The 288,358-nt window shown below is 45.2% G+C and overlaps 5 protein-coding genes and 1 non-coding gene across 37 annotated transcripts; 3 read left to right on the forward strand and 3 right to left on the reverse strand.

The window, feature by feature from the left end:
* The first annotated feature begins 3,889 nt into the window (after positions 1-3,889).
* DDHD2 (DDHD domain containing 2) lies at positions 3,890-30,804 on the forward strand. 2 transcript variants are annotated; one of them, XM_004021779.6, is made up of 18 exons: positions 3,890-4,159; positions 5,404-5,631; positions 6,303-6,490; positions 7,283-7,372; positions 8,339-8,459; positions 10,749-10,838; positions 11,743-11,878; positions 12,227-12,435; positions 12,707-12,774; positions 13,433-13,555; positions 14,648-14,743; positions 15,756-15,866; positions 15,975-16,130; positions 16,384-16,486; positions 16,629-16,799; positions 17,507-17,669; positions 28,020-28,127; positions 28,890-30,804. In XM_004021779.6, the coding sequence occupies exons 2-17, from the start codon at positions 5,412-5,414 to the stop codon at positions 28,099-28,101; spliced, it is 2,127 nt and encodes a 708-aa protein (XP_004021828.1). In that variant the 5' UTR covers positions 3,890-4,159; positions 5,404-5,411; the 3' UTR covers positions 28,102-28,127; positions 28,890-30,804. The 2 variants fall into 2 exon arrangements, with proteins under 2 accessions (XP_004021828.1, XP_042097355.1); XM_042241421.2 differs by lacking the exon at positions 15,756-15,866.
* Positions 30,170-40,109, reverse strand: PLPP5 (phospholipid phosphatase 5). Of its 7 annotated transcripts, XM_042241426.2 has the most exons (8): positions 39,897-40,109; positions 36,177-36,268; positions 35,695-35,803; positions 35,275-35,365; positions 34,831-34,894; positions 34,224-34,348; positions 33,417-33,587; positions 30,170-32,511 (listed from the first exon to the last, which is right to left on the reverse strand). In XM_042241426.2, the coding sequence occupies exons 3-8, from the start codon at positions 35,752-35,754 to the stop codon at positions 32,348-32,350; spliced, it is 675 nt and encodes a 224-aa protein (XP_042097360.1). In that variant the 5' UTR covers positions 35,755-35,803; positions 36,177-36,268; positions 39,897-40,109; the 3' UTR covers positions 30,170-32,347. The 7 variants fall into 7 exon arrangements, with proteins under 7 accessions (XP_042097360.1, XP_042097361.1, XP_014960093.2 ...); XM_042241427.2 differs by lacking the exons at positions 36,177-36,268; positions 39,897-40,109 and adding an exon at positions 35,978-36,055; XM_015104607.4 differs by lacking the exons at positions 36,177-36,268; positions 39,897-40,109 and adding an exon at positions 35,943-36,055.
* Positions 36,397-140,204, reverse strand: NSD3 (nuclear receptor binding SET domain protein 3). 11 transcript variants are annotated; one of them, XR_003587200.3, is made up of 25 exons: positions 139,743-140,204; positions 105,271-105,992; positions 97,140-97,211; positions 96,518-96,680; positions 90,298-90,452; positions 88,051-88,566; positions 86,033-86,159; positions 81,462-81,562; positions 79,104-79,149; positions 75,978-76,108; positions 74,799-74,927; positions 73,662-73,788; positions 67,383-67,580; positions 66,512-66,685; positions 62,239-62,385; positions 58,851-59,007; positions 53,940-54,142; positions 52,807-52,919; positions 51,976-52,245; positions 46,614-46,730; positions 44,958-45,099; positions 43,857-43,963; positions 43,027-43,231; positions 42,289-42,699; positions 36,397-40,073 (listed from the first exon to the last, which is right to left on the reverse strand). XR_003587200.3 is itself a non-coding variant. In XM_042241417.2 (25 exons), exons 3-25 carry the CDS (start codon positions 105,946-105,948, stop codon positions 42,458-42,460), a joined length of 4,320 nt encoding a protein of 1,439 aa, XP_042097351.1. In that variant the 5' UTR covers positions 105,949-105,992; positions 111,793-111,966; positions 139,743-140,204; the 3' UTR covers positions 36,397-42,457. The 11 variants fall into 11 exon arrangements, 10 of the variants coding, with proteins under 10 accessions (XP_042097351.1, XP_042097352.1, XP_011961320.1 ...); XM_042241417.2 differs by adding an exon at positions 111,793-111,966 and having other exon boundaries at positions 36,397-42,699; XM_042241418.2 differs by adding an exon at positions 123,716-123,792 and having other exon boundaries at positions 36,397-42,699.
* TRNAG-UCC (transfer RNA glycine (anticodon UCC)) lies at positions 133,000-133,071 on the forward strand. The gene has a single exon. It is a non-coding gene; the product is annotated as a tRNA-Gly (tRNA).
* A 3,683-nt stretch (positions 140,205-143,887) lies between the features above and the next one.
* Positions 143,888-160,617, forward strand: LETM2 (leucine zipper and EF-hand containing transmembrane protein 2). Of its 8 annotated transcripts, XM_027962637.3 has the most exons (10): positions 143,888-143,941; positions 145,594-145,674; positions 146,870-147,323; positions 147,897-148,040; positions 150,642-150,779; positions 151,182-151,382; positions 152,571-152,690; positions 155,965-156,078; positions 158,066-158,158; positions 159,155-160,617. In XM_027962637.3, the coding sequence occupies exons 2-10, from the start codon at positions 145,628-145,630 to the stop codon at positions 159,206-159,208; spliced, it is 1,365 nt and encodes a 454-aa protein (XP_027818438.1). In that variant the 5' UTR covers positions 143,888-143,941; positions 145,594-145,627; the 3' UTR covers positions 159,209-160,617. The 8 variants fall into 8 exon arrangements, with proteins under 8 accessions (XP_027818438.1, XP_060263140.1, XP_060263137.1 ...); XM_042241385.2 differs by lacking the exon at positions 143,888-143,941 and having other exon boundaries at positions 144,599-145,674; positions 158,412-160,617; XM_060407158.1 differs by lacking the exon at positions 143,888-143,941 and adding an exon at positions 144,599-144,757 and having other exon boundaries at positions 158,066-160,617.
* Positions 157,317-213,407, reverse strand: FGFR1 (fibroblast growth factor receptor 1). 8 transcript variants are annotated; one of them, XM_042241378.2, is made up of 18 exons: positions 213,211-213,407; positions 204,490-204,668; positions 178,142-178,408; positions 176,710-176,793; positions 176,283-176,455; positions 174,451-174,574; positions 173,288-173,478; positions 170,793-170,937; positions 168,694-168,890; positions 167,729-167,874; positions 167,411-167,532; positions 166,780-166,890; positions 166,100-166,290; positions 165,400-165,522; positions 165,176-165,246; positions 164,835-164,972; positions 164,567-164,672; positions 157,317-164,434 (listed from the first exon to the last, which is right to left on the reverse strand). In XM_042241378.2, exons 2-18 carry the CDS (start codon positions 204,578-204,580, stop codon positions 164,258-164,260), a joined length of 2,457 nt encoding a protein of 818 aa, XP_042097312.1. In that variant the 5' UTR covers positions 204,581-204,668; positions 213,211-213,407; the 3' UTR covers positions 157,317-164,257. The 8 variants fall into 8 exon arrangements, with proteins under 8 accessions (XP_042097312.1, XP_060263134.1, XP_042097311.1 ...); XM_060407151.1 differs by having other exon boundaries at positions 167,729-167,873; positions 168,687-168,890; XM_042241377.2 differs by having other exon boundaries at positions 176,704-176,793.
* Positions 213,408-288,358: the final 74,951 nt, after the last annotated feature.

The raw sequence follows: 288,358 nt of genomic DNA on the forward strand, positions 1-288,358 counted from the left end.
ACAAATTGTGCCATTGGTCATTGTATTGTCCACTGTCATGCATCTGTTAAAAAAAAAAGCCAGTTTCACTTAAAAATATACTTCATGCTGCTGCTGCTGCTAAGTCGCTTCAGTCGTGTCCGACTCTGTGCGACCCCAAAGACGGCAGCCCACCAGCAGCCTGGTGGCTCCCCCGTCCCTGGGATTCTCCAGGGAAGAACACTGGAGTGGGTTGCCATTTCCTTCTCCAGTGCATGAAAGTGAAAAGTGAAAGTGAAGTTGCTCAGTCGTGTCTGACTCTTTGCGACCCCATGGGCTGCAGCCTACCAGGCTCCTCCATCCATGGGATTTTCCAGGCAAGAGTACTGGAGTGGGGTGCGATCGCCTTCTCCATACTTCATGAAGAGTAAGTTATTAATTTTATTAACTCTTAACCCTTGAATTCACACCTTTTTGACATTCTATATGACAAAATGGTTAGGATGCAAGAAACAGTTCTGCAGGCTGAACTATGCTGGTGAGAAAGGATTTCCAGACCCAATTTCAACTGTGTATGTTGAGACCTTCCCACACCAACAAGCAATTCTTGAACCCCTAGCAGGGTGTCCAAGAATTCAAGTCACTTCTGAAGCTGTCTACCGGGTACAGAATCAGATTCCACATGTGAAGGGTTCAGCCCCACAGGACCATCCTCCACTCCAGGTGCCAGTCACACATCTAGGTCATTACCTGTGCTTCTGACCAACTGGCTGGAAATCAGAGGTTCCCATGACTTGTTCCTCAGCGTCAATGAATTTGCCAGGACAGCTCACAAATCCCAGGAAAATCCAGTTTATACATAGGGTATGAGAGATAGGGCATGGCCTGGTGGAAGGGGGCAGGGGCTTCCATGCCCTCTCAGGTGCATGGGTCCCCCTAATCTCCACAGGTGTTCTCCAACCTGGAAACTCTTTGAACCCTGGCCTCTGGATTTTTAGTGAGGCTTCATTGCAAAGGCATGACTAAGTCATTGGCAACTAATTCAACTTTCAACCCCTCTGCCCTCCACCAGAGGTTGGGCGTTGGGACTGAAAGTTCCCACCCTCCAATCACATGGTTGATTCTCCAGAGAAGCAGCTCCCCCTCTTTCTGTCTCAGAGTCACTTTCCCTGAGGTATTTTTAGGACCTGAGGACGAGAGTTCAAATATTATCCCACTGCTTTTATAGCTCAGGAAAGTCCAAAGGTTTGGAGAGCTGTGAGCTAGGAATTGTGAATTGAATATATACATTCATCTGAATGGGGCTTCCCTGATAGGTCAGTTGGTAAAGAATCCGCCTGTGATGCAGGAGACCCCAGTTGGGAAGATCCCCTGGAGAAGGGATAGGCTACCCACTCCAGTATTGGGCTTCCCTTTTGGCTCAGCTGGTCAAGAATCCACCTGCAATGGGAGACCTGGGTTTGATCCCTGGGTTGGGAAGATCCCCTGGAGAAGGGAAAGACTGCTCACTCCAGTATTCTGGCCTGGAGAATTCCATGGACTATCACAAAGAGTCAGACACAACTGCGCGACTTTTCACTTTCACACATCTGAATGACCAATATATGTTTTTCCTGTAAGTCACAATACTGCAGCTGGTCTTGTGAGGAAAAAGCACATGAAACTAACATATTGGACTTGATAACTAGCTGCTTTTTATCATGGAACATCATTTTTATTTGAAAGTACAAATAACACACAAACTGTGGCTATGCAGATTTAGGTATTTGGCAGAACTTTACACAACTGACAGTATTTGTTGCTACTGATGAAATCAGACCTTTAAAGAAAAAGGAATTTTGGAAAACATCTTCTTTGAGCTTGACGCTTCCTAATACTTAAAATGCTTTTCTAATTAGATTGGTGGTAGTTAAAAATTGTTAACATTTGAAAGACTGCATAGCTCAGTGAACTGTTTTCCAAATCAATGCATGATGTCATCAATCATGCAAGAGTAAAAGATCCATTTAAAGTACAGAATAAACCAATGGGTTTTAATGTATCAGAGAACAAAAATTCACTAATAGTTTTCAGATCCCACACTGCAACAAACTTTTTTTTAATATTTATTTTTACTCTACTTTACTTTACAATACCGTATTGGTTTTGCCATACATTGACATGAATCCGCCACGGGTGTACATGAGTTCCCAATCCTGAACCCCCCTCCCACCTCCCACCCCATATCATCTCTCTGGATTATCCCCGTGGCAACTAACTTTTAAGGAGCTACCATTTGTTGAATTTTAGTGTAGTATTAGAATATCCCACAATTTATCTCAAAAGGCTATTAGACTTCTCCATCTACACAGTTCAGTGAGCCTGCATTTTCTTCATATATTGTAGTTCAGCCAAAACTAAAGTTGTATTAATAACAGGTTGAATGCAGAGGCAAATACAAGAATCCAATGGGTTTCTATTAAGCCAGACATTAAAGAAATTTACAAAAATGAAAGCAATATTCTTTTCTCTGATAAAAAATCTGGAAAATATTTTCCCACAAAAATATTTACATAAAATGGATTCTTATTTTCAAATAAATTAAGTGTTTAAATTTCTGTCGTAACATGTAGTACACTGAATCATGATAGACCCTGTCTAGGGTTCTCAACAGTTACAGTATAGAGGGTACTGAGAGCCTCCCCCCACAGCTGAGAACACCTGGTAGGCTGCATCAGGGATTTGGAGAAAGAGGATCTTGGAACTCAAGTTCCAATTCTATCACTTACCTGTGATTTTAGGTTAAGTTACTTAGGTGCAGGCTCAGATGACACAGCATGTGTTTTTAGTACTGGCTCCATCACTTGCTGGTAGCATGTTAACCACCTCTGCAAATAGGGATAACCTACAACACCCTGTTGCTGTGAGAATTAAATGGGATTATACTTGTAAAATGCTTACAACTGTACCTAGAACATGGTTAAGAGCTCAGTAAAAGCTAGCTACTGTTATTAGTTACATTAGTCATCTAACAGCATCCTAGTAACTGGCTTTCTTCATCCTCTGCAGAGAACTGAAGCTATTCAGGTGTTATAAATTTGAGAAGGTATAAGTAAACTTGTGGATAATTGTGTGTGGCTTAAACCGTAAGAGAATATGTTACAAAAATTTGTTTTAGTTTCCCTTTTCTCCCTTTTGAAGAAATAAGACTGACAAACATCCCCCAAACCCTTGCCCTATAATTTAGTTAGGAAACAGAAAAGTATTGTAGCCCAAAGGAACTGAGGTCTTGCAGAAAACTAAATCCTCAGGAGATCTGGGCAGCTCTACTACTTAGGAAATTCATTTAAACTCTTGACCTCAGTCATGTCATCTTGTTTAGACAAAAATATCACCTCCAACCTCCCTTGCGGCTTCTGAATCCTGCCAAGCTCACCTCAACATCTTTTAAACATACCTTTTTGGCAGCCTCGAAATCCTAATAAACGCCAGGGAGAAGGGCAAAGCCCCAGAGATCTTCCCCTTGCAAATGCCAATGGTATGTGTTCTCAGCACCCAGAAGCGAAGGTCTGGGTAGCCGCAGCTGCTGCCAGCTCCCTGCCCAACTTTTCAGCAGTGGGTGGCATGCCAGCGTCCTCGCACCATCCTGGCCATTAGCAGGTCAGCCGGGGTACCACGGGGGCCAGGACGTCTGTCCTCCTCTCTATAAAGTGAAGAGGCTGGGCTTGTTTATCCTTGCTCGAAGAACCTTGCTTTCACCGAGACTTGGCTTTCCACCCGTAACGCCTCAGGCCGCGTTCCTTCCTTCCAAAGACTTCCCTTGCCTAATGCGGAGAACCCGCAGGCGGCTTCGGAGCGGAGGTCACGCCGCACGCAACACCCACTGGTCCCGCGCGCCGACTTCCAGCGGGTTCCGAGGATAACATCTCGCGCGAGTCCATCCACCTCTCGCGACACTTTCCGCCAGCGCCCCTGCGGGTCTCCGAGCCCCGGCCGTAGCTCCAAGGCGCGCTCCCCGTCACCTCAGCTGTCTGCTGTCGGCAGCCCGGCCGGCTGGCAACTCTTCCGCTGGGAGCGCGGTGGAGAACGGTGTTGGCGCGAATCCCGCGGGCCCGCAAGCTCCGCCCCGCCCCGCCCCTGCTCGCGGGGCAGGCTTCCGCGGGGACATGTCGTGCCCCTCTGAGCGAGGGCAGCAGAGCGCTAGAGGCTGTGAGGCAGCCAGGTGAGTCCGCGGCGGCCGGGCCCCGGGCCCCCGACCCGAGGAGCGGCTGGGAGGCCCTGCGGGATGGAGATGCCAGGGGCGGAGGAGGGCGCGATGCCTGGAGGCAGGGAAGGGGGGCCCCGGGAGGACCAGACCCTGTGGGGCGAGGGGTGGCCTCGGTCCCTGGGATGCGGCCTGGCCCGCTTGGTATCGACGGCTCCCGGAGGCGCCGGGAAGTCACCCGGTTCCACCCGCGCCCCGCTGCTCTCTGCGGGGCCGGAGGCGGGACGGGGAGAGGCGTCCGCGAGCCCTGAGGTCTCAAACCTGGGTCGCAGGAGGCTCGGGGTCCTGGGGAGAGGGGACACGCGAGGTGGTGGAGGTAAATTCGTGCTGGGGGGAAAAAAAGATAAAAAGTGGCGGAAGCCGGGGAGCGGCGGCTCAGAGGGAGGCCGGGTGTTCCCGGTCCAGCTGCACTGAGTGCCGAGATGGTCTCGCCCGCTCCCCTCGCTGGAGCCTGGGTTTCCCTTTTGTGGTCTGTGCAGCGTTGGTTAGTCTTTGCCGAGCGGTGAAGGGGAAACACACAGGTCAGTCTTCCTTAGGGGAAGGAGGTCACTTGCTACCTTTTTCCTCTTTAGACCTGGACCGTGCGAGTGGGTGCGCGCGTGCGCGCAGTGGCCCCAAGCGAGGGTTCGCGTTTTCAGAAATTTGTACCATCGCCCGTGCTTCAGCACCTTGCAAGGATTGATAAGAAGTGACTGTTATCTTAAGTGAATAGTTTTATTTTCAGTATTGTAATTCCCGTAGCCTGAAGCCAAAAAGCAGGTGTTACTAAAAACAGTTGGAGTAAATGTTTTTGGCTTTGACACTAGATTTATATTGGAAATTGGGGTAAAGTGGTTTGGGTTTTTTTTGCAATCAAGGTTTTGACCATGCGTTTCTCATGATTCCAGGTTTGCTTAATTAAAATCATAGTTTTCTGGGAGGATTGGGAGATCAGTGCAAAGCCCATTGGTCTAACTATGAGAAGCATTTTGTTTAAAGCCTCCTTCCCTCCCTTAAAAAAACCAGAAACCAACCAAACAAAGCTATTAATTTATTTTATTTATATTTTAAATTGTATGGCCGCCTTAGTTGTTTTTTTTCTTCAGAAATTCCTCTTAAAAATAACCCTGTTTTTTTTTTGTGTGTGTGTGTCTGTGTGTATGAACAATTACACTGTTAATAGAAGGAAATTTTTTTTCTGAAAGTTTTCTTTTGTCTTTTAGAGAACGAAATGTCATCAGTGGAGTCACAGCAGGAACAGTCGTCCCAGTCAGACCCATCTCCATCACCAAATTCATGTAGTTCCTTTGAGCTCGTAGACATGGATGCTGGCAGTTTGTATGAACCAGTTTCTCCTCATTGGTTTTATTGTAAGATAATAGATTCTAAGGAGACATGGATTCCTTTCAACTCACAGGATTCACAGCAGCTGGAAGAGGCATATAGCTCTGGTAGGGTAAAAATGATGACTTGTAACAAGCGAGGACTTACTGTCATTCCTTTAAAACTGTAATATGATATTATAGTGAGTGCTGTTTCTAGTTATCTCCCATAGCATTTTAATACTGAAGTTCTGCATTATTGTCCAATGAGTTTATAATATTCAAGAATTTGGTCTGTATTTTGAAAACAGTGCCTATTGTAATTTCTGCATAGTTATCCAATAATGTTTCTTATGTTTCAGTTTTTGTTTATAAAGAGTGGTGGGTGGTAGTGTCATATTGCAGAAGAATGAATTCTTTACTTTTTCACTTGTTTTTTCTTATGTTATGAAGTAAGAATGATTCTGGTTAGTACTTTATCATCATGAGGTCATTAATTTACCTTTTGACCCCTTAAGCAAAAAATTCAGGAAAGCTTTCTTATTTACAGTTTTTTTTTTTCTTTTTTTTAAGGGATACTATAATCTCTCCTCAGAAAAAGAGCAAAATAGAATTTGGGTATTATTTTTTTTATGTTTCATTAAAGCCAAGAATGATTTTGATGGTTTAGCCAAGAAGAGAGGGATCATGTGTTTTATAACATTATTTAACATATAACTCAGAGTTGTATTTTGGGAGTGGCAGTTGTATTTTATTTTGCTATACTATGTGCTGCTTTTCCCCTTTCCAATCCTCAATAGGAAAAGATTGTAATACAATTGTTCCCACTGATGGGGGTAGATATGATGTTCATTTGGGGGAGAGGATGCGGTATGCTGTTTACTGGGATGAGCTGGCTTCAGAAGTGAGACGATGTACCTGGTTTTACAAGGGAGACAAAGATAATAAGTATGTTCCATACTCGGAGAGCTTCAGCCAAGTTCTAGAGGTATTCCTTTGACCTCTTTTACTCATTTTCTTCTTGTCTTATTTAATAATCTTTTCTTCCTCTTTGTGACTTATTTTGTGAATTTATAAAGAGAGCTCGGTTCTATCTGCAACACAGTTTATGGCATTTCTTTTTCAAGTCAGTTTCAGGATAAAGTAGTTTTCAGATTTTAAAATATTACAGAAACTGTTTATGTCTTTAAAAATTTTTTCTCTAATGGTGATCATTGTTAGTGTTTAAACTATGACCATAGAATTGTTCATTTTTGCTTTTATTTTTCTAGCTCTGAAACTATTCTGAAATTTGCTTTATATTGGAGTAGGACATTAATATTGTTAAAAGAAATAGATCAAAATGTGAACAATGATTATTTCTAGTCTAGATGATGGAATTAGGACTGATTTTTTTCTTTGTTCTATACTGTTACTTATTGTAGTTTTAAAAGAATTTTAAAATAAATTTGATAAATCAAGAGAAGGAACTTTATGTGTAATATCCTAATTTTGTGGATAATATACATGCATTAATATCATTGAAAGAAATATATCAAAATGTGTATAGCGGTTTTTTCCAGTCTAGATGATAGAAGCAGAATGACTATTTTTTGTTGATTGTTTTTTGTTTTATTCTATACTAGTGTCTGTTGTCATTTAAAGAGAATTAAAATAAATTTGATAAATTGGAGTAAGATATTCTTACTGTAATTGTTTATCTAGCAATATTCTTGAAGAGAGGTTCAATTTTAATAGAAAAGCCATTAGAGAAATCTAATGAAATGTGTCTTGTTTTAAGGAAACTTACATGCTTGCTGTAACTCTGGATGAATGGAAAAAGAAATTGGAGTCTCCCAACAGAGAAATTATTATATTACACAATCCAAAGGTAAAGCAAATTAAGGCCCTTTAATGATAGGATCGGGTTTCCCTGGTGGCTCAGAGGTTAAAGCGTCTGCCTGCAATGCAGGAGGCCTGGGTTCAATCCCTGGGTTGGGAAGATCCCCTGGAGAAGGAAATGGCAACCCACTCCAGTATTCTTGCCTAGAGAATCCCATGGTCGGAGGAGCCTGGTGGGCTACAGGTCGCAAAGAGTTGAGCAACTTCACTTTCACTTTAATGATAGGATTAAGATTAATTGAGTTACTGAAGAGAATGCAATTAATTCTTGGTGGCTTCTTTTTTCTAGCGGTTCTATATAGGATAACCTTTGGAAATTTTTATATTGCATTCACAATTATGAAACTTAAAACCATAACCACTACCATTGTTTGCTCATTCACCTCTTATAAGGAGAGTTTTCATAGGGAAAATTATGTCATTGTAGATTAAGAAGATTACTGACATATTAGGTGGGCATATCTTTCACGTGTAGGATATTGTTGAAAGATATGTATCAACATTTTCTTTTTCCTTTTGTTTTTTAGCTTTATTGAGGTATAGTTGACAAATAAAATAGTGAGATATTTAAAGTATACAACATTAGCCTAATGTATTTTCAGGATTCTCATTTCAAGCTATTGGAGTTACATGGCAAAACTCCAGTTGAGATTTGAGTGTGTATGGCTCAGACAGTAAAGAATCTGCCTGCAATGCAGGAGCCCCAGGTTTGATCCTTGGGTTGGGGAAATTACCCTGGAGAAGGAAATGACAACCCATTCTATTATTCTTGTCTGGTGAATTCTATGGACGGAGGAGGCTTGTGGGCTACAGCTCATGGGATCACAGAGTTGGACACAACTGACTGACTTTCTCTTTCACACTTTATGTTTTGAAAGACCTGTCCCCACTCCTGAGAACTTATTAAGATGTCTTTAATGTAGAATAAATATTGCTCTGATCTTTTTTATTTAAGCTTATGGTGCATTACCAGCCAGTTGCAGGGTCCGATGAATGGGGTTCAGCACCTGCTGAGCAAGGTCGACCTCGAACAGTGAAGAGGGGGGTTGAGAACATCTCTGTTGACATTCACTGTGGTAATGTTAATCATTCATTTTTTTCTTATCTTCTGATATACTTGTTTATGACTTAAACTGTGGCCTTTTTCTATGACATTGATTACCTTGAGGCTTAAAAAGTGGTCTTTAATCCAATGGGCTTATTCTAAGTTACGATTAGTATTACTTGATCTAGTGAGACTCTTAATAGGTATAAAAAAATCTTTTGAAGTTGCTAAGTATATATGGTGGGATGGATAAAATTTGGGCACTACTAATCAGGAAGTCACTAAGTACAAATGAACTGATTTAGTCCTAATTCTAAGAAATGTGATTCTTCCTGCTTGCTTATTTATTCCTGGTAACTTGTGTCCTTGAAGTTTTTCAACCAGGGAAACTATTTTTCAGTAGGACCCTGATGGTTATCCATTGGTCTCTAACTAGGGGCATTTATGGTTGGTTTTGTAATATATTTAACTGGATTATAAAATTCCTTTTAAGTATTCTGTCAATGTAAAATTATCTGAATTTGGTAACTGCCCTGTGGTTATACAAAAGAATATTCTTAGGAAACACAAAATATTAACGGTTTAAAGAGATATGATATGTGAAGTCTGATGATATATGCAGCCTACTCCCAAATGGTTCTAAAAATAAATGTGTGTGAACACACACACATATAATGTTAAAGTATGGAATCTGTGTGAAAAAGAGATTTTTTGTACTATTCTTTCAAGTTTTCTGTAAAAATTGCAGTTATTTCAAAATAAAAAGTTTTAAAATCCTGAAAAATTCTTTTACCGACTTACTGGGTTAGTGCAAACCTAATTGTAGTTTTGGACCATGAATTTTAAATCATTATAGCTAGGCTCAAACATATTTTTATTAATCAAAATAGGAACCATTACAATCAACACATTTTTGCCAACAATAAATGTTTTATTCCTGTAGCATAAAAATCCGTGCTTCCAGATTTGACAAACTTTGGAAAGCATTTTTTTTGCCTCATTCTGGTTGTGAAAGTTTTCCCTGCAAAATGTTGTCAAGATGCTTGAAGAAGTAGTAGTCAGTTGGCAAGAGGTCCGGTGAATATGGCAGATGAAACAAAACTGTGTAGCCCAATTCGTTCAACTTTTGAAGTGTTGTTTGTGCAACGTGGGGTTGGGTGTTGTCGTGCAGAAGAATTGGGCCCTTTCTGTTGACCAATGCTGGCTTTAGGCATTGCTGTTCTCAGTGCATCTCATTGATTTGCTGAGCATACTTCTCAGATGTAATGGTTTCGCAGGGATTCAGAAAGCTGTAGTGGATCAGATTGGCAGCAAACCGCCAAACAGTGACCTTGACTTTTTTTTGGTGTACCTTTAGCTTTGGGAAACGCTTTGGAGCTTCTTGGTTCAGCCACTGAGCTGGCTGTCACCAGTTGTTGTATAAAATCTACTTTTTGTCCCATGTCACAATCTGATCAAGAAATGATTCATTGTTGTTGCACAGAATAAGAGAAGATGACACTTCAATGACAAGTTTTTAAATTTTCGGTCAGCTCATGAGGCACCCACTAAGCGAGCTTTTCCACCTTTCTAATTTGCATCAAATGCTGAACAACTGTAGAAGGTCGATGTTGAGTTCTTCTGCAACTTCTTGTTAGTTTTAAGAGGGTCAGCTTTGATGATGGCTCTCAGTTGGTCATTATCAACTTCCAATGGCTGGCCACTATGCTCCTCATCTTCAAGGCTCTCATCTCCTTTGCAAAACTTCTTCAACCACTGCTGTGCTGTACGTTCATTAGTAGTTCCTAGGCCAAATGTACTGTTGTTGTTTCAAGTTATCTCTGCTGTTTTACAACCCATTTTGACCTTATTTAAGAAAATCCCTCAAATTTGCTTTTTGTCTAACATCATTTTCATAGTCTAAAATAAATACAAAATAAACAGCAAGTAATAACACTTAGCAAAGAAACAAGGTGAGAAATGTGTATTAAAACACATTTAGATGTTAGATCTATATGTTAGATCTATAACATAATCACATTCATTAACAATGTTTTCCAATATCAAACGGCAAAGTTCAACAATGCAAAAACCGCAATTACTTTTGCACCAACCAAATATTTTTAAGATAAATTAGAAACACTTTTGAGATAAATTAGAAACAAAGTAAAATTGCAATATTTTTACTGAGTAGTGAAATATAGGAAAATTTGTGTCTTTAAAAAAAAATCTGCTCATATTTTAACTTGCCCATTTCTATTACCTGCTTATTGTGAATGTTTGATTTTAGAATACATGACTAGTTATACTGAATAACTTTTCTTTATAATTTCACTTGTAGGGGAACCTTTACAAATAGATCACTTGGTTTTTGTAGTCCATGGGATCGGACCTGCTTGTGATCTCCGCTTTCGAAGCATTGTACAGTGTGGTAGGTTTGCAAAGCGTGTCAGGTTAGATCATGTAAAGGGACTGTTAGTGCTCCTCTGAGCTGAGATAGTGTTGTCTTAGGCTGTCCTCTTAGCTGCGTAATAAGATTTGGAGAGCTGAAGACAGGTGGCAAGGTAGTAAAGCCTCCCAGCTTAGACCTGAAGTGCTAGTAACTTCCTTAGGCTAATAGGTTTATACTCTTAACTAATAGTTCTTGAGTGAATAAGCCTTCAAGTCTGATAAAATTGTTTTATGATGTGATTGTCCTGTTTGTAACTATTCCAAATTTAAAGGGAACCATAAATATATGACCATAAAGATAATCTAGTTTAAATGAACAACTGAAACTTACATTTTTTAAACTTACATTGTGATAAACCTCATGATACTCTAATTAGAATATTTAGGTCATTAACTTGATTTTGAAAGGTAGTATTCATAGTCTAATTATCCCAATTTGGGAGTCTTATCCTAATGACTAATGCTTCTAAGCATAAACTTTCTAGAAGGTTAAAGATCAGTGTAATATGAATTCTAAACATCAGTGGTTTTTCTGAAATATTGGATAATGAATGATTGTTTGAGTGCAAGGCCAACTGACATAGTCAGGTGATTCTTTTAAAAAATTGAAACAGTTTGTCTGACACAGAAGTTTTGAAGTTTGTGTGTGTGTGTGTGTTTTTTAATGAAAATGTTTTATATAGTAAAAGCAGTCCTATATGAAAGGAAAGTGTTTTCCCATATGCACTATTAATTTTTCTTTAATATCACTCTAGTTTTGACTCCAGTCAGTAGGTGCTCTAAGCAAATGTAGATGAGTGTGGTATAATCATATGATCTGTTGCATCCTAATTCTGTGAGTTGATTGCTTCACTGTTAATGCATTAGTTAATTTTCTTTTCTAGTTAATGATTTTCGCAGTGTTTCTTTGAACCTGCTACAGACGCATTTTAAGAAAGCCCAAGAAAATCAGCAGATTGGGAGGGTAGAATTTCTCCCAGTCAACTGGCACAGTCCCTTGCATTCCACTGGTGTAGATGTGTGAGTAATACTTTACACCTTTGAGTTGTTACCTGTGATTGTAATGTTTTCTGATCATTAATATGCTTAGGAACATCTCTGCTGTTAGCTGAGAGTGTATATAAAATTCTGTTCAACAAAAAACTTTTTGTACTTCTGTGTCATTTTCTTAGAGTTACATTATTAAGTGCTGAACAATCCCTTTGTTTAACCAGCTTGGGTCAGGAGTAGGGAATGGTGTGTATCTTCTTCCAGTATGTTTTAGTGGCTCATTAGTGTTTACTATCGCAGCTTTACTATTTCTTTAGCATAAAGGAGGTTATGGAATTTATTTAAGTTTTCTGCTTAAAACATCTTTCCTTTTTTCAGAGATCTGCAGCGAATAACCCTGCCTAGCATTAACCGCCTCAGGCACTTTACCAACGACACGATTCTGGATGTCTTCTTCTACAACAGCCCCACCTACTGTCAGACTATCGTGGACACAGTCGCTTCTGAAATGAACCGAATTTATATACTTTTTCTGCAGAGGAACCCTGATTTCAAAGGGAGTGTATCCATTGCTGGTCATAGTTTAGGTAATGAATTCTCTATGACTGGAGAGGACTATCACATTTTATGGATACCTTTTAAGTATTTTTTGAAGTACAGTGTCTTTTATCAGTGTCAGATTCAGAGGTGTAGAACTGGTCTGTGATGAAATATTAGGAAGGGATTGGAAGGGTAATGGTGGATTGGAAAGAAAGACTCCCTACTTAGTAGATTTTGCTTATTCCTTTTTTGTGTAAAAGGTAGCTGTTCAGTGCTAATGCTTCAAAATTGTCCCCTCTTCTTCTGTTTTACTTACAGGTTCGCTTATATTGTTTGATATCCTAACAAATCAGAAAGATTCTTTGGGAGATACTGACAGTAAAAAGGTAATTTAGATGTTCAGATAGGTTTTCTTGTACTATTTCTTAGTAGGGATTTTTAGATTTTAGACTTTTTTTCCCCACTTAGTCTCATACCATAATATTAAATTTACATATATTTTAATTTTAACAGATTTGTAATTATCTCTGTTATTCTTGGATAATAGAAGCAAGATAGTAATATGCTTCTGTAAACATTTGCCACATTCTAAAATAATTATGGTTATCTTATTTTCATTATAAATATACACTGCACTACTGATCTGTTATTAGAGTTATAGAATCATTGAATTGAAATGGAATTTGCATCTGAGGAAATGAAGAATTAATTGAATGCAAATTGATATAGTTTATAGAAATTCTGCTTGAAAGCTGTCCTTAAACACTACTAAGAGCTCAGGGAAAGTTTTGTTAATGATGATGAAGACTACTTTAATAGTCATTGATTCACTGATTCATTTATTTAAAAACATAACGTTTCAATCGACTGCAAAAACTTAAAGATCAATCACATTTTAGTTTATATTTTGTATACGTTTCGATTCAGTCAAAGTTAAGATACTGTGTGGCTATCTTACATAGCGCTTTTATTTATTGCAGAGTAGTAGTAATAAAAAAATCTAAATGAATTTAGACAATATAAGTTTTACAATTTAATTTTTAGGATTTGCCAAGTATTTTCATGGATCAAGGAGATACACCAACACTGGAGGAAGAGTTGAAGAAACTCCAACTGTCTGAATTCTTTAGCATCTTTGAGAAGGAGAAAATAGATAAGGAAGCTCTGGTAAAAATAATCTTTTAAAACTGTACACTGTTCCATTTTCGGTATTTTTATTGCTTATTTTCATCATACTGCTGGCTAAGTGCCTGCCCTTTAGAAGCATTTTAGTCATACATAGTTTATCATTAGTAATGCTCTTTAACATTATTTGTTTTTTTTTTTTTTCATCATATAAAGTGATCTTTTTTTTTGTGGGAGTTCAAAGTTCAGAGGAGCCACGTTGATAATAGGAATAGAGCAAAGACTAAAACCCAGCACAGCTCTGAAAACATGAGAGCAGGTGTAAAGGCCACTGACTTTTCCAGCTTTTATTTTCTGTTATACTTTCCAGAGCTCTACTTGTGGGTATTTGCTTATTTTTTTGCCGCCTCAGGTGTGCCTTTTCTTTTTTTTTTAAGGTTTGTGATACATTTGTTCATTTAACAGGTATTTACTAAATACCTACTATGATCAGGCAGCTGTACCAAGTATGAGGTAGAGTGCTGATAAGGCAGATATTGTTCAAACTTCATGGTGCTTATAGCTTAGTGGAAAAGACAGATAGCCAAACACGTAATTAATTACAACTGTGCTAAGTTCTGAGTAGGGAAAGTACACAGTGGTTTAGGAGTGTGCCACAGGATGAGCTGATGTAGTCTGGGGGCCTAAGGAAGACTTCCCTCATCAGGGAGCAGCCCTTTAGCTGACATCTGGATTGTTGGTGTGTTTTCTGCTCTGTGTTTGCTTTATGTTCTCACTACTCACATGCATGAATAGGAACATAACCTTTCTCAGGAATGGAACATCTGAGGAGCGTGGAAACCGTGGAGGGTTTTTCTGTCATGAAGTTAGATACTCACTTCTGTAGGCTTTTTTTTAACAATAGTATCTATATTACTACAGCATTGATAACTCCAATATTGATATTTTATATTCCTTTTTTAAGCTCCTTTATTAAGAGAGAAAGTTATTAGTGATGCTTTACCACTGGGGACTCCTAGTCATGTAAAGCCAAGAACAACAGAGTGCTTAGGCCTATTCCTCTCAGAGAACGGGACATTTAATTGATTTTATTTTGCCTAGAAATAAAAACAGTGTTTGATTTTTTATGCTTAGGCTTTATGTACAGACAAAGACCTTCAGGAAATGGGAATTCCTTTAGGACCAAGAAAGAAGATACTAAACTACTTTAGGACCAGAAAAAATTCAATGGTATGTGCTTAATATAGCTTATGGGATTAAACAGTGTTCTGACTTCCTTGTACCCTTGTGCTTTTTGAGATGTATAGGGAGCTAAGCAGTTGTAAAAATTTACCTTTGGCTCTCTTTGTTAGAAACTAAATACATTTTGTTTATTAATATCTTTAAAAATATTATCAGTGTCAGAAGTCTAATCTCCCCTGGACTTCTACCATTCAGTTGTTTCCCTTTTTTGGTTTGCTTTATAACTATTGAAATATATTGCACATCACATACCATAAAATTCACCCTTTTAAAATACACAATTCAGTGGGTCTTGGCATATTCAGAGTTGAATAACATCACCACTATCGAATTCCAGAACATTTCCATCACTGTAAAAAGAAACATCATATTCAATAGCAGTCACTCCCCATTCCTCCCTTCTGTGAACTACTGATCTATTTTCTGTCTCTGGATTTTCTTATTCTGAATATTGCTTACAAATGGAGTTATATGATATGTGGCCTTTTGTGACTGGCTTCTTTCACTTAGCATAATGTATTCAAGGTATAACCATGTTGTAACAGTACTTGTGCACTGAGTATTTTTGCCACTGAATTCCCTTCCACAGCCTAGATGATTATTGTTCAGCCGTTTAGCAGGTTGTTTGGTTCTGGTTTAAGGCTGATAGAGACATGCTGTCTACTTTGATTAGAAAGGCATAGGACTACACTGAACTCCTCAGCAGCCCCCAGCGCCCCACAGTGCTCTGCTGCCGTTTTCTCTCACAATGGTTGCCCAAAGTTTCAGTTACTACCCAGATGGCTTTGTACAGCTTTCATCATTTTAGAGCATGTAGGGATATCAATTCATAATTTAAGGCAGCTTTGGTTTTCATTAGCTTTATTTTGTTTTCTGAGAGATTCTTCTTAAAATTGTTGACTGTCGTTTCAAAACCTTGCCAAGCTGGTAGAAAACTGTATAATCCTTTGGATATTTTTTACTACTTAGCAGCTCCACAGAACTATCGTTTATTCTTTAGGGTGTTAATAGACCGACCCCGCAATCACCTGCAGGGGCAAATATGTCTAATATCCCCAAAGAGTCGGAGTTCTACAGTAGCACTAATGGTCTGGATGTCGGCATTGGGCAGGTAAACAGTACTCATTCTCTTTGGTCGTTTTATTGTTTGCCATTGGTATTGTAGAAACAAATGTAACTTTTATTATCAATAAGAGATGCTTTTATTTCCTTCATCCAGGTGCCTGTAAAATACCCCCGGCTTATCTATAAACCAGAAATATTCTTTGCTTTTGGATCTCCCATTGGAATGTTCCTTACTGTCCGGGGGCTAAAAAGAATTGACCCCAACTACAGATTTCCAACATGCAAAGGTTTCTTCAATATTTATCACCCTGTAAGCATTGGACAGCTCTTGTGATTTTACCTGAATGTTAGGGCTTATTGGTAAAGAGCATATGATAGTCTATTGTGTTGATTTACTTTTTTCTATACTATTTTGTACTAATGAGAAAATTTATAATATGAATCTGGAAGTGAAGGGGGCAGAACAAGTACTTTAAAAATAAATGAGCTTATAATTATTTTTATTCCTGAGACCATCATTATGATCAGCAGAGGTATGTGTAACTATTGTTTTCTGCATGTAGTTTGATCCTGTGGCCTACAGGATTGAACCAATGGTGGTCCCTGGAGTGGAATTTGAGCCAATGCTGATCCCACATCATAAAGGCAGGAAGCGGATGCACTTAGGTATGTCTTGAGTCCAGAACCTGATGATTGTAGACCTTCTGGTCAGTGCAGGCTGACTGGACCTCATTCACTTTGCTTAGCTATGTTGAGCCCTTTTACAGCTCTGTAAACCATGTAGTTTTCTTTTTCACATGTGTTTCAGAACTGAGAGAGGGCTTGACCAGGATGAGCATGGACCTTAAGAATAACTTGCTAGGTTCACTGCGGATGGCCTGGAAGTCTTTCACCAGAGCTCCATACCCTGCCTTACAAGCTTCAGAAACTGCGGAAGAAACAGAAGCAGAACCTGAGTCAAATTCGGAGAAGCCTAGTGGTCAGTGACACTGTACACAGTGATTACCTGCACCAGGCCAGATAACAGGGACTCCCTGAAGTCTGGTTCTTAGTCTACCAGGGTCTTCTTAACTTTCCCCTTGTTGAGAACCAACACTAGGCTATGAGTCCTACTGGGCCTTCAGCTCTGCTGGTTTCTTTCTGTCATCAAATAGCCACAAATTGTGGAAACAATTATTTGTGAGGGAAAGTGTTAAAGAGAAGCTGAGCATCTAGTAACTAGGCTTTAAACCATTCCCCACTGGGCACTGTGGCGGTGATGCTAAGCCGCCTACACTGTGAAGAACCTTGCTTTTACCAGGGAATGTTTGTGTGTTCATGAGTCAGTTTTATTTTCCTGGCTGGGGACTAGCTGGGACACTTCTTTTGATTGCACAGTTAATACTGCATTCTTTTGCTTTTTAACTGCAAAAGGAGTTTCTTTTCAACTGCCAAAGGCGATCTAACCCTGCTTGCATTTAGTTTGTAAACCAAAGGTAAATGGAATTAGCTGTCAAAGGTATAGGAAAGAAAGGGGATTGGATAAAATCAATGTGGCTTGAAAACAAGCTTTAAGGGCATTGAGAGGAAAGAGCTTTCTGAACAGAGTAGCTCCTCCTCTGCTGAGGCTGGAGTGTGAGGAGAGATAAGGACAGCCTTGGAGGGCTGGAAGCTTTTATATTCTGACCAAGGTTCCTTCACTTCCAGATGTTAACACAGAAGAGAACCCTGTGCCAGTGAAAGAGGAAGCCCCTCCCATCCATGTGGGAATGCTGAATGGAGGCCAGCGCATTGACTATGTGCTACAGGAGAAGCCCATTGAAAGTTTTAATGAATATTTATTTGCTTTACAAAGCCATCTGTGCTACTGGTTAGTGTTTGTTTTTGTTTTGTTTTGTTTTGTTTTTTGTCTTCAGTTCAGTCACTCAGTCGTGTCAGACTCTTTGTGACCCCATGGACTGCAGCACGCCAGGCCTTCCTGTCCATTACCAACTGTCGTAGCCTACTCAAACTCATGTCCATCATGTCAGTGATGGCATCCAACCATCTCATCCTCTGTCATCTCCTTCTCCTCCCACTTTCAATCTTTCCCAGCATCAGGGTTTTTTCCAATGAGTCAGTTCTTCCCATCAGGTGGCCAAAGTATTGGAGCTTCAGCTTCAACATCAGTCCTTCCAATGAATATTCAAGATTGATTTCCTTTAGGATGGACTGATTGAATCTCCTTGCACTCCAAGGGACTCTCAAGAGTCTTTTCCAACACCACAGTTTAAAAGCATCAATTCTTTGGTGTTCAGCCTTCTTTGTTTATTAAACCTTCAGTGCTCAGCCTTAATTATTTATTAGGACCAAATATTTATTATTTGTATTTATTTTAAACAACATTTATCATTATTACTTTTTTAATGACAGCCATTCTGAAGGGGGTAAGGGGATATTTCACTGTGGTTTTGAATTTCCATGAGGATTAGCAATGTTGAGCACCCTTTCACGTGCCCGTTATCCATTTGTCTTCCTTGGTTGGAACATCAAATGACATGATTGTGCTATTTTGTGTTAATAATTATAAACAAGCCATCATTCTAATCCCAAATGAGCACTGCCTTGTCCTGCTTTTTCTACATCTATCAAATACCTGTGATACAATGAGGGCTTACTTCACTGAGCATAATATTCTTTAGGTCCATCCATGATGCTGCAAATGGCAGAATTCTGTTTTTTTTATGGCTGTGTGTTACTCCATTGTAAATATGTACCACATCTTCTTTATTTGTCTGTTGATGGATGCTTAGGTTGCTTCCATATCCTGGTTATTGTGACTAGTGTGGCTGTGAACACTGGGGTGCATATATCTTTTCAGGTTAGTGTTTCCATTTTTTCTGGGTATATGCCAAGGAGTGGAGCTGCTGAGTCGTGTGGTAGCTCTGTTTTCATCTTTTTGAGGAGCATCTATACTGTGTTCTACAGTGACTGCCCCAGTTTACCCTCCCACCAGCAGCAGATAAGAGTTCCATTTCCACATCCTTGCCAACATTTATTATTTATGTTCTTTTTGATGACAGCCATTCTGACAGGTGTGAGGTAATGTTTCATTTTGGTTTTGAATTGAATTTCCCTGAGGAATAGTGTTCCTTGGAAGGAATGATGCTAAAGCTGAAACTCCAGTACTTTGGCCACCTCATGCAAAGAATTGACTCATTGGAAAAGACTCTGATGCTGGGAGGGATTGAGGGCAGGAGGAGAAGGGGATGACAGAGGATGAGATGGCTGGATGGCATCACCGACTCGAGGGACATGAGTTTGAGTGAACTCTGGGAGTTGGTGATGGACAGGGAGGCGTGGCGACAGCGACTGAACTGAACTGAACTGAGGAATAGTGATATTGACCACCTTTTCATGTGCCCAAGTATCCATTTGTATGTCTTCCTTGGAAAAATGCCTCTTCAGTCTTGTGCATATTTTTTGATTGGGTTAATTGGAGACTTTTTTGATATTGAGCTTTATGAGATATTTATATATTTTGAATATTAACCCCTTATTGCTCATATCATTTACAGATATTTTCTCCCCTTCAGTAGCTTTTGGTTTCATCTTGTCTATGGTTTCCTTTGCTGGCAAAGAGCTTTTACGGATTAATTAGGTTCCATTTGCTTATTTTTGTTTTAAAAGATAGACCCAAAATATTTTGCTATGATTTATATCAAAGAGTGTTCTGCCCATGTTCTCTTTTAGGAGGTTTGTGGTTTCCACTCTTATATTTAGATGTTTAATCCATTATGAGTTTATTTTTGTATATGGTGTGCAGAGATTTTATGTCATTCTTTTACATGTTGCTGTCCAGTTTTCCCAGCATCACTTATCAAAGAAATTGTCTTTTCTCCATTGTATATTCTTGCCTCCTTTGTTGTAGATTAGTTGACTGTGGATGTGTGGATTTATTTCTGGGCTCTATTCTGTTCCATTGTTCTGTGTGTCTGTTGTTGTGCCAGTACTAATATATTTCGATAACTGTAGCTTTGTAGTGTAGTGCGAAGTCTGGGAGGATAGCTTTGACAATATAGGGCCTTTTGTGATTCTGTATAAATTTTAGATTCATTTGTGCTAGTTCTGTGCAAAATGTCACGGGTATTTCAGTAGGGATAACATTAAGTCTGTAGGTTGCTTTGGGTAGTATGGCCATTTTAATAATATTAATTCTTCTGATCCAAGAGCACAAAATATCTTTTCACTTATTTATATCATCTTTAGTTTCCTTTCTCAGCTTTTTATAGTTCTCAGAGTATAGGCTTTCGTTTCCTTGGTTAAGTTTATTCCTAGGGCATTTTATTCTTTTTGATGTAATTTTAAATGAGATTTTTTTTTTTTTACTTTTTGGTAGTTCATTAATATTGTATAGAAAAGGATTAGATTTCTGTATATTAATCTTGTATCCTGCAAGTTTACTGAATTCATTTGTTCTAATAGCTTTTTGGTGGAGGCTTTAGGGTTTGTATATTAAAGTATAACGTATCTGTAAATAGTGACAGTTTTACTTCCTCCCTTCCAACATGGGTGCTTTTTCTTCCTTCCTCTCTTCCCTTCCTCTGATTGTTGTGGCTTGGACTTCCAGTACTATTTATGTTATATCAAAGAAGCAAAAGTGGACATCTTTGTCTTGTTTCTGAATTTGGAGGAAAGGCTTTCAGCTTTCCATTGTTGTGTATGATGATAGCTGTGGGTTTGTCATAAGCAGTCTTTATTATGTTAAGGTATGTTCTCTTTATACCAACTTGGAGAATTTTTGTCAATGTATATTTAATTTTATTAAATGCTATTTCTGTATCTATTAAGATGATCATGTGATTTTTGTCCTTCCTTTTGTTGGTATGTCACACTGATTGAACTGTGAATATTGAAGCATCTTTGTGTCCTTGGGATAAACCCCACTTGATCATTGTGTATGATCTTTTATTTATTTTTTTTGGATTGTTATAATATTTTGTTGAGGAATTTTGCATCTATATTCATCAAAGACATTGGCCTGTAGTTTTCCTATTTTGTAGTGTATTGGTGTGATTTGGGTAACAGGATAATGATGGCCTCACAGAATGCATTTGGGAGAGTTTCTTCCTCTTCAGTTTTTTGGAATAATTTATAAAGGATGAGTGTTAAATCTTCTTTGTAGTTTGCTAGAATCCCCTGGGAAGCTGGTCCTGGGCTTTTGTTTCCTGGGAGTTTTGTGTTTTTTAATATGTAATTTTCACTTACTATTTTTGGCTGTGCTGGGTCTCTTGCTGCGCAGGCTTTTCTCTGGTTGCAGTGTGTGGGCTTCTCATTGTGGTGGCTTCTCTTGTTGCGAAGCATGGGCTCTAGGCCGCGCGGGTTTCAGCAGTTGAGGACCCTGGGCTCTAGGGCACAAGCTCAGTAGTTGTGAGGCAGAGGCTCAGTTGCTCCACGGCATGTGGGATCCTCCTGAACCAGCGGTCAAACCTGTGTCTCCTGCATTGGCAGGCAGATTCTTCACCCCTGAGCCACCAGGGAAGCCTCCTGTGAGTTTTTTATATGACAAATACAATTTCTCTACTAGTGTTTGGTTTGTTCAGATGGTCTGTTTCTTATTGATTTCAGTCTGCCAATTTTTTTTTTTTCAGTCTGCCAATTTTTATGTTTTTTTGGAAATTTGTCCGTTTTTTCTAGGTTGTCCAATTTGCTGGATATGACTTTTGATAGTATCCTCTTATGTTTTTCTATCTCTGTGGTATCAGTTGTAATTTCTCCTTTTTCATTTCTTATTTTGATTATTTTGGGTTCTCTCTCTCTTCTGGGCGAGCCTGGCTAAAGGTTATCAGTTTTTTAATTATCTTTTCAAGAAACTAACTCTTGTTTTCATTGATATTTTCTATTGTTTTTTTAAAATTTTGTGTTTATTTACTTATGGCTGTGCTGGGTCTTCATCACTGCACCGGCTTTTCTCCAGTTGTGGCGCGGGGGCTCCTCTTTGTTGCAGGGCATGGGCTGCTCATTGCGGAGCATGGGCTCAAGGGCGCGCGGGCTGCAGTAGTTGCAGCACCTGGACGCAGTAGTTGCAGTTCCAGGGCTCTTAGAGCACAGGCGTAGTAGACCCGGGATTGAATCTGTGTCTCCTGCATTGGCGGGTAATTCTTCACCGCTGAGCCACCGGGAAGCCCTGTTGTATTTTTTCTTTAAGATCTGTTTTATTTCTTCTCTCTCTTTATTATTCCCTTGCTTCTGCTGACTTTGGATTGTTTTCCTTTTCTCATTCCTTCAGGTGGTAGGTTTGTTTGAGGTTTTTCTCAAGGGAGTGAAGGCCTCTCTCAGGAATGCCGGTATCACTCTAAGCTTCTCTCTTAGATCCATTTTTTCTGCATCCCACAGATTTTTGGAGAGTCGTGTTTCCATTTTTATTTGTCTCAAGGTATTTCCTGGTTTCCTTTTTGATTGCTCTATTGACCCGTTGTTTTTTTAGTAGCATATCATATCATATCATTTAATCTCCATGTGTGAGTTCTTTTCCTGTTTTTCTTTCTGTAATTGATTTCTAGTTTCATACTATTGTGGTTGGAAAAAATGCTTGGTATAATTTCTATCCTCTTAACATGTGATCTGTTCGGGAGAACATTTCATGTGCACTTGGAAAAAAAAGTCTGTATTCTGCTATTTTCTGACATAATGTCCTTGTGGATATCTAATATATTCAGATCATCTATAATGTGTCATTTAAGGCCATTGGTGCCTTATAGACTTCCTGTCTGGATGATCTGTCCATTGATAAAAGTGGGATGTTAAAGTCCCCTACTATTACTGTGTTATTGTCAGTTTCTCCCTTTAGGTGTGTTAGTACTTGCTTTACATGCTGAGGTGCTCCTGTCTTGGATGCATATATGTTAAACATTATGGCTTGTTCTTGTGTTGATCCCTTTATCATTATAGAATGCCCTTCTTTGTCTTCTGTTATAGCCATTGTTGTAAAGTCTGTTTTGTCTGATAGGAATATTTAGCCCAGTGACATTTAGTTATTGATATAGATATGTACTTATTGCCATTTTATTACTTGTTTTCCAGTTGTTTTGTGGTTCTTCTCTATTCTTCTTGTTTCTTCCTTTGTGGTTTAGGGAGCTTCTCTGGTAACTCAGATGGTAAAGAATCTGCCTGCAGTACAAGAGACCTGGGTTCAATTCCTGGATTCAGAAGATCCCCTGGAGAAGGGAATGGCAACCCACTCCAGGATTCTTGCCTGGAGAATCCCATGGACAGAGGAGCCTGGAGGGCTACAGTCCATGGGGTAGCAGAGTTGGATATGACTGAGCGACTAACACTTTGTGGTTTAATGATTTTATTTAGCAGTATGCTTGCATTTCTTTTCAGTTTTTGTGTATTTGTTGTGTTTGTTTTTATTTGTGATTACCATGGGGTTCATATATGTTTACCTGTATCTCGTTTTAAACTGCTACTCATACGAGTTCAAACACATTCTGAACATTCTACATTTCTATTCCGTTCCTCCATATTTTGATGTCGTATTTTATATCTTCCTGTTTCATGTTTATCCCTTAACTGTTTATTGTAGTTACAGTTGCTTTCACAGTTTTTTGTCTTTTAATCTCCATACTGCTCAGTTAAGTTGTTGGTCCTCAGTCCTTACTCTGTATTTCTTCTCTATAGGTTCGTTCTTCTTTTCCACTTAGAGAAAACCCACAAATATTTCTTTTAGAGTAGGTTTAGTATTGATGAAATCTTTCAGTCTTTGCCTGTCTGAGAAGTTCTTTGTCTCTCTTTCAGTTCTAAATGGTAATCTTGCTGGGCAGAGTACTCTAGGTTGCAGATCATGCCACTCCCTTCTGGCCTGCACGGTTTCTGCAGAGAAATCAGCTGATAGTCTTATTGGTGGGGATTCTGTGTTCTTTTTTTCTGGCTGCCTTGGTATGGGTTTCCTCCAGTTCAACTTGTTTGGGGTCGTCTGTGCTTCCTGTTACTGGATAGCTTATTTCCTTCAGGTCTGGAGGGTTTTCAGCCATAATCACCTCAGCTTCATTTTCGATGCCCTGATGTCTTCTGTCTTCTGTTATGTGAATGTTGGTTGTTTAATGTTATTTCAGAGATTTCTTATACTGATTTCATTTTTAAAAATCCTATTTTCTTTCTGCTGTTCTGATTGGATGATTTCCATTTTTCTGTCTTTCAGATCATATATGTGTTCTTCTGTATCACTTAGTCTGCTATTCATTCTTTTTAGTGTGGGTTTTTTTTTTTTGGCAGCTATTGAATTCTTCTTCAGATTGGGTCTTTTTAAATATTTTCTGGTTCCTTTTTGAAATTCTATGTTCATCTATTCTTTTCCCTAAATTCAATTAACATCTTTATTAACAATGTTCTGAATTCTTTACCTGGTAAATTGTTTATTTCTGTTTCATTATTTGTTTTTTCAGGGTTTTTTTCTCTTGTTCCAATTGAGAGCAGTTCCTCTGCATTTTTATTTTGTTTAACTTTCTATGTCACTGTTGAATTTAGATGAAACAGTTACCTCTTGTGGTCTTAAAGGGATGTTCTGATGTGGGAGCATCCTTATACACTCTGCATGTGCCCAGGGTCTCCACTGGGAGAGCTGGATTCCCTGATATCCCCTCAGCAGGGGGTGGGGCTGGAGCTGGGTATGAGGCAGACCTTTGCCCCTGCCCAATGGCTGGCACCTTGCTGGGACAGGATGGAGGCAAGGGTCGGGCCCAGGCTGGCTCTGTTCCCTGTGCGTGTGTGTTTCCCCCTCTCCCTGCGTTGGAAGCCTTGCCTCAGAGCCGGGAAGTACTGACCAAAGTGGCACCCACGTGGACCCTCTGCAGGCAGAAGGCTGAGCTGTCTGCCTGCTGGGGCTGCACTTGTTCCCCTGCTCTGCTCACACGCAGCCTCATGTGCATGTCCGCCTTGCCCCTCACAGCCCATCACCATGCCCAGCCTCCACCACTCGTCTTGTCATGGGGCCACCCTGCAGGGTCCCTGGGGCCTGTGTGGAGCCTCCGTGTATATCCTGCAGGAGCTGTGGGGTAGAGGCTGCCGTCAGAGTGCTAGGCTCCTTCTGATGCGCCACTTGAGTAAGTGCCAACCGTGACTGCTGCCCCCAAGCAGGCTCTGCCCCAGGCCCGGGTTGCCTCTGGACGCTGTGCAGTGCCGTGTCGTCCTGGTGGAGGACACGGAGTGGAGGTGTGTGCCCAGGCGGGGAACCTGGCAGCCACTAGAGCATTCATCCAACCGCCCCCTCTGCCCTGCTCTCCCTGTGGGGGTGCATAAGCCAGCACACACAGACACACTCACTCACACACACTCACACACGCCCTCTCCACCCCCTCCTTCCCACAGCCCTCCTGCTAGTCCTGCCTGCCTTCCACCCAGCCAGGGGTGGTTCATCTCCACCAGCTAGGACCCCGGGCCTGCAGCATCCCACCTGAGACTCACTGTTCACTCCCCGGGATGGGTCTCTGCCCCAGTGTTCTCCCTCTTCCTCCAAGTCCCCTCTCAGGGGCACACGTGCTGACCTGATCGCTTTTCTTCCTGTCCAACCCAATTACATATGGATCTCTCTCACAGCCTTGGGTGTACAGGAGTTTTTGTGCCAGTTTCCAACGAGAATTATTCCATATATAGATGTATTTTTGATCTGTTTGTTGGCAAGGAGTGAGCTCCATGTCTTCTTACTCTGCCACCTTGATTGATCCCCCTTGCCATCCATGCATCATCTTTGGTGAATTGTCTGTTAAAATCTTTTGCCCGTTTAAAAAATTGGATTATTTTATTATTAAGTTTCAAGATTTTCCTATACTTTATTTACAAGTCCTTTTCAGATACTTTTTTTCTCTCAGGATGTGGTTTTTTCATTTGTCCAACAAGTATGTTTTGAAAACCAAAAATGTCTTTTGATGAAGTCCAGTTTCTTGATGTTTGTGCTTTTGTGACATAAGTAAGAAATCTTTGCCAAGTTAAAGTAAAAGTTGCTCAGTCGTGTCCGACTCTTTGCGATCCCATGGACTGTAGCCCATGGAATTCGCCAGGCGAGAATACTGGAGTGGGTAGCCTTTCACTTCTCCAGGGGATTGTCCCAACCCAGGGATCGAACCCAGATCTCCAACATTGCAGGTGGATTCTTTACCTTCTGAGCCACCAGGGAAGCCCAAGAATACTGGAATGGGTAGCCTATCCTTTCTTCAGGGGGATCTTCCTAACCCAGGAATCAAACCGGGGTCTCCTGCATTGCAGGTGGATTCTGTACCAACTGAGCTATCAGGGAAGCCCACATCCAGCATCAAATCTTATTTCTTTTTAGTTTTAGAAGTTGTGTCATTTTAGCTTTTACATTTAGGTCTGTGATCCATTTTGGTTAATTTTTAAATATGGTGTGAGGAAAGGATTGAGGTTCATTGTTTTACCTGTGGCTTTCCTGTTATTCTAGCAACATTTGTTGAAAAGTTTCTTCAGATGGAGAAACTGTTGAATTGCCTTGGCTCTGTTTTGTTCTATTGATCTGTTTGTCAGTCTTTACATCAATAAAACCCTGTCCTGATAACTGTAGCTTTATATTAAGTCTTGAAATTAGGTATTTGTAAGCTCTTCATCTTTGTTGTGCCTATTAGTAGTTACTTTAGGTATTGTAGGTCCTTTGTATTTCCATATGTCATTTAGAATGAACTTGTTAATTTCAACCAAACAGCTTTTTAGGGATTTTGATTGTGATTGCATTTTATCTGTGGATCAATTTGGGGGGGAGAACTGATACCTTAATAAATGCTGAGTTTTCTGACCCACAAACATGGTATCTCTCAGTGTATTGTGGTTTTAGTTTCTCTCAGAAATGTTTTGTGACTTTCAGTGTATGTATCATGCACGCTGTAATTATTGCCCTCTCTGTTACAAGGTTGATCATCTTGACATACACTCAAGGACCATTTTAATTTTCTTTTTGGGAAGTTATCTATACTCTATTCCCTTTCATATTGAATTGTTTTTTTAATTGATAAAATCTGTGATATGAGTTGTAAATAACTTTTCCCCAGTTTGTCTTTAATATTGTGTACATTGGTTTTTTGCCAGGTATAAACTTTGATTTTTATATAGTCAAATTTATTTTTTCTTTTTTGGCTTCTGGAATTTGTGTCATGCTTAGATTTTTCTCCAGAGAATTCCTTAGCACAGTTTATTCTGATATTTTAGGGTTTCATTTTTACATGTAAATCCTTGATTCTCTTCAAATTTATCCTTGTAAGAAGATGTGAATTGATTCAAATCATTTTCCAGATGGCTCTCCATCTGGAAAACACTGTTAATAGGTTTGATATTATTCTGTGGGTTTTTAAGGCTTCTGAATTTTCTGTTCTTTTCTATTGACTCATTTGCTTATGCACCAGGATCATACCATTTTAATACCTGGTTTAGCTAATCTCCACTCATTGGGATAGGAGGAATTTCTTAACCTGCAGTCCCTTGTAGGGGACAGAAAGTCTACCAGTCTAGTGAAATTCTACTTACAATTTTGGGTATATAGTATATGTGTATGATGTCTTTTCTGGGGAGAAATCCATAGGTTCATTAGATTCCCAAATAGGTCCATGACTCAAACAATGTCAAACCCCAGATCTAGAAAAGTGTTTGAGCCATATACCTGTAAGGCAATCCATGAATGTTATTTTTATAGTCATATTTCTTTATGAACCAGATGTAAGTAATTGCTTGTACACACACTGAATAATATCTGGAAGATACATAAGAAATTGATAACATCAGTTGTCAGAAGTTGGGAACTAGTGGTTTAGAAACAGTGGGAAGGAGATTTCATTATTACATCCTTTTGTATCTTTGATCTTTGTCCACATGATTGTATTGGCTTTTCTTTTAAAATGGTGACTCAACATTTAAAAAATTAAGGTGATGAATTGGATGACTCTCCCATGTTGTCCCAAGAATGAGTTCTGTGAAGGGAGGGCTTAGTCATTTACTACTGGCTTTTTTATATTACAGAACGCAATGCTAGACTTCTTTGTTAGAAGGTAACCTAACAACTTCTTTGTTAGGTTACCTTTTAAGCCACTGTCAGATACACCATTTCTGAGCCAGATTTTTTTTAAAACAGTAAAAAAAAAACGAACTTGTAAGGTGGTTGTGTAGATTGTTAGATAGTATATGTAAAACACCTGGTACAAATGTTAGTTTCTTTTTACAACATAATCTTTTCTTTCTCCAGGGAGTCTGAAGATACAGTATTGCTGGTCCTCAAAGAAATCTACCAAACCCAGGGTATCTTCCTTGATCAGCCCTTACAGTAAAAATGAACCACCTAAGGCTGCTTAATGTAAGTTTTTAAATGTCCTGTATGTAGCATTATTCCTACATATTAACATGTGGCACCTGAAAAGCTGCTTGGAAATGTACTTTTTGTTTCTTGTCACCGAGCTCTAGGTTATTACTCATTTTTAGAGGGACTCTGGTTAAAATTCATGGGAAAAAAGCACTGGAGGCCATTTAGAGAAAGGTTAGTGTGTGTTTTGCTAGCAACTTGGTCCAATAACACTTGTCATTTTTAGGATCTAAACTCAGAATCTTCATGGTTCTGACCATCTAAAAGTTACCATGACAACATTTACAGCTTTAAGTACATACAGTCCATTCTGGGATTTACATTGTTGTTCAGTCGCTAAGTTGCATCCAACTCTTTGCGACTCGATGTTCTGCAGCACACCAGCCTCCTCTGTCCTCTGCTGTCTCCTGGCGTTTGCTCAAATTCATGTCCATTGAGTCGGTGGTGCCATCTAACCAGCTCATCCTCTGCTGCCTTCTTCTCCTTTTGCTTTCAGTCTTTGCCAGCATCAAAGTATTGGAGCTTCAGCATCAGCCTTTCCAGTGAATATTCAGGGCTGGTGTTCTTTAGGATGGACTGGTTTTAGCTCCTTGCAGTTACAACAGTTTCAGCTTTAAATATAGACAGCCCAGCCTGGGATTTACATTACTCAGCGTTGTATATATGTATTAATAGGTAGAAAGCTTGTGTGTCAGACTGTGGCATTCTCTCTGGTTGCCTTCAGCATGATGACCTCTCTTCCACTTTCTCCCCTAGATGGACAGTGAGGGATCCTTCCCCAGAAAACCCGCCTCTTTGTTCCCGCGTTTTCTTCTCAGCTGTGTCGTTCCCTGCATGTTGCCTGCCACTTACTCACCACTGGGGTCTCTGGAAGATAATCTTCCTTTCTGGAAGCAAGTGGAAAAGCAAAGGGAAGACCCTGTTACTTTTCACCACTGGCTTCACAGCAACATTCGCATTCTTTCTCCATGGCCGCGGAAGTCTCTGGTGGTGTTTATATTACCACACTCTATGCTTATCACCTGAGATGGCATAAAGCCTGCCTTGAGTTTGTTTTGGGTTGGGTGTAAATTTTTTTAGGAGGTTATTGTTTATCTTTAGAGAATATTCTAATCTGGTAGTGCGCTCCTGAGACTCAGAAGCCATTCTGGGTCTGCTTTCGGTCATGGGTGTTCTCTGTGTTGGAAGGCTAGATCTAAGTGGAGGAGGGAGACTGGTGGGCAGTCAGATTCTTTCCAGCCAACTTTTGTTTTCTACATGTACTGTATGAAGAAAGACTAAAATTACAAATACTGTTTACTTTCTATAGTTGACTGAGAAGATTTATTGCTAGGACTCAGAGAGGCTGTTCATTGTTTTTGCAGCTATTTGAGCTGCTCTGAGAGTCTAAAGTGGACAGCTTAGTTTCCATCAGGTACATCTTTATACACATATTACATATCCTAGACCTGCCCTTTTATATGTATCATACTTCAAACTGGGAGACTCTAGATGAAGTCCAACCTAGTTATTTTTTAGTTCTTAAGTTTAGGGTAAAGTTATAAACGCTGACAAACCTGCAGTTACACAGCTTTGACTGCTTATGAAGTGAATAAAACCTTTTAGTGGTGTGTTCATGGTGGAACAACACGTGAAAGCCATCTGCCACATCTGCTGGTGTGAAGGGAGTGTTGAAGACTGTTCTCTTTAAAAAGACACTGTTGCCTGAGTCCCCACAGTGCAGGGAGCAACTGGACAGGCCCCGGCACAGGCAGTGCTAGGGGAGGGGTGGTTCCACCCAGGGGGAGATGTTCCTCATTCCCCAAGAGAAACCTGGCTCTGTGGGGCTAGGAACAGCTGCTGCAGAGTCAGTGTCAGAGTGTGCAGGTGAGATGGGTGAATGTAGACCCCCGGCGTTTAACATTCACACACGCCGTCTCTGTGACAGCAGAGGGAATGTTACCATCACGCTAGAGGTAACGCTGGGGTACTGGTGAGAGCCTGGCCTCTCCATGTCCATCTGCTTGCAGACTAATGCTGACCAAGCCACTAAGACGTTTCAGCTCTATGAAATGCTTTATTTACTACATAAACTCTGAGATGGAAGTAAGGGTTACTGAGAATTAAGTAGCATTCAATGTAAAGTGGAAGCTTTCATCAAGTTGTTGTCTTCAAATTTACATTTACTCTTCCTATTAACAGAGTAAGTAAATTGTAAGAGTAAGCCAAAGGACAAGCAAGAGTAAGTCCCTGTAACCAAAGATGAACAGCATCACCCCGGATTGTTAGATAAACCACTGTTTGTACTAAGAAGTGTTTCCTTCCTGGTGGTGAAGGGCAGGTGACTGGAAAAGAGCTTTATATCCTGTGTACCCCCCTGTGTTGGTATCATGGATGCACTTGCACAGGGTACTAAGCTTGACTTAAATTCCCTATTCAGTTGTATATTTTTTGCACTACTTCAGTTGTATCATGTGCAATCTCTTGACCAAGCCTATTTTTAAACTCTGGTAGAGTATCATTTTATACATACTCCAGCCGCAGAATTGGTATTGCTTATCTCAGCAAGAGAGATTGTTTGCATGGAAAGATTAATAGCACTGATTAGCTTTCTAATATTTTGCACTTTTTGAAATGTTTGTTTTTTATGTGATTATATTTAAAACTTTAGTAAATAATGAAATAAAACCAATTTGACCAGTTGCGTACTTCTACCTGGCTCACCAATCAAAGACCAAAGAGAATCAGTACAATAACCATTTTCTCCTCCCTTCGGTGTTACTGCTGCTAAGTCACTTCAGTCGTGTCTGACTCTGTGCGACCCCATAGACGGCAGCCCACTAGGCTCCCCCATCCCTGGGATTCTCCGGGCAAGAACACTGGAGTGGGTTGCCATTTCCTTCTCCAATGCGTGAAAGTGAAGTAGCTCAGTTGTGTCCGACCCTCAGCGACCCCATGGACTGCAGCCTTCCAGGCTCCTCTGTCCATGGGATTTTCCAGGCAAGAGTACTGGAATGGGGTGCCATTGCCTTCTCCGTTCTGTGTTACTAAAACAAGTTTAAAAAAAGTACTGGGCAAAGAACTGACATTCGGGTTCTTTTCCCCTTGACTGTTACGGTGATTATAAGGTAAATATTGACAGCTCTTTGGTATTATTAACATCAGCCACTGCTGGAGACAGTTGAGTCACTTATGTTAGATGGGGAATCCAGAGTTTTTAACTTTGAAATGTTTCAGTTCTCAAATGGAACTTTAAGTGCAAAGCCCACATTCACCAGTTTATTTGCATATTGCATTTACATAAGGAAAAAGGTGCACTGGAAAAAATACACAAAACAAGGTCATATTAAAGTATGGTCAGCATAAAAAGAAGGGTAGTTTCAGGTCCCATGCATCAGTTCCGACCACGTCCCGTAACTGTTCCTCAAGGCCCACTGGGGACAGGACAGGAGATGCTGATCTGTCCTCCAGGTAAGTCTCTGAGCGCCCTCCTGCCTCAGCCACGTGGACAGGGTGGGTGTGTTTGCACAGGTCTGCAGCCGTGACTGGAGGTAGAGCAGCTCCTGAGCTCGGTTCAGCACAGGTGCAGCAGGAACCGGGATCCGTTGTCGGTACTGAATCGACGCTCCTGACCATTTTCTTGTTTACTGTGTTTACTCAGTAATTCAACAAATTATCAGATCACTTATGTTCACAGAATTCAGAAGGGACAGCGCTATTCAGCTGGACTTGGATAAGCACAACAGTGGTCAATTAGCCAGAATCAGACATTTCCCATTTCACGTGTGGAATTGTCCCGCCAGAGAAAGTAAACAGAAGTAAAATAATTTAATTGTTCATGCCCTGGATTTTAAGATTCTGAGCTATGGAAAGTGGAAATTAAGTTTTGGTAATCAATGCTAGTGTCCAGGATAAAGCGAGGCTACGGTAAATGCTTCTTCGAGACATAATCCTTCTAAGAGCCGTACTGAAGTTACATGTGGAAACACTGGATCTTGGGACACCAGTCTGGTGGACCAGACTCTAAGCTGCTGGGGGACTGTGCATGGCGCACAGCAGTGAGAAAGGACCTCAACCCCTCTAGAGACATTCCTGTGCGCCGGGGCAAAACTACATCAGCCTGTGGGCATCTGTCCTCACCTGTCCTCAGGAGGTAAAGGTCAGATATTCTTGTCTTGGGCGTGGGGAGAGAGGAGGTCCCATGGGCCTGTTCTCCAGGGAGGCGGCTCCAGTGTCTAAACACAGAAAGGCTGCGGGTTGTGGGGCTGCTTCTGCGCGGCAGGAAGAGCAGGGCTGAGGGGCAGCGGCCTGTGGCACTCGGCGTCCGTCAGTGGAGGGTAGTACTGCCTGTAGCAGCTGTACGCGAACGTCAGGCCGATGGCGGATCCAGCCAGGACGTCTGAACAAAGACAGAGGAGACGGCCTTCCCTCACTCACAAGTCATGCTTGCCGGTGGAGGGAGCTTGACCCTCCAAGGCTACTCGTTTAGCCTGCAGAACCCCTACATTCCAGGGTTACGGTTTGGGGGGATTTTCTTAGTTTTATCATATAGCTCCAGTATTGTCATTATCAAGCTGTTCCCTTAAACACCAAATCAAAACACATATTTAGTTAGGTAAGTATAACAAGGCATTTTCTGAGTTCACTGCTTTGAGTTTTTTTAGTTTGGAGGAATAACAGGTTCATTGAATACTATGACAAACTCCTCATCACCATTCAAAGGGTTCTAGAAGAAGGCATAAACTCTCCAGGAGTTGCCTCTCTTTGCAAAAATTTAGTTTATTCTTCAGAACAGCTCTTAAGGGCCTCTAGCTAATACTGTCAGCTTTTTTTTTTTTTTTTTGAATTTTGGGCTTTCTCTGCAGATACTCTGTAATTTGGATGTTTTACTATATCATTCAACTTAAATTTCTTTGGTTTAATTACAATTTTATGTTTTCTTAAATTTTACTTCCATTACTGAACAAAAACCTTGACAGTGAAATTGATTTTTAAGGTAGTAAGTAAACTGGACTTTGAGGTTGGTTGTAAAAAATTTCTTGAGTTTTTTCTGAACTTAGGATGCTTCAAAGTAATGAGAAAATTAGGATGTCCCTCTCTGATAATCTGTTTAAAAGATAACAGTGTGCTTTCTCATTTTCCATGTAGCAATAAACCACACTCTCAGTTTAGATCCAAACCATCCTCTGCACACTTGTCTGTTCACTCAGCAGACACCCGGGGGGTGTGTCCCATGCCACGTGCGGGGGACAAATGACGGGAGAACCGTGGAGGGTCCACGGCCTAGACGCCTGTGGTGCTTACCCTGCCAGTGATGCTTGTAGTCACAGGTGCGGGACAGTGCAATTACAGCTGCAAAGAGTAGGGGTGACAGAAAGGAACAGAATCTCCAAGATTTCCCTCGGCCTCGTGGTGTGAAGCAGTGTAACTTCCCAGCCAGGTAGAAGGATGCGAAGGCCAGGCCGGCAAATGCAACTAGAAGAGGGAAAAACCTCTCGGTATATGTCTTTTACAGGAAAAGAAGACACGGTTATGAACATGTTCTTAGCCCTTTTTGTAGCTTCTGGTGTAGATCACTGATCGAGACTGTCAGTTATGAGGGAGGAGAAAACAAGGGAAAATGAAGGATTATGTCCCAAAGTGAGTGACATTTACCTAGAAGAGAGTTTTTGGAATCCTAGCGATGGGACTTCACTTCCCAGTGCCTCCGTTTCCTTGTATATAAATGGGAATCATAAAAATAACAGAATCCCATCTCATTGGGCTAATATACTGTCAAATGAGACATGAATCTACAATGCTTTTGGAAGCACCAGACTAGTAACTCTTCCATAAAGGTTGGTTAATATTTTTAGGACTAGCATGAGATTGCAGGATTTAGGCAGGATAATACAGTAATAAAAGAATGTTCAAACTTCATGAAGGGAAAGTACTTCCTCTGTCCTTAAACGTTTAATACTTGAGGTTCAAGCTTGTTATTAAAGAAGGGGGGCTTCTCTGACTTCTAGATACGAGAACAAGAGTGCATGAGAGGTTCCCATCCCCAGAGGTTCCCCTGGGTTAAATTCAAAAAAACAAAACAGGGATGTAGAGTTCACATGGTATTCATACAGGAAGAATGGCCACTGGGGAAGCTCTTGCGGCCCTCATTCACCACGGCCTTGTCTCCTGTGCACATCAAGTCTCCACGGGCTTGCCCATCCGGGAAGCAGCGGTAGAAGAAGTCTGGGCGTGGCCTGGAAGAAATATGGCTAGGTCTGAACGTGGATCATTTACAACTCCAGAAATTGTTCTTGGGTTGTGTTGGATATCGATTAACCTATCAACTGTCACTCAAATAGCATCCCAGGCAAAATAGTGAAATTTGACTGGATAGTCACCACTAAGAGCAAAGTTTTATTTCTCCAAGGTTAGTATTTAAATCAGAAAAAAAAAAAAAAAAAAAAAGGCTGCTGCAGCGAGTAATTACTTGTTGGGGGAAAGATCCAGTCATGCTGCAGCTTCCTCAGGGTGCTCTGGAGGACACTGACTCTGGCACTGGGAAATGTGCTGTTCTGGGCAGAAAAGACCCTGAGTCACCCGGGCACCAAGGCAGAGGGAAGAGAGGAAGCGTTAAGAGAGAAGAGGCTGGGGAAGACAGGGCTAGGGCTGGGGCTGCGTGACCCCGCTCTCCTGACCAGGGAGGGCTGAGACGGCAGGTGGAAGCTCGGGCACTCACCTCCCCACTATCAGTTTGATTGTGTTGGTGAAGATGCCATTCAGGGCCAGGGCCAGGCTGGCCGCTGCAAAGCAAAGAAACTCACTGTCAGTGGGTCTGCGGAGGTCCCTGTCTCATTCAGCACAGCCACAGGGGACAGCGTCTCCTGGGACAGCAGAGTGGTCGGCCTCCAGTCAGACTGGAGCATAAAAGGAACGCGGGCCTTGGTGGCCACTGCGGTGCCACAGGGAGGACTTCTGGCCTAGACTGAGGATGCGCCGCAGGTGCGCACACTCCTGTGCGTACAGGTGTACCTGGGAGGTGACCCACAGCTCACAGGTAAAAAGTGGGGTAGAGGGGAGACAAGAGTCACCTTAGGGACTCGGAACACGTGGCCTCCACACACTGAGGCCACCAGCTCCATGGGGAGTGGACCCGACGGCTGAGGGAGGGGGGCAATCTTACCCAGGCAGGCTTGCCGGGTGTCGGCTGCATCTGCCGCCTTGAGACACCTGGCCAGGAGGACTGGAGCCAGCGGGGCGAGGAAGGCGATGACCTGCACGGGACAGAGCTGAGCTGAGCACACGAAAGAGAACAGAATCCTCTGACAGCAAGAGGGGCGGAGTGACAGCAGAAGTCACACCCCAGACCTGAACTGCCCCCTGCAGGTGCGGCGTCCAGGGTCCGCGGCCCGAGCTCCCCTGGCAGCCCTGAGCACCGTCCCCCAGCACGTGTCTCCCGAGCCAAAACGGAGGGACACCGAGAAGCACGGCGAGGCGAAGCCCCGTCTAGCAGCGAACTCCCCATAAATGTCGCCGCGAAGTCGGGATGACCGCCCAACGCCCTGACAAGCACGGTCTGAAGGCAGGCTGGTCCTCCACGCACAAACATCGGCTTGGTGGGGAGATATTCTGCCTCCACGTACGGATTCCGGTAAAGCCACATCTCTTCAGGCTGGATGAGCCTCTGGAAGGGCGGCAGCAGCTCCGTCACCCTGAAGGGGACACAAAGGAGCGGAGCGTCGGCGGCTTCCGGCAAGCGTGCGCGGAACCCGGCCGGGCCTCGGAAAGGAGGGTGGGGGGCTGAGGGCCCAGGACCGGGGTCGGGGAGGGGGCCAGAGCTCAAGTCCTTACAGGAAGGCCGCGAACAGTGCGAGTCGCACGCCCACCTCGGCCGCGAGGGCCGTCGCCGCCGCCTTCCCCTTGCCCATCGCCCGGTCCGCGCTCAAGGCTGACGTGGTGGCGCCGGGGCGGGGCGTCGAGAGGGGCGGGGTATCACGTGGGGGAGGGCAGATGGTGGGGCGGGGCCGGACGGAGGGAGGGGTCGGTCTCCGCCCTCCCACGCCTGCCCCAACGCTTTGTACTCACTTGGCCTTCGCTCCCGGGAAGCGCGCAAACTGCGCGTTTTGTGTTGCTGCGTTGTTAGGTCCGAGTTTTCCGCGGCTCCGCTAGACCTCGGGCTGCGGGGCCCACCGGCGGGTTAGATGCACGAGGTCTTCCAACCCCGCTCTGGCCCCCTCCCGCCCCGGGTGGCCTGTTGGCCACTGAGTTGTAGCAAGAAGTTACGGGCAATGAACAAGTCCATATATTTAATTTTGGAACATACAGGACAATTTATTGAAGTCGATCTCAAGCAAAATCGGAAATCAGTGGAATGTCATTAAAAATCTTTCCAAATTAATCCTCACGGAAGCAAAAAAAAAAAAAATTGAATCCCAAAGTATTTGTAAAATAAAAAAGGTAACATCTCAGTAAATAGAATGTACAAAAATTATATGTTCCTACCAGCACACACAGTAGTAAGAAGCTTAAATATTACAGGCAATCCTAATACACTGTAACTAGTCAACAATAACCTATCTATATACAGGTTAACCAAGCTTTAAACGTTTCACACTATGCAATAAAACATGGGCCAATCAACAAAATCCCCAAAATATCATATATCTTGAAGTCTATGTGGCAACATCAAGTCATTATTCAGTAATGCCCTAGTGGAACACCCCCCAGGGAAAATGAACACTAATCCTTAGTATCAGGAGCTTCTAGCCAAGTCACAGAAACTCTAATAAAAGAGATTGACTTTTAGTGAATATTGATGCTTTGTTATTAAAGACTCAAGTCTCAAGTGATTTAGGCAAAATAACATTTCACAGGATCTACAAAGTTTATTACAGATAAACAAAGTACAGAAATAACCAATCTACAAAGGTCATTATCATAGATAAAGATCACGAGGAAATGAAAACAGAATCTGTAGGTATCTGTGGTTGTTGTGCAATATCACAAGTGGATACAAATGGATTTCTCATGTCTATTCCAATTATGCACACACCCTTAGATATAAAAAGAACCTTATTATTAGCCAGTTGCAGTCATCATTTAGCATCTTAGTTATCAGTGGCGATAGGATTTTCTTGTTTAACATGGAGGGCATGTGACAGCACGAATGAGATAAAGAGCAATGTTAGTGACAATGAAGGAAAAGGACATTTCATCCAGTCCACTTCTAAACTGACAAGAGTTACACCATATACACCCCTCATCTAGGTCATCTGATGGATACTGACAGCAGTGTGCACACATCAGAAGTCTGGCGGCTGGGGAAGGGGAACCCGAGGGTGCTTTCTTGCCAATTAGCAGATGCAGTGATGTCACACGAGAAGACGAAGGACTGAATAAAGGACTTTGGCAACTATTTTCCCTTTCTCTTACAAGCTAATGACTTTGAGATGCTCCTGAAGGACAGGTATTTCTCTTCCTACCCTCCCTTCGTACAAACGTGCCACACACACCTGAACTTGTCACTTAAGCCATGGACTGACTGGAGAAAGAACAGAAATGGGTTCGAAACACACAGGTCACACCCGGCATTTCAGGAGTGTAACGTAAGTGCAAAGTTTTTTTTTTTTTCCCTACACAGGCATCTATTAAAAGAAAAGAAGAGGTGTGTGGGGATAGGGTTGACAAAATAACAAAGTAAAGAACATACGCAGGAAATACTCATGTAAATGCTGCTGGTATTTCATGCAGGAGTCTCTTTCCCCAACTATGTGCACTGAATCTGAGAGACCTACTGTGGACGCTCCCATGTGCAGAACTTCGCCTCTAATCCAAGTTCAAGAGGGTAAGAGACAAAACAGTGTACAAAACAATGCTTTCTACTTCATAAATTTAAAAATAACTGTAAAACAAGGAGAATCTGAGGAGTTTCAAGTACTTAAAAAACCTGAATTCAATGAGGCAGAGGTCTCAATGTTAAAGTGACTACTTCGTACCTGTGGTAAACATTATAATTCCCCTCCCTCACCCTACTGTAACCCCGTTTCTCCCAGTCCCCCACCCCAGATAAACATTGGTAGATTTCAGTATATACAAATTTCCAACTCTTTCGTATATGTCAGTACATGGCAAAGCTGTCTAAGTCAATTCCCGAGCCTATCTGGAAATGGAAGTGAGTTCCACTCTCTGTTTACAAATAACCAGAGACCAAGTCTAGGTGAAAGAATGCAAAAGTCACTCAGTCCTGTCCAACTCTTTGTGACCCGATGGACTGTACAGTCCATGGAAATCTCCAGGCCAGAATACTGGAGTGGATAGCCATTCCCTTCTCCAGGGGATCTTCCCAACCCAGGGATCGAACCCAGGTCCCCAGCATTGCAGGAGGATTGTTAACCAGCTGAGCCACCAGGGAAGCCCAAAAATACTGGAGTGGGTAGCCTATCCTTCTTCAGGGGACCTTCCTGACCCAGGAATTGGACAAGGGTCTCCTGCATCGCAGGTGGATTCTTCACCAGCTGAGCCACCAGGGAAGCCCAAGTCTAGATGGCCTGAGGCTAAAGGAAGTTGTTCCGAGTGATCACTTCCTGTCTGCTGCTGCTGCAGCTCCGACTTGAGGGATCTAGACACACCAGCTTTTTAAGTAATTCAAGTCTAATTTGCACTGCTCATCAACTGAGCAACTTCCCCTGTCCCTTTGTGCTGTCCCTCCTGCAGAAAAACAACTGGTGTGAGCTTCCCAAGCTGTCAGCACGCCATGGTGACGAATTTTCTCATCCTAATGGGACATGGTGTGCGAGAGCATCTTAACTTTAAGGTGAATGCTAAAGAAGAGCTTTCTGTTTTAAAATGAAATGAAAGACAAGTAACAAATCCCCGGGAGTCCAGAGCCTGCGCTCCACACGGCTGTCCTGTCTGCTTCCAAACTGCAGATCTGGGCTGGACCCTGTCTGGAACACACCACACAACAAGCTACTATGAAGTAAGGAAACTCTGATTCACAATCAGGAAAGAAAGGTATCCAATTGCCGCCCTGTCTGAGAGTCCTTTATGTAATTATCTCGAGGTTGTGGGCGTCACAGCATTCTTCCCAGGCCTGCTTCCAAATACTTTGTGGAAATGGCAGCAGGGAGCAGCCTTCCTCCTTCCCTGTTTTATGTTTTTAGTCTTTAGATGTGTTTCTGACTTGAACACACAGAAATCTCCAAGTTTCAATGATTCTAAAAGTCAGCCTATTTTATAGCTTAGGCAAGAGCTTTTTTGAGAATTAGGATAAGGTGGGAACATGTTAAAAAGAGAAATGAAAATAAAACCCACCTCACTCCTAACTGTAGCCCTGATTAGACAGTCAAGAAGTGACTCACTTCCTCCAGCTGCTTCCACCTTCCAGGAATGCAGCCCACCCCGCCCAACCCCCTAAAAGCGAGAGGCAGCTCCTCAAGCCCACCAGGGCCTGGAAGGTCTGGAATCTCACCTCTAATTGTTACAGACCCAGTTTCTGAAGTGTTCTGCTGATTATCAAAAACCTTAACATTCACTTTTTCTCTGAACCAACATAAGGTTCAAAACAAATACGACCGTTATCCCATGCTGCTTGATGTTATTTCATTTTTGGATAAGAAGTAAAAACCAGCCATTTATGGTCTGACTACAGCTCGATTTCAGTTAGCAAATCAAATAACAACTTCCGGCTGTGAGTAAGCAATGCGTCTGTCGCAGTGTTTCATGGTGAACCCCAGGCAAGCACACTGCTCGGATACTATGCACGCTGCATGGATGGATACTTCGCAAACAGAAAGCGTGACTTACTCTTTCGCCTGCTTCCACAGCCTGCACCTTTAAAATACGTAAACTTGTGACACCACAAGGTGTGAGTAGAGCTCCTTGGCACTGGCAGGACTGAAACCACTTCTGAGACTGCCAGAGGACACTCCTGGACAGGGACTCCAGAGCTGCGGTCAGCGATTTTGCTTTCCACCCTGATTTCTGAAATGGCAGAACAATCCTGTTAGTCACCCCCTCCCGCCCCACCTACCCACCCCGTTGTCCCCCACCTCAAATCAGAAAACTCTCAGCAGAGCTCTGTTACAGATACACAAACAAAATGTGACACAATGCAGAAGCTGCATAAAAACACTTAACCCTAAGGTGTTTGTAGCATACAGGATATACCCTGGCTTACCATATAAAAGTCAGATAGTAAATAGCACTAAGTCCAAAACAAAGCAAGAAGATTTCATGTTGGATACTGATTCAAGGCGAGTTACAGTTCAAATATTAAAGGAACTCCTTCATGTTAGTAAGTTTAGAAAAGCAAACGTTTACCATATACATATATAAAATAAAGTTTTAGTATGATAAAACATAGATTTTCTTAAGTTATTTTTTTAAAAGGACATCAAACTCTACAGTTGCTCAAGAGCCAAGGTTAGTGTTTTGGTGAGCTGTAACTCATGTGACTGGCGGCAGTCGCATTTGGTAACACGTGTAGCGTCTTCTATCTTGCTCTTTCTTTTGAGACCGTATCTAATCAATAGAATTACTGGAGGCTCAATAAGTTACCTCAAAATTATTTGCTGGAATCACGCAAATGGCAGTTTAGGAGCTTAAGTAAAGGAATTGTAGTGTTTGTTTTTTTGTTGTTTTGTTTTTGTTTTTTTAAACAAAAAAATCCAGTATAATTGCACATATACATACAAAAAAAAAATAGGCACAAAACAGATTTTTTTTTTCTTTTTTCCAGAGAAGAGCTCTAGATTGAAAAGAAAAAAGGGGACACACAGCACAAGTGAAGGAATGTTGTGGAGCATCTGTCTTCCCAGCATCTGGGTAAGGTCACTGGGTGCTTCGGAAGGGAAAATAAATGCTGCCAGGTACAGGCAATTGTAAGCAGTCAAAATTCACAGAGAAAGTGAACGTTCATTCAAGCTAACCCTAGACTTCTACTTAGTACAGTGTTACAACAAGGGCTGATAGGACTAATGGATCCATACAGGGAATCCTGGAGTAGACATATTCCTAAGCACTGCAAGCAAGGGAGCTGTGTGGGCAGACAGTCCCCTTCACGAGTGTCTATTCTTGCCAATACTGCTTTCTCGGGAGTTCTCCCTAAGTGCTTCCTGCGGTGAAGTGTGTGTGTGGGGCCCTTACCTCCCTCCCCTGTACAAGTGCTTCCCTTCCCCGGTGGGGGCAAGTCTAAGGACTGGATAATTGACAGGTAACTTGGGGAATGCCCTGACCCCTTTCACCCTCAAATGTGGAGTTAAACAGAAAGAGCTACTCAAATCACACAAATTCAAATTCATCTGTGTAGTTTCCATGAGGAAACTGAGTGGCCAGCTGATAAAGGGGATGTCTGACTGGGAGACGGAAAATGAAACACCCAACATTCTCTCCAAGCCAGACCAAGGTCAGCACACTGGACAGACAAGGGGGCTCCTCTGAGCCGACTTTGGGTCCGTGCCCCTTGTCTGCCTTTAGCTGCCTTTACCAGTACCCCAGGACAATAGGGATGTCCATTCAAACACTGCATTCACTTCCCACATAAATGCACTTCACCAAAATACCCATTATCATCGGAGAACATTTCAGACTCGGTGAGGCCATCCGCTTCTAGTCTCCTCCAGAAGGAAGAACCCCCAACCACATTACATACCTATCTAGGTAAAGTCATATCAGAAAGCCCGCCGAGTGTAAGACCACAGAGGTAATATCCACTGAGGGCTTTTGTTTTCAAGAGGCCAGGTTCAGTCCTCCCACAGAGCCGTCTCAAAGACCATGAGGGACACCTGGAAGGGAAAGCGAAGCCGGCCGCCCTTCTGCCCGGGAGAGGGGCCTGTGACACCGCCAGACCCTTTTCTAGAGGGCTTTCTGCAATTCCTACTTAAAACACACATGTACACACATATACTGATCAGACTATCTGAACTACGCGTCTCAGAATCTTAAAAAATGAAAATAAATAAAGGAATGATGACTCCTTTTGTTTTGTACACCCACAGAACACATCCTAGACTTAAAATTTATCTCATTAACAAAAAACTTTCTTTTCTCTCTGTTCTTATTTTAAAAAGCAAAGACAGCTCTTTTTTCCCAGCTGCAAAGGCTCTGAAGCACAGTAAAAGGCAAGAAAAGACCAAGTGAATCTAACCCTCCACAAAGGAATTCCCAAACCGACAGAACTGAAAACACCAGAGCCCACCACCGGCTTCGGCCTGCGGACTGGCTCCCCACTCCTGCTTTCGCGAGGCGGTGCCGCTGGCCAAGGCTGCCCGCGTCGCAGCGGTCTCTTCTTGCACTGACGCGTCCTCTACTTTTTTCTTTTCCTTTTTTTTCCTTTAAATAAAAAGAAGGACATTTTCCCCGCCCGTTTACTCTCTGACTTCCTCTCCGTGATCCTGTGATTCCAGTTTACACTTGATCTTGCTCCAGTACTCGGGGGACACGGGGGACGCGGGGTCGTGCTCTGAGCAGCAGAGCCGGCTTTCCAGGGTGGAGGGCACCAGCGCTCCCTTCTCGTGCTCTTTACAGAAGGACCGGGGGCAGAACTCGCAGAAGGCGATGGCCGCAGCGCTGCACTCGTCGCACTGGTGCCAGGGGCACTCCCACTTTCCTGGGGAGGCAGGAAGAAGGACGGAACCCAGTGAGTGCCCGGGTCCACTGCCCACAAGACACCCAGCCTCCCACCTGCCTCTCCAGCTGGAGGCTGCGTCTGGCTGACCACAGCTCCAGGCCTCAGCCCACGAGAGGTCTGCGTGGTCCTGGCAGCGTGGCTGTGAGCTCTGCCCCCAACTCCACACCACAGGGGCCAGCTGCCCACCTCGGGGAACATAAGACCCCAGCCCTGCTGCCCACGGGCGTCCCCCTGCACACCGAGAGCTGCTTGCTCCGGCCACTTGTCCTCTCTGCTGCCCACTGCACGGCCCGCGGGGGCGCTCACCGTAGGGCGGCTGTGGCAGGTTAAGGCAGAGCAGGTGGTAGGCTTTGGGGCAGTCCTTCCTGTCGCACATGACCAGCTCCCCGCCGTCCCCACACTGGAAACAGAAATCCTCATGCAGCTGCTTGGGCTCGGTTTTGATTTTTCGTCGCTTCGGCTTTAGCTTAGCATTTTTGGCCTTTTCTTCAGCTGTGGAGGCACATGCCGACTGGCGGGAAAGAGGGATCATGGTTTTAATGATCACAGTGCATAAAGCGTTACGGAAAAGGAAAATCCTACAACCTCAGGTTCACTTAAATCCATCTGTTGTCCAGTTAGATAAAACTCCAGAAGGGCTTGTCCCGTAACAGAAATGAAAGAAAAACAAGGCTTCACTGGGACTTCCCTGGTGGTCCAGTGGATAAGGCTCTGTGCGCCTACTGCAGGGGGCCTGGGTTTGATCCCTGGTCAGGGACTAGAGTCAACATGTTTCAACTAGAAGAGCCCACGTGCTGCAACAAACAGCTGGTGCAGCCAAATTAGAAAAAGAAGGACACTGCTCTATTTCAAAACTATGCTTCATTTTCACTGACTTTTGAAAAGGTGCTTTTTTTTCTTCAAAATTGCAAAGACACTGAGATATCATTCACAAACCATAAAATCCACCAATTTAAAGTGTGTAATTGGGTGGCTTTTAGGGTAAGGTGAATTTTTTTTTTTTTAATGTTTTTGAAAAGGAGTCTGCTAACTTCCAATTCAATCAGAAATACAAACATGTTCAGAACCTGACAGTTAAACCATCTGGCCCATTCTTCCTGAGACGGCTCTCCAACAGCGCCCTCCCCACCACTGACCTTCGGTCGCACGCCCAGGAAGCCGCTGCAGTTGTCTGCCCCACAGTGGCACTCCGTCCTGCCGTTGCCCAGACAGTCCAGGTTGTAATTAAATGTTAGCTCCATCCCTAGGCCACAAGAGAGAGAACTGTTCATACTCAAGTCCCAGGGAAGAGAGAAGCTGTCAAAGACACAGCCTCACACTGAAAAAAGAGACAGGATACTGACAGGTCCCACATGAACGCAGTGATGGGGAAAGGGAAAACAAACAAACAAACAAAACCTAGAGGAAGACATCCCCATCCACCAGTGATTAAAGCAAAAAGAAATATTCTGCAAAGGCCATCACAGCCTTTTCACCGAAGTGGTCAAACACTATGAAAGGGAGACTGAGAATCTGAAATCTGTGCTCAAGGAAAACGGGCTCTAGTTCAGGCCTCCTTTTCTAAAACTAATTCACACTTAGTGTCCGAGTGAACAATATGACTGTGGAGTTGTCACAACCATACCATGTTCAGTAGCTAATGTCTTACATTATGATCAGAAAAAGATTTCAAAATGCAGGTTTACTATACAAACCCGAAGACCCAGGGATTCACACTAGGAGGTCCAAGCTTCCTTTGGCTGGGCCTCAGCAATCCGCAGTGAGTGCCAGAAACACAGTTTAAATCCCTTTCAGTTACGGCACTTCCCTTCCCACCCATTTTTCTAACAAAGGAGAAATTAAGTTCTGCTGCTATGATGGTGGATGGGCAAGGAAAAATAAAAGCAGCGACTGCTTCCAAAAGCTTTTTATGTCTGATTTGGAACAGAATGCTCTTTCAAACTAAAAACCAAAACAAGAAAGCTCCCACAAACAACCCAAGAAACCAGCTGATGTTAACACAGGCTCATTACTTTAAAAAAGAAAAACAAAAGTTTAAACATCTGCTTGCATTACACAGACAGCAATCATTTGGAGAATGAATTTGCTTCTACTAATCTCCCTTTTGCAGGATATAGAGTTTTACTTCTTAATGACGGATAATTCTAAACACAGCTCTTTATCTTATTTGAATAAATATGTGAGGGTCGAAACTTGAAGAGTGTCCTGGGAGAGGGAGCAACTTAAGTTCCTTTTACCTGCAGGAATGTCACAAAGAGCAAAAAGCCCAACGCGAACATCTCCATTCACGGTCCACTTCTGGGTTTCACAGTTTGGATTACAACTGTGGTTCATAAAGCGAGAATAATTTCCCTTTGGGCCAGCATCAATGATACGGTCCTTCAGAAAGAAAAGAAAGGAAGAGAGAGCTCCTTTGACATAAAACTGAGCATCAGCGTGTAGGAGAAACCCCCAGCTCAGGCAAGAGCCCCAGGGCAGCTCCGAGCACCACCAGCTGAGGCCTGACCACCTACAGCTTCACAGATGTGCTCCTAGACGACTGACTGAGTCCTCTTCTCTACACGGAGACCAAGTCAGAGCAAGTAAGACAATGTGAAGTCTGGGTTCTTTTAAAGTTTGCTTCTAGGAACAGACTGCAGATAACACCACTTAGAATGTCAGCTGGCCGTGGGGCTGAAGGAAAGGTATTTTCTCAGCAGAGAGTGCTCAATTCGGATGTTAATTGAGACGGGGATAATGGTGGTCTGCTGCCATCTCTGCTCTGAGCGAGAAGCAGAGCTGGGGGCCAGGGGCACAGGTGGATGAGAACTTAGGCTACAAAGAGAGAGGGAAGGGGAGAGACACTTCTCTGCACAAAGACTTGGGAGATCTGGCTGATGGAAACGCTAGAGTCTGGGATATAATCTTTGTCATTTACATTTACTTATAGGAAAGTTCAAGGTATCATAAGAAGCCCAACATTTTGGCTCCCTGAATTTACACTCTGATAATCCGAAAAGGCCCTGGAGGACACAGCCCCCACAGTGTTGTCCGGATGGCTGCAGGGGTCACTGGCAGTGGGGCTGGGTGTTAAGGGGACAGTCGGCAGCCATGAATAAATGGCATTTTACGTTTATACATTATCTGTTCGTGAAAGTGGTAAAACTTTGAGTGACATAACAGTTAAACTAATACTCTTCAATGATTTCTAGTTCTTTTAATGCTATTCTGATTCAGTTTTAGAGAGAGCCTGGAACATAGGAAACACAGGTACTAGTCCTGGTTCTTCGTTAAGCTGTAACAAGATATTCAACACATCATTTCTCATGGCTGGCCTGAGTTTCTCGTCACCTATAAATCAGAGGACTGTTGGAGAAATTCAGTAAAGTAGGTTTCACGGTGAATGTGCTTCAAGTAACACCCACAGTTGCATGTATTGAATCAGAAGTTTTACTTTCTCTTTTCTTTTGACAGCATTCATTTTTCCTGACTCATTAAAAAAAAAGTCTAAACATACAGAATGATTTACAGTTAGGATTTTTTTTTGCTAAAGCAGAACTCTCCTGGTGGTTTGTAACTTAGAATCACAGAGATGACTCTCTCCCTTGGTGATAAACAAACTGAGGAACAGCTCTTCCAGTGACTAAGAGCTGAGGCTCAAACCCGGGTATGTTAACCTTGTTGCTGGTAACCTTCTCACGCACGGCGCTGTGTCACGTGACCTGCAACAATCCCTCACGATTGTATTCTGGTAAAATGAGCATACTACAGTGGGACGCATACTGGCTACTGCAGACCATTATGCTTTGCTTGAAATGAAACTGAATTAGAGGAAGGAAACTGAATTCAACCTAAGACTATGAGACTAAACCAAAAAAATCCTTTGTTCTTACCAAAAAAAAAAGCAATTTTACCTTGGTAACAGTTAACATATAAAAATTAGTTACACTGTTCTCGTGGGCTCGCTTGATTCGCAATCTGCATTCTTCCTCATCAATTAATTCGCCGACATATTCATTTACAAATTCACCCTGCAGAGGAGCATGCAACATGCAGAGGACCAATTAGTGTATTGTGTTAGAAAGCATTCCCAAACACCACGTGTGTAACCCAAGAGAATTAACCCAAAACCTTCCTGGAAAGAGAACGACAATACAAAGACAGACCAGAAAACTGACACTGGTCCAAGATTCCTACAATTTCACAAGCACTGGTCTGCGTGCCTGTGTGTTGTTTGTGTACATGCGTGCATTTCTGGGAGTTCTACCAGGTGGGCAGTCAGGCAGCCGCCACCACAGTCAATATACAGATCTGTCCTGTCAACACAGAGGCCCCGAACCGCTCCTTCATAACCATGCCCATCCTCCGTCCCTCATTTGTTCTCCAACTCTACAGTTTTTTTCTTAATTGTATTTTATGGAAGTATAGTTGACTTACAACGTTGTGTTAATTTCTGACGTGCTGCAGACTGATTCAGTTATACATACACAGACTCTTTTTTTTATATCCTTCTCCATTATGGTTTATCACAGGATATTGAATATAGTTCCCAGGGCTAAACACTAGGACCTTACCCAACCCTATAGTTTTGTCATTTTGAGAGTGCGCTATAAAAGGAATCACAATATGTAGCCTTTAGAGATTGGCTTTTTAAAGAAAAACTAAGCCTAATTCCCTTGAGATCTAGCCAAGCTGTTGTGGGTATCAATAGTTTATTGTTTCATTACTGCTGAGTAACAAATAAAGCTTTTATTACCAAATAAAGCTGCTGTGAATATTCTGATAAAGTTTTTATGTAGACAAAGGTTTTCCTTTCTCTGGGATAAATGCTGGGTCATATGGTGAGCATATGTTTAATTTTTTAGAAAATTGCCAAACTATTTCCCAGAGTGGCTGGATCATTCTGAGTTCCCACCACACACTCCCCACGTATGAGACAGCCGGCTTCCCCACGTCCTCGTCAGCATGTGGTATGTGTGTGCTCAGTCGTGTCTGACTCTTTGTGACCCCGTGGACTGCAGCCCACCAGGCTCCTCTGTCCATGGGATTCTCCAGGAAAGAATACTGGAGTGGGTTGCTATTCCCTTCTCCAGGGGATCTTCCCCACCCAGGGATCGAACCAGGGTCTGCTGCATTGCAGGTAGATTCATTACCAGGTGAGCTACCAGGGAAGCCCATGGGATAGTCACTGTTTTTCATTCTACTACTACAGGTGTATAGTAATAAGCTCCTTTTAAAAATAAGTGTAAATACCATACATTCAACCTCTCATGTTTATAAATGCATAATCATGAATCACCCTTTCACCTCGAAGACTTGGCTGATTCAAACTAGGGCAACAACATTAACTATAGGATTTCTTGGTGTTAAAAATACATTTCCGAGGCAGAGAAATGTCTTCAGAGGGTAAATTAATATGTATTTGCTATTGTTTTTACCAGACCCGTGTTCCTCCCCCAGCCCCCAACCCAAGTTCTCACCAGCCGCGCTCACCGCTCAGTGCTCAGTATCACAGAATCGAGAGCCTCAGTCATCTAAAGAGAAGTGCTGTAGTGTCTTTTCTGATTCTGATGAGTCATTAAGGGCATAAGCCAATGTCCTTACGTATGGATACTTAGCTTTTTCCCACCAATAAAGAGACAAGACTGTGACTTCAGTATGAGAGAAGGGAGATGGTGGGTCAGTCTGGGCGGCCGGCCGGCCAGCTGGCCACAGGGGACGTGGGCGAGGGCCTGTCTGCTTCAAGCAGCTACAGCTCTTCTTGGCTGGACCTGGTCAGCACACAAACGCGCTTCTGGGGGCTTCTCTCCCCCACTGTAACCGACAGGACAGGCTCCGACAGGGAGCTGTGTTTCCCCTCTGCCTGCGACGCCGAGACAGGACAGCTCTGCATGGACACGTACTGCGCGCGCGGTCAGCCCTGAATGGCTTTCCCTCCACATGGTCCGTACTTGGACCTTAGCTTCTGAAAACAGCTTGCCCCTGTCCCCGGTCTCACCGCCCTCCCAGCTAGACCTCATCACCATCTTGGCTGCACTGCCACCTAGTGTCACTTTATTTTATGGCGAGTTTTCTGTACTGAAGACCGAATAAAGGGGAACTCAGACCAAATCAGCTCCACCTTACTTGTCTGACACACTTGAGATTCAAGTCAAGGTTTCGTTTGAAGAATCGGTTCTGTGGCTTTTAAAGGTCTGAAACCATGTGTTATGGTTTCTATTTACTATTCTATGAAAACTGGTGAATCCTGAAAAGTCAAAGTGCTGATATCAAACGAGGCATGTTAAGTCTTGTCAACTCAATATGGTTGTGAATAAATATAGTGAATAAATCTTTCTAGTTATTTTGTATAAGAAATGTTTTAGGCATCTAAAAAGCGACAGATCTTTAGCCTTGAAGAGTTGCTTACTGGACTTAAAACCATTAACTGTGAATTCAATTGTGGTTAAAAATAACAAAATAAAGCACTTTAAAAAAGCCAGAAATCTGGAACTCCTCTGGCGGTCCAGTGGTTAGGACTCCACGCTACCAATGAAGGAGGCGCAGGTTTGATCCCTGGTCAGGAAACTAAGATCTCCCATGCCCTGAGGCATGGCCAAAAATAAATAAGTAAGTAAATTTTAAAATGCTAGAAATCTATCCTTAAAGGCAACAGCAAAAAGACAGTTTAATTTAGTATTTAATATAATTTTTTTTAGGGCTTCCCCAGTGGCTCAGTGGTAAAGAATCTGCCTGCAGTGCAGGAGCCGTGGGAGATGTGGGTTAGATCCCTGGGTTGGGAAGATCCCCTGGGGGAGAAGGGCATGACAACCCACTCCAGTATTGGTACCTGGAGAAGCCCATGGACAAAGGAGCCTAGCGGGCTACGGTCCATAGGGTCACAAAGAGTCGGCTACGACTGAAGTGACTTAGCACGCACACGTTTTTAATTTCTAAGAAAGAAACCACTTCATAACAGGAAGTCCCTTGTTTAACTCTGGCACACGTTTTTAGGAATCTGTTATGTGTGAAAAGAAGGGGATTGATGGTGTACATTCAGTCTCCCATTGAGCTCCTGTCTCTGAGTGTACCCAAGCCTTCTCCACATTGCTACAGTCTTTTTGACTATGCTGTTCAGGGACTGTGTATGTTCAGCTCTTTTGTAAATGACCAACCAACCGTCTTCCACTAGCAATTCCTCAGGTGCTAAGGGCAGAATAATCCTGACTATTTTCTTCTCTCTTGATTATATAATTTAGTAACTCAGAACATGGTTTAGAATAAATATAACTACTGTTAAAAGGTGTCAACATATTAAACTGGGTAGATTTCAGGATGGCTCCACAAACTCCCCTGAAACCATAAGTAAAAACCCGCAAGTGATGTGCAGGGCATTAAAGTGGTATCAAAATGTGTGCATTATGTGGTGACATTTAAAAAAATATTTATTTGACCGTGTCGGGTCTTAGTCGTGGCATGGCAATCTTCGTTGCGTCACGGGGGAGCTTTTGTTGCGGTACACGGACTCTAGCTGGGGCAGTGGGCTCAGCAGTGGTGGCAGGGGCTTAGTTGTTCCGTAGCGTGAGGAATCCTAGTTCCCAGACCAGGGATCGAACCTGTGTCCCCTGTACTGCAAGGCGGATTCTTAACCACTGGACCACCAGGGAAGTCCCTGTATGATGACACTTTAAATGCAGGTGGCCTTTGACCAAGCAACCCAATCCACACACCCACTGCACTGGCGAATGCTGCAGGTGCTACCTTCAAAATGTCAGAAGTCCAACCACTTCTTTCCTGCTCAACAACAACCCCGGTTCGGCCACACAGCCTGGACTATCATGGTCTCCTTTTATTGCCCTCTCTCCGTTTGTGTGTATTAACTGCACAGAAAAAGTTCTAACAGGCAACACACCAACTTAAGAACAATGGTCTTCTCTGGTGAGGAAGGCAGGAATTGGGGAATTTCATTCTTTATTATCTTTCTTGTATTGTTTGAGTTTCTATGTTATACAGCATTTCATTATAAAGGTGATTTTTTTTATTTTTTAGGCAGAAAAATGCCAAGAGTAATTTTAAATTCCTACTAGGCCCATCTTCTCTCAGAGAACATGGCTCCAAGTTCTACACATCACCAGGTGATGGTGGGGGGGAGTAGGTGGAGAAGACGAACTTTTTAAAAAACAGATTATTTAGCCCTGTCACCAATATTTCAGTTGACACTCATTTTAACAAGGACCCTGGAAGATTCTCAGGGTCTCTAAAGGTTGAGAGCCACTGTGTGAATAGTAGGATTTATTGATGATTTTCAATTGAATTATTTGGAATAAAATATTTTCCACAATGGGCACACATTTCCCGTGTTAAACAGAGAGACTGCTTTGAAGAATTACCTCAAAGTATAGGAATGAAGATAATTTATAAGTATTAAAGATCTCAAGTTTTTCTAGCTGCTCTGTATATATGATCTAATTTGAGACTAGCCACAACTCTTACACATGCAGGGCAGGGTTTATTATATCCATTTTAGAGATGGAGGAACTGAGGCTCAGAGAGGTTAAGTCAGCAGTCCTCATCCTTTTTGGCACCAGGGACTGGTTTCCTGGAAGACAATTTTTCCATGGATGAGGGAGAGGGGGCATGATTTCGGGATGATTTAAGTACATTACATTTCATTGTGCACTTTATTTCTATTATTATCACATCAGTTTCACCTCAGATCATTGGGCAATAGATCCTAGAGGTTGGAGACCCCTGGGTTAAGTGACTTGACTGGGGCTTCATGGCTAATTACGATGTTAGAGCAAAGTCCTGGGGTTGCTAGTTTCTGTTCAGTATGTTCTTAACTTCACTGTTTTTCCTTTTACCTATGTTAAATCTAGTTTGCTTAACAAGTAAAAAATATTTCAGATAGAATGACCAATGTCCTTTCTCCTTCTTATGACTGATCACAGGATAAGTGAAAGTCACTCAATCATGTCTGATTCCTTGGGACCCCATGGACTGCAGCTCGCCAGGCTCCTCTGTCCATGGGATTCTCCAGGCAAGAATACTGGAGTGGGTAGCCATTCCGGTCTCCAGGGGATCTTCCCAACCCAGGGATCAAACCCGGGTCGCACTGCAGGCAGATTCTTTATCATCTACTCTTCTAACCATTTCTTACTTGCTCCAGAAGTACCAAACTCTCAACCTGAGAAGTTTCAGAATTGTGGAATGAATCCCTGTGTACTAAATCCTTACTGACACGCTCTGAGAAGCACGGGTCCCGGTCTGCCCCACTGCTGCCCCGCCCCGTGCTACCTTCTTGATGCTCCTCTTGGTCCTGAGGCCCCAGCCCCTCCGCTCGGTCCTGATGACCTCCGCGTCCGGGTAGAGCCTCTTTGTGAAGCACTGGTTCTGACAGCGCTCCCCTGCCGGGCACACCTGGGGGTGACACTCATACTGCAGCATTCGGTTCAGGCACTCGGACTCCAAGCCACACGGGTTCTCGTCGGCTGGCTTGCAGTTGCAGCGGGGAATCTCCGACAGGTCCGCCACCTGGATCTGTACCTTTCCTATCACTTTGTTGGCCTGGCAACAAAATCACAAGTGGGAGAGAGGAATCTGAACAGGAGGTCGGAGACACTCAGGCCGGCCTGGCCCCGCTACTGCCTGTGGAGTGACCCTGATAAAGGATTTCCCCAGTTGAGTAAGCTGAGATTAACAGCTGTCTCTCTTAAGTTGACAAAAATACCAAAACCTGATGCGAGTCCTCATTTATCCTGTGTCTTTCCCCTCCTACCAGTTGATGACAATTTCATAAAGTTGAAACAGCTCTGGGCTCTCTGGAAGAAAGGGGCTAAATCCCTATATTCTTGCTGGTTACAGGGCAGGCTGAGGAGCAAGCACAGAAATCCCCATCAAACATGTTGCTCCTCAGTATGAGGGGCTCACTCGTCAAAGCCTCCGCCCTCCCAGCGCAGCAGCCTCAGCTCCCAGTGGATGATCCGGCAGAAGCTGTCCGGTTGTTCTGCACAGACTGAGCCATAATCAGCATAAAGTTTTTACAAGTCAGTCGGGGCCTTCTAACTACTAAGAGAGCAGTTTCACCTTATCTGTCAAATCACAGCGTTTTCGTGGGTGAAGACTCACTTTGATGTGTTTGTATGGAGGGGGTTTTCTTGAGTTTTTTTCAATCTCCAGTGCTTCTTTACTTTCTCTTTGTGCTTTCAATTCTTGGAAACGTTTTGCAGCTTCTTCCAACGCTGCCAATAAGACCAGACAAAGCATATAAACACCCTACACCAAATAAACAAAAACCACTAGAAGAGTTGTTATTACCCTGCCTTCCCCATGCACCGAATGGGACCTGAGGTTTTCTTTTAAAAATTATGTCCTAGAAGTAACCATTTATCACCAGGATAAAGTAACACTGAAATGGGATATAATTCATCTGCAGCTGAGCACTACTCTGTGCAAGCTGCCACCTTGGAAAAGAGGCCCCCCTTCAATGGTCAGGGGTTTCCACAGGAAGCTGACAGCAGCTTTTACCTTGTACCAGATTTAAATTCACTTCACTCTTCCCCAGAAAGCTAAACTCCCCGTCAACTTGTTGCAAAAACAGCTGTTAAGACTTACAGAACGAATTTATGGCTGCCAGGGGGTGGGGAGACAGTTCTGGAGTGTGGAATAGAGAAGAACGCACAGCTATATTTAAAATGGATAACCAACCAGGACCTACTGCATAGCTAAGGGAACTCTGCTCAAGGTTATGTGGCAGCCTGGATGGGAGGGGAATTTGGGAGAGAATGGACACATGGATATGCATGGCCGAGTCTCTTTGCTATTCACCTGAAACCATCACAACATTGTTTGCAGATCAGATTTACCTCAATACACAGCAAAAAAAAAAGTTTAACAAAATTAGACAGCAAAAAATTTTACAGAAAACAGCTGTAAGGCTCGTCATGGGAAGTGTTGACTACTCTTCTGTGGCAAAGGTCCTTCACTTAATTAAGGAGACTCTGCGTTCCCAGAAAAATCTCTATGTCTGTAGTAAGATCACTGAGGAAACTTCTTTCACACACACAGCACAGTCTACTCCACTGAACGAGTTTTTCCTAAACGACTGGATTGTGAGGTGGTTCTAACATGACTGGAAACTATGGACGCCAGGTCATAACACCTAGTGAAACTCCCTAACACCACATATCCTCTGAGTGAGGAGTGCGGAGAGATCAATAGGAGCGTCAGTTCTGAGCTACAGTGAAAGTCGTCAGATGTACCTTTTTTGAAGGTCTTGTTAATACTGGTCTGTCCATCGGCAAAGCTTTTGTCTCCTTCGACGTAAGGGAACACTCTGCCCTGGTGGACCCAGTAGTAGTCGTGAGAGCCGAAGAAGAACACGGGGAAGTCGCCCAGGTCGTGCTTGAGGCCCTGGATGTTCAGTGGCACGGACCGGGGGTTGCAGATCTCGGCCGGCCACCATCTGCAAGCGGGAGGATGGAGAGTTGCACTATGCTTTACATGGCTGCGGGAGCCGAAAGACACAGGTTTTGTACTTTGTAATTCTCATTGCAAATCTAAGGACACAGAACACCTCGCTTATCTTTAATCCTGCCCAAACCACATGTCATCTAACAACATACTGATGAACAAATTAATGCATGAAATGGTGAGCACAGACTAAACAACTAGGCCCTAAACACCCCATCTGATTTCTTCCTTAAATATTAATATTTTATATTTATAAAAGTATATATATATCATAAGAATAAAGCCTACTAGTAAGGTTAACAGTGAACCTACAATATAACTTAAGAATTAGAATTGGCCAATAAAATATTCCAAACCAGATTTCAGTCCTGGAAAAGTCACGTTTTTCTCCAAATGTGACATTCTTAATTCCAAGATTGTCTTTCAAGCTACAAAATTTTATTCCTGGCAATCAAGGGAATCATTTGAGAATAAACTGATGCTAATCAGAATAAACTGATGGGAGAATGGCTGCTCCCATTCAAACTGGCATTTTCTGACTCTCTAATCAACCAAGATAAAGTATTTTCTGGTCAAATGTACTAGGCTTGTATCAGTGTGTATTTTAGAATCTAATTCATCTTAGATCATAATAGACTTGGGATTTGGGACAGGCCTGAAAAAATCATGCTTCACGTGATGACTGGTTCACAGCGATCCCTGGGGGATCCACCTGCGAGGTGCACCGGAAGACTTCCTGCAACCGGGCAAGTCAGGAACTGAAGGGGGAAGTCCCTGCAGTACCTGAGATCGTTGATACCAACGGCAGATGCACACAAACTTAATTTTTTTCACTCTCATTTTATACATGCCTCATAAAACCATTTATTTAATGAAAAATGAATGGCATTATTGGGAAGATAAATGATGAACATGCTTCACCTAAAAGCACCCCATGTTCACCTATGGGTTAATTAAAACGTGGGTAGAAGCCTGTGTTCAAATTGTTAAAAACAACACTATTCTGTGTGATCAGTATTTGGTTCCTCTCAAAGCAGGCTGGGCAGTCAGTGGTTGTATTTCTGATTCGTGTTAAGGCCACATGTGGGGTGCAAGTGGTAACCACACACACTGGCTCAGACAGACAGGGGTGTGATTTCTGTCAGCCTTGTTCCAGGCCCACGTCTCCCCCAGGAAGTCTCACATCAGAATAACTAGTCATTGAAAAGAAACAGTCTCATGGGGCCCAGAGAGGTCTGACTGGAAAAAATACATTATGAATTAGTCCATGGATATAAAGTCAGGCAGATAAAATGTCACTGGCCTGTGAATGGAAGCTCTGCCTTGGGCCTAACTTTAACTATATATGGTGACGGATGTTAACTAGATTTATTGTGGTGACTGTTTTGCAATGTATACACATGTCAAGTCATCATATTTTATACCTGAAACTAACATAACGTCAATTACATTTTTTTTAAAGGCAAAAGAAAGTTTTAAAAAGGAAACATTCTGAAATTTATCTGAAGACCTTGGGGCTTCCCTGGTGGCTCAGTGGTAAAGAATCTGCCTGTCAGTGCAGGAGACAAGGGGTTGATGCAGGAGACGAGGGGTTGATACAGGAGATAATCCTGGAGAGGAAAATGGCAACTGACTCCAGTATTCTTGCCTGGGAAATCCCACGGCCAGAGAAGCCTGTCAGGCTACAGTGCATAGTGTTGCAAAAGAGTCAGAGACAACTTAGTGACTAAACAACAACAAAGCCTTCTTACTATTTCTGATATTTCTTATCCGGGAATATCTTATCTATTATTCATCAAACCTGTACCTATCCCCTCCTGGAAAATATATATATTTTTAATTATAAAAGCACTGTGTGCCAGTCAGAATCACCATCATTAAAAAGTCTGCAAATAAATGCTGGTGGGGTGTGAGGCAAAGGGAACCCTCCTACACTGTTGCTGGGAATGTAAATTGGTATGGTCACTATGGAGAATAGTATGGAGGGTGCTCAGAAAACTAAAAACAGAACTACAACATGAGCCAGCAATCCTACTGCTGGACACATACTTGGACAAAACCATGATTCAAGAAGACACGTGCATCCCTATGTTCATAGCAGTAGTACTTACAACAGCCAAGACAGGGAAACCACCTAACTGCCCGCTGCAGATGAGCGAGTGAAGAGGATGTGGTGTACCTACACAATGAGTGCGACTCAGCCATGAACAAGAACGAAGAACGCCACTCGCGGCAACATGGGAGCGTCTGGAGACTATCGTACTAAGTGAAGGGAGCCAGAAAGAGGAAAACCAGTACACGCGCTATCACTCCTATGTGGAATCTAAAACAGGGCACACATGAACTTATCTACAAAACAGAAACAGACTCACAGAGAAATCCAGACTTGTGGTTGCCAAGGGGATGGAGGGAGAGGGAAGAACTGGGAGTCTGGGGTTAACAGATGCAAACTATTACGTAGAGAGTGGATAAACAACAAGGTCCTCCTGTAGAGCACAGGAAACTATATCCAATCCCCTGCGATAAGCCATAATAGAATATAAAGAAGAAGGTATGTTTGTATGTAACTGAGTCAGTCTGATGTAACAGCAGAAATTAGCACAACACTATAACTACACTTCAATTAAAAAAGGACATACCTTTAAAATTATTAAATGTAGTTTTATACACACAAAAAAACAATGTAGTTTCTTTTAAAAATTAAAACAATGCAGAAATGTGTAGCAGAAAAGCTGAACACGCTTCCTCCTTATAATCTCATGCCTCAGACTATTAACGTTAGATGCTTTATCCTGGTAATAATACAAACATATTATATCGAGATCTCCAGTTTTTACAAGTTGTATACATATACGGAGAGATAATCTGTGTGCTATTTAACATGCTTCCTGAAGGTAACTGGACACTGTGGCCGTTTCCCATGTTACCATGAGCTGCTGCTGCTGCTGCTAAGTCGCTTCAGTCGTGTCCGACTCTGTGCGACCCCACAGACAGCAGCCCACCAGGCTCCTCTGTCCCTGGGATTCTCCAGGCAAGAATACTGGAGTGGGCTGCCATTTCCTCCTCCAATGCATGAAAGTGAAAAGTGAAAGTGAAGTCGCTCAGTCATGTCAGACTCTTCGCGACCTCACGGACTGCAGCCTACCAGGCTCCTCCATCCATGGGATTTTCCAGGCAAGAGTACTGGAGTGGGGTGCCGTTGCCTTCTCCAGTTACCATGAGCATTACCCTTCTTTTGCCTTCTAGGCACCCTGCAATATGGACTTGACAAATCTCCTACTGACTGGCCATCTGGATCCCTTTTGCACTCAGAAACAATACTGCAGTGAACACCCCTATAAGGGCATTTTTGCCCGTCTGTCCAGTGTCTTTCCTTAGATGCATTCCTTGAGGGGAAGTGCTGGGTCCAGGGGCGTACAGTTCAATCCTGTCACACGACGCCTTTCTTGTACAGGAGCCCTTGTCTCTCCAGGCCCACCTGAGCTGCAGAATTAGTATTCTTAAATCTCTGCCAGCCTGTTAATTGAAAATAAACTTTGTTTTTTTCATGTGCATTTTTAGTGAGGCAGGGCACTTTTCACATGTTTATTTTCCATTTGCTCTTCTTCTGCAAACTGGCTCTTTCTCTGTTCCTTTTTCCTTCAGGAAGGTATTTTTCTTTTCTTACTGAGAGTAGAAGAGTTCACCTGGTTTGATATTTGCCTTTTAAAACTTTATATCTTTTGCTGTAATGTGGAAAATTATTTATATAGTCAAACTGTCCATTTTTTTAAAAAAAGAACATGGAAGTTTCCTGTCATTTGTTAAAAAAATTGGTTGGAGGGGAGCTTCTTAATGCCCCTTATCTCAGCTAAAAATGAAGTTTTTAAGGTTAAATAGGTAAGCAAGCAGTGTATTTAAAACAGAAAATGACAGAACCCTTGTTTTAAAAAACTACAGCATGTTTGAAATTCTACAGAAACATATTTAGGATTCTAATTGAAAAGCAGAACTTTACTGTGTTCTTTTGAATAGTATCCATTTTCTTAGTAAAATAATAAACAAACACCTCAAAATGTAGAATGTAAAATTTAAAAAACATATCACTATCCTTTTGTGTGAAGATTTGTTAAAAATAGGCTTCTTCAGAGGAGAAAGATTTAATAAAATAATGGCAACCATGCATACTTCTTGCCTCATTCCCTTAAGAACTAAAGGCTCCTAATGAAATAATCTCTCTCTCTAAATTCTAAAAAGCTCCCTCTTTGCACATAGTTTAGAGCTTCTAGCTAGAACTATAATAAAACAGATATAGGGTCAGAAAGAGTTATTTTGGCCAGAATATAAACTGTTAACTTCATTAGAAACCAGAAATGAACATAAATCTAATTAGAATGCAAAAAAAAAAAGGTCTTCCCCACTATCCATATGAAACCTTTTATTCTAAATCCTATTAGTACCATAGTTCATTAGGATAAAATAACTTTCAGAACTTAAAAACAGAAGTCAATCAACCAAAAAAAAAAAAAGGCGGTGGAGGGGGAATCTAACAACCACTAGCCTTCCCAGTCTTCTGAAAGCCCAGACTAAAAATGTTTTCTTTCTTTTTCTGAGGAAGTGGCTGTGCTGTGTGTTGTACCTGTTTCCTGGCCACGCTTGTACAGACTGTGAACTACTCAACAGTGATTGAATACTTCCTCTTTGTCCTTGGAAAAACTTGCCTGTAATTTCCCAATTTGGCCCAAACAATCTGCTTGTAATGCAGCTTCTTGCCAGCTTTGCAATCATTGCAGTTCCAGAAGCCTTCGGGCGTCTCTATGCTCAGGCACTCCGGGTGGAAGGAGGCTGGACACGACTCGCAGCACAGCAGTCGTCCACCTTGAAACAAAAAAACAGTCTTAATAACTAAGAAGAGAGGAAAGAGAGAGATAAGAAAGTTATCTTTTCAGTGCATTAAATGTGATTCAGATTGAGAGAAATTAACAAAGGGATTGAGTTATATTGTAGTGATGGATTAAAATACAAGATAATAAACAGACTTAGCTACTTCAGTCCTTCCTAGGGAGGGCTTCAGTGGCCAGAAACTCAAGAGCGTGTGAGGAACTGTGAGTAGGAAAAATATGACTCTTCACCCCTCTGAAATGAGGACTAAATGAGGCACTGGTTTAGCCGTGGGTTAAGACTCTTAACATATGACAAATAGATGCATAAAATCTTTAGCCTTGAGTAGATGTGAGAACAGATTTTCAGAAAAATATGTACTCTTTCTTTCTCCTTGAAAGCTAAGAAAGTAAACAATGGTCATCTTTGTATTTTAATCCAGTGGCACAGCTAACTAAATCCCTTTATAACAATATTAGCGAGAATGAAATAGCCAATAGGCTGACCACTACTTTTTTCTTCACTTGTAAGCATACAAAAAAGCAAAAAGATCTTGAATTTGTGATTACATTATCATTACCTTTTCAGGAAAGACAAAGAAAGTCAAACAGGCTATATAGCAGTGGTTTACAACTTTTTCATCACCAAGGGTCCCCTTTCCCTTTCCCATGGACTCATGTTTTCAAATATTTTATCAATCAAAAAACCCACCCAAACAAAACAAAACAAAAAAACATTTTAAAAGCCACAATTATTTTTTATGTTTTAATTAACTACAGTAATATCTAATAGCCAATTGGAGCTTCAGATCCCAGTAACAAAACTAGTCTTATCATATTAAATTGTTAAAATTAGCCAAATACAGAGAAACTCATGCAACTGTATTTTGCACAAATGGCTGATTCTGTTAGACTTTCTGAAATATTAAACATAGTTCAAATTTTTGTTTGTAATATTTTCTGACATCATATTGAGAACCACTGCTTTATAGCATGAAAGAAGTATCAGGTAGAATCAAGTATCACATACAAGGAGATCTCTTTAAGTAGCCTAGCAAAATCCTCTCCTTTTAAAAACACAAAATGATCTCTGTATTAAATTAAGACAAAAACAGGTGCAGCAAATGAAACAATATTATTTTTAAATGCAAAAAATTAAAGAAATTTGAGGGGAGATTAGGTATTTCAACAAGTGACAGGGAAGAATGTTAATCACTGAAGATGAAATACAATAAAGACATTTACTGTAAAAAAAAATCATTTTTCCATTAGAAAACCAAGTCTATAACCCATAAGTGTACTGAGATTTAAAGTCTTATAAGCAAAAGGTTAAGAGCTCACTATACAACTTTATCAAATCATATGCTCCAACCTTTTGAGCACTTTCTATCAATTTTCCAGAAAATCTTGTCTTCCTGTAGACTTTCAAATTTCTAACTAATTAACATAAAAACAAAAAGAAAATCCATGTACAATCAGTGATGAATTAAATTACTATATTTCCTCTGCTTAAAAGCTTTTACTTCCATCATTTGGATTTTCCCCTTCGTCTGCAGATCTTAATGTGGATTAATTGTTTCAATTCTCCAACCTAGAGATTAGCTGCCTGAGTGGTCTCAGCTTAGGTAGGGAATTCTTCTGTAAGTTTAAAGTAAAATGAAATAATTCATTTTTCCATCAGAAAGAAATGACCAGTAGGGAGAGTGGTCTTTGCAAATAGCTTTGAGGACATGTGATTATTTGGGTTGATGTGGAAAAGTCAGGCTGGCCATTTTTTAACATTATGGAATAGACCTGAATTTTAAGTCTTATTTCAGAGGAAATACAGACCCTGAATCATCAGTGAAAATCATCACGATTTTTTTGACAAAAATACACAGGGAAATAGAAAAATAAAAATATGAACACTCCACCTTGGTGCTATGCAAGAAAACTGCTTTAGGGTACAAGAGAAGAAAGATAACGGTTCAAGCTAAGCAAACAGAGGGCTCAAAATAATTTCAATTCATGTCAAGGCCAATACCGAGTACTGAACACAAAGTAAGCAACAATTAAATTTGTCTAATTTTATAAAGGCGCCAGCAGGGAAATCAGGCATTTCCTAAAATGCCTTGGGTAGTCTAATTTTACTGCACTATGGAATTAGTCAGACCCATGTCCATCTTTTTTTTGGAAACAGGTGGTACCACCAGTAAGATGCCATATTGTGACTTCAATGGAAAACAGACAAAAAGTCAATAGTCTCTCAACCTCCTTCTCCATGGGTTCTAACCAACTTGCTTAGTGATACTTTCCTTTAGTCATGGGTCGCTACTTCAGATGTCTGACAAACAGCAAACATACATCAGCAGCAGGCAACACAAAGAAAGAAAAAAAATGAATTAAAATTTCTTTAAAGATTCTGAGCCTGGCCCCAGATCATAATGGAAATGTATACAGGAAAAGGCCTTCACCTTCTAGGTTATTTATTTTACCCTCTAGAATAATAACTCCCCCAATAATACATTACTACTCCCCACCCCCCACCCCTGCTGTATTATATGTAGGCTCTGTAAGGCAAAACACAAGATTTTTCTTCCATAGATAACTGGGAGAAAATAAATATATACATTTAGCTCTTTGTTCTCTGTGGATAAATTATCCATAAGCTATTCTTCAGTTCCGCTGGGCTGCCTTTTAAGCTCCAGTATTTGTGCATTCTCCCAGCTGCCCACCAATGTCTCCTGAGAGAAGGGCAATTAGTTTTCATAGCAAACATTTAAGAAACAAAACGACAGAATATATTCCAGAATCAAAATTTTAAGGGTCAGTTATCTTTGTTCCCTTCTGTTTAATAGCCTATCTTGTTATTTAGTTGAAAGTTAGTAACAAATTACATCCTGTCTGTTCTATTCTAACATGAATGGTAGCTCAGGCAAAAGAGAAAGAGGTCTCAGAATACATTTCTATATTAAGCAGAATCCTAGTCTTTCAATTTTAATAACTACAGATATATGGAATGTGCGAAAACTTATTCAAGAAGTGTAAGTAAAAATTTGTAATAGCAGAATTATTTTAAGCCCTTTTTAATAATTTTGCAGCCATATGAAGACAGTCACAGCCACCAAGGTAGAATTTACTGAAAGCAACAGATGGTGCTTGACAGGCATACAGTTTCCCCCTTCATTTAAAGAGAAAAAAATAGGAAATGCAAAAATAAAAGTAAGAGATAAACTATTTTGATTATTACCTTTCTCACATTTCTTTTTGGAAGCTGACGAAGAAGGAATCATAGGTAATTTCATCAACTCTGCACGATTTGATTCGTTCAGTAGGTAGTGGGACTTATAGGCATAGGAACTGAACATGGGGTCTGAATGGTCCTGCACTATCAGCCCTATACGAGACAAACAGAAAGATGTGAGCTGCAATGAAACTACCCATGATTCCATGAGGAAAAATAAACCAACACCTACTATGTAGCTGTGCTTCAAGGTGGGGGAAAAAGAATATGAAGAAAAAGAAAGATCTGACAGAAAAAGCTTTCTACAGTTAGTAAAGGGAGTTTAGGCTACTCAATGCCTTATCTCTACACAGAAATCTACACACCCAGGGAAAAAACTCAAACTCGAGGATTAAACTGTGTTTGATGTCGTTCTGAAAACCCCCTCTGGAAAACAGAGCTATGTTCCTAAGTGTTTAGAAGGACTATGATGACAACCCAAAGAATAAAATGACATATCACTTAACAGTAGAAATAAGCACTGTCTACATGACACAGTAGAGACCCTGGTCACCTTCAATACGTCAAGCAGCACTGAATGGCAGAATCGGGCCTCCCTTCCTCTCTGCTAAGATGTTTAGATACCCTCAAATTCCAGCTTTCTCAGCCAGACAACGACGCTTTCCTTTTATTAGTATGATACATGATTTTAAAGATGCTGTAAGTTGCTGAACTTCAATGAGGTATTGCAAATCTTTAAAATTTTGTCCTGCTAGGATAATAACCAACTTAAGGGTTTATAAAAACGTCCTTTCAATCCACTAATACAGCTGTCCTATTGGAGGAAAACACCATCTGCTCTAACCCACCAGTAGCACACACCTCTCCTCCCTCCCTTCTCCTCCTGCCCTGAGTTAAGTCCATCCTGTAGCCAAGGGACCTGCAAGACCAGGGAAACTTTCTGTTTGTGGTTACTGGTCAGTTTATAACAACCTAAGACTTTACAGTGCAAATCACGACAGCAGCTTCACAGAGATCTTTTTGAGAAGAGGGTAGAGTTTTGTTTCTAAAGGGGTGACCATTTATTATTTTTGGTGGATGTTATCTTCATTTGGTGCTGCTCAACACTGAGATTCAGGAAGTATCTCTCATGTGAATGGAACTTGAAATTGCTAATTGGTAATACAGAAGAATCTTTGAATAAAGGTTATATAATGTTGAATGAATTTTATACATTTAATAGAGAAAAGTGGTACAGTGGCTTTTAAATAGGGAAGAACAACTTAAAATGTTAAGTAACTTTTATTTTACAGCACCCTCCAGATGAAAGGGAATGCTGAAGAATCTCTACTGCACTGAAATGGCACTTATGACACCATGAGGGGCAGGGGAGGTGGGTTGTTCCTCGAAACGCTGAAGCATTTCCAAAAATATTTCCAGATATTTCAGGCTTTAAGAATTAGCTTAATGATTTTAAACAACCAATAACCAAGAACTAAGACAAAAATCCTCTGTGCAGAGAGAGAAACAACTGCAACACAAGCTAAGTTTCCTAATGCCAAAACATAAAGGACTGAAGTATCCCTTTTAATAAGTGTGGATTTATTACAATTAGATCCCCTTAAAAAAGGAGACCCTCTATAAATACTGATAAAGGAACACGTATCATTTACTTCTGGAGAACTTTTAAGCCCTTTTCAAATCCTAGCATCTGATCTATTTAGAAAAATTTTCTGTAAAATGCTAGAAAAGAAAATGAAAGTTTCTGTTTACTGTGCAAAGCTGCAGTTAGAGTATTCGAGAATTAAATAATCTTGTTCTTAAAAAGGCATTTCAGTACAGCAAATCTTGCAGAATAACTGCCAAATTGATAAAATCCAATGTTAAAATATGGTGTTTCCATTATGTCAAGCTTTTAATCAAGGCATGACAGTTAAACTTAAAACGGTTAGAATTTGCTCTAAAACTAGGTTCCTTGACAAGGGGTCATTTTCTACCTTACTTATATAAAAAATACCTGCTTTAAAGGTCACCCAATTATTGAATGAAATAGAGCAAAAAAAAATATTGGTTGATATACTTACTGATGGTACTTGATTCAGAATGTACTCCCGAGTAAGCCAACATGATAGTTTTAAACTTGATATTTATTAATAAAGTGTTGGCTCAGTTACACATACACACACACCACCCCCCTCCATCACTCCAAGTGAAAGTGAGTAAAAGTAATATTTACAAAGCAACAGAGACTTTATGTTATCACTGACATTCATCTATTTGAAAGTCTCTAAAGCTAGTCATTCAGTTGTTAGTTCAGTATTTTCACCCTAGCATTCCTTTCTTAGGAATGGGGAGATGGACAAGGCACATGCTGACATTTTCTCTGGCTAATGCAATGTGGCATGAGACACGTCCAATCTTCTCCTCCCTGTGCCATCCAGCCTTCAGGGCAGGATACAGCTGCCCTCACTGCTCTACCCAGCATTTCTGACGGCGGCCGCCCCACACGCTTGCGAAACAGGCCAGCTCAAAGCAATGTGTACACTGACTCAGCTGGCTGCTACAAGAAGGACTACCAGTTACTTAATCCTCTACTGTCCACCTCCTCTGGTCTTTTTTTTTTTTTAATGAGAGTTACAAAAGTAAAACAACTCAAGATCTATCATACTAGCTAAATTCTATTAAAAACATTTTATAGTACTTTCACCAAATGGAAAGAACTGTCTTCTAAAACAAAACAAAACACAACCACTATGTCTAAAGTAGATAACTAATGACAACCTCCTGTACAGCACAGGGAACTCTACTCAGTGCTCTGTGGTGACCTAAATGGGAAGGAAATCCAAACAAAGGGTTAGGATATATGTAAATACAGAGCTGATTCACTTTGCTGTACAGCAGAAACGGACACAACGTGGTAAAGCAACTATACTCCAATAAAAAATTATTTAAAAAAGAAAACAAGATCTCAAACTTCTTTTTCAATATGGGCTGCTGCTAAGTCGCTTCAGTCGTGTCCAACTCTGTGCGACCCCATAGACAGCAGCCCACCAGGTTCCCCTGTCCCTAGGATTCTCCAGGCAAGAACACTGGAGTGGGTTGCCACTTCCTTCTCTAATGCATGAAAGTAAAAAGTGAAAGTGAAGTCGCTTAGTTGTGTCCGACTCTTCGCGACTCCACGGACTGCAGCCTACCAGGCTCCTTTGTCCGTGGGATTTTCCAGGCAAGAGTACTGGAGTGGGGTGCCATCGCCTTCTCCACAATATAGGCCAAACATAATCTAATAGGCCTGACATGCCATAGAATCCTTTCAAGAATTTCACACTAAGGGAAGTTTAGAAAACTCAGCATTTATAACAAAAAAATCCCAACAAACTGTGTTTGGGGATATTAGTTGATTTCTAAAATGCTTACACTTTAGATTACACTAAACATTACACTAAAAATTGTTTTTATTATAAAATAGCTGAGACATTCTGTAAAGGTGAATACTCCGTATCATATTCAGCTAAAGAAATTTTACTTTAGATTTATCACGAACTTAAGTTCACTGACACCCTCAGGGATACAATATTGTTTTTAATTGATCAATCTCTTGGCAGACTTAAGTATCAACAGCTGGCAAGTAAGAAAGCCTGCACTGCAGCCTCTTAACTAATATACCCCATATGTTGCCTTGGCTGTATCCCATTAGGCCTCCCTCGATGCCAGACCAAAACATGATAAAATACAACATAAATAATTGAAAAATAAATGTGATCTTCTTGCCTTGCAAGTGAAATCTAAATTAGTTGGAAACTCTGGATTACATAATATGACATGAGAAGATTCTATTTCAAACTGAAGAATTGTTTGGAAAAGTGAAGAGAATTGACCCTTAAACAATGTGGGGGTTAGGAGCGCTGACCCCCACGCAGTCAGAATCCTTTGTAACTTTACAGTTGTCTCTCTCCTGCATCTGTGGATTCCACCAACACTGGAGTACACATTGAGAAAACAGTGTACACAAGTGGATGCGGGTAGTTCAAACACGTGGTTCAAGGGTCAACTGTAATCTTTTGATGCTCCAAACAGGAACACTGAGGACTCATCTTTAACTCTAAGTTACTAAGAAATTAAGCAGAATTTAGCTTAATTTATGGAAGGATTAATATTCTAACAGTCTGAGTATCTAATTTAACAAAAGGGACTGGTTGCTGCAAGTGTGCATCTCTCTTAGGGGTATTCCTGGAACTCGATTTTAATGGGGAAATTTACCAATGAACCTAGAAAGACCTGAAGAGAAAGGACTGAGACTCACCTCTGGCGCAAACGAAACAAAAGCCTACATTTACAGCAGAGGAAGAGCCAGTGCTCCGTGTGGAGTGGTCACTGCAGATGAGAGCGCAGGAAGACACAAGGGTGCTGCCGGCAGCAATGCAAGCATCTACGGAGTGGTAGGCGACTGGGCACCGCAGACATCTCACCATGCGACCTATTGGAAGATGGTCAGGGAGGAACCTGGGTCACAAAGCATCTGCTGACACAAAGGGAGATCTTTGGGGACCCAGGATGATACTGGTTATAGTAGAACTAATTTGGCTCTGCCATTTCTATGCTGTATGGTCCCTAAATGTAGTGCCCATCTAGAGGTCACTCAAAAAAATTTTGTCTGCTCCAGTGCTGGAGAAATGGTGGTCGCCAATATGGCACCTGTTGAAGGAATCTCCAGGGGTAATTTTGAACATATGGAATTTACTTCTCATGGTCTGAATTAGAACCTTGTATCCACTTATCTTAGGGTTCTCCTGGTGGTTCAGTGGTCAGGAATCCTCCTGCCAATGCAGGAGACACGGGTTTGATCCCTGGGTTGGGAAGATCCCCTGCAGAAGGAAATGGCAACCCACTCCAGTATTCTTGCCAGGATAATCCCAAGGACAGAGGAGCCTGGTGGGCTACAGTCTATGGGGTCACAGAGAGTCAGATACGACTGTGTTTTTTACTATCTTACTTTACTAATTTTATTTTACTATCTATTTACCACTTACTTTACTATCTACTGTGGCCCAGCTGCAACAGCTATAGATAAACAAAGGGAGGATGCCCAATGTTCTTTATAATAATGTGCTTACTGTTTGCCATTGCACTTAAAACAACCCCAAACGTTGTCCCCTTCCTTAGCTTTGTTTTACCTTTACTTGCTTTGTGGATATCTTTCTCCATAGAGCAGGCAGAACAGCAGTGCTGGGGACAGCGGAAGCCTTTTGATTCAAAGATGGCAGTTGGGAATTTGCGGACACAGGCTTCATGGTAAAATTTCCCACAAGTGCTGACAGAGCAACGCTTCACATCCATACCAGACACTTTACATGAAAAACACGGGTGCTGTCCTGCAAAATTGGTGAGGAACACAGTTTAAATAAAATCTGGATTAAATCAGAAGCAGCTACTGATATCAGAGAGCTAACCCCTCCCCCTACAGATTCTACTACTATGTGTAAGATTTTAATATACAAAAAAGTGCTGAAAACAGTTAAAACATGACAATAAAACTTGCTAGAATAACTGACTTTCCACAATAATTGATCACCCATTTGAAGATATAGCACTAAAAGCAATTCAGATCCCCACTTCTCACTTTACACTAAAATAGAGTCCATAGAAAACCTAGAGCAGAATTTTTCAACACTTGAGAGCAGCAGGTCTTCCCAACTAAGAATAAAGAAATAACCAGTGGAAAGACAGATGTGATCAGATAATCAGAATTTCCATTTGTAGATCAGACATAAAATGAAAACTCATAATCCTAATAAAAACAAAGTTATGGCTAGATGTCTTATTAAAACTGCAGAAAATCAAGGACAGAGAAAATATTAAAATCACCTTCAGAGAAACAAGACTGAAAGCTGATGGAAAGAGAAAGCTGGAAGCCAGGGGATGCTATCACTAAGGGCTGAAAGAAAGCTGTTACCAAGCCAGAATTCTGCACCTGTGAATGCACTCTGCAAGAACTGGGTGAAGTCAATATGGACTGGGGATAACTAACAAAACAGAAACTCGGTTCTCTGAAAAAGAACTGAAATCCCTGGCAATAAGTAACTAATAAAAAAATGGAGAAAAAGCAGCAATATTAAGAATATAAAAAATGCAAAATGATGCATCACTACAAATCCTACAAATGTTTAAACAAATAGGAGGATGTCACTACCTTTTTGCATAAATTTGAAAATTTAGACGAACTGATTCCTAGAAAAACAGAACTTATTAACACTGGCACAAAAATAAATAGAAAATATGATAGTTCTATAAACTATTTAGGAAATTGAAACTACAATTAGAAACCAATACAGAAACTCTGAAGCTCAGAAGGCTCCACTCATCAATCTGCCAAACACTGTGAGACAGAAACAATTAGAATGGGGAAGGAAAAAAAAAACCAAAAAATGGGAACAAGTGAAAAACAAACAGATGTAAAAAAATAAATGCAACAAGGATGACAAAGGATTATGTTTTGCTATATAAAGAGTTCATATGTGATATTATCACATATGTAGAATCTAAAAATCAAATGAATGAATATAACAACACAGTCTCACAGAAACAGAACAAACTAATGGTTACCAGTGGGAAGAGGCATGATGAAAAGGGGCAAGATGAGCGTAGGTGATTAAAAGGTACAAACTACTATGTATAATAAAATAGGTAAGATGCAAGGATATATTGTACAGCACACGAAATATAGCTAATATTTTATAACTTTAAAAGAAGTATATTCTATGAAAATATTGAATCATTATGGTTTACACCTGAAACTAATATAAATCAACTATGCTTTAACCAATCAATCGGGCTTCCCAGATGGCACTAGTGGTAAGGAACCTGCCTGCCAATGCAGGAGACATAAGAGACTCGGGTTTGATTCCTGGGTGGGGAAGATCCCCTGGAGGAGGAAATGGCAACCCACTCCAGTATTCTTGCCTGGAGAATCCCATGGACGGAGAAGCCTGGAGGGCTGTCCATAGGGTCACAAAGAGTCCGACACAACTGAAGCAACGTAGCATCCATGCATTAGCCAATCAATCAATCAATACAAAATAAAGAAGAATCATGGGGTAAATATATATAACATATATAAGCAAAGAGCACAAGACTTATGAGCTTCCCTGGTGGCTCAGCAGTAAAGAATTCACCTGCAGTGCAGGAGACACGGGGTTCGACCCTTCCATCAGGAAGATCCCCTGGAGAAGGAAATGGCACACCACTCCAGTATTCTTGCCTGGGAAATCCCATGGGCAGAGGAGCCTCGTAGGCTACGGTCCATGGGGTCGCAAGAGTCTGACGTGACTTGGCAACTGAACCACTATAAAGAACTATGAATCAATGTAGAAATGGCCTAATATAAAAGTGGGCAAAGGGTATGAACAGGCAATTTATAGAAAGCAAAAAAGACAGACGGCCAATAAACATGTGCCAAAATGCTCAACTTTACTAGTAATCAGATAAATGCTAATTAAAACCACAAGTAACATTAGAAAAATTCATCAAATAGGAAAAAAATGCACAGAGTTTGATAGTGCTGGCTGTGATTAGGGTGTGGTGAAACAGGCACTCATAAAAGGTAGGAGGTAAGTTGGAAAGAACTAGCTCAGAAGGCAGCAAAGCAGTATCCATTCTGAAAGGAGACATCTACTTTCTGTGGCCTAGACATTCTACTTGCTGTCTGTGCTAGAGAAGACTTGTATGTGTAAAAGGATGTTGGCTGAAGTACTGTTTGCAACTGCAAACAACCGAAAGCTGTCATTATCTGCCTTTTAAAATCAGGATTGGCGTTTTCATTTTGTGTCTGTGTGACATATGGAAATTTTAAGTGGCTATTTATTTGGATTCATCTTTTGGGAAGTGTTCAAGTTTTTTGCTCATTTTTCTTATGATGTTATAAAAATTCTGAAGGAAAAAAATTTACAAGGAATAGTTTTTTGTTTTGATTTTTAACAGAAAGTTGGATGTGGTTTTGGAAGTAGCTAACCATTACAATTTGACTAAGTCATAAAGATCTTTTAAAATTAGTACTTATAACTGTGATGTTCAAATATTTGTTGTTGTTTTTAACTGGCTTTGCTGCATAAATAAAATACAGCAGTGTTAAATTGGGTGAATTATAAAAATTCTTCAAAATTAGTATATACACAGTCATGTTCAAATTTTTTAAAAAATTGTTTTTGCTACAGAAATAAAGAACAGCAGGGTTTTTTTTGGGTTGCTGTTGTCCCACTGCATATATATAATTTCAAATTATATTTTAACATATGGGTAGATAAGAAAGAAATACTATTGTTTTTAAAATAACTTTTAGAAATGTAAAAAATTAAAAGAAAATTATTTTAAAGTTTAAAAGGTTTGGCTTTACCTAATGCATAAACTGCTCCATATAAAAATGAAATAGGCTTTCATAATGATCAAAGTAAGTCTAATATAAACGAAAATTGTTGTAACGAGCGGTGCCGTTACACTAATAGAGCTGAGCTATAAATCCCTGTAAGACTCAGGCTTAGGGCTCTAGCATGGGGATGATTCCACTGCTCTCCCTCCTCACTAGGGCATGGGAAAGTTGCTCAGTCGTGTCCAACTCTTGGCGACCCCATGGACTATACAGTCCCTGGAATTCTCCAGGCCAGAATACTGGAGGGGGTAGCCTTTCCATTCTCCAGGGGATCTTCCCAACTCAGGAATCGAATCCAGGTCTCCCACTTTGCAGGCAGATTCTTTACCAGCTGAGCTACAAGGAAAGCCCAAGAATATTGGAGTAGGTAGCCTATCCCTTCTCCAGGGGATTTTCCTAACCCAGGAATCAAACTGGGTCTCCTGCATTGCAGGTGGATTCTTTACCAACTAAGCTACCAGGGGGGTGGGGGGGGTGGGGCCCATGATGGGCCGCCCCTCCTCTCCCTCCCTCTGGAGAAAGTCCCTAAGGGAGGATCCTCCCAGATCCCAGGGACCAATGACAGCACACTTCGCAGGCTGCCATGACGAGCCGCCCCCTCCTCAGTCCCTAACGGAGGGAGCCTCCCAGACACCAGGGACCAATGACAGCACACTCCGCCAGCTGAAGCCGCCCCGCCCCAGTCGCATAGAGAAATCTATCAGCTGGCGAGGCCAGGAACCAGCAGCCTATCCAAACCTCCATCCGCTAGCCCAGCCAGCCCTCGCAACGTGCATATATAAACAAACTTCCAACACGGTCCCGGCGCGGATTTCCTCGACCTGCCGCGTTAGGGTCCGGGAACCACGCCCGGGAGCACTTCGCCATTAAAGCCCGGAGCACTTCGCCATTAAAGCCCGTTAAACACTTTTTGGGTGTACCTGGTCGCCTTTTACCTAACAGGAAGTATAAGAACTTATCACGCATGTATCCTGATACTTTTTACATGTAATGTGTTTATCTTTTGATAAACAAATAAAAAAACTTCCTAAATTACCTTAAAGAATCTGAGTTTACATTCCTAATATGTTGGCAGTGTACCACATTGGTATCCAACTGATTTTCATGTGATAAAAAATGTATCAAAAGCAATTTAAAAAACAGTTACTCTTGCATTTCCTGGATTACTAATGATGTTTGTAATGAGAATGAAAATTTTCTCATGTCTTACTGGCCATTTGTATTATTTCTTTGGAGAAATGTCTATTCAAGTCCTTTGCTCAATTTTGAATTGGATTATTTATTTCTGGTGTTTTCACCTATGAGTTTATACTTTCAGCTCTTATGTTCTGGTCTGTGATCATTTTGAATTAATATATATATATATATGGCATAGGGTAAGGGTTCAAGTTCAATGAATGTGGATCCAATTTTCCCAGCACCACTTATAGAAAACACTATTGACCAGTGTTTGCACCCTTGTTAAAAAATCATTTGACCATATGTGAGTTTATTTCTGGGCTCCCCAATCTATTTCATTGGTTCATGTCTTTATGCTAGTACCACACTGTTTTAATTACTGTAGCTTTGTAGTAAATTCTGAAATCAGGAAGTATGAGTCCTCTAACTTTGTTTACTTAAATTGCTTTTAAAGCAAATTTGCTTCTTAAACTTTCTAGTAGATGTGTACCAAATAGATTACATCTAACATTTGTTGGCAGATTTCTGCTGGTTCTAGAGTTAGAAGAGAAGCCCTAAGAATGTTTTAATACTGAGATACACGGTCCTTCCCATCAGTAATTTAAACTACAGGCTGAAAATTTGAAAGCTTAGTTGCGCCAGGCACATCAATGACTGAGTGACAGGGTTTCAGAATAAGGGCACAGTAGGGAAGGTGGGGAACCAAGAGTACGTGCTTGTTGTGTGTTTACACGTTCAGAACTCATTTTGAAGGCCAAATAAAACAATGTGTAGATAATCTGACTCTGAGGCTGTCAGCTGGCAAACTGTCCAAAAGTTTTTCTGCAGAGTCTAAATGTGATCAATAAAATGATACCTTACATAGGGAAAAATATAAGTTATTTCTCTTAGCTTCTGTAGCTTAGTTTTTGCCTGTGTATATAAGTAAGGGTGTGTGGGTGTGGTCAGGATATATGATACATGATCCCTGTCTACTGGGTCAAGGTGGCAGAAGGCAATGGGAAAGAGCAAGGACCCTGGGGTCAAGCTCTGCCTCCTGAGCCGGAACCCCAGCTTCACCATGTATATCTTTGTGACTCTGGGCAAGGCTGGGAACCAAACGCTCTAAACCTCAGTTTCACACTCTGTAAAATGGACATAATAATAGTAGTGATCTCATAATGTAATGAGGATCAAACAAGATAAGAAGACAAAATGCCGAGTATTAAGAGCAGCTGGCATTTAGGAAGTGTTTGGTTAAAAACAAAGTTACCGTTCTAATAGAGTTTGGAATATACAAGAGATTTTTGGAGGCATACAAGTAAAAAAGTATAAAATAAATATCTATGAGAATCCAAATAAAGGGGGGAAAGAGTAGGAAAATAATAAAGTATCAAAGGTAAGGTCAGCATATCATAAATACTTGACATCCAACTGGCTCATAGTTTCTCACAGCAAAGCTGAACTAAAACCCACAAAAACATACAAACAGGTTCCTAGAAGCACTACCAGGCCATCTCACAACCAGGTGACTTTTCACTTACATTATTGGTAACATCCTACTTTCCATGACTTTACCTAAAAGTGAGGCTATGACACAAAAGAAATAAAAACTTACCTATTCCTTTCTCTATAAATTATTTTGACTGGTGGAAGTCTACATATGGGGTAAAAGAAAGAAATGGTGACAACCCCCTCAAACCAATTTCTGGCCCCTCCATCTTTCCACTAAAAATACAGCTCCCCATGGTTACAGTTTGTGATGTAACCATCACAGTCAGAGGTTGATGTAACCTCTGTACAGTCAGAGGAGACAGAGGCTCTGTATACCCCCACCTGCCGCCCTGTATCTACCCAGAATAGGGATGCTCACCAGTTTTACACTCGACACAGACGAACTTTCCATCAGGGGGTGATGACAAGCCCAGGCACTCCAGGTGGAAGTGTTTGCAGCACTCTCCCTCACAGGGAATCAGAGAGTCGCCAGAGCTTTCACAGATCTGTAACAAGGCAAAAAAAACAGCAGTTCTCAAACTCTACCAGGCATCGGGGCCACTAGAGGGCCTGTGAAGACAAGCTTGCTGGGTCCACGGTTTCTGATTCAGTGGGTCTGGGTTGGGCCTGAGAATTTCCAGTAAGTATCCTGACTGTGCCAGTGCGGCTAGCCCTTGGCCCTCACTTTGAGAACCACTGAACTAGCAAACTCTTCCCTGTACCCAATAGATATAAAGTTTAAAAGTTATACTCGATCTTTGATGATTCCTTGTTTGGAATCTGCAGACTTCAACTTTGCTTCACAGGGCAAATCAGTATTTTTCAGAAAGGGGAAATAAACCTTAAAAACAGTAATATCAACTTAAATTTAAGGGAATGTTTTTGAAGGCAGACATCTGTCATTTACTTCTAATTAATAAGAGAGTATCACAATAAAGGGGGCTTCCAATGTGGCTCAGTGGTAAAGAATCCACCTGCCAATGAAGGAAACTCCAGTTTGAACTCTGGGTTGGGAAGACCCCCTGGAGAAGGAAATGGCAACCCACTCCAGTATTCTTGCCTGGAGAATCCCATGGACAGGGGAGCCTGGTGGGCTACAGTCTATGAGGTAGCAAAAGAGTCAGATCTGACTTAGCAACTAAACAATATCCCAGTGAGGACCCGAAGTTTCATGTGAATAGGAAGTATTCCAACTCCGAAAGGGAAGAAAAGAGCCAGAAGTGGCTTTGAGGTCTGTAGCTTTAAAGTAATATTGCAATTCAGAAAGATACTACCCTCTCTGGGACTTCCCTGGTGGTCCAGGGGCTAAGACTCCTTGCTCTCCATGCAAGGGGCCTGGGTTCGATCCTTGATTAGGGAACTAGATCCCACATACTGTAAGGAAGACCCAGTGAAGCCAAATAAAGGAATACAATTTTTTTTTTTAAGAAATATACTATCCTGACAGGACAGAAGCGGTACACTGGCAGGACATCATGGCCATTGTTTCAAGCTGCAGGACAGGCCCCTTGCCTACCTGACACACAGTATCCTTCTTGCTCATTCCAGTGCCTCTTCGTGACAAACTTGAATCCACGGACTGCACATCAGAAACGTCTGCCTCTGCAGTAGCTGAAGGGCTATCGACTTGCTTTCCAAAGCCTGCCTGCATGGAAAACAGAACAAGCTTTTAAGAAAAACAAGAATCTCCTCAAAATTAGGTGCTATGATAATCCTAGTAAGCCTTGCTCAGATAAATCTTCCCACAACCTCTTCTTTCTAAAACCCCTGGATACCAGATGTCTGGTGTTTGACAGAAACTGTTAAAGTGAAAAAAAAAAAAAACAAAAAAAAAACCCCAACCCACAGTCCCCAACCTTTTTGGCACCAGGGATAGGTTTCATGGAATACAACTTTTCCATGGACTAGGGGTGCAGGGCGGGGTGTGGTTTCGGGATGATTCAAGCACATTACATTTGTTTTGAGTTTGATTTCTGTTATTACTATATCAGCTCCACCTCGGATCGTCAGGCCTTAGATCCCAGAGGTTGGAGACCTCCGATCCAAAAGATTAGCAAAGTTAAGGGACTCGTAAGTTGTGGGGCCCTACGTGGGAAACCTTAAAAAAAAACGGGCTAGCTTTTGCGGTTGGAAGCCAAGATGGCGTCCAGCGATAGAGATAGGGGCGTGGCCCATGTTAGAGTTTTTGATTGGCTCTCTTGACTTTCGTACACGTGGACAGTACGTGATTACCATAGACTCCTATTAAGCTCATGACGACTTGACCTTATATGCATATTATAATTTGACCTTTAACGTGATTGGTGCAACTATGGGAGGTCCCTCGCAGAACCCCCTTGCTTGCCTATATAAACCAAGAGTTTGTGGCAATAAAGCGGAACTGCTCAGAGGGAACCCCTGTCGCGTCTGATTGTTTCTCACTTACGAGGGGCTGGGTCAGCGGACAGCAGGCTCACCTCTTCTCGGGACTCCTCAGCTTTGCTGAGGGAAGTTCCACTGCCTCGCTCTTTCTGCGGAGCGACCCCCGCACTAAGTTACAAAATAACCAAAATGGTTCCTTTACTACCCATATTTTTTTCCCCAATTCTCATTCTCGCCAAAAAAAAAAAAAAAAAAAAGCCAGGCAAAGCATTACTTGGTTACTTGGTTTGGCAAAGCAAGATGGCATTGCACCCAGGCTCTGGGACATACTTACCTGCAGGTCACTCAGCCCTCTGGAATCGGAGTCAGACGTGTCTCTGTACGTGGAACCAGCCATTTCTATGTCGGTTGAGGCGCGGCTCCTTTTCTTTAGAGGTTTACAGGAATCTGAAATCTCGCTGGCACCTTAATACAACACACCGAAATTAATCCTAAAATAGTGCTTAACATTTGTTTTAATTTTTTCTTGTGGGAGAATATTTTTTCCCCAAACTCATCTGTAGTGTGAGAAAAAAAAAAAAAGCATAGCTCTCTTTGTAACACTGAAGTCACGAGTCAAAACTTCATAAGCTTCTGACCTTCCTGATGGTGAGTGATGTAATTTACAACCGCTCTTTGAAAACATTTAATTCTGAGCTCCTGCACTAAAGCTATTTTCGGGCACAGAGCCCAAGTTCCGACCTAAACACCAATTCGGTGAGAACTGCAGGACAGCGGATCGATTGGGAGCAATGCAAGGAGCCGTTCAATTTGGGGGGGGCGGGGGGAGGGAAGACATAAAACCCAACACACTGTGCAGCTTACAAATACGGTTGCAGAGACACCTCCTTCTTGTTTATTAGGGATGTGACAAATCTCTGATTCGTATTCGAGTCGTACACGGATAGCGCCATTTTCCCCCGAATTTTGCATTTCAGATGATCATTGCCCCCCACCCCAGATAAATCCTGGATGTTCACAATTGTTCGTCTGAGACTTCCTCGGTGGAGGGCAGTTACTGTGACCATTACAAGTGCTGCAGCACCGCGACACACGTCATGCCATCTAGGCGACACAGTGCTGAGGGCTGTAAACAGACAATCAATGTTCAAGTGCAGCCAAATCACGAACAGCTGGATGAGAGGCCTCTGTGTGGAACTGGTGCGGGAAGGAATAAGTATGAAAAAAAAAAAAAGGCAGAGAATAGTGTAGAATTTTTTTTTTTTTTAAAACTGTGTGTAATACAAATCCGGCCAAAACAATAGTGCAAAAAGTTACAAAGCAACAATCTCTCAGGCTAATGCAGTATAGGCTATACAGAAACAGCCACGATGGAACGTGTGGATCAGCCACGGTGGATACCAAAGGAATCAAGGAGACGCTTAATATTTCAACCCACAGTTTTGTGTTTGGGACATTTTTTTTCCCCAAAAAATTTCCATACAACAGACAGACATCTTAGATCAGCCCAGGAAGCTATGGTGGAGGTGTGCAGTCCAGAAGAGACCCAGGAGGAACAGGTCTCCCGAGGGCCGTGAAGATCCGAAAAGGCTGGGCGGGGAGCAGTACTTGGTGTGTGGCCACGGTCTGTGGTGGAGGATGTGGACCTCGTGAGACTGCTCAGGTTAACCGGAACCTCGTCATCACAGCCCATCCTACAAGGTTTTCAACTGAGGGTTTCCTTACATCTATAAAGTGAGGGTGCCTGCCCATGTTAACGCTGATTTTTAAAAAAAAACACAAGTACACAAATCTATCTCCTTCATTGTTGGTGTACGGACCCAGAACACCACCACAACATATTTCCTTGGCCTAAAAGATCACTGGATTAACAAGGAGTTTTAAGAGAGGAACAGGAGTGCTGTACTGAGAGGCTTTCGGAGGGAAACACAGGTACCGCCATTTCCGATGAGTTTCTGAAAATGCTAGAAAAAGGACAGACTGCCCACAGGCAGCCACCACGCTGTTCTCCATGATAACGGCACTAATGTTAAAAAAAATAAGAGCTTTTAATGATTGTAATGTATACAGTTTGGGCTGTTTGGCAAAACCCTGCAATGTGCATTAATGATGCTTTATTTAAAAACGCAAAACCGAAAAAAAAAAACAAAAAACAAAAAAACCCCCAAAAACAGTCCATGTTGAAATTGATCAATGTAAGTTAAACGATGGTTTTTTTAGGCTGGACCCATGATTTAAGCTGTACCCATCCAGCTCAGACCAAAAAAAAAAAAAAAAAAAAAATCATTTGAATGTTAAAGCAATTGTTCAGAGTCTTGAAGAAGAAACCAGGCAGGAAAACGCCAATAGTGATGATTGGCAAAATCAAAATCGAAAACAAAGAAACTGTTTTATCGAGCCGCCGACAAAGAAATCTTGCATGGAGACTACAAGTCTGGAGTTTCTGGGATGAAATTGTACAGGAATCTCAGTCCACAGTTTCCTCAATCGCTGCGGAGACGGAGCTGTCACTGAATCTGACAGAGCCCTGCACGCCCCGGTCCGCCGACCCTGTGGAATGGTGGAAACACAACGCAATCAGGCCTCCTAATCTCGCAGCGATCGCGATGTCTTTTCTTGGAGCTCCGCCAAGCAGTGTTCCCTCCGAGAGGCTGTTCAGTTCTGCTGAGGATCTCCACGGAGACCATCGCTGCAGACTTCTCCCCGAGAATGCAGAGAGGCTGGTGTTTTTTTTTTTTTAATAATGCAATTTGCCCAGAGTAAACTACAGGCATTAAATACAGTCTGATCTCACCAAAAACGCACGAATCAATGCTATGGAGTTTGTACTGCAGTCAAATTGCACACAGAAAGTACAGACTTAAGTTTAAGGTTTCTTAAACTTTGTGCATATCTCAAATAGATTCTGCATAAGATCAGCAAATAATGGCCATAAGTAGGCTATGAATCATTGTAATTTACAAAAAAAAGATTTTACAGCACTGTAAGAATAAACGTGGTAAGATTTTTTTTTTTTTTCAATCAGGTGGTCTCGTCTGATTTGTCATAGTCCAGGTTTGCCAGCTATTGACATAGCTACTATTCGGTATTCAGTCGAATACCAAAAAAAGTGGATTCGTCACATCCCTAGTTTATAAACCAGTGAAACCCCAGAATCTTAAGGAGAAAAGTTGCAAACAGGTATTAAGCCTACATGGTGTTCTCCAATTTACCAAAACGAACAAGACTTTTCACATGGAGGCACAGAGTAAGATCAATTCTAAGAGACACACACGCAGGCAGGCGCGCGCGCACGCACACACACACAAACACAGGGGAATGCTTCAGTTTCACACAAATCATTGACTGAAGAGCGACAACAATGATTTACAGAGACACACAAAAATACATGAAGTACGAAGAATTCTTTAAAATTGGTTTTAATTGAGGAAAATGCAGAGCAACATTATAAATAACTCACCTTTTTGTAATCCAGTCTTCACTGTAGCCTGAGGAACTGTTTCAACCTGTTTTGGACAGAAAAATACAGCATGAGTGGGGAATTTTTCTTTCCTTCTGCTAGATTAACAGTGGGGGGGTGGGGAATAATACGGCCATCAATCTAAGTCATGATGAGCAATGAATGCATCTGAAATCTGGACATGGTCCCGTTTTCTGGGTAAAGCTGTCTCAGGGTCAGGGAGGGTTTCAGTCCGAGCTGCCTGTGCTGGGCACCAAGGGCAACACTCAGCCACATGCGCTCGGGCAGCCCTCTCCCACTGCTTCCTCAGTGCCTGAAGACAACCCAGATGCTTTCCTCCTCATCTGGGAGGCAGGAGAGGGGCTGTTTGTACAAGCAGCCCAGAGGATGCTGTAAACTCCACCTGCCCCAAAGATGTTTAGGGTAATTTTTTACTTACTATGATACTCCTCTCTTACTTACTATGATAGGCTCCTCTGTCCATGGGATTTTCCAGGCAATAGTACTGGAGTGGATTGCCATTTCCTTCTCCAGGGGATCTTCCCAACCCAGGACTCGAACCTGGGTCTCCCACATTGTAGACAGACGCTTTACCGTCTGAGCCACCAGGGAAGTCCCACTACGATACTCAGGTCAATGCAACTCACAACCACTTTAAAGATCCTCCGTGCCTGCACTGACATCTAAGTTGCTGGGGATCAGGACTCTCTCTGTAGAGAGTGCTATGGGGCTCCATACAGCTGGAAGCTCAATACTTTTGCTGCTAGTACAAACTTAAGTTTGCAATATTGCAAAAGCGCTTTCTTGAGTGTCTTATGAACAGTGTCTTGATCCTACATTAGGACAGCAAGATCAGAAGTTACTCTGCCAAAGGATATGTAAAACTCGTGGTAACTGGAGGGCTGAACTATTGGAACTGAAGGAAGGATGCTCTTTGGAGGAGTTCCTGCTTAAGCTACAAACTGAATTTTAGTTTTCTTTGAGATGTGGTGAAACATGCATGTTGCAACACATTTGTAAATATTTAAGGATTCTTCTAAGTTTTAAAAAAATTTTTTTTATTTTTTATTTTTTATAACAGGTAGGAAAAAAGCATACAACAGAAGAGCTTTTACAAGATACAATTGGCGATACAAATATAAAATCTTCTAAATAATCACTGGTATTGTTCTGCTACTAACTAAACACAGTGGCATTAACAATCTGTCCCATTTTTTGGTACTCATTCTCCTTATTAATTTTAGTCTGGCTGGTCACAGAGTGAACTGGGGAACCAGCTGGCAAAGTCACAACTTCATTTTGGTAAGGAATACTGTAGACCTGCAAGAGCTTAGAAAGATTTATTGGAATATAATTTCCTAAGTATGAAAGCTAATGATGATAAAAGAAAGTCAAATTAGTATACTATTGAAATTTGTGTTAAACTATTTCTCAGAAAATTGTTTTACATGCTTGCTGATACCACAACGCACCCACAAAATCACCTCAAGTTTGGAAGTTTAAAATTCTGAAGGAAATCATTTATATAGAAAACTCCACATTCTTCTAAATGTATTTGAGTGGTTTTAAAAATAGAAAGCTTATTGGAACTAATACTAGTCATAATTCTTTTTGTTTAATAGCAGCTGTCTGGTCTGTAAAAATGAATATCTTTTTACTTTAAACAAAGAAGAGAAATTCTGACTGTGAGCTTAAGTTAAAGGAGTAATGGTTTCTAAAAATTTCTTTGAAAATTTAACTTAGTATGCCTATTACTACAATGATTACACTGGCTGAATACCCTTCAGTCAACATGCCCCACCCCTTTTAAACTTAAATAGTGTGTATCTGATAACCCAATAACAGGTGAGTGCCCTTCTACTGGGAAAACAACATTCCAAAAAAATCTGTGATACCTGCAGAAAAACCAGATCATCTATGATTATGTTTCTTAAATAAAACTCTTACAGTTAAATTAATTTGATTTGTTTAAAAAATAAAATTAACAGATAGTAGCAGCTTAGGTCAAAAATTAAAATTCAAAAGGAACTCAGAGATGGTTCCAAATAAAAATCATGAAAACATGAAATCATTTTGCTCATAACAGAAAATTCAAAATAAACGAGAGGAATTTTTAAAAGTCTTGGACCACTGGTTTCCCATCTCCTGAAGCCTGACTGTTTTCTGTGAAAATGCTTGAAGCAGAATCACAGGGATGCTGTCTTAGAACTGGGTACTGGAATTCATCAGGACAGAAGCATGAGATAGTCCAGAAGGGAAATCCAGTGTTGGGGAGGTCTCGCCTTCTTTTAAGGTAGCAACATAAGCCACAACATCTACAAATACAAGGCTTTAACTCTCTACAGGTAGGAAGCCAACCTGCTCCTTTTTGATCTTCTTCTTTGGCACAACCTCAGTGGATTTCTCCGATTCAGAACGAGTTCTAATTGATCTTCTCTGCTGCTTCTTTTCTACTGAGCCTAAAAGATAATTTAAACAAGCAAATAAAAACTCACCTGAGGATGCCTTGACATTTAAATAATTAAGATCTGACCAAATTCCCTGCTTTTCTCATCCATTACCGTTGGTCTTGTAACTACAAAATCATTAAAAACTATTAAAACACTTGAGAGTACACAAAAAACCGTAGGTTAAATTGTCAAGGCTGGTAAGTTGAGACTAGGATTCATGAAAGACCCTAAACTATACAAATAAAGAGGGATTAATTTTTTAAAAATTATATAGTCAAACTAAAACAGACGATAAACACACGTAGGCAATAAGTGAAGGAATGAAGGGATGGCGGGAATGTATGAAAACGACTGCATTCTCAGTTAACATTAGGAAGTAATGGTTCAAAATTTATTTAGTACTATGTATTTTGCATTAACAAATAAATTAATTCTACCTTTAAAATGCTTAACAGGGCTGGCTGCTGGTTGTAATATTGTTATATTATTAACAACCAAAGAGAAAAAAGGAGGAAAAACACAAAAATGTGATGAACAATGAATCGTTAATTTGACTATCAAGGGACTAGACTCCTTTAAAAGTAATTAGTCATGGAAAACTCACTGAAAAAATTTTCAAGCCTGTTAATATTAAATAGTGAAAAAAAGAAACTAAGAAGGTTTTTAAACAGTAAGAGTCTTTGCAGTAAAACACATCATTTCAGTTCAGTCCCTCAGTTGTATCCAACTCTGCGACGCCATTTTGGAAAGGATAAAACTGACATTTAAGGCCACAGTGTGAGAAAACACTAAGTCAGGAATGGATCCCACTATGGTTCATTCTGTGACCCAAAGCAGGAAAAGCCCTTTCAGCACAGCTATTATCTTCTCAGCACTTGGACCACCTGAATAGTCCTCGCTAGATGATAAGCACCTTGCAGAAGCTACCTCAATAAAGTTTTCACATCACCTGTATATTTCTTGGTTTCATTAGTCTTGTCTATGGGGAAACGGCTCTCCTCACCTTTGTTCAAAGCCCAAACAAAGAAGGATCCCATTACTTTTTAGGGGGCAGGAGCAGGCAGTCTGACGATAACATATTGTTTCTGAGCTGTGCTTAATTAATTTCTAGCACAGAAGTCACACAGTGAAGGTGTCCTTTACTCTCACTCTTCTCTTTACACCGATGGAAACGTTAACTAAAACAACAAGCATCCCACCCTCACAGACACCGGAGTATTCCAGAGATCCGCATTTCAGTTTAGTTAGCAATACTCAAGTACCTACCAGGAAAGAGGAAAATGAAACTAGAACTGCATAAGACAAACAAACAAACAAACAGCTTTCTTATTTTGAGGATGACAACATATAATTGTTCCATCAAGGGCAAATGATATTTGATCTATTATCTTATAAAGATAAGGCAATGTGGTGACTCCTTCAAATTATTCTGAAAGCTACCCAAGGAACACATCAACTCTACTATGTTTTAAAACATTGGACTTCCCTGGTGGCCCAGAGGTTAAGGATCTGCCTTGCAATGCAGGCGGACACCGGTTTGATCCTTTGGTCCAGGGAATATCCCATTGCTGAGCAACTAAACCCATGTGCCACAGCTACAGAGCCTGTGCTCTAGTCCCCTCGAGCTGCACAACTACGGAAGCCTGCATGCCTGGAGCCCGTGCACCACAAGAGAAGCCGCTGCAATGAGAAGTCCACGCACTGTAACTGCAGAGTAGCCCCTGCTCAAGACAACTAGAGAAAGCCCAGGTGCAGCAATGAAGACCCAGCTCAGCCAAAAATAAAAATAAATAAAATTTAGATAAAATAAATATACTAAAAATGGGAATTCCCTAATGGTCCAAAGGTTAGGACTCCGTGCTTCCACTGCAGGGGACACGGGTTGGATCCCTGGTCAGGGAGCTAAGATCACGCAAGACGTGGCACAGCCAAAACAACAAAACTGAAAAAGTGGAAAACAAAAACAAAAACAAAAAAACCCCCCCTAAACAATGAAAAAGTATTCTGTTCATGTTCTAAGGGGTAAGAAGTGAGCATCTCTGGATTTGGAAAATAGCATAGAGATCTTGTATAAATGCAAATATGATTCCTCAAACCACAGAAAAGTAGCAGTGCCACACATTCTAGGTAGTACCTAAATTTACTAAGAAAAAGCCTGAGAATTCTCCATGAGTAGTTAACGCCAACTGAGATGATGACGATGCAATCAGTTTCTGAAGGGAGATCAGGTCTCTTTTCTGACTTTTTAACCACAAGAGTTTTTCCACAAGGAGCAAAACGGTCATTTAAGGAGACAAAATATGCTTATCAGCTACAGCTGGCAACCAAATTTAAACCAAGGTCAAAGCTTTAGACCGCTCATCTATAACCTAAGGTCACAAAATCTAATTACATATGTCTGCCTAAGGCAGAAACTGAACTTTTCCTCGATATAAAGAATAATAACTGGACTTTCCCTGGTGGCTCAGTGGTAAAGAATCCACCTTCCAGTGCAGGAGACACAGGTTTGATCCCTGATCCGGGAAGATCCCACATGCTTCGGGCCAAGTAAGTCCCTGTGCCACAACTACTAAGCCTGTGCTCTAGAGCCTGGGAGCCACAACTACTGAGTCCACGTGCCCTCGAGCCCATGCCCCGCAACAAGAGAAGCCGCAGCAACAGGAAGCCTGTAAGTAGCACCGCAAGTAGAGAACAGTGTCCGCTCTCTGCAACTAGAGAAGAGCTGTGCAGCAATGAAGCCCCAGCACAGCCAACAATAAATAAAATTATTTTTTAAAAAAGAATTACAACCTTCCACAGCTTCAAAAAATAAAAAGGAAAGAAGAAAATTCACAGTAGAACGTAAATGGAAAGGACAACATGAAGATAAAATGTTCAGTAGCTGAGGGGAAGAAAACACCAAGCTCTGTTAAAAGTCAAAGTTTAATATTGAAGATCAATCTAATATTCTATGCAGAATTTACTTTCTCCCTAGTTTGGAGAAAAACGGATGTTTAATGATCCTCCTAGTGTAAGTATCATGCTGACATTCAGACAAATTACTACCCGTTCAGTGTAAAGAAAGATGACAAAACCTGGACCTAACTACAAAGCGCTGAGGCCAACCATCTTGCGGCATCTAAGAAGGTAACAAAAACATTCAACTATGGCTAATTAATGCAGGATCTTCTAAGTCCATTATTCATTGCTTCAACATTGTAATTTCATTTTTTATACAGGATTCTGAAACGACGCAAGTTGCAAGTGTGGTTCTGGACTTGGCTGCTCTCCCCTGGAATGCAGCCTCCTCTCCCAAATCGCTCCTGGATGAAGGCTTCCTGTTTACTCGCCCCTCCTCGAATACGCCACCATCTCACCCCATCCTGCAGGCCTGTCACTTTGTTTTAAAAGAAAAGTAGCCCAAGTTCTTTCCTGAATAATGTTTGTTTTTATTTAACTTTTGTAAGAAGAATTTTAACTCAAAATTTCCTTTACAAAAATATTTACCTCTTAGTGTCACTCAATTACAGGTTTGCCTGAATTATTATTGATCTAAGACTACTACCTCAGGTCTCAAGACTTTAATCCTTCTGGACAATTATTTGGTCACTTCTTAGATTCCAAAAAAATTTCAAAAGAACAGGGAAGAAGTTCAAAAGGGAGAGGATATATGTATATGTATAGCTGGTTCACTCTGCTATACAGTAGAAAATAACACAACACTGTTTTAAAGCAACTATACTCCAACAAAATTAAAAAAAAAAAAAAAACAGAAACAGAAACAAAGTGAAACATACTCCTTTCTTCTAAGATTTCAAATGATCAAGTTAGTTGATATCTAACTCTTTTCTTGACAGCTGTATGCAGCAGTAATACTGTTATATAAACCAAACCAACCAGACACTCAATTTAAGTTACAAGTCAGTCTTTGCCTATTCCAAAGGCACAATCTTACTGAATATAGGGATTTCTCCTTTGAGTAATACTAATGTATCTTGGTTTTCAATTCAAGCTATCTGTTAATCAGAGAAGATTCTAATAAGAGAGTTAGGCCGGAGACCCTCAGCTACCAGTATCTAGCACACCTAAGGGAAATGGAAAAAGCGTGGGCATCCACCAATTTGAGTTCCACAGGGGATAAAGGAGGAAATAGGAAGTATGTGTTAATAGTGCTGGAAAAGCTAAAGCTGTTATTTTCAAGCAGAGAGATCATCAAATGATGCATCTGTCAGATATGTATAGATTTTATAACTATACTCTTTTCATCATAGAATCCTATTATTTAAATTCCTATAGGAAAAATAACTATCACTGTTACTATCAATAAAGCTCTTTGGTCCCTAAACCATTCTCTATTGAAATAATTGCCTTGATAATTTGATTTTTTAAAAATATAACTTGATTCTGATAATGAAGGTTTCCTAGGAAAACAGTTGCCATGTGATCATCCAGCAGAACCAAGACCTCAAATGGGTCTGTGTACTCTATACTCATACCCACCTGCAGAACCAGATGTTGCTTCAGGAGATGACATATTCTGAGTTGCCTTTTCATTCCTCTGGTTTGGTGTAGAAATTATAAGTCTGTCTTGTCCCCTGACACTTATTTCTGTTTTGTTACCAATTCCCTTCAAAATAAGGCAAATTAAAAAAAAACAAACAGGTGATTACCAGACAAATGGCATTGTTGGCTTATAAAGATGGCTTAAGACCATTCATAATGTGCTTGGATTTTTTATTGCAGTTACTTTATTATCCTTGCCATTATCAGAACAATTTTATTAAGTCATCAGGTTGTATTCTAAAATGTATGATGAGATTATTCAGGGGAAAAAAAACTATTTGTTAAGCCCAAATGATGAATGTCACTAAAAAAAAAACCTGTACTACCTATTCTTCTGTCAAAACCAAAACATTTTCTAGTCTGAATAGTCTCTTCCTTTACCCACATCACAGTAAGAGAACTGTAGTCATTTTTATATGGTAAAGTACCCTACTACATGGATAAAAATGCCAACGTGTCTTTGAAAGACAAGACTCTCCTTAGATCACAGAAGTTATGACCAAATAAACAATTTGCAGCAGACAGAAGTCCCATTTCAGTTCTGTCTCATTTTAGGTATTTTTTAATGCAGTGAAATAAAAGAGTGATTAAATAAATATGATATATGTATTTTTAAAGCCTTCATTTTTAAAAGGTCAGTTTTACCTCAAATTTCATTTAAATATCACTCTTTGGAGGGGGGTGACCAAGTTTAATTTGTGCATCCCAAAGCTGATAAAAACCAGCTCCAAGAATGAAGCCAATTCATATTCAAAAAGCACGCAAAGGATTTATTTGCTAGTCAAAGCTGTTAACAGAACCAAATGGGGACTGTAACTTGTTTTTCCAAGGAGCTTCGCCTTAGTGAAACTAGTTGATTCTATAGGCAGAAACAGGTTAACAGAGGACATTTACACCTTTGGAAAATGTATCACTGATGAGGCGTCCTTATATTTAGTTATTTTCATGAGCACGTGACACTGTTAAGAAATAACCACAGAATTCTTCAAAACTTGTACACATCCATGCGTGTGAGCTCAGTTGCTAAGTCGTGTTCAACTCTTTTGCAACCCCATGGACTGTAGCCCACCACGCTCCTCTGTCCATGGGATTTTCCAGGCAAGAATACTGGAGTGGGGTGCCATTTTCTTCTCCAGGGGGTCTTCTCGACCCAGGGATCAAACATGCATCTCCTGCATTGGCAGGCGGTTCATTACTGAGCCACAAGGGAATCCCACACAACCATGAGGAGCCACTAAATTGAATACACAAGCCCACGGTTATGGGGCGGGCTGGGAGGGTAGTGAGGAGGTATATTAAAAATGACAAATGTTATAAAAGGTTTAAAGCCTTAAAGTGCCCTGACTGGAGGCCCAGGGCTGGCTGAGGAAGGCATTCTCTCTGAAGAGGCTGAATTCATGCCCCTACCCAAGCTATCACCATGGTTCATTGTGACAGGACACACACAGCTCTGGTATTTTCCTAAAATGCATGAGCATCCCAAGCCAACGTGAGCCAAACAAAATTGCTGGTGCCACCAAATGGATCAGCAGGTACAATGATTACAATGGTTAATTCAGATAAATGACAGAGATGATTTAATCAGAAGCATACTTTGCAACTAAAAAAAAAATCTAACCACACAAACTAGAAACGGGCAAAGTGCCCAGTTTTTTCCCATGATTTTAGGGAGCTGAGCTCAATTTTGGCTGCACAGCTCAAGATTAATCTAGTACAGATGGGGATATTACAAAAGAGGGGGGGAAAAGAAGGAAAACAAAGCCTTTTTGCCTATGTCCTTTTTGCCCCCATCTTAAACATAGTAAACTGACTGTACATTTCAAGTGTGGTGAATACAAAGGGTATTTAGATGATGACCTTGTGTTATCTGGGTTGTTTTTTTTTTTTTAATGCCAACACTGACTACTTACTAGACACCTGGGTTCCCCCAGAAAACCCATGAGAAAAGGAGATACCTTCGTCGAATAAACAAACTGATCGATAAATTTCCCATCTCCTGTAGCATTCTGCAGAGCAAACACTTGTTCAATTTTCACCACGGGAGACATGTTACACTTTTGCAAGTCCAGGCTCCCTTTGTGCATGGTGATGGACGCTGGTAGGGATTTCCTCGCTGCCGCCGTTTTCCAGGCCACTTTCACGGGAGGGGGCTCGTCCTCGTCCAGGCCCGTGTGCCGCCTCTGGCTGTGTCTCCGCATTTCAGTACCTGAGGGCGAGGAGGCTGCCTCGCCTGTGTTGGTCTGTTCTGGCTGCACATTGAGCACGGACCTTGGTCTTCGGGGCTTTTTCACTTCGGCTTTGGAGGCAACATTCTTTTTCGCTTGGGATAAAGTCTCCTCAGGCTGTTTATCAATATAGATGAAAGTGTACTGTTCTATCCTCTCCTCCCGGGTCATAGTCAGCGCTTTCTCTGCATGGGCAATGCCGATGTCCCACTGGGCACGTTCTCTTTGAGGCCGCGGTTTCCGAATCTGGAAAGAAAGATGCAGGCATTAAAGAAGATGCTTTATTCTAACTGGGCTTCCCTGGTGGCGGAGTTGGTAAAGAATCTGCCTGTAATGCAGGGGACCCAGGTTTGATTCCTAGTCGGGAAGGTCCCCTGGAAGCGGGCATGACAACCCACTCCAGTATTCTCACCTGGAGAATCCCATGGACCTAGGATCCTAGTGGGCTACAGTCCATGGAGTCGCAAAGAGTCAGACACGACCGAGCGACTAACACTTTACTTCAACAGGGACACTGAAACCCATGTGTATTTCCCATGTGGTCTTATAGTCTTTCCAGGTGTGCATACACACCTTCAGGGTCTTCAGGCAAATAAAGGAAATGTTCTGAGCCTGTAATTCTGATGGATCCGCGCTACTACCGAGGACACGCAGGTCCACTCTCTCTGATGGTAAACCCTTCCCTGTCGCCCACTCTGCTGGATGAGTCCCTCCAAGGAGTTGTCCTCTTCATATCACAGTCATAAAAAGCTAGCAATGATGATGGCGGAGAGAAGGAAGGTGACAGAAATGATTGCTTTCAGTGGCCTAGGAAACACAAACATTAAAAATGTCACCCTCAAGCTCAGGGGTGCTGCACAGACCACAGCAGAGCTAAGGGAGGGGCAGAAAACCAGTGTTTGGAGCTATGTGGCTGGCTTGTGCCAGGATGCAAACAGGGTGCAGAGAAAGGAGAGCCCCGAGGAACACGTGACAGTCGACAAGACCCAAGAAGACAAGAACATATGAGGGGAAAAATAAACCTGAATCACAGTTTCCACATTCCTGATCAGACGACTGGATTGGCAAGACAGATAAGAAAATTTTGAATAAAGGTATGTGAATGACCAAAGCAAGTAGGAATTAGCCAGGGAGCTTAGACTGAGGGAGCCAGAAATTAGCTAATGGAACCATCAGACAGTATAGTATGTGTCAAACACTGACATTTAAATTTGTAACATGTTACAGAATGTTTGATAAAAGTCATCAAAATCCTCTGAAATAATATTTAGCTTACTGTGAAAACAGAACACATTTCTGAATCACCAGAGGCCCACACTAAATTAGTTGAGTTAAAAAATCTCGACTAGACACATTATCAAGAATACAGGTCCAAATTCTAATACGTCCACCACCACATCATCTTTGGTTCCATTACTAATGTGACCTTGGCGGAACCAACTACTCAAGCTTTCTGTGCCTCAATCTCTTATCTGTAGAAACAGGAATAACAGTATCTACACCTCATTGACATTATAATGAAGATTAAATGGATTAACACATACATAAAATGCTTAAAAAAGTGCCTGTCTCAGTGTAAGTAGTACTAAATATTTTTAAAATATTTTACTTTCATAGAACAATTTTGCTAAACAAGCATAAAGGGGAATTAGGGCAGGAGGCCGAAATTAAATGAAAAGAATAGAAATCTCTGACAATATCCATATTTCACTAGCATCTATTAGACTTTATGCATTTGAATTCAAATCAAAATAGAAGCCAAAATTGTATTAAGCAGAAAAAGTTTTCGAGAGGACTGTGATGATGTTTATATGATATGTAAAATTTGACACAGTGAAAATAAATTATTAAAATTGAACTTAGAGGACTAAACTAAATCATTCTAATTGCCTGAATTCAAGTACGAAAAGCTCTACTAAATTATTGAGTCCCTTAAAATCCGAATTCAGTTGATCATGTTTCTATGTCATCAGTCACCTTCTGCTTTTCAGAGTGATTGCTGGCTTGTCTGGTCGCTTCAGCCAGTAGTTCCTCATACTGTTTGTGGCCTTTATACTCTCGGACCCGCTTCTCATGAACCCACGCCCTCTCTGGCTGGTTGCTAAAAAACTGGACGTGATACTCCCGGGCACCTGCAAGCAAAAATTCTTGTTAGCCATTTCACGGCATAAGCAGCCACATATATTTTGCCAAAAATGTGAACCTAAGCTGGGTTTGCCGGTTTACTCTTATTAAAACTTGCAATTTTTGGATCATCCAAAGATGCACTCCAACATCTACCAATGACACAACTAATAGCTACTATAAAAATCACCTCAAACAATTAAAATTAGTACAGTGAGTTTTAAAAAGAAAAAAATATTACAAATATTCTGCTCATTATCAGATTTGTTACCTTGGTTACACGATGTATTTTCACAGGCCTCAAACCTTTTTACAAATAAATCTGGGTATAAATAAATAATTTTTCCTTCAAAAAAGGCCTATTTTCTTGGACTTTTAAAAGCTAAGAGCTGATCAAACTGCTTTTCTCTTGACATAAAAGTGTGGCTGAAACTCCAATACTTAACTACCTGATACGAAGAACTGACTCCTTGGAAAAGACCCTGATGCTGCGAAAGACTGAAGGCAGGAGGAAAAAGGGATGACAGAGGATGGGATGGTTGGATGGCATCACTGACTCAATGGCCATGAGTTTAAGCAAGCTCTGAGAGTTGGTGATGGACAGGGAGGCCTGGCGTGCTGTAGTCCATGGGGTTGCAAAGAGTCAGACACGACTGAGAGACTGAACTGAACTGAAAAGCGTGGCGCACAGACCCAGGAGAACAGGAGTGGTTGCAGAGATCCCCAGGCTCCCATGAGGTCAAAACCTTCATCATTATAATGAAGAAGATGTCTTTTTTGAGATGTTGACATGTGCAGTCAATACGGCAAGAGCAATGCTGGGTCAGACTGCTGGTATCTCACCACAAATAAAGGCAGCGAGTGACTCCAAATTACACTGGTGGTGTATCTTTCATAGTCACACGCTGGCAGTTTAAAAAAAAAAAAAAAGGCCAGTTTTACTTAATGCCCTTGATGAAGCAGTAAAAATGATTAATTTTACTACATCTCAACCCTTTGAGTTTGAGATAGTGAAGGACAGGGAAGCCTGGTGTGCTGCAGTCCATGGAGTCACAAACAGCTGGACACGACTGAGCAACTGAACAACAACAACATCTCAACCCTTGAACATATGTCTTTCTCATATTCTGTGTGATGACACAGGAAGGGTATAAATCACTTCTGTGTGCTTCAGATATGATGGCTGTCAAGAGGGGAAAAATTTCTCTGATCGAACCATGTGGTGACCCGGCCACCTCTTCACAGAACACCATTTTTACTTGAAAGAATGACTGCAAGGAAAACTAGGTTATTGGAACTTGAGAGTTTGGCAGATATTTTCTCAAAAATGAACAAACACGTTTTTCACTTCAAGAACAACAATTGATAGTGTTTGTTGCCAATAATACAATTTGATCTTTCAAGAAAAATTAGAATATTGGAAAACTAGTATCCGTCCCTAGGAATTTTCCAACTTCTCAGTAACCAAAGAATTTTCTGATGAAGTAAGTGGTGACTTAAAGAATGTGATTTTTTAAAACTATCTATAAAGCAATGTGTCAACATTTGGAAGATAGGCACAAAATATGTTTTAAATGGCTAATATATGATGTTACTAAGTCATAAAAGGCAAAGATCCACTCAAAGTATAAGATAGAACCAATGGATTTTAATGTCATGAAGTACAAAAAGTTTATCAACAGGATTTCAGATTCCATATTGCAACTGACTCACTTCTTGCTGAGTATGGGTGTAATAGCAAAGAAATAGGCCCACAATTATCTGAAAAGGCTATTAAAACACTTCCTTTTCCGACTACACATCTGTGTGAAGCCAGATTGTCTTCCTTTTCTTCAAAGCAACAAACCATAATAGGCTGAATATAGAAGCAGATACAGGAATCTAGTGTTTTCAGTTAAGCAATTGGCAAAAATGTAAAAATACCATTCTCAATTTTTTTGCTTGGGAAAATATTTTTCATAAAACTTGAAAAATTTCTGCATATAACAGAAAGTAGATTTTTTTCTAATTGGTAAATATTTTAAATTTTCTCAGCTCTAACTTTTAAATTAACATAAACAGTAATAGATATAACCTATATAAAGCTAAAGTGTTAAGAGTCCTCACATTTCAAGAGTAAAAGGGGTTCTGGGACCAAAACATCAGAGAACCATAGCTCTCCAGTGGTGCTACTCTGAGACTGTGGTTCCCAGGATAAGTGTGCTACAAAGCAGAGACGCTAAGAGTGAGCCTCTAGAAACTATGATAATTTGACACTGCATGATATCTAGGCTCATAATCAGGGATCCTGTGTGTGCGTGTGTGCTAAGTGGCTTCAGGCATGTCTGACTCTCTGTGACCCTATGGACCGTAGCCCGCCAGGCTCCACTGTCCATGGGATTCTCTAGGCAAGAATAGTGGAGTGGGTTGCCATGCCCTCCTCCAGGAGATCTTCCCGACCCAGGAATCAAATCCACATCTCTACGTCTCCTGCACTGGCAGGCAGGGTTCTTTAGGACTAGCGCTGCCTGGGAAGTCCCCAAGGACCCTGTACTGTATGTTATTTTTTTTGAACGGGGAGGCCTTTCATTTCTCTAATAGTTAATTTTATCATATTGGATAAACCTAGAGTTTGTCATATAGAATGAAGTTCCATATCTGGAGGATGATCCTGGGCACCTCTGGCTTCTAACCAAACATATTGTTATAATCAGAAAAAGCATTTCAGTTTTAACTTTTAAACTTAAAATGAGAAAGACCTAAACAATAAAATACAACTTGAAATAGGTATGGGATCCAAACATCTTTCAATGTGCTTTTCAAAGAATTATCTTTTATGTGTGAAAACCGTTAACTATGTTTTCCAGTGCTAAGAATCTGACTAATAGCAATACTGACTAAAAACAATATGGAAACCAAAGATTACTGTACAAAATTCAAAGTAAATTTTACAAAGCAGTTTAGATAATAGGCAACACAAAATGCTTCTCAGGTATCATGTGTAGAGTGTAATCAACAAAATCAAGTTTTATATTGTTTCTGGTTTTCAGAAAAACTGTCAAAAAACCACTTCATTTAAAACTGTACTGCACAGGCATGCAATGAAATATTATCTTGCAATAAAAAGAGACAACATAGATGAACTTCTAACCATGGTGCTAAGTGAAAAAAACCAGACCTAAAAGGCATCATATTGTATGACTTGATTTATATGAAATGTCCAGAAAAGGCAAATCTACAGAGATGAAAAGTAGCTAGTGGCTGCTTAGGGCTCAGGGGTGCAAGCGGGAGATGAAGAGTGACTGCTGATAGATACGGGACTTCTTTTTTGGGCTGATGAAAAAAGTTTTCAGATTAGATTGTGGTGAAAGTGAAAGTCACTCAGTCACTTCCAATTCTTTTCGACCCCAAAGAATAGTCCATGGAATTCTCCAGGCCAGAATATTGGAGTGGGTTGCCATGACTTCCTCCAGATCATCTTCCCTTCCCAGAGATCGAATCCAGGTCTCCCGCATTGCAGGCAGATGCTTTACCATCTGAGCCACCAGGGAAGCCCAAGAATACTGGAGTAGGTAGCCTATCCCTTTCTCCAGTGGATCTTCCCGACTCAGGAGTTGAACTGGGGTCTCCTGCATTGCAGGCGGATTCTTTACCAGCTGAGCCACAAGGGAAGCCCATCAGATCGTGGTGATGGCTGCATAACTGTAAATGTGCTAAACATCACCAGATTGCACGCTCTAAAAGGGTGAATTTTATGGCATGTAAAACATATCTCAGGAAGGCTATTACTTCAAAAACTACTGCAGAAAAGAGAAAATTGAAGATATTATCAGAAGGTATATTTTTCAAGCCTAAATTCTCAGATTTTGGTTTCCTCAACAGTACAAACAGAACTCAGTTTTTCCAGCACTAAAGTACTGAGGACCAGACCAGATTAATTCATAACATGAATGCAAATACTTCCTTTGAAATAAAAGATGAGGCATAAATTGTACCTTCCTTTGTACGCCAGAAAAAAAAAAAAATTCTTTATATAATCCCAAAAGGCTGGTTTTCTAAAGGGAGAGAAACTGAGGAACCACAGCTCTCACGTAATGCAGGATTTCAGAATGCTCTGGAGGCCCAGACACGCACTGTTTTATCTAAGAAGGCTGGTCCCTCTTGGGAAATCCTTGTCCCTGTCTTCTCTCATTCAAGATTCACAGATTATTAAAAGTGCAAGGCACTTCAGAGATTAATAGTCCAACACCCTTACTACATAAATGAAAGAACTAGGACTGCCTTCCTCAGCCTCTGTAACTCATGAGCAGGGGGTTCAGTTATTTTCTCCCCTTATTATATACTAGTGGTTAAGAGTGAAGGTGATGGACGAAGATTTCTTTGAGACTCTATTTACAGATCTGAAGCAAGATGATATTAGGCTCTGCTTCACAGTATTGATGCCACAAGGGCTGCTTAAGAACACATACAAAAACAAAAACAAAACAAAAAAAAAAGAACACATACAAAGGAGTTGTTTTTGTGTTGTTTTTTTTGGCCATGCCACACAGCATGTGGGCTCTTAGTTCCCTAACCAGGGATCAAACCTGCACTCCTTGCACTGGAAGTATAGAGTCTCAACCACTGGACAGCCAGGGAAGTCCTACAAAAGAACTGTTCAACAGTGATCCTTGCACAAAAGCGGACATCCAACAACGTACTTTTTAAAAAATTTTTATAATTTTGTACTGGGGTACAGCCAATTAACACTGTTGTCATAGTTTCAGGTGCACAGCAAAGGGACTCAGCTACACATGCCTCCATTCTCCCCCAAACTCTCCTCCCATCCAGGCTGCCACATAACACTGAGCAGAGCTCCCTGTGCTAGACAGTAGGTAATGTTGCTTTTTTTAAAACTTCTGTCCCACTGAAGCTTCCAGTCTCCCCAACCATTACTCAGCGCACTATAATGACGAGATGATTGTCTTCTGCATCTGGCTGGATCCCTTGCTGGGTAGCACAAGAGTTGCAAATATGGCAGATCTCATCACAAATCTGACTTGTCGGACCTTTTTTCTCCTCATAACAGTGAACAGGCACCAATATAGAAGTTTAAAATGAGAGAAAAAGAAATAGGTGCAAAGTTGTCACAGGCAATAAGGGACTTGACAAGTGATTCCACAAAGCAAATATCCAGAAATAAATTCCAAACTCCAACCTTCCTTTGGCTATTAATAAGCAAGTCCATTCCTAGGAATCTACCCTACAGATTTTGGTCAAACATCTTCTTAACATTTATTGACATTCCTAAGGCAGGATTCTATGCCATTCAAAGTATACTTATTTATCACATTGAATATTTAGGTATGTTTCAGTAAATTTACAGATTCAAAAATGGAGTAAAAAGAAAGTTTTTAATTAAAAATAAACAAAACCTCAAAAACCCACAAAAACAAAATGGGAGTTAAGGAGGAAAAAAGCATTTTGCAAAATTTATCAGGATGAAAAGCACCTCATTGAGTAAAAAATTAGTACCCACAGGCGTCAAAGATGAAACAAAAATGTTCAAAGAAAGCTTGGCCCAAAGGCCCTTAAGCTCACATAAGGCGTTTCACCACTTACAGGTCTGCTTTCTTTTGGAATTCATATGAGAGGACAGTCAGATGAAGGTTTGTTTGTTTTTAAAATAGAAATGTGAAAGAAATTATAAAACAAACATAGGATGCTTCAAGGGAAAACAAGGACTATGTCAGCTGTAGAGCCTCTCTGCCAGCTAAGATAACCATTGTTATTACACTGTTCATCAAAAACTGACACTGATGTAGGTTCTATCCCCGGGTCGGGAAGAGCCCTGGAGGAGGAAATGGCAACCCACTCCAGTATCCTTGCCTAGAGACTTCCACAGACAGAGGAGCCTGGCAGGCTGCAGTCCATGGGGTCACACAGAGTTGGACACAACTAAGCACGAATGTGCACACACACACACACACACGTGTTTTTGTAGTGTCAGATTATATTATCATGTATGTACTTTAATATTCATAATAACACTTAAGAGTCACTTTTTTGCCCCAATACCCATTTTTACTTAACACCCATTCATGCCTCTTCTTACCTCTTGTGTTAATTTTGGTGTGCACCTCAAGCTGGGGGTCACTGGACACCATGCAAGGCCACCAAGGATAGGTTCCCACCTTAGACCAAACAAGATCGCCGACCTGGAACTTCACACCAGCGGACGCCTCTGCTGTAGGAACAGAAGGTAATGTCGGCTGAACCTGTAGGAAAAGGTCATAAAGAACTTTGTCAGTAGAAAAGAAACTTTTAAAAAGAAAAATGTACAAAATACATCAAACATGCTAACCATGGAAAATTTATCTTCACTCATACTTTTGTCTGATGCCTGCTATCCATATCTAGCAAAAGGGAAGAAGAGAGGAGGAAAATAATTAATAAGCCCCACCCCAAATATTAAAAATAGGATGGATGGTTTCTATCACCCAATTATTGATAAGTGATCTCAAAATTCACAAGTATGAAAAAATGGTCATAGATTTTAAAAGGAAAGTAATTCCCTAAAAAAAAAAAAAAAAAATCAACCTCTTAAGCCAGCTCCAAGATTTATTTCAGTATAATTCCTGAAGTAGCAATAGGTGCTGTGTGTGTTCTAATTCAATCACTCTGCACCCACCTTTGCACACCATGTCTGGTTACACAGAGTTCACTAAGCCACTCACCGGGGGCTCCTCCTTCGGCGCTGGCTCTTCTCTTGGTTTTTCCGATTCAGGGTCAACTCTCTCATTTGGTCTCTAGGTGAAAAGAATAAAATGGCAGCAAACCAAAGAACAGTGACACACATACAAAGAAAGAAAGCGCAACAGCAAAGGAAATCAGGGACATACATTAACTGAATACCGTGAGGAGTACAATGTCCACAGCATATGACACTGTGTCTTAACATCCCATGTCCACTCTACACCACAGCCAATGCTCCTACTTCTTATGCTATCTCTTTAAAAACTTAATTTCTTAATCTGTTGATTCTCATTTTTTTTAACCTATCAGAGGACAGAAAAATGGGCACTCTGAGATTGCTAGTAAGAAGTAACTTGGAATTCTTCTAGAGAACAATTTGGTAATATGTATGAAAAGCCTTAAATTTTCAGACTCTGGCCCAGCAAATCCATTCTAAAAATGCATACTGAAAAAGCACTGATACATACATATATACATACATACATACATACAAAGACAATCACATCGGTGATATTTTACAAGAGCAAATATTAGAATTAGTCTGGATGTCCAAAAGTACAGAGTTAACTAATAAACTGTAATACAACTAGTTAGTAGAATTTTAATACGAATTTTTAAGTGACACAGAAAAATAACAATATAATGTTATTTGTAAACAACAAACTGCAAAGCAATTTGTATAGTGTGATTCCAATCCTGGAAAAATAATTTTTATGTGTACAGGAAAAAAAAGAGTAGCAGGATACCACCAGAAGATGGACTATGTGATTTTTTGGATGTGTTTTTCTATATTTGTCAAATTGCCTATGGTAAACATCACATTACTTTTCTAATCATAAAACCCACAAATACGTTATTTAAAAGTTGATTTCTACACATCTTTGAGGAGGCAATTTGGGAGCAAAACTCAAAACAAACTCTTTAGTTTAGCAATTGTATTTTAGGAACCTGTCCTATAGAAATAAACAAAGTGAAAAAATCTAAGCACAGGGATGGTGACTGCAACACGATCTCAAGTCAGTAACCCACACCTATCAACATCTTCACACTTGTTATTTAAAAACAGCCTGTAAGGACTTCTCTGGTGGTCCGGTGGTAAGAATCTGCCTGCCAAGTGCAGGGGGCACAGGCTTGATCCCTGGTCCAGGAAAACTCCACGTGATGCAGAACAGCTAAGCCTGGGAGCCTAGAGGCCGTGCCCTGCAACAAGAGAAGCCCTCACATCGCAACTGGGGAAAGCCTGTGAGCAACCAAGACCCAGTGCAGCCAAAGAAATAAAATTTAAAAATTCTTTAAAAAAATAGCCTGGACATGCCTTGAAAAATATTTGATACATTGTACAATAAACTGATTAGAGTAGTTATATTTGAGGAAGGAGATTAGGAAAATGATGAGGAAAGACAGATATCTGTATATTTCATTTTCTGTAAAAAGCAATTGCTTTTGTAATTTAAAATGTTCAAAAACTTTTCTTACTTGTCAAAGAACAGAATTTAATTTAGATGACTTAAAAGAAAGAGAGGTCTAAGAGACCATTAACTTGGGTCTAATTTCACTTAAAAACTATGGCTAATTCCAAAAAAAAAAAAAAAAAAAAAAACTATGGCTAATTCTAGAAGCTACTTAAAATTCTCCATTCAATTAATTCAAGACATTTAAGACACTGCTATAAAAACAAAGTTTTATTAAGTAAAATAAACTGTGAAAACTGTTAGGAAATGATAAGCGAGACTCATATGCCAATCCCCACGTGTGGGTCGTTCCCTGGACAGTGCCCACAGAGTTCCTGGGCTGTTCTAGAAGCTGGTGTGTAGTGGTAAAACATACAGATGTGACGCCTGACCTCAAAGAGCTCACAGGTGGGTAGGACAGACGAACAGACAAATATGAAGCACCGTTAGTTACTCAATCATGTCTCACTCTTTACAACCCCATGGACTGTAGCCCACCAGGCTCCTCTGTCCATGGGATTCTCCAGGCAAGGATACTGGAGTGGGTTGCCATGCCATTCTCCAGGGGATCTTCCCGACCCAGGGATTGAACCCTCATCTTCTGAGTCTCCTGCGTTGCAGGCAGATTCTTTACCCGCTGAACCATTTGGGAATTCAACACAAACATACACTCATACAATGTATGAAGAGAAGTAACAGTGTGTGGGCATGCAGCTATCAGGAAAAGCCTCTCTGAGAAAGTATAACCTGAACCAAAAGAAGAGGAGTTGTAGTCCAGTAAAAAAGCGGGGGAAAGAACATTCCAGAGAATAGCAGCATGTGTGAAGTCTCCGAGGTTAAACAAAGGTAGGAACTTCAAAAGAGCCCTTACGGCGGCGGCCACAACTGCCCCAAAGAGGAGAGAGGTTACAAGACGAGAGGGGAGGAGGCGACCTCACCAATATCTAGTGAGCCATGTTCAAGGGTTTTATCTCAAGTGCAATGAAAGCCTCAGAGGAGGATTAGGGGGAGAAGTAACACATGCCAATTTCTGTTTTAAAATGATCGTGTTAGCTGTTGTGTGGAGAATATCTTGGAAAGGAGCAAGAGGGGAGGCGGGATGTTTAATCAGGAGGCTACTGAAAATACTGGAAGTAGCCCGCATGGAAGAAGATGGTGGCGGCTCTTCGTGGCACTACGTGAACTCTGTCTGATGGTCTGTGGCGCTGCTATGACTGGCTAATCCGATAGGACTCACTCACTGAGCAGGAGAGAGAAATCTATGTTCAAGTGAGAATTCCCCCCCTCCCACCCCCAGTCACTGGTGTGACAAGGCAGTTTAAAAATACTGTCCACATTTGCATAGGCAGCTTCATTTCAGTCCAAAGATATACAGTAAGCCTTGACCTCATCTTCTCAATTCTCAAGCTACAGCAGGAGGACAGGGCCACCTGGGCAAGCATGTGTGTAGCTGGGAAAGCAAGTCCTCCTCCTCCTCCCCTGCCTTCAGTCTTGGGGATGTCGGAGCATTTGCGAGGACCTTTAACTCTGAAGCCAGACAGATAAGAGTGACTCATCTCTGCCAAACGATGGAATCCTACTATTGTAAGAGCTGATCTGAAGCTCATAAACATTTCTCCCTTTCTGGATTAAAGACAGGATTTCCTTCAAAACCTTTATATTATTCAAATGTCTTATCTCTTCCTGATTTTCCTGGCTGGTTCCAGGTTGTTCGCCTTTCTTTCAAATGAAAGTCGCTCAGTCGTGTCCAACTCTTTGCGACCCCCATGGTCTAACACAGTCCATGGAATTCTCCAGGCCAGAATACTGGAGTGGGTAGCCTTTCCCTGCTCCAGGAGATCTTCCCAACCCAGGGTCTCCTGCATTGCAGATGGAATCTTTACCAACTGAGCTATCAGGGAAGCCTACCTTGCCTTCAGGCTGGCTCAAAACAAAGTTAAAATCACTTTCAAAGAACTAAGTTTGTTTTTTTTTTTTTAAACACAGTCATTTTAAAAGGAAAGAAATGACAAGGGAGAAAAAGAAGCCTAACAAGATTTATTCTAAGCTTTCAAACTGCAAAAATAGAAGAAAAAAGTCAAATACAGGTGCTGCAATGATAGAATGTGAATATACATTGCAAAATGTGCTAATACGTGACCAAAACAGAAATATCTAGTAGGCATTTGGAGATCTAAGACTTGAGCTCAAAAAGGTAAAGAGAGATAACAGATTACCACAAACATCAATTAAGAAGGGGACTTTTCAAGATGAAATGGTCAATGGCAGTCAAATGCTTAGGAGTCAAGAAAAATAAGGAGTCAGAAATTGCCAACAGATAAAATATTGCTGGGTATAAAATCCACTTTTCTTTGACTGTTCAAAGGATAGATAAGCTTAAAAGAGATTAAAACTAAACAGGGATTGAAGATACCTTTTTGGTACTAACAGTGCCGCTTTAGGAGGAGAAAGCATCAGAGAAAAAGATGACAGTGAGCAAACTCTTCATAGCTTTAGAGACATCTTAATTTTAAATGATTTTTATGGGTGTACAATCTCTTTACATTTTTAGCTGATTTCACGTGGAAAGACCTTTTTTTTCCAGTAAAGAATCATAGGAAATTTCTTAATCTGGTAGGAAAAAATATGCTAATGGCAGCTAAAATAAAATTCTATTGCCCTAAATATTCCTTTAAAAAAAACTGGGGGAATTCCCTGGTGGTGCAGTGATTAGGACGCAGGGCTTTCATTGCCAACACCTGGGTTCAATCCCCGGTCAGGGAACTAAGATCCTGCAAGCCACACAGTTCTAACCACACCCACACCCACACACACACACCCACACCCACACACACCCACGTAGTATTTTTATTAAAATCCAAGAAAGAGATTTATCAGGATGAATAATACACATCAAATCTGGCAGAGTTCCAAGTCCTTAAGAGTTTTCAAACATTAAGTAAAATCGTATTCTCTACAGGAACCAAAACCTTGTGTCATCATTGAAGGTGGGAAGAAAAATGTAAAGCCAGTAAACTGCTCATGCATTTTTTCTTTTACTTTCTGAATAACCTGTGAGTTTGTAATGCATATAAACAGTTTCTAAGAATTTTAAGATCGAACAATCTGAGACTGGAGAACAAGATATAACCTCTAACTTAGTGCTAATGGGGCCAAAGAAGCTGTCTGGCTTTTTATATGTGAAAATGGCAAGTTGAGAGTTACTGGGCCTGGCCTTAGTGGATAAGCCCACCGAGGGCTGGTGGAAGACCAGTGTTTAAACAGAGCCTACGCTCACATGCCTGAGGCATTACACCTGCCAAGGAGGAAGAAGTGCAGAAACATTTCCACATGTTTCTAATTTGGTGGGAGAGAAAGCAGCTAAAGCAGCTTTACAAAATATACAGTTTCAGTAGTGATAGCAGGTCTGCTGCTGCTGAGATGTCTGGACACACATTTTCATTGTTGGAAAGATATACTTAGGTTGTTCCACAGAACAGCCACTCTTTAGAAGGCCAGATAGCTCAGAATTGGGAGGAAATACTCGTAGAGCTAATACTAAGGAAAAAGGAAAGAAAACAGGAGTGAGTGGAATCTTGTTTTTAGATGAGAATTTGTTTGCTTTGTCTGTCTCAAAAAAGAACCCATGACTGAGCTTTTAAGAAAGAAATATACATCTGTACATCTAGATATAGTTATCAACGAACCCAGCTTGAGGACAGTCACTCCAGGCACCAGCTCTCACTGGGCTGCCCTTGGGCGTCTGGGGGAGGGGAGGTGTCCAGTGGTGTCTGCAGACACTTCCGTGGGCTTCTCTTTCCCTTCCGGGCCCTCTGTAATGCTGGACGCCAAGGGTGTGGGCCTCTAGTGACAGCCAGGAGTCACAAGCGTATCAAAAGTTGAAACACTTAAATCAGCCATCCTCAAGGAAGCAAAAGGAACGTTGTTCAAGTTAAGGAAACACCTATAAAACCATACACGGTTACAAAAAAAGCAGGCTGATGTGTGCACATCCCTGTCTGCACGGCTTAGCAGAGGCACAGCCCTAACAATAAGCAGGGTCCTGGGACGCCGGCTTCAATGTTCTACTGTCAGAGCGCAGCAGCACTTTTATGGCCCCTTCCCATAAGCTTAGACCTGCCCCACATGTGCGACAGAAGTCTGATTAATCAAATTCAACTAACAAGAGCTTAGCTCTTCACTACATTTCTTTGAAAGAAAATGTGGTGGGTCAGGGGAGAAAAACAAGGGGAAAAGAAAAACAACAACCCTAGATTTTCCCCCAAAGCTCAACTTTCAGGCAATGGTCTTGGTAACATTTAAGGCACTCAATGCCACTTACCACGTCTATACCTTCAATCAAACTGACATTCCTTTACCCCAAGAGACTGTAAGATCCTAAATAATGAAATATTAAATTATGCCCATACAAGATTAATTTAAAAAAAAAGAAAATGAACTAAAACTCTTAAATCACATCTAACCATTTAATTCCTGGATATAACCATTAACTGAAGGTTTAAGTGATATAAACGGCCAGACACAGCAGACAACAAACAAAGACAGAATTGGCTTTAAAGTCTCACTGAAAAGTGACTCCTAGACATATCATTGCACTGAACTGTTTCCTAGATTCCAATAAAGCAAAGAGTGGATATGAAAAATGAAAAGGCTATCTTCTCTTGCCTCTAACTGCTTCCAGCCCTATTTCTATTGAGATATATTTTAAACTATACGTTTTAATATTTTTATCAATGAGGCAAGAAGTCTAGCCTAGTAAGTAAAATCTGATATTCTCCTATTTGCCGGATTCTTTAGAGCAAAACAAATTTGGGCCAGCAAGATGGTTCTTAGAACCTCAGCTAGAACCAAATTCAGGTTTTATGCATTTTCGTGATTCCCAAGGGTCACTGGGGTTTCACATGTCTTTTCACTGCAGGTCCATGAAAGAAATACTACAGTGGATGTATCTGGAGGGGAAAAAGGTAACTTCTCTCCTTTCACTGATTCATTCACTTAATCAACAGTGTAAGATACTGCATGAGCTAAGATCTACGCAAGGCGGGGGAGTGCATTTAATAAATGACTTAAGAAATTTAAAGGCATTTCAGAAACCACTTAGCTTCAGAGTCATTTTACAGCTACAGAACTAAGATGGCAGAACTGCTAGTGTCCACAACTTCTCTTTATCTCCTCACTCAGTTTATTTTCTTCATAGCACTTATCACTATCTGAACCTAGACACGTTTACATGCACATGCACGCACGTGCGTGTATTTCTGTGTGCGTGTGTGTATTTTCTGGCTCCTCTTACTAGAATGTTAGCACCCTGAAAGTAGGCATCTTTACTTTTCACTTGCTGGCCAACTTTCAATTCTTAGAAAAGTGTCTAGCACACATTAGGTACTCAGTGGATATTTGTTAAGTGATTAAGATAAACAATAGAAAATGAGAAAAACATATTGACTTATCACACTGAGACTTGTGAGAGCCTAGAACAGGTGTGACCTTTACTCCAGTGAAAGACCATGTTGATCTGCATAAAGAAGTGGAACTCAGCTACTAAGGAAAAGATGAGTTGGTAAGATGTAAACATTTCTTTGAATAGAAGATAACAAATTAACTTGCATACCAGATAGAAAAGCATTCATTTCTTCCCAAATAGGTCTGGGGACATCTTCAAGTCATACTGTATATTAGAATATTAATGAAAAACTCTTCACTCAAGCTAGAATTGATTTGTTACATACCTCTTGTTATTAAGAAAATTAATACTGAAACCTCAGAGACGTTAAAAAAAAAACTAGTAGCACGCATCTTAAGTTACCAGCAAAGGATGACTTTTATAAAATGCTACCTGAAGTTTTAATGAGTATGTATGAATACTAACTCTGATTTTAATAAAGAGTTCCTTTGTTTACCTCAGGTTATTTTGCAGCAAACACACTAGGATGAATGTAAATCTAAGCTCTCCTGGCAAACGTTGGTCCAGGCGGTTCCTCTGTGGCACAGTGGATAAGAATCTGCTTGCCAGTGCAGGAGACACGGGGTTCCATCCCTGGCTGGGGAAGATCCCATATGCTGTGGAACAGCTGAGCCCACACACCACAGCTACTGAGCCCGTACTCTAGAGCCAGGAGCTGCAACTATGGAGCTGAAGCCCCAGTGCCTTAGACCCTGTGCTCTGCAACAAGAGAAGCCACTGCAATGAGGAGCCTGACCACTGCAACAAAGAGTAGACCCTGCTTGCCACAACTAGAGAAAGTCCACAGGCAGCCAGGAAGACCCGGTGCAACCAGACCAAAAAAAAAGCTGAAGTTCTGAAACAATGGAAAACCAATTTCATTAACCATATTCTCACTGACTTTCCTCTTCATCTTCAGAAGCCAGTTTATTACAAGCAAGATTAAGTGAGACTGCTAAACAAAGACACATCAGAGGCAAGACTTTTAGTGTCACATATTTTTAAAATATTTCTTTACTCAGATGATGTCCATTCATTTACTCAACAAATATCTACTTACCACCTGTCATCATAACCCAAGCTCCTTGCCAGAGATCAGAAGAAAGAAGTTATCAGAAATATTTACATTTTAAGAGATAAAAACTGGAAAAAGATCTCTTGGACTTCCAGTTAATGTGAAAATATTACAAAATTTTTCAAAAAGATGTTTCAACTTACATTTTGTTCTTCTGGTTCTAATTTGGGGATTTTGTGCGACTTGCGCTCTTCAGATCTAGCTGAGTCATGCTTGTTGCTCTTTTTCCTCTTTTCTTTTCTGCTTTCATGCTTTGACTTTGTGTGCTCACTTGCCTGGACTTCATTTAAAAGGTCTCCACAAAGGGAAGACTCAAACAATTCCCTGCCATTCTGGATAGTTTTGGTTATTTTTAGTTTAATTTCAGGTGAGCCAGTCTTCTTTGGAATCACAGTCTGTGGTACCGAAGGAGGAGGTGGTGGTGGCTGTGGAGGAGAAGGCTTTTCCAGAATTTCATGGGGTCGTGTGTTTGGAATTTCTGAATGGTAATAGTCAGTGGGGCTAAAGTTTCTAACTGCACCAAAGCCGTTGGCGGACCCATTGGGATACTGGTTATACGGCTGGTATTTGGTTTGAGTTTCGTACATGCTGATGGACGGTGGGTAGCCATTCGTGAGTGGAGGAAGATCTTCTGTTGTGGGTGGGTACTGAAAGCCTTGCTGCAAGGTAGCTTCATATGGTGTCTGGCCACCATCTTCAACAATGTCACTGTTGTTATCAAAGGCATCCTCCTGGCGGATGTTGGCGGAGTCAATGAGTTGAGGTGGTTGCTGAATTGTGTTTCCCATGATCCCTTGCATGAAAGAGAAAGAGAAATCCATTGTTCTGCTCCAGCATCCTTAACTTTCCCTTTCTCTCATCGGGCCTAAAGTTTTAAAAGAGAGATCAAAAAGTGTTAGTTAATAACCTCAAAGGCTAGATGGCTAATCAATAGCAAAGGATTAAAAGAAAATATCCTGAAGCCCATTTTCATATCCAGATCTGCACACTGTTGTTTTTTTCCCCGCCCCGCCCCGCCCCCTGCACACTGTTTTTAAAACAAGCAGCCAATGTGATTCTGACACAGAACACTTTTTATTGTAAATGCTTATCTGTTTGAAACTCAATGACTGTCATAACAACTTGAGTAACAAAAATTCTGTCCTCTTTGCAAACATGCAAAATTGTTCTGACATTCCTTTGTTTCCCAAGTTAGAGATTATAAGTCTCAGTTAAAACTGGTAATTGCAAAATCAGCAGTGTCTTGATGCATACAAATTAAGTTCCATGGGAGTTTTCCTTGGATCATTCATGTTTTGTCCAGTGGTTCTGTTATTACAAAAATAATAAAATCTTACTGCAAATATTTTAAATACAAAATTTAAAAGGCCGATTAAGTCACGTGTAACCACGTAAATACTTCAGTGGGTATTCTTCTAGATCTTTCTCTATATATTTACACACAAAATATTTAAAATAGTTTAATCTGCGACTTGCTTATTCAACTTAAAATAAATCCTAGCTATCTTTCTACATCAGCCATATATAGATCATTCTCATACATCCTTCACTCTCTAAGTGGCTGTGGTCACACAGCAAACAACTGTGGAATCTACCATATATAACCATGACAATCATTCAGTTGCTCACAACTCTTGGATATTATAAATGGGCTTACAGAAAACTTCCTTGAAACTGTATCTTTATGCATATATGTATTTCTCTAGGACAGATTTGAAAGTCTGATGATACTGTAAAACTGTTCTATAGAATAGCTTATTATAGGCTGTACCGTATCAATTTATACTCATACCAATAGTGTGAGGGGACAGCTAGTTCCCATGCTCTCGCCAGCATCTAGTTGCTTTTAATCAGTGATATAGATAGTAGAATCATCTTTACTTTTACAAAAGGCACATGTCAAGACGTATGTACTGATGACCCAGATTCAGTAAATCTGGGGTGAGGCCTAGGGCATGAGTATTTTTTTTCCAGTTCTCTATATATTTGTTATTTATTTTTAGTTGAAGGATAACTGCTTTACAATATTGTGTTAGTTTCTGTCATACACCAACTTGATTCAGCCACAGGTGTGCATATGTCCCCTCCCCACTGAACCACCCTCCCACTTCCCACCCCATCCCACCCCTCTAGGTTGTCACATGAGCTCCCTGAGTCATACAGCAAATTCCTACTGGCTATCTATTTTATATATGGTAGTGGATACACTTCCATGCTACTATCTCCATTCGTCTCACCCTCTCCTTGACCCCCTACCCTCCATGCCCACAAGTCTGTTCTCTATGTATGCATCTCCATTGCTGCCCTGCAGATAGGTTCATCAGTACCATCTTTCTAGATTCCATATATAAAGCATGAGTATTTTAAGGCCACATTCCAGCTGATACTGATGCACACTGCTGGCCAGGTCACTGCTTTACTTAGAGTTACTGTGCCTTTTCTAGAAGGTGTCTGGAATTGCCCACACCGTGTGACAATGTTACAGTATGGATGAGCATCTGTTAGGAAATGCTTTGAGACCACTCTGCTCTGTCATAGGTTTGACAGGTCCACATCTTGAGACAGGAGATTAATGGACTGCCCAGATATAATTTTGAAAATCCTATAAACACCTCTTCTAAAAAGCTCTGAGGCTGAGAGGATTTCACTACTGTGTCAAGTCTGATGAGCTAACTGTAGATGGCAGAATGCAGGGAAGTGGATTCGGAGACTAGAGCCCAGTTCAATTCTGTGATTTACTGGTAATGTCCACCATCATGGTTCTAGTAGAAAAATGATATAGCAAGTAAGCCAAAACAGTGAAAGGAAGAAGGAAATAAAAGCTGACAACATTTTCCAAGGTGTATCCAATTAAACAGCTGTTTATTCTGATGTTTGCAAGTGGAATGAATGTTACCAGTTCTTAACTTGCAAACGAATGAATGTGAGAGCTTACAGAAAATCAAATTGCCTTTACTGCTCTATACTGGAGTGAGGTGGGGGGGAGGGAGGCAGCAGCCACAGGATGTGAGAGAGCACTCCCACTTCCTTAGCATCTACTCTGGACCAAGCACTTTTTACACATCTCACTTAATCCTCAAAACAACTCTTCAAGGTGGAGTGACTCCTGGCTCACAGATAAAGAAAGTGAGCTGCAGAGGCGTTCTTAGGGGCCTTGCTTAAACCCCAACGCCAAGAAGGCTGAATCAGGATTCGCACGTAGGCATCTCTGACTCTGAAGCCCAAGATTTTTGCCATTACGCCACTGCCACTTTCCTCAGGTGTTAAGTTCTGAGGATTTGTTTCTTCTGCTCAGGTATTGGGTTGGCCCAAAAGTTTGTCTGGTGTTTTCCATTACATCGTATGGAAAAACCCACATGAACATTTTGGTCAACTCTATTCTTTATTGCTTGGTCACTGCTAAAACAACAACTAACCATTTCATAATAACCACCACTAACACTTAAAAGAGAGTTTAGTATGTGCCAGGAGCCACTCTAAGAGCTCTATAAACAGGACACCATTTAATGCTCCCAACAGGCAGTCTGGTCTCAGAGTCTGTGTTCCTAACCAGCATATCATACTGATAATGCTCATAAAGATTAGAAATCATTTATATATATAGCTTAAGAACTGAACCTTACGCTAATCTGACCCTTGACAAAAATATGTAGCTCACAGACACAAGAAAGTATGTTCTAAATTCCGTAAACACACATGGGGCAAGTATACAGGTAGAATTCAACAGTTCTCCAAACTTCCAACTTGAAAGCAAGTTAAATACCAGCATTTGACATGATGCAATCTGTGCTTTTGGTTCTTGTAACTGTCATACTCAAGATCAGCTTCCAGATAATGTCCCATAGTCTTTAGAGGTTTTCAGGCACATGCACTCAGGGACTGCAAGGAGATCAAACCAGTCAATCCTAAAGGAAATCAATCCTGAATATTCACTGGAAGGACTGATACTGATGCTGAAGTTCCAATACTGTGGCCACCTGATATGAAAAGCCAACTCATTAGAAAAGACCCTGATGCTAGGAAGGATTGAAGGCAGGAGGAAAAGGGAACAGAGGACGAGATGGTTGGATGGCATCACCAACTCAATGGATGTGAGTTTGAGCAAGCTCTGGGAGATGGCAGAGGATAGAGAAGCCTGGTGTGCTGCAGTCCATGGGGTCAGAGAGAGTCTGACATGACTGAGCGACTGAACAACAACAACAATTCAGATTTCTGATACTTCTGACTTAGTTCCAAACACAAACTTCTAAGAAGTCTGGCATTTCCCCCTTCTCTTCTCTAGCCCTATAACCAAATATTTTATTTTAGTTTGAACTAAGAAAAGAAATAACATTACTATATTACAATTACAGCGTAAAAGTTAGAGGGCTTCCCAGGTGGCACTAGTGGTAAGAACCCACCTGCCAATGCAGGAGACATAAGAGACATGGGTTCAGTCCTTGGGTTAAGAAGATCCCCTGAAGAAGGAAATGGCAACCCACCCAAGTATTCTTGCCTGGAGAATCCCATGGATAGAGGAGCCTAGTGGTCCACAGTCCAAAGGATCACAAAGAGCTGGATACGCCTAGTGGTCTACAGTCCAAAGAATCACAAAGAGCTGGATACCACTAAAGTGACTTAGCACACACGCACGCATAAAAGTTTGCAATTACACAGTGTTTTCACATACTTTCTTATTTGATCGACAAAACAATCCTGTACAGCTGACAGGGCAGGTGTTAGCTTCATTTTTCAGATAACTACATTCAATATTTGCCAAATTTCCCAAGACTACAAAGCTAATTAGCAAGTAAGCCTGAAAAAGAATCAATCTCTTAGCTTTCTAATCCTGTGTTGTTTTCCACGAGATCACATGCCAGAGACTATCCAACCACCCAGAGACAACACAAAATTGTCTTGAGAGTCCTATGTTAAAGCTGAGCAGACTGTCCTTTCCTAACTCAGCTTTGCTTCCAGACTACCCTGCACTGCTCGCTGCTTCCACTGTTTTTCCAGCTCCCAGGCCAGGAGCCTCAGGTTCATATGAGGGTGACTGATTCTTCCTTCTCAGTGAAGCCATAAAACTAAACACTGGACAAGTCTAGTACCTATTCCTTTGAACTCTGATTTGTTCTTTTCCTTTAAACTGTATTTAGTTTTGGCTGTGCTGGGTCTTCACTGCTGCTCAGGCATTTTTTCCTAGCTGCAGAGAGTGCAGGCTCCTCTCTGGCAGCCATGTGTGTGCTTCTCATTGCAGTGGCTCCTCCTGTTGTAGAGCACGGGCGCTAGGGTGCGTGGACTTCAGCAATCACCGCTCCTGGGCTCTAGAGCACAGACTCAGCAGTTGCGGTGCATGGGCTTAGCTGCCCTGGGGCGTGTGCAATCATCCCAGCCCAGGGATCAAATCCGTAGCTCCTGTATTGGCAGGCAGATTCTCTACCGCTGAGCCACCAGGGAAGTCCTTGATTTGTTTTCTGATTTCTCTATCCATGTCAGGCCAGGCCCTCGTCAGCACCTGATCCTGGAACTACAACTGATTTTCTAGGTATTTCTCACCTCTAGTCTCTTCCTGCACAGCTGCCAGGGGAATGCTTCTAAAGCCAACTTGCACCGGGTCTGTTCCCATGTTGACGTTCTAAACCTCACACATCAAGTCTCTTCTGTGCCTTTAGAGATTTTCCACAATCTGATTTTTTTTTACCAACCCAAATTCCAAGGGCATGAATGACCTTTTCTGAGCATCCACTGAGCCAGATATCTATAAACTGTGGCCTAATATCCTACAAAGCAAAGTATTATCCCCATCTTACACATGAGAAGGGATGGGGCTCAGAAAGATCATGTGATTTGCCCTTAGTCACATGGCCAACAGAAGTTGAATAAAGTGGTGAATTTGTATCCTTTAACTCCAGTACAGTACCAAGTAATGTCAGGTGGTGCAGTGGTAAAGAACCTGCCTGCCAGTGCAGGAGATACAGGAGACACAGGTTCCATCGGGAAGGTCGGGAAGATCCCCTGGAGGAGGAAAGGGCAACCTCTCCAGTATCCTTGCTGGGAACTCCCCTGAACAGAGGAGCCTGGGGGCTACAGCCCACGGGTCGCAAAGAGTCAGACAGGACCAAGCGACCAAGCACAGGATGCTCTACATAGCAGCTGCCTCATAATCTTTGAACTACCCAAACTTCCCACTTTAACCCAATATGCTCCAGACACACAACCCAAGTGCCTGTCGGGCAGCTTCACTCACATCTCACAAGCGCCTTAAAATGTCTAATAGTGAACTCTCAGTTTCTATTTTACTTAAATGTGTCCTTCCCCTGAGAAGAAAATGAAACCTCCACCTACCAGCTGCCAAAGCCAGAAGCCTGGGAATCATGACACACCCCTTTCACTCACTCCTACTCTTGTCCAGCCGATCCATAAACTCCCCGAGCCTTACTCCCCAGGCAGCTGACTCACGCTGGTCTATCTCACTCCACCTCTGGTTCCTCACCGAGGCTCTTACACAACGATCTCCCTGATCTCCATACAACCCATGTCCCCAGAGAATGGCTCGTCACCTTTAAAAAAAATGAATCCAATCGTGCGACCACCCCTTAAAATACAGCAGGAAAGACAAACAATAGGGAGGACTCTCACAAATGTCATTTTGAACAAAAGTGGTCAGACACGGCGATTTCACTTACACAGTACACAGTGTGATTTCATTTACACAGGGGTCACAAACAGGATGAAGTTAGGCCTAAATCTACCGGGACAGCTGTCAGAACAGTAGCTGCTTTCTTGAAAATGGTGCTGTAGACACTGGAAAGGGGCCACAGGGAGGTTTCTGAGCCGCTGGTTATGTTCGATTTATTCATCTAGATAGTAATGACATGATTTACTGAAATAAGCAAAAATAAGCAACAAAACCTTCAATGCCCTCCCAGTGGCACTCAAGTAAAATCCGGGCACAGCATCATGACTGCGTGCTCAGGCCTCAGTTTGTAAACTACCAAAGTCATCTACCAACACTTGCCACAGAAGCATCATACTCCGGCCACAGGGGCTTATCAACTTCTCAAATGTGCCCACGTCCATTTCTGTCATTGGAATTTTCACCTCTGTTGCTCCAACTACCTGAATACTCATTAACTCTCAGAGAAGACTTCTGCGGTCCTTAGCACCCTCTCCTCACTTAGTCTGTTTTGTGTCCTTCATAACAGCACTTACAATAACATGCCTTGTACAAATATGCGTTTCCCTTTTTATGGTCTCTCTCCCTCACTCCACTGCATGCTCTATAAGCACAGGGACTATGGATATCTTATTCAAGGCTAGATATTCAATACTGTTCAATTAATAAATGAATGAAAGCATCTCTGACCTCAAAGGGCTTAAAACTAATATACCTTCACTGACCTGCAGGATTTCTGGGGATATTTTGCCCATGCTGTAACTCTACTCACCCACTAATCCCTGGTTTGGTAAAAAATGAGTTATGCTTATTGTAAAAAAAAAAACCCAAACAAAACACTGACACCCATAGTTACACGGTCAACTGATCTTCCACAAAGGTGTCAAGTAATTCAAGGAAAAGGACTTCCCTGGTGACTCAGTGGTAAAGTATCCGTCTGCCAATGCAGAAGACATGGGTTCGATCCCTGGGTCAGGAAGATCCCTTGGAGAAGGAAATGGCAACCCACTCCAGTGTTCTTGCCTGGAGAATTCCACGGACAGAGGGGCCTGGAGGGTTACAGTCTATGGGGTCGCAAGGGAGTTGGATAGAACATAGTGACTGAACAGCAACAACAAATTCAAGGAAAAAGGATGGTATTTTCAACAGACAAGGCTGGGAAAAAATATGACTGGATAGCTGTATGGAAAAAGCAAACCTCACCCTTACTTTACCTTACAAAAAAATAATTAAAGTTAGTTCATAAACCTGGTACTGAAGTCAAACCATAAAACTTCTAGACTAAAAACATGGGAGAAAATATTCGATTGTGTTAGGCGAAGATTTCTTCCACAGGATGCAAATATCATGACCTACAAAAGAAAAAGATGGATAAAATGGACTTCAAAATTAAAAACTCTTGCTCTTCAAAAGACACAGTTAAAAGGAGAAAAAAGTGAATTACAGGCAGAGAGAAAGGTATCTGCAAAGTGCATATCTCATAAAAATATCCTTATACTTTTACATTTTAGGAAATGGGGAGAGACCCACCAAGGGTTTTTGAGCAAAAATGGGACAAGTGAAATGATGGTTTCAATATCCATCACTCCACAGGTGGCTTACTAGTTGCAAACAGAACTGTGCACAGGACAGAGTACTTCACACAAGGGAGTAGGTACGGTTTTACCAGAGGCAGGCCAGCTGGCCTCCTGGGCCTCGTGGTGTGATTCATGCACACATCATCATTCCCCAAGCCCTCTTCCCAGTGCTTACACCAAACCTCAAAATGAGGAAGCAATCAGACGAATCCAAAGTGTGGGACCTTCTCTCAGAAAACTGGCCCCGGCTCTTCAAAAAGTGAAAGTTACAAATAAAAGGTGGAAAGACCGCTCTTTATTTGAAAAGACCAGTGCAATTCGTGAACTTTGATTAAATCCTGGATGTAAACACAAGCATACACAGAGAGGTAAAAAACAGTGTTTAGGAGAAAATGAGAATTTAAAATGCAAACTAGGGGCTTCCCTAATGACCAAGACTCCCGTCTCCCCATGCAGGGGGCCCAGGTTCCAGCCCTAGGCAGAGAGCTAGATCCCACACACTGCAACTGCAAGTCCTGCCTGCAGCAACTAGGACCCAGCACGGCCAAAGAAATAAATATAATAATATTTCAAAAATAAATAAGCTATTAAACAATGGTGCTGTTAATTTTCAAGGGTATGATAACGCTATTCTGTTAATGTAAGAGAATGTCCTTATTCCTAGAAGAGCTATGCTTAAATATTTAAAGTGTCCTAGGATCCACAACTTTCAAATGGTTTAACATTTAAACAGTACATATATCTAGAGTAAAACAAAGAAGGCAAAAAATGTTAACAACTAATCCAGGTGTCGACTATAATAGTCTTAATTTTCCTAAAGATTTGAAAAATTTTAAAGTGAAATGTTGGGGAAAAAAAATAATAATTTAGCTAAGGGGCTGGAAGAAATATTAAAAAGAAAAAGCAACTGCTTCTTAAGGCAGAACAGCATGCATTAAATCTTGACAGCATATTCTGACCAACTCAGCCAAACGGCTCACTGTATCATATTTTCTAGGAAGTCTAAGCATGAATAGAGCCACACTTTCTAATATTGCACCTCCAAATAACACAATAATGCAATCAATAAAGCAATTTTAATAATTTTTAAAAAAAAGGTATTTTAGGACTATAAAATTCTTTACATAGTGATTTTTATACATACTGGAGTCTGGTGGCCAGCATTCAAACAACAGACACACTAACTGATATAGAGAATTAGGAGGCAGAGATGCGGGTTCGATCCCTGGGTTGGGAAGATCCCCCGGAGGAGGGCACGGCAACCCACTCCAATATTCTTGCCTACAGAATTCCATGGACAGAGGAACCTGGTGGGCTGCAGTCCATGGGTTCGCACAGTTGGACACAACTAGTGACTAAACATCAACAACAGTGTTGCTGTAGGAATTAAGAGAATCCATGAGCAGTACTTTGGACAACGCCCAGAGTTAGAGCTCAGTATCTATTAGCTGTTACCATAATATTATCATTCAGCACTGGGCACACAGAACTTATGAAAAACCTGATCTCTGACCCAAAGGCATTTACAATTTCTTTAGTATATAAGACAAGATAGGATATTATGGTCAAGACTCATAAAACAGTAAACAATGTAAACAACATTAAACAGAAGGTGACTAAGAATTACATTGTGTGTCATCACAATTACAACAGACCTTTGAGAGCAGTGCTCAAGCAGGCAAGGAGGCCTCTAGACCATGAAAGATAGGCAGGGTTGGGGGTTAGGTGTTCTTCACCCACACATTTTAAAACTACTCCACGGGAGTCATCAAAAACTCTCACACCTTTGTCATTAACAAATCCCTGATAAAGATGTTTTAAACTTTTTTGTGTTACTAAAGTAATAGTAATAATGACTAGCATTTGAGGACTTAACTACAGGTCAATACTATCTCAAATGCTTCACATTTGTGTGATTATTTCACTCCCCAAAACAGGTCTTTGAGGGAATACTATTACTACCCCCATTTCACAAGTGAAAATGAAGGCCAGTGTGATTAAGTGACTTCCTCAGCCAGACATCCTGTAAATGGAGAATCCACACAGAGGCCCTCTGCCCCACAGTCAGACTGGCTCTTGACAAGTAAACGCATTGCCCACAGTACCTAAGTATGTCAAGTAAACAGCAACACAAACATTCACTTTACTGAATTACTGAAGTAATTATTTACTGAAATCATAACGCACACTTCCTGAGTGTTAGCTCCGCTGCCCAGAGCTAACAATTTGGTGGGAAACATAATGGACTAGTGTTTGGCCCATTGTTAACATGTAGTTCCAAGTAAATGAAACCACCACAGGCTAACAATTTAGGACAAATTCTTTCTCTAACCAGTGTTTTCACACTGGTTTTTAAGATGAAAGAAATCAGTGAATGAATACTTTTTCCTTATTTTTGGTGAAGCTGTTCACAAACATTTTTTATAGTTTTGTTTGTTTATTTATGGCTGTTCTGGGTCTTCGTTGATGCACAGTCTTTTCTCTAGTCATGCTATGCAAGCTCTAGGCGCACGCGCTGCAGTAGTTGTGGTATGTGGGCTGAATAACTGTGGCTCCCAGGCTCTAGAGCCAGGCTTGGTAGCTGTGGCACACAGGCTTAGTCGCTCCGAGGCATGTGGGATCTTCCCTGACCAGGGATCAAATCCGTGGCAGGAGGATTCTTTACCACTGAGCCATCAGGGAAGCTCCACAGACGTTTTTAAAGGAAAACAGTTGAAAATTATCAACTAAAGCTTTAGGCCATTCGTTCTCCAGCTTATTCAGGAGAGGAGTGATAACAGAAAAGTTTACTTAAGTCAATCTCAAAGTCTAAAAAAAAAAAAGCATAAGATGTTTCAGATGAACAGTTGAGCTACTCAAGTATTCATGACATGTTAAATGTAAAGTCTAAGTCACCATAACAAATTTTTATCCTAATGTGAACAATTTCCTCTTGTAGACTGTACATACTGCTGGATTCTACTTTACAGAATTACACACCGAGCTGTATGTACTTATTTTCCTATGTTTAACATCAGTTTCTTTTCCACAAGAAAAAAAAAACTGCATATTTCATTATAGGTTAAAATTCCTCATATTGACATCATTATTCAGGCTTTTTGGAATCAGAAGTAGCTCTAAAGATGTCATATAAATAACCCATTTTTATCTTCAGACCCAATTACCCCTTCAATACATACCTAGGTTACTTAATTTGTAAATCTAACCACATCACTTTCCTGTTTAAAAGCCGTCAATGATTTCTAGAAAAAGCCAACAGAGTACACAGGCCCTCCAAGCAAGGTCCCCATGCCCATCTCCAGCCTCAAGTCACTTCTGTACACTGGTAATGTCAGGTTACTCGGAATGACTGTACACGCTGGGATTTCACACCACTGTACCTTTACTAATAGTGTCTCCTATACCTGCCGTGCTGAGTCACTTCAGTCATGTCCCACTCTATGTGACCCCACAGACTGTAGCCCACCCAGCTCCTCTGTCCATGGGATTCTCCAGGCAAGAATAGTGGAGTGGGTTGCCATGACCCTCTCCAGGGGATCTTCCTGACCCACGGATCAAACAGCCATCTCTTACACCTGACCTGCATCAGCGGGTGGGTTCTTTACCACGAGCACCACCCAGGAAGCCCAATATGCTCTTTTACTTTTTTTTTGTTTGCTTGACTTATTTAACCATCTTGAACTCAGAAAGTCATTTCCTAGAAGTACTCACTTAAGTTCCATGCTAGTCTGAGTAACTTTTCTGTTTCCTAAGATAAATAATACCTCTTAGAATTCATCATGAAACTGATTGTGTGATTTTCTTAAGAGCAGGAAGTAATTTTATTCATCCATATGCTCCTAGAACCCAAACTGAAGGTTAGAGAAGGGGCTTCAGTGAATCTTTGAAACTAAACTATATGAACTTAAGGGAGCTATTACATATAAATGAACTGTTTCAAAGAGAGTTGAGGATCTTTCTATGAAGAATGCAAGATAATATAAAAGCAACTGTGGTCTCCTCAGGAATATCCTTGGCAAAATCTAACTATTCTCCAAGCCATTACTGAGGTTTTCCTTAGTTCTGGACTATGCTTCCCTGTGAGGCTTAAAGCCCCAAGAGACTGACATGAAGTCAAATGCATTTCCAAGGAGAGTCTACTAGCCCAATGAAAGACTGAAAGATATCAAAAACTCCTTTATAAGCAGTTCTATTTAAAACCCCAGGGTTAACCAATTTTTACTTTCTGCCTAGAATGATGTATGTGTAGGAGAATGAGCTATAATGTTCCCAAAGTGCCTTGTTTTCCCTGATACAAATATATTTACAAGGACCTGGTTCAGAGGATTCTGCAAAGTGTTCACCACATCAAGATGTTAGGGAGTGGGCTAGTATGTCGTGGGGATACAGTCCGAAAACGGGGCCCCTTCTCCCAAGGATGGGAAAGGAGCTAGAGGTGGAGATCTGAGCAGTGGGGTTAAGCCAAACTCCTGAAGTGGCCCTTTCCTCTTCACTCGACTCCTCTCAGACTTCCAGTTTTTCAAAGTCCTGTGCCTCCAAGCCTGATCTCACTTTAGTTTCTGCCAGGCTCACATGTGTACCACATTAGCACCCCAGTGACCTGAAGAGTCTACGTAATTGTTTTATGTATATATGCAAATATACAAATGTCAACATTTTAAGTAATCTGATACTCTTTGGAACCATGCAAAAAACAGAAATAAAACCCTAGTGTTATTGATACTGTAGATATGAAATTCAGAATATGGAAGCTCTCTAGCTCAAACTGTCAAAGTCACAGTTACCTGACTTAGCATGAACACGAATCCTTATTTTTGAAACCTATTCCAGTTGTTATAATCAATCTTACTAAAATACACAGTGTACTTGATATGTCAACATTACAATTTTTACAGCTAAAGAAAAATAGTAGAATATAACATGATTCCCACAACACAGAAGAGGGTGGCCTCCCTTTACTCCAGGATAAACAAGGGATCCAGATGTTTCTTTATGTGAACTGCACAAGAAATATTTCTCAAGGTTTATGATAAATCCACAGTCTGCATGTGTTTCTATAGTAACAGTGCACGCAGACAGTCTACAGATGTGAACCAGCTATGCTGGTTCTTGAAAACCTGGCATTTTTACTAGTTGATGATTTCTACGGCAAACCACTATAAAAACAATACATAATGTTCAAAATTTAGAGGTCATTTGTGCTTTAAAGCAAAAAAAATTGATGTTAAATTTAAGTATATACATGTTCAGGTGTAACAAGAGAAGGCTATCAAATATATTCATATACTGATTTCTAACTGAATGATCACTAACATTTGAAAGTCAGATCCTGTATCTGAAATCAGTTGAATACATACAAGCATTACCCCTCCAGAAAATGTCAACTGAGACTCATATTTAATGACAGAATATGAAGATTTCTTGGTGACAGCATCAAAGGAGTCATTTTACTATTTTTTCCCCAAATCTACACCAAGAAGAAAATGGTAACAGGAGTTAATTTTATTTTTTTTTAAAAGGGTCCATTATTTTTAGTACATAGGTCTGCAAAGGTAAAACCAGGGCCTCTATAAAGTAAAAACTTGAAAAAACATGCAGAATCTATATAGGAAGAATGCTAAAATCCCCTAAATGCTAGGAGACTCCTTTCTTTTTGCCTATATGTTCTATTCATATTTTAATCACATCTATGATCAGAGTGATCCTTTGACTATAAGCTATAAATTCTGTATTACCCATTTTGGCTTTCATAATTTAAAAACTGTTTAATTGTTAGTAATGTAATGACAAAAGTGTATTGTTAAAAAAAAGAACAGAGGTATATTATTTTGTTATAATTTTCTGTTTTAAAACTGTGAGTCATTCATCCTTTTTGGAAATAAGAGAGAAATATTTTTAAAGAGCTCAAACACACACCTTTAAAAATCAGGAAACATAAACTGCTACTAAGTATGAACAAGATGCAAATTATGTTAAAAATTGATATTCTTCCTTCACAAGCCTTTTGACATTTTTACTTCACTGCACACACAAAAAACTGGGGGTGAAAGTTATAAAAAAAAAAAATCAGGCATTTGGTTCTAAGAACTTGATCATGCCTCTTTAGTACCAAAAAGAGAATGAGCAATAATATTTACCTTTTAATCACTAAAAGTAGCTAGAATTGATAGCATCTAATCTGGCTATCTGGCTATGCTATAGACAAAAAGCACTAATGAATCTGGTACAGTGACTACACAACTCAGTGTCAATCTTTCAAATGAAGTGTGCCTTGCTTGAAAATTTTTAATCAAGGAAATTTTTTTGTTTGCTCAGTCGCTAAGTCAAATCCAACTCTTTGTAACACTATGGACTGGAGCATGCCACTGTCAAGGAAATACAAAGTTAATAAATTGAAGTGGTGTTCCATTCCTTTTTAAGTTATCTTTTGAAGGAACTAAAACTGTATCAGTTTACAAGATTTAACATTTATTCACCAAAAAAAGTACTTCTAAAAGCATTCAAGAGTTACACAGTTGGTAGTTACAGTGGTCTATCCGTATTTGCAACTATAGTGGTATAAAAGCAAATTATTTCTGACAAATTGGGCATTTTCTCTCAGTTTGTTATATTCCCATGATAATACAAAGGCTTGAATTTGGAGGCTGCTACATAAATATATTAACTCCACAGGTACTTTTAATTTCCTTATGACTTTGGAATGAAAATTTGAGGATGTCAAAATCATGAAGTTTGAAAAGAGTGCTGGTCAAACTTCTGAATCATTTAAAGAGGTTTACTACCATTCTGATTGAGGCTAATTCTTTGAAAGTTTAACGCAAAAAAAAAAAAAAAAAAAAAGTGCGGGGGAATTCCCTGGTGGTTCAGTGGTTAGGACTCTGTGCTTTCACTGTGGGGGACTTGGGTTCAGTCCTTGGTCAGGGAACTAAGATCCTGCGAGCCAAGTGGTGCAACCAAAAAAAAAAAAAAAGTTAAAATTTCATGTTATGATTAAGGGGAAAATATTTTCTTTTCTGAACTATATTTCAGCAATTATACTAATAAAACATCAATTCTCCAAATGATACCAAGGCTCACAGTATTTTAGTATGTTAAATAAATGTTCTTTATTAGTAAACCTTATCTGGGTACATGACTTAAAGGTACTTTCCGAGGTAGCCTTCTAAAAAGAACTCTAAGCTGGTGACTAATTTCTGGGTTAAACTGGAAAATCTGCTTGCTTTAAAAAATAAACAATTCAGGAGAGAATATATTTCCTGTATATTGTCACGTGATTTTACTCATCTATCCACCAAGATACAAAAGTAATCACATCATTTTTATACAATTACCAACAACATCTACCCAAATCAAAATAGTCTTGCTCCATCCATATCTCATAAACTCAAGATGCATCAAAAATACTCTTCTAGAACAGGATTTGTTACAGGACATTTATTCATCAAGCAACTAAGCAAAAGCGTTAAGACTGGCCACTGTCTTCAGTAAATGAAGAAATAAAATCTGGATCTGATGCTTAAACAATAAAAATGAAACAGAAATAAACACCGGTAAGGTTTTCCCTTCTTGCTCCCCACTAAGATACAGTATTATAGTTCTACTTTCTTAAAAGACACAGTAATATTCCTACAGAATGCCCTGCTAATCTGTCAATTTGACTCAATTTAAATAAGTGAATGCAGTCACAGAAGGCTATATAGTATCTTGTTCCATTTATGTGAAATGTCCAGAATAGGTAAATCCATAGACAGAAAGCAGAGTGGTGGTTACGGGGGGTAAGAGGAGGAAACAACGGAGGCTATATCAAAAGGAATGCTCTAAAATAAAAGAAATCAAGAAAGTATTTGCATATATTTCTTAACAATAAAGTCTACAATATCCATACAAAGATTTACTGGTTTGTACACGCATATACAATGTACTCAAAATATAAAGCTCTACATTTAGTAACCTACAGTGATTAAAAGGCAAGGTACTGGCAAAGAGACAGACACTGAAACAGACCTGAGACACAGACCTAAGCTCACACAGGAATTTGGCATGGAATAGAGGAGTCATGGCAGATGAGTGAAGAAAGGACAGGAGATTCAAAGAATAGTACCGGACAACTTTATCCACATACGAAAAAAATTACACCCTCACCATGTAATATACCAACCACCTCCAGGTGAAATAAAGACCAGACATAAAAAGACAAAAATTAAAAACTTCTAAGGAAAAACAAAAACATAAAATGGAAGTAGACCATTATGAACTTAAAATGGGGAAGGACTTCTTAATACATAAAGAGTACAAAACACTGATGAATAAAATCAACAATATATTTTTTTAAACTGTACGTTAAAAGATAACACAAATGAATGAGAAGACAATTCTTCAGACCAGGAGAAGATAAACGAAGTGCACAGAGCAGAGCTGGATTCTACCCTCCAACCTTCTGCCAGATCTGCTCAGTTCTGTCTATGTTCACTGGCTGTGCTTTGTCATTTCTCATCTGAATTCGAGTAGCAACTTCAAGCCGTTCTTCTGCTTCCACCTCCAATCTACTCTCTCTAGTATTGACAGTACTTAAAAACACCCCCCCCCCAAAAAAATGGAATAACTTCCCATGGCTCTCCACGCCTTAAAATAAACTCCAGAAAGCAAATGCCTTTTCTAGATTTGGCCCCTGCCTACTTGTCCAGCCTTCTCTCATCCTGCTTCCGTTTTCCAACCTTGGCTTCCACCCTTCTCTCATTTCCTCTCTCATTGATCACTCAGCTTTTAAGCTTCTGTTCAGATGTGTTAAAATGCCCCAAGAAGCTCTTCCAGACCACCCCTCACCCACCCTCTGAAGACCGACACCACATCCTACCTATACCCTACTAGAGCACTAATACACCAGAGAGAACCATCTTGAGCTACAGGAAGGGTATGTATGCAAGTGAACATAATCTCAAAACATCCGTGTAAGAAATAAAATACTTGATTACATCCAGTCTGGATACCAGATGCTGTCTGCTAATTGCCCTCTGTAGGCTGAGACAATGTTGGGCCGTTCATTCCAGCTCCTCCTTCCTTCCTATTCTGCTGCTGCTACAATGGGAGGGAGACCAAAAGTTGCAGCCAGGTTGTCCCCACCCCAATCCATACAGGTTCCTCTGATAAAGCACATTGTTTACTGAGCACCTACTATGTACCGGTCACCACACTAAGCACTAAAACTGTAGAGATGAAAATTCAGACATGGTTCCTGGAATCACACAGGTGCATTACTACTGGAAAGAGAAACAAGCATGAAGGGAAAGTGCTGGAGATGAGGCTCCATTAAATGCACTTATTCATTTCATATTGAGGGCCTGTCTTATGTTTGGTCCTAAGTACTAGAGATAAAAGATGAGCAAGACAAGAGTCTCTGTGGACACAAAGGGACAAGTGCCCTGGAAGCCAAAGGAAAGCATCCAAGGGTGAGAAGCGGGGGGATGTGGGACTGAGAGGATTCAGGGGACCTCAGACATTTCCAGGTATAGGAAAACAAATAGTCCTAAACTGTGGAAGGGAGGGGAGTTACATTAACCGACATCACCTAAAACAGTTAAGAGCTTCCTTGGCATCTTAGTTTCACATCTTCTAAATGATCTAGATAAAAGTGAAACTAATAAAAGTGAAAAAAGTGAAAATTAAGTCACACAGTCCTGTATTTGCGATCCCATGGACTGTAGCTTGTCCCACTCCTCTGTTCATGGAATTCTCCAGGCAAGGGAGTACGGGAGTGGGTTGCCATCCCCTGCCATTTCCAGGGGATCTTCCCTACCCAGGGATCAAATCCGGGTCTCCTGCATTGCAGGCAGATTCTTTACTAACTGAGCCACCAGGTACGCCCTTTTTTTGATCATTTATAGGCTAAGACAAAACCCGGACTAAACACAAAATCACTTTCTATTAGTATGCCAACCTGTATTAGAGGCGTCTGAGTAACTTCAGCATTCAGAGAATTGCCAAATGTGTTCTGATTTCTAAAGTTCATATTTATCTTTATTTCCAAAGCAAAGGGTAGCCATGCCTTCTATGGTCATGGAAAAACCAACCAACCAACAAGACAAAACTGATACTTCACGTCTACCAGAGGTACTGGGTACTTTTATGTTTTGCTCACTGCTGTTAACTCTATCCTCCAGCACAGTTAGAGAATGAACAAGGCTGCTAAATGAATATAGGAAAGGCAGAAGAGACGAAAGGAAATTAGAACCTCTATCTCATTGAATGTTCATTTCCAACCAGGTAATGAAGACAGAATTAAGTACGATTTGGCTATCAAACTACAGTCAAAAGCACAGCCCCAGGGACTTCCCAGCAGTCCGGTGTTTAAGACTTTACCTTCCAGTGCAGGGTGTGTGGCTTCGATCCCTGGTTGGGGAGCTAACATCCCATGTGCCACACAGTGCGGCCTCAAACTGAAAAAAAACGAGGAGGGGAGAAGTACAACCCCAAAGCACAGCATTAGTATTTACCATAGTAGAACTTCAACTTCATAATCTAAAATTATGCAGATAATTCCAATGTGTACCTCATCAAATGTGCATGTTATACTAATCTCTAAAATTACTGACATTTCTCAAGAGCCAAATATGAGTTACCAAATCAAATTTTGTCTTTAGCATCTGGACTTGACGTAACCCACTGATCAAGAAGGAAGCAATCTGGGACTGGCCTAGTGGTCCAGCGGCTTAAGACTCCGTGCTCCCAATGCAGGGTACCCCCGCGCTCCATCCCTGGTCAAGGAACTAGATCCTATCTGCCACAACTAACGACTCCATAGGCCACAACTAAGAACTGGTGCAGCCAGGTATTTTAAAAAGTGGTCCAAAATTCAAACATATGACTGAGAATCAGACTGAGAAAGCAACACAACTCATCAAGTTCACACTATGAAACAAGGGTTTTCAGCGTCCGGCACTGCTGACATTTGAGAAGGCTGTCACGTGTATTCAAGATATTTATCAGCATTCTGGCCTCTACCCACTAGATGCCTGTAGTCCACCTGCCAGTAATAATTTTTTTAAGAAGTCTCTAAGCATTGCCAAATGTCCCTTGGAGGGCAAAATCACCCTTGGGTTGAGAACCACTGCCCTAAAAGGATGTTGACCAAAATGTAAATCCTTACTAGAGTCTGTTCTCTTTTGTTTTGTCTTTTGCTTCTCTGTTGAGTCTACAAAGAACAAATAAAGGGCTTCCCTGGTGGTTCAGTGGTTAAGAGTCTGCCTTGCAGCGCAGGGGACACCTGTTTGATCCCTGGTCTGGGAAGATCTCCCGTGCTGAGGAGCAACTGAGCCCATACTCTGCAAATACTGAAGCCCGTGTGCCTAGAGCACATGCTCAGCAACGAGAACCCACCACAATGAGAAGCCTGCACACCACAAGGAAGAGTAGCCCCCACTGCTGCTGCTGCTGCTGCTGCTGCTAAGTCGCTTCAGTCGTAACTGACTCTGTGCGACCCTACAGATGGCAGCCCACCAGGCTCCCTCGTCCCTGGGATTCTCTAGGCAAGAACACTGGAGTGGGTTGCCATTTCCTTCTTCAATGTATGAAAGTAAAAAGTGAAAGTGAAGTCGCTCAGTCATGCCCGACTCTTAGCGACCCCATGGACCGCAGCCCACCAGGCTCCTCCATCCATGGGATTCTCCAGGCAAGAGTACTTTAGTGCGGTGCCATTGCCTTCTCCAGCCCCCACTAGATGCAACTAAAGAAAGCCCGTGTGCAACAATGAAGACCCACCACAGCCAAAAGAGAAAGAAGATTTAAAAATCTTAAAAAAAAAAAAGTTAGCATGTCACTTAAGAAATACAATTCATAAATGATATAAAAGATTTAAAAATCTTAAAAAAAGTTAGCATGTCTCTTTAGGAAATAAATTCATTAATTACTAATCAAGAAAATGCTCATATTTCTTTAGCATGTATACTATTTTTCAATGACTAATACAGATGTTTTCCTGAATATGGCATATTAATGAGTATTCAAAGGTTAAACAAAGAAACCTGCAACAACTCAGAATAGACTCAGATTTTAATCTGTAATATATTAACAATTTATCTGAAATGTCAACAAAAATACTTTCAAATGCTTCAAGTTCAATAATTTACTGAGCACTTACACTGTGATGTTCCAAGTGTTTTACAAGTATTTTCATTTATTCTTCAGGAAACTCCTGTAAAGTTTTTTGCGGTATCTCCATTTTATAGATGAGGAAACTAAAGGACAGACAGGTTAGGTGAACTGCCCAAGGTCACACACGAAATAAGGGCAGAGACAGGAGTCAAAGCAGGTGGTCTTGCCACATGCTATACTGTCAGCAACCATGGAACCACTTTTCTGTCACATCCGTATTGATTCAGAAAGACAACCATTACTGCTTCAGGAAACATCCCTACCATTAACAAAGGCTGCATCTTCAACTTGCATAGAAGCTGTGATGGAGAGAATAAAGACTCCCCAACCAAACACCCACATCCTAATCCCCAGAACCTGTGAACATGCTACCTAATGTGGCAAAAAAAAAGGACTTTGCAGTTGTGACGAAGTCAAGGATTTGACAATGGAGAGATTATCCTGGACTATTCACATGGGCCCAGGGTAGTGCCTAGGATCCTTACAAGTGAAAAGAGGATGGAGAAGAGTCAGAGAGAGGTTTGAAGATGCTCTGCTCTGGCATGGAAAATAAGAGGAAGGGGACTGTGGGCCAGGGAACACAGGCGCCTCTAGAAGGTGGAAAAGGCAGGGAGAGTCTCCTCAAGAACCACCAGGAGGAACGCAGTCCTGCTCATACCTTGATCTTAGCCCCAAGAGACCCACAGAGGCCTTCCAACACCGAGAACGATAAGATAATAAATGTGTACTGCTTTAAATTTTGTTGTGTTTAAGCCGCTAAGTTTGACAACATTTGTTAGTGAGTCAACAGGAAACTAATGCAGTGTCTTCTCTGACAGCATTTCTAAACACTCCCTTTGTCTTTATTCGTTCTACTACAAAATAGGTAGGGAGGAGCAAAATTCCCTTAGATTCCTTAACCTAAGATTTGGGGAACACGAAACAGAAATGTCACTTGCAAAGGTTTTAGCCCACCACAACACGAATAGTCCTATCTATGGATACAAAGATGCTAATGTGACCTACAACCCGCCCCTAGACAGCCAGGAGAAGCATTAGATTTTAATTGCTAAGAAGGTGTTGCTGCCACCTTTCACAATGAGGAAGAGAAGGAAAGGATTTCTTCCCATTTTGTTACCACAACCACTGCCACTGTCTATGCTCTGGATTTCACTTTCGTCCTAGTCCTAGTCCTAGTCAGAGACACAGAAAACGAAAAGGCAGTAAAGCCATCATCATGCACAACATGATAATGTTATGGATCCTTTCATTACTAAAATACTGTACCTTTCAATTTCAGACAACCAAAGTCTCCAGACCACACTGGAATTGGTGGTTGATTTTCACAAAATTATGTGATGGGTATGGAGAAAACTTGCAGTAGTAAAGAGAGCACTACGGTAAGAGCCATTTTTAAGAAGTCTGTTAAACATGTAATAGCCGCGGTTAATAAAGAAAAGCCCCCTTGCAGCCATCCAAAAGAACTCTACCAAGCCAACATTTTGTCTAATGAACAACCTCTCACGGGAAGTTTATTTGGTAAAGGTGAATAATGTATACGTTGCCTAAATAAAAAGACTTTCATTCACATTTCAAAACATTAACTATTTAAGCCTATGTACAGGAACAGATTCACAAAAATAACATCCTTTTCACACTTACCATGCTGGCATTTAAAGATCAGAACTTAAATCACCCAATTTACTGGAAGAGACATTTGATCTCTGATTACCCACAGATAACTCAAACCACTATCAAACAGAGCTTTTATCAGGTAAAGGGCCCATGTCTGCTGCGCAGTGATGTCCATTCAAAGATGGTAAGTCAAAACACCACACTGGAAAACCAGAGTTTGGCAGCTCTGTCTGTTCCGACCAATGGCAAACAAATAAGTGATTTCAAGTAAATCCCTTAATCTCTAAGAGGTTAGGAAACAAGGCCTGAATACTCAAAAACCAACCATGGAAATATTTTCTCACTTTTTTTTTCCATTTCGTCAATTGTATGTTTTATGTGGAGACAATTTACATAGTACATATGTGTATGCCTGGACAAAAGTTTGTTTTTAAAACAAGAGTTCCCAGAGAAATGCTTCTATACAAAATCATTCTAAACTAATCCCATAAATTGCTCACTCCACCACCACCAAGAGAATCAAAAGCTGAGCCTCATCCTGCCTATTCCCGAACTCAAGTGGCATCTTATTCCAGATATACTAATGTATTTAATTCCGCACAAAGTCTTTTTCTCCTTTTGTTTGTGACATGGTTCATTACTGAACATCAACTACGTACCAGGCCCTGTTCTAGGTCCTGGGAAATCAAAGGAAATATGATCCTAGTCTCATGGAACTTAAAGAAGCATGAAAATTTCAGATGATGATAAGCTATCAATACTATAAAACAGGATACAGTGACTGCAGGATACAGTAACTCCTGGATTGTTATCAAAAGGATTAGTAGAATCCAAACCAGGAATTAGTCATATAGAAAGACTGGAGGAAGACATGTGAAGAAGTGATTACCAGCCATATCTTTTATTTTCTTTCAAGTTTTCTTTGTCTCAAAGGCTTTTGTGGCTATAGTAAAAAGATTTTAATAAATTTATAGTCATTTATTCCACATAATATAAAAAGTTTAAGACTTCAACATTATTTAACCATAATGACGTCAAAAAAATACTGAAATGAAACCATTTTGTTGATCAGTTGTACACAATCCGTATATAACTGCAACAATCAAAAGTTTTTTAAAAGACTTTTATATGTTAAATTGTTTTACTTAAAATTTTTAAATACTTAAAATCTGTATGGTTTAAAATAATAATCAAATAACTAAGTTGTTTCCTGTGAATGGATTTACTATCTAAAATAATGAGCATTTGAAAAAATGAGATTTTAAAATCCCAACCACACAAAAACACAATATACCATAACCACAAGGGCAAAAAAGGTGAAGATGTCCACTTCTATTTCATTCCTTCCCTTCAAGAATACCTAAATCTGGGTTACTCACATGTGATTAATTTTAAACAACATAAAATTAAAAATTTAGTTCTCAAGTACATTAGCCACATTTCAAGTGCTCAAAATCCACAGTGGCAAGTGGCCACTGTCCCGGACAGCCAGAGACAGGGCATTTCCATCTCTGCAGAAAACCCTATTGGTCAGTGCGGATGTAAATCATTTGTCCAATCTGACCCAAACACAAACATCCAAAAAAAGCTTATAAACATAAGGGTGATAATACATTTTTTTCAAGAAACTGGTGAACAATACTCTAAAGCTCGACAGAAAGCACATACAAGGAAACAGAGCAATCAGACCCGCATGCCACAATGAAGAAGTGAAGTGAAGTCACTCAGTCATGTCCGACTCTTTGTGACCCCATGGACTGTAGCCTACCAGGCTCCTCCATCCATGGAATTTTCCAGGCAAGAGTACTGGAGTGGGTCGTAAGATAAATCAGGGACAAGGGAAAATGTGCTCTGACTTTGGCCTTGAAGTCGTGAGCCTTCGGTTTTCGTTGTGATTCTACCTCTCTGGCTTGGCTTCATGAATTCCAAAGACATACAACATATTAGGACTTCCGTTTACAGCCCATAATAAAGGTTAAATGAGGTGATCCAGATCACCTGAAATGACCCCAAACAAGGTGAAAACAAACTATGATTCCTCCCAGTCACCAACACATAAATGCATGGTTTAGATATGCATGCTGACAAGAACATATGTGATTTTAAAAATTAACTTTATTGTCTTACCTACCCTATTGATGTTATTTAAAGGTGTTAATTATTTGCAATAGCAAAAAAATCACACTGAATTCACAACCAATACCTATTTACAAAAAAAAGATTTTAAGGGTAAAGCATGATCACCATATTTCTTTCTACAAAATTCACTAAGTAAGGGATCAAAGTGTGTTAGAGAAATGGCACTTTTTCTTATCATTTTTAATTTTTCTGAGTGTATACCACTAGCAATAGAGAAACACTATTTTTTTTAAAACTTTCGCTCTTGTAGTAGGGTGTAGCCGATTAACAAACAATGCTGTGACAGACATACATATGTCCATCCTCCCCCTAACTCTCGTTCCACCCAAGCTGCCGCAGAACACTGAGCAGAGCTCCATGCAGCAACATTATTTTCAAAACATAATTGTTATAAACATAACGACTCCGTAATCTGTGTAACTCCAGTGTCATCACCTCAAATATACTCTAAAACTTTTACTTAATAATTTTCCAGTAAACATATGTTAAGAGAAAGATGATGGTCAAGGACATTAAAATATCCTGTATAAGGGAGCAAAGTATGTGAAATTAAACACAATTAGTGAATGAAATACAAAAATAAAAAAACCCCCAAAACCCCACTCTATAATTTCATTTAACCAGGAGAACTGTCACTAAATACAGTCATACAATTTTCACTTGACTATTAAGTTACTATTCCATTAAGTTACACAACATTTTAGGTTGCTTTGTAGTTCTTATTTTTTCCTGACTAAACCACATTACTACTGAACTTCCTTGCACCAATACAAAACACCCAATTTCCCTTATCTATTTGGTTTAACCTCGCCATCCTCACTTTGTTCTTGACCACATTGGGTAACAACAGATATGGCAACCACTGAAAGAAAATTCACATTAAATTATTTTCCAATCCCTTACGTCAAGGAGACTAGCTCACAGTGAAAATTATGACAGACTATGTGACTTACATCCGTCATCTTGTTCTACTTACTATGAAGTCTAGTAAACTAACAAGTTCATCCACATAGTTTCCTTCCTCTTTCCCTGGCAAAATGTTTAATTACAGTAAATTGGTCTGAGATTGTTCAGATTTTACTTTCTTTTACCATAGCAAGGCAATGTATCACAGAAATGATACTGTAGTTTTTAAAGTACTAAGCAATTTACCATAACATCTAAAATGATAATTTACTAAGTTTATCTTTTCTATAAAGACCAGTGTTTTTTTCATTTGGTTCATCACTTTAGTATTTTAGGTTCAACTGCATTCAACATTTCACCTTTAAAATAAACAATGAAGAAAACATAAGGGACTTTATACCATATATTCAAATTTTACATTATCACTTATTTGCTTCATCAGAACACGAAGCGCTGGTGAAGCTACAGCCATCAAGCTGTTGTAATAACAACAGTGGAAGTAAATTTCGACTGGAAAGTTAACTTCATGTTTATACTCGCACCAGCATGAATTCTCTTTACCAACTGAGAAACACCCATATAACCCATGCAAAGATTGGCTCAAGCACTAATTACCATTCAACCTTTAATATCTATGGAAGTGCATTTAGGCCAACTGAGTTCACATCTTCATCCAAGAAACATCTGACTAAAGACTAGTTCATCTTGCATGTTATTTTTCTCATATTTAAAAAAACATTTATTATCAGCTACGTTCCGGGTCTAGTTCTAGGTACTCTCTAGCACTTCTAGTTTGGATCCCTATAATTTCAAAAAGTAGTCATTTTTTCATCTCTACTTTAGAGGTAAGAAAATACTGAGCCCCAGTGGTAAGAGGTATGGCGGGGATAAGAACTGAGTTCTCCTTGACTCTTGCCCTATACTCCACTGCCTGCTGAGTTTTTTTTTTTTTTTTTAAAGGATGTTTTGTTAAATGGCTCAAAGCAAACAGAACAACTTTCAGGGTGAAGGTCAATCAGAGCAAAGCAAGTCTCTCAATAAAAACAAAGCCATACTTTTTATATGATAACAAGTCTGCTACAGTTGATTACATAGGTATAGCATACTTTCCATAGGCAGTTTCTTAAAAAAAGGTATTTCTAAATAAAATTTGAATGAAAAGAAAGGTATTTTAAAACTATATACAACACTGCCTCATTAAAGGCATCTTGAACAGAACAGAAAGATGATTTTATAATTCAAAAAATATACCACATATTTTATGTCATGTTTCTTTTAACATAGGAATATGAGCATCTTGTTTTCATGGGTGAGTTTTAACTCACTGCATACACAAAGTATGCATCAGTTATATCTTAATAAAGGTGGAAATAAAATTTTTCAAAAACAAATGCTAGGAATTATAAAGGAAAAAACTGTACCACACAAGCTGCTGTGTCCTTCTATACTTACACTTTTAAAAATCACAAATAAATGCAGTTTTTAAAAAACAAAGCCTCTATGATATTGCTGGGAGTTTAAATTTGTTCGAACCTTGCTGGAAATGTTCTAAAATTGACTGTGGTAACAGCTGAACAATTCTGTGAATATACTAAAAACCATTACACTGTACATTTTAAATGGCTGAATTGTATAGTATGCGAATTATTTTTCAACAAAAATGTTATTAAGAAAACTTTGTTAATTGTACATTTATTGTAATGAAATCACAGTAATACAATTTTTTAATATGTAAGAATGCTCATCAAATTACAATATCTATCTAAAAACTGCAAACTGCCTATAATATCATTAATAGAATAATGATAAACAGATATGCCACATACATACAATTAAATTATATATATATCAAGTTAAAAAAATCACACTCAAGAAAATTTATTTCACAATAAAGGTTATAAAATGATATTGTGTACCATTACAATTTGTTTTGTAAAAAAAAATATGCATAGGAAAGACACTGGAAGAATACAGAACAAAATGTTAACTGCAGCTATTTGCAGTTGGTTAAGATTTCAGGGGATTATAGTCTTTATATCTTACTGCAGGTTTCAATTTCTCTATAATAAACAAGATTTACATAATTTAAACATAATAAATGTTTTTAAACTAGCAGCCACTTTGGAAAGGACAATTTTCCATTAAAAATTAAAAATTAATAGGGCTATCAGCATTTCTTTGCGGTGCTACCTATGTAGACCTATAGGCATAAAGGTATAATTCTTTAATTAATGCCTTAACCTCAATACCCTAATTCCATCACACAATAAAATAAATTCTAATGATCAAGGCTTACATGTACAGGTGATAACATAGAAAACATGAGATGACCAAAAGTATATTAACTCTACTTAATACACAAAACCAAATTACCTAATTTAGGTTTAAAAACTATCATATCAAATCATGTTTGTTTCCATATCTAGGAAAACAACATATATACTCATTTCAAGATTTAAAATAAACATTTCTCATTCTTGCAGGAGGAAAAATTAGCTAGGCATGTATTTAACGTTCACACAACATAAAGAAGAACAACATTCTATTTGAATTCTAGGTAAAGCATAATAAGAAGCTTCTTAACCACAGTCAAACTTTCACCAAATTTCGATGTATTTGGACCCTGAAGAGATCATGAGAAACACAGAGGGCTTAAAGTAACACAATTACAAAAGCCAGGAAAAGGCTTTATGTATGCAGATGTCCTTTGTCATTTATAAAAATGTCCTTCACAAAGTCCACGTTGGAGAATTTTACTCAAATAGACTGTGTTCATCAGGTAGTCAGAGAGGAAAAAAATTCAACTTTTTTCTGCTATCAAAATCCTCCAGACTTCCCTGGCGGTCCAGTGGCTAAGACTCTGCACTTCCAATGCAGGGGGCCAGGTTCGATCCCTGGTCAGGGAACTAGATCCTGCATGATGTAACTAAGACCTGGTGCAGCCAAATAAAATAAATATCTTAAAAAAAAAAATCCCCTAAAGCCAACATTTAACCTTCCCATATCTATAAGAAAATGGTCTAGAAATCGAGGGGTGCATATTAAAATAGGTTTCTCCAGTTAAGAAAGAAATTTGGTTCACCAGCAACCTATTCCGGTGTTCTTGCCTGGTGGGCTTCGTCTATGGGGTCGCACAGAGTCGACACAACTGAAGCGACTTAGCAGCAGCAGCAGCCAAGATGCAGGGAGGGTAAAACTCAAGACGCACCACGGATGAAGAGTTACATAGGTTGCCACTGCTGACTGCTTCTCAGGTTAATACTTTTCCTCATGGTTACATTAATGTGAAAGCAAGAGAATCAAACTAGTTTTTGTAAATAAGATACTTAAGTTAGGAGATCACTGATACAGGCAAATCTGACATTTTTGAAGTAAAAGCCATTAAGAGTTTGCACATAAATCTAAAACCAGTAGTCACTGAATCTGACCAAAAAGTGTAACGTAGACAAACTCTGAAGAAACAACTTTGTGTAACACAGCATGATTGTTGTAGGATTCAGCACTATTTTTTTCCACATTCATTAGTAAAGTACCAAGATTTCAAATCACTAAATGACTACACCAAATGTTAGGAAATTTTTTTTAAATTGTCTAGGTAACACTTTGATAACAACAAAAACTGGTGATTCAGTTTTTACTGAGTGTTGACCCCTCCCTCGTGGTTATTCATTTTTCCGCTTAGTTTTCAGCACACCATTATTCCTCAAGACCAACTACCACTACAACAGTATCACTTAAGCCAATGAGGCTGTCTTTGCAGCTTTTCTTAAAGGACTTACTACCTGGGAGATGACTCCATGACATCCGCTTTCTAATTGTTTGTTTATACTGTACATTTAGGTTTTATGCTTTTTTATATATATGTCACATTTTACAACTTAAAAAGTCTTTAAAGAGGGCTTTTAAGGTTTTGTTTGTTTTTTGTGTATCACTTTCTTATGACTTCACAGTAGCACAAGACTCACCAGACACAATACCATCTTGCCTAAGGCCAAAATGCCAGTAGGCAAGCCTCCACATGAGACCTCCTAATCTTTGTTATCTCAAATCAATTTGATAAACTAAATTTTGTTTCACCCACAAAATCCAAGGAAGCCACATATTTAATTTAAAATACCTACTTATTTAAATTGAGTTAAATAATCCTTGGGCTTTCCAACTTCTCACACACACACACACACACACACACACACACGTTATTGTGCTGGAATTCTATCAAACAGGCTTCCCCAGTGGCTCAGAGGTAAGGAATCCAGCTGTAATGCAGGAGACTGTGGAGATGCGGGTTTGACCCCTGGGTCAAGAAGATCTCCTGGATGAGGAAATGGCAACCCACTCCAGTATTCTTGCCTGGAGAATCTCTTGGGCAGAGGAGTCTGGCGAGCTACAGTCGCTGGGGTCGAAAAAGAGTGGGACACAACTAAGTGACTAAATAACAATTCTATCAAATATCTCAGAAGGTGTCATGTAAAAGCAAAGGATTAGTAGACCGTAATATTCATATTCATACATCGTTAAAAGGAAACTATATGAAAGTAAAATTTTTTTCATTTTCCTACTCACTTTCCTCTCAATATAATTCTAAACCTAGATGAAAAAGGGAACCTAGTAGAAAGGGTTCTCATTGTAGATCATTCAGTGATAACACAGATTCACCTCTATTGATAAAATTTAAAAATAAGCCAAAAACCATTTATCAAAGAGCTTTTCAAATCCAAAATCTGTCAACAGGCAGATGTGCCCTAGAAGTAAGGACACACATCCGTTTAGTAAAAATTGAACATTCTCTAAATCATAAAATCTTAAATATGCCTTTTCCCTTATTGTCATGTATGAGCACAATGTAGCACAGAAGTGTTTAAAAATACTTATTAAGTCCTTATTAAGGTCAACAATAAAAACGAAACAAAAACGCTCTGAGTATTTAAAAAAGTGTTAGGTAGTCATAGTATAATCAATTCCTTAAATTTATCTATATTTATATTTGTTAAAAGATTAGCCTGCAGAAGTAAAATTCACCATTCATTTAAAAACTCTAATGCTGGACATGTTTATTAACAAATGAATAAATCAGCTGCTCTTTCAACATATAACAGACTTTTTTAAAAAGTAAAACTAAAAACAGCATTGCATCAAAAACAGATTTTATGGATATCAAATTCTAAACCTTCCTAAAGCTCTAATGATTTTAACTTTTTAAGTGTTTAAAACAGATTTTTTTGTTTTAAAAGAACTCAATGAATAATCCATGGTTATGAATTTTCTTCTTATAGTAAAAAAATAATTTAAAATAATCAATGGTGCCTATGATTAAAAAAAAAAGAACTTGTCTTCAATTAGGTGCTTTTACCTCATTTAACAAACTTACTACTGTCTCAATCTTCTTTCAAAATTCTTTTCCAGGACCAAGCTGGACCTCTTTTTTCTTTTTTTAAACTTCATTGATAATTTAATTAAAACAGGAACAATTCTGCCAAAACTACTTGATTACTCAAAACACAAAATTCAAGATACCTGGGCAAGACTCACTTATGCATGTAAAAATATTTTGTGTATATGATATATGTATGGCATGGTGAACAAAGCATGGAAAAAAACAGAAGACTTGATCTCACTGCAAGTTAAGCCTCTTGCGCTCACTATACTAACCATGCCTAACCTTGAATATTCCCCCTCACCTTGAGCTTTGACAGAAAGCACAAGTACATTCACAATAATGAAGTAACGTGATGTGGTATAAAGCAGCGGTCCCCAACTTTTTTGGCACCAAGGACCAGTTTCGTGAAAGATAATTTTTTCTAGAGACCAGGATGGAGGGGATGGTTTCAGGATGATTCAAGAGCATTACATTTATTGCACACTTTATTTCTATTATTATTACTTCAGCTCCACCTCAGTCATCAGGCATTAGATCTCTGAGGTTGGGGACCCCTGGGATAAAGAGTCAGGAAACAGGTTTCTTACCAAAGCCTTGGACTTAACTTTATGGTCTCAGTGATTTCTCTTGTAAAATAAAGTAGTTGGACTATATCTCTTCTATATAAAGAGGCTGTCCGGGACTTAATTCAGGATCTGCTATACTACTTATAACAGCAAAAACTTGTTAACAACTGAACGTTCTATTCCAAATAATGGAATACTATATGACCCTTAAAAAAAAAAAAGCTGTAGGTCCATGTGTGCTGGTTTACAAGGATGTCCCAGGTAGTCTATTAAAACAAAAAAAGCAAAATGTGAATAGTGTGATCCAATTTTATGTATTTTAAGACAAACGTATATACATATGTACAGGAATTTTCTAGGAGGACACACAAGAAACCTCAAAATGGTTACTGTGGAGAATGGAGTGCTAACTTTTAAAAAATCTCTCAGTCTTTCTCAGTATTTGAAAAAATTTAAATACTGAACGTGTATTATTTTTATGAATTTTCAAAGGAGAGTAAAAGTAAAGGTCTTCTGATTTGGGTTTTATAATTAGAAAAGAACCTAGGTTCATATACTGGTTTTATTCTTTACTATCTGTGTCTTATTTAAGTTATTTAGCTCAATTTCCCCACCTGTAAAAAGGAGTTAATAGTACTAACCCCACACAACTGTTGAAAGGATAGAAGGAAATCATACACAAAAGTCACTTAGCCCAGCACATGTTTAGAGGACAACAACTATCAGCAGCTATTAATAGTTTTATTATTATGAACTCCAGAAACTGAATACCCAGTTTCTGGATACTTAGACAACTGACTGAGGACTTTGACAATTCATTCAAGCATGACCAACCTCAAGGCAACCAATTTCCTTTACCCAAAACTCATTCAATCTGATCAGTCTAAGAAATCACATATCTATTAACTTAAAGTAAAAAAAAAAAAAAGCTATCTCAGGCTGCAGGTGAGCTAATGATGGAAATGGTAATGAGAGCAAAGTCTGGATTTTAATTAAGAATCATCTATCCAGGAGTAGCCTTCCTCATTATATGACTCCCTAGCCAAGGAACCAGAATACTCAGGGGAGCTGGGCAGGGCACTTTTCTCTTTACAAAATTCTGAATCTTTACAAAAGGCTAAATTTATAGGAGTACTTTTTTTTAAGTAATGCAAGCTTCCAAGAATCTTTTCTTATTTTAATACACAACAGTCTCTCATATTCCTAAAAATGTATGGCACTGTTAGTTCATTTACAAATTAACTACAAATAACATGTCAATCAAGCAGGAGATATAAAAATGAAACCACCATATAAAGAAATTCCCCCCAAAAAGCATACTGAACAGTTTTTTTGAGAGTAGCTTTTCCTCATAAGATTCTTTAAAAATTCAGGCTGAATATTATCAAATCAAAAACACTCCAAGCTGTAAATCTAACCCCTCTTCTGAAAGTGCTCTCCCAGAGTAACACTCTATAATATTCTATTTAATTTTTCCAAAAGATCAAGAACATATCTTAAAATTCTATTTAACAACTTGAAAGGATAATGCACTAAGATTAAGTCAAAATGTAGTACACCTGGTTTGAGTCCATCATTAAAATTTTAACAGGCCTTACTGGTATTAGAGAACAATTTCAATGTCAATATGATGGATTAAAGTTTGGATTCCCCCAATTACAATAATATAGCAAAAACAAAAGGTCACTCACATATTTAATCCTTTTCAGTATGAAAATAAACCAGGCTCCACTTAGTTTATCTAAATTTGTTAGTATTTAAACCTTTAGAATAGTAACTATTTTCAAATCACACAAGTAGATACATTTGAATACATTAGATTACTGTTGCTTTAGTTGAATACATTAGTTACTGTTGCTTTCCTGGAGAGTGTGATCGGAAGTTCCCACCAAAAAAACCTGGCACCTGAATGACGCTCTGAGATCTGCATGCCTGCTTCACAGATCATTGCACTGTGCTGAACTGACATTTGGAGACTGTATTGAGCAACTGTATGGAAGCAAAGGGAAGGGATGGAGGAGGGTTTATTTTAAAAAAGAAAACATTTAACACACCCATCCTCTATAAGCAAGAGCTATCAGAAAAACCTTTTTAAAATACACACATTTCTAATTTTCCAACACTCGAACTATAGAAAGTAGATACTCTACCACAAGAGACCTTCCAATCCCCTCTTATCCCCCACAGTGTTTTGCCAAGAGCACAAGCCCAAGTAAAACAACCCAGGCAATTTCCTTGTTTACTCAAAGAATTGCAGAAAACACGATGACTGCTTCGTGTTTCTGATGACTGCTTCGGAAGCTTCTGAAACAAATGCTTTTCCAATATTTAAAAGACTTTTCATGATCATGCTTGAAATAGACTAGTTATGATTCCTTCACCCAGTATGAAATATACTTTTAACTTTATTAAAAGGGTTAAATTTTACACTGCAGCTCATTAGCATGCCGTGTTCGCAACCAGCAGGAAGAGGGAAAAGAGGTGGGAGAAAGCAGCGAAACACACAAGATGGAAAACATTACTACCTCCTTTGGTGGTTATGAATAATTTTATATGACCCCAAGATGTATGGGAAGAGTTCATGAATAGAAAGAAGGGGGGTTAAAAATCCGGACTGGCCCCTTCTAGAATCCTACTGATGTCGGAGACAAGAAGGAATTTATTTACACTGCAGTGCCTGGCAGCAAACATGGCTGCCCCTGCCCCCTTTAAATCTGAATAGTCTTCACTCCCTCACCAAAACCATCAAATTATGGCCATGGCTCTCCCTGTCTTGCTACCATTACAGGAACACACCTCCTCCTCCCTCAAAGCAGTAAAACCCACACCTCTCCATTTCACAACACCATAACCACTAGCTTCTCCATTCTCGAGCCTTGAAAGAAAAAGCACAGAATACACAAATATAGGAACAAAAGGCTTTCCCTTCCTAACACTCCAGCAATCCCCCTGCCCCTTCTTTTCCTCCCACTCTGTGACGCTTGGTCCGTAGTTCTCACCCCTTGTCAACATTCAGTTCATTTCCTTCCCGAGCCCAATCCTGGGTTTCCCGGTTTCCTGAGTCTATTTCCTATCTTCCGATTGCATCCTGTCTCAATCACTTCTTATCCCTTTTTTCTAATCCACCTTTTCCTCCACTTCCATTCCCTCATAGCTCCCTTGGGGCCTCGTCTCTCCATCACATTCCTTCTCCTTCCCCTAGACTCTCCTCTAGTTCACACACTCCACCCCCAAACCTGCCTATTTCTCAGTCCGCCCAGGTCTCCCATCTCCGAACCCAACTCTTTTCCTCGCTCCCTGCCCTCTCCCCCGTTTCATCTTTATCCCCGCCCCCATCCCACCTCTACTCCCAATTCCCAGCTCAGCGCCACTCCATCCCTCATCCCAGTCCCTACCTCCCCAGTCCCATCTCCCAATCCCCTCCACACCCTCACCCTGCCCCATCCTTCCAGACCCGCCTCGAGCCCTTCCGGGCCACCCAGTGGTCCTCCCATCCCTGCTAAGGTTTTTCTCCCGATCCGGGTCCCATTCCTAGGTCGCCCCCTCCTCAGCCCTCCCTTCCAACACACACACACACACACACACCCTCACACTCTTTCTCTCTCACACACATACACGCGCGCATTCACTTTACCTTCAGTTTGTTCCATTCTAACCCCCCGGCCGTGTCAGTACGATCACAGGAGAGACACGGAGGCCCGGAGTGGGGCTGGGGCGCGGGCAGCCGCCGGGGCCGCGGCGGGAGGAGGCGGAACCAAGCTAGGCCTCATGAAATCCCCGGGCTAGATTTCCCCCGCGCCGGACGCCTCTGCCATGGCCGGCTGGCACCGAGGAGGGGGCCACGGCCGGGCCGGGCCGGGGCCGGCCGCGCAGCGAGAGGAGAAAGGCTGCGGGGGGGAGGGTGGGCGGTGGAGCTGGAGGGATGGGGGTCGCCGCGCAGCTGCAGCTCCCACAGACCAGCCCGTGGCTGGCGGCCGGGCCGGGGCAGCAGGATCCTCGGGGCTCGACGCGGCCTCGCGCGCCTCTCCGCGGGCGATCAGTGTGGACAGTCCACCTCGCCCTCCGCCTCCGTCCTGGCCGCCCGCTGCCGCCGCCCGCTCCCGCCGCCGCCGCCTCGCACAAAGCCCCCCCCAACCCCAACTCTCCGGGCGCCCCCGCCGCCGCCGCCAAATCTTCAGCCTCTGATTGGCCGCTGGCCGCGGCGGCTGCCGGGAAATGCAGTCCGGGGCTGGGAGCGCCAAGGGCCGAAAGGAGGAAGAGGCTCGTCAGCCTGTGGAGAGGAGGAGCGGGGGTGGGGGTGGGGGGAGCCAGAAACGCGAGCCGCCCGGCGGAGTCTAGACGAGAAGTGAGACCGCAGGCGATCCGGGCGGAGAGACAGGAAGGCGCGATGCGGAGGCCGAGTGAAAAACAAAACAAAACTAGAGGACGGGGTGGAGGTTGGGCCTGTGAGGCCAAAGTGTGCTCGTGCGTGTTCTCTGATGCTTGAGGAGATAACAGCGTCTGTCAGTCACCCGATGGCAGAACTCCTCGGGGTGACACCGCGAGGCCGTCCCCAGACCTTAGAAATCCCCCTGCAGACGGGCGCCCGGTTGATAAAAATGAGCGGGGCGTGGGGGGGGGGGGGTGCGGAAGGGAGACAGATATCTGTGCCTCCCTAACTGGCTCCCGCCCGACCGCTGTCAAAGAGGAGCTCCGCGTCCCACCCGGCGGTCTCAGACCGGAGCCCGTTGGGGGCCAGGCCCGGACGGTAGTTCTCCTCAGACGCCTCCCGGGCAGGCCTCGGGGCCCCGCACGCCCGCTTCCTGCTCGCCCCGCGGGCCCGGAGGCTTGTGGGTAATGGGGGGGAAAGGCGGCGCAGCCCGCACCCCGATCCCGAGGGCTCCCCGCCCATCACGTGCCGGGCCCTCGCCTGCTCGCCGGCCACACCTCCGCTTTGAGGGATGGGCGCGTTTGTCCTCGTCCAAGCTCACGCACGCAGGAAGGAGAGGGAGGAAGCGGGAGTCGAGATTCTCTGTTACCCTATATCCACCTCCCCCCTCATCCTAGGAAACTTATATGAAACAATAGAAGGTCTCAGGTGCGTGACACGGTAAACGAGTCTTGCAGGAATGTGACTGTTTGGTGATATTTCCTGGGGCCTGGGGATAATGACTTAGGACGCGGCAGCGCAGACGTGAATGTACAAAGGAAACACAGGCAGCGAGATGAGGAAACCAGTACTCGGTTCTGAGAATCATGAAGTCAAATCACCCACTAGACGTTAGACTCTCCACCGACGTTACAGTACAGGACCTTTTTGGTACTGTTACGGGCAATTCCTGCTATCTTATTATCTGTAAATACCACTTAAACAGGAAAATTTTCAAGTCCTACATATCAATGGTTTTCATGGTTACTAATTATGGATTCGTTTTTAAAAAGCACCAGCCAAAAAAATAAAAAAATAAAAGGACCAGCCTGTTAATAATGCTGTTATGATATTCAGAACTAAGCATCTCCATTACCATCCGTAACTATTTATACACCTATACTTGTGTGGTTGCTATGCTTGTGATTCCAGAAGTTAAGGAATCAATCAAAGCACATTTTTCTTTGTTTTAAATGTCTTTTTAGAACACAAGTCTCCAAAGGGGATTTGTGAACTTATTTCAAATGTTTGATTCTATCTCCTGGAAAGAGAGGTTAAATTGGTCTCTCTTTTTTTTTAACTTTCCTAAGATCCTTTCTACCTAATCTTCTTTTCCACCTTCCTGTATCTTTCTTGCTTTGTTGATAAGCGATTTCCTTGGCCTGACACTTGGATTGTCCCCTTGAGGAGAATGTGGAAAATTATTCCCAGGGATTTTATTTTAATCTGCTTCTAAAGCTGTGCTGTCAGGAGTTTAAATTTATGTGAAGTAAATGCACAGTCTCTTCCTACATAAGATATACATTGTCAGTAATATTTGGTCTGGAGCCATATTTAGGGAAATAACTTAAAAATAATTTCTATTTTTAGCATCTAACATGAGGTTCAGAACATGCTTTCTCTTCTTCATAGAAAGTGAGCAAATAGCTCATTAAGAAAGCAACCTACAATTCTCAGGGCCAAGGTTAGGGAGAAAAAAAATTGTTTTTCTCTTCTGAAGATTATATTAAGAAACTCATTACATGATAAATAACTTATCCTGAAAGTAAGAAAAAACCCACCAGGTCTGGTAACAGAAGGCAGACACTGCTTTGAACCAATGGATTTCAATAGGGAAGATTCTTAACCCTTCCCTTTTTAAAATGTGATTGCTGACATATGGCCATGGTAGAAAGTCTAGCTCATCTTTCAAATACTGGGTTTGGAATCGCTCGTCTGGTTTATGAATACTTAATGATTTTCACTGTGCCTGGTTGTAAATGAATACAATGCATGAATAAGAATAATTTCCCGGTATAAAATGTCTCCCAGGGAACTGAGAGGAATATTTTTACATCTTTTATGATCTTTTGCAGAAAAGTACATGTGCATGATAATGCAGTGATTAATTTATGAAATTAATGTGAAAAGTATACCTACCTAGCCTTTTAGAGTTCAAAATTTACCATTGGGAATTTTCAGGGAAGGAAAGGTACAGAAACCAAAGCTTTATAGATTTTAATTCTAGAATACATAGAACATTAAGGGAAGCCTTTATGTGGAAAGTTGGCCATCAGACATGCACAATGGGCCCTCTAGTGGCCACACCGAAAAGTTTTGCCCATTTAACATAGTTGATCTATTTGGTTATTAGTTAAAAAACAATGCTTTGTGGATTAAAAGCTGCCTTCATTTTTTTTAAAGAATGAAATTTTATACCTGTCAGCTTTTATTCTTACAAATGCGCAGCCCAGATGAGTAAAGTTTGTAGTCAGTTACATGTTAAGAGAAGCCTTCGTGTGAAAGTGATTCCTTCCTGTCTGGTGTTAGTCAAAGGAGACCCACCAAAATTGTGTTTTCTTTCTAGAGTCAGATAAAATAGATGGGTAGAGATAACTGGGGAGCGAAAACATTTTTACATGTTTCACGTTCCCAAAATGACTCAGTTCCCTAACCTGGGAACTGAAGTGCCCCCAAACCTGCAGTGCTAATGTCACCGCATGACTACTATAATATACATTTTAAATACTGAGATTTCTACACTATTGAACATAAACAATGTCTGTTAAGAGAACATTAATAAAGCAGTTTTCTTTAGTGGAATTCATATTTCCATATGCAGATTTCACAATATTCCAGTTTTTGACCCTAGAGATAGGAGAGGAATGTTTTCCTCACCATTCCCGCCCTTTCTGCCATTCCCTCTCCCTGCTATTTTCCCCGCCCTCAGTGGCGGAGTTGGAAGGTGGAGGGGGATACATCAAAGTGATGTAATTGGTGACTCCCAGATGGTTACCATGGCGACTATCAGGCATATTATGCTACTGGTAGAGTAAGAGCTTCTTCCATTTAGTCTTCAAGAAAGGGTTTTGGGGGGTGGGTGGCGGACGGATGAGAATCCACAGCCTACAGAAGACGGACAGGCCGGGTTGAGTCTCCCAGCAGACAACTCCTTAAACTAAACCCCGTAGACTAGTCGTTTCTCCGGTGGGAACCGGACTTCGCTGCCTCCTGAGCTGCCACCGCGAAGGACGCTCTGGCGCCCCAGAATCTGCGAGCTGATTGGCGGGTAGTGTCGTCACTCACAGTGACGTGATGGAGGAGGAAAGAGGTGGAGCCATAGAGACTTGGCTTCTGGCCCTTCTAGCTGGGGGAGCCGGGGGAGGAGGGGCATTGGGAAGGCACTGGAGGACTGAGGCAGCCGTTCCGGGAGCCGGCCGGAGGAGGTAGGGGCGGGCGGGCCAAGTCCTCAGGCTGTTACTCGGTGGATCGCGCCCGCCTGTTTTCCGCCGGAGCCCGCTCCCCTCCGTATCCTGCTCCTCCCATCGGCGCCCAGATTTCCCCACATCTTCCAGGCCCCACCCCGCTCTCTCCTCAGCCCCTGACCTCGGTCCCCTACCCGCGCCCCAACTTTTGAGATCAGCCTCCACCCACCGCTCCTTCTGTGCTTCATTTCCTCATTTCTTTTCCGCACCCTGCACCCCGATGCTCCTCGCCTTCCTTCCATAAATTCGGACCGCCAAAGCTCGTGGTCCACTGCCTGCACCATCCCCTTTCCAAAAAAACAAAGACCCCCCCCCCGACCCTACCACATCAAACACAGCCCATCAACGCACAAGGCGCACAAAAGCCATCTGCTGGGGAAGCCGAGGGCGCCTTTTGCCCCAGTGTCGCCGAGAATCAGAGGCAAAGGTAACCCAGAGAGCCTGAGGTCCGGGTGAGCTAGAGGCATGGTGCGGAAGGGCAGGCGGGGCTCGCCGACGGCCCCGCCCCCTCCCCGCCTCGGCCCCGCCCCGCCTCGGCCCGGATCCTGACCCTCCCCGCCTCGGCCCCGCCCCGCCTCGGCCTCGGCCCCTCCCTCCTGGGAAGTGGTTGCTCAGAGCAGATTAACTGTCCCCCTCCAACTGGAGACGACATGCCCTTGGTCTGGGTTCAGATGTTCTGGAGTATCATTTGAATTCTTGTTCAAGACGTCAGCTCTATGGTTTCCGACCAGGAGGGACTGGAACTCCTTTCCCAGCAGTTGGAAAACTGTTGACAGTGTGAGAAACTAATTCCCTTGCTGTCTTTGGCTGAAAAGCGCCGGTAGGATGGTCAAAAATTTTGGGAAAGCTTATTTAAAGGTTTAAAGCTCAGTTTGGGTTTCCCCTGTGGCTCAGCTGGTAAGGAATCCGCCTGCAAGGCGGGAGACCTGGGTTCGTTCTCTGGGTTGGGAATATCCCCTGGAGAAGGTAAAGGCTACCCACTCCAGTATTCTGGCCTGGAGAATTCCATTGACTGTATAGAGACACGACAAAGAGACACGACTTTCACTTGGGCTCTTTAGAGAATCGTTAGCGTAGGAAACCAGGCTTCCTCCACTTTTGAATTATTGGTAGGTATCTTGCATATTTTCACTGATGAGTATTTTCAGTCTTTAAAGGTTTGGCAGCAGCTTGGCCAAGTAAGGAGTAAAGATAATTGAAAACAAATGCAGAAAATTTACTGTCTACTTGTAATTTTAGGCTACAAATAAGTGTGTCTTGATCAGTTTCTTAGACACTTGGCAACCATTCAAGTAAATTACTAAGTACTATTTACCATAAATCAAAATATCCTCGAAGACCATATCATCATATGAACATCATTGTATTAGAGATCATTTCTATGTGTGGGGATCTAAAAGTACCATTCTCAAATCCAGGGCTAAGAAAATATTACTCCTGATTGGTGGAAATTCAAGAATGAAATTGGAAATGAACTTGAGGGAGATTTTACACTTTGAATAGAATATGCAAATTTTCTACCCTTGAAGTAGTTGATAACACTTAAATCCTGGTGTCTGAATAACCGATATGTTTTTAAGGTATTGAATTGTTTACTTACTCCTTCTGCCCAGGTCCCTATGTTGACTCGTTGAAAAAAATATAAATATGGCCTTCTACAGTTATAAAACAGTCTTAGCTATTGCCCGGACAAGGTAAGCCTTGGGATTCCCTCCTCCTTCCACTATTTATATGAACCTTATTTTTCTAGATGGAAAAGATACATGTAAAAGGATAGACTCAGTACACAATTAAAGCTTTCTTGGTTTTAATTGTGTTGGCTTTTAGGAAGCAGGCATTTTAATGTATTTAAACTTACCCAGATTTTCTGTATGCTTTAGAACTCAAGCTGAATAATTTTGTAAAAGTGTGGAACAGGTAAGATAGAAAATGTGAATGGCTTTAGAGTGACACCACTGTAACTGATGAATGCTACATGTAGCCCTTATATGTAAAAAGGAGTAAAATGGCTGGCAAGCAAGCCAATCCTAGGGCTTATACCTGCCCCAGTAAGGTCTGTTATCACTTACTTATTCCAAAGAATATTCACTGAGGACTTACTGTGTGCCAAATACATTGTACATTTTCCCTTTGGGCCATTCAAAAAGTGCTTTATCTTGGCAAAAATAGTCTGAAGGAATGGAAAAAGCCATCTCTTTGCGAAAAGAAATCTCTTTGCCAGAAACTTTCTTTTACCTAGCTGGGTCTTATTTTTATTTTCAAATAATCTGATGTGTCAGTTTAGCTGAAGATTGTGAGTTGTTGCAAAACTGGAATGTAGAGATCCCTGACTGGGGAGCCTAATTCTAATTCTTATTCCCAACATTCCTTAGGAATCTTAGGTGAATAACATTTCAGCTGTAAGTCCTTATTTGAAGGAGTCCCTGGGCACTGCATAGACAAAGCAGTATTATGTGATTGGTTAATCCCCACAGGGACCATGAAATGTTTCATTCAAACAATATTTCTATCATCAGTAGAGCAGTGGAAAACACAAGTGTTCCACCTGCTTAATGATAATAGAGACAAAACTTTCAGACATAGCCCCGGATGGAAAAATGTTTGCTTTTTAAATTAATAGTCACAGAGTTTCTAGCTTGTAACTCAACAGTTATCCTCAGGAATTAACTTATTAATATATCTCATAGAGTGTATCATTCACCCACAAAGCATACGGTTACTCAGTTGGACTAAAAAGTTGTATTCATTCATTCATGAACATGATCAGCTTTGAAAAATGCAGGATTAAAAATGATTGTTTTATTTTTACCAGATAAAATATTTATTTCTTTACTCTTTCACTCTGTAATAGTACGTGCTTGACTCAGAGGCTGTTGGTCTTTATTCCAGATTCCCTAACCATTTTGTCCAGCCTACCAGCTCTTCTTACTCCCCATCATTTGCATTGCTTCACTTACCAGATTGCCATTTAAACAAAACCTATATGAAGAACTATGGAAGCAAAAAGTTCTCCCATCCAAGTCAGTTAGGCAATAAAGTACTTCATTTACGAGCCAGAATCTTCCAAGAGCTGCACACTTCAACTTGCTGGTTGCAGGAGGTCCCCAATAAGCATCAACAGGAGCAAACAGCAAAGAAGCCTCAGGTGCCAAGCCCTCAGCCCGTGAAAGAAGCGGGCATGAGGATTAAGGAAGGAAAGCGATCTTATAGACAAATAATTATGGATGAACTGAAATATTATTACAATGGATTCTATTTGCTTTGGATTGACACCAAAGTTGCTGCCAGGATGGTTTGGAGGCTGTTGCATGGACAGGTGCTGACCAGGCGAGAGAGAAGAAGGGTAGGCAAGAGTCATATTTGAGAAAGAAAATGTAAAATTGAAACGAACTGTTGATGAACCAACTTTTAAATTCCTCTGAAAAAACCCCAGAGTAGGAATAGTAATTCACAGTGAGAACCAGAGTTTCTGACTTATCTGCAACCGACTTGCTGTATACCTATAGATGGGCTCTTAAAATGTGTGTATAGTTGCCCATGGAATGGTTATAATTGTGTTTTCTAATTTCTCCAAGGAGTTGAGAGGCTTCAAGTTTGATCTGTGCATCTGGAGTAGAAACTGCTGTTAATGTATTAAGTATATGCATTTGAAAAATCAATTTTAACAGATACCATGTTATTAAAGTACTGACTTAGATGAAAGCTCAGAGATGCCAATAATATGTTTTGATTGTCACAGATTTCCTTGAAGATATCCCATAATCATTACTTCTGAGCTAAGGTACAGAGGAAAATCCGGCCTTTCCATTTTATAAATAGCTGCCTTGGGTTTTTAATGCTTTCAGAACTGAGGCAGACTTTTGTTTTTGGCATGGCCAGAAATAATGGATATTTGCATATGCCTTTAATTCTTTAGCTGCTGAGAACCTGTGCTGATTTCTTCCGCCTGGTTCCATTCATGGTGTTCATCATCGTCCCCTTCATGGAATTCTTATTGCCAGTGTTTCTGAAACTTTTCCCGGAGATGTTGCCATCAACTTTTGAAAGTGAATCCAAAAAGGTATGAGGATTTTGAAAGATTTTAAAAGAATTAATAGAGTTTTATCTTTTTAAGAGCAGTTTTTAGGTTTACAGAAAAATTGAGCAGAAAGTAAAGAGAATGTCCATCTACCTCCGGACCCCTGCTCCTATTTCCCCTATAAATTTTTTAAAATTATTTTTTAAAATTTATTTTTTGGCCACACAAAAATTAACTGTGACTAGATGACCAGCAGGCATGATTTACTCAAACAGACCCTTGCATGCTTATGAGTAGCTCCTGAGCGGAGGGTGTCCTCCTCCTCCTTTGATGGCCACTATGAAGGTGAAGGGCTGCCCAACCGAGACAGCGCCTTCATTCTCTCTATCTCGGCCACTCTGCCAGACAGACGGATGAAGGCATGGACCCTTCCCCCTGAGAGAACAAAGAAGGCAACTTTTAAATCAGACTGAGACATGTTTCCCTGCCTCAGTGACCATGGATCTGAGATGACAGAATGGTAGAATTTTACCACACTGTTTGAAAGGCATTCTGGATAGAAGGACTAGTGTTTAAGATGCCTTAACAGTATAAAAGCGTATGACATAATCAGAGACCATAGACTGGTCCTCTGTAGTTGGAGCAGGGAGCACCAGGGGATCCATGGGAGAAGATCAGACTCACATACTGTGCTCGAGTCAGGTTGGAAAGTATCCACCACCCTCAGGAATTTAGACTTTGACTATGGTGATTGATGGAAGGTGACTGCAAAACAGGGGATGAGAAAAAAAAAGTGATCTATATTTTAGATCAATCTAAATCATCTAATCAATCATGATTAGAGCTATATTTTAGGAAAACAGTGTGTTGGCAGGAAGGATTAAAGAGGATGGTGCCAAATGAGAATCAGCTGGAATGTTATTACAGTAGCATGAGAGAGAGAGAGGGAGGACAAAACCTGAATTATAAAAGTTTCATCAGGAGTAAAACTTTGAAGATAGGTTTGAGACAGATTTAAAGGGTAGAATCAAATTGCAATATTTAACTGCCTGGCAGTGGTTTGAAATTAGTTTACTTACGTTTAAAGTAGTCAGGGTCTAGGATTAATACCATGGGATTCCAAGGAATGTGTATGTGGTGGGTTTTTTTTGTTTTGTTGTTTTTTGACTGCACCATGTGGCATGATAGATCTTAGTTCCCTGACCAGGGATTGAACCTTTACCCTCTGCAGTGGAAGTGCAGTGTCTTACCCACCAACCTGCGGGGGAAGTCCCCAAGGAACATGTTAGTGAATGCAGAAAGAGGTGGGGGATGAGGTAGTGATTTATCTAAGTATTCTTCTTTCCTCAACATTGCTTGTTTCCTGAACATATGCACACACATATCACGGCCACAGGATTAGAAAATACTTTCTCCTTTGCTTTGTTCCATGAACAGAGGGAGAGAGCAAGAGAGTGAAGATGAGTACCTAGCTTTCTGCTTACACAAGGTCCCAGCACCATGTGCTTCTCTTTCATTGCCTGATACACTTTTACATTAATTTGTGGAGCTACCTGGAGAAGGAAATGGCAACTCACTCCAGTATTCTTGCCGGGGGAATCCCATGGATGGAGGGGCCTGGTGGGCTGCCATCTATGGGGTCTCACAGAGTCAGGCACAACTGAAGCAACTTGGCAGCAGCAGCAGTGGAATTACTGGTTTATCATTGACGATGTTTGTCTCTCCCATTAGACTAGAAGTTTCCTGAGGGCAGGAATTCTTACCTGTTTTTGCCCATTTTACCCTAGCACCTAGCACACGGTGAATGTTCAATAAATAGATGAATGAAATCAATGGTTGCGTGGGTTTTAATCATGGTATTGCCATTGTGTGATTCTAGGGGGCTGATTCTTCTAATTCTAAAAAAAAAAAAACCAATGATTGCTATGATTTGCTTGTCGTTAGAATCTCTTGGGCAACTTAATGGGGGGAAATACATATATATGTATATGCATATGTATGTATATAAAACACATTTATTCCTGTTCCTCTGTATCCACCCTGATCATGGTTATTTTGAAAATACTACCACATTGTATCTCTGGTAGTGAATAAGGATTTAGAATTAGTGGTCAACATAATGTCTTAAGAGTATGCATTTAATTCTCTTCTACGCAGTGCTTTTTTATATGTTATAGCACTTCATTATCTTGTAATTAATTGTGTTTGTTTTCTTCTTAACCTGTAAGGTTCATTAGCTTAACTTCCTACTTTGGTTTGTGGCCAAGGAAAATCTAGGGTCACTCAGACCAGGGGTCAGCTTGACCAATGACCTAGATAGTTTGCACCAGGTTAAGAGATAGTGTGTATTTTATTCTAAAGAGTGACAAAGGCTTCCACTGAGGGAACTATTTTGAACCCATCCAATATTTATGATGATTGCATTAGAGAGAAAGGTAAGATTAAGGAGAAAAGTTGCAAATTGAGGCTACTTTTTAATTTTCTCTGGTTTTCACAGAACTCCTTGAATTAGGTATAACAAGAATATTCATTCGTGAAGTAGAGATGACAGCAACACCACCACAGTTATGTTTCTCTCATCTTTACCTACCAAGTTGTAATCATAAAGGATTCATTCTAACTTTTTCCTCTTCCATCATGAAGGAAGAAAAACAGAGAAAGAAAATGGCTGCAAAGTTGGAACTAGCGAAATTCCTTCAAGAAACGATTACAGAAATGGCAAAGAGGAACAGGGCCCAGCTGGGGGACGCCTCAACCCAGTTCTCCTCCTACGTCAAACAGGTGTCAGTCTTTTATATAAAACCAGACAACTTCGTGTCATCATGGAGCTTTCAGATTGTTCCTCATCTCTGAATTTGCAAATATCTCAGTTATACAGTATTTCAAAAATTTATGGGAGTTTGCAGAAAACCTATCTTAAAGCCATCAATGCTTTGAAGATGTTAATAACTACTTAGAAAAACAGTACAATGAAACTCAAACTTTTGAACTTCTCCTGATTGTTCAGTTGATTTAGGCTGACTTCTGACAGATTTTTTTTTTTAACTCCTCTTTGTAACTCAGGGCCCACTTCCAGACATAAGATAGAATCCATAAATGCTTTGGCATCTTTCACATGGTCTACAGGGAAGATTCTTTAAGCAGGAAGCAGGTTTTTATTAGTCCCTGTGTCCCACCGCCTAGGTCCAGACAGGCCACAAGCCCAGCACCAAGGAGATAGTTCAATTTTCCAAACTCTTTGAGGATCAGCTGACCCTGGAGCACCTCGACCGACCTCAGCTGGTGGCCCTTTGCAAACTGCTGGAACTGCAGTCCTTTGGAACCAACAATCTGCTTCGCTTCCAGCTACTGATGAGGCTGAAGTCTATAAAAGCAGATGATGAGGTAAGAGCTGAACTCAGCTGGAGGGAATTAGCCTGGCGTTGGGAACTGTCTTAGGGTGGCTCTGTGACACAGTGCAGTGCCTTCTGTTAGGTTTGCCTGGAGGCTGGTTCTGGGAGAGTGAGTGGTCTGAGCAACCACTGATAACCTGAACCTTGATGACTCACTTTCGAAGTTGCCTGTTGGGCTCTTGAGAAGGTCTTGTAAGCAGTGAGTAGCTTGGATGTCTTTGGGGCTAATCAAAACCAGTTTTAGGACCCATGGGGAAGGAACAGCAGCTTAGTAGATCCCGGGGAACAGTAGATCGCACTGCCAAGGACAGTGCTCAACGCCCACCCCTCCCCCGCAACCCCCCCACACTTGCCCTATGCTTCCTTCCCTTGGATCTTGGTGAGCCTAGCTGTAAGAAGGGGTGGCCAAGGACCGCCAAGGAGGGAAGGCAGGACCCCAACATCTTCAGGGGTAAGGGCACCATTTGGACTGTAACTACTCGTTAGTATTCTAACAAAGTGGAAAGAATGTTTCTTGAATCGGAATCAGCTGCTTTAAAAGCATTCTGCCTGAGGGAGCAGGATTCCCAGAACTGAGAAGGCAGGATCCCATTGGCCCCATTTAGATTTCAGTGGTTGCTTTCAGAACTGTGGAATAAACAATACTGGTCCCAGAAGTCCCATAGTTTGGGGTCATACCAAGTAGAAACTGTGTTATTTATTGAAAGAGTTTTGAGGCCCAGGGAGTTGGGGCTGTTCTTAGGGGGTTGGGGGGGTGAGGGAGGAACGCTGCTGGGATGTGCAACAAATGGTACATTGAAAGCTTTTCAAATGGAATGCTTTTCTAATGAGTCTTAAAGTCACCACTAAAGGGAAGTGGAGTGGAGCTGTCACAACCAGGCGCAAGGCAGTGCAAGAGGGAGAAACACCTCGGGGTCAGGCGGTGGAGTTCTAGAAGTTTCTGATATTATTCACATCTGTTGGCAGGATTCCCTTCACCTCCACCACTGCACCTCCTGCGGTCACCTGGCTTTATTGAGCGCCTGGCCTTTGTGGCAGTCCGAGCAGGGGTCAGAGTGGGAAAGCTAGCTGATTCTGCCTTTCCCCTGACTTGTGGGAATGGAAGGATTAGGCCAAACTGGAATCAAAGGACCTGATGCCATTCCTTCTGTTTGTTTGTTTGTTTTGTCTCTTCCCACAGGTAATTGCCAAGGAAGGGGTGAATGCTCTGAGTGTGTCGGAGCTCCAAGCTGCCTGCAGGGCCCGAGGGATGCTGTCACTGGGCCTCACTGAGGGGCAGCTGAGACAGCAGCTCACAGAGGCAAGTGGTCGCTTTCCTGGGTCCTGTTCCCTGGAACTCTCTCCTGTCCGTTTGTGTGTCTGCTCAGTTGCATCAGTCATGTCTGACTTTTTGCAACACTATGGACTGTTGCCCTCCAGGCTCCTCTGTCCATGGGATTCTCCAGGCAAGCATACTGGAATGGGTTGCCATGCCCTCCTCCAGGGGACCTTCCTGATGCAGGGATTGAACCCGTGTCTCTTATGTCTCCTGCATTGGCAGGCAGAGTTCTTTACCACTAGAGCCATCTGGAAGCCCCCTTTCCCATTTTCAGGCCTTGTTTTTTTAATTTCTGCCTTGCCATCTTACCTAATTGGCCTTCTTTGGTGGAGCCATGGGCCGCTGAAGAAGCTGGCTTTGACTGCAACACAGTACTCTGTTGAATAGTTGTCTGTGGCTGCTAACACACCACCACAAACTTAGCTGCTCAAAGTAACACCCACTGATCAGCTTCAGGTCCTGCAGGTCAGAAGTGCAGGCTGTTTTCCTTTCTGGAGGCCATGGGGGAGATTCCACTTCCAAGCTCATGCAGTTTGTTGGCTGAATTCAACTCCTCACAGCTGTGGGAGTGCGGGCCCTGTTTCCTCACTGGCTCCCAGCCCCAGGCCACTCTCAGCCCCTCCGGCCTCTCCATCTGCAGTGAACTTCTCACCCAACCTCTAGCTCCGGATTTAAGGCCTCATGTGATTAGACAAGGCCTTCCTGGGTCATCTTCGTATTTTAAGGTCAACCAACTTGAGACTTGGAATTATATCTGCAGAATCCCTTCATGGCAGCACGGAGTTTAACGTTTAATTGAGTAACTGGGAGAAAGTGTAGGTACACAAGGGACAGAAGTCTTGGGACCACCCTCCAATGTGCCTCCTCCTCCGGGTATCATGAGGGCTCTGAGCTGAAGCTCTGATACAGGGCCTGTCATCCGGGTGAATTCCCCTGAAGGCCTACACCTTCTGGGGCTGCTTTCCCAATTCATGCCCCAAACCAGGGTCAAGTGTTAGCTTTGTAGCAGATTCCCCTCTGATAACGTACTCTCTCCCAAACAGTAGATTTTTAACGGAGCGTTTAAACTGTTTTAACTGCTTTAAAACAAAGTAATAACTCCTATTACAATCTTCATTCCCATGACTGTAAATGGTGCTGTGGAAAGACTTCCCTGGTGGTCCAATGGTTAAGGCTCCACACTGCCAGTGCAGGGGGCCCAGGTTCAATCCCTGGTCAGGAAACTAGAACCCACATGCTGCAACTAAAGAGCCTGCATGCCTCAACTAAAGATCATGCATGCCGCAGATAAGAGCTGCCATGCCTCAACTAAGAGCCTGCATTATGCAACTATAGGTCTGGCATACTGCAACTAAGGTCTGGCACACACACACACAAAAAGTGTGCACAAATTATTTAGGGCTAGGAACCACTGTTGTGGCTTTGAACCACATCAGGTAGCGATTTCCTCTTCCATGTTGGACCTGCTCTGATTGGAAGGGGAGCATGTTCTAGGGGTTACTTAAACATCATTTATTTCCTGCATGTAGGGTATTCAATGACTTCATCCTGTCAAATTGTTTTGTTGGAAGGATGTGTTGTTTTATAATCCCCCTTCAAGGGAGCAAGAAAACTAAGCCAACCATACAATCTTCACGGATTGCTGTGGATTACTGTTCCCAAAATCCTGCGGTAGGATATGGCTGACATCTCATAGAAAGGAAAAGCTAAAAATGATAAACTTACAAAATGTCTTAACTTAAAAAAAAAGTGAAAACTATGAGATTCCACATGCGCTTGTTACCTTGGGAAAGGTCAGAGGTAGGTGTCATGCTGTGGTGGGGCGGGTGTAAGGACAGAGGGGCGCTCATGGAGTGCTGGTAAAGTCCTGCATGGAGGTTTGGCAACAGCTTTCCAAATTTAAAAATGCATTTACTTGGACCTAGAAATTTCAGTTCTAGGAATTTGTGCTCTATTATTGCACATGTGCAAAATGACATATCTAGAAGACTATCCATTGCAGCACCATTTATGATAGCAAAAGACTGAAAACAGCCTAAAGTTCATGAGTACAATAATCAAATAAATTATGGCATTTCCATCAATGGAACCCTTTACAGACATTTAAAAGGCAGCAGCTCTGGAACCTCCCTGGTGGTCCAGTGGTTTAGACTGTGCTTCCATTGAAGGGGGAGTGTGTTTGATCCCCGGTCGGGGAACTAGGATTCTGTATCCAGCACACTGGATGGTGTGGCCAAAACATAAATAAAAAGAAGGCAGCTCTACATCTGCTGGTACAAATCGATTTCCAAGATGCTTCAGTGAAAGAGAGCAAAGGGCAAACGTGTGTATATGTCACCCTTAGAGTAACGATAAACATATAAAGGTACATTTGGTTTTGTTGTTAATATTTTGTTGGCTCAAGTGTTGTGGCTACCACTGAGGTTTCGTTTTGTTTTGGCCATGCCGCAGGGATGTGGGATCCCAGTTCCCCCAACCAGGGATCGAACCCACGCCCCCTGCAGTGGAAACACTGGTGCTGGGAAGTCCCTAAATGTATATTTGTATACGCATAGGATATCGCTGTAAGATTGTATCAGGAACTGGTACCAGCAGTTGATTGCAGGGAGGGAAATAGGGTAGCGAGAGAAAAGGATAATTTACCTTTTGAATTTTGTCTTATGTGCACATATCTATCTATCTATGGTCTTCCCTGGTGGTTCAGTAGGTAAAGAATCTGCCTGCAATGCAGGAGACCCAGGTTCGATCCCTGGGTGGGGAAGATCCCCTGGAGGAGAGAATGGCAACCCACTCCAGTATTCTTGCCTGGAGAACTCCATGGACAGAAAAGCTGGTAGGCAAAAGTCCATGGGGTCAGAAAGACTCACATGACTGAGTGACTAACACACACACACACCCCTATCCAAAATTTGGCCAATTTGGAGCTTGAAAAATTACATCTCATTCTAGTGTTAATTTCTTTAGTTATGAATGAGGTTGACGTAATCTTTTACGTTTATCTACTTTATACTGAAGATACTTACCTCCTTTGATCCACAGTTGGTGTGAGAGGTTAACTGCACCGCCCTCTCTGACTGTGAGGGGCTGTAGGGCCCAAGCAGGAATGCAGCAGCCGGGAGACAGGCCCTTGTCCTTGCTCTCAGCACTCAGCGTGTGCCTGGGGGCCCATGAGACCAGAGAGATGTGGGCAGCAGGGGGTCATGGCGAACTCGAGCGGTCTGTGACTGTCATGTTTCATCCCTCTCCCATTCTCCAGTGGCAGGACCTCCACCTGAAGGAGAATGTCCCACCTTCTCTGTTGCTCCTGTCCCGGACCTTCTACCTGATAGACGTGAAGCCGAAGCCGATTGAGATACCACTCAGTGGGGAGGTGAGTCCTGGCTCTGTGGGAACCCAGACCCCATGACTGGGGCCGCTCCGCAAACCCGTTTCCTCTTACAGTCAGAGTAGGCCTCTATTTTGGCTTATCTTTTGGAATTTGGCCCCAGTGGCTTTAAGATCTTTTAAAAATTCCTTTAAAAGATGAAAATTACTCAAACCACCTCTAGCTTTAGAGCTGTTTACTGTGTTTAGGAGTCCTATTTGATTTCTTATCAGGAGTCTGGCTTTATTCTTTCTAAGTGTCTAGTCTTCTTAGAGGGTTTTTTTTTTTTCCTCCTCCTCACCATTCTTTCTCCTTTGATACTGAATGGTTCCTGCTCTTTCCTGTCTGTCTCATTTGCCCAGATTCCTATTAATTTTTAAGTGGTGAATGGCCAATCTAGAAAATAAGCAATTGTCTCCTTTCAGCCCATTTCCTTAATTATTTGTGATTGCCTTTAACTCAGTAGCTTTTGTTCTCCTGGTGTTAAGAACCTAGGACTGGCCCAGTCACTAGAGCATCTTGCTCTGGGTCCATCAGAAGGGGCCTCTCACTTCCCTGCTTTGTGGCTTCATGTCTGACTCGGAAGCTGCATGTGTGAGAAAGGAGGGCCCATGAGAGAAGAGGCTGCACTTGTGGCCAAGTGGATGGACCTAAGCACTCTGGAATGAGGACCAGTCATTTGGAATCTCGGTTATGCTATCGACTCCTTAAGCAAGTGGAGAAAAACATGAAGTCCAACACGAAAAATGTACTTCAGGAAACACCATCTTGCTTTCCTTTTCCGAAATTTCAGAAAACGATCTGGATTTGGGCTTTGTCCAGAAGCATTCTAGGGAGACTTAGGAGATAAAGTCTGGAGCGTAGACCATGTTCTAACAGGCTCCTGGGTTCTTACTTTTTCTTTGAGACAGACCAGTTGCTTGTCATTCTTAGACTGCTCTCAGTTGCAAGGAAGTCTTAGAGTAGCGAAATGTCTCAGAGCTAAATTTGTGTTTCAGAATGATTTTAGGCGGTTATCAACTCTTGATCCAGATGTTGCTTTCTAGAATGGTTAAGAAACACCTGGGAATTGGAATTCCTTGGTGGTCCCGTGGTTAAGGTTCCGGCCTTCAATGCAGGGGCCTGGGTTCTATCCCTGGTCAGGGAATGAAGATCGCACATGCCTCACAGCCAAAAAAAGAAAAAAAAATTGTAAAAAGGAAATACTATTAAGAAAAACTACCTGGGAATTAAGGACAAAAGGACAGGCTCTTAGGCATTTTATTGTTGTTGTTGTTGTTTTTAATACATGCTTTTAAACTTCTGTTCTTCATATGTACAAAATGAAAACAAGTAGCATGCTAGGTTCAATAGAGTACTGAGACATGAAACTGAATATACTATAGTTTTGGATGTATGTAGCCCTTTCCCCTCCAAAGTACATGAAGAAATTACTTCCAAAGAGCAGAGATTTACTTTTCAAATGTAATTAATGTAATTGTTGAAGACAGGTTAGCTAGTTCTTCTAAAATACCACTCCCTCCCTCCCTCCATCTTCAGATATTGCAGGAGCTTCTATTAAGCAACACCTTTCATTTGAATAAATCATTTATTACTAGCCACCAACCAAAAATGACACCAAAGATGTCAGTTTTGACTTAAGTTATATCAATGCTGGCAGAAACCGATGCCTGTGTGAGAAATGGCAACTTTTGTGTTTTTTTTATTTTTATTTTTTTGAGAGTGGGAACAGGATCAGAAATGGCAAATAAGTAGCTTGTTAATAACAAAGGATTTTAAATATCAGAATCTGATTAAAGTGCAACTTTTGTATCTAGAGTGCTCAAAAGTTAAAAGGTAATACTAAGTTGCTATTTCAGGGACATACACTGCCTATTTCACCCAGAAAGGAAGTCAGGAAAGCAAATTGTGCTGAAAAGTACTAAAGTAGAAGTGCTTCTAAATTTCAGGAGGAGCAGACAGCTTAATTTATATAAAATCTCTCTCTTCCTAGGCTCCAAAGACAGATATTCCCCTGGGATCACCCACTCCCCCTGAATCTAAAGAGAACATGGCCGGTTTAGCACCTCAACTGAAGGGAACTAAGGTGAGACACTTTTGATTACATGAAAATAACAAGAAGTTAATTTCATTGGTGTCCTTTAATAAGGACTTATTTTGGGGTACTGCTTGATCTAAGTTCAGCATCTGGCTGTATGCATGTAGGTTCCAGATTTTGCCTGTTGAGTCCGGTGGCAGACATCCAGTAGTTGTTTCAGGGATCTGGTAGTCATGGCAGTGTGGCTGTAGCTCCAGCACACCTTGAGTCAGTAACCCAGCTGTCAGCTCTGATGTTTAAGGGTGAAGAATGGGTACAGCTGCCGTCAGTTACATCATCACCCACAACACCATCAAAGTCTGTTTCACTACCTAAAGAATTCATCACTTCTGCTAAAGATGTAAATTTCTATAAAAGGAAACTCTTTTCCTCAAGTTACTTTTAGGGGCAGTGAGAATCTAGAATTATAATTGTTGCAAAATACCACACCCTCTCTCTGTGTAGTCCAAACAGGAAGCTGTAGGCTGAACTTCAGTCATCTTATAACCACTACATTTAAAAAAAAATTCAGTGATCCAAAAGCAAATATATATATCAACAAATGCAATCGTGGTTCAGAACTAAACATGTTAAGTCTAGAAGCTAATTACAATATAGGCAGATTCTTATTTTCTGTTGCGCCAGATGGAAATAGTTCCCATATGTTGTGTATTTCACACAGGCTTCAGATGTCAGGAAATACTAGCAGGAAAGCAATTTAAGAATCTTAGGAGAAGTGCATGGATAGATAAGTAATTTCTCATTTACATGCACTTCTCATCTATCCACTTTTCCCCTTTGGGGGTGAGACCAGAAAGCAGGAGGCAGTGAACAGTAGGGGGTCACAGGAGAGTTGAGCTGTGGAGAGGTTCTGCTGGCTCTCGAGGACCAAAGAGGGAGCCACTGAGCACCCAGATTGTTTAACCCAAGGCCTTGTCTGCATGTCTTCTTTCTCACTATGACCAGTCCCTAAAGTCCTTATGTTTTTGTACCCCAATACTCCAGGCAAAATCAGAGAAGACAACCCAGAACAGCAAGGCTAGTTCGAATGGAGCATAAGGACTCATGGAGGATGGAACTTACTCTCTCTGGCTTGGGGCCCTCAGCAGTGGCATCCGTAAAGGATGTCCCTGAGATAGAAGATCGGTCATTTAGTCCTCAGGGCAGTCTTTTGAGGCCTTGTAACCGTTCAGATGACGTCAGTGGCAAGACCAAGTTCGGATCGTTTGGAAAACTATTTAATTGCCAAGTCCATGTTCTCCGCAGCATTAGATCATCCCACTGGACTTTGTGTAAGGCCCATCTGCCATATTGTCTTTTAGCAACTTCATGTCCTTTTAAGAGAGGAAACTTTTTTGCTCAATGGAATCAGCCTGATGCCTTAAGATACCTCTTGTCTCTAGCTTAGTAAGCCGGGTAGGAACTAGGGAAATTTCAAAGCCAGTCATCACGAGCATTGCACAGGCACTCCCACACTCTCACTGCCTGTACAACTTTTTCAGACTGAGCACACACACCCACACAGACACACACACAGACACACACAGACACACACACACCCCAGTAGGAATGTACAACTTTTTCAGACTGAGCACACACACACACACACACACGCACCCCAGTAGGAATGTACAACTTTTTCAGACTGAACACACACACACACACACACACACACACACACACACACACACACCCAGTAGGAATAGTGCCCTGGAAACAAAGTAAAGGTAACGGGATGGATGTAAGTCCCTGGTTAGGTCTTCCTGGATCTAAAGAAAAAGCTTCTTAGGGAAGAAGATGGAGTTCAATAGACTGGCAATCAGAGACTTGGCGGCCCCCCTCGGGCCCACAGAGGCTGCAGGGATCTGGGAGGCCGCCATTCCTCCAGCACATATGGCTTCCATTAGCCTTCATCTTGCTAGGAAACATAATTAAGGGCTTAAGACCGAACCATTTGTTTGTGCTGGGTGTGTGTTTTTCTGGTCTGTTTGTCTTTCACAAACAAGACTATCTGTTAGTCACAGGGGTTGTTAAGAGTCTGATACAATCCCAATACTACCTAGGAACAGGTATTATGTTCAGATATTTATGTTGGATATCTTCAGTGTTTCCATACTGAAAAACCTTAATAATAAATCGATCACCATGCAGCTGACCACCAGCCTTCTTCCCTTGGGGAGTACTTAGAAAGGAAGAGGTGTTTTAGCTGTAGAAATTAGATTTCTGTACTTGCTGTGGAATTGAAGGCAGTTAGATGGGCATCCATGGAACCGAGGAAAAATCAACCTGTCTGAGGTCATCTAAAAGAGGAATGTTATCAGCATTTGACAGCAAGGAAATGCACTTTAAAACCTTCCCTAAACCTCCCCTCTGCTAGAGGACAAGCCTCACCATGTCCTGTCCTGCTGAGGAAATCCATGCCATTGGCCTTGGAAGGTGATTCACAGTAAATTTTCCCATTTTTAAAATGATGTGTGTTTATTTTAATGAGTTCATATTTCAAGGGGTTGCATGTGAGAAAGGGATTAGCTCGTTCGTTTGTGCAACCCTGTTGCAGCTGGGTGCCTCGTGGGGGCTGTGGGGCCGCTCTACAACTCTTTCTGGCTTTCCCCATGAACAGAGTGGGAAAGGGGCCCTTGGCCACCTCAGACCTCAGCTGGACTTCACCCATGTTTACTTCATAAATAGGCATCTGAGACCCTCAATACACCTCTCTTCCCTTTCTTCTGATAGTAGCTCAGAGAGCTCACTTCACTGGTGGGTCCCATGATGGTTATAGGTGCAGCCCACTGCTGAGACTGAGCTAGTAGTGTTCTGGTAAATGATTAACACCCAGTCTGGTGGTTAGAACTCTGTGCTTCCACTCCAGGGAGCTTGGGTTCAATCCCCGGTTGGAATCTAAGATCCCACATGCTGTGTGGCATGGTTTCAAAAAAAAAATTAATAGCCAACTCTGGGGTGTGGTTGGGAGGGAGCCCTGACTTGTAGTATTGCAAAGCAGTGATGTAAATACTCCCACACAGCTGATCTTCAAGCTATCAATAGGCCACCGAACAACAGTTGGGGACAGACAGATATGGTCAGCTTGAAACACCCCACTTAACTGACCCCCTGACCTCTGGGAGGAACAAGAGACACTTAAACCTCTAGTTGGTGCAGGCCACAAATGTCATTTCCACGCGCCAGGACAGACATCTGGGAGGCAGTGTAGCGTAAATGGCCCTAAATACTGTTAAGTGCCAACCTAGAGAGAACTTGCCCCAGTGCTTGGGTCCCTGCCCACCTGCCTCCCAACAGCTGAGTGGAAGCCTGTCTCCTTGCCCTGCTCTCTACTCTTCCCCACAAATGCATCTTCTGTGGCTGCACCAGCTGCTAATAATCTCACCGAGTATAATTTTAGGCATTTTCTAAAGCCCAACCCCGGTGGTGATGTCAGACTTGGCCCATCTCACACCCTGAGAATTCTGCTTCAACAGAAAGGTGTTGGTGGCTTGGCACGTATGGACCTGCACCTGTGCTGTGACTAATTCTGTGTTTCAGTCATTACAGGTCGCAACGGTGATATCGAATAAATGCTCTATAGTGTTAAAACCTAAAGATCTCCTTGTCACCACCAGTGCACACCAGTAGGTAGGGTCAGACTAACGGAACTTTAACGCTGATCGACACCTTCCTTTTGCCCAGGGTTCTGGCCCGCTGGCTCCCCCCAGTGGCGGCTGTGAGAAACACAGCGACTTCACTGTCATGGAGATAAATTTCCTTCAGCCATGATTCAATCTTACTTACCTGAGATCAATATAGTACATTAGCGGTGCCGGGGGACTGGTGACCCCTGGCCTGTGGCAATTAGAAAGGGTGGGAAGGTGGTATCGACCGATGCTCCGGCCCTCATCTTTTAACCCTCAGGAAACCAGACAGACTCAGTGCCTTGACAGGATGACATCTTCATTAGATAAACTGGATCTCTTTCCTCAAGAGACCCAATCTGGTCAGCTAAGTAAAATGGCCATTTCATTTTCTCTCAGGTCAATTTCACTATCTTTGATTTGACAGCTCAGTCTCTCGGGAAATTCATGGGTGATTAGAGTAGTAATAGCAAGGACATCACTGTTACAGCAACAGTGAGCTGTGTCCCACTGCCTCTACTGAAGGCACGCAAAGCCCTTTGTGAAAGAGTGACCATCCATTCACACGACCCTGGGCCCAAACTATCATCAGTATTTTACAAGGAAAGGTGCCACTACAAGCTGTCCCACAAATGGTTTTAAAAGCTAAAGTTCATTTCCTGATTCTGTTCTTCACTAGTATATGCCCTCCTTAAACGTGAACACATATCAGAGTATGTTGATAGTTGCATATTCACAGAGCTACTCAGCAGAAAACAGAACTTTATAATGAGCCAACACTAGAAGGGGCCAAGAAACAGCTCAGAAAGGAAACTTCAGGAGCAACCCCATTCTTCCCAAACGAAACTGGACTTGCTTTTATACTTAGAAGGGATCCGGCAAAGGGCAAGCTTTGGGGGCAGAGGCTGTGAACCAACAGCCTGAGCCCTAAGGTTCCAAGGAGCCGGCACCTACTTGGTGGGGGGAGAGATAACCAGCAGGTGGCAGAGGAAGAAAATTCCCCAGCAGCCAAAATGCACCTTCACAGAATGTCTTCCTTTTCCTTAGGGCTGGGGTAGAGTTCCTGTGGGAAGAACTGGAGGAGGCCAAGTGCTAGCCCTAGCACACGCGGTCTGATCACTCGAATTCAGAATGGTATTGGCGGGGGTGGGGGTAGGTAGGCAGAATAGCCTGGGAGACAAGAAACCTGAAGCCAGGGCCCTGGGTGTAAAGCTGGTCTTAGGTAACAGGTCCTCCCTGACACAGAAGCACAGGCAGAACCATACCCACACAGAGGAGCAGCCACTCTCCTAGGTCTGAGTACCTGCCGCCCAGGGTCAAACCATCCATGACCTGCCTCTTCATCACTTCAGCCCCACTCCTGGCTCTTCGGAGCTGGGCCCTCAGCTCCCTGTCTGACTCTCAGACCCCAGAGGCTCCACATTCCCCCCAGGGAAACGTATGGTGGAGGGGGCGGTGGGGCCTGGCCCTGGGCCCAGTGACCCCTACCTGCCTTCTTTCCCAAGGCCCGGCAGAGGAAGGAGGGCTGTCCTGAGGCCTCGGAGAAGGACCCATGGGGAAGAGACCTTGGGACAGCCAGCCCCAGAGCCCGGCAGCCTCGCTCCTTCACAGTCGGCCTCCTCTCCCGTGTCACACAGCCCGTATAAAATTGAAGCAGCAGCAATTTTTATTGAGGGACCTAAACTGAAAATAGGTTTAGAACATAATTTAAAAAAATAAAACAGCAAAAGTAGCAAAAAATATATGACCTTTTTAAAAACATTTTCTTTTTTTTTTTTTTTTTTAATATATAGCAACTGATGCCTCCCAACCACCAGGAGCATCTTACCCAATGGGTAAATCTCTGGTAACGACCCTTTTAAAAAGACATGTAAATATATACTCAGATTTATACACTTTGTGTTTTCTTCGTAGCTATGTACAGAGCCCCTGCTTTGGGGCTGGGCCCCAGGGCCACGCCGCCGGCTCCCGGCCTCTGCGTCCCCACCCTCGGGTACCAGGTATTTGGTCATAAAAGCAAATTAGTATCGGAATCAATAAGCCACTGGCACTATCCGTCTGGAACAGAGGTCGCCTTCTGCGGAGGCCCGAGCGCTGACCACCTCTACACGCAACTCCCGCTGTAGCCCGAGGACCTGCCACCAAAACACGGGCACATGGGCTGTGCAGAGCAGGCAAAACCAATGCAGGAGAGCTAAGTCGGCTCTCGCTCGAGGGCGGCTCGGCCCCCACTGCCCGACCCTCCAGGCGGCAGTGGGGGGGTCTTGGTCCAACGTTTGGCAGGCCACGTAGTAGCCGTCAGCAAGGACCGGCCTCCCTGCTCCTCTGTCAGGCTGTGAGGAGGAGAGGAGGGGAGCTCGGGCGTGCGGGCCTCAGGGAGGCCGGCCAGCAGAGCGCAGGGGAGGCAGCGAGTCCAGCGGGAGGAGGGGCGGGGCCACAGTTGAGGATGGAGTCCGGGGAGGGGTGCGGGGTATGGGGCCAGTCAGCGCCGTTTGAGTCCGCCGTTGGCCAGCTGGGCCTGGTGTCGGGGCAGGCAGGGTTCCTCGGGCAAGGGCTCGTGAGAGAAGACGGAATCCTCCCCGGAGGAGCAGGTGGAGCTTCGGGTGTCGGGGAAGCTGGGGGAATATTGGTCCAGGGGCATTGACAGGTCCAGGTACTCCTGAGGGCGGAGACAAAAAGATGCAAGACCCGCACTCTGCTTCCCGCGGCGGTAGGATTCATTCCGCGAGAACTAGAATCCCGCGAGAATTCGGGCCGGTCGGCACACAGGATCTGGGAAGGGCCGCCTCACCTGGTTGGAGGTCAAGGCCACGATGCGGTCCAGGTCTTCCACCAGCTGCTTGAAGGTGGGTCTCTGAGAGGGGACTGCGTGCCAGCAGTCTCTCATCATCATGTAGCTGGGGCAGGATGGCGAGGTCGGGGTGGGGGGAGAGGACAGGCTCAGGGTGGATGGGCCGCGGGCGGCTGGCTGCGCGCCTCCTACTCCTCCCTCTACGCCCCGAGCCCAGCCCACCCCCAGGGCCCAGCCCAGGACCCCAGGCATCTTTTCTCAGGCTTACAGCTCGTTGGTGCAGTTACTGGGCTTGTCCATACGATGACCCTCCTTCAGCAGCTTGAAAAGCTCCTCCACGGGGACCCCAGGGTATGGGGAGCCGCCCAGAGTGAAGATTTCCCAGAGGAGCACCCCAAAAGACCACCTGTGGATGAGCGTTGTGGGCGCAGAGCTAGGGCCCCCCACTGACCTCACCACCTCTCCCCCCAAGTCCTCGACCCCAGGGGACCATGGCCCGTCAACCTCTGGAAACAAAGTGAAGGGGCAACATTTAGTTCATTTTCTGAAACAGGATGCGGGGCTGTACCACCCTGGAAACTCTCCCCAGCAACTGCTTATTTGACTCACACGTCGCTCTGGTGGGTGTAGATCCGGTCAAACAAGGCCTCCGGTGCCATCCACTTGACGGGCAGTCGGCCCTGCAAGCAGCACGGGGACACTGGGGTGGCCCGGGGCAGGCAGGGGCGAAGGTAGGGCTGGACCCAGCTCACCTGCCCACCCAGCCAGTCGGGGTGGGGGCAGCCCAGCGGCTCAGAGTCCTGGGGCAGAGGAAGGGCGGCGACCACACTTACATTGGTTGTCTTTTTATAGTAGTCGATGTGGTGGATGTCTCGAGCAAGACCGAAGTCCGCGATCTTCATCACGTTGTCCTCCGTCACCAGGACGTTCCTGGCGGCCAGGTCCCGGTGGATGCACTGTTGGGCCCGGAGGACCAGAGGGATTGGGGGGGTGGAGGTGGGGCACAGGGGAGGGTCAGCAGCCACCAGTGGGCCCACTGCCCTCACCGGCCCTTGCCTGCCCCACCCCTCGGCCCCCTGAACTGGCCAGTTTCCTGCTACAGGGTCCCTTTCCTGTAGGTCAAAGCCAGACATCCAAACACCCCCAGCTCTGGGCCACCCAATCACTTCAGCAAACCCTCAAGGTATGTTTCCCTCCCGGTGCTTGGCTTTCAACCTGCAAGCAGTGAGCTGAACCCCTCTCTGTCCAGTGTGCATGAGCTCTCATGGGGACGCCCTGTCTCCCTGGCCAGACACATCCATACAGGGCTGGGCTCAAACAAAGCAGCATTTACCCAGCATCCCAAGCTGCACCTAACTCTCACAGGACTGCATCTCCTCCCTGTAACCGGTTACAGCTGAGGCATCATCATTCTAACTTCACACTGGTCCAGCCCAATCCCAAGGCCTCAAGGCCACGTAGGTCTCCTGGCTCTGATGTTCCCGCCACCCCCCGGGGTCCCATGCTACCCAGGGGAGCCGTCAGGAGCCACACCTTCTTGGAGGCAAGATACTCCATGCCTCGGGCCACCTGGTAGGCACAGGACACCAGGTCTTTGGAGGAGAGCTGCTCCTCGGGGTGATGGCTGGGGTTGTAGCAGTACTCCAGCCCTGGCGGCCTCCGGGCCTGCAGGTACTCTCGGAGGTTGCCCTTGGAGGCGTACTCCACGATGACGTACAGGGGACCTGGGGACACAGCGTGGAGAGGCTGTCAGGGCTGCTGGGCAGCTGCACGTGCTGAGTCTCGCCCGGAGGAACCCCAAGGCACATCGCGAGCGTGTTCCCCAAACCCAGAAATTCATCTCACTCCCCAAAGAAAGCAAGGGCAGTCATTCTTCTCAGCCTAGTCCAGGACATTCCCAAGCAAAGCTGGGGCCAGAGCCCTGACCTCGACCGCAGCAAGTCACCTGTTCTGGCCACATGGTTTGCGTGGATCCAGGTGCCTGGACTCGCAGATGAACCCCCATGGGCATCGGGCCAGACCCCAAGAAACACATTCTGACTATAGCTAAACCGGCCTCTCCCCCAACCCGCTTCCCTCATTGTGGCTAAGAGATGCCCAATCCCTGACGTCCCAGCTAGGCATCTTCTCCCTGACAGACAGATGGCAGCAGCCTGAGTGCCTGCCTAAGCCCTTCCCCGCAATGGGTGGAATCCCACAGGCGAGGTGCCCACCGTCCTGTGTGCAGGCCCCCAGCAGGTTGATGATGTTCTTGTGTTTCCCAATCATCTTCATCATCTCCATCTCAGAGATCAGGTCCGACAGGTCTTTCTCTGTTGCATCCGCTGCGTGGACAAAGCAGAGAAAGGGATGGAGAAGCACTTGTGTCGGAAGGAAGGCCTACAGGACAAAAACTAAGGGAGGGGGATGAGGTAAACACCCAGGGGTCCCTTTCCTCTGGGACTTGCTTCTCTCTTTATGCGCCCCCGGTCCTTGGCTTTTTTTTTTTTCTTTTGGCGGCACCACAGGGCATGTGGGATCTCCTCTGCAGAGCAAGTGCAGAGACTTAACCGCTTGACTGCCAGAAGTCCCTCCTCTCTCCTTTTCACATCCAAATTTATCTCCCCTTCCCTCTTACGAGAGCTGCCAGTGTTGCCAAAAAAAAAAAAAGATCTGGGGTCACCAACTGATGACAGACGCCAAGGAACAAAGTGAGGTCATGGTGAGATGGCGGGGTGTGCAATGCCCCCCAACTCCAGGACAACCTAAGCAGGCTGTGGAGCAGGTGCAGGTAATAGCCTGAGGCCCAGAGTTTGCTTGGAAAGGGAAGGGGGTCGTTTCTGCAGGGACACAGGCACCACATACACTTTAGCATCTTCACGGCCACTTTGGTCACACGGTTGGGTTTGTCCTTGTCCAGCCCGATGGCCTCCGCCAACACCACCTGCCCAAAGCAGCCCTCTCCCAGTGGCTTGCCTAAAACCAGTCTTCAGGGAAACAAAGGGTGGGATAAGCTAGGGTGGTAATGTTCAAACCTGACAGGAACCCCCACTCCCCCTCCGCCTCCAGTTCCTTTGACTAAGAGCAGACAGTGGCAGTCACTTCTGGATGCTCCCCTGAAGGTCTGAGCCCACACCACTGCCCCCGTTAGAATAACGAGCTGGGGGGGCTGGGGGCGGTTACCTGTCCCGAGGCAGCTCCCAGCGAGGGTCTTCAGGAAGCTCATATTCAGATACCCCGGCCAGCATAGGGGTGCCGCTGGAGGAGAGACGCGAGGGCCGAACCAGCAAGACCCCGGAGTTCATGGACGCGCTGGAGTCGGCTGACACCTGCAGGGAGGCGTGGGGTCACCCTTCCAGAAGGGACAGGGGAGCAGCGGCAGGTCCCTTCCCTCCCCGCTCAGGCCTTGTTGCTAAAGTTAGAGGTGTGGACCTGGCATCCGGTGCTCCCTCCCCAACACAGGCAGAAAGGCCACAGGAGGTCGGAAGAACGAGGTTCTAACACTGACTTATGTTTGCCACCAACTCCTTTCTGGGTTTTGGATTACTCACCTTTCACATGAGTGTGACAGCCTGACATTCTGTAACTTGTCACTGCAAGAGCAACTCTCTTCCTGTCCTCATTCTTATGTGAAAACCCTGCTGTGGATGGGGGGTTCCTGACTCCCGAAGCCCCTTCCAGAATTAGCATGGCTCAGAGCGAAGCCTGCCTCCTTTTCTCATTTCACACACCTTCACCCTCTGTTCCATCTCCTGGGATGGGAGGTGGGCGCACAGGAGCGAGATGGCATCTTGGGACCCAGCTCAGCTCCTCTCCTCTGCACCTTTGCATCCCTAATGGGCCCTCAGGGGAAGCTCAGATTCATAATATGAGCTGGGCATTCAGTCCAGTGAGGACCATCTCCCAGTCCCCAGGCTGGCTGAGCAGGGTACTGTGGTTGAGGTAAGATGGGCTCACAGGATTCATCGGCCAGAAGAACTTGGAGCCTGACCCCAAGCACTTAGGACACTCTCCTGCTGCCACCCGGAAGCCGGACACCAAAGTCTGAAGTAGGGACCCTGTGGCAGGTCCCGCAGACCCCTCTGGGGTGCAGGGAGGACGCACAGGGTGAGGCAGAGCATGCGAACCCCCCGTCTACTTTCTGTTACCTGTCTGCGCAGAGGGATGCTCTTGGCTAGCTTGTGCACGGCCATCTGGCTGTGGAAGTCACTCTTCTTTGTGCCGCTCTTCATCTTGTAGATGATGACAGAGCCCACCATGCAGGAGATGAGGAAGGCCCCCGTGCAGTAGATGATGATCTCCAGGTACAGCGGCGAGGTCATCACCGCCGGTCTCTCTTCCAGGGCTGGGTCAGCGTGAACAGGACGTTAGTGGGCTCAGGGCAGGGCTGGTCCACTAGGGTCCCGGCTCCCTAAGAAACTCAACATCCATCTCCTAAACTCTGGGAGTCTTTGGGTTAGAGACAAACTGAGCTAGGTCCTAGATGGGATTGGGGTCCTGACACAGCACACAGCAGACATCCTGGGATCTGTGAGGCTCCCTGACCCTGACTTGAATCCCCAGAGGGATGGACTGTATCTTGCTAGCCGAATCCCATGCCCATGAACTCAGGAGCCCTGCTGGCTCAGGGACTGCTGGACTGGATGGGTACTTGGTGCCCTGCAAGAGACAGCTGAGCACTCATGCACGCTAGATGCCACTCAGTGTTCCCATGGACACACGGCCCTCCTCCACAATGCCCGAGCACTGGGTCAACACCTATCATGGGACAGCGAACGATCCGTTGGTCTTCCATTACTGATGGCCCAGGGGTACCCCGAGGGCCCAGGTGGCACCTCATCCATGTCTGCAGGCCACAGCGCCTGGCATCCAGTGGCACTCATAACGCAAAGACAATGATGCAGGGAGGAAAGAAGAAAACCAGCATATGTCCCGACTTCATTGCTCAGCTTTGCCTATGTCATCTATATCAGGTCAGACATGAAAACGTCTATACCTAGCCAAACTGCAGACAGAACTTCGCTTGCAAATGTCTGGATTATTACAGATAAACATGGAAACATCTCTTAAGACTTCCACTCACAGGTCTAACGCCTCACACTGAGCAAAGTCAGGGAGAGGGTTTTATTCATTTCTCCATTCAGACTCTCCCGCCTCCCACCCTCACTGAAGCCCAGGCAACTCAAGCCTCTTTCCCTCTCGCACGGAGGTGGAGAGGGTCCCATCCAGCAGGACATCCCTTCCCCCACCCCTCCCCTATTAAAGACCCCCGCTGGCCACAGGGGCCAGCACCCCGAGGACCTCCCCCAGGAGGCCCCAGGCATGACCCCAAACCAGCCCAAAGAACTCCCCAAGGTGCGACAAGGGACGGCAGAGCTGATAACGGAGAAGCGTTTCTGTTTTTCTCTTTCCCCAGCGTGGAGAAACAGAGACCATCCACTGGGAGGCACACAACACAGTACAAAGACAGTGATGAAAAAAGCAGAAAATGCTTCCGCGCCTCCAGTGGGCGTGCGTTATCAGAGGACGAGAGGGATGAGGAAAGAGACCAGAGTCCCAGGATGAGCAGCGCCGCGCCCAGCTCCAGCCCCGAGGCCGCCAGCCCACCACCCTGCACAGGCTGCAGGCTCCTGCCTTCCTGGCCCTACCTCCACAGCCCCCTCTGGAGAGGAGCTGCACTGGGAGCCAAAGAGGATAAACGGGCACCATCGAGCCCCCTGCGCTGCCTGGGAAAGGACTCGCTCAAAGCCGCTCAAGTCCTCTGTCTGGGTCTGGAGGAACCTCGCCCACCGAGATCAGCAAGGGGGAAGGTGGAGAGCATTGGTGCTTCCAAGCGGCAAGCCCCTCCCTTCAGAGCACCTATATTCAGTTACAGGGGGAGCCTCTCGGAGACTTCGGGGGCTGGCAATAAAGCAAGACTGCTGGACGCGAGGAGGGAAGGAGCCTGCCCTGAAGGAGAGCCCAGCTGCAGGTTAGATCCAGACCCCATGCATGTATCGCTCCAACCCGGGGGAGAGACGGAGGCAGGCCCACAAGTGAGAGCAATCTGAGATCCTGCACCAGGAGGAAGACTCCGGGGTGAGCTGAGAAGGTTTGATCCATGAGGCCAGATGACAGGCCGGATGACTTGCTGGAGCCGCGTGCTGCGTATGGAGCCCGGCTCTGTGTCTCCCCCGACCCTGCGATGCATGCTCCCCCCGTGGCCCTGGCGAGGGCAGGACATCGAGAGGAGGAGGACAGTGTATACCTTCCAGAACGGTCAGCCATGCAGAGTGATGGGAGAGTCCGATAGAGTTACCCGCCAAGCATGTATACTCCCCCGCGTCCTCAAAGGAGACATTCCTTAAGTGCAGCACCTCCATCTCTTTGTCGGTGGTGTTAACTCCGGCCGTCTAGAAGAGACAACGGAAGCCACATGGACAAGCCCGGGACCGGAGACCTCTCAGAGAGGGAACGAGGAGGAGGAAAGGGGGAAGAAAAAAATAACCAGAGGAAGAAAGGTTCCCCAGCGTCTCCTTTGCAACAACGGACAGACAAAAATCACCAGGCAGCGAGAAACCTGTTAGAGGAAGAGGGTGAGAGCCTGAGGAGGAACTCGGCAGACCTGACGGCGCAACGCGGATGGCTGGTTACACCCGTCACCAGGCGCAGCAGCCCCGGCCCAGCCCCGCATGCGGCGCGAGCGCATGGAGAAATGGGCCGGCGCGGGGGCTGTTTGGTTTCCAGAGGGGACACACAGGAGGAACAGAGGGGGCTGGCTGCAGCCTCACACAGACACTCATACCCGTACTCACCACCACACACACACCCTCACACCCACACAAATACCCCCATCCTACACCCTCAGACAAACACACCCCACACACACACTCACCCACACACATACCCCCCCACATCCCACACACTCACACACCCCACACACACACTGACACAGCCCCCCCACACATTCTCACTCCCTCACACTCTCACCCCCCCACACTCACCCACACAAATACCCCACACACACATATACCCCCACCACACACATACCCCCAAACACAACTCCTCAGTCACACACACACCCCCCACACACTCTCACCCCCCACACTCACCACCACACAAATACCCCCCACCCCCCACACATACACACAGCCCCCCCCCACACCCACACCTCCCCAGTCACACACACACACACACACACACCCCACACACACACTCACCCCCCACACTCACACCCACACAAATACCCTCCCACACACATACCCCCCCATCCCATACACACACACCCACATTCCCCCCACACACACATCGCTATAGACGCTGGTCCTCTCTCCTCTCCATCACTCGGACCCTCAGTCTCCAGGATCACCCAGGACGCACCCCACACGCAGCCAAGAACACACACAAGGCACAGAGGGGTGACACCAACACAGAACCGAACCAATCCAGCCGCCCAGGCCGGGTATTTTTCCATGGCTCCGGGCACTAGAAACAGCAGGCTCACAGGGAGAGTGGGGCGCTGGCCTCCCCACAGCTGCCCTGGCAGCTCGGGGCCTCCATCAACCCCCAGCACAAGGGCCCCTCCAGCTCCCCATTACCTTTTGCCACAGGTCTGGTGACTGTGAGCCACGCAGACTGGTTAGCTTCACCAATATAATTGGAAACCTTACACACATACTCCCCGCTCTGGGCCTCTGTCACATTGAACAGGGTCAGGACCTCCGCATCCGAGCTATTTATCCCCGAATGCTGGAACAGACCAACGACATGCTGTCAGTTGGGCCAACACAGAGATGTGGCCGTATTTGCTCCCGTGCGGTGTTAAGGTGGGCCCAGGAGCTAAGGCAAGAGGCTGAGGTGACGCTTATCCTCTTTCCCTCATTAGCAGGATAAAAAAGTGGACTTTAAAAATCCATGTGACTGAAAAACAAACTGAATGAAAAAAATCATTGCCCCAAGCAAATGTTTCATTTGTGTTAAACCCCCTCCTCCAGGAAGAGGGCAGAGATTGCCAATGGAGACAGCAGCCAAGGTCCAAGGCCCTGGGCCCACTTCCTACATGGCAGTTTCAGTGCCCAAGGTGAGGCGCGTGGTGGCTGGCTGGGAAATCTTTGGAACAGCCAAGCCAGGGAGGAGGAGGTCTAAGGCTGGGACCAGGAGGGAAAGCAGGTTCCCAGCTTCTGGTTACTTCCTGTTGCAAGATCCACTGGAGAATTAGGCAATTAGCTTCCCTGGATTAATGGAGCATTCAGGGACATTCGAAGTCTGGGAGTGGGAGGAAAAAAGAAAGTGCCATTACTCCTGAAACCGCTGAGGACTGACCCATGGCCTCAGCTTTTCCAGCCCTACCTAAGCTAAACCGTGCCTGGCATCAGCCCACGTGCCAGAAAGGATGTGACTCAGGAAGCAGGGCAGAGACTAGCAGATGCTTGCTGGGAAGGCTGTGGTGGTGGGCAGTGGGAGAGCAGAGTGCCAATGCCTTCCCAGAGAAGCTGACCTGAAAGCCTGGGTACGGTCACCGTCCAAGCTCTTTAGAAGCCAGCAGTGCTCACCCCCAGCCCTCAGCATCCTACGAGCCTTCACCCATGACCTGCCACTGGTCCTTTGGAAAGTGGCCAGGGGCCCACGTAAGATGGAGCCTGGACCCAGCAGAAGGACCGGGGCCCGATCGCAGGGACTGAGCCGGACCCCAGCCACCTGGGCCCCAGGAGATACAGGCCTCCTTCCCCGAGCCCAGCCCACGGAGACCGGAGCCAGGATTACCTTCAAGATCTGGACATAAGGCAGGTTGTCCGGCCCAATCTTACTCCCGTTCACCTCGATGTGCTTCAGCCACTGGATGTGGGGCTGTGGGTCACTGTACACCTTGCACATGAACTCCACATTGCTGCCCAGGGCCACCGTCTTGTTGGCCGGCAAGCCCGCCTGCAGGATGGGCCGGTGAGGGGACCGCTCTGGGGGGGCACGGGATGGGAGAGGGTCGTCAGGCCCTGCCGTGGCTGCTCCTGGCTGGAATGCTGACAGTATCCTAAGGACCAGCACAGAGACGCATTCCCGGACCAAGCCCAGCCTACCTGCCTGTAACTAAACCCACAGCCACTCAGACTCTTGCTGTTCAAACTGTGGTCTGGGTACTGCAGCACCAGCTTCACCAGCCTGTTAGAAACACTGACCCTCAGATCCTACCCTGGACCTCCTAGATCACAAGCTTGTATTATTATTATTATTTTTTTTGCTGCACTCCATGGCTCGTAGGATCTTAGTTCCCCAACAAGGGACTGAACCGAGCCATGGCAGGGAAAGTACTGAGTCCTAACCACTGACCCTCCAGGGAATTCCCCAGAAGCTTCTCTGCATACCATATCCTTAAAGCCAAGGCAGAACCCTGGCTGTGAAACTCTTTACCTTAAGGTCGCCAGAGAATGAGATTCAGAGCCTCTGGAAGGCAGAGGCTGCACCACAGCACCAAGAGGCACGGCGATCTTCCTAGTGTCTCATGCAGTGCCTGGAGTCTGTGTGGACTGACCTCTCTGAGCCTCAGTGTGTTCCTCTGTACAGTGGGAACAACAGCACCTGCCTTGCAGGGTGCTAGAAGAATTGCCTGTGGTGTATTTACTGTACCCGGCAGACCACTCGCATCTGTGGAATGGTAGCTACTATTAAGCTAGATTAACCACTACTATGCCAGTCAACTCCTGCAAGAGAGACTCAACAACACCTTTCCCTTTACAATGAACCTGTGGTACCACTGATCCTCCCAACTCTACTGACAGATAAGAAAAGGGAGGTGTGAAAAAGGAAGGTGACAGAGCTAATAAATGCCACAGCATCCTGACTCCACCCCTAAGTGAACCTGGCTCCCAGGCTGTGTTCTCCGCATCCCTGCTCCTTCCACCAAACTCCTCCTCCTGTCGCCACCCTCTTACCCACGACATCGAGCTGGTAGGTATGGTTGATGCTGCCGTATTCGTTCTCCACGATGCAGGTGTAGTTGCCCTTATCCGAAGGCACCACGGAGTCCATAATGATGCTCCAGGTGGCATAACGGACCTGAGGGGAAACATGCCAAAGGGCCCCATTGCGGGTGTGGAGGGAAAGGTGGGCAGAAGCCACGCACCCTCCAATCAGAGCACGCAGCTCGGCTGCACAGGGAGCTGGGGACCATCATGCCAGCCCACTCACACTCTGCAAGAAGGCATCAGGCAGAGGGGTGTGAGGACTCGGAAGGTCTGCCCGCCACGGCCAAGGCCATCTGCAATCTGGACAAACGTGCCTTTGGAGCCCTCCCAGATACACTGGGAGCTTTCCCAACACTGCACCCCTGTCCACACTGCTCTTGTGGCAGAGCAGTGTCCTGCTAAGAGTCCAGCCATGTCCACCCTTGACGAGACGTTTCACAGTCCACGTCCTGTCCTCTCATCCCTCTGGGCCTCACTGGTGCAGTGCTCCCATTAGATGGACTCTGTTGGGCAGGACGCTGCCTCATAAGACCCAGAGCACAGGGTGCTGCACACAGCAAGTGCCGGCTGAGTTACTTTATATACAGTTTGTTTTTCTGATTTCCTCTGCTTCTCCTTTTTAATATCTATGTATTTTGGTTACGCTGGGTCTTGGTTGTGGCATGTGGGATCACGTTCCCTGATCAGGGACAGAGCCAGGCCCCCCGCTTTGGAAGCAAGGAGTCTTAGGCACTGGACTGCCAGGGAAGCCCCTCCTCTACTTTTCTTATGCAAGATTAATGAGAAAAGAGCAGCTAGGTGAGATGGGAGAGAAACAGGGATGGTGAGAATGATCACAGGGTTTAAAGGAGGGTTAGATGAAGACGTTCTTCTAGAATTATAAACGGGCAAAGGACTTGAACATTTCCACAACAAGAAATGGAAACCACTTAGGAACACATGAAAATTCTAAGTTTGTTCCTAAGCAAAATAGCCCACAGAGAACAATATGATACTCTCACCTGTCAAATTTGTTGGCAAAAGTATAGCCAGTTTATCATTCTCATACTCTGCTATGGGAGGGTGAATTCATTTTCCCTTTTAAGAAAGTAACTGTTACCACAATAAAATAAAATGAAAAAAAAAAATCACACCCCTACTCATTACATCATCTTCCATTAGAGCAAATGTCACAGTAAAATTTTATGTCTTCCCATTGCACTTTGAACTCTACTGCCTAATACATTTTCTGGAAAGACGTGTATCCAAGAAATGTTGGTGTAAAAAATGAATAAGTGAACAAATGAATAAAATTACCTAACTTTATTAGGGGAAAAAAGAAAGGAATTGGGTAACATGCATCAAGAGCTTAAAAGTGCTTATACTTTGCTCTAGTAACTTCCAGCAATCTGTCCCTAAAGAGAAATATTTTAAAATATTGACACAGACTTAACTACAAAGATATTCACCATAACATTATTTACAGCAGTGCAAAACTGGAAAATAACTAGTATCACAAAATAGTTCATTAAATTATGGGACAATTAATACTGGGATATTATAAAGGCATGAAAAATTATCTTTCAAATACATGGCAAAAGACTCATAATGTTAACAACTGGCAAGAAATTAGATAGACAATGTGACTGACCATGTAAAAATCACATACGTAGGAAAAAAAAAGACTAAAAAGATTTAAGTTTATTTGCTTTTTTAGTATTTGAAAATTTTATTTAAAACAATTAAAGGCATATAAGTAAGGATTTTCTAAGCAGCGTCTCCTGCCCACCTTACTCCAGCTTTCATAAAAACCCAGGTACCTTGTAGCCTCCGATCCTGTGGTCAGGCTTGAATTCTTTGCCGTTTTTCAGCCAGCGCAGCGTGGGGTTCGGGGTCCCACTGGAAGGGCATTTGAACTTCACTGTCTTGGCAGCTGGCACCGCGTGCAGTTTCTTTTCCATCTTTTCTGGTGACGTCCAGTACGGAGCCACGGCTGCCCAGGGAGAGCAGAGACAGACAGGGCCTGGTCAGGCTCGGGGAGGCCCCACCCACCTGGTCGCCACCTGTGAACGATGCCCGCACTGGTCTGGACCCCGGAGGGGAGGTCCCCCGGGCCAAGCGTTGTGACCCCATGTGCCCAGCTACCCCTCCCTTCTCCAGTTGTTTGCCCAAGCTTCCCCTTTTCCATTCCAACCCAACCCCCGGGCCTGGAGGCCAGAAAGGAAAGAAACAGTGTCTCACGCATACGGTTTGGTTTGGTGTTATCTGTTTCCTTCTCCTCGGAAGAGGAGTCATCGTCGTCATCGTCGTCCTCCGACGAGGGGAGCGCATCTAGGGCAAGAGGGAGGGAGCACTGAGGTCCCTCCCCCAGGAAAAGAGGCTGTGGCTTGCATCCAGTCCACAGCCACCCCGGGAGCACGAGGGCCAGTCCAGTAACAGGCGACCACGGCGACCACTCCCCACAGAGCCTCCCTCAGTGTCCATCCCTCTGCGGGACAGACACGGTTTATGTAAGAACTGCATGCCCTGTGCCTGTCCCCCTCCTCTGCTGACCCCAACACACTGCTCTTCCCTTCCCCGAAGCCTTTGCCCAGGGCAGCTCCATCACGGATAGGTGGGGTTCTCTTTAACCTAACTCCACCCTGCACTCAGAGGCTCACGCCGCATCTCAGAACCAGCAGCCAGGGCATCCGAACCCTCCTTTGGAAACCCAGACAGATCGAGGCACTGTGGCCAGAAGCCATATCCGAAGCCCTGGGCTGAACTCTCTGGAGTTGCAACGTTTCTAGCACATGTCTGCTGAGGTCAGGGAACTGCGCTTCTCAACCACAGTGGACAGGAACCCGCGACACAGTGGGCAGCTGCCAATGCCTGCCCCCAACAAGTATCCACCCCTTTGAGCGTGTGGTCACCCATCAGGGTTCGTGACAGATCTTTCCTCAGTCCTTTCTAGTGTTTTGGGGGCATCTGGAGGGAAGTGAAGGAGGCACGTCCCTCTGCTGGGGAGGGGTTGTTCTAGAGGATGTTTGGCAGGCGGGGGAGAGGCCAGGCTCACAGCCTGAGATGCACAAGTGGTGTAAAGAGAATTCCAGCTCTACTCGGTTCAGTCCTAAGGTTTTGTAAAAGTCACATCCTACAAGTGGCAGGTCCCCAAAATCACAGAGCTCTAGGGTTCCCTGGCTGCCGTAACACAGATCTGGAAACTAGAGAACACGTGTCTCCCATCAAGCCGTGACTACGGCGGTGCAACTGGGTCATCCACTATCCCACAGGGATCTCACCATGAATCTGGGGGTGCTGATGACTAAGCCCAGCACCAAGTCCAATCGGCCAGGGAACAAGAGTTTGGAAGCAGCCTGAGCCCTGGGGCACCCCGATGACCTGGGCAGGCTGTGCTGGAGAAACCACCATGTCTCACTGCCCCCCCCTCCGGGGGTATCAGTGAGCACCCCCGAGGTGGGTCCAGGCAGTCCTCCGCTCTCCAACCCGAGGCCAGCACCCCGAGTCACCCCCTGAGAGCTAAGCCGCGCAGCGGGCGGGGGCAATGTTAGTGGGTGGCAGCTTCTGCAGCAGAGGGGAGGGCGCAGATGACGGCAGAGGAAGAGGCCGGCCTCCCCCTGAGACCAGCAAAGAGGGAGGCAGGGGCGGGGAGAGGCAGAGGGTGGACTTGGCTACCCACCTGAGACGTTGACAGAGAAGTAGGTGGTGTCACTGCCGGAGGGGCTGCTGGTCACGCAGGCGTAGAGGCCTGAGTCGGCGGGCACGGAGCCCCGAACCTCCACCTCCTCCCCGGTGATGCGCGTGCGGTTGCTGTCCGCCAGCTGCACCCCGTCCCGCAGCCAGTTGATGCTCTGAACATCGTCCCGCAGCCGACAGCGGAGCTGCAGCAGGTCACCGGGGTGGACCAGGAGGGACTCCACTTCCACGGGGGCTCCCCAGGGCTGGGCTGCAGCCGCCACAGGGACCAGGAGGAGGGCAGAGGGAGCAAGGGGGCAGGAGGGATGGGGAAAGACAAAGGCATTATGCTGGCCGCACAGAGCTGCAGCATCCCCGGGGGGCGGGGTACGGAGCTGGGGTGGGGGGTCAGTCGGGGGGACAGCTGGCTCCTTGGGCACCCCCAATGCTTCCTATCCACCCCACTCCTCCAGAGGGCAAAGGAAGACAGAGGCGAAGTTAGGAAGCAGCTGCAGCAGCATTAAGCGGTTCAGAGTGGGTTTCCCTCCATCTTTTGGTGAGGGGGGCAGCTCTGGCCCTCCCTGGGACCCCTGTGTGTCTAAAAACATCCCCTCCCCACACACGCAGCTCTTTACCAAGAGCAGCCGCTTCCCAGGGGAACACACTGTTCGCTTTCGGGTGGGGCAGCCTCACCCCTCTCCCCAGGAACAAGCCCCCACCAAAATGCAGCAGCCCCCCATGTGGGGGGCAGCGTGTCATGGGCGGGGTTCTAGATTCAAGTGATCAGTACTGGGGGGGGCTCTGAGCCCCGCAAGGAGTCCAATGCACAGGGTGTATACGCGGGAGAGACGGCCCGAGGAGAGGTCAGCTCAGGGGAGCCTCTGGCTAACAGGTGTTGGGCCAGAGGATTCGGAGCTTTTGACTATATTAGGAACGGAGGTCGGCAGCTGCCACAAAACCCACACTTGCCCTGGCAGCAAAAGCCGCTCCACACAAAGCTCCTTTCTCCTCGCCCCACTGCAGGGCTCCCCCTCTCAAGCCCCCAACGTCCTCTCCGCTGCCCTCCTCTGACACACAGGCACACACATCCACTCCCCCTCACTGCTCCCCCACCCCACCCTGAGTCCGGGGGTCGACACACCCACCCCTCTCGACCATCAGCGCTGAACTCGCACCAACAGGAAGGCCTGAGGCCGGACACAGGACAAGGCCAGCCTCAGGCGTATCCGTCTTCTCCCAAGCACACCCCGTCCACACTAACGTGGAGAAACGCATCTCCCCATCGCTCTCAGCACTTGCATGCCTGCCCCTGGCATCTTCTGCCCTCTGCCCGGCCTCCACCAGAACAACACACCTGAGGTAGCTCGCATCCACCACCTACCTGTCTGGTTTCTACTGCCTTCTGCAGCCTTCTTTCTTTCTTACCCCCAGTTCAGCATCAGAGGCTTGCTGGCAGCCCCCCTGCAGGTACCGGATTCGGAAGGCTCTGAAAGGTACCTGGCCCCGCCACCCTGGCGTCTCTGCCTGGCTCTCCACCCACCCTCTGGTTCTCAGCCTGGCTGGAAACTGCCCCAGAGGCCTTTCTGACCCCAGTCTGGGTCAGGGGCCCTCCCCTCACACTTGTCACCCTGGAGGAAAGGCCCCTTTCTTGATAAGGTTGCCAGAGTGGGAACATGTCAAATTTACCTTTAAACCCCAACACCCAGGAGGGCCCTGGCCCACAAGAGCTGCCAACAAAGGCTTGCTGAATAATCGGACAATGATGCACTGTCTCTCTGTCGTCTTCCCTTCCAAACTCCGCTTCTCCCTCACCATCTCATTTTAACCCACTCTTTCTGAAGTCCCCAGCAGGTTTCTGCTAGAAACCTCACTGATGAAATGTGTCCTGGGCACCAGGGACTAACAGCAGCTTTTTGGGGGGGCCTCGGACAAGGCTCAGAGGCCATGGCTGCAGGCCGGGTGCCCCTCGACCCAAGGGCTCTGTCTTAAATCCTAGGTAGTAAATACTGAGTCATCAAAAAGGAGGTGCTGGTTTAAAAGGGTTTGGAAACAAACCACTAGGCCCGCACTCACTTATTTTTGTGAATCAGGTCAAGAGGCACACCACAAAGGTGAGCAGACCACACACTGATTAAAAATAAGCTTTTGTGGGTCTTGGGGGAAAAAAAAGTTATTCTTTCCATTTTTAATGGTTTGTGGTTTTGCCAAGAGGAGGCAGAAGAAAAGCCATTCAGACTTGACCCTTAGGGAAACAGAAGACGCTCCTATGGATCAAATCTCATTTTCCTGCAATGACCTCACTGATTAAATATTTTGCAGCTCATGATCTGTACCAGCCGTTGGTCAAACAGTAAACTCTGGTAAACTCAAATTCTTAGCCTCTGACAGGTCCCAGAAACAAAAAGGTAGCAGGGAGAACATGGGCGTTGCCCCAGAAGAAAGCAACAGAGAGAGACTTGGCTCTGCTGGGACCAGCTCGGGCTGATTCCACTTGGGTCTGAAACTCCCCGCTCTTCCTGGCCAGGACATGCACACAGAACTCTTCTGCATGATCTATATAAAGCCTCAAGAGCCAGCTTTCTTGTCCCAGTCCCTGGAGGTCAAGCTCAGCCCGATGCTCCAGGCCACGGTGTGCTAGCCCGTTCACTCTCCTGATCAATATCGAAGGCTGTGTAGAGGGTGAACTCCAACCCCTGCTTTGCCTTCAGGGCTCCTCTCAGTCTGTCCCCTCCTCCCCATGCGACCGTCTTCTCCCCACCTTCCACGCCAAGTCTGGCTGTTTTCTACACTAACCGTATTCTGCAGCCACAACAAAACTGACTTCTGCTCAAGGCTGTCGGGCATCTCTCTAGAACTCTCCTACCCACCTACTCAAAGTGCACAATCCAAGACGCCCACCCTCCTTTTCTGTAAAAACAGTTACCATCTGATTAGCACAAATTTGCATTTGATTCCAAGCCATCTTGCACTGTTGCTTTTTCAAACATCTTTATTGAGATATAACTCACGTATCATAAAATTCACCCATTTATAGTGTATCATTCAATACTTTTTAGTATAGTCACAGAATGCAACTATCACCACAATCTACCTTTAGAACATTTGTATCACCCCCCAAAGAAACCCCATACCCATTAGCAGTCACTGACTATCCCTTCCCCCTCCACCAGCCTAGGCAACCATTTTCTGCTTTGTCTCTATAGATTTGCCTATATTAGGTAGTTCATATCAATCGACTTGTGCAATATAGTTTTTTTGTGTGTCCTCCTTTCTTTTAGTATGTTTTCAAGGTTCTTTTCATGTGGTCTCATGTACTTTATTCCTTTTAGTGGCCAAATAATAGTTTTTGTGAGTATACCACATTTTACGGATCTACTTGTTGGCTGATAGACATTTGGGTGTGTTCTTTCCTAATTGTCAAAAGTGTCCATGTCTTGCCTAAGAAACAGAAAGCAACTCAGACCAATAGAATAGTCTATTATAGTTTTCCCACAGTGCCTAACAATGTCAGAAACACAGAAAAATACTCAGTAGGTCTTGAAGTTAGCATCTGGCAAAGACTAAATTTTAGAGGAACTGAAAACATTCTTCTCAATTTAAACCAAAACCTACGGCTCTTGGTTTACAGTGGACTTTTTTCATGGCTAATGGTGCTCTTGGATGTGTGTCAAAGCCTCCATTTACAAAGCAGGTAAATGCCACTTTCTTCGAGGAGGTAATGGAAAGGTAACTGACCATCTGCTGGCTTACCGGGCCCTGCCACCCGGTGGCCTCTGTGCCACCACCTGGAGTAGCAGCCCTGACCTTGGAGCATCATCTGTAAGGCAACTGATGCGGGCGTCCCTGCTCACTGGCCGCCTGCAACAACGAAGTCATTACTCTCCATTCTCCTGCGGTCTTTGCAGGGTCCCCCATTTATGTCCCCGTTGGAAAGGCCCTTGCATCTGTGGCTCCGTCTCCACTGAGCTGGCCTTTCTCTGACCAGGACCCACAGACCAGGGCTCTTCATGTCGTTAGGCATCAGGAAGCAAGAAAGGAGCTGACACCTTTATTGGGCTGGCCATGACTGATGAAGAAGAGAAAGCAGTTTATTGGGCAGCGACTTGAAAAGATGAATTGCAGTGGAGAGGCTGCGGGGGAGACTGCAAACCCACACACTTGCTTTGTGTGTCCTGTTTCCTGAGAGATGAGGTGGGCAACGGAGGCTGGGGGACACTGGGTATCTATATTCCATGGGGACCTGGCCTGAGGCGTAAAGCACTTGGCGTGAGTTTCACTCCAACAGGCTCTGGGTGCAGGGTGCTTGAGGTGCCCTGGAGGAAAACAGTCCATCCTGCTTCCACGCCACCTCAGAGTCACTATGATCGTCACTGGGAGCAAGAAGGTTAAGGTTAGGGTTGGACTTGACTTGCACACCCTTAGAGGATCAAGGGTGCCCTGGCCATCTCTCTGGAAGACAGGAGAGAATGAAGGCTCCTGCTTAGCTGCCTGAATCTGGAGCTGAGGAGGACTCTGGTCGCGGGGCAACTTCTAAGACAGTGCAGACAGCAGGTGGACCATGGAAGGCTGTGCTGGCTGGACCCAGGACACTCTTAGTGGGAGGGACGGGGGTTCAGACAGCAATCACCAGTCCCATCTGCTTCTCTAATGGAACCTCTCCACCCTCCAAGGGGAACTAGAAACAGATAGGGACCCAAACGTTTTAGTAATCCTCAAGGAAGCAGCTAGAAAAACAGAGAGGTGAGAGTGGTACTTCTCAAGTCTAGGAATGTGATTAATGTTAGCGGGGTCCTATGGAGTCCCTCTCCCTCCCTACTTTCCTCCAAAACACCAGGGCTCTGTAATCGCCAACGAGCCAACAGGATACAGCAGTTGGCCAGAAATCTGCCACTGTCACCTAGCAGGCAGCTCTGTTCTGGGTTCATCTGTTCAGATCCAAGTTCTTGATTCTAAACTCTGAGTCTTCTGCCAGCCCTGGGCACCATGTAGGGTGGGCAGTGACCACAAGGAGGCTCAAATCTGTACAAACGTGGTCATTGGAAGATGAGACCCCAATTTTCCCCAAATCAAAGAGGACAGGGACTTTCTCCAGAATGGCCATCAGTGGGTTGTCTCTGTGAGCCCTTGTTGCTGTGCAAAGAGAGGTCATGGATTAAAATAAGCAGTGAAAGAGCTGGTCAGCCTTGGGCTGCTGCTGCTAAGTCGCTTCAGTCATGTCCGACTCTGTGCAACCCCACAGACGGCAGCCCACCAGGCTCCCCCGTCCCTGGGATTCTCCAAGCAAGGACACTGGAGTGGGATTTTCCAGGCAAGAGTACTGGAGTGGGTTGCCAGTTCCTTCTTCCAGCCTTGGGCTAGCCAGGGTGATAAGATTTACACAATACCTGGTTGCTATGGAATACTGTATCATACAACACGAGGTAATGGGAGAAGAATATGAGAGCCCAGGACAGGTGACCCAGCACAGGCTCCAAGGTTTCGGAACTTAAGTATTGGTGGTCAAAGCAGATGGCGATGTTTGTAGCACCGGGCAACATGATGGTAGCGGAAGGCAGTGAAACTTTGTGGGGAGCAGAAAAAGATGGGGTGCTTACGAGCAAGGCTATGCCTCGGGATGAAGGGGATGGGAGATGAGGCTAGACCATATGGCCTGCCTGGAACAAAAGAAGACACAGCAGAAAACAGCCCCCTCCAGATAATTTCAACTTAAAGGTGGGTGGATAGAACAGAACCACCGAAGAAGTCCCAGGGAACTCACTCCTCTGCAGTCACTGTGAATGCAGGCCTTTCATGCCACATGGACAAACATACTTGAAAATGTATTTTAAAAATACCACTTCACCAGCCTCGGTCCCATAAGAACCAATCTGGTCTGGAAGCTATCCATCCCGGAGCCCCACAACTTCGCATGAATCCAGCAAAGAACAGCACCATATTTGCATAGCACTTTACGACTGACCACACGCCTCCTCATATATTATCTTGGGATCCTTAAACAACTCTGAAAACAGTAATGCCAATATTAGCCAATACTGGCAGCAAGCTTACTATCTACACTCCATATCCTGTGAATGCTTTTACCACAGAGTATCCCTGAATCCTCAGAGCAACCATGAAAACTGATGTGTTAGTTGCTTGGTCGTGTTCGACTCTGTGACCCCATGGACTGGAGCCCGCCAGGCTCCTCTGTCCGTGGGGATTCTCCAGGCAAGAATGCTGGAGTGGGTTGCCGTGCCCTTCTCCAGGGGATCTTCCTGACCCAGCGATCAAAGCTGGGTCTCCTGCATTGCAGGCAGATTCTTTACCAACTGAGGCACCTGGGAAGCCCATAGGAGGTTGATACCATTGTTACCTCTACCCTGGGAATGCAGAAGCTGATGGTATGCCAAGTACAAGTGCTTCACAACAACCCCGTGAAGTGAGAACCGTCACCCTCATTTGACAGAGGAGACACGGAGGCACAGGAGGTTCAGGATGTGTCCAAGACAGCCTACCTAGTCAGTAAGTGGCTGAGCAGGGATTTGCCTCCAGGTGGCCTGGCTCTCCAGAATCCACATGCATCCAGAACCTTTGAAAGAGACCAGTGCAAAGGGTCTCTATTTGTACCGTCTTTGCAATCCTTGCCTCCGGAAAGTGAAAGAAACCCTTTCTGGTCGGCCCCTGGGTCCCGCCTAATGGCACCTGTGTCTCCGACCTTCCTCCCATGGGACTCTGCAGCTGGCTGCTTTAGCCTCCTCCTCCTCTTCTCATTCCTTCACCTCCACAACCACTACTTGATAACTTGGTGTTTTTTTACTTACAATGCTCTTTCCTGGTCATGCTCATCTACCCTTTAGAGTTGAGCAGGTGTGACTGCGCACATTTGGCAGATGAGGAAATTGGGAGGTGGGGGTGGGGCAGCCCTGTGACCATGGCGGACCCAGGGCTAACAGTAGCGCCCCCTTTTGGCGCGGCACCTGAAGCTTTACAGGGCGTGCTTATTCACGTCTGTGCTCATTTGCATTTATTTCAGTTAAACATGAGACAGTGGAGGTTGAGAGACTTCTCCCAAAGTCATGAAACAGTCACGAGTCTTAACCACTGAACCACCAGGGAAGTCCCCCCAAGTCCCTCTTGAGTGCAGCTTATAGCTGAGCTGATGACCTCAGATGACCCCTGCCTGATCCACTGAAAAGATCAAGAATGTCAGGCAAAGAGGCTGGCCACCCATCCCCTGGGCCAGCTCCCCCTTCCTCCCCCATCACACATCCTGACTGTCCCAGCCCTGGCCCAGGCACTCTGTGTCCCATCCCCTCATGCCCCTGGTTGCCTGGTTTGAATGCCCTCCTCCAGGACCTGGGGCCTCTCAAGTCCTGCCCGCCTCCCCCCTCCAGCTCTCCTGTCTCCTCACCCCGCCAAGCCAATACCCTCACTGCCCTTTATTTTGCTTTCTCCTAAAATAACACTTTCCTGTCTCTCCATCACTTCCCCAGACATGAAAACTCATTCTCTGGAAATTTCTGCAGCTCTGTTGCTCAACTTATTTGTAATGTGACTTACAGATTTTCACAGCTCTATCGTGCCCTCATTCAAAATGCTCGGCTGAGGGCCGATCCATCAATATGTCTCATCTACCCCGTGGTCAGTGTGGTGTCATCTCTATGCCCACTCTGGAGAGGAAGGGTGTAGGGCTTGAATAGCTAGCCCCCCAACAAATCCACGTGTGACGGCTCTTAACAGTTGCAATCCCTTTTTGTTGTTCAGTTGCTCAGTCCTGTCCGACTCTTTGAGACCCCATCGACTGCAGCTCGCCAGTCCTTCAATATCTCCTGGAGTTTAATCAAATTCATGTCCACTGAGTAGGTGATGCCATCCAACCATCTCACCCTCTGTTGCCCCCTCCTCCTCTTGCCCTCAATCTTTCCCATCATCAGGGTCTTTTCGAATGAGTTGGCTCTTTGTACCAGGTGGCCAAAGGATTGGAGCTTCTTCGTTCCTAGGAAATCCTTTGGATTCTGCGTTTCTGGGTTGAGAAAATTAGAAGAGGGGCCATGCTCTTTGGTAATGTGGGGAACCGGTGGTCTAGGAATGTTTACAGTCTTGACACAAACTCCCCAGAGATAAATGAGGGGGCAATTGTGGCTGGGGGAGGAACTCGGGGTGGCTTTGAAAGCAACTTAAAAGGAAGACAGAACAGCCCAGCGGGGCCCCGGGAGCCCTCTGTCGAGGTTTTTATTACGTTATTTTGGCTTTGAAATGGAACTGAAAACTTACTTTAGTCTGGCAAGGCCAGGCCAGAGGGGGTTCTCATCAAAATCCTGGGGGAAAACGGTCATCCTGTAAGGGTGGGGGGTCCAGGGAGGAAGCCCTCCGGATGCGTGATCCCCTGGACGTGCGGCATCCCCGAGACAGGGTGCATACAGAAGTGTGCGGGAGGGGACACGGGGACACCAGTCAATTAGTGGGGCCTGACACCCTGGTCCAGCCAAATTCACCAGGCCCCCCAACCCGGGGGGATTTGGAGTGTAGGGTTTTTTTTTTTTTTCAAATAGAAAAAGGGAAAGAAGTAAGAAGGAGCATTTTGCATGCAAATGGGCCGCTGCCAGAAGAGCCCATTAAAATGTAAAAACTCCACATTCAGCCTGACAAAACGGTGCAAACTGCTGCGTGGGCCAGAGGGGCAGCAATACAGCTCCCGACAAAGGGGCCCGGCCACAATGGGAGCTGAATGGTCTCAGTCAGCGGGTCCCCTCTCGCGTTGCCATGGGGACCCCACCCGGGCTTACCAAAGGTATTTCCTGAGGAGAAAGGCAGTGCACACTTGCCCAGGCGGCCCGGCTAATCCTGACAGGAAGCCTTCGCCATTCAGCAGCCCAGGGGCTTGGGGCCGGGAGTTGTGTTTTGTTTTTATTAAAAAAAAAAAAAAAGATCTCGAGCCTTTTGTGTCATCCCATCTCGTCACTGTAATTTAGCGTTGAGCCGCCTGCACTGGCCGAAGCCACAGCCAGGACCCGGCACCCACTCCAAGACTCCCCAAAACCGGCTCCCCGGTTAAGTTGCAGGGCAGGCAGGCGAATCCTTGTATTTTGTGCAAACCTTCCCCAAAGATGCAGCGATGGGTAACCCAGCATCAGAGTTGAGTCTGGTGTTCTAGCTGATGCGTTTTCTTCCCTCCTAGAGACTGGGTTCCCCACCTTCCCCCCCTACCTCCATACCTCCCACCACGAGGAGGAGGACACTTCCAGGCTGGGGAGAGGGCTGTAATTATGTGATTAACAAAGGAATGTGCCCAGGAGTAGTTTTTAAGAGAAATCTCCCCTCTTCCTCTTGCCCCAGTGTTTACAGAAGCACTCCCGGCAGAAACGCTTCCTCCAAAGGATGCCCAGTACCCTTGGCTGCTTTCCCGCCTGCCTTACCAGGAAGAAAGAGCTGCCCTGGGCCAGGGCAAGTTCACCTAAGTTGTGCAGGAAGAAGCGTCAGGAGCAAAGGTTGGTCTGCAGCTACTGGGAAGGAAGGTCTCTCAGCTCCCGGTTCCTAGAAGTTTGTCACCGGCTCACATTTGGCACCAGAGGAATCAGCCTTGGCAGATTCAGGGAAGAAAGCCAACAACACAGCTGGCGGTGGAGACAGAAACTCCTGTGTGACAACTGCCCCCCTTGGACACAGTTTAGGGTAAATTAACATTTCCTGAGCAAACTTGTGTGTGGAAGGAGCCGGCCTCCGTGAAGATAACAAAATGAAGGGGGCTGGCCCAGCCAGGCCTGTGGTTTTGCAGAGTTCATGCTCTTGTCTCTAAACCATACCCTGCAAAATCTTTTGAATCTGGCATTTTGATGGGGCAGTGCAGCAGACCCAAGTTCAAACCCTGGATCGGGAAAATCCCCTGGAGAAGGGAACGGCAACCCACTCGAGTATTCCTGCGTGGAGAAATCCAAGGACAGGGGAGCCTGGGGGGCTACAGTCCACGGTGTTGCAAAGAGTTGGACACAACTGAGCAATTAACATCTTCCCTGATGGCTTGATCCCTAGGTCGGGAAGATTCCCTGGAAAAGGCAATGGCAACCCACTCCAGTACTCTTGCCTGGAAAATCCCACGGACGGAGAAGCCTGGTGGGCTACAATCCATAGGGTCGCAAAGAGTTGGACACGGCTGAGCAACTTCACTCACTCACTCATTTGAACAATTAACACAACACATGCTAGATCGGTTGTTAAATCGATTGTTTGGGCAGCATTAAGACTGTGCCTCACCACGGCCCTGGAAGCTTCTAGGGCCATGTTCGGTGGGTTCCATCTTGGGAAAAGAAGCCGGAGAGCCTTGCTCATTCATGGAAAATGTCCCCTAAAGAACCACATGCCCAGGAAGGGGACTTGTGTAGGGATCAGGACAGTCGGGAGGGGACTTGTGTAGGGATCAGGACAGTCGGGTGGGGAACTTCTCCTGCTCTTATTAAATACAATCACGTCCTAAACTCAAAGCCAAAGTACCAACTGTGACAATACAGAACACCTTCCCCCCAAGCAGTCAGGGAAAGCTGGACTAGCTGAAGAGGTGTGTGTGTGTGTGTGTGTGTGCAGGGGTCCCGCTGCTCTGAGGGGAGCTCAGACCCTCCCACCACTGGCCCGGAGCCCAGGCCTCCCCAGCCATGTGTCTGCAGCTGTGACCTGTCAGGCACTTCCTGGTCTGGGTTCTGTAATGGAAAGATCATTAAGAGTGGGGGAGGGACGACAGCGAAGAGGTAACCGGGCAGCTCCCACTCCGGGCTCTGACCTTAGAAGTCCGGTCAGGTTCCTCGAAGAAAAGAATGTAGGCGCCTCCCCCCGCCCCGCCCTCTCCTAGGGCCTCCCCTCCCCCCTCCTCTGGTTTGGGGAAGGAAACCCCAGCAGCTGGCTAGGAAAACACTGTGGCTTCCTAAACTTGCTGATGAGTTAGCCCAGGCCACAGCTGTTTCAGCATCTGCCTTTTGCCCTCCCCACCAGACCTCGATGGGGGCTTCGGAGCACGTGCGCCAGGGCTATCAGTGCCCTTGGGGTCAGCCACCTTCCTTCCCCGGCCAGTCCTGTGGCTGCGATGGTGGGCCTGGATCATTGGATCCAGTGCAGGATGACGATCACTGCATGGGGAAAGGGACTCTTCATAAAGTCACATTTTTTTTTTCCACGTTAAAGAAATGCCCCTTATTAAAGAATAAAGGTGACAGACATCCTTTATTTATTTACTGGCAGAACTGTGTGGGGATCTTAGTTCCCCAACCAGGAATCCAACCTACGGCTTGCTGCATTGGGAGCTTGGATCCCGGGAGTCTTAACCACCGGACCAGCAGCAGTGGTGTTTTAAAAGGCAATGGTGTAAAAGCTGGTTTAACAGATGGAGTGTCAGCTGGGAAGGTGAAAAGTTCTGGAGCTGGATGGTGGTGATGGTTGTACAATGTGAACGTATTTAATGCCACAGAACTGTACACTTTAAAAAGGTGAATTTTATCATAGGTATATTTTACCGTAATAAACAATATTGGTAGTGGACAATGTTAAGTTTGTTTGTTTGTCTTTAAGATGTTCTTACATGGCAAAATAAGTTGTCAACCCAAAATATTGGGAGGTGGGGATTTGGCTCATGAAATCTAAAAATCTGGGACTAATGGCCTCTCCACAGATTGGGAGGTAAGCGAGGGCCCACAGGGCCCATGGACATACCATGTATTCATTCTCTCTCTCCTTTACATTCACCATGAAAGTATTTCGTCCTGTTTTCAGAAGCTCCAATACTTTGGCCACCTGATGCAAAAAGCTAACTTACTGGAAAAGACCCTGATGCTGGGAAAGATTGAGGGCAGGAGGAGATGGGGGTGACAGAGATGAGGGTAGCAGTTGGACGGCATCCCCAACTCGATGGACAGGAGTTTGAGCAAGCCCCGGGAGACAGTGATGGACGGGGAAGCCTGGTGTGCTGCAGTCCGTGGGGTCGCAAAGAGTCAGACATGGCTGAACAACAACAAACGAGAACTGTTTTCAGAAACTGAAAGAGCGTGGTTCGGGGATTTTTCTCCCTGAGATGAAATGGCTCTCAGACAGAGCAGGTAGAAGAACCAGGACCAGAGGCTGCCCAGAGGGTCAGTGTCCACACTGGGGACTCCTGTGCTCAGATGAGCTGGGGGATCTCTCAGACGAGCCTCTCAGGAGAGACCGCCTACTGTGGGCAAGGTTCACATTCCGGGTGTCCTAAGAAACGAGAGCCCCCTTCGAAATCCTTGTCAAAACCACTTAGTCCCAAACTCTGCTTGAGCCCCAGGTGGTTGCAGAAAGAGTACTGGCATGGAAGTCGCTGGGATGACTGCGTGACCTGGGCCAAGTCATCCCTCTCTAGGCCTCCGTGGCCTCAACTCTGAGACAGGAAGGCCGACTGGACAAGCTCTAACTACCCTCCACCGCCTGGCCCCGCAGCTCTAACCAACGTTCTAAGTTTCAACCAGGCCTTGGGAATTGGCTACCAATCACTGTGTCCCCTCGGCCCCTACCAGCACAGCACACCCTCTTCAGTGAAGGAAGACAAGAGAGTGTAAGTTACTTTTCCTTAAAAGAGGGGAGGGGTCTTCCCTAGTGGTCCAGTGGTTAAGACTCTGTGCTTCCACTTAAGGAACTAAGATCCCACATGCCTAAGTAAGACACAAGGATGTAACATACAGCAAAGAGAATATAGTCAATATTAAAGAAAAGAAAAAGAAGAAGCATGTGACCAAAATGAAACAGGTAAGACGCAAGAATGTAACGCACACGGCTTCCCCCCGCCGATGGCTCAGCAGGTAAAGAATCCGCTTGCAATGCAGGAGACACAGCTTCGATCCCTGGGTCAGGAAGATCCCCTGGAGAAGGGAATGGCAACCCACTCCAGTATTCTTGCCTGCAGAATTCCATGGACAGAGGAACTGGGCAGGCTACAGTCCATGGGGTGGCAAAGAGTTGGTCACTGAGTAACTAAGCACCATAAGCATGTAATATAAAGCACAGAAAACAAAGTCAATATTTTAAACAAAAAAAAAAAAAAGAAAGAAAGGAATAGAAGAGGGGATTCCATTTTGGCCACAGAATTATGGCCACCAGCAACTTCAATACATGTCTCTCTTCATCTTTTCCCTCTGGCCCGAGATGTTCCAGAAGAAATCTCAGAACTGAGGGTGTAGGGTAGCCCAGAGACTATGACTGAATAAGCTAGGAACCCAGGTATTCTAGAAGAATTATCTCTTTATTTTTTTGATGCTCACTAGCCAGGCAAATAAATGTAAAAAAATGGACTGGTAGTCAGTAGGTAGTGGTGAAAGACTAACATTATAAAATAAATGCCTCTTCCAAGTGTACCTTACAGGCACTGAGAGAGGCTTGAAGAGAGCAAATAACATGGACTAAAGTTTTGGATGCCAAAGGGAGAATTTCATTCAGTAGGTTAGTCAAGGAACCTGACTCTTTAAAAGCTAATTCCTAAAACCAAAGGGAAACAAAACTTAATCCCCAAAGTAAACCCTGAAGTTGGATAATCAAGGGGCAGACATTTCCGAACGCAAAAGGTCCGATGATGGGAGAGCTGATGACATTCCAATGGCGGTGAGAACTGACTTCAAGCCCTAAGCAAAGCAGGAGGGCATTCCTGGAAAAGGGCTTCCTTCCCTCCAGACAGGCTTTCTGACAACTCTCTACTCCTCCGTCTTCCTCCCTCCGAAACCCCCCAGCATTCAGACTCAGCCCTCTTTACCCTCCTCACCTCGCACTACAGAGGTTAGAGTCATAGGCGCCTATATTAAACAGACCCAAGTCAACTCCAGATCCTCCATTTATTTTAGCTGTTTAACCTCGGGGAGTGTTTATTTGACCTCTCTGAGTCAGTTTCCTAAACATCTACCTTGTAGACTTTTTGAAGTGAGTGAGAATTAAGAGATATCAGAGATTCTCAAAGTGTGATCCCCAGACCAGCAGCATCCACATCTTTGGGGAACTTGTTAGAACCACCTGGCAGGGGCCCCGTTGCAGGCTCCAGAGCTCTAGGGGTGGACTGAGGCATGGTTTTTTTAACAAGTCCACTGGGTGATGTCCCTGCAGGGAAAATCTGAGAACCACTGCATTAGGTGACATAAAGGGCTCAGTATGGGGTAGCACTATCCCATTTTGCTGTACCATTTCATTGAAAAGGATTTCATTCCTATCTTCCCCATTTTTAAAACTGGAAATTATTGGTATTTTCCCCTCTAGTTCCTTTTTTAAAAAAATTGGGAGTATGGATTTTTTTTAATGGGGGGTCCCCTAGATTTTGTTTTTCAGTATTAATTTATCTGACTGTGCCGGGTCTTAGTTGCTGCACTCAAGATCTTTGATCTTCCTTGCAGCATGTGGGATCTAGTTCCTTGACTAAGGATCGAACCTAGGCCCCCGGCATTGAGGGGAGCATGGAGTCTTAGCCACTGGACCGCCAGGAAAGTCCTAGCGGAGTATAGTGGATTTACAATGTTGTGTTAGTTTCTGTTGTACAGAAAAGTGAATCAGTTATATATATACACATGTCGTGGTAGCGGTGTTAATCGCTCAGTTGTGTCCAATTCTTTGCGATCCCGTGGACTATAGCTGGCCAGGCTCCTCTGTCCATGGAATTCTCCAGGCAAGAATACTGGAGTGGGTAGCCATTCCCTGCTCTAGGGGATCTTCTGACCCAGGGATTGAACCCGGGTTTCCCACATTGCAGGTAGATTCTTTACCGTCTGGTCAGGAAGCACACACACACACACACACACACACACACACACTCTTCTTTAGATTCTTTTCCCACATAGGTCATTACAGAGTATTGAGTAGAGTTCCCTGTGCTTTACAGAAGGTTCTTATCAGTTGCAAGTATCTTTTTTTAAAAAAAGAAAATGGATGGTTACTTCCCTGTGCATTCATGCATGCATTCATTTATTCAAAAAGTATTAACTGAGTGCCTAATACGTATCAGACACTAAGGTGCTGGAGTAAACAAAAAATAGAGCAAAACCTCTGCCTTCCTGACATATGTGTGCACACATGTCACCGCCCACCAACACTGGCCAGCTTGTCCTTTCACTTTAGGGAAGAAGCCTTCTCCTGTGGCTTCAGATGTCCTCATAACCTAGGTTTTATGTCCTTATTTGAGGTTGTCTTTGGGTGACTCTTCTTCAGTGAGTCACTTACTGTATTTTCCTACGTGGAGCCAGAGTGACACTGGCTGGGGCTGGGCCTGACCCACGGCGAGGCTGGGGCAGGGATGCCCTCTGCCCTAGGTGTCCAATCCAGAGGGGCCGCCAAGACTTGCAGGCTTTTCCCCCAAAGGTCATACAGACAGGTACTGACAGAACTGAAACAGGGGCTTTCCTGGTGGTGTAGTGGTTAAGAATCCACCTGCCAATGCAGGGGACATGGGTTCGATCTCTGCCAGGAAGGTCCTGCATGCTAAGGAGCAGCTAAGCCCGTGTGCCGTAACTATTGAAGCCCTTGAGCTCTAGAGCCCATGTCTGCATAAGACAAGCCACTGCAATGAGAAGCCCTTGTATCACAACTAGAGTGTAGCCCCTGCTCACTGCAACTGGAGAAAGCCCGAGGGTAGCAGGAAGACCCAGTGCAGCCAAAAACAAATAAATAAAGTTTTAAAAAATGAAGTGCTTAACATGGATGTGTATTTCCTATGTTTGGACTAATGAAAAATGCAACTGTTAAGAAAAAAAAGAACTGGAAGAAAATATTTACCAAATAACTTACAGTGAATCTGTGTTCTATTCTTGGGACACACTTCAGACAGAATACTACAAATTAATATATATGCTGAATATCCTTTCAATTTAAGTATTTTGTGACTGGTCCAAGTGCATTATAATATATATATATTTAAAAATATTACTTTGCTAAATATAAACACTAAGAAAAACAAAATTTTAAGACTCTATCACCTTGTGGATTTTTCTTTGCATTTCTTCATATTTTAAATATAAAAAATATATATTACAATATACTATATATATATATACTGGTGGGGGCTTCCCATGTACTACTGGTGGTAAAAAACTTTGCATATCAATGCAAGAGACATAAGAGACATGGGTTCAATCCCTGAGTCAGGAAGATTCCCTGGAGGAAGGCATAGCAACCCACTCCACGACTCTGGCCTGGAGAATCCCCATAGACAGAGGAGCCTGGCAGGCTACAGTCCATGGGATCGCAAAGAGCCGGACATGACTGAAGCGACTTAGCGCACACACACACAAATACTGGAAGCCTCAAAAGGACACTAGAGCTCAGGCCTGCTGAGCCTTCTAGCCATGTTTATTTTCATCTATCAGACATTGTTGGACCATTTTAGAAGCAATACAGGTGGTTTATGTGTCCAGACAACACACTATATTCTAAAACAAGTTTGACCAACAAGGAAAACTCAGGTGTGTACTCTGACGCTTTCAGAGACCTCTAATCCCAGACCTTCGCCAAGTGGGAGGTCTCAGCTACACTGGGAAAGGCTGTTTTATTCTATTGATTATTCTAGGCTAGGAAACCACTTTGACTGGGGTGGCTCACAGACCTATGAGCAATGCACAGCCTCACAGTCAAGAGCAGAAGAATGTCCCACAAGAAAAGGCACAAGGCAAGCATCTGCAGCCTTACCCCAATCACACACATATATGTACCACCCCAGAAAGGGAGGTGACACCTACTTCCTGTGAGACAAAAGGGACCGAACTAGCAGCATTTAAATTGTAACGCTGGTCTGCCTGAATTTTGGGGAGAAACCCAATTTGATAGAGAGACATAGTAAAGGCACTGGAAAAAATATTTACTGGAGTCAGACCTACCTGAGACTGAATTCCACTTTCACCTCCCATCAGCTGTGTGTGTGTGTGTGTGTGTGTGTGTGTGTGTTAGCAGCTCAGTAGTGTCTGATTCTCTGAGACTGTGGACTGTAGCCCAGCCAGGCTCTTCCATCCATGGGGTCCTCCATGCAAGAATACTGGAGTGGGCTGCTATTCCCTTTTCTAGGCCCATCAACTACATGACTTTAGATAAATTATTTAACTCCCTGAACCTCAGTTTCCTCATCTGATTATGGAAATAAAACCTATGGCCATGGGACTGGTGTAGAGGTAAAAATATGGAAAGGATGTAGAATGTGACAATGTAACAAACAGTATTTATTAGTTACAATTTTTAAAGATGTTACCTGGTTATCACCTTTCTGGGGCACTTTGGTACTATGTAATCACAACTTTTTGGAAAAGGTCAGTTTTCATTCCAATCCCAAAGAAAGGCAGTGCCAAAGAATGCTCAAACTACCGCACAACTGCACTCATCTCACATGCTAGTAAAGTAATGCTCAAAATTCTCCAAGCCAGGCTTCAGCAATAGGTGAACTGTGAACTTCCTGATGTTCAAGCTGGTTTTAGAAAAGGCAGAGGAACCAGAGATCAAATTGCCAACATCCGCTGGATCATCAAAAAAGCAAGAGAGTTCCAGAAAAACACCTATTTCTGCTTTATTGACTATGCCAAAGCCTTTGACTGTGTGGATCACAATCAACTGTGGAAAATTCTGAAAGAGATGGGAATACAGACCACCTGACCTGCCTCTTGAGAAACCTATATGCAGGTCAGGAAGCAACAGTTAGAACTGGACATGGAACAACAGACTGGTTCCAAATAGGAAAAGGAGTACGCCAAGGCTGTATATTGTCACCCTGCTTATTTAACTTCTATGCAGAGTACATCATGAGAAATGCTGGGTTGGAAGAAGCACAAGCTGGAATCAAGATTGCAGGGAGAAATATCAATAACCTCAGATATGCAGATGATACCATCCTTATGGCAGAAAGTGAAGAGGAGCTAAAAAGCCTCTTGATGAAAGTGAAAGAGGAGAGTGAAAAAATTGGCTTAAAGCTCAACACTCAGAAAACAAAGATCATGGCATCTGGTCCCATCACTTCAGGGCAAATAGATGGGGAAACAGCAGAAACAGTGTAAGACTTTATTTTTTTGGGCTCCAAAATCACTGCAGATGGTGATTGCAGCCATGAAATTAAAAGACGCTTACTCCTTGGAAGGAAAGTTATGACCAACCTAGATAGCATATTAAAAAGCAGAGATATTACCTTGCCGACAAAGGTACGTCTAGTCAAGACTATGGTTTTTCCAGTGGTCATGTATGGGTGTGAGAGTTGGACTGTAAAGAAAGCTGAGTGCCAAAGAATTGATGTTTTTGAACTGTGGTGTTGGAGAAGACTCACTGAGAGTCCCTTGGACTGCAAGGAGATCCAACCAGTCCATCCTAAAGGAGATCAGTCCTGGGTGTTCATTGGAAGGCATAGATGCTGAAGCTGAAACTCCAATACTTTGGCCACTTCATGCGAAGAGTTCACTCATTTGAAAGGACCCTGATGCTGGGAGGGATTGGGGGCAGGAGGAGAAGGGGACAACAGAGGATGAGGTGGCTGGATGGCATCACCAACTCAATGGCCGTGAGTTTGAGTGAACTCCGGGAGTTGGTGATGGATAGGGAGGCCTGACATGCTGCGATTCAGGGGGTCGCAAAGAGTTGGACACGACTGAGCGACTGAATGAACTGAATCATAACTTTTAGAATGTATCTAAAAGATTTTAGAATGTATCTAAAATCTTTGGATACATGGACCAATTTTACTTGTGAAAGTATGTTCACTTAAGTGCAAACTATTGAAAATAACTTAAATGCTCAATAATGAGGACTGCATAAATAAATAAATCTTGTACATCTATACTTCTGTGTAGTTACTTGAGCATGATGAAAACATCTCTGCAAGGCAATAAGTACCTGCTTATGTTACAAACTAGTACATAATGTATAAATTACCTTTTGAAAAGTCATGTTGTATAAATGTAGAAAAAAACTAAACAAATAGATTCGTTGTTAACAGTGATTATTTTTGGATGGTGGGCATGTAAGTTTTTCTCTTTAGAAGCCTATATTTTCTAAATTTTCCATAATGAAATACTCCTTTTTTTTATGTGGACCATTTTAAAAGTCTTTTTTGACTCTGTTACAATATTGAGTCTGTTTTATGTTTTGGTGTTTTGGCTGCGTGGCATATGGGATCTTAGCTCCATGACCAGGGATCAAACACCCACCCTCTGCATTGGAAGGCAAAATCTTAACCACTGGACCACCAAGGAAGTCCCCCAAATATCCCTGGCTTAAAAGAGCAATAAAAACATTCTTTCTGATTGCACAGAACTTTGCTCTGGTAAAGGAAACAGCCATATATTAAATAATGTAAGGCAGATGAAAGTCAGTGCTAGATCAAATGCTACACAAAAAGGAGAGGAAAAAAAAAAGTGATTTATTTGGAACCAGAGGAGGACTTCAATCGGGAGATGGCCCTTAAGCTACACCTTAAGCTAAGAGTTTAAATGACAGAGTGAAAGCAGGAAAGGCTAGGGATGAACATTTCAGCTAAGGGACCAGGATAAACAATGGTTATAATTGCATGTGCATGCTGTATTAAACCGAGAAGGCAATGGCACCCCACTCCAGTACTCTTGCCTGGAGAATCCCAGGGACGGGAGAGCCTGGTGGGCTGCCATCTATGGGGTCACACAGAGTCGGACACGACTGAAGCGACTTAGCAGTAGCAGCTGTATTAAACAAAAAAGAAGGAAGCCTTGTTTGGCCAGATGGATGGATGGATGGGAGAGAGGGAAGGAAGGAAGGTGGGTGGGTGGGAAGGAAGGAGGGATGGAGGGAAGGGAAGGAGAAAGGAAGAAAATGCGTCAGTAAACAAATGGCGAAGAAACCGTTAGCCAGAGGCTAGTTTTTAACCCTGGAGAACGCAGAGGAAGGGATAAAGGCTTAAGTTCAACTTTTGTTGTTGATCAAGTATGTGAAGCTTTAGCACTGACGGTTTTTAATCTCTTTCCTTGCCCAAACTCATGACCACTAATGTCAAGTCTTCACCGAACTCCTTGACCCTCTCACCCACTTGAGGCTCAACACGCCTACACATTAGGGCCAGGGAAACACAACCACATTCACGCCAACACTCATGTCCTTTTTTTATACAACCTGTCCCAGGAGGCTTGGCCATGACACAACACGTGGGCTCGGGAAGGAGCACTGCGTTTCCAGCTCCACCCAGGCAATGGTTCTCAGTGCGTGGAACTAACTGGATACAGCCCATCCTGAGCTTTCCCGTTTGTAAAGAGAAAGCCTTTAAATGAAGGCAGGGGGCACCTCGTTTGGCAAGGGGGTCAACGAGGGTCAGTGTGAACCGAGAATAGGACAGGGGGCCTCAGGGCAGGAGCCACGGCCAGCCCGCTCTACTTGGCCATCACCAGCTGTGAGTTGGAGCAAGCCCTCAAGTTCAGGAGAAGCTCAAGTCCAGGCAGTTTCTCCTAAGAGGAAACAGTCTGGAACTTCCTCCTGGCCTTAAGAGCCCAGGTCGAGCAGTTGGCTTGCAGCTGAATCACTTGGGGGGTGGAGGTGGGGGAGAGGGTGGGCAGAGGGAAGGGAAGTGCATGGAGGCGCCTTTTCTCCAGGACAAACAGGGAGGCCTGGGCAGCTGAATCCGGGAGATCGGCAGTGCCAGAAGCAGCTGGACTTTCCCGGTCAGCAGGGAAACAGCTGTCCCGCTGCCAGACTTTCGGGAGGCAAGAGGCAAAGGTGGCGTCCACAGGGTGAGCTGGAGCCCCCAGAGGCCCCCGAGGACCAAGGCCCTGCGAAAACAGGGCGCAGCTGCCGGTCAGGCTCTCTGACCCTGGACCTCGCCCTCCCGGAGCACGACTCCCCAGAACCCACTTCTCCCAACGTCGTCCATCACCGCCCCAGACACGAGCCATCACTCATGGGCCAGGCCCTGTTGGCCCACCTCCCCAGGGGCATCCCTGGCCCTCTCTCTCCCTCTGGTCGCTGCCCACCCCCCTCGACTCCAAGGGGGCAGCGGTCACAGAAGCCAGGGGGGACAGCAGCCCAGCCTGCTTCTCAGTGTGGGCTCCCTCCCTTCTCCCCACTCCGGGCCAGGGCTCTGGACAGCCGTTTGTTCTTCCCTGAGAAATTCCTCCTCCCTGGCTTCAGGGGGGAGCTGGCCGGCAGAGCCGGAGTGGAAAATCAGTGAAGCTAATGGTGCAGCAATGCAGGAGCCAGAGCCAAGAGCACGGCCCTGGGGTGGCTCTGCCCAGCGTGGTCAGGCAGACACGTGAGCCCTCCCCGCCTCCCTCACAGCCTCTCCCGACCCCCACCCTCCGCAAAGCCCTGCTCCAGAACACTTGCCCACGCACCCTTCTCGGGCTACAAGAGCCACCCATCCTGGGTGGGGGACAGAGAAGATTGTCTGGGGAAACAGGGATAGCCCGGCGCCCCACAGATTCCCAGGTCCTGAGATCCTCCAGCCTTGTTCGCCAGTGGCTCACCCTGCATCACTGCCCTCTGCTCCACGGAATGCCACCAGCCTTCCAGCACTGGGGATAAGAAGCTTCCCTTCAACGCCCACCACCCCATGTGAATCCGAAGCAAACAGGTTCTTTTTGCAAACGATCTGATATGGGGGATGGGATGGGATAGCCACTGGACACACTGGCCCAGCGGACACCGGTCCTCTGGCCATACTGATCAGCTGCAGCCAGTGGGGCCACGGCCTGTAGGAGGACAGCAGTGAGATGCCCTCTGGTACCGATCTGGGGCTGCCCCCTGCAGCCAGGTTGAAATGCATACCGCTTTGGGCCCAGGCGAGCTGGGGGAGCCCTTGGGGAGTTGCCTGGGGCGGCCAGAGCCTGGGACTGGACTTGAAGCTGGGGTGATGTCTCCAGTGCCACTCACTGCCTCCCCCACGGGCCCAGGTTTCTGCAGCACACAAAGACAAAGCCTCGCTTTGTGGTGCCTGGCTTCCAGGGGGCTTGCAGCCAGAAATGGAAACGTGCGGCTTTTCCATTAAGGGTAACCTCTCCCCCTTCAACCGGCCACCAGACTCCTTCAAATCTGGGTAGGTGGGAGGAGCTGTAAAACCCCAGCCATTAAATCGTTTATTAGTTGCAGGTTTCTGAGCATGTAGGCAAGTATTTTGAGACTCATGTTGTACCCTCCACCATGGGGTCTGGGGGTTTTAGCCTAGGTTATTGCTTTGAAAAAAGGGCAGGACCCCCACCCCCAACTATGTGACAAGTGGTCTTGCAAGCGGTTTTGGACTCGTCCACTTGCTCTTCCCCAAGTCTTATTCTAAAAGACAGAAAAACAGACAGAAACAAGCCTCTTCAAGCTCAAAGTGTCTTTCAAGCCAGTGCTTATCTTTTTAAAGGGGCATTCTTACTCCTTGGCCCATGAGCCCACTTCGGTCTCCCCCTACCACTCCCCCACAAAGCCTGGTCTGAAACCAGCTCAGCCTCTTTAAGATCCCAAACCTTAAAGAAAAGGGAAAGGAGAGGGGGAGAAGGAGGGAGGCTGGTTTTCCTGGAACCCTTATTAAATCAACTTTCCAAGGACAGCCAGAAACTCCAGGCCCTCCCTACTCCCCGAGGAGCATTTGCAGACTGGGGGAGGGGCTCTCAAGACACACACACACACACTCACCACACTCACTCACAGCAAAGCCTCTCTCTCTAAAGGGGAAATGCTCTCAGTCAGTGGGAGCAGGGTTTGGGGTAGTCTGTCTTAAACTTTTGGGCAAACCTTTTATATACAGTCCAGTCTTTTCTGAGGACAAAAGCGGCATTGTCATTCAATAACCAGCAGTAATACTTTACATTTATGAGATACCTTATAGTTTACAAAGCATGGAGAGAGATTTTTCCTTAGGGTTTCAGACAGTGGGGGCCGTGGTCTGACATCACCAAGCTCAGGATGGATAATCATGGGGAGGGGCTGACTGAACCAAACAGGGACCCGATGCCCATCGAGACGAGTGGATTTCCTACTTCTGCATCCTAAGGCATTCCAAGTGTGGCCATGAAGCAAGCCCCTTACCCCGTGGTGCTTCCCCAGAAAAGGTACCCACAGCTCCTATGTATGGTTCATTGACTATGTCCAGCCAGGGTTCTGAGAGCTTTGCAGACATTCACATCTGATATTCACAAGGATCTCTGGAGGAGATGTTCATTACCAATAAATATTACAGACAGGCGGAGATAGACAGCCAACAGGCAACAGCCGGTAAGAAACGGAGCCAAAATCAAAACCGGAGCAGTCCAGGGAAAACTTCATGCCCACAGTACATGAACACAACATACACGAACGTTCACAGCAGTTTTAGTAATAACAGCCTGAAGTGTGAACAACCCGATGGCCACCACCAAGTGAAGGGATACACATTCACCAGATAATTTCATTATGAGAAATTCTAAAGTAGGCAAAACTAACCTTCAGTGACACCAAGTAGATCTGCCATTGCCTGAGTCCAGTGGACTGCAAAGGGGGCACGAGACAAGGTTTGGAGAGGATGAAAACATTTCATGGCTTTTTAACTGAGGGGGTAGTTACATGGGATAATACTGTATTTATTAAAACACACCGAGCTCTACACTTATGATCAGTGCATTTTACAGAATGTGAGTGATACCTCAGTTAAGCTGATTTTTTAAAACATGGCACTGTTCCTTCCTTCTTCATCGCCACATCACCTCCTAACAGGCCCCCCTCCCACCCTCTCCCTCCTGTTCAGGGGAGCGGGGACCTCGTCCTGACCAAGACTTCCAGCCCCTCCCCCCAGCTTCCTCTTCCAGTCTGGACACAGCCAGAAGCTTCAAGGACTCTTTCCCCCTGCCCTCCACTCCGTATGCTTGGACCCTTGGACATTCCTTTTCTGTTTACAGGAGCCCAGGCTGGAGATGCTTACTATTCAGTTTCTCTACACTTCATTCCTGAGCTGCAAAAGGTTTGCTAGAGAAAGTGGAAAAAAAAAAAACAACTTTGGGGTTGACCGTAAACTCATATCCTCAAACCTAACCCACCCCACTTCGTGGCTGCCCATTGCTGCGGCTGACCCCAATTTCTACCTGCTCCTCACAAACCTCCCATCCCGACCCACCTCCTTTACACTCGCCTTGTCTGTCTCTGAGGCCTCTCTGGTGGTTCAGACCGTAAAGCATCTGCCTACAGTGCTGGAGACCTGGGTTCGATCCCTGGGTTGGGAAGATCCCCTGGAGAAGGGAATGGCCTCCCACTCCAGGGTGGCCCTACTCTTGCCTGGAAAATCCCAGGGATGGAGGAGCCTGGAGGGCTACAGTCCATGGGGTTGCAAAGAGTTGGATATGGCTTCTCTTTCTCTATCTGTGTCTCTAGTCACCCAGAGTTGACATCCAACCTACTTAAGCCTATAGGTTTTATTTCTATAGTATCTCTGCTATTTTTCCTTCCTTTACAACCCCCCATACTAGTTCACTCCCTTTTTCCAGCTAGACATGCAAAAACAACTGTTAAAGTAGCTCGCCTCTGGGGACTTCCCTGGTGGTTCACTGGTTAAGAATTTGCCTTTCAATGCAGGGGACATGGGTTCAATCCCGGGTTGAGGAACTCAGATCCCACAAGCCATGGAGCAACTAAGCCTGCCACAACTAGAAAGGCATCCGCATGCTGCAACTAAGACCCAATGCAGCAAAAAAAGAAAAAAAGTAACTCATTTCTCTGGCAACAGTGGTGGGAGCAGCCATAACTAATCCATGCTTTACCAGCATGTGCTTTATGCAGAGTATCTCACTGCATCCTGTGTCACTCTCCCCATTCTAAAGATAAGCAAACTAAGGCTTAATGTGTTTGTCATTTGTCAAAGCACGTAACGCTGCTATTAAGCGGCGGAGCACGACTGGAACCTAGGTCCTTCTGACTTCTTCCTCCCATCCGTCCAAACTCAAATGCTTGAAAATCTGAAAGCTGGATCATGTCACTTTCTGCTCAAGATTTTTTAAGACTCCCAGTATCTACCCATTTAAGTACAGTTTCCTCTGCAGGGCATTAAGGCTTCCATTCACTAACTCAGTCCAATTTTTCCAGGCATGATGTCCTCCAACTACCTATGCACCAGGTGAGTCCTTCTCCAAACGCCTTATACATCCTGCCCCAGCACCCCCTCATGCTGTTCCTCCTGGAACACCCGCATTTCCTTCCCACCCCCTGCCCATCCCTCTGGACCCTCTCAGAGGCTCTGCCGCCCCGCTTCCCTGGCATTCCCACTGTACTTTGTCATAACTCTGCTGTGTGGTCTAAACACAGTTCACCTTGAATTTAGCTGCCTTTGTACTTGTCACCCTCTACCTGATGGTGACCTCCCTCTGGGTAGGACGGTCCCCCCTGCCCCACTCAGGGTCTCCAATATGTTCCAGGTCAGGCCCTGCCTTCAGTTCTGTCATTGAATGCAACAGGTACCTGCTTGCTCCAGCTTCTAGAAAGCCCCCTTCACCCTTCTCCCTCCTTCTCCATCACCCTACAAGGGGATAAACATGCTCACTCTTCATCTGTCACTCACACAGGTCCTGTGAGTGAGACTGGTGGCCCTTGACACGCAGTCACCATGGCACACGCATGCCTGAGCCCTCACCCAGTGCCTGCCAACCTCCTCTGCTTCTGTCATCAGCTGCTGAGTCATAAGCCACACTACCTCTTGGCAGCAGAAATGCCCAAATATTAGTTCTCAAAGACCTTCAAAAGCTGCCAGGTGTGCTGTACCTGTAATCCCCACAAGGTATTTTCACAAGTCCGGAAAAATGCCATCAGCAGTGGGGGCAAGTCTTTCCTGTTACTAAAAATCCCTCTGAATTCCCAATAAACTACAGGTCTCTACCAGCACCTACATCCTGCAGTGTTCTTCAAAATCTCTTTGAAATCCCTCCAGCAGTTTATCCAAAGCAAACCTCTTACCAAGCCTCCCAACAGGGCTTGTGAGACATGGTCAAGACAGAACAGCAGGCACGTGGCCGTGATGGCCAACCCTCATAAAAGACACGTCTTGGGAACGATTTCTAGAAGCCAGAGGTCTGTATGAAGCTCCTACATCCCTCCACATCCTCTGAAGACCATCCAAGTTCTAAATCCAAGTTCACAGGTCACCACACCCCACCGCACTGCCCAGCTCCCACTTTAGACACCATCCAGCTTAGGGAGCTGGCTCTTGGGTTCCAACCAGAAGCTCTTTTTTTTAAGGAGGAGAAAAGCACAAACCCACCCTGAGCATGTCATCTCTGGCAGACGGATGTCGTTGGCCTTCACAACCCAACCTCTGATGAAGCTGGCTGTGTTTACTGGCAGGCCCCAGCCAGCTCAGGGGTTTCTCCTGCAGGCCCCCTGGGATGGAGCCTGCCTGGCTGAGCACAGCACGTCCGGCCTGGCCCACCCTGCTGCTGAGGGCTGTGTGCCCGCGCTGGCCCTCTGCCTGCGCCTTACCTTGCTCCGGCAAGGTCGGGGCCGGCTTGGCAGTGCAGAGCGTGGCTGTGACCAGCACGGCCCAGAAGAGGAGACACTTCCGGCTCCACATCCCAGTTCTGCGGTTAGAGGTTGGTGACCAAGCTCCACACCTCCATGGAGACTCCGCCGTGGGCTTGATCCTCCTTTGCAAGCTGACTCTGGGGAGAAGGAAAAAAAAAAAAAAAAACCCGAAGTTAGAAGGGTCTGAATGGCGGGGTGGGGGGTCTCCCACATCGCAAGGAGAAAAAAAAGAGGGAAACCTGTCACGCGGCCACCCTGCCCAGAAGGTGCCCGAAGCAATCTCTTACTCCTTCAGGCACAAAGAAGGGAATTGTTGTCCTGCCCCAACGCTGAATTGGAGGTTAGAAGCCTTAATTAGACCAAGGAGGGCTTTAATTCACTCCAACAACTATTTACTGAGTGTGGACTGTTTCCCATATTGGGAAGATTGTCAAGCTCCCCAAGGCATGAGCCCCACGATCCATTGTGCTGGGAAAGCGAACAGCCTCAGAAAAGTCTCCCAGAGGGGGCCCGGGGGTACGAATGTGACCTCTCCCAGGATAAGTCTTCACTTCCTCTAGGGCACACCAACCCTTCAGTGAGGGGTGAAGAGAGATGAGGAATCATGGAATAAGTCACCAAACTGAGAGCCATGTGAGACGCTGCACCTCTCTGGACCTACACGGCGAGGAAGCTGAAATAAGCCACCTCCAGGGTGCATTCTTTTTGTCTCTACAACTGGACCCATCACGGGGACCTCTGGGATTCCAGCAGCTTTCCCTCATGGAGACAACACAACTCTCACCAGCTCCTTAAACAATGCCTCCGAGTGGGGAGCTGTGAGATGGGGGGCCCAGTTCTCTCTGAGACCGAGAGGTGTCAGCAGTCGTCCAGCAGAAATGGATCCAGACGTGGGGAAAAGTCGTGCAGAAGACGGTTTCTTGCAAGGCCTGACTCAAAGATGGCTCATGCCAACCCCGGTGAAAGGCATGGACTGCGGCCCTTTATCCTTCTCCTGTCTGAAAGTGTCAGTCACTCAGTCGCATCCGACTCTTTGCGACCCCATGGACTGTAGCCCGCTAGGCTCCTCTGTCCATGGGATTCTCCAGGCAAGAATACTGGAGTGGGTTGCCATTTCCTCCTCCAGGGGATCTTCCTGACCCAGGGATCAAACTCAGGTCTTCCACATTGCAGGCAGATTCTTTACTGTGTGAGCCACCAAGGAAGTCCTTCTCGTGTCTAGAGCAGCAACATGTAAAACAGTCCTCCAGGGTCTTCAGGATAATGGTCTTTGCTGCTCAACCTTTCCTAAGTGATAACCCTTCTGGGCACCATTTGGGCTGTAAGGGGATGACCCTCTCAGTCTTCCAGGTGGCTTTTGTCCTAAATACTCCAGGGAACCATCCGAGTTATTCAGAGAATCCACTTCCCCGGAACATGTCCTCATGTGGTGCTTCAGCCTGGCCTCCCTGGAGCCAGACGGGGCCCCTTGTGGTGAGTCAGTCCCGGCTGGCAGAAAAACCCCTGGATTCCTGGCCTCGTTCTCAAGTGCCTGCCAGCGCGGAAGATGCAGGCAGTGCCTGCGTCCCTCCCAAGGCTTTCCTGAAATGTTTTAATGATTTCAAATCAAACAAGAAGTAAACATTTCTGTTTTTCTGAATTTAGGAAAAGGACTAGATGAGACAGAATCGAGTAAGCATTTACTGTACCTAAAACCCGTGCCAAGTGTGGACTAGGTATGATTTTAAACTACAAAACTTCAGCTCTTCTTCACTATGAACTTCAGGGAGGGTGGGAATTATTATTGCCTTTTAAGCAATGGGGAAACTGAGACTCAAAGAGGTTAAGTGCCTTGCCCAGGGTGCAGTGGGGAGGCAAGAGCATGGGGTCTCCATCACCTGGGCTTTCGGAAGCCAGAGGGGATGAACAGGGACTTCCCTGGTGGTCCAATGGCTAAGACTCCATACTCCCAATGCAGGGGACCTGGGTTCAATACCAGGTCTGGGAACTAGATCCCATATGCTGCAATTAAGAATTTGCATGGGGACTTCCCTGGTGGTGCAGTGGTTAAGAATCTGCCTTCCAACGCAAGGGACCTGGGTTCGATCCCTGGTCAGGGAACTAAGATCCCACATGCTGAAGAGCAAAGACGCCTGCGAGCTGCAACAAGCCACAGCTAAGATCTGACACAGATGAAAAAAAAAGAACTGCATGCTGCAACTAAGACCTGGCACAGCCAAAAAAATAAATACAAATAAATATATATATAAAAAATGGAATGATCAAAACTGGATGAAAGCTCATTTTCTCCAGAGGGTAACTTCCCATGTCTCACAGAAACCATGTAGATAAGGACAGATCCCAGGTGACTCTGGCAATGGGAAAGGGTTTTCTTTTTTTTTTCCCCAACAATTTATTCATTGATTTACTTTATATTTGGCTGTGCTGGGTCTCTGTTGCTGCACGCGGGCTTTCTCTAGTTGCAGCGAGTGGGGGCCACTCCCTAGGTGCAGTACGTGAGCTTCTCATTGCAGTGGCCACTATTGTTGCAGAGCACAGCTCTGGGTGCACAGACTCCAGGAGTTGCAGCACGTGGGCTCGGTAGTGGCCCACGGGCTTAGTTTAGTTGCTCCTTGACAAGCGAAACTTTGATTCTCAGTTTCTTGGCTCAAGAGAAAGACCCTTGGAAGCAGCTCCTGAGTGTACCATCTAGGACACAGGACAGGCCTGATCCCCAGCCAGGGACAGAAGTGATGCTGGCCAGAGAATACACCGAAACCACCTTCCACATCTCGTTACATCCCCAAGATACACCAAATGCATGCAGCGCAGTCACCAAGAAAGGTACACCTGACTAAGAACCTAAGTAAGTCCCCTAGGAACAGCCAGAGTCAGGAACGAATTTTTAGTATCCAAGGAGAAAGGGTGGTATCATCTTGAGATGATAAAGCTGGTTTTCAAAGGTAGCAGGGAGGCAGGTCACTCTGCCTGCCCCCCCCGCCCCCGCCAACCCCCAAGAGCCTGCCCACCTCCTCACAGGTGGGGTCTGGCTGCTGGCCGCCCTCTTTCGGCTCTGTGATCAACACATTTCAAACTAATCTGGCAGCTTCCCTGCAAAAGTCTCTTCCGTTCCTCCCCCTCTGGGTACTGAGTCCCCAGTCTGTAAAACAAAAGATGTTCAGAAAACCCAGCTCCCTGGGCAACCACTTCTGGAACCAGAAGGTAAGTTGGGTACACATCCCACTACGGAAAACACAGCGACACAAACCACTAGTCCACACGCTGTCTGGAACCCTGGGGACTGTCCCGTCCCCCTTCACCTCACCTTCTTCCCATGCTACTAATTAAGGAATTCTTTAAGTCCCTTAGGGACAGTCTCCTTCCTCCACTGCTTGACAGATGTGACCTGTAGCCCCGCAGGTGCACACAGCAGCTGGCCCCATCAGCCTCTCTCCAGCAGTTTCATCTCCTGGGACTGGCAGCCCAGCTCTGGCTCTGGGTGCAGAGGTCCTCACTGGGGGGCGAGGAGGGGGAAAAAGAAGGAGGAGGGGCAGGGAGAGGACACATAACATCTCGGTTTTCCCACTTGTCGTCAGAGGGAGCTGAAATATTATAGTTGCCTTGCCTACACCACAGGGGGTGACGAGCCTTAAACCCGCAGCGTGGGTGAAAGGACTTGCTCTCTCCTCTTGAAAACACTAATCAAATGTAAGGAATTATCTATAAACATTGTGCTTTGAGTCACTCCTTGATAGCACTCTCAGGGGACTTTGGTAATTGGCAACTGGACGACATGAACTTCCTGCCTTTGCAAAACCATTTCTCCCTCTCCAGTCTTTCCAAACCCCACACTCTAGACCTCGGGGTCCCGTTCCGTGTGGCCCCTCGTGGCTATGGAACCCTTGAAACGTGGCCAGTGCAAGTCGGAATGTGTTGGAAATCAAAAGTACATACTAGAATGTACAGTCTCTCAATGATTTTTTAAAAATACTGATTACATGTTCAAATGATAATGCTTCACATATACTGGGCTAAATCAGATATATTTTTGAGATCCAGGTGAATTAATGAAAATGTATTCCACCTGTTCCCTTTTCAAACGTGGCCACTAGAAAACTCTGAGATCCCACGCAGCCTGTATTACACTACAGAGGACAGGACAGCTCTGGGTAACCTCCACAGCCTGCCAAGCGCTTCTTTGCCCTTCCTCTATCCTTGGCAGGCCACGGTCTCTCATTCCTCTCTGATTCTCGGAGCCCCGCCTCAAACTGCCACGTCTTCCACAAGTCTTTTTGGGCCTTTTGAGGATCCTCTGAATTTCCAAAAACGTCCACCATAGGATGGCAAGCTCCTATAGAGGAGGGTCTGCATTGGTTTACTCCTTGCTAATACCCTTAGCACCTGACATCTACACAGCGGATGCTGCTGCATTTGGTAACTGGATGAATAAATGAATGAAACAAAGAAGGGCCAACTGGAAAGAAACTGACAGAGCTGCGCTTGCAGAGAAGAGGTTGACAACGCCAGAGAAAATCGTCAGGCACTCCCTGTTAGCCAGCCAAACTCAATTTCAAAGCATACCAACCCGGACATTTTCTAAACATCTTGATTCCTCAGACTTGAGGAAGTAATGCCAAAACTTTAATCCCTTTAGTTGGGAATAAGACTTTTTAACAGAAATGGTTGCTTTTCCCCAAAGTGAGCATTCCCTACTCCGGGCAGAGAGTGGCAGGGCAAATACTCCACAAACATCCGACAACACATCCGCAGCTCGGCTTGCAAAATGTGACTGGGTCCAACAGAAATGCTCATTTAAAAGCTTTGAGTCCTTGTAAAAAAAAAAAAAAAAAAGTACCCAGATGTCCCTGGGAGTGAGGTATGTAAGAAATGAGTAATAAGAAGAGAAACTCTAACTGTCCCACTATAATCTAGGAAGCCTTGCCACTGAAGACAGGATGGCTTGTGGACCACCATACGCTTGGAGGTGTTCACCCAGGTGGGGGCTGTTTTCTTGGAGCCTGAACGTGGCTCCTTGTAACTGCAAGTGGAATGGTGATGAGCAGGGAATTTCTCTCAGGAAGATGCAGCCTTAGGGAGAAAAGCAAGTCTTAGTCCAGGTCCACTTTTTAATCCTCTCTGGAAACCCCAGAATCTTTTCTGAAGCTCTGCATCTGGACTCCCAACAAGTCCTGGGGTTGACTCAGACCTTTTACAAAGCTCCTGGGAAGCCAAATGCGAGACCTGTTTCCCAAGAGGAAATTAAAACTCCTCTCCAGTGAGGTGAGGCCTTTTCAGAGTAAGATGTTTGAGTCACTTACTCTGTCCTTCTCCTCCTGCAGCAACAGGCTGAAACCTTCCTAGGAAGCTCTTAACCACGGCCATTTTGATGAGAGAGATTAAAAAATGGAGGCCTGAAGAAAGTGTTCAGAGGCCACTAAAGGCCCAAGCTCACAGGAGCAAATCTCTTCTTTTAGGACTCGTTTTTTTTTTTTTCCAGGCCCAAACAAACAAAAAGCACTCCCCAAACACCCCCAAACAAACAAAGAGCAGACAACTAAAAGCCAGAGCAGTCCAGCCTGGTCTCCGTGGCTGGAGGCGTCCTCCTCCATTCTCAACTCCATCCTCCTGGCCACTGGAGTCCACAGGAACAAAGCTGGACCAGACCTAAATCTGGAGATGTTCTGATCCTCTCCCCCAGGAGGGGTGGGGCCATAGCACCTTCCAGGCTCCTTCTCTGTGTCTTCTGCTTTTGGCTTCACTTGCTATTCTAAGGGTGCCTAACGGAACTTTCTCACATCCTCCATGGCCAGGAGCCAAGGAAAAGAAGTAAGTACCCAAGGCTCTCTACTTGGGAGCCAAAGAAAACAGTGCCCACTCTGGCCCAAATCCCATTCGTGAAAATGCCTCCCCAACGCGCATTTCTACGGGCACCGTCAGAGCAGACAGCGCGCGGCGTGCACACTGTCCAAGCGGCTCTTCACCCGGATGACCCTGATTAAAAAGCTGACGCTCCGCTATGACTAAGAATAAATGCAACAGATATTTCAACGAGCTCCTCACCCGATTCAGTATGCAACCATCGCAGGCTGGAGCCGAGACCCCGGCAGCTTCCCAGTCCCCAAACACCTGGCATTCCTCGGGGTGGGGGGGGGGGGGGGGGGGGGGGGGGGGGGGGCGGTCCACGGCAGCAGCCCTGGAGGTCTTCCCAGCCATTTGGGGGCGGGGGCGGGGAGGGGGTAGAATACGTAAACAAGTCATTAGGGAGGCAGGCCATCCTCCCTAAGGTCTCTGGGTCTTCCCCACCAACACCACCAAGGGCTTCCCCTGGGTCACTGGAAGGAAGGCTGATGACCCAGGCTTGGGGCGGGGGGGGGCGGGGGGGGTGTAATTAACCAGACGGAGGCACGTCCCAAGGGGCCCTGCTACTTAGCCTTTAAACAAGCCTCAGGGAGGAAACGGGGAGCCCGGGCCAATAGTTCGGGGGTGGGGGGTGGGGGAGGATGGGGAATGGCCACTTTCTGCCCCACAGTCTCAAGGCTAAGGTTGTATAATTTAGACTGTTTTCCAAAAAAAGCGCAGGGCCGGAGGTGCAGAGGATAGAGCGCCATCTGCGGAGGAAACAGTCACCTTAATTACCATGTCTAGAGAAAGTGCGATTTCATTACAGCCTCCGAACGACCGCCCAAAGGAGGAAACCAGAGAAGTGTTTTCAATTTGAAAGAGGCTGGAGAGGAGAGGGTGAGAGACCAACTCTCCCCACCCTCTCGCAACTTTGGAACCAGAAAGCCCTTTCCTGCCTCAAAGGGCAGAACCAAAAACCCTCAACAGGCCAACCCCTTTCAAACCTGCGGCCGGCGCGGACTTGGTAAAACGCCCCACGTTAGCCTCCGGGAGCGGCCGCCCAAAGAAAGAACTCCTTCAAAACACCAAGGGAGCCACAGCCCGGGCCCCCCTCCCACGCCCAAGCCGCTGCGCCCCGGGCTTGCTCCAGGGAGGGTGGAAAAGGGGACGCGTGACGCCACCGCCGGGCGGCCCGAGACCCGGCGGCGGGCTCCGGACAGGGTCAGACACTCCCGCCGCTCCGGCTCTAACTGAAAAGGGAGGAGGCTGCAATGCTCCGGTTCCAGAAACTTCTGTCAGGGCCAGCTCTGGGTCAGACCGGTGGCCAAAGAGGCCACCACTTATCAGAGGAGATATTGTCATCCCCTAAACCTCCTCTCGCCGGCAATGCCCCTTTCCCGCACGAGCCAGAAAGCGCCAGCACAGCCTAAGTACCCTGGCATCCAGGGTAACTTCTCTCCCCCAGTCCCAGCGCCTCGTACCCAAGTCTTAAGAAAAAATCGTAAAGAGCGAGGTGGTGAGGACAAGTTATAGGATCCCTGTTTCGATCCGGGGGAGGGGGCAGGGAGGAACAGGGACGTTCAAGCGGCTGCGGTGTACCCGGGTGGGGTGAAACGGAACCAGATGCGGCGGCTACATCTGGAAAATGGGGCGGGGGTGGGGGGAGTGGTGATGGGGAGGTGGTGGGGAGACACGGCGGAAACTTTGAACAGGGCCAAAGCCTCTGGGTCCAGACAAGAGATGCAGGTTTCACCGCTCCCCAAGCCCTCCACTCCCCAACCAGAGGCATCTGACTGCTTCCATAGGATCTGGGTTAAATGATCGCATCTACAACGTCAATAAATTCCTCTGCAAACGAAGGTTCCAGCCCCCCTCTTCTCCTCACCCCAAACATAGCGGGAAAGGGGAGCGGGAAGGGGGCAGAGGGTTCTGGGCCCGCGAAGCAACAAGCGCCGGTGCCGAGCGAACCGCACCGGACAAAACCCTCATCCCTTCCCCCACCTCCTCGAACCAGATAGGAACTGACCAATCCCTTCCCCCAGACCCCGTAATGGGGCTTAACCTCACCCGCTGGGCGCCCTCCCCTTCCCCAAACTTCCGACCCTTTCAGAGACGGACTAAGTCGGAGATCAGCGCCTCTCGAAAAAGGGAATTCCTTTCTCGCTCTTCGCTGAAGCAGCTTCAGCCATTTGGTGACGACACCCCCCTTTAAAACCGACTGGAAGAGAAGCGAACCGACCCCTCCACTTCCTTCCCCTTTCAGGCCCCCAACCGCCCACCCGCCTGCGGCAGTGACCCCAGACTTTCCCGGAGATGGAAAAGGACTTAGGAGGACCCCGGGTTTTTTCTTTTTTCTTTTTTTTAGCGTTCCACCCAAAGCTACCTGCTGGATCGCGGAGACTCCCCATGGGTGGACTAAAAGGAGATGGTGTGGAACGCAACACACACACACACACACACCCCACCGCGCTGCCCGCCCCCGCCTGCCTCCCCAGGCCCAGGAAACCCAGGACCGCCGCCGCCTCGGCCCCGGGCCCTGTCCCTCCCCGGACTCACCGCGGAGCCGCCGCCGCCTCGCCAGCTCCCCAGCGCGAGTTGGCGGAAAAGTTGGGCGGCGGGACGGGCGCGGGGAGGGGGCGCAGAAGGCGACGCGAGCGGAGGGAAGGGAGGGGAGACAAAAGGGGGGCGCCGGGAGCTGGGCAGGGAGCCGGGGGTGGAGAGGGGCGGGTAACGAGCGGAGGGAGGCGCCGGACCCGACTGCGCTGCGGCGGGGAGAGCGCGCGGCCGGGAGGCTCCGGCGCCGGGGGCCCGCCCGGGACGCGGAGCCCGCCCCGGATCCGGGGGCGCCGCGGCTCTTACCTCACTCGGCGCTGCGGTTCCGCCTCTGGAGAGTCCGCCGTGGCTCGTGCGGGCGGGCGGGCGTCCGCGTCCCTGGCTCCGGCCCGCCGCCCCCGGGCTCCGCTCGGGTCCTGGCGGGGCCGCAGGAGCCCCCGCGGCCGGCGCTCGACTGCCGGTGGCGCTCGGGGCTCGGCGCCTCCAGCCCGGGCGGGAACAATGGAGCCGAAGCTGGTGCCCCGGAGGCGGGGCGGGGGGAGGGCTCCTGTCCGCCGCCCGGGGTCTCCAGACCCTGTGGGCCCCCCCTCTCCAGCACCGGGCGGCGGCCCTCAAGCTTCTGGCAGCCCGAGCTCCATCGCCTGGCGGGGGCCCCGGCGCCGCGGCGTGCCCGACTGCCGCCCTGGTCCCCTGCGCCCGGCGGGGCGCCCCTCGGACCGGAGAAAAGTCCTCGGGCTCCGCCGCTCTTCCAGCTGCGGCGCGCGCTCTCGGCCGGGGAAGGCGAGGTCGCCGCAATGCGCTAAGCGGAGTCTCGGGGCTGTCCGGACGTCGCCGCCCAGCTCTGGGCACAGCCCGGGCTCCTCCGCGCGCTGCGGCTGGACCAGACTTCGGGCTCCCGCGTCGCGCCGCAGCCACAGCCGAGGCCGCCGCGCCAGTGCCCGCAGGAGCGCTCCGAGCGCTATGCGCCGGCAAGGCGCGAGGGCTCCTTCTCTCACTCCCACCCCACGCTGGTCCCACCTCCTCCTCCTCCCCCTGCCGCTGCCTGCTGGGCCTTGTAGTTCTGAGCCGAGGGCCCCCGAGAAGGGGGGAGCGGGTTGAGTCGCCCTGCGCTCTGCTGCTCCTTTGCCTCAGTCTGTCTGGCCTCCTTTGACGCGCGCCCGCCCCTCCAACTGAGCCCCTCCCGGAGGGCGCACGAATTTCGGGCTGTGGACGGATGAGCAGTTGGAGGGATGGAGATGAGACCCTGAAGCCCTCAGGTTGCACACGGTAGCACTTTGGACTCTGACCGAGTGCCCTGGGGAAACGATGTTCTCGCTCTGTATCTCAGTTTTCACATCTGTAAAAGAGGATAGCGAAGAGATCAAACCAGTCAATCCTAAAGGTCAGTTCAGTTCAGTCGCTCAGCCGTGTCCGACTTTTTGCCACCGCATGGACTGTAGCACGCCAGGCTTCCCTGTCCATCATCAACTCCCCGAGCTTGCTCAAACTCATGTCCATCGAGTTGGTGATGCCATCCAACCATCTCATCCTCTGTCGTCCCCTTCTTCTGCCTTCAATCTTTGCCAGCATCAAAGTCTTTTCCAATGACTCAGTTCTTCGCATCAGATGCCCAAAGTATGGGAGCTTCATTTTCAGGATCAGTCCTTCCAGTGAGTATTCAGGACTGATTTCCTTTAGGATAGACTGGTTGGATCTCCTTGCAGTCCAAGGGACTCTCAAGAGTCTTCTCCAACACCGCAGTTCAAAAGCATCAACTCTTCGGTGCTCAGCTTTCTTCATGGTCCAACTCTCACATCCATACATGACTACTGGAAAAACCATAGCTTTGACTAGATGGATCTTTGTTGGCAAAGTAATGTCTCTGCTCTTTTATTTGCTGTCTAGGTTGGTTATAACTTTTCTTCCAAGGAGCAAGCATCTTTTGATTTCATGGCTGCAGTCACCATCTGCAGTAATTTTGGAGCCCAAGAGACCAACCGTAAACATTCATTGGAAGGACTGATGCTGAAGCTCTAATACTTTGGCCACCTGATGCAAAGAGCTGACTCTTTGGAAAAGACCCTGATGCTGGGAAAGATTGAAGACGGGAGGAGAAAGTGGTGACAGAGGATGAGATGGTTGGATGGCATCACTGATTCAGTGGACATGAGTTTGAGCAAACTTTGGAAGATAGTGAAGGAGTGGGAAGCCCCTCGTGCTTGGGGTTGCAAGGAGTCAGAGATGACTTAGCCACTGAACAACAAAAAGGGGAACAATAGCACTTTCCATATACAGTTGAGGATTAAATAAGGGCCTGCCGCAGAGTTACTGAGCAAAGTCAAACTGCTTTTATTCATGAGAAGTTTGATGGCTCCTCAGAAGCTTTGGTTCCATCTCACTTTCCCAAACATATGGCCTAGGTTTTGTGGTCCAGGGGTGCTGAGTCTTGTCAGTTCTGCAGCACCATTCTCCGCCTCCGGAAGTCTTCTGTCTGCAGTGAATGTTTCAGAAGCAAACAGTGAGAGGAGCTGAGAAGTGTTGATTTGGAAATTGATCAAAGCCTACCCAGCACACACTCCAGTACTCGAAGGAACTCGAGGGAAAGTAGCTAAAATGCCCTTTTCCCTGGGTCTTTCTGCAGGCTGGTATAATCTAGTGGTTCCCTGATCCAAATGGACATCAGATCAGTTCAGTTCAGTCTCTCAGTCGTGTCTGACTCTTTGCGACCCCATGAATCGCAACACGCCAGGCCTTCCTGTCCATCACCAACTCCTGGAGTTCACTCAAATCCTTCCCAAAACTTCTGAAAAATATAAATTCATGGACCTGCTCAGACTTGAGAGATCAGGCTGTCCCAGGAAGGAGCAAAGAGCTTATGTTTTTCTGCCGCTCCCATGGTATCAGGTAGGGGACCACTGGCAGGTGAGAAGTATGCCACCCTAGATATGATAGATACCTTCTTTCCGGCCTGCTACTTAAGAACTATTTGATTTTGGACAAGTCATGCATTTGAAAGAAATTGGAAGGAATGATGCTAAAGCTGAAACTCCAATACTTTGGCCACCTCATGCGAAGAGTTGACTCATTGGAAAAGACTCTGATGCTGGGAGGGATTGGGGGCAGGAAGAGAAGGGGATGACAGAGGATGAGATGGCTGAATGGCATCACTGACTCGTGACTTGGTGATGGACGAGGAGGCCTGGCGTGCTGCGATTCATGGGGTGGCAAAGAGTCGGACATGACTGAGCGACTGAACTGAGCTGAACTGAACTGAAGATCTGTTTACGTGTTTTCCCTCAGTTGGCTAGAGCCCCCTCACAAGGTTGTCACCAGAATCAACTAAAATAATGGAATTCAGCGCACGCAAAGTGTTGCTTTTGATATAGATAAAGTTGCTGTGTCAGTTACTGGTAGGGCCTGTTCCCTCATCCTCACCTCATTGAAACCCACAAGGTTGTGGAAGCTCAAAAACTGAACAAGACAACCCCCTCCCGCCCCAACATTTAAGGAAAGTATCTCCAAGTTATTTCTTTTCTTTTGTGGCTGTGCTGTGTGGCTTGTAGGACCTGAGTTCCCCCACCAGGAATGGAACCTAGAAGTGAAAGCATCAGGTCCTTACCACTGGGCTGCCAGGAAATTGCCTCCAAGTTAGTTTTTTTATTGGACCAGCGGGTAAAAGAACAGTGACTACCATAGTGTTGTTCACATAGTAGGAGCTCAGTACATGTTTATGGACTGACTGACAAGTAAATAAATAAATATTTACAAATGAATGAAAAAACATTAAATACAAAGCAAGAACTCACATATTTGTGGAATAAATGAACTTCAGTCATCAATTTTTTTATTATTCATTTTAGATTTTACATTTAGGCCCATGAACCATTTTGAGTTGATTTCTGTAAATTGTGCAAGGCATGGTCAGTTGTTGCTGTGTTTTTTGTATAGAGGTATTCAAGTTTTCCAGCACCATTTGTTGTTCTGTACCATGTAGATTGTGGGATGGTAGTTCTCCAACCCAGAATGGAACCAGCAGCTCCTGGGTTGGAAGGTGGAGTCTTCACCACTGGACCACAGGGAAGTCCCAGTTATCGTTTATGAAGTTACCCCTCTGTGAGCTTATTTCGCCACCCTTCAACCCTTGTGCTCCCGATTAGGTTCTATTCATTGGAAGGACTGATGCTGAAGCTGAAGCTCCCGTACTTTGGGCACCTGATGCAAAGAACTGACTCATTGGAAAAGACCTTGATGCTAGGAAAGATTGAGGGCAGGAGGAGAAGGGGGCAACAGAGGATGAGATGATTGGATGGCGTCACCGACTTGATGGACATGAGTTTGAGCAAGCTCTGGGAGATGGTGAAGAACAGGGAAGCCTGGAGTGCTGCAGTCCATGAGGTGGAAAAGAGTTGAACACGACTTGTCAACTGAACAGCAACAAAACGAGTTGCCCATATATTGGCCTCTTTCATTTTCTTTCTTTATAAATTTTTATCTATTTATTTTTGGCTTCCCTGGATCTTCATTGCTTTGCGCATGCTTTCTCTAGTTGTGGAGAGCGGGGCCTACTTTTCCTTGTGGTGTGGGGTCTTCTCATTGCTGTGGTTTCCCTTGCTACGGAGCACAGGCTCTAGGCATGCTGGCTTCGTAGTTGTAGCATGTGGACTTTACTGCTCCTTGGCATGTTGGAATCTTCCCAGAGCAGGGATCAAAAACGTGTCCCTTGCACTGGCAGGCTGATTATTATCCACTGTGCCACCAGAGACCTCCACCACCTTCACTTTAAATCCTGCTCATTCCAGCCCTGTAAGAAGGCCAGACTCACACTCCTCCACCTAGTAGGGGCCTTCCCAGCCAATCTCGGCTTTATGAGTCCCTGGGATCCTTATTGACCTTCTGGTATATCCCACTGATTTGATACGTAACAAAACTGGTGGCTCACTAGGTAATGAGTCTGCCTGCAATGCAGGAGACCTGGGTTCAATTCCTGGGTGGGGAAGATCCCCTGGAGGAGGACAAGGCAACCCACTCCAATATTCTTGCCTGGAGAAGTCCATGGACAGAGAAGCCTGGCAGGCTACAATCTGTGGGGTCACAAGAGTCAGACACGACTGAGTGACTAAGCACACACTACTTTGTTAGTTGTCTTTTTTACTCTTTCTTCTAACCAGCTCCCAAACTGTCTTAGGGCCTGGTTCCCATCTTGCATCTGACCTAGCTTGGGATTCCTCTCAGGAGGTGTTTCATTATACTGTTGATGAACTTGATTACCAACTTGGGTGACCAGACAAGTGAATATAGTTGGAGAGGAAATACAAGCCAAGACAGTCCAGCATTTAACATCCAACCACTGTTTTCACACTTTGTTACTGCAAGAGAATAGGTCACACATCTTCTTTCTGATTCTTCTAAAACAGGGTGTTTTCTAGTCTTATTTATTTTTTGACCCTGAGGCATGTGGTCTTATCTTTCTGACCAGGAATTGAATCCGCACCCCCTCTTTGGAAAGCGAAGTCTTAACCACAGGACCACCAGGGAGGTTCCAACAGGGTTTTATTTATTTACTCATTTTTAAATCCAGCCCTTTTGCCTTCTGATTTAGAAGCATTTTATAGGTACCTTGAACCCCACAGATGACACTAAAGAATGTGTCCTTGATTTCAACAGAAAATGTTCAAATATTGTTTCAATGTTCTGATGCTTGTCTGTTTGTTGTTGAGTGGCATCAACCTGGGGTTGAGGAAATGTCTCTTCAGGTGTAGCAAGAAACCAAAATGAAAGCAAGTGGTCAAGTTGGTAATTCTCTCTCATCTCAGGGAAACAGCCAAAGACAGCACAGGAAAGGTGGGAAACCCGGGGAAGGAATGAATGAACAGGCTGTCCACAGACCTCGGAGGGCTCCTGAGCCATTGCGAGGCCCGGGGCTTCTTTCCTCCCAGCCTAGCTCCCCTTGGGTGCTGCTGCTTCCCTTCCTCTTCCTGAAAGGAGGACCCTCCATTGGAGGATCGGGCCCCAGGCCAGTGAAGGGAGCGCCTCCCCAGGGCGGCCCCAGCCTCTCCAGGCAGAGAAGGGGTCACACCGCCACGCTGCTTCTCAGTCCTGCTCTGGGAACTCCTGGCACCTTGCCTCTCCACACAGAAATATAATCATCCCTCCGAGATAACAAAGAGCTGGGAGGGTCGGAGAGAATCTGTAGGTCCCTCGCCCTGTCAGCTCGATGTCTATGGGGGGTGGGGAGGGGGACAAAGGCCCACACTGGCTCGAGGACCTGATAACCGGCTGGGGACCTGTTGCCTCCTGTGTCTATGGGAGGAGGTGAGCGGTGCTGAATGAAACCCAGCAAAACGGAGCTCTCCCCAAAGCCTGATTGGGTGTCTTTGTTTGGGAACACTGCAGAAAAGCCCTTCTCCTCCTGCAGTGTCCTCAGACCTCTTCCTCGAGAAGGCAGGCCCTCCCCTCCCCAGCGCTCCCCTGTTCCATCTGAGTCTAGTTATTTTAGGGCTCAGCTGTTCCCGCCAGCGATGAGGACCGTTCCTCCGCTGGCTGGCGTGGCCCTGCAGAGCTGACACCTCCCTGTTATGGAAGAGTGTGGAGGGGGAGGCTAGCAAAGTCTACTACCAGTGGGGCAGGAGGGGCTGGAGAGCAGCTCTAGCCAGCTCTGGGGGTTCCTCAGACTTGGGGGGGGGTACCGGCAGGGGCTGGACTGGTTGCAGGGGAGCAGCCTTGGGAGGAGGGAACCGTCTGTATTTCTCCCTCCACGGTGGAGGGTCACAGGTCCCTGGGAGCAGGTGGGCTGCCCAGCCTTTTGCCCCAGGCTCCTGGAGTTAGGGAGTGGCAGTCAGTTACCATCTGGCTGCCATTTGGTGACCCCTGGCTGTTCTCAGCACAGCTTCAGCATATCGGGGAAGGGAGGGTCTTGTTTGGCTTGGTGTTTCTGTAAATAACACTTCACTCTCTCCCGACCAACTGAGAGTGGGAAAGGGAGGTCTCAGATTCTCTGGCCTGAGTGCAGCATTTATCCTCCGAGCATTGGGGCTGGGTGGGGACGAGGGGGACATCTCCTGTGTCAGGCACTGTGCTGGGCACAATGATTCCGAAGAATGAATGAGATGAGGGGGAGCTCACCCCTGGAGATGAGCCTCCGGGAGCTGACAGTCTTGTTGGGGAGTCAGGGGCACCTGCCGAGTATTTGTGGAGGAGGTGGCTCAGGGGAAGTCATAATGCCTGAGTCTTGAAAGTGAAACTCACAAGCCCACGTGGGATGATGAAGGAAGGCAAGACAGGAGAGTGCATGCATGTCAGGATGCTGAAGCTTCTGAATTGGCTTGCTCTGGAGAGATGAACTCAGTGCTGGGCACAGAACAAGTGCTCCATAAATGCTAACCTTGCTCTTCCATTTTAACCCAGGATCACCTCTTTGGGTGCCTTTTTTCAGGTATCTTTGTGGTGACACTCTCCAATTACCACCACCCTCAGATCCTCTGTCCAAGATCTGCAGTGAAGGATATATTTTTTCCCACTAATCTCCTCCTTCCTTACTGACCCCATCAAGATAAGCAGCCCCTTTTGTTACAGATTTAAGCGTGAAACAAGAAGAAAATAACAAGAACACATAGGGAGAAGCTAACAAGGCTTATAAAACCTCCATGATCCTAACAGCCGTGGTCCCTGGTCTAGGTTTCAGACCCCCTCCAGGATGCTCATGGCAAACCAGCTGGCCTTTTGTCCTCTGCTTTCCTTCAGAGCTCCCTGAACTATCCCCTCTTTCTGACCCCAAATTACAAACCCTCTCCCAGTAAAAGCCGCCCATCCAAACCACCGTGCTGGGGAGCTGAGAGATGACAGAGGTGGCAGTGGCCGAAAAGTGGACATTTGCACTTCTGAGGACTCCCCAGGAGAACCCAGTTCCTGAGGCTTCTGCCCTGCCCAGGGACAAAGATCAAAGATGCAGGGTTAGACTGGGATACACCTTTGAAGTGGATTCCATCCAAGGATATGCTAACAGAGTTGCAGATGACTTCTCCTGGGTTGTTAAGAACTTTTGGTGATATCGGACAAGCAGGGTCAGAGAGGAAAAGAATTTAAAAATAGACAGTGTTAGGTTAGGAGAGATAAACATGCATTTTAAAAGACAGAGAGATGAAGGTGTCAGTGAGGGTGTGGGAAAACGGACCCCCCAAATGCTTGTTGGTGAGAGTGCTGAGCGTATAGCCTCCTTGGGGATCATGTCATAATATTTATCAATATTTAAAAGGTACATACCTCACATACTCTTTGACCTCAAAATTCTTCTTTTAGGAATTCAAGATACAGATGTCCTTGTATATGTGTAGAAAGACTGTGTATATAATATTTATTAATATATAGATATGTTTATATAAAAAAGACTATGTATGTATACATGGATATAGATATGTTTGTATAATGTATATGATAATCACTGCAACATTGTGGCTGCAAAACACTAAACAGACTCATCCATAGGGCACTTGGTGAAATAAATCGTGGTCTATAAGTGCAAAATTGTACATTTATTAAAAGGAATGTGATAGATCTATATGGAAGGGAAAGAGCAAGAAGCTTTGGACTGTATATATAACAAATCTTTTTTGTTTAAGAAAAGAATGGGGGCACACACACCATTACACAGGCAGATACCTGTCTGCCTGCCTCCTGCTAAGTTGTTTCAGTCATGTCCGACTCTTTGCAACCCCATGGACTGTAGCCCATCAGGGTCCTCTGTCCATGGGATTCTCCAGACAGGAAAAGTGGAGTCAGCTGCCATGCCCTCTTTCAGGAAATCTTCCTGACCCAGGGATCAAACCACCGTCTCCTGCACTGCAGGCAGATTCTTTACCTCTGAGCCACCGGGGAAGCCCATATGCAGATATCTATATGTGTGTGTATTTATCTAATTGTAGATTACCTGGAAGGAAACTCTCACGCACACAACAGGTGAATTGAACGTCTAGGGTGTAGGGGTGGGAAGGGGCCCCTCAGTCTACCCTTTTGGACTACTGTAAAAATTTCATCCTATGCCTATGTTTTTTCCCTCTTAGTTGAATGTCATTATTTGAAACAAAGCAAAGTTCTATGAACTAAACTGTTATTAGTGGTTTCCTTTGCGATGTGGTTACAGGACGCTTACCTTGCTCGTTTACGTACCTTTCTATCATTTGAAGTTTGGGAATGCAGCTTGTCTATAGGGTGGTCTCTACAGTTGATCAGGCTGAGTGCTGGGTGTATGTTTCAGCAGCTAAAATTTCTATGCGCTTCTCCTCTTACCTCTGTCCAGAGGAGGTGGCACCTTCTTTTGTTCCTGACCATGTACAATTTTTATGATCAGCAAGATGATAAAGTAATGATGATATGATGATGGCATGTGTGGAAAAAGCAAAGGTACACTGAATGCTATGACTTTATCTTCAGTAATCATGGAGACACATCCCACCAACGCACGTCCACGGGGACAGCATTTAAGTGACCACTCTCAGGCCTTCGCTAATGCACCCGTTCTTTCTTCCACAGTGACCACAACCCCAACCGCTTTGCAAAATGGCCCCTGATCTGAAGAGAGAGAGGGAGAACGTGAAAGCTGATTTCTGAAATGGCAGATGATTATAAACAGCACACTGGAATCAGGGAGGGCTGCAGACCCCTCCAGTCATGAGTCATTCCTGAAATCAGCTCTCCTCTGAACAGCCAGTGCAGGGTGCCAGGGCGCGGTGCTGGGGTGCGGGGTGGGGAGGCTCTTCTCGAGTCGGAAGCAGGGCCCTCTCCTGCTGTGCCCTGTAGCCCATGAGTGGCTTCGGTCAGCAGTCCAAGGCGGGGGAGTCAGCTGAGTGGACAGGGGTGGACTTCTGAGACCTTACTAGGAAACCGTCTGGATGAGTGTTCAGTCTTACGGGAAGTTTCTCGCCAAAGCTAGGCAAAGGCTAATAATTCACTGTTATTCCCAAAGTTACTTGTTTGACTCTCATAGGTTTCTAAGCACGTGAGCTTATTTTCCAAGAAGTGTATAGGAAATACAAATAACTGCATTAAGGTTGATCTCTCTGGCTAAGCCTTTTTTTTTTTAAATGTTTTGCTTGACATCCCCAAGAGCTAATAGTTAATGAATGCTTGCCAGGTAGGCACCTTCCTAAATGCTTTTACATTTGCTAAGTGAGGTCATTACTTTTAAATCTCACAACAATGAGAAAGGGATGACTGTTAGCTCCCATTTCACGGATGAGAAAACTGAGGCTTGGCAAGGCTAACCCGACCAACAAGTGGTGAGATAAGGAAGTGATTCTGCAGATCTAGACAGTCTGACTCCAGAGCCTTCACTGCCAGCCTTTCACCTCGGGAAAAGAAGCTGCTCTTGATGTAGCAATGTCTACAAAAGGGAATTTAAAACCGTTCTTGCTTTAAAGATTCAATTATTTCTTTTAAAAAAGTTTAAACCACACCAAACAGAATTGTCACAGTCTAAGTATGTATTTTAAAGAGAACCTGTTACTAGTCTGCTTGACTCAATCAATACCAGAGTCATTTTTTTTTTCCTAAAACAGTTATGCTTTCTGGGATCTTGGGAGTGTGTGTGTGTTGTGGGTAGGAAGTCGGGTGGCAGGGAAGAAAAGGAACTGAAATCTGGCAACTGTGAGCCCAAGCATCAGCATCTCTTAGGGGTATCACTAGGTTTCAGAATTACTCTGCTTGAGATCAGCTGGTCTTGTTGGATATGTTGTTCAGGAATTTTGTGGTGAAGTTGAAGTGAGGGCTTGGGAAAACATGGAAGGCATTTTTCAAGAGACTCAACCAGCCAGCACAGAAACTGTATTTTAAGTAACCGTATCTCTGTTATGAATAGGCCCACAGAGAATTGAAATGGAAAGAATCTTTCAAATCAAATGTGCTTTCTGCTAGGTATGTTTCAAGTTTATTTTTCATTTTAATCTTTTTCCATACCCCTACCCACTTATAATTCCATCTCTTGCCTTTCAAAGTTTTCAGAAGAAGAACAAGGGGTGGTATTTTGATTAGAGAGATGGCTTGTTTGGCTTGGTTGCCTGTAGGAATGCTCCCCAAGAATTCTTGTTTGGCTCTGATGTTCTGTCACCTCTGTAGAAGATCCCAGAAGCAGGTCCCCTGGCCCCACAGCCCACCTTCCCAAGAGTATGTATGATTCGGGTCACTAGTTGCCCAAATGAGAGCTGCTGTGGGTAGTACGATTCCAAGCCCAGGTCTTCAGTGCAGAAAACCTTATGAAAACAGTCAGGGGAGAAAGTTTGTTATGGTAAAAAGTCGAATGTAGGGGTGAAGGAAGAGAACCGTGAGGACGACAAGTACCCAACTGAGATGGTTCATCCCTCTGTGTCACCGAGCTGGACCCTCCAATGCGAGGGCCGCCCTCCACGGCAGCATCTTGGCGATTGGCTCTGATGCTGCAAAGTCCTCTCTTAATGACTTAATGGAGACTCAGGGAGCCTGGCCGCCGGGGCTCATCTCTGCAATTTCTTCCTTCCTGCATTTTTATTGAAGCTCTGGGAACAGAGCCAGGACATTTGATGATGTTTGTTTCTACAGATCCTCCACTCCCTTTTTTTCCCCTTACAGATCAGATTATCGTGTGTTGGTGGCAGCAAAAACAAAAGCAGAGTATTGATGGCAGGTAGAGAATTGCTGGGAACACACTGGGACAGGGAACGCACACCCGGGTTGATCCAGACTGAGGGGTAGGTCATGTCGCCCCCCCCGCCCCACCCGCCGGGATGAAGGTGCTTTGTCCTAGGACTGGTGGGCGGTCGGACCCCCTCCTGCCCTCCTTTTCCTGTTTCTGCTTCAGGTGGCCTTTTATTGAAACTCTAAAGCTCGTTGGAGGATCTAAATGAGACTTTCTCTAGCCTTAATCAAAAATACAGGATAACCAGGGAGGGACCTCCTAGCCTTTTGCTCCAGTGAGTTTCCAATATTCCCCTGGGGCGAGGTAAGCATCGCTGGGTCCAGCATACGAATATTTTTTTTATGTGTCACCTTGACAAGGTTAGCAGCCTTTCTGGGCCTCAATTGTAAAATGGATAAACAGGTTTGTGAAGATGTAAAAAAAAAAAAAAAGCCAAAAAAATCCATCTAAAGCCCCACAGATGGTGCCAGACACTGCAGTAGTTGCTCATTAAATGTGGCCTGGCTTTACCTGAGTTACTGGGAATACCAAGGGGCAAATCTCTAGCTTCAAATCCATTCATTGGTGGTAGGAGAGGGATCAGGCTGGCCACCCCACTCAGATGCTAAAGCTTCACCCAGATTGATCCCAGTTTGGGTCTAAAGAGACTTCCTGAGTCCTTTGCCCCGCTCCACTCCCCGCTTTTTTTTTTTTTTTGGCCACACCACACGGCATGCGAGATCTTGGTTCTTCCCAACCAGGGATCAAACCCCTGGCCCTTGCATTGGCAACGCAGAGGTCTTAGCCAACTGGACCACCAGGAAGTCCTTCCCTTCCTTCCCGTCACCATCAATGGGCTTCACCTGCCCACATCCCCACTCCACACTTCATCCTGAAATGTACCCGCAGTGCCCAGGTTCCGTAAGGACTGACATCAAAGAAGAAGTGATTGAGGCTAAGAAAAACAGAAGGTGAGCAATGAAGGTGAGTGAAACAGGTTGGTGATTCTCAAGATCCTTTTTCTCAATAGCCGCCTTGGCCATGCCTTTCTGGCCTCGGATTCTCTTTCTCTCTGCGCCTCTCAGCCAGGCTTCAAATGAATGATGTAACGCTGAAGATTTATGGAGTGTCCACAGTGTTCCTGGCTCTGGCTTCTGCCCTCTGCTTCACTTCTCTCTCCTCCTGGACAGAACTTGCTGACCTTCTTCTTTCAGAGGTCCCTTTCAATCTCTTGTCAATTGCATTATCCTTCTCTAGGGAATCAATCCGCTAGCAAACTAAGGCAGCCTCTTGGCACTTCCAGACCACGGCTTGTAAAAACACAGAGCCCAGAATCCCCATTCATCAATGCTGATTTTTCCACGGCTCTGGTTCCTACTGGGGTGCGTGGGGGTGAGGGGTGCAGAGGGAGGGGTGAATGGTGATGAGAAGCCAGCAGTGACAGAAGCTGACCCTTCCCTGTGGTGGGGTTTCTTACTGGCCCCAAGCTCCTGAGCCAGGCTGTAGAGAGGGCACCCAGGGGATGCCTTAATGGGCCCTTGAGCCCAGGATGGGGTCAGCCCCAGCTGCACGTGGCCCCTTGCATTGCAGATGAAGGAAGTAAGAGCAGGCAGACACCTCCTGGATAAGACCTTTCTGATGCTTCTTCCTGGCAAAGAAAAAGAAGCTGTTTGGCTCCTGCTTAGGGGAACTCTAACTTGGAGGGGGAATGGCGATGCTTACAATGAAATTATTATTTTTTAAAATTTACTGTCATAACCATTTCTATTTAATTTTAATTTTAAAATCTTTTAAAAATTATTTATCTTTCAGGGCTTCCCTTGTGGCTCAGATGGTAGAGACTCTGTCTGCAGTGCAGGAAACCTGGGTTTAATCCTTGAGTCAAGACGACCCCCTGGAGAAGGGCATGGCAAACCACTCCAGTATTCTTGCCTGGAGAATCCCATGAACAGAGGAGCCTGGTGGGCTACAGTCCATGTGGGTCGAAAAGAGTCGGACATGACTGAGCGACTGGGGGAACTCTAACTTGGAGAGGGAGTGGTGATGCTTACAATGAAATAATTTTTAGTTTTAAATTTTCTGTCATAACCATTTAAATTTAATTTTAAATTTAAAACTATTTATCTATCTTTTGGCTGTGCTGCATGGCTTGTAGGATCTAGTTCCTGGACCAGAGGTTGAACATGTGCCAGCTTCCCTCTTCCCTTTGCGGACTCTAGCATCTCAGGACCTCGGCGTACAGACATGAACACCTGTATCTATTAACGGAGAGGCTTCATGTACAGGTGCTGTGAAGGTGTCCAAGGTGAGCGAGAGGCAACCCCCTGCCCAGTGACTTACTGCCTCCAGCGGATGCAGGAAGGGGCATATCTCAAGCATTCTGCCCGAAGCACCCACCAGCCCCTGTCCTGGTGACAGGACCTCCTTTGCATCTCAGGAGACAGGAGGAACATAATGGGATAAGAAGGGAGAATAAAGCTTGCATTCCAGGTATCAGGAGTCATCTGCACAGAGAGTGGCGACCACCGTCCACCAGCCTCACTGTGCTTCAGGCTTTGGGACATGCCAAGCGAGGATCAGAGGGAGGCTGGGTGATTTGCCCTGCTGGGCTTCAAATCATGGAATCTTAGGAGCTAGGATGCTAGGTAGTTTCCCATTTCTTGAATTGATTTCCCTCTGTGATGAAGCTTAACAATTGTCTGTCCCGAAATGAGAAAAGGAAGATCACGTAGTGGGTTTTTCCATATTTCTTTTAAAGGACTTTCCTTTATATTCTAAGATTGTGTCTCTCTTCCTTTTTTTAGTCCTGAAATGTGCTTCCTTTTTTAACTGATAGTGACAGGAGCCAGCCATATTTTAAAAATATTCTTATCTGGTGACAAGTTTTCAGTAAACTTTCAGTAAATTGCACTGGACCCAAATTTGGGAATCATGGATCAAATCCAACCCGTTCCTCCCGGGGGTGGGGAAACTGAAGCCTAACAAGCTCAAGGGACCCATCCAAGGTCAGATAGCAGGTAGGTGCCCTCTGTTGGTTCTCAACATGTTCCCCATTCTGGGGCCTTTGTGTGACGGGGGCCTTAGAATGTTTGGCAAATACTGCGTGGTCCCTGAAAGGGCAGTGATCTTCCTGTCTCCCTCGTTCTGGTATTAGAGAATCAGTCTCTCTGTTTCTCTTTTTGAAGTGAAAAGTCTTCTTCCCATTTTTTTTTCTTTTTAAAAAATATTTATTTACTTACTTGCCCCAGGTTGCGGCATGTGGGATCTTCGATCTTAGCTGCGGCATGAGGGATGGTGTTGGAGAAGACTCTTGAGAGTCCCTTGGACTGCAAGGAGATCCAACCAGTCCATCCTAAAGGAGATCAGTCCTGGGTGTTCATTGGAAGGACTGATGCTGAAGCTGAAACTCCAATACTTTGGCCATTTGATGTGAAGAACTGACTCATTGGAAAAGACCCTGATGCTGGGAAAGACTGAAGGCAGGAGGAGAAGGGGACGACAGAGGATGAGATGGCTGGTTGGCATCGCCAACTCGATGGACATGAGTTTGAGTAAACTCCAGGAGTTGGTGATGGACAGGGAAGCCTGGCGTGCTGTGGTCCATAGGGTCACAAAAAACTGAACTGAACTGAACTGAGGGATGGTGGGGTCTTTTAGCTGTGGCAAGCAAACTCTTAATTGTGGCCAGTGGGATCTAGTTCCCTGTCCAAGGATGGAACCCGGGCTCCCTGCCTCGGGAATGCGAACTCAGCCACTGAACCACCAGGTAAATTCTCAGTCTTCTCTAACCAACTGCACGGGCCTTCACCTTAGCCCCCTTGAGTGGAGGAAGCACCTCTTCTCCCCTTAGAAAGCAGACAGCGGCCCAGCCTTCCCCTTCCACAGCTGAGCCTCCTCCACCAAGTCCCTAAAAGGCAGAACCCAGGCCACCACTCCGCAGCGCTCCCCGGTCTGACCTCCAGGAGGGGTTCGAGGTGCCACTCACTGGCTCATAAACACTCCATTTACCTGGCTTCCCTTTGTGCTCACCTGACCAAAGTTAAACTTCCTGAGGGATTAAAAAAAAAAAAAAGACGTTCGTTTATTCTCTTTGTTCCGGAGACTCTCCACCCCTTTGGGTCTATTATCTCTAAAAAAGCTACGCCTTCTGTTCTGAGTTCCAGAAAGGTCAGATGGATTGAATTAATGAGGTGGACTGGAGCTGGGAGGCTGGTGGAGGGGAGGATTCTTAAAGCAAAGCTCGAGGTGAGAGTGAAAACCTAGGAGCTTAAGGAGGTTCAGCTCTAGGACTAGGCTATGTTGGGAAGGAAATAAGCTCTGACACTTCTGGGCATGGAAGAAGCCACATGAAGCCCCTAGAAGTCAGAGCAAGGCTGGTAGAGAGCAGGGAAGGCTCTTTCCTCTTCTGAATACTTCCCGGCTTTCTTTCCTATTGAATTGAATTGGAGAGTGGGTTCCTCCTGCCCTCCAGCTCCCAGGCAAAAACAACCCTCCCTTCCTTTGTTACTGTCTAGTGAGGGGACCATGTCCAGCTTTCTGTTTATCTGTTCTAACCGAGGAGGGTGGGGCTCAAATTAAAACAGAAGCTGCATTTTGCCTTGGGGTAAAGAAAAAAATAAAATAAAAAAGAAGAGCACTCTCCACTCAGAGTCCTCTTCTCCCGCCAGCTTAAAGGGCTCTCAGCCCAGTTCACAGATCAATGAAGACTGAATAGATCATTCAGCTGGACACAGGACCCACGTAGGTCTTTGGGCCATGACCAGTGGTCCTGCCCTTCTTTGCAGAAAGATTCTTCTAGAGGTGGGCCTCATTACCTCCAGAAATAAAAGTGAGAAGAGATTCACCCACTGCACAGGAAATATTAAATATGTTAGGAGGGAACTTGGGGACCGAGGGAGGAGCTGGCCCCATACCTGAGGCTGTGCGTGCTAAGTTGCTTTAGTCATCTGTTTGCGACCCCAGGGACTGTAGCCCACCAGGCTCCTCTGTCCGTGGGATGCTCCAGGCAAGAATACTGGAGTGATGTTGCCATGCCCTTCTCCAGGGGATCTTTCTGACCCAGGGATCGAACCTATGTCTTCTGTAGCTCCTGCATTGCAGGCAGATTCTTTACCACTGAGCCACCAGGGAAGCCCTACCTGAAGCTGAGAAGGTGTCAATTGTCCAATCAGAGAATAGGAAGGAAGTGTTTCCACCCCACCCCCACCCCTCAGCCTGTAAATCCTAATTCAAGACAACTTGTTTATCCTGGGTTTGTCCTCAAGGACAGTAGTCTGGATTTAGAGAAAGAAAACCCACATTTTTAACATTCCGATACCCATTAGGTAACAAGATGTGATGGATTTTGGAATCAGACAAGCTCTGGCTCCAAGAGCGAGGCAGGGAATTGGCTCAAGGTCATTGCTGTGATTTAGCTTTGGAAGCTTGGACGATTGCCTGGCTTCTTTGGAGTCTCAGCTTCCACATCTGTAAAGTGGAGATAAAGAATGATATCACAGCTGGAGCTAATATAAAGATGAAATAGCAATCAAGGTGTATGAGAACCCCAGTGCTTAAGTAGGTTCTCAAAATTGCATGTTCCCTCCTGCTCCCTGCTACCTACCTGGCTTCAATCAAGACTTCTGAGAAGGGGAAAGTGAGTAGAAGTAATTCTCTCATTTCAAAAACTGGACACTCCCTGTTTCTGTGTCCTGTCCCCAGGCTGCTCAGTGAAGGCTGTCATCATTAGAATGTATTTGTGAGTGCTCAGTTGCTTAATCGTGTCTGACTCTGTGAATTTATGGATTGTAGCCCTCTAGGCTCCTTTGTTTATGGGATTCTCCAGGCAAGAATACTGGAGTGGGTAGCCATTTCCTTCTCCAGGAGATCTTCCCAACCCAGGGATTGAACTTGGGTCTGTTGCACTGCAGGCAGATTATTTATTGTCTAAGCCATCAGGGAAACCCAGAACACATTTATCCAGCCGCTAACCTGTTTAAAGGCAGCTTGGCTTGGTGGGAAGACTGGAGAATCAGAATCCAGAAGACAGCTTCTCTCTCTGGTCCACCACCTGGTCTCAGAGATATCAGTGATTCTCTGGATGGCGAGGGCCCTTCAAGGTCATGTCCTCCAACCACAAACCTGAAGCTTGACCCTTATTCCACACACACACACACACATCCACACATATACACCATCTCTCATAAAGTGGTTGTCCAGCTTCTTTAGGAACAGCTCATTACATTTGAGACATCTTGCTGAACTGTTATTAGGCTTCCCTCGTGGCTCAGATGGTGAAAAATCCGTCTACAATGCAGGGGACCCGGGTTCGATCCTTGGGCTGGGAATCTTTAGACAAATCTGACTGTGCAAAGATTTTCTTTCGAAGTGAAACTTGGCTTCCTGATGTTTCTGCCTATTTACCATACTTCTATCCCTTCGGGGCATAAAGAAAAATAGATTCTGTCTCCCACGTGACAGTCGTGTATCTAAAGCTGATCGTGTCTGCCTGAGTTTTCTCTGGCCCCCACAAGCCACCTTCTTTCCTTTGCCATTTGCTTTGCCTCTCTGCACTCACCCAAACACGATGAGACTCAGCCCTCTTGTTTTAAAGGCAGGGATCGTTATTCCTGACTCAGGGAGGATTTAACAATGAAATGTACCTTCCACCCGGGCTGGGCTCTATTAATATTTGATGATAAATGAGTAGATGAATGAGTAGATGAGAGCGCTGTGCAAACAGAAATCTGCTTGCTGCATTAGTCTGTTCAGACTGTCAGAACAAGGTACCACAGTCTGGGGGGTTTAAACAACAGAATCGTACTCTTTTCTCACCATTCTGGAGGCTGGAAGTTCACGAGCAAGCTGCTGGGTTTTCCTGAGACATCTCTGCCTGGCTGGCAGATGGCTGCCTTTTCACTGTATCCTCCTATGGCTGTCCTTGCTCTGTGTTATTTGTGTCCTGTTTTCCTTTTTCTTGTAAGGCCCACCATACAGACTTCTTTTTAACCTAATACCTCTTTAAAGATCTCATCTCCAAATATGGATACGTTTGGAGGTATTGGGAGTTGGTGCTTAAATATATGAATTTGACAGGTCATCAGTTTAGCCCATAGACTTCTCTGGTGGTCCATGGTTAAGAATCTACCTTGCAGTGCAGGGGACGTGGGTTTAGTCTCTGGTTGGAGAACTAAGGTCCCACATGCAGTGGAGCAACTCAGAGCTGTCACTACAGCTAGAGAATCCGTGCATCTCGCAAATAGAGTCCGTAGGCTGCAACGAAAGATCCTGCCTTTGGGACAAGGATCCTGTGGGCTGCAAAGACCTGACACAGCCAAATAGACAAGTGAACAAATATTTTAAAACAAGTTAAAATGAACAATTAAAAAAAAGTTTAAAAAAATTTAGCTCACAACACTCACCAATGTATTATTGTTCTTAATTTAAAAAAAAATCTTTTATTTATTATTTATTTTTGGTTGTGCTGGTTCTTCATGCTGTGTGGGCTTTCTCTCTGGTTGGGGAGAGTGGAGGCTACTCTCTAGTTGCCAAACGCAGGTTTCTCGTTAAGGCCCCTTCCCTGGTTGCACAGGATGGGCTCTAGGGTGTACAGGCTTTAGCAGTTGAGGTTCGGCGCTCTAGAGCACAGGCTCAGTAGCTGTGGCCCACAGGCTTAGTTGCATTGTGACGCGTGGGAGCTTCCCAGACCAGGGATCGAACCCACATCTCTTGCGTTGGCAGGCAGATTCTTTACCACTGAGCCATGAGGGAAGCCCAGCAATTTTATTTATGGTGACACTTTTCAGAGAGTATTTGTGTGTTTTGCAGGGACAGTGGTCCTTTGCATATGAGAAAGAAAGAAAGTGAAGTCGCTCAGTTGTGTCTGACTCTTTGCGACCCCATGGACAGTAGCCTACCAGGCTCCTCCTTCCATGAGATTTTCCAGGCAAGAATACTGGAGTGGGATGCCATTTCATTCTCCAGGGGATCTTCCTGACCCAGGGGTCGAACCTGGGTCTCCCGCTTTGTAGGCAGACATTTTTCCCGATAAATGGGGAGTCTGTTAATATCGCATTGACAAAAAGGCAGAGAAACAAAATACCCTTCATGTGCAGGTGGGATTATGAATTAGCACAACTATCTTGGAAACCCTTTGGCAAATGGTCGGTGAGCTGAAGGTATAGCTACTCTGGCCCAGCAGCACCACTGCCAGGATCACACCCTAGGTCCCTCTTATATGTGTGCACCAAAGGCAGTCAGAGAAAGCTCATAGCAGTAAAAATGGGAAACAGTCCAATGTCTTATACCAGGAAAATGGGTAAATAAGGTGGGCATATTCATACAGTGAAACATTAACACAATGAAAACGCATGAATCAAGCATCAGCATGAATGAATCTGACTACCAGGGTGACAGACATCGACTCATCATAGAAAAATACATACGGTTTGACACCCTCTTTGTACAGTTCCAAATAAGTGAAGCGAAAGACTCTATTACTTAGGGATATATTGCTTTTGTTGTTTAGTCCCTAAGTCATGTCTGACTCTTGGCGACCCCATGGACTGCAGCTTTGCCAGGCTTCCCTGTCCTTCACTATCTCCTGGAGTCTGCTCGAATTCATGTCCATTTTGTTGATGATGCCATCCAACCATCTCATCCTCTGTCTTCCTCTTCTCCTCCTGCCTTCAATCTTTCCCAGCATCAGGGTCTTTTCCAATGAGTCAGTTCTTTGCATCAGGTGGCTAAAGTATTGGAGTTTCAGCTTCGGCATCAGTCCTTCCAACGAATATTCAGGATTGATTTCCTTTAGGATGGACTGGTTGGACTTCCTTGCAGTCCAAGTCTCAAATGTCTTCTCCAACACCACAACACAATTTTAAAGGCAGGCAAATTTGGAACTTCCCTGGTGGTCCAGTGGCTGAGATTCCATGCTCCCAATACAGCGGGCCTGGGTTCAATCCCTGGTCAGGCAACTAGAGGCCACGTGCTTCAACTAAGGGTATGAACACTACAATTAAATATCCCTTGTTCCACAACTAAGACCTGGTGCAGCTAAATAAATAAGTAATAAAAAGGAAAAAAAAATAAAAAGCAGGCAAGACTGAGGACAAGCAGACAGCAGTGACCTCTGTGGGACCAGGGGCATGCTGCAAAAAGTCTTAACTCTATTGCAATGCTCCATTTCTTACAGTGGGTGGTAGATCCACAGGGAAGAATTATTTATTAACCCTATCTCAATACATACATTAATCTCATATATTTCTGTACATATGAAATAATTCATCATAAAAAAGCTTTACAAATTCAAAAGGCAGAAAAATATATATCATGAAAATCTTTCTCCGATGGCAGCTGTTATTTTCAGATTTGTGTATATCATTTGGAGATCATGTATGCTTACAGAGACAAATTGATGCTTCACCATCTAGAGGTAAGTTATATTTGACAGCAAAACATACATGGACATGCATGTGTGCACACTTGTGTGTTTGTATTCTGCTTTCCTTCCCTCTCCCTTTTAGACACTGGTAGCACATCCGCAGACTCCTTTCAAACAACATTATGATCAGATAGTAAAAGGTCACAGTAAGGAGACTGTCTGGCAAGAGAAGATGGACTTATCTATCTGTCTCGTAGTTTGGATTTTAAATCAAAGACAGAATTGTCACTCTAAAGTAAAGAGACAGCATGTCAGGAATTCAGCTTTGGAGCCAGGACTGAAGAGACATAGAGTTGGGACCCAAGGGAGTCCAATTGCCTCCTGATTGAATCAACCCAAGACCAGAGGTGAGCAACTCTCCCTTCTTGATAATGAGACCCCCTGAGTTATAACTGTCTCAGACCAACAACACAGATGTGCAGAGAGGAGAGGGCGAGCTTGTGACCCAGTAAAAGCAGAGGACGAATACATCAAGAGACGATTCAGGATCGATGTCAGATGTATGTCACGCACCTGGCTGGGATTAAGGCAGAGAGCGGGGAGGCATTCTTGCACAGAAGCCGGGCAAGGAGGTGGGAGCTGCTTGGCCCAGCAGCTGGGTGTGGAGGGCAAGGCCAAGTGCCCCATGAGCAAGGTGGAAGGTAGGTGAGTGACACCCAGGGCAGTGCTAGATTCAGACAGAGCCAAGCCATGGAAGCTGCCAGTGCCTAGTTATCTGGGAAGTCTTCCCAGAGAGGCTTTCAGGAGCAGCTTGACTGGGGAGAGAAACAGGTTGGTGAACAGATTGAGGGCGGGAGCTCCAGGGCGTCCTGCCGATCCACACTGGCCGGGCTCCAAAGAACACTTGCTTATCTTCTTTCTGTTGTGTCTTTCACCCTTTTGTATTTCCTTAAAGATCTCAGAACCTGGCAGGGGTGTTTGGTTCTAGGATAAGCTGTTGAGAGTGGGTGTGCGCTAAAATGCAAATGCGGGGAACGGGGACCAGCTCTCGGTGATGGAAGTGGAATGCGGAAAAGCAAGAGGACTCTGAGGCCACGTGGCATGCACAGCGCTCCAGCCCCTGGTGGGAATCAGGAACCCTGGACTGCAGGCCCCTGGAATCAGATACCAACTTGTTCTAGGACCTCGGAAGGTCATAGAACCATGTCCAGCTTTCATCAAGGACTAGATGGGTGTGTTGGAACTAAATGACCTGAAAAATCTAAGTGAGTCAGTGACTGTCAACCAAAGAACTCACGCCTGCAACAGCCTTGAAGCTTACAGTATAAATATTGTTCGTGATCGTCATGCCTACCAAGCACTTCACACAAGTCTTCTCCCGTGTAGCGTTTCATCTGCCCGTCCTAATGACCCATGAAGCAGGCGTGGCAGGTGTCTGATTAGCCCATTTTACAAATAGGGAAACTGACAGGTGGGCTAACTGGTTCTAGGTCCCAGGGCTGGACCCTGGATGGTGCTTCATCCCCTTCTCCTTGCCCTGCTTGGATGTCAGTACTGGCTCTGGGGATGCCAGGTCCCCTTCTCCCCAACTCAACCTCAGTGTCGAGGTGGGCTACATGGTCACCTGAGCACCACCCCTTAATGAGATGTCTGCTCCAGCTGGCACACCCCTGCTGCACTTGCACGGGGGCAAGGCATGCCGTTTACTGCCATAAGGATGTGCCCTGAGCTGCTCCCGCCCCCCGCCGGCCCTTGGGGACGTATCCCCTGGGCTCCTGAAACAGTGGCAGCTGCCCGCCCGGCCGCCTCAGGCCTCCAGCCTCAGGGAGTGGCCTTGCTTTTCTCCCAGCCTGGCTTCCTGTCTAGACATCTCGAATGGTCCACTGGATTTAGCTTGCCGAGTCTGCCTGCCAGCTCCTGTCAAACCCACACAGTTCAGTGCCCGGTGGCTGCCTCCCCCTCACCAGGGCGGCATCCTAGAAGGAGTGGCTGGATCAGAGGACTGAGGCTAAGAAACTGTAGAATGAAGGGACCTGGGTGGGGCTGGGGGGAGGTAAAGATGATAACACCCTTAGAGTCATCTCGGCTCTAGCATCCTGCCTTTTTCAGAACTCACACAAGCATCACCCTCTCCCCCCCATACCTGGAAGGCTGGGTTGTCAAGGCAACACCTCGTAGACCCCAGTATTCTCAGTTTCATGGGTCCCCATGGACCACAGGAGCTGGCTGTGGAGAAGAAGCCTCTCTTTCGGAACTGGCTCTGGGGAGACGTGAACAGAGCTAGTTCTCTGCAGTCCCCAGTCCCCCAGCCAAGATTCTCTCTCTCGGAGGCCGAAGCTTCCACAGGAGATGAAGCTGAGGGATGCATCAGGCCCAGCACTTCTGGAGCAAGGATGCCAACGCTGATTTCAGAATGGCCCAGGTGGTCTCTGGGCCCTAAAGGTATGGCTTTACCTTTCTGCGCTGGCTTCTCACCAGCCCTATACGCAGGCTTCATAGTGGAGAAAAGCACAGTTACCTCTCTCCCTAACCTGCCCAGGGGAAAGAGACGACCACTGGTTCCAAAGGACTTGAAATCAAGCTGAGGAGCCAAACATCAAACAAATCCTGATTGAGAGACGTTCTGCAGCATACCCAACCAGTCCTCCTCAAAATCACCAAGGTCATCAGAAACAAGGGAAGTCTGAGAGAGCATCACAATCAAGAGGGGCTTAAAGAGACGTCAGTGTGTCTAATGACCATGTGGTGGGACAGGGCGAGCCCTGGGCTGAGTCTGTTTTTCACACTCAGAACTAGGATGGGTAGCGTGTTTTTATAACTGTAGAGCAAATTTTTTTAAAAAAACCCTTTTTAAATTCAAAGTTGTTTTATTTTTGTATATTTTGCCATGCTGTGCAGCACATGGCATTGAACCCATACCCCGCAGCAGTGAAAGTTGTGGAATCTTAACCACTGGACCGCCAGGGAAGTCCTCCCAATTTTTTTTTTAAATTACAATTTTCTTTTAGAACACTTTTAGATTTCTAGAAAAAAAGCAAAGATAGTACAGAGGGTTCATACACACCAGGACTTGGTTTCTACTACTACTACCCTCTCACATTAGTAAGGTATATTTGTTAAAATTAAGGAACCAACATTAATACATCAGTATAATTAAAATCTAAATTTTATACAGATTTCTTAAAGTCCTTTTTTCTGTTCTAATCCAGGATTCCACGTTATATTCAGTTTGGTGTCTCCATAGCCTACACTTGGTTGTGACAGTTTCTCAGACTTTCCTTGTCTTGAATGACCTTGGATATCTGAGGAATATCGGTCAGGTATCGTGTCTCCTTCGACTGGGATTTGGCTGATATTTTTCTCATGATTAGACTGGAGTTAGGGGTTCGGAGAGGAAGTGCGTAGAAGTTAAGTGGGATTTTCGGTCCATCCCACTGACAGGAGAGACTATCTGACTTATCACTGGAGATAAGGCTCACCTCCTCCAGAAGCCACCAATGAGGTAGGTTAGGATTCTCCACTGTCAAGTTAGATCAAAGCACAGTTTTCAAGATATGATTTCCTTTGATCTTATCTAACCACCTTTGGGACTTTGCACACCCACTTACTATCTCTAGCCTCTGGCTGTAGAAGGAAGATACAGGACATCTTTGAGGTCCTGGTTCTAAGATTCTCAGTTGTACTCCCTGTCTACACTCTGACCTACAGAGAAGACGGCAACCATAGGACCGCCCAGGGAGCACTCCACCCTCCCTCGACGTGCTGCCCTGTCAAATCTGGGAGCTGGCTGGGTATAAACTTAGACATTTTGGAGGGTAAAGAAGCGTCCTAGAAGCTCCAAAAATGAGCATGAAAGGAAGCCAGTAGGTGTTGAATGAATGACCAAGATAGTAAATTTATTAAGAACTTGCTGATGCCCAGTTTTATGCTAGGTATTATAAGAGATGAAGAGGTATGGTGGGCTTCCCAGGCAGGGCTAATGGTAAAGAACTTGCCAGTGCAGGAGACACAAGAGACACAGGTTCAATCCCTGGGTTGGAAAGGCATAGTAACCCACTCCAGTATTCTTGCCTGAAGGATCCTATGAACAGAGGAGCCTGGTGGGCTACAGTCCATGGGATCACAAAGACTCAGACACAACTGAAGCCACTTAGCAGACAAGCAAGCATTACAGGTGAAGAGGTATATGATGTAATAAACAAATTTTACTCTGGGGGCCGGAGGTAAGCTGATGAACAGTGACAAGGCACATTCAGCCTGGCCTTGAACATCATTGCCTCTATGAAGCCTTTTCTCTTACAGATTTTTTTTTTTTTTTTACTGTGGACCATTTTTAAAGTCTTTATTGAATTTGTTACAATATTGTTTCTGTTTTATGTTTTGTTTTTTTTTTGGCCACAACGCATATGGGATCTTAGCTCCCAGACCAGGGATCAAACTCATACCCCTTGCACTGGAAGGTGAAGTCTTAACCATTGGACCATCTGGGAAGTCCCTGTGAAGCCTTTTCTGATCGTCCTGTTTGGATTTTTGCTTCTCCACTTCTGGGCCCTATACCAGTCTGTGTAAGGGAATGGCACTGCTAGTGTTCAGTTCAGTTGCTCAGTCTTGTTCAACTCTTTGCAACCCTATGGACTGCAGCATGCCAGGCCTGCCTGTCCATTACCAACTCCTGGAGCTTACTCAAACTCATGTCCATCGAGTCTGTGATGCCATCCTACCATCTTGTCCTCTGTCATCCCCTTCTCCTCCCGCCTTCAATCTTTCCCAGCATTAGGGTCTTTTCCAATGAGTCAGTTCTTCTCATCAGGTGGACAAAGTATTGGAGCTTCAGCTTCAGCATCAGTTCTTCTAGTGAATACTCAGTACTGATTTCCTTTAGGGTGGACTGGTTGGGTCTCCTTGCTGTCCAAGGGATTCTCAAGAGTCTTCTCCAACACAGTTCAAAAGCATCAATTCTTTTAAGCATTAATACACTGCTAGTATAGCTCTTGGTTTATATGACTTTCCCTGGTAGACAGGAATTCTACTCTTAACAGTAGAAGCTTATCATGAAAACTTATTATGTGCTGAATTGGTCTAAATCTGAGATGACAAGAAATTAAAGCCTTAAATGTGCTGGGCTCTGAGGAGGGAGATCTTAGATGGCTTCCTGGAGGAGATGAACTTGCAAGCACAGTTGAGGGACACACCAAGGCCTTCCTCCTTCCCTGGAGTATGCAGAGGTGAATTTAAAGACAGGCTCCTAACCTCAGTGAACTGCAGGGGCCGGATTCTCATCGCCCAGTTCTTCAGGGCTAGCTCCTCTCCCCACGCCTCCCATGGTCCTGCCTGGAAGTCTTAGCCTTCACCCATTTTTCCCTTCTCCTCCTTCTGGAATTACTCCAGCCCACAGTGGCTTTGCATCTCTGATGGTCCAGATGAGCACTTCCGGTTTCAAAGCCCTTGTTCCCATCCAGAACTGTGGGCTATCTTTTGTGAACTGGCTTGATGCCTCCCAACAGGCAGACTCTGGGTCTCACGACCCCCAGCTCAGCCTTGGGAACGCAGTAGATGCTCGGTCAACAGCGGTTGATGAGTGGATTGTTTCACAGGCTTCAGGGACTGAGCACTCTCTCTCCTACCTGGCACTATATCATGCCTCCAACATCCAGCTGAGCTGATTCTTTCCGTCGGGTTTCCTGTGCCTCATTGCCCTCCTGCCTTTCCACTAGTAGAGGGAACATGGCTCCCCCTTGCCCAATCTCTGCTCCCAAGAGCCTGGAATCGGCTACCATTGCTCTGATGACACCCACAGAGTCTGTATCCTAGCGACTCTGGGAGGCTGCATCTGCAGTCTTTCATGAATGAAGAAAAACTCCCTTCTGACTCCTGTGGCCTCAGAGGTAATCCTGGATGTGAATGAGCCTGTGTGCGTGTGTGGGTGTATGTGTTGCATCTTGGGGGTGGGATGTGAGGATGTGTGTTGTACGGGTGTGACTGTGAGTGTGTACATGTGCATGTGCATGTATATAAGCATGTGTGTGCTGTGTGAGTGTGGGTGTGTGACGGTATGGGTGTGTGTGTTGCAGTGTCGCATGTGTTTGAGTGGGTGTGAATGGGAGAGCAGATGGGTGTGTGTGTGAGAACATGGGCGTGTATGAAAAGGGATGCCGTGTCTGAGTGTGCGTGTATGTTGTGCATGTGTGACTGTAAGTGCGTGTGTGTGTCTGTTGTATGTGTGAATGTGGGTGGGTTGGATGTATGCATGCAAGGTTGTGAGTGTGTGTAAGGGTACAGGGATGTGGGTTGTGTGTATGTGTGAGTGTGATTGTGTGAACCCTTAGGAAGAAAAGTCTTCCAGGCTAATCCTGTTAGAAGACTCAGGACTTTATTTGCCCCCGTGGGTAGAAGACTGTGGTCCTGACTCCCTTGGTGGAAGTCTGGGCCCTCAGACAAAGCCCTTCCTTCCCTCCTCCCCGCTAGCTCAGGCCTGTCCCTCAAAGCATCAGCTGTGCAGTGGGCTTTGCGGCATCTTGAGACAAGTGGCTCCATCCCCTGCTTCTGCAGGTCAGTTCAGTTCAGTTCAGTTGCTCTGTCGTGTCCTACTCTTTGCAACCCAGTGAACTGCAGCACGCCAGGCTTCCCTGTCCATCACCAACTCCTGGAGTCCACCCAAACTCATGTCCATTGAGTCAGTGATGCCATCCAACCATCTCACCCTCTGTCGTCCCCTTCTCCTCCCGCCTTCAATCTTTTCCAGCATCAGGTCTTTTCTAGTGAGTCGGTTCTTTGCATCCGGTGGCCAAAGTATTGGAGTTTCAGCTTCAGCATTAGTCCTTCCAAGGAATATTCCGCGGGTCGGGCCCCACTTGTCATCTTGGCCCCGCTCCCTCACACGAAGGCTGGGATCCCCTTGGAAGATGCCAGCCAGGAAGTGGTTTTGCTATCCACCCAGGGCCACCTTCCAAAGCTTTGGGGTCCCCAGGCTCCCCCTGCGAGGGAGATGACTTTGGCCTCAGACACCAGATGATAAGAAACTGCTGACACAGGCCCGAGGTACAGCCGGCCCCGCCGGGTGATGGATAATGAGTTTCTAAGTGAAATCTAATAGAAAGTCCATGCATAATGCATCTTTATGGGAGCAAATTCCAATTTGCATCCCATTAGACCACTGAAGTCTCAGAAGCTCAGCAGTCCCGCTCAAGTCTTCCTTCAGAAGGAACCCAGAGCAGAGGGTGCCCATGCCTGCAGAGGGTAGAACCTATGGGCATGGTGCAACCTCTCCTACCCCCTCCCCCACCCCTGCATGGTGGGACCTGCTGGTGGGAGGAGCTCTCCTGCCTGCAGTCCCTGGGTGCTGCCCCTGGCCTTGCTCTGGGCAGCTCTTCTGATGTCCTGTGCCCCCACATACCCTTCACAAGCGGAATCAAAGGATAGCCCGGCTTCCCTGGTTGCCACTGTAGTTTCCATTCCCCATCCCCCTTGTAGGTCAAGGGTGTGGAGGGAAATAATGTGTACCCCACTTTCCAAAGAGGTAAGGGAAGCTTGAATAGGGGTAGAGTTCCTACTTCAAGGGTACGGGGTGGAGTTGCTATAGGGGAGGCAGGGGAGAGGAGAATGTTGGTTGAGGGGGAGCTGTGAGGTTGCTGTGAGCACCATCCTGAGGATCTGGGAGCTCAGCCATTCACCACTCCAATGCCCTGTGTACTTAACCCCACCAGCCTCAGCATCCTTCTCTGGGGACCAGATAATACCACCTGCCCGATGGGGCTTCTGGGAGTGTGGGAAAGCACGCTTGAGTCCTGGGGGTGTCCTCCAGACCCCCCAGTGAAGGAAGGGTGGGAGGTGGGGCTGTGTTAGGGGTGGATCGGGGGAGGCAAGATGGAATCCAGTGCCTGTTGTACCCAGAGGGTCTTCCCTGGTGGCTCAGTGGTCAAGAACCTACCTGCAGTGCAGAAGCTACAGGAGACACGGGTTTGATCCCTGGGTGGGGAAAATCCTCTGGAGAAGGGAATGGCAACCCACTCCAGTATTTCTGCCAGGAGAATCCCATAGACAGAGGAGCCTGGCAGGCAACAGTCCATGGGGTTGCAAAGAGGAGCACCCGACTGAAGCAACTTAGCATGCAAGCACGCACACACGTAAGTAGAGCCCAGAGCCCTGGGTCTTTGGATCGCTCCCCTTTCCCTCAGCCCCCAGACTTCCTCTGAGAGCTGGGTGCAAGAGAAGTGTGTGGACGTGGGGGTCTGAGAACTGGGAGTTTCATCTGAGGATGTGGGGATTCTGGTTTTCCTTTCAGGGTTGGAGGTGGAGCTTGAAGGGAGGGGTGGTGGTCAGTCCAGTTAAACTAGAGCTTTTGACATTTTAAGAGCAGAAGAGAATTTTGGAGAAACTGGGAGAGAAGCCAGGCTTGGAGGTGGGTGGGGTGACATCTAGTCCAGTGGAGGGAGGCCTGGCCTCCCTGTGGCTGTGAGCAGTTCCTTCTGATAGGAACTGAGGACTCCCCAGACCCCCCTCTAAAACCGATCAGAGGTTTAGGCCGCACCTGTGGCTCTGCAGAGAGATCTCTGCCTTGTTCTTGATTGCACCAGGCATATGCTTGTGGGCGGGGGTCTCTGTGCCATGAGAAAGAGCCCTCTGTGAGCGTCACCCGATTCCCAGTTGATCCTCTGCCCGCGGGCCACTGGCCTTTCGTCCTCTGCTCTGAAGCCACTGCCGCCCTGACCCGAGGCCTCAGCAGTTCTGTGGGGCCATCCCTCCCTGGCCAGGTTGTTGGCACTCCATGGGCCCAAACTCCTAAATTACTCCCTGTGGCTCACAGAGAGGCACCCGGGCTGTGATTAGGTGAGTCAGAGCCCAGGGCGAGGTCGTCCTGGAGGGACGCACATGCGCTGGTGACGTGGCCCCCAGAGCCACAGAGATCGCTCGGCTTACCCAGCGCTAAGCGAGGCAGAGGCGTACTAGTCGCCTATCCACTTGGGGTCCTCAGTTATGGGGACAACCCAGGGAAGCATGTGAAGTGTTGGAAGGTACCATTTAGATGACCCACCCTGACCTGTAGGAAACTGTCTTGTGTCCATAAGGAATGAACGTCCAGTGCAGCTACAGGGATGGGTCAGACCACAGAAACAGGCCCTGGGAAAGGCCCAGCCAGGCCTGAGTTTTTTTTCTCTTGTAAAATGCTCCTTCAAGGCTTTCCTGGTGGTACCGTGGATAGGAATCCTGCCTGCCAGTGCAGGGGACATGGCTTTGATCCCTGGTCCGGGAGGATTCGACTTGCCTTGGAGCAACTGAGCCCATGAGCCGCAACTCCTGAGCCCACATGTTGCAACTATCGAAGCCCAGGTGCCTGAAACCACAGCGATGAGGAACCCATGTCCTGCAACTAGAGAGTAGCCCCTGCTGACTGCAACTAGAGAAAGCCCACACACAGCAGCAAAGGCCCAGAGCAACCAAAAATAAACATAAGTTATTTTAACACTGCTATTTCAACTGGTCTCCCGGTTTTCTTGCGGTAGTAAAGATGGGAGGATACATGTAAAAGCACGCCTTTGATAAGAGATCCAATCGTGCTTTGTAAGTAGTACGTATATTGCAGTGTGTTAAGGTATAGCCTGAGTGGGTTTATGTAACTTATTATCACGGTCCGTGCTGTGTTAGCCAAGAACGGTGAACATGATCTGTATTTGGGACAGGAATGTCACACTGATACGTAATCGTTTAGATGTACTGCCTTTTGAATTGATGCCAAAGCGGGTGTCAGCCTGATGCCCGTGAGACGGTCAGCAAGTGTCCAGATCCCTCTCTGGTTTCCAGAGGGGCAGCAGGTTTTACTCCACAAGTTCCTCAGGTTCCGTTGTTTCTCTAGGGCCGGCCTGCCAGGGACATGCACAGTCTTATTTTTCTCAGTAGGTTTTGGGATGTTTCTCCCGAGACTTTTGTGCTTCTGTCAATGACTTCCACAGTAATTATTCATTTTCTTTCACAGACAGACTGTTTGCCCAGTTGGACAGGGTTTGCTGATGTGCCGTTAGGGCTCAGTCCAGTACCTCTGGGGGTGGTGATTTTCCAGAGCATTCTCTGGAGTGTGCTATCACGTTGCACCATCCCCTGGGCAGCCTGCCCTTGCGAGCTGTTGGCTGCCCGCTAATTGTTCTATCCCTGCCATGAGATCTGTGACAGACAGGGTGCCTGCCCTCCAATTACACCTTCCATCACTTCCTCGGTTGGTTGTTCCCGAATACGTTTTCATTTCTTATGTGCCTGTCATAATGTTTAGCGGTGGATGCATGACCTGGGACCAACTAAACAAATTTTCAGTCCAGACCAAACACCTCACTTGATTTCACTCTCAAGTCAGACATTGCTTTATCTGGGTGGTTTTGTCTAAGTCGCTTCAATAGTCAACCTGAAGGTTTTTCCATCATCCTGTTTACATTTATGCCTAGGATTGTTTTTTTTTCCTTCTCCATTTTTTTAAAATAGCAGTAAAATACACATAACATAAATTTTACCATCTGAACCATTTTTAAGCCTACAGTTCAATCATATCTAATACATTCATAATGTGGTACAACCGTCACCACCATCCATTTCCAGAACTTATTTCGTCTTGTAAAACTGAAACTCTAAACCCATTAAACACCAACTCCCCCTTCCTCTCTGTCCCCAGGCCCCTGGCAACCATCTTACAGTCTCTATGAACCTGACTATGCTAAGCACCCCCATAAGTGTGATCCTATAGTATTTACCTTTTCGTAGCTGACTTATTTCACTTCGTGTAATGTCTTGAGTTCATCCATGTGGCAGCACATGTCAGAATTTCCTCTTTCGAGAGTAGTTTTTCTAACAGATTTGGCTGTTGGGTTTTCAGCTTTGAATGCGAAGCTGACATAATTTTCATAGACCCAACAAGGTTGCTATGATACTCACTGAAGACGTGCCTTGTTTTGCAGTCACGAAGCGGTATCTATTGTTAGTGTGAATTACTTCCTTTCCACCTGAGAAACTGGGGGATTTCCAATAGGAGCATTTCCACAGAGAGTTACTCATTAACACCTTGATGCTCCACACAATCTCTGAGCCAGGCCACTTTGTAATACCGCACGTATGTTTGAACAGACACAAGTGGCCGTAGTTGCCTAAATCTCCTTGCTTGTGTTAAGGCAAGTTTGTGATTTTTTTTTTTTCAGGGGAGCTAGATGTTTTCATCAGCTTCTCTGTCTTCTCTTATTCATCTAGATGGTACCTACTGTGTACAAGGCAGTGAACCAAGGTAAACAGGGATCTGGCTGCTCTCTCACATCTGCTGACACAGGAGGACAGCAGGTGGACAAGTCAGGTGCTACAGACATCTGTAAGTGCTTCATCTTCTGGGATTTGGAGGGCCAACTACCCTCCCAGGGAACCCCAAAACTTGCAAATCTTTTTGGGCAGGAATTAAATTTTCATGCACCCCCCTCCCCATTAAACCTATGTGTGTATTAGTTGCTCAGTCTTGTCAGACCCTTTGTGACCCCATGGACTGTGTGGACTGTAGCATGCCACCAGGCTCCTCTGTCCATGGAATTCTCCAGGCAAGAATATTGGAGTGGGTAGCCATTTCCTTCTCTAGGGCATCTTTTGAACCCAGGGATCAAACCTGGGTCTCCTATATCACAGGCAGATTCTTTACCATCTGAGCCACCAGCAAAGCACCCCTGCCCCCAACTTAAGCCTGCCAGTTCATTCTGACTGGCATTTTAAAATTTCTCCCTGTACTGAATTTTCAATCATCTAAATACATAAATGATTCTTTTTGGAATGAAGGTGTGGGGATATCAAATTGGGAGGGCGCTGCGTAATTTGAAAAGGCGTTTTCTCTATTGCACTGTCAATTCCTATTTATAAAATTAAAAACAAAACTTATGACTTCCAGAGTGCCAGGCAGAGAAAGCCCAGCATCTTTCCAGGAGGGTAGAGAGATGTAGGTTCAGTATCAGTTATTCTCAGGGGGGAGGGAGGAACCCACTGTCTTTATCAAGAGTTGCTCTTTCACAGTTTGGTTCAGTGTACATTTCTTCTTGGCGGCGGTCATCTGTGCCAGGGAGCGTGGAGACCCGGCCAACCTGTCAGGTACACCGACTGGCTTTGGAAATGAACTGTCTCCTGTCAGACCAAGGGGCCTGGTGCAGGTCTGGTCTGCTTTGTCTGACTTTGCAAAAGAAGAGACTTTCTCAGCGCCCTGTCTTTAGAGATTGGAGAAGCCACACGGAGGATGGGCGCCTAGTCCTTTGCTCTTGAAGGCAGAGGCAGTTTGATTTAGGGAGTAAGAAATAGCCAGGAAAAAAAAAATGAGAACACACACACATACACAACCTGAATGCAGAAAGGATTCCTTAGGAGAGGAGGGGCGAGGTGGGGGGAATTGCAACCTCATCCCCTGGGACTTGGGCTCAGGAGCCCAGCCTCCAGGTTCAGTGAATCTGTTAGTAACGTGAACTTGGCTGCTGTATTTCTCAGCCTGAGCTCATGCATTATTTACCTGTTGTAAGTAAACCTGCTTCTCCCAGGGTTGCTGGGGAAACCACTTTGATTTAACGAGTTGGGTCTTACTTTCCAACTAAAACACTGCAGGGAGGGGTGGTGGGCAGATGTCGGGTCCCAGGGGCTCTGGGTGTGGATCAACCAAGAGGAGACCCCACTTCCCGCTGCTCCCTGGGGGCCCCACGCCTGCCCTGTCCTGCTCCTCAGAGACCCTTCTTTTTGGCAGGCCCTCCTGGGAGGGGAAGAAGGACCGAATCCTAAGGAGCAAGGCGTTTATCTTCTGAGGTCCTAGGAAGGCCACTTGCAGGTCTTATCCCTCCTGCTTTCAGAGATACCCATCAGTTTGTGCTGCACATGGATCGGGGGTGGGAGGGGATCAAGTTTCCCCAGAGGCTGTTTCCAGGTGAATCAGGCCTGGGGAAGCCAGCTCCAGGCACACAGGTAACATGGTCCTCCTTCCTTCCAAACTCAACATTGGCTCCTAAGCCACAAGAGCCCTCCTGATCCAGACAGCTGTGGTGGGCGAGGAAGAGCTTGGGCTGACAGGTGGCAACCCTGGGTTCAAGTCTCTGCTTTTTATTGAGAGTGAGAATTGGAGTGAGTTACGCAGTCTTTCCGCCTCTCAATCCCCAGGTGTGGGAGATGGACACTAGGGTCTGCTGGCGAGAGGCAGGGTGCAGGTTGCCTAGCAAGGGATTTAGGAACACGGCCCCCACCCAGGGGGACTGTGATGTGGGTGAGGGGCCCCCGGCCAGCCCTGCTGCCTCTTTCCTGTTCTTGCCGGCAGGGCTCAGGCATCACGCCTGGCTCCCTTCCTGCCCTCTAAAGCTATCGATTTTTCCTTTCCTTCCTTTGTTCTATTTGTGGCTTCTCTGGCCCCTCACAATTGCATTATTTCTGCAGACGAGGGAGCCTGCCGTGCACATCAGCGGCAGGGCTTCCTCTGTGCCCGCAGGCCTGGGCCACTCCCCGTTCAGGACTTTGCGGCCTTTCAGTGTGCCAATGGCACCTTCTGGGTCTTTCCAGAGTCTCTCTCTCTCTCTCCTTTGACTGGAAGGAAGCTGCTATTTGTCAGGTGAGTGTACATGTGTGTGTGGGTCTTCCTAGGCAATGCAGACTCAAAATGTGTCAGGAATAGACTCATCCTTGCCTTGACAAATATTTAAAAGACAGCTATATAACTTGGGCCTCCCTGGTGGCTCAGCGGTAAAGAATCTGCTTGCCAGTGCAGGAGACACAGGTTCAATCCCTGGGTCAGGAAGATCCCCTGGAGGAGGGCATGGCAGCCCACTGCAGTATTCCTGCCTGGACAATCTCATGGACAGAGGAGCCTGGAGGGCTAGAGTACTCACAGAACTTGATTTTGGGTGGAGGGGCGGTGAAAATACAGTGAGTCAACATGTTCAAAGGAAAAAAAAACTCATTTCCTAGGTATCACTCACTTAACTGTTAGCAACATCTTTATAGATTTGCTTCTGTCCTGGGGCTATTTTGTTATTTTCAAGCATATGGTTAAGTCCTACTTTAGCTACCAGTGAGATTAGAATATAGGTGTTAATTACGTCCTTAACGTTTCTGCTTTTCCATTAGGTGCTAACTCTGCCCAAGTGACTTGGTTCCTTTCCACTTAAGCCGGCTCACCTGCTCCGGGCCTCTGCGTGTCCCGTGATGCAGCCGTGTGGGCCAGGATGTCTGTGTGTGTCCCCAGTGCTGGCCCTGGCTTTGCTGACATCATCTATCCAGAGCTGGTCCCGCCGGTTCCAGACTGGCTTCTTAGAGAGATGTCCCATTTCTTCCAGACGAAATGACAGGTCAACAAGGAAGTCACACACACAGACACACCCTGGCCACGTGGGTTCTTCGGAGAGGCTAAGGGGGTGTCCTTCCCTGAGCAGAAGGGATTATGTTAGTGTGCTAGGCTCCAGAGGGCCTGAGTGGGCCTGGGAAATTTGCATTTCCATCAGGTTCCTGGAATATGCTGACATGCTTCTTGTCCTGGAACCACTGTTCAAAGCAGAACGGACCCCAGCAGAAGCCTTGAGGCAGGAAAGAGCTTGGTGGGCTCAAGGGCTAGAAAGGAGTCCAACATGGCTGGAGGACAAGGAGCAAAGTGCTGGAGAGGTAGGTGGGGGCCATGCCATGCAGTGAGGAGACACACACAGACAGACACACACACACACAGACACACACAGACATACAGACACAAACAGACACACACACAGAGACACACACACACACACCGGAGAGGTAGGCGGGGGCCATGCCATGCAGTGAGGAGACACAGACATAGACACAGACACAGACACACACACACACATGCAGACACAGACACACAGACACATACACACAGACACACATGGACACACACACAGACACACACAGAGACACACACGGACACACACACAGACACACACGGACACACACACAGACACACACAGACACACACACAGACACACTGGAGAGGTAGGCAGGGGCCATGCCATTCAGTGAGGACACAGACACACACAGACATACAGACACAGACAGACATACATAGAGATACACAGACACAGACACAGACACAGACACAGACATTGGAGAGGTAGGCGGGGGCCACGCCATGCAGTGAGGAGACACAGACACACACACACACAGACAGACACAGACACACATGCAGACACAGACACACAGACACACAGACACACACACAGAGACATATACACGCAGACACACATAGACACACACGGACACACACACAGACACACACGGACACACACACAGATACACTGGAGAGGTAGGCAGGGGCCATGCCATTCAGTGAGGACACACAGACACACAGACACAGACACACACACACACACACACACACACACTGGAGAGGTAGGCAGGGGCTATGCCATGCAGTGAGGACACACAGACACACACAGACACACACACACACACTGGAGAGGTAGGCAGGGGCCGTGCTGCATGGTGAGGACACACACACAGACACACACGCAGACACACCCCCCACACACACACACTGGAGAGGTAGGCAGGGGTCGTGCTGCGTGGTGAGGACACACACACACACAGACACACACACACAGACACACACACACAGACACACACACACAGACACACACAGACACACACAGACACACACAGTGGAGAGGTAGGCAGGGGCCGTGTTGCATGGTGAGGACACACACACACACACACACACACACACACACACACACTGGAGAGGTAGGCGGGGGCCGTGCTGCGTAGCGAGGACACACACACATACACAGACACACACACACAGACACACACAGACACACATATACTGGAGAGGTAGGTGGGGGCCATGCCATGCAGTGAGGACACACGTGCACACACACAGAGACACACACAGAGACACACACACACACTGGAGAGGTAGGCGGGGGCCATGCTGTGTGCTGAGGGCACACACACACATAAGGGGGTATTTTTGAAGTGAGGTGCATGAGGAGGGCCAGTAACCTGATTTGCTTCTGTACTTGTTATTCTGTTTGATTCTCCTCTCAGTTACCCCACTGTGAGCCCTGTGCCTCTCAGACCCCAGCACCTTCCACAGCCCTGGAAGACAGTAGATCCTGGATAAACTTTATTTTGTGCCAAACAGCTTACTCAGCTCTTCATAAGTACATCTCATTTAATCCTCCTTAATCCTCCTAGTGACCCTGTGAAGGAGGAATGCTGACAGTCCCATTTCACAGATGAGGAACACCGAGGCACCAAAGGGTCCCCTAACTGGGAAACGGCAGACTATATGTGAAGCTGGGCAGGGTGACAAGCAGGAGCTGAGCCCTGGCCTCCATCCACCCCGGTCTGCCTCTTCTGCTCCATGTTGGCATCATTGTAAATGAGTAAAAAGCTTTGAGAGGCATAATTATCCAAGGCTCCAGCACACAATCGGCCACAGTTGGAAGAAGAGTATCGGCCCAGATCTATGGATTCCTGATCTCAGGTTCTGGACACAGACCCAGCTGCTAATCAACCATAAGCCCCTAGAGTCTCCCACATGGCCTAACGAAAGGACAAAGAAGTTTACCAAGAGGAGGCGCCGCCTGGCAGGTGTGAGGGCGAGGCTGGTACTCAGCGAAGATGGGGCTGATAGATTTGTTCTCTTGATGGGTGTCCTGTCAGCGGTCTCCCTCCCTCCCTGGGCTGGGCCAGGGCAGCAGCTGGGAGCCTGGGCCTGGAGGTGTCAACAGGGCCAGTCATTCAAAAAGCCACAGTTGGGTTTTGCAGCCATTTAGAAAGATACAGTCCTTCTCTCCAGGGAGCGAAAGCTGATGCTGTAAACACTCTGGGCTTTATCTTTGATCTGGTGGGTCATCAGAGCAGCCTCTCTCCCCAGGTAGAGTTACCAGGTGAGGGCTAACCCAGGGCTTTGGAAAGCTGTGCCCTGCTGAGCAGATGGTACGGGTAGAGGCGGGAGAGGCAGGAGACACACATGAGAGGCAGAGTCTGAGAAGGGAGCCTAACAGTTACCCCCAAATCTGGAACCCAGACACCAAATTCCAGGCCTCGGGGAAATTCCTGAGTTCGAAATAAATTCCTGGGGGTTTCAGTCTTTGGTCTTCGGCTTCAAAAACAGTTCCTTTCTAGATAATGGAAAACAATAACTTGGATCATTTAAAGAGCTCTGAACATCCTCAAACTAAAAGTACGTAAAAGCTAGTACTAGGGCCTGAAGAGCCGTAAGTGTGAGATGATTAATGGAGCCCAGCTCTGAAGCATTTTTCTGTCTTCCCACCGATAGCCTTTGATTTGGGGCCCTTGCCCCAGCGGTTGCAATGGATCATAGTTCTGTTCAAGAAGGTGGTTATTTTCAAGCTAACTTTTAGTCTTGAAACTAGCCTCGCTTATTCTCTTTCCTCTGCTTGTAGCACTCTTGCCTCTTTTTGGCTTTGTGAACTCCTATTCATCCTTCAAGACCCCATTCAAACATCACCTTCCAAACTGGCATTCTCCTGCTCTTCTTCCAACCCCAGAAAATCATTAAAACTATCAAACTATCCTTCCCCTGTCCTCTATCCAAGAGCATCTTGTTTACAACTCCATATAACAAGAAAGATTATAATCAAGGGTATTTTTCAGGCCAGATGGCCCACAGAACTTGAGAAGAAAACAAATTATTTCTTCTGTATCATTGTAGCTCCAGGGCACAGCGTAATGCCCAGCTCTTAACAAGTGGCCTCATATTAATATTGTTTTTTAAAATTAGATTTCAATGGAGTATAGTTGATTTACAATGATGCGTTACAAAAGTGAGTCAGTTATACATGTACATATATCCACTCTTTTAAAGATTCATTTCCCACACATTCAGTTCAGAGTCTTGAGCAGAGTCCCCTGTGCTATTCAGTGGGTCCTCACTAGTTCCCTGTTTCATATATAGTAGAGTGTGTATGTCAGTCCCAATCTCCCAATTTATCCCTCCTCTCCGATTAATATTATTGAATGAATATTCTTATTCTCTCAGCATCTGAAGTAAGAGGAGGGTCAGAGAAAAGAGGAGTGAGGGGAAAGAAATATAAGCATCTTCTATGGACCAGATACTGTTTAGGCATCATTTATAAGTTATTTAATTTCATCTCTATTAGAAGCATTTTCATTTGTTTAACTCAACACAGTAACCAGGGGAGAAAAGTAATTGATGTGGGAGAGATAAAGAAGGACAAACGTGCATTCTCTAGGAGTTTAAAATCTGACTGAGAATGGACCTATTCATTCCCTGTCCCCACACAGACCCCCCAACACACTCACTACATCCACTCAAACAAAGGTTATTAACATTGTGAAACTCCCTAACTTCTAAATTCCTGATACAGTCCTACATGTAATAGAAATGGAAAGACGAGAGGTTGCTGTGGGTGTGGTGATTTTAAGGGAACCACAGGCGTCAGTAGCTCCCAGCGGCTGGTGCTCTCATATGCCCAGAACCCAGGAGTAGATTAGGTAACGTTCCACACTCCACTGCCTGGAGAATTGGAGGGTGATTGAGAATGATCCCTGATATTTACGACTTTGCAAAAAGCACCGTCACTTCCATGATTATATTTTTACCCCCGAAGCACATAGCTGACAACGGAGTGGGTTCTGTCTGTGTCATTGATTAGCAGGGCTTCTGCTTGCCCTTATGGCTTCTCTGAGCAGATGAGGGTGCCCCTTCCTCAAGGAAAATTTGGTTGAATTTAGTATATTATGGCCCAGCTCGAACAAGTACGCAAGGCAGCCCTACCCTGGCTGTGCCCAGCAGAGAGCCTTCCTGCACCCCAGCACGAGGCAGTCCCACCTGAGGCCACACACGTCTGCCCAGATCCCCACTTGTTCATACTCCCTGCCTGCCCCTCCCCACTGATGCCAGGACACAGGTGCCCCTGGGAGCCTGTGCCTCTGTGTCCACCCTCATCCTCCCACTAAGTAAAGGGGTTATACCAGATTCAAAGCAGGGAACAGTAGGGATTGGGTCTCCAAGAGTGGAGGGCAAATCGTGGCAGACCCGGATCCTTAGTGTCTTCAGAACCTCAGCAATTTCCAAGAACCTTCTGGTTGCCAAGAGATGACAGGTATAAAAAACTAACAGCTCCCAGTCTCTCAGTTTACATTTTCCTGGCAGGTTTCCCTGAGATGCTGTGATAAACATCTGTGGTTTGCTTGCCCAACATCCTTCCCTTCTTCCACTGGTACTATTACTCCAGTTTTGGAGAAGGAGACCACGCCCACATTCCTAATCCACGTGATCTGGAGAAGGCTGGGAAATGGTAATTAATTGAGAAATGGGCACATGACCCCAGCTGTCCTCGTCAGAGCCATCCTTGGCACTTGTGCTGAAACTATTGGGAAACAAATGCTTGCTTTTTTTTTTTTTTTGTCTGGTATGCAGAATCCTAGTTCACTGAACAGGGATTGAACCCACACCCTCTGCAGTGGAGTCTCAACCACCTGACCACCAGGGAAGTCCCCACCTCCATTTTTTTTTTATTTGCACAAATGCTTGCTTTTCATTGGAATGGGTAGTTGCAAGAAACCAAATAATACATGGAATTTCTGAGGCCATCTTCACTACCACATTCAAAGAGCTTGCTGAAAAAATGAAGACGGAACATAAGAAAGCAGAGCTGAAAAATACAGAGACAGAATGAAACTTGACTGACTTTAGCTGAGTCCTGAGCCCATGGAGCCATCTACTTATGGACATTTTTAGTTCTAAGAGTCAAATAACTCAGTGTCTTGCCAAAGCTGGTTTGAGTTAGATTTCAGTCCTAGTAATAACAGCTTCCTCTCATGCAGAGGCTCCATCCTCCAGAGCTTCAGACCCTCAGTGGGGATGAAGTAGACCCAGGCAGAGTTAAACTAGCCAGTCTCCTCGCCAAGGTGTCCAAGGGACCCCAGCATCCCTATTCTCCCGCCCTGATGGATAGCCTGCCAGGTACCCACTCTAAGGCCATGGGCATACTGCCTCCTTGAGACTTAGGCACTTCCTTTGCACCTTGTTCTGTAGTTTCTAGTGCATGCTTGTGTGTGTGTGTGCGTGTGTGTGTGTGTGCTTTCCTCCAAACTTGCTGAATGATCACAGGGTCCTGTGGGACGGCATAGGCTCAGTGCCCAGCCCAGGGCCTGGCATATACAGCAAGGCCTCTTTCCCTGCCGCCTCCCTCCTCCTGACTCAGGATGGGATTTAAGAATCTGTGATGTGTTCCAATTTTCAATGGATCAATCATGTAGGGGAGGGGGGTGGGAAGGAGGTTCAAGAGGACATATGAATACCTGTGGCTGATTCCTGTTGATGTATGGCAGAAACCCACACAACACTGTAAAACAATTATCCTCCAATTAAAAATGAATAAAAAAAATAGGGGAGGTAGGGTACATTTGCCAGAAACTTGTGCTTCTTTTAATTAATGTTATATGTTTAGAGTGAGATATCTCAAAGTCACAGAATAAGTTTGGGTCACATATGTTTATGCAAATCAGTATTTTTCTTTGGAGCTGACAGCTGAAGTTTCTGTTTGTTCCATGACGCTGCAGCAGAGGCCAAATGGGCCATGTTTTCTCAAGCGACGGTGCCAGCTCTCCAAATGTCATAACTGGCAAGGCATTTCACTTGGGGGCAAGCTTTGGGGTCGAGGGCAGCCGGGAAGCATTGACAAGCCTATTTTTATTCTCTTTAGTTTCACAATACATTTTGTTCTTCTTTATTGAAGTTATAAAACTAGCTCATAGCTAAAGTCAAACAATAGAGTCCAGTATAGAAAAATGGATTTTCTTGTCCATTCCAACCCCACCCTCTGAAGTAAACAGTGTAACCACATTCATGAGTATCTTTCCACATTTTTCATATACATCGTTCCCAGATTTTCCCTACATTTTTTAACATATACAAACATTCATAAACATATGTATCTCTTTCTCTAATAAACACTTAAAAATTTTCTCATTTTTCTCAAGCTCTCATAGTCATCTGACATTCTTTTCTATCTAATCTTATTTATGCATTTATATTTTGGGCTGTGCTGGGTCTTTGTAGCTGCGTGGGTTTTCTTTAGCTGTGGGAAGCCGGGGCTCCTCTCTGGTTGTGGTCGTAGGGCCTCTCATTGCAGCGGCTTCACTTTGTGCAGAGCACAGGCTCTGGGGCACACGGGCTCGGTAGCTGAGTGCCTGGCCTTAGTTGCTCCATGGCATGTGGGATCTTCGTGGATCAGGAATTGAACCCATGTCTCCTGCATCGGCAGGCAGATTCTTTACCACTGAGTCAACAGGGAAGCCCCATATGTATCTCTTTATAGGCTACCCTTTAAAATTTTTTTCATACAAATAAGTCATCTTCTGTAAACTTGCTTTTTTTTTAAACTTAATAACTAGATCTCGCCAAGTTAACATATGTAGATATAACTCATTCTTCTTCACAGCTGTGTTGTTTTTCATTGTATAGATATACCATGATTAATTGATTAATTAATAATTGATGCTTAACGGATTTTTTGGGTTGTTCACAGCTTTTTGCTATTATGAAATAGATGGGGAAACAGTGGAAACAGTGTCAGACTTTATTTTTGGGGGCTCCAAAATCACTGTAGATGGTGATTGCAGCCATGAAATTAAAAGACGCTTACTCCTTGGAAGAAAAGTTATGACCAACCTAGATAGCATATTCAAAAGCAGAGACATTACTTTGCTGACTAAGGTCTGTCTAGCCAAGGTTATGGTTTTTCCAGTAGTCATGTATGAATGTGAGAGTTGGACTGTGAAGAAAGCTGAGTGCCGAAGAAATGATGCTTTTGAACTGTGGTGTTGGAGAAGACTCTTGAGAGTCCCTTGGACTGCAAGGAGATCCAACCAATCCATTCTGAAGGAGATCAACCCTGGGATTTCTTTGGAAGGAATGATGCTAAAGCTGAAACTCCAGTACTTTGGCCACCTCATGAGAAGAGTTGACTCATTGGAAAAGACTGATGCTGGGAGGGATTGGGGGCAGGAGAAGAAGGGGATGACAGAGGATGAGATGGCTGGATGGCATCACTGACTCGATGGACGTGAGTCTGAGTGAACTCCGGGAGTTGGTGATGGACAGGGAGGCCTGGCATGTTGCGATTCATGGGGTCGCAGAGAGTGGGACACAACTGAGCGACTGAACTGAACTGAACTTATGGTGCTGAAAGAAATGCCTTCCTGAATACAATTATTTATATTTAAAGAAACACATGGTTATGCTCCTTTGGCCCATGTGCCATGTGTATGAGGGACACTGACTCTGTTAAGGTCTGCTGGGTCTGTTCATCTCTCCACCACACCAGAAGGTATCTTCACTTCCTTCCTGAGTGTGTGCATTTAGCAGAGCGTGTTTGGAAGATACTTTCCTGTGACTGCGGAACCTGGACTCAGATACAAGATCCACCTCACTCCACGCCTGCCCTAGAGCCTCAGCCTCTCTGCTCCTTTTATTCCCTCTGCCCTGCTGTGCCTTCAGCATCCCAGCCGCCCCCACAGTCAGTGACAAGATGCTGTGGAGGAAAGGGCTTTGAAGTCCCGGTAGATGAGATAATCAATCTCTGCTCTCCAGGGATGCTGGGCTGAGTCGGTGCCTCCTGAATGGCCTCAGCCGTGCTGGGTGTGTAGTAAGTACTTAATTAATATGAAATAAGAACAATAAATCCAGGGGGCTGGAGTACTCCCTTTGAAGTTCAAGTCAGCTCTGAGCCATTGGGGAAGAATGAATGGAATGGATAATTGAAACTCATAGATAATCCCACACCTCATCCTAATGGTTAATAGGTTCAGGCCCTTTACCTAGTAAACCCTTCCTCAGAACTGCCAAAGTAAACCCACTGCTGTACTTGTCTTTTCATTTTTTCTGGATCTGGTGAAATGGAGCAGGAGGGTGAAAAGAGACAGAGCCAGGAGTCCCGAGTGAGGCATTCGTAGATGGCTCATAAGCAGCTTCTGAATCATAGTGTCGCCTGCCAAAGGGCCCCGCCAATTACAGATGCAGACCCAAGAGTGGTCTCCCCAAGGGTTCCTCCTGACCTGGGTGCGGTGAGAGGGAGGCTCTGGGAGAAGCGGTAGAATGACGCTCAGTCGAAGCCATCTGGCCAGAGACGCCCCAGCTTTGCCCGTGAGGTCATCCAGCCTCCAAGATGCAGCATCAGTGCTTCACTCCATGGGAGGGTCTGGTGCATTTCAGTAAAAAGAAGTGATCTCATTACATCCTTGAGCAGAAAGGGGAAAAAGACCCACTCTGTCCGAGTGGACCGAGCACAGCAGGGTGGGGGGAGGGCAGGGGACCCGTGGCTGCACCTGGCTGTGCTGTAAGCTGTGCCGAAAGCTCTCCCCATGACTCTGGGACCGGCCTTCCCTGCCGAGGTTCCTCTCTCTTTAAAACAGAGGGGTGGAAATTTGGGATTCTAGGATCCTGGCCATCTCTGACTCTGAAAACAACCCCAAAAGCCCAAAGAATTTCACACTGTTGCTCCACGCCGGGGTTGGGGGGAGGTTTCAGCAGGAAGGGGGACAGATGGCGTTCTCTGGACCCAGTTCAGAAATGTGGAGCGTGATGCATGGTGTGAATGAAGCGTGGTGCCCTTTAAACACAGCTCGCCCCGGGAGGGCTGGCGTTCGTCCTTCTTCCGCGTCACTCTGGGCATTATGGCCTTGTGCACTGAAACACACACACACACACACACACACACACACACACACACACAGCTCTGACACACGCTCTGTGATTCACGAACTGCCAGGACCATTACACACACGAGATGACTCATTGGGTTGCTCACACGCGCAAGCTCACACTCAGTGTGACGTGCCTGAGCCCACAGCGATGGGCACACCCCCACTGAAGCCTCAGTTGTGCATTGCACGGCCGTCTGCAAACGATTTACTCTCTCAGCTCTTCTGAACCGCCTGTTCTTTGTCTTTCCGTTCCCTTTTCCACCCTCTCCTTCCCATCCTCCCTTCCTTGGCTGGCTTCAGTCTCTTGCTCAGACGCTCCTCAAGCAGTTTCTGGGGCTGGACTCTGCCATCTCCAGGGCCCTCTCCAAGTCCAAGGCTATTTGAATAAACCCCTAGACTGTGAGCATTTCTTTCCCCACAGGATTCACCCCCTATCTGGCTGGGCACCTCTTCCTGACTTCCTCCCAGGGTCTTGGCGTAGGGGGGGGGGTCTCCACTGAGCTGTCACGAGGTAGAAGTCCTGGCACCTGTGGAGCGTAGTCCCCAGCATCTCTGGGAGCACCTTTCTTCCTAGTATCCCAGGCAGGAGGAGTAAAGGGGTGTCTGGAGAGCCCATTGCTGGGCATCGAGCAGGACCAGCCGCTTCTAAAGGTGCCAAGGAAGGAGGGGCTCGCTGCGCTCTGAGGTTTGTGAGGGGTCCTCACTGACCTGCCTTCCCCTGATGTGGGCCCCAGCCATGGTTCTAACGGGGAGGCGGGGATCAGGCCCTTGTGCTCACACAAACAGTAGAGTCCTTGCTTTTCCTCCTCCCTGTTCACACACACAAACACACACAAAATGCACAACTTGAGAGTTGTGAGTTAAGTTTTACTTGGGGCAAAACGAGGACTGCAGCCCAGGAGATGGCAGCTCAGAGAGCTCTGAGAGACTGCTCCAGAGAGGCAGGGGAAGGTCAGCATATAATGTGATCTTGGTGAAGTGGGGAATACATGCAATCAAGCACATATTTTTCCAAAAGTTTACTCCTGGACTCATAAAGCTTCTGCTGGTCACGAGAAACAGCCATCACCATGAAGGATTTTAGTGCTTTTCCAGATATGAGGAGATACAAGAACTGGGCTCATAAAGTCAGCTACAGAGAATATCCAACTATCTGAAGACTGGTCCTGCCAGTTTTACCCTGAGCACAGAGTGCCTCATTCCTGGTCTCCACCCTGAACTCCTTCTGGGGTGGTGAAGGTCAGCAGCTGCAGCAGCACCTGATCTAATCCTTATACAGGTGGATGGCTAGTGCCTACAGCAAGTGTCATTTGTAGCCGACATCCCCTTGGGGCTCTCTCAAAAACCGAGTGGGTTTATCATGTCAGGTGAAGTAGCCACGTGGTCCTGGGTGTGTCGTTAGCCGCCACGAGCATCTGCTTCCTTGGCTGTCAAATGCCTTAATAGCAGCTGTCCATGCCAGTGCAGGAGGTGTAAGAGACACGGGTTCAATCCTTGGGTCGGGAAGATCCCCTGGAAGAGGAAATGGCAACCCACTCCAGTATTCATGCCTGGAGAATCCCATGGACAGAGGAGCTATGGTCCATAGGGTTGCAGAGTCGGACATGACTGAAGCGACTTAGCACACACATCTACCCTCAAAGATGTGGTTGTGGGGAGCCAGGGAGATTATTTGACAACACTTTGATGAATTCCTCTCTCCAGGAGAGAGCACGGGTGGGATCTATGCTCCGAGGGAGTTCACACCCAAGCAGGCGCTGGCCCAGTGATGGTGAGAACAAGGGGGCCTTCTGTGCCTAGAAACATGGGGACTCAGCTCTTGGTGCCCTGCTGATAGCTGAGGGTTGAGATGCCCCTTTTCAACTCTGAAATTTAAAGAGCCTAATAAGCCCTGAGCTATGGTGTTGGAGAAGACTCTTGAGAGTCCCTTGGGCTGCAAGGAGATCCAACCAATCAATCTTAAAGGGAATCAATCCTGAATATTCACTGGAAGGACTCATGCTGAAGCTCCAATATTTGGCCACCTGATGCGAAGAGCCGACTCATTGATAAAGACCCTGATGCAGGGAAAGATTGAAGGTGGGAGGAAAAGGGGATGACAGAGGATGAGATGGTTGGATGGCATCATTGACTCTATGGACGTGAGTCTGAGCAAGCGCCAGGAGTTGGTGATGGGTAGGGAAGCCTGACATGCTGCTGTCCATGGGGTTGCTAAGAGTCAGACACAACTGAGCAACTGAACAACAGCAAAAATAATCCCGGAGAGCTTTTTCCCCCTTCTGCTTGTTTAAGAAACTTATCTCTGACTGCATCCAACCCATCTGAAGGTCTGGATTCTGGAGGGGACTACCTAGCCTTAGCTGAGCCTGTACCCTCTGGAATCTCCGCCCTCTCCTCTCCACACCAGCCCTGGAAAGCGTTCTCAACAAACATTCTTAGAGAGATTTCCAGTTAACTCCTTCCTTCCAGTGGACCTTCTAACTTGGGATTTAAGGTTACTTTAAGCATTCTCACCCTGCTTCCGGCAGGACCTCCATGCCTAAAGGGGAGGAATTTAAGGGAAAGATAAGACAAGAGTTGATCCAAACAAGCCTTGTTGGGCTTTCAACAGGGGTCTATGGAAGTTTCCTCACTAATTGCCATCCTCTGTGTGTAATCTTCCGGAGGATGCAGGCAGAGACGAGAGAGACTACACTATAATTAAATATGCATTGATGTGAAGGAGGACCCATGAAATATGTATGGCAATTCACTGTACTCAGCAAACGGTCCGTAAGATCCAGGCAGTGGGTGTGACTTTTGCCTCTGTTCCAGATAAATTCGATACCTGGAAACTTAACACAATGTTTATTTAACTCTCAGCTAGATCTTCAACTTAAATACACTTACTTTATGCCAGACATGGTTCTAAGCATGTTTCTACAATATTCACTTATTTAGTTGTCATGAAACCCTTAGGAGGTAGGTACCCTTATCCCCGTCACGCTGATGTAGTAGTAGTAGCTTAGTAGCTAAGTCCTTTCTGACCCCATGGAGCCCCCCAGGCTCCTCTGACTGTGGGATTTCCCAGGAGTGGTTTGCCATTCCCTTCTCCAGGGAATCTTCCCGACCCAGGGATCAAACCCAGGTCTCGTGCCCTGCAGGTGGTCTCCTGCATTGCAGGCAGACTCCTTACCCACTGAGCCCCCAGGGAAGCCCTATCAGGCCTATGAGGACCCTGTATAGAGATGAAACCGCAAGCATGGCTGGTGAGTGGTGGGTGTGGGTCTTCAACCCAGGCCTCCTGCCTCGGTACCACCTGCCTGGGACCCAGCTCTCTGCCTGTTTGATGGTTGCTGAAACAGCATCATATGCTCTGGTTGGTTTCTTGGGGAAATTGGAATTCTTGACCTGGATGAGGGTGATGAGGAGCAAGGAAGCTCAGGCTAGAATTCAGGACCAGGGCCAGGACTTGACCATCGCCTTTGTTCTCCCCGCAGGTGGGTGCCACCCCCGGCCCAGGGGAGCCGTGTCTATGCAGAGCAAATCTGGGGCCAACGCTCTGTCCTAACTGCCCTCCAGCCCATCCAGGGGAGTCCCGCCGAGCCATTGTCCTCCGGGCCCCAGTGATCTGGCCTCTTTTGGCAGGGACCTGCGGCTTCTCTTATTTACCCATTAACAATTAAACCCTAGGCATTTAACATATAAACACAGAAAACATCAGCATAATTACAGCAAGGGTTTCAAAAGCTTGCTGGCAAGGAAGAGCCTGAATATTTACTTAACAAAAGAATTCCTTACTTCAGTCTTTAATAAAGAATTCACTAGAAGGCTTAACTAGCCTGCTTTTGCCAGTAAATGAGAAACATTCTTCTATTCACGAAGAATATGATTTGTGTGTGTGTTTTTTTTTTAAATGTGATTCACCACGATTTTTCAAGAGAACATTCACAGCTCTTTTCCTGAGAGTTCTGTCCCTCGTTATTTTTCAGTATGTCTCACTGGTTGAAATAGTCCCTCTCGGAGCAGAGATAGATGTGCGTGTGCGTGCGTGCGTGTGTGCGTGTGTGTGTGTGTGTGTGTGTGTCTAGTGCAACCCTTAGGGTCGGAAATTTTACCATCAGAGACTCTTTTTCTATTTTAAGCTTGTCTTCTCTGATCCAGTTCAGTTCAGTTCAGTCGCTCAGTCATGTCTGACTCTTTGCGACCCCATAAATCGCGGCACACCAGGCCTCTCTGATCCAAAAAGAGTGTATGTTCAGAGCACTGACTGTTAAGTATTTCTCCTGTGATTAGAGGGATTTAAACTGGTCTCCAGACTTCCCAGGTGGCACTAGCGGTAAAGAACTGGCCTGCCAAGGCAGGAGATGTAAGAGACACGGGTTTGATCCCTGGGTCAGGAAGATTCCTTGGAGTAGGAAATGGCAGCCCACTCCAGTACTCTTGCCTGGAGAATCCCATGGACAGAGGAGCCAGTGGGCTACAGCCCATGGGGTTGCAAAGGAGTCGGACATATCTAAAGTGACTTAGCATAAGCTGCTCTCAGGGGTCTCAGGCTCTTGGGGAAGAGGAGGGAATAGGAAGAGAAAACACAAGTGGATTTATTTAGAGACAGGAGGGATAGTCAGTGGTTTGTTTGTTCTTTTAGGCATTCATCACAATTCTCACATTCCTACCATCGCCAGACGCTAAGATAAAATGGTAACTGAGAAAACAGTGTAGTCAGGTAGACAGACAAACAAATAGTTAAGCTACACAGATAAGCAAGGTGAACAGTCAGAATGGAATGCCCAGTTCTCCTGGGACCAGAGTTGATAGATGGATTTGACATGGAAGCAGTGTTGGGTGGGGAAGGTTTCACAGAGGTGATAGTTGAGTTGCAAAGGTTGAGGAATAATGATTAAAAAAAACTAATGATCTCAGGTGGCCTCGGCCTGCAATAGCTTGAAGTGAGACTTCTCAGCCAGAGATTGAGGCCCGGTCTTGGTGCCGAAAGCTAATCCTAGCCACTTACCAGTGGTCAACGGCAAGGTCCTGGTCCTTCCGCTTTGCAGAAAACAATTCCTGGAAAGATGAACAGTAGTGAAACAAGTAAAGTATTTATTAGGAAGAAAAAGAGTTCAGTACATGTGGATTGACATGGGGTGGGCTCAGAGAGTCACTCCCTCGTGGTAGTTTGACTCACATTTACTGGGCATTCATCCTGGGTTTTCCTTTGACGGTTCATCTTGCTTTGCCTGGGTCTCAGTCCGTATTTGGTATCTTTCAGGGTCCTCTCCCATGTATGTGTGCGCATCTCTTAGCCAAGATGGGTTCTAGTGAAGAGGCTTATGGGTAGCTGGCATCACTTATTATGCAGGTGACCGCCAAGGAACCTTTCTGTACATGTGTAGTCGGGGAGGTCTGCTTGACTTCGAGAATGAGGAATATGTGGTCTTTTGTCTCTTTTCTGAGCCGGGCCCAGCCTCCTCCATCATCCTGCTTTTATGGAGCTTTTGCTGCTACGGAGTTTCTGTCCACAGGGAAGAAACTGTTCAGCCTGGGGATCCATCTATCTCCTGCCTCACTAACAAAAATTATATTTGCTCTGTGTCCAGAATTACATGAAGCGGCTTACATTTCATCACTTGTAACCCCCACAAAAATACTGTAAGGAAAGTCTTAATATTATCCCTATTTTATGGATGAGGAGACTGAGGCTCAGAGAAGTTAAGTAACGTTTCATGAGTCCCACAGCCAGAGAGCAGACCAAGTAGGATCAGAGCCTGGGTAGCCAGGCCACATTGCTCGTGGCTAAGGACGATAACCACTAGGCTCATTATTGTGTGCAAAGGTAATTTTCCATTTCATTACAAAATGCTTCCAATATCCCTTATCTAAAAAAAAAAATACAAAGAATAATGTAATGAAGTCTCATAAATCCATCTTCCACCTCCACTGAATTTCAGTCTTTGGCCTTGCTTGCAGAGTTTTCTTAAAAAAAGAGAAAAGAAATTTTAGGTCCAGTGGAAGCCCTTTTGTGTATTCTGTGCTGAGCACATTCCTTTCTGGCCCCTGAGGTGGTGCCTGTCCTGAATTTGTGTTTATGTTTCCAGGCATGATTTTTTTCTTTCTTTTTTTTTTTTAAATTGGAGTATAATTGCTTTACAGTGTTGTGCTAGTTTCTGCTGTACAACGAAGTGATTCAGCTAAATGTGTACATATATCCCCTCCCTCTTGGACCTCCCTCCCATCCTACCCCTCTAGGTCATCGCAGAGCACTGAGTTGAGTTCCCTGTGCTGTTTAGCAAGTTCCACTAGCTATCTATTTTACATGTGATCGAGTATATCTGTTAATCCCAGTCTCCCAACTCATCATTCCCCCCATGTCCAGGTCCTTTCTCCATGTCTGCATCTCTGTTCCTGCCCTGGAACTTGGTTCATCTGTACAATTTTCTAGAGACATGTTTTTATACCACTAAAGCATTTGTATGTGTCCATCAACAATATATAACATTGTTTTGCACATTTTCAAACTTTATATAGAGTGTCATTTGTAATTTTTACAACTTGCTTTTGCATTGGACATTCTATCTATGAGATTTTTATCTATGTTCGAGTTCACACAGCTCAAAGGTCATTTACTTAAAACCGCATAAAATCAATAGCATTTAAGAATATGGTATAGTGTTACATTGTATGAATAATACACCATGTATAAATCTCTGGCTTAAAATATTTTGCATAAAGTATTATTGCAGACAACGCTGAAATGAACTTTCTTGGCATGTCCTTCTTTGCACTCCTTAGAGAATTTTAGAAGGGACATTGCTCGGGGAAAGGGCAGGACCATTTTTAGCTTCCTCTTGTGAAATGCCTCTCCAGAGGGATTGGCCAGCTGTATTCCTACCAGCAGTAAGTGACAGCCTTGTGGTTCTGCAGCTTCCCAGTACTTGCTCTGATCAACCTCTGGGTACCAAATGACTTCTTATTGAATTTGAATTGCATCCTCTGACTAGTACGGAAGTTGAAGATCCTTACAGATTTTGTTTGTTTCTTGTGTGACTTTCCTACTTATGTCTACTTTAATATCTGTTCATTTGTTTTTTTTTTTCTTAATTGATTTTTAAAATCAGAGTAAAACTGACTTTTTTTGAGGAGAGGGAGTTTTGCAGTTCTGAGTTTTTTAACACATGTTAAAAAAAATCAATGAAATTGAAAGACACTATGACACTACTTTAAACTATGAATTTGATGTCTTTAAAGGATAGGAACTATTTGGGTCATCTCCTTGGTGGCTCAGAGGGTAAAGCGTCTGCTTGCAGTGCAGGAGACCTGGGTTCGATCCCTGGGTTGGGAAGATCCCCTGGAGAAGGAAATGGCAACCTACTCCAGTACTCTTGCCTGGAAAATCCCATGGACAGAGAAGCCTGGTAGGCTACAGTCCGTGGGGTTGCAAAGAGTCGAACATGACTGAGCGACTTCACTTTTACTTTCACCTCTTCCTTGGGAAGCTTTATTAATTTGTAGCTGTCAAGGGATTGGTTCATTCTATCTAAGTTGTCAAATTTATTTGCGTAGAGTTGTTCTTTGTTCCTAGTACTCTCTTATTATTCTTTTAATGTCTGTAGAGTCTATGGGGGAATCCTCTCTTTCACTCTGGAAGCTAGTATGGTCTTTCCTTCCTATGGGTGGATGAGACCCCATGCATTCAGACAGCTTTCTGTACTTTGCCATTTTATATAAGGGACTTGAGAATCTGCAGACTTTCTGCAGACTTTGGTATCCAAGGTGGGTCTTGAATCCCTCTGAGATAATGAGGGAAGACCATAATCTGTGTCCTCTCTCCTGTCTTACTCCCCCTTTTTCGTTACTCTAACCTGAGATGTATCCATTTTTATTGAAATTTTCAAAGAATCAGCTTTCAGTTTTATCATGGATGTTCTCCATTGTATTTACTTTTAATTTCATTGGTTTCTTTTTCATCTTTGTTCTGTCCTTCTTTCTTATTGTTTTGGGTTTACTTTACTCTAGTTTTTCTTAATATAAAGTTTTGCTCACCATGGGCTATACAGTCCATGGAATTGTCCAGGCCAGAATACTGGAGTGGGTAGCCTTTCCCTTCTCCAGGGGATCTTCCCAACCCAGAGATCGAACCCAGGTCTCCTGCATTGTAACCAAATTCTTTATCAGCTGAGCCACAAGGGAAGCCCTTTTGTCAATGTGGGAGCTTAGACTAGTGCCTTGAGATCTTTCTTTATTTCAAATGTAGGCATTTAACAGTATACATTTCCCTCTGAGCATGGCTTCAGCTGCATCCCAGGTCAAGTTTTTTTAAAAACAGAAGGTTTTTTAAAAAATTATATATTGTTTATTTGGCTGCATCAGGTCTTAGCTGAGGCACACAGCATCTTCATTGTGTGAAATCTTTTGTTGTGGTGCAGAGACTCTCCAGTTGTGTGTGGGCTCCAAAGTGCATGGGCTCAGTACTTGCAGTGTTTGAGCATAGTTGCTCTGCGGCATGTGGGATCTTAGTTCTTCGACCAGGGATCGAACCCACATCCCCTGCATTGCAAGGTGGATTCTGAACCATTGGACCACCAGGGAAGTCCCATCAAAATACTTGATGTTCCCTCAAAACATCCTCTTTGACCTATGGATTATCACATTGTTTAATTCCCAAGTGTTTGGAGGTTTTCCAGCTATCTTTCTGTTATGGATTGCTTGTTTAATTCCATTATGGTCAAAGAACATATTTTGTATGATTTCAAGTCTATTATATTTATTATGGTTTGTTTTATGACTCTGGATATGAACTGTCATAGTGAAATGTATATGTACATTTGAGAAGAATGTATATTCTGATCTTGTTGGGTGGAGTATTCTGTAAATATCAATCAGATCAGCTGGTAGTTCTTTGATATATTTGCTGATTTCCTATTGGCTTGTTTATCAATTACCGAGACAAGAGTATTGAAATCTCTAACTGTAATTATAGATTTGTCTAACTCAATGGCACCCCACTCCAGTACTCTTGCCTGGAAAATCCCAGGGACGGGGGAGCCTGGTGGGCTGCCGTCTATGGGGTCGCACAGAGTCGGACACGACTGAAGTGACTTAGCAGCTAACTCAGTTCTATCAGCATCTGTTGTGTGTATTTTGAAGCTCTTTTGTTAAGTGCAAACGTATTTAAAATTACTACGTCTTCTTGGAGAATTGACTCTTTAATTATTGCGTATTTCTCCTCTTTATTCTTGGAAATTATCCTTGCTATGCAGTGTCTTTTGTCTAATATTAACGCAGCCACTTCAGCTTTCTTTAGATTAGTGTTTGCATGGTATTTTTCCCATTCTTTTACTTTTAACCTACTTATATTACAAAATCATAGACAGCGAATAGTTGGGTCTTGTTTGATTTTAAATCAAAGCTGACAGTCCCTGTCTTTCAGACCACTTTTATTTCATATGTATATTGATATGTTTAAAACTAGGTCTACATGTTTAGTTTTTTGTATTCTATTTTAATTTATCTGTTGAGCTTTTAACTATATCTCTTAGTATAGTTTTAAATGAATTTTTTCAGTAGTTATTCCAAGGATTATTGTATATATCAGTTCAATTCCATTCAGTCACTCAGTTGTGCCTGACTCTTTGCGACCCCACGGACTGCAGCACTCCAGGCCTCCCTGTCCATCACCAACTCCCGGTGCTTGCTCAAACTCATGTCCATTGAGTCAGTGATGCCATTCAACTAACTCAACCTCTGTCATCCTCTTCTCCTGCCTTCAATCTTTTCCAGCAACAGGGTCTTTTCCCATGAGTCAGTTCTTCGCCTCAGGGTCGCCAAAGTATTAGAGCTTCAGCTTCAGCATCAGCCCTTCCAATGAATATTCAGGACTGATTTCCTTTAGGATTGACTGGTTTGATCTCCTTGCAGTCCAAGGGACTCTCAAGAGTCTTCTCCAACACCAGTTCAAAAGCATCAGTTCTTTGGTGCTCAGCTTTCTTTAGGGTCCAACTCTCTTTATATATATACATGTATACATATATATATTTTAGTATGTGTATATTGGCTGTGTGGAATTTTAGTTGTTACACTCAGGATCTTTTCAGTTTCAGCCTGTGACTCTTCGTTGTGGCATGTGGGATCTTAGTTCCCTGACCAGGTATTGAACCTGGACTCCCTGCATTGGAAGCATGAAGTCTCAACCGCTGGATCACCAGGGAAGTCCCCCAAAGATTGTAATATATATTTAGTATTTTACCTCTTCATGTAGCCTGTAGAAACCTTTCCATCATATAGGTCCCTTTACCCTCCCCCTTCACCTTGTAGTTGTCTTGTGTATCACATCTATATACACCGGAAATTCACTGAACCATGTTATAATTTCTGCTTTCAATTGTCAGACATATTTTTTAAAACTTAAGAGAAGGATAGTCTATTCTATTTACCACTTTTTCTCTTTCTTCATTCTGACGTTCTAAATTTCTTTAAGGTATTATTTTCCTTCTATTTGAAGAATTTTTTGTAGCATTTATTTTAGAATGAGTCTGCTGCAGACAAATTCTCTTAGTTTTATTTGAGAATGTCTTTACTTTCATTCTTGAAGAATACTTTCACTGGATTTAGAATGCTTTTTTAAAAATGGAGGTAAAATTCGTGATATATAATCTACCATTGTAACCATTTTAAACTGCACAGTTCAGTGGCTTTTAGTACCTTTGTAATGTTGCTCAACCATTGGCAGTATCTACCTCTAAAACACTTTCATTATCCCCCTCCCCCCCAAAAAAACTCTTCTCATTAAGCAGTTACTCCCTAGTCCCCCTCCCCCCATTCCCACTAACCTACTTCTGTCTCTGTGGATTTACCTATTCTGGACACATTACACAAATGGAATCATATAACACATGATCTTTATATTTGGCTCCCTTCCCATGACATGTTTTCAAGTTTTATCCACATTGCAGCATCTATTGATACTTCATTCTTTTCTGTGATTAAATAAGGTTCCATTGTAAGGATATATCTCAGTTTGCTTTTCCATTCACCAGTTGACAGACATTTGGGTGGTTTTCAGTCCTTAGCTACTATGAATAAATACTGCTATGAACAACTGTGTACCAGTTTTTGTGTGAACACCTGTTTTCAATTCTCTTGGATATAGACCTAGGAGTAGAATTGCTAGGTCATATAGTAATTCTCTGTTTAACTTTTTGAGAAGCTGCCAAACTGTTTCCCACAGTGGCTGCACCATTATATATTCCCACCAGCAATGCATCAGGGTTCCAGTTTTCCCACATCCTTACTCTTACATGTTATTTCCTGTTTATTTTATTTTTTTATAGCCAACCTAATGGGTGTGAAGTGGTATCTCAGTTTTTTTATTTGCATTTTCCTAATAATTTGCCTGGTGGCTCAGAGGTTAAAGCGTCTGTCCGCGATGCGGGAGACCCGGGTTCAATCCCTGGGTTGGGAAGATCCCCTGGAGAAGGAAATGGCAACCTACTCCAGTACTCTTGCCTGGAGAATCCCATGGACGGAGGAGCCTGGTAAGCTGTAGTCCATGGGGTCGCTAAGTATAGGACACCACTGAGCGACTTCACTTTCACTTTTCACTTTCATGCATTGGAGAAGGCAATGTCACCCCACTCCAGGATTCTTGCCTGGAGAATCCCAGGGATGGGGGAGCCTGGTGGGCTGCCGTCTATGGGGTCGCACAGAGTCAGACACAACTGAAGTGACTTAGCAGCAGCAGCAATAATGAATGATGTTGGGCATCTTTTCATGTGCTTGTCGGTCATTTGTATTTTTTTTTAGTTAATTATCTGTTCAAGTCTTTTGCCCATTTTTGAATTGACTTGTCTTTCTGTTGTTGAGTTGTAAGAGTTCTTTATATATCAAAGATATATGATGTATAAATATTTTCTCCCATTCTGTAGGTTGTCTTTTCATTTCTTTGATTTACAAAATGTTAAACTTTTGACAGTTTAATTTATCTATTTTTATTTTGCTGCTTATGCCTTTTGTGCATATCTAAGACTTCCTTATCAAATGTAAGATCACAGAGATCTACATCTATGTTTTATTCTAAGAGATTTGTTGTTTTAGCCCTTAAGTTGGGTCTTTGATATAGAATATATAATAAAGAATATATATATATGTATGTATGTTCTGTCTCAGATTGTTTTCCATTATGATTATTATAAGATACTGAATATAACTCTCTGTGCCATATATTTAATAGCAGATCATTGTTGTTTATCTATTTTATATATTGTAGTATGTATCTGTTAAGTTCAAATTCATAATTTATCCCTAACCCCCCTTTCACTTTGGTAACCTTTAGTTTGTTCTCTATGTCTGTGCATTTGTTTCTGTTTTGTAAATAAGTTCATTTGTATCTTTTTTTTAGATTCCACATATAAATGATATGATATTTGTCTTTTTTTCTGACTTACTTCACTTAGTATGATACTTTCTAGGTTCATTCATGTTGCTGCAAGTGGCATTATTTCATTGTTTTCTATGGCTGAGTAATATTTCACTGTATATCATTGTTTGTGCATATATATACATCGCATTTTTAGCTATTCATCTGTCAAATACTATACTGTTTTGATTACTGTAGCTTTGTAGTAAATTTTGAAATTGGGAAGTATGAGTTCTCTAACTTTACTCCTCTTTTAAAAAATTGATTTGACTGTTAAAAGTCCCTTGCAATTCTGTATAAATTTTAGGACTGGCTTGTCTCTGTCTGTTCCAACACAGTTGGAACTTTGATAAGGATTGCACTGAATTGTGTATAGAATTCTTGGTTCATTTTTTTTTTCTTTTAGCACTTTAAAAACATTGTTCCTCCTCCTTTTAGCCTCCATGGTATCTGATGAGAGACTGCCAGTCATTCAAATCAAAGAGTAATATACAGGAAATCTGTTCCCCCAACCCCGCCCAGTCTGGAGACCTCTGCTCCTCTGTGTCCCTCAGGGCTTTGACACCTACCAGTATCATGCTTCCACTTTGGTACTGCCTGGTAACTGGAGTGAGAATAGCAAAAAAAGAGGAAAAAACCCAACAAAAATAGGGAATCTTTTCTGACCTTAAGTCATGTCCACTTTTCCCTTTCACAGGTCAGAAAAAGAAGGTTTCTCTGGGAGCTGTTTCTGTGCTCATCTTTATGTTCTTCTGGGTTTCGAGCTTCCTTCGGGTCAGGTGATATCGAAGGGGAAAAACTGATAACCTCAACCCCGGTTGGGTTAAATTCTGAATTCTGGCATCCTTCCCCCATCAGCCCATTGTGTGTGTGGGTGTGTTCACGTGCACTCAGTTGTGTCCGACTCTTTGCAACCCCCTGGACTGTAGGCCCACTAGGCTCCTCTGTCCATGGGATTCTCCAGGCCAGAATACTGGAGTACGTAGCTGTTCCCTTCTCCAGGGGATCTTCCCGACCCAGGAATCAAACTGGGGTCTCCTGCATTGCAGGCGTATTCTTAACCAGCTGAGCTACCAGGGAAGCCCCATCAACTTATTACCACTTACTTTTCAGGGTCCTCAGAGAGCTACCTGCTCCATACAGTCTGTGTGGGATTTACAGTTGTATTTAATGGGGGAGGCGGGTGGGGCATGCTTACTCCATCCACTGGAACTGGAACCTCTCTTAAACTGTCTTTAAGAGGTCCTTATCAAATATGGATGAAATACATTAAACTACTTTTAATTGAATATAGTTGATTTACAATGTTGTATTAGTTTATTAAACTCTTTTTAAAAATACGCATGCATTTATTTGGCTGGGCCAGGTCCATGCAGGATCTTTTAGATGAGGCATGTGGGATCTTTAATCGCAGCATACGAAATCTTCAGTTGTGACATTTGAACACTTAGTTACAGCATATGGAATCTAGTTCCCTGACCAGGGATCGAACCTGGGTCCCCTGCATTGGATCGAACCTGGGCCCCCCTGAAATCTTACCCTCTGGACCACCGAGGAAGTCCCTCAACTCTTGTTGTGCATGCTTCACGTATCTTTTCCTAGTTCTTGTCTTTAAATTTTTAGTTTTCTCTTCTTTACATTTTCTTACAGTAAATTTATCAATAATTTCCTTTGTGGATCCGGCTTTTGTATTCTATTTAAGTACTCTTTTTCAACACTGAGATCACAAAGGTATCCTATTTTCTTTTTCCCTCATATTTTCTTCTGAAACTGTAAAAATTTTCTTTTTTAAATTTATGCCTTTTGAACACCTGGAATTTATATGTTCTATATGGTGTGAAGTAGCCATCTAATTTTTTTTCCTGGGCTGCAGTCCATGGGGTTGCTAAGAGTCGGACATGACTGAGCGACTTCACTTTCACTTTTCACTTTCATGCATTGGAGAAGGAAATGGCAACCCACTCCAGTGTTCTTGCCTGGAGAATCCCAGGGACGGGGGAGCCTGGTGGGCTGCTGTCCATGGGGTCGCACAGAGTCGGACACGACTGAAGCGACTCAGCAGCAGCAGCAACAGCAACTGGTGCCCTAGTACCATTAACCAAATAATTCTTTCCCTACTGAGGTTCTGGGCTCTTTATTCTATTTGTCTTTATCTGTCTTTTCTATTTGTTTTATTCTATTTGTATTTATCTGATCATCTATTCCTACTCAGTCATTTTATTTTTTTATATTTATTTATTTGGCTGCACCAGGTCTTAGTTGCAGCACGCGGGATCTAGTTCCCCAACCTAGGATCGAACCCAGGCTCCCTGCATTGAGAGTTCGGAGTCTTAGCCACTGGACCACCAGGGAAGTCCCTTAACTCCTTTAACTGCTTCTTTTGGTGTTTACCTTTGTAAACACCAAATAATATGCTTATATTCCTACCTCTTTAGTTTTCAGCTTTGGGTACTATTGATAGACTTCCCTCCATGGACAATAAGGCTTTAGCACTCTTTCCACTCCTTCTCACCACATGCAGATGCTATTTTGTCCCTTCATCCTCCCGATACCATTGTCCAAGGGCCTACGAGGGCAGTGGCAGTGGGGGTGGTGAGACGGTAGAGATAAACTTGGGAGATAAATAGGAGGTGGTGGATTAGATGGATGTCAAGGAGATGATTTTTAGTTTCTAGAAAACTTGTGGAAGGCGGTGTCATTTGCTGAGTTTAAGGCATGCAAAGGAAGGGGCAGGTTTGTGAGAATTCATTTTATCTTACAATTCTGTCCGTGGGTGGCTCTGGGTGTCCTCTCCCAGGGCTCTGGTCTGACTCACCTGACCGATGCCTGTTTCTGAGTGCTGGCTGATGCGGGCTGGAACCTGAGGAATCGTGGATGGGCCAGGGATGAGCTAGTGAACAAGTGTGCCCTTGGGCTGAGCTCCTTGGAGGGAGCATTCATCATCATCAACGTACAGCAAAGGCTAGTCCTCAGGCTGGCATTTCTACCCACAGGGTGTGCGGGTGCCCAAATTCTGCCTGAAGCTTGGGCCCATTAGAGAACACTAGGGCGTGGGAGGGAGAGAGAGTCAAGTGTCTGAGAAATAAAGACACACAGAGACAGACAGACCTGGGAGAGCTGTCTCTCCTTTCAGGATTGGTCAGAATTTTGTCCTTTACCCACTAGCTAGCAATTTTGCTTTTAAAGGCACTTTCTCTCTTGGGATCCAGCCTCCTACCATAGATCTCCCCCACGGGAGAAATCCACAGAAGGAGAAGGTAATTAAACAATCCGGTGACTGAATAGAAATGAGCCTTGGAGTTAGGAAGATAAACGGCCTTCTCTGTGGTCCCACAGAAGATGCTGGCTAAAGGTGGGGGCGGGGGTGGGGTTTGCGATGGTTCCTCCTCTGTCCCTTCTCTCTCCCACCTACTCGCAATTTCTTCCTGAACCTCCAGTCCTTCCCCCACCCCACCCGGCCCCAGCCCAGGCTGTTGTCTGATTTTGCAGCAGTCAGAGCATGTTCCAGATCCATCAATGGAGTCCAGCGGAGTCAGCTCAGATCCTAGAAGTCATGGGGAACAGGCTAAAACACAGCTTGCCATGTCTGGGCCTCGCCCTAAGCTCTGATGGAAGCAGATGGGTGCTGCTGTTGTGGTCTTGTTCACACTCTTACTTTTATCATTTCTTTTAGGCAGAAACAGAATAATAGGATGTTGTCCAGTCGCTCAGTTGTGTTTGCCTCTTTGCATCCCCATGGACTGCAACAGGTCAGGCTTCCCTGTCCTTCACCACCTCCTGGAGTCTGCTCACACTCATGTCCGTTGAGTCAGTGATGCCCTGTGAAATCACTATCCAACTCTGCATTCCATAGGTGAGGACCAGGGAGGTTGAATCACTCATTCCAAGTCAAGGCAGGGGCGTTTCACTTTGCTCTCCCCTTCCCCACTCCATCCCTACCTCCCAATGTAGTAAGCCTGGGGTACCACTGCCAGCCGAGCTACCTACCGAGCTACCTAACCTACCTAACGACCACCTTTGTGGGCAGGCCTGAGAGCCCCTTGGTCCCATGGGGACAGGCAGTGAGGGATCAGAGTTTGGAGTCACACAGAAGTCTGGGGTCCACGAACTTCTCTGTAGCCACGAACACAAGACAGACCTCTTCCACTTGGCCAGGTCTCACCTCTGCAGGCCCCTGCACCTGGGACTGGAAGAATGAATAGGAACCTTGTTTGGTAGGAATTTCTTTCCTCTGCTGTTTGCTTTGGGTTTTTTTTTTTTCCCCTCTCCATTCCTGGCTGCTAACCCAATATTTGGCTTTCTGTGAGCACTAAATATAATTCTTCATTTAACCTCCAGAATCATGGTTTCCTACCTGCTTCCCACGACCGGATCCACAGCCTGGAATGAAAACAGAACCCCGAGGGCATCAGCGGCTCAGGGCTGAGGGTGGGGGCGGGTTCCGGGAGGGGGAGGAGCAGCGGGAGGGAGGCAGGGAGGCCGGAGCGAGAGGCGCAGGCAGCCTTCACCCACGCTGGGCGGCTTAGGCCCCTCGCTGGCTTTTGTGCTCGCTCCCTGAAACCTGGGCCTGGATCCTGTCCTTTCTTTCCCCTCCAAAAGGATGCCAGGTTCCCACCCACAAGCCACCTCCACACACCTTGGCATTCCAGGGCCAGAGAAAACAAACAAAAGCCACTACTCGCCCGCCTGCCACCCCCACGGATGCCTGTAGGATGAGGGTTGGGGGGGTCTGCGTGTGGGCACCCCCCGCCCCAAACTTTCCCCGCTCTCCTCCCTGTGACCAGTCGGGGCAGGTGAAAGCTCCATGGAACTGGGCAGTGGAAAATTCCCCCCAGATCCTCCTGGGGAGGAGCCGGAGCAGCTGCTGCTGAACACCAGGGCTGGTCCGGCACCTGGTCCCCGGGTCCCCCGCCGGCTCGGCCCCAGCTGCGGAGGAGGGCGGGGGGCGCGCGGGTCGCAGGGCGCCGGGAGCCCGGCTCCCCGGGCGCTGGCCGGTGTTAATGCCGGTTACAAATCTCCTGAAATCGCAGACTCGGGGAGCCCGTGACAGGACATTTCGTCTCCCTCTGGTTGAGCAGGCAAACTGGAGACGGAGCTTCCTACCGCCTGATTTACAGCCTCGGCGTATTTTTGACACTCACATCACCCGGGAGGGCGAGGCTCAATTACGGCCGTGATGCAGACGCGGTGAAGCCGCCGGAGCGCTTCCTGCCGGGCGGGGAGGCGGCGCTGGGCTCACACCCGGGGGCCCGGGGGCCAGAGAGCAGGGGCAGCACTCCTCACCCCCGCTGAAATGCGCCTGGCACCCCGGTGGGCCATCTCGGGGCCTGGGGTGGACGGTGGGTGGGCAAGACTGGAGAGCATGGGTGAACCGCGCCGTTCTCACCTTCCTCTGCCCCCAACCCCAGCCTCACCTGAACCCACCCTCATCTCCACGGCGGGGGGGGGGTGGTGGGGGTGAAGGGGGGGGGGGTCCGGGCGCTGCTGAGCCGCTGAGGGGACCCGGGAGGCATAAGGGCCCCGCCCTGGGCTCCACAAAGAAAAGACAGAACAGCAGGGCCTGCAGCAAGACAGAAGGCAGGTGGTGCCCTGAAAGGTACAGAGGTATCTCACTAAGGGGGCAGAGGAGGCGGGGTGGGCCATGTCTGTGCCTCCGCAGATGCCCCTCTGCTAGACCAAGGTGGGTCTAGACTGAGGTGGGTCTGTGGGGAACCCCCTCCCCACCACTAAAACCTGCCCAGAGCAGCTCCTTTTTACTCATGGATGAGTCCCACCCAGGCGGCAGGGGCCGCCCTTCTTTGAGGAACTGCTGGGTCTCTTCAAGGTGGCACCAGGCAGGCCTCACTCCTGAGCCCGCCCCCACTGTCCCGTCAGACGGAGGGTGCTTTGGATGTCGGTTCCATTCTCACCTCTTGTCGCGGGGTCACTTGGCTCTTCCTGTAAGACTTCTGCAGATTTGACTGATCTAACTGATGAGCCTTGGGGGTGAGGGGAGGGTCCCCTTGGTGCTTCCCACTCCCAGAAGAGGGCATGTGCTTAACCTTCCCTCCCCATGGTCTGCCCCGGGATGCCTGGCACGCCCCCTTCAGCCCCAGCTCCTACCAGTACCCTCCTCCGGACCACCAGCAAGTCTCTCCTTGCTCCCCATGGCATGTGATGTGGGTACCGCTTCATTCCAGTCGGACATCCAAGGAGGGTGATCATGGTACCTGGACATGGAGATGAAGGAGATCCCATCTCACTTGAGGAAGTCAGAGCTGGGAGCTGGGGTGGAGAGGTACCATTACTACCTGCAGTAAAGAGGCAGGTGATATAAAGCTCAGATTCTCCACGGTTTGCCCACATTCTTACCATTGGCTGGTGGGACTCGCTCTTGAGTCCTACTCTTGCCATTGGGTTCTTGGGCAACGTTTTCCTCCATGAAAGATCTGCCTCGCTGGGTTATGGTAAAGAGCAAACATGTGACACAGCTTATGTCTGGCATGTAGAAGACACACTGTGAGGTTAGATTTCTTTTCTTGGGGGGAGGAATACATTGTATGTTTACGTGAAGCTCCCTGAACATCGATGGAGACACTTTCCTGCCCCCAACCCGCTCCCTTTGCCTTGGTTCTTTATGAAAGTGAGGGGGGCTGGGGTTAGGCTGGGGAAAGGAGGAGGGTGCCGCCCACAGGGTGGGAGAGAGTCTGGGCTTTATTAACCCAGGAACCACATCCTTATCTCATCCCAGTGGGCAGAGGCCAGGCAGGTGGGTGTCCTGCCCTGCCTGCTGGCGGAGGCAGTTTATGGATTTGGTGACAGATTCCTCCGAGGAGATGAATGAAGCAATTGTGCACTTGGTGTAGAAAAGATCCCAGATAGAGGAGATGTTTTCAGTGGCAATAACCCTGGGACGTAGTGTTTCACCGAGTCAACAAACAAGAGCTATCGGCCTGGCTTCCCTTTGATGGGCCTGCGAGTACTTGTAAGCCTTGGGAGCTGTTCTTGGCACCGAGGGACTATGTTTAAAAGCTTTTATTCTCTTCTTCGTTTTAATCACCCCTCCCACCTCCTGGAGGGATTCCTAACTCGCATTTTTGGACAACAAAGGCAGTTAACGGAATCCCAGTGGGTGAAGTCCCAAACCAGAAAAACAGTCTTCACCACAGCTCCACTGATGCCCCGTCCGGGGCCAGCCTTCATCTTCAGAAATATCTGATGACCAGATTAGAAGGCATCGCTGAGAAGGTTAGGGGACTTTGTGGGGAGAAGGGCCCGCCTCACCTGCTTGTTTAACAGGACAGCTAAGGGCTGGATGAGGGCAGAGAAGGACTTGCAAAATGTTTGCTTGGTGAATATTGGATTTTTAAACATCTTCCACTGGGAGCTGGAGGTGAGGGGTGGGAGGGTGGGAGTGGTGGAGGACCCGGAGAGGTGTGTGTGCCCTGGGCTTGCCAACAATGAAGGGCAGGCCACGCACTGTGGGGCCTCATCTGATGCTGTTGAGAGTCGCATATGAAAAAGCCTTGGCGTGAAGCAGTCCTGGTGGCCAGCCACAGGGCGGCAAGGATATGATGGGGTGAGGGGAAGGATGGCGGGGGCAGAGGGTGAGATTAGGAAACTGGGGGAGAAGACAACCCTGGCCTAGAGATACCCAGAGGAAAATCACCCTCCTTTCAAAGACTTAGAATCCGTCCATCCGCTTACTCCTTGGAAGGAAAGTCATGACCAACCTAGACAGCATATTGAAAAGCAGAGACATTACTTTGCCAACAAAGGTCCATCTAGTCAAGGCTATGGTTTTTCTAGTAGTCATGTATGGATGTGAGAGTTAGACTATAAAGAAAGCTGAGCACTGAAGAATTGATGCTTTTGAACTGTGGTGTTGGAGAAGACTCTTGAGAGTCCCTTGGAGTGCAAGGAGATCCAACCAGTCTATCCTAAAGGAGATCAGTCCTGAGTGTTCATTGGAAGGACTGATGTTGAAGCTGAAACTCCAATACTTTGGCCACCTGATGCAAAGAGCTGACTCACTGGAGAAGACCCTGATGCTGGGAGGGATTGGGGGCAGGAGGAGAAGGGTAAGACAAAGGATGAGATGGTTGGATGGCATCACCAACTCAATGGACATGAGTTTGGGTAGACTCTGGGAGCTGGTGATGGACAGGCGGGCCTGGCATGCTGCAGCCCATGGGGTTTCAAAGAGTTGGACATGACTGAGCGACCGAACTGAACTGATCCTGCCTTAGGTGTCTGGAGAAGATACCCCAAGGCCAAATGTTTGGGTGTTATCAGAGATTGCTCAGGGGTTGCTGTGAGGACATGCGAGCTTGGCCGAGGAGATAGCTGGCCCTCCACCTCCCGGGCTCTTGCTGGGTGACGTCTTGGCCTGTGGTGGAGGCCCAGGCCAGTGCCCTTTCACTGACACCACAGTCAGGCAGGGCAACATGGCGGTCCCAGGGTTGGGGAGTGTGCTCAGAAACAGAAACTGTAATTAAATCTTTTTTTACCCACCTCACCCCCAGCAGGAAGTTATTCTCGGTGCTCAGTGAGGGGGAAGAAGGAGGTGGAGTAGGACCCAAAAGGCTGCTTTTGACCTTGTGGCCTTCCTGGTGATTGGGTGGCGAGGTTTTTAGGTTGAAGAAGAGATTTCCTTGAGCATCTTCTGAAAATAGTCACGGATCTCGCATCTGACTCCTTCCCAGATTCCGCCGCTGCTCTGGGGGCAGACAAGACAGCCAGAGCATCGAGCCCAGGCGTCCTCCAGCCAGCTGCAGCTCCCGGTCCTCCTCCCTCCATCGTCGTCAGGGTTGGATGTGAACCACATCCTGGAGACACAAGCCCGGGTCGCCTCACTTGCGAGGGCGGAGGCAGGTGTGGCTGCGGTGAGCCAAGGCCTCGTGTTTTCCAGATTGGTGGCCTTGGTTTTGGTGAAGCAGGGGTCTTGGAAACATGCTCCATTCACAGCTCCTCTGCCTCCTTCTCACCTGGAGTGAGACGAGGGTGGAAAGTCCAGGCCTGCGGACGCTGAGCGAGGAAGCAGGGACGGAGGATTAGCTGTTTTGCCAGGACTCTTCTTCCTGTCTTTCCTTCCCAGGGCTGTTGGGAAGAGCCGTCCATCCCTGCTCTGTCATCCCCCTGTGTGTTCTCTGCTCCGTCAGCACCCCCCCGCCCCCCGCCGCCCGAGCCCTCTCCTCTTCCCCCACAAACTGGAGCCCAGCCCAAGGAAGTGTGGCCAAGAGTGCAACTTGGTCCGGTCTCCTGCAGAAAGATTTCCAGCATCTCCCATTCGACCAAAGCCAAAGTCTGCAAAAAAAAAAAAGGACACGGGGTCCAAGTTCTTGGAACAAGGGCTGCAAACACTTCACCTTCCAGAAGAAAAATTACCAGCCACTGAGGGAGCTGCTTCCAAAATGGACACCGAAGATCCTGTTCTTCTGCTTTAGCTGCTCCTTGGGGCAAAGTCCTCTTCCACTTGCACTTTAGTAAAAAAAATTTGATGGGGGAGCATCTCTTCCCTTTGGTCCCTTCCTCTTGGAGCTCACCCTCCCACCCCACCTGTGGGGCCAGCTGGAGCGTGGAGCATTTCCCACATGTGTATCCGCGATTTCCTTTCCACAGTGACTAGTCATCCTGACCGTGGCAGCACGTGTGACCTCACTGGCATCTCGGCGGTAGATGGACCGGCTGGGGAGGGGAGGAGAGTTCTGGCAGGGCCTCCATCCTCGATGGTGGCCGGCGGGGGCTGTCCAGCCCTGTCCTCACACCCAGAGTACCACCACTCCTCACCCTTCACTTCCAAACACTCCCCAGTCCTGCTGTCTGGTCCCTTTAACATCACTCATTCTATCTTTTTCTCCATGCCTGGTCACCACTAGCTGGCTGATCATTCCCAGGTACCTAAGAGAGACTCCCCTGCTCTTGGATCCGGCTCCTTGCTCCTTCACTGTACCCCTCCCTCAGGCCAGAGTGAGTTTCCCAAAGGTCCACTGTGGCCATGCCATCCGCTGTACACCCACAAACCCAACACACGTGCCCTAGTGCTCACACATAGTGTCCAACGCCTGGGCTTGACTCCCTTTGGGGACCACAGTTTCTAGGGAAACTTCTAGATGGACTCCTATCCTCACAGCTATTTCCATTCCAGCTCATACAAAAAGATGACTCTTAATCTCTCTGTTTTTTGTTCTTTTTTTCTGCTCCTTCTATTTTCTGGCTATATTACACACGTGCAGGATCTTAGTTCCCTGACCAGGGATCGAATCCATACCTCCTGCAGTGGAAATGTGGTGTCTTAACCACTGGACTGCCAGGGAAGTCTCAGTCTCTCTGTTTTTGATGCTGTTGATTACTTCCTCCTTGAAAGGATCTCATCTGTGATGCTTACCTATAACATGCATTCTATCTATTTTTTAGTAATTTTTTAGAAAAATTTAAAGAATCTACTCGTCTATGTGCTTTGTGGAAAACCAAGTCTGTCTTATGCTCTGAGCCTGGGGAAAGTGCTTTTTGGGTATAAGCTAGTCAGAACCACAGAAATTGGTTCAGGGGTGGGGATATGACCAAATTCAAGCCAATGAGCTTGGGGAAAAATTTTGGCAGTTTTCCAGGTAAAAAAGTTCCTTGATCCTCTGGGAGATATCTGGCTGTTTGGGTCTCTTTCCCCTGAACTTTGAGGGGATGATAAGAAACCTGCGTTTTGGCAGCTGGCATTAGAAGAAAGCTCATCTTATATACGGCAAAACCAAGAGACACAAAGAAACTGAATCCTTGATGTTGTTGTTGAGCAGCTGGATGAAGCTGAACCTGAAGCCAATATTGGCCCTGGATTTCCTATTATATGCACCTTTAAATCATTTTTATTACTTAGATCAGTTTGAATTGACTTTTCTGGTTACATGTGGAAAATGCACTTCCTCTCCTCCCCTGATTTTTCTTCTATTTCTGATCATTCTATTCAGCTTTTCCCAGGTTCCTCCTCCTTTGGATTATCTGATGGTGTTCTGCAGGGTTTAACTTTGCTATCATTTACAAGCTGGATGATCTCAGGTACTTGTATGCCTTCAGTTTGCCATGTCTTCCAAATCCATTACACCATCTACCAGCTTTCCAGCATCTCTTATTTGTCCCAAAAACGCCTCAGTGTCAACAAGTTCGAAACTGAACCCTTTATCATTCCCAGCATCCTGCCCCTTGTCCATATTCCCTGCCTTATTTAGTTGCTCAGCTGTCCTCCTGGCCGATCAAGCCAGAAGCCAGGTGTCGTTTTCCTTCTGGCCCACAGCCTGCATCCATTAGTCACCACATCCTGTCCACTCACCCTCCTTAAATCCACTCACTTTGCCCCTTTGCCCTGCCTCACCTCTGCTGCTTGAGTTCAGTTGTCAGGCATCATTCACTAAACAAGGGTAGACTCCCCCAGGATAGTGTCCTCCCAGCTCTGGCCAGTCGCTTTCTAAAATGTAAACCTGGGGGGACTTCCTGGGGGTCCGATGGTTAAGACTTGGCCTTCCACTGCAGGGGGTGTGGGTTTGATCCCGGGTCGGGAAACTAAGATCCCACATGCCTCAGGGCCCAAAAAACCGAAAACCTAAAACAGAGGCAATATTATATGTAACAAGTTCAAAAAAGATTTTGAAAGTGGTTCACATCAAAAAAATAAAAAATCTTAAAAAAATAGAAAAAAGAGTATAAACCTGATTGTGCCAGGGCTCTGCCTAGAGTGGAGGGCCTCTGCTCTCCTGCCTGAGCTCTAGTTCCTAGATCTGTCCCTGTTGTGGGTCTGCCATGCCTCTGTCCTGTGTTTCGTCCCCCTATCTTAAGCACTTCTTGGATGTCCCCTCTTAGCTACTTGCTCTTGCCTCCCTCTGACCCCGCTTCCAGCCTTATCACACTGAGTCAGCCTGGCCACCTGACTCTAAGCTTCTTGAGGGCAAAGGCCATGGAACTAACTCCCCCGTGGTGCCTCCCACACGATGGTCAGCTCTACCCAGCCCTGCTCCTTGTCTGTTCTGCAGGCAGGGAGCTGCCTGAGGATGAGAGGGTTTGCTGTCGTCCACCCTGACCAGTGCTCGGCCTGTAGTAATTGCTCAGCAGACATCCGGCCGAGCCAATGAATGAACACCCTGTGTGAGATGGGACCCCAGGGACCACGACCCACACGGCCATCCTTGCGTGTGAGAAGAGCACCCTGAGCTGAGCTTCTCCAGTCAGAGGGAGCACTGAGAAGTAGCTTAGGGGCTCCCTGGGGTTGAATTGGCCCCCAGGCTTCGGGTCACCCCAGGAGACTGTTCCAGGTTTGGGGGAGGGAGGGAGAGGGTGACGAACCCTGGAGACTGCCTCTGATTGGTCGAAGCAGTGGGTGTGAAGAGCAACTGAGATGCTTCTGCTAGAGAGAGAGAGACGTGTGCTCTGGGGACGCACTCAGAATCTGCACCGTGACCAAGGAGGGCATCAGGGAGGAGACCGTTCCTCTATGGAAGGACTGACCTCTGGGCCCTTGTCATCCATCAGTTCAAAACTGGCTAAGTTTGTACCTTGGAATTGTTGGACTAACTTGATTAAAAAATAACTCCCCAAGCACTTGTTTTGTTAAAAAAATAAAAGAAAAGTGATCCTCACTTCCCAGGCCTGTGGGGGAGCTGGCGGAGGGGGTGGGCAGGGGTCAGGAAAGACCACTTTGATCTCTAGAATTCACAGGAGAATGCCTTTTGCTGCTTTGAGGGGCAGTTACAGGGAACCTCCAGGCTATCAGAGACCAGACAGGGGAGCAGAGGCCAGTGCTTAAAGCAGGAAGTCCCTGGCTGCCTTTATTTCTGGCTACTCCAGCACCCACTGCCCCATTCTGCTCTGGCCACGCCCCCTTGGGAAGCACCCCCTGACCACCAGCACTTGATCCTGGCTTCTATGGTGGGGAGGCTCCACTTCACTTTTGGGCAGGTCTAACTGCCGGCTGAGTACTTGATGAATCCACACGCTTGATGAATCCACATGGATTGAAAGGGGGAATGTGGGTAGGGCTAGGGGGCTGCGCAGTAGGCGGCTGATGCTGATCAGCTGATCCGGGGGCAGCTGCAGCTGGCCAGAGGGCACCGGTTCCGAATTCTGATGAAAACTGCGGATAATAACAACCACATGACGGGAACTCACTGGGATGCCTAATCCGCTTTCCAGCAGGCCCCCTTAACGAGGTCACAGCCTGCAGAGCCAGATGGGGTCTCCAGGGAGGGTTCGGGAGCAGGCCCTCCAGGTCCTCCTCTCCTGCCGCCCCTGCTGTGGTGGGGCCAGGCGGGAGGCTCCTTTCCAAGCACCTTGGCTGGGAGCTCAGCAGGGCTGGTGGGGTGCTGGGCGGAGGGCCCGGGAGGCAGGGCTCCCGGAGCATCCGTGCTCCCACCCATTGTGTAGCTTTGGATCTTCCCCGCCATGAAGGGAGGCCCTGCTTTTAGGTTGCTCAGGAAGGGAGAGGGATTCACGGTCCTGGACTTCAGGGAGCTGAGACACGAAGGAGCTTAGGACAAGCAGAACTCAGCAAACCGCAGCTCAGGAACCACTTGGAGCCCCATCCATCTGCTCTGTAGCCAGCAGTGACCACACAGGGCCTCTCCCCACCGTGGCCATGGGTGTGTTCCTTCCGGGGCAGTTGTGTTTGTCACCGCTGCCTCTGTCCCCCCTCCGCCCCGCCTTCCTTCTGCTTTCACCAGATTCCAAGCACCGACCCTTATCTCCCTGGAAGAAAGCTCAGAGTTTATTTCCAGGAGTATTTGAATTTTAGTAGGGCTTCTCAAGGCCAAAAGGTTCTTAAGAAATGCAGCAATATTGGTGGAATCTGGCAGGCTGTTTTGGAGATTAAAGACAGGAGGGTTTCCTAGGTGCTCTTCTGAATAGTCAGGCCTAGGTGACCAACCCATCCATCCATCCTTCCTCCTTCCCTCGTTTCCTTTCTGCATCTTCCTTCTTTCCTACCAGGGCTCTGAGCTTGATACTGGAATACACAGGAATCTAAGACCTGGATCCTGCTTGAAAGAAGTCCCCACTCTCACTCACAGAGCCCAGCTCCCCGCTTTAATAAAGGGCTGATTTTCCCAGAGGACGGGGCAGGGCTTCTGCTGGGGATGAGGTTGGGCGTGACTTTTCTGCTCCCTAATGAGGCTCTGGATCACAGGGAGCCTTAAGTGGGCTCTCTGTGGCGTGGGCGCAACTCCAGTGAACCAGGGGCTCCCAGTCCCAGTTTGCTGTGGCTGAAGGCACCTGGCAAACTGCAGCGAATTGCTCAGAGTAGAAGGCAATGGGACCCCACTCCAGTACTCTTGCCTGGAAAATCCCATGGACAGAGGAGCCTGGCGGACTGCAGTCCATGGGGTCGCTGAGAGTCGGGCATGACTGAGCGACTTCACTTTCCGTTTTCACTTTCATTCATTGGAGAAGGAAATGGCAACCCACTCCAGTATCTTGCCTGGAGAATCCCAGGGATGGAGGAGCCTGGTAGGCTGCTGTCTATGGGGTCGCACAGAGTCGGACATGACTGAAGCGACTCAGCAGCAGCAGCAGCAGCCTTGCCGTGGCTCTGGGACTGTAGGACTTGGAGCTGGAGGCTGAGCCCCGGGCCTGGAGGATGGACAGAAGAGTATAAATATAGGAGGGGCCACCATCACACTCCCTGTGCACACCCAGGGCTGGGAGGCAGGGGGATGCTTTTTATAACAATTGAAGTATAGTTGCCTTACAATATTGTGTTAGTTTCAGGTATACAGCAAAGTGATTCAGTTAGAGATATGTGTATATTTTTCAGATTATTTTCCTCTATGTGTTATTATTAGATATTTAATATAGTTCCCTATACAGTAAATCCTTGTTGCTTATCTATTTTATGTGTAGTAGTTTGTACCTGCCAGCTCCATACTTCTAACAGACCCCTTCCCACCTCCCCCTTGGGTAACTATCAGTTTGTTTTCTATGTCTGTGATTCTGTTTCTGTTTCATATATTTGTATATTTATATTATTTTTTAAGATTCCATGCAGAAGTGATGTTGTGTGACATTTGTCTTTCTCTGACTTAGTGTGATTATCTCTAGGGCCATCCAATTTCCTGCAAAAGGCAGTATTTCATTCTTTTTTATGGCTGAGTAATATTCCATTGCATATATTGATATATACCACATCTTTAGCCAGTCATCTCTTGATGGCCACTTGGGTTGCTTCATATCTGTTGCTGCTGCTGCTGCTGCAGTGAACATCTTTTCAAATTGGAGTTTTTGTCTTTTCCAGATATCTGTTCAGCAGTGGGGCTGCTGGATCACAGGGTAGTTCTATTTTTGTTTTCTTAAGGAACTTATATACTGTTCTCCATAGTGGCTGCACTAGTTTGCCTTCGAGGAGGGAGGGTGCTTTCTGACATCTTCCTGGGGCCACACTGAGACCCAGAAGCTCTCAGTGCTCTGCCGGCTTCAGGGACTTGGGAAAGGCTGATGGGGGAGGGGTAAGACACAGGATGGCCCAGTCTCAGCTTCCTTGAGCTTCTGGGGCCTGATTGGAACCCATGAAGCTCCCCCAGCTCTCAGGGACAGCCCTTCAGCCCTCTCCCGTCCTCTTCCCTCTTCAAGAACCTGTTCTGTCCTTCATCCTTTTCTGAAGAATCTTGTTCCCTTCTCATCAATAGAAGCAGCTTTTATGATTTGTGGGGCCCAGCCCACAATGAAAACAAAGGATTACTCTCGTTAAAAATTGTTAGGAATCTCAAGATGGCCCCAGTTCAGTTCAGTTGCTCAGCTGTGTCTGACTCTTTGAGAGCCCATGGACTGCAGCACACCAGGCTTCCCTGTCCTTCACCAACTCCTGGAGCTTACTCAAACTCATGTCTATCGAATCAGTACTGCCATCCAACCACCTCACCCTCTGTTGTCCCCTTCTCCTGTCTTCAATCTTTCCCAGCATCAGGGTCTTTTCTAATGAGTCAGTTCTTCGCATCAGGTGGCCAGAGTATTGGAGCTTCAGCTTTAGCATCGGTCCTTCAGAACTGAAGAGCATAAAACCAGACGTGGGGGTTCTTCCATGTGCCATGAAGCCCGAGGGAGACTGTGAGGCCAACTCAGGCAAACAATCAGGAACTTTCAGGTCCTGGTAGCAGGCAGCCCAGGCCTTAGTTCTGCCTGATTCTCTCAAATTGCACCACGGGGATCAGGTACCACCTACCCCAGACCCTTGGATGACATAGTCTCCTTGGCTTTGCCCTACCTGTGTTCCCTTTTGAGTTTTCTTGTCAGGGGCCCAGGGAAGGAGGGGCCGTCTGTGTATGTGTAGGGGCATGTGTGTGTGTGTGTGTGAGGTCAGAGGAGCCATCAGAAGGAGAAAGCGGGTGGACATCAGGGTTTGGTTTTCTAGTACTCTCAGCCCAACCCTGGTCCTCAGGGGAGGGGACGCCATGCAGGGTACAATTCCTGTTGTTCTGTCTTTTGGCTGTCATTCAGGTGACTTGGGGCTCAAAGTACAGTCTCTTTCCTACTTGCTGCATGTGGAAGGAGACCCTCGTCATCTACCCGGCTGCTGGGTAGGGAAGATAAACACTGTGGAGTGCCCGGGAGCTCGTGCTGGGAGAAGAGACAGAGGTTTAATGGATTTGTTATCAGGCACCTGCCAGGCTGCACGTCGCCCTCTGCAGAAGGAGAGAAATTATCTGGCCAGAGCTGCCTCCCCGGTGAGAGGAGGAAGGGAAGGGGTGAATCCACAGGACAGTGGGTCACGGGAGCAGGCAGAGACTCAGAGGCCCTGATTCGGGGGCGGGGGGAGAAAAGCAGCCATCCCTTCACACTGCCATCGTTCACCCAACTCACCAGTGAGCCCAGAAATGTCTGCTGTGGGCCTCCTGGGCGGCCGCCGTCCCCAGAGATACAGGGAGGTACCCGTCACACCTGCCTCTGATGGGTCTGCAGTCTAGTGGCAGACACAACCCTGGCTGTACCTCCTTGAGACCTGGGGCTGGGGCTGGACATCTGGCAGAGTCTGGTGCTTGAAAGGTGCTGAAGAAACTGTGTTGAGGACAATAAGCCCCTCGGAATTCAGACAGTAAGAATTCAGAATGATGAAAGAACTTCCATGGGGTTGAAGGTGGGGAGCTGTCAGAAGAGATGGAATTTGAGGTGCCTCTTGAGGGATGTAGATTGTTGGGAGCCAGAGAGGGTGGAGGGTGTCAGGCAATGCAGAGGGGGAGATTGACAGCAGAAGTGTTGGAATTAGGATAACGTGGTCTGCTTGACCCTGAGCAGCTGTGTGACTCTGGGTAAGTCACTCAACCTTTCTGAGCTTCATTTTTCCTTACATGTATATGGGGAGAAATGCTACCTGCCTCGTAGAATTACCTAAAATACCTCCCCCCGCCCAAAGCACATAGAAGACTGGCTGGCATATAATAGATTAAATGGTGCCAGGTTTTTATTATTAATGGCAAAGACACAATGTAGGAAAATACAGCATGTTTGAGGGAAGGGCAGCAGCTTCTATTTCACTCAAGAGAGGTAGGGTTTATTTAAGGGATGTAGGCTTTAAAATTTACTAGGAAGCCAGGCAGCCTTGTAGCTAGATGCCTGGTTCTGAAAATAAGTTTTTTCGGGGAGAAGATCACAAAAAACCAAGTGATTCTTTGGGACCTTGAAGAGTTATTCTTTTTGCTGTAAATATTTCTGTGAACTCATCCTTCGTTGGTACTAACATCTCGTGTGCTCTGTGATCCTACACTTTCTTCCAATTACTTTCAGACATAATGAATTTTGTCTAAATTTGGAAATCACCATGAAATCTTTGGACTATGTGAACAAAGAGGTTACCAGAAATTGAGAGAGGAAAGCCTTGGAATCTTAGAACTGGAAAAAAATGGCCGTAACTCAAGGATTTGGCTGGTTTCCACCTGTGGAAATTCACCAGAAGTGAAAAGATGTGATGTTCCCATCCCTGCCTCCAGGTGGGGAGTGATGGACAGCCAAATGGAGCCCCTTGATAGTCACCTGGCTCCAATTGCTGAGGTCTAAGACACTTTTTAATTCAGGGTTGTCCCAATTAGCCTCCTTGCTAGAAGGAGATCAAGGAATAGACATCCAGTTGTAAAATAGGTGACTCCTTTGGCTAATCATTCCCATTTCTAGGAATGTATTGGGTTGGCCAAAAAATCAGTTCAAGTTTTTCTGTAAAATGTTATGGAAAACACCTGAATGATCTTTTCAGCTAACCTAATCTCTCAGTGAATGTCCTTGTTGCTTGTTTAGCATAGAAAAAACATGACAACAGCTTAAATATCCATTAACGTGGAGTTGACTAATATAACTGGGGGGTTATCTATTCAACAATATTAAGCAGGTATTAAAAATGATGGTGTATATCAAAATGTTTGGTCGTTGAAAGCCATCTATGACAGGCTGTCAAAGGAAAAAAGCTGGT

Source organism: Ovis aries, chromosome 26, assembly GCF_016772045.2.
Source record: "Ovis aries strain OAR_USU_Benz2616 breed Rambouillet chromosome 26, ARS-UI_Ramb_v3.0, whole genome shotgun sequence".
Classification (NCBI taxonomy): Eukaryota; Metazoa; Chordata; class Mammalia; order Artiodactyla; family Bovidae; genus Ovis; species Ovis aries.

Bases quoted from the DNA above. Each gene is read 5' to 3' on its own strand.
- DDHD2 (XM_004021779.6), top strand. From the start codon at position 5,412: ATGTCATCAGTGGAGTCACAGCAGGAACAGTCGTCCCAGTCAGACCCA. The intron at 12,436-12,706 runs GTAATGAATTCT...TTTTACTTACAG, and splicing joins CATTGCTGGTCATAGTTTAG to GTTCGCTTATATTGTTTGAT. The intron at 16,131-16,383 runs GTAAGCATTGGA...TTCTGCATGTAG, and splicing joins TCTTCAATATTTATCACCCT to TTTGATCCTGTGGCCTACAG.
- PLPP5 (XM_027962718.3), bottom strand. From the start codon at position 36,019: ATGGGCAAGGGGAAGGCGGCGGCGACGGCCCTCGCGGCCGAGGTGGGC. The intron at 35,366-35,658 runs GTCAGGGCGTTG...TGTCCCGTGCAG, and splicing joins CCTGCCTTCAGACCGTGCTT to GTCATCGCCTTCCTCGCCCC. The intron at 34,349-34,830 runs GTGAGTGCCCGA...TATTTCTTCCAG, and splicing joins ATCAAACTGATAGTGGGGAG to GCCACGCCCAGACTTCTTCT.
- NSD3 (XM_004021782.6), bottom strand. From the start codon at position 105,948: ATGGATTTCTCTTTCTCTTTCATGCAAGGGATCATGGGAAACACAATT. The intron at 62,386-66,511 runs GTGAGTCTCAGT...TGTCTCGTATAG, and splicing joins TTGTTTCGTTTGCGCCAGAG to GGCTGATAGTGCAGGACCAT. The intron at 54,143-58,850 runs GCAAGTTTTTCC...TCCCGCTTGCAG, and splicing joins GCCAAATTGGGAAATTACAG to ATGGTGGCCGGCCGAGATCT.
- LETM2 (XM_060407157.1), top strand. From the start codon at position 145,628: ATGGCCTTCTACAGTTATAAAACAGTCTTAGCTATTGCCCGGACAAG. The intron at 148,041-150,641 runs GTATGAGGATTT...TCCATCATGAAG, and splicing joins TTGAAAGTGAATCCAAAAAG to GAAGAAAAACAGAGAAAGAA. The intron at 150,780-151,181 runs GTGTCAGTCTTT...CCCACCGCCTAG, and splicing joins TCTCCTCCTACGTCAAACAG to GTCCAGACAGGCCACAAGCC.
- FGFR1 (XM_060407149.1), bottom strand. From the start codon at position 204,580: ATGTGGAGCCGGAAGTGTCTCCTCTTCTGGGCCGTGCTGGTCACAGCC. The intron at 178,409-204,489 runs GTAAGGCGCAGG...TGGCGGCTGCAG, and splicing joins CCCGACCTTGCCGGAGCAAG to CCCAGCCCTGGGGAGCCCCC. The intron at 167,533-167,728 runs GTAACCGCCCCC...GTTTCCCTGAAG, and splicing joins TGGGAGCTGCCTCGGGACAG to ACTGGTTTTAGGCAAGCCAC.